Genomic DNA, 288,358 nt, shown 5'->3' with positions numbered 1-288,358 from the left:
CCAACACTGTGGAGGGCTGGTGCCGTGCGATCTCATTCCGGGTTCCATACCAAGTTAAAGCCCCCCCCCAGAATGATCAGTGTAGTGACTGAGTGAAGGAGATCATAAAGGTGGAAGCGTAAGAATGTATCCTGGTTCTGATTAGGGGTGTATATATTTACGAGGGTCAGGGATCTCCTACCCCAGGATATTTGGAGTTTTAAAAACCTCCCACTTTTGTCTTACGTAGCTCTAGCACCTTGGACACCCCATCCTGCCTTAAGGAGAATGGCCACATCACCCGTTTTAGTAGGAGCGCAAGCCCAGAATTGCCGGGGATATTTGGGGTGAGTCATAAGGTGAGTGTCAGAGGGGAGCAGGTGAGTCTCTTGAAGGAATAAGATGTCTGGGTCCTGTTGTACTAGATACTGCCAAACTTAGTGTCTTTTGTTGGGAGAGTTGAGCCCTCTTACATTTAGGGAGAGAAACGTCATGGGATTAGTCATATCAAGTCTAAACAGTCAGTTCGCTCATAGCAACCTCTAAGCCAGCATTGTGGGCCCATAAACTTCCCCACAATCGCTCCGTGGCAAAGCAGCACAATCCATATCAGCTCCAAAACCCTCAAACTAGCTAAGTACCTCTTAGGGTATCCCAAAGACTCAGGGGCGCAGCTAGCCAGTCTCCATCTCCCCAACAGCGGCGCATCAGGAAAAGGAAAGAGAAAGGATAAAGAAAGGAAGAAGGCAGAGAACACCATAATACAAGGGCAACTGGGCCAAACAACGTCTGAGTCTGTTAGGAACAGCGGTAGTCCAAAGGACAGGTCATTCTGGAAAAGTCACTCTTCAAAGAGACCCTGAAAAAGAAGGGGGGTGGCAAGCACATGGCATCTCATGGGTCTCCGCATCTAGCGGCCTGTGGCAGTACAAGATGAGCAGTAAGACCATCCACCACCGAGACGCTACCAAATCAGCCAGAGACGACTCAAGGGGTTTCATTGCCCAGCGGGTCATCCCACTAGTGATTACATTTCTGGAGGCGGCCCTGTAATACCACAGTGTCGGGTCTGGTGGCACAGTAGACAAATGCATCCACTGTAGGGTCCTGTGTTCGACCTCATGGTCACAGTTTTCTAATCCCGGCGGGTTCACTCAGCCTTTCATCTATCTGAGGTCAATAAAATGAGTACCATTGAGTTGGGTAACAATATACATCTGTTATTCAGCACCTTGAGACTTTCGGGTGATACGTGCGCTATACAAAAGTACATGGTATGGCTTTTTTTTAATGTTAAATATATTTAACGTAGAGGTATCAGAGGTCCACCGCTTCACCAGGTAAGCCCCGGGCCTCGAGGAGTTGTAACTGACCCTTTCTGCTAGCGAGATTTGTTATAATTAACCTCTGTCTACTTCAGGGCCCAGCTCAGGTCGAGGTACAAACATGGGACCCAGAGAGTACAGAGGGGAGCCTGCCGGCCTTCACTCAAGCCCAGAGGACGCACCCCCAGGAGACAGAGGCAACAGCGTCTACACTGCAGGGAGACAGTTCTGTTCGTAGCTCACACCCAGCAGCAAGTGCAACAGTCCCAGGCTTTCATCACAACTCATTGTGGCCAACCATCAGGGTAGCAGGGGGCCCGAGGCCACCAGGACGTCCCCAAGGGTCCATATGACAATGTGGCCAGGCTTTCTCCCAAATGTCCTTGATGCAGGACCCTCAGGAAGGAAGGAATGTCACACAGGGGCCCCAGATCCAGAGCCCAAGGTCAGCCCGACTGGAGCCAAAGATGATCAGGGGTGGGCGTGGTGCTGCACTCTAAGATGGCGCCTGTAGGACCCCAAGCAAATTAGGCACCAAAACCATCATTTATTCACCCCTGGGAGCCCCCCTCTCCTGGCCCGGCAGACCCTAAATCAGGCACTTGTGGGCACCTTTGCGGGGGCCCACAGCTCATCCAGTCCCTGCGATGCCAACCGCCCGAGGCGTAGCGTCACAGGAGGCCCGCAGTTCACCATGGCTTAACTGAGCTCCCAACCTTTCCGGGGATCCAGCAGGAGCCAAAATACCTCAACCGGGGCCTTCCACTCTGCTGCCCCAGATGCTTTGATCCCTGGGCCTAGAGATGCTGCCCAGCTAGATCTGGCTAGATCTGCACTCCAGAGCTCCTCACCCAAGATGGCAACAGCTAGCTTCCGGTGAATAGTCATCTCGAGGTGCTGGGCTACCGAGCCAGGCAGCGGCCTCTGCAGGTGCCCAGGAGCAGCCTTGTTCATCCTCTCTCCAAGCGGGTCCCGAAGCATTAGTCACCAAACCCGGTGGCCAGGGTGGACAGCTTAAACCAAGTGCAATGGAGCAGACACCCAGGCAAACACGTCTCACTCCATGAGTGACTTGGAAAAGTCCCCCCCCACACAATGAATGTTTGCAGTGTGTATGTGTATTGACACTGTACTGTGTTCTTTTATGTTACATTCTTAGAAAATAAAAAACAATATTTATAAAAATAGATGCAATCCCCCTTGTAATTGATGATAATGTGAGGACTGATCTGGTTTTCACTGGTGCTGTTTGCCAACATGGAGAAGATATTCACATACTTCCAAATTCTTCTTGCAACATCATTGGTATTTGGATCAGGGGAATGCTTTGGATCTGCTGGTTATACTTCTGGACAAATGTAACATATACATTTAAATGAATGGTCTCCCAGAGCAGGTTGATTGATATATACAAAATTGCATTTGTCTGTCACTGACCAGGGAATGCTGCTGGCCGCCCTTGTGTGATTAGGTTTGAGTTACCCCTGCAATTGACCCTAAGTTGTTGGTGTTCTTTTTGGGAAAGATCTAAAAAGAAGCAGAGAAAGGCACAAATGTCACACCAAGAAACATTCAGAGGGACATCCCAAAAACACTTTGGGGAAGAAGCTAAATTAAAATCATTCTAAATACACCTGGAAGTTAAGTTGGGTTTGGAGAGCTGTAGTTTCCTGGGAAAGGCTTGTCCAGCCATCTCCATGGCACTCAAAAAGGAACTACTCATGAAAATAGACGCTAAACTGGATTATCTTGCTCATATGGAGCTAGGCCTGGAAGTCCAATATTTATTAATTTGTGACATCTTCATCAAAGAAGTGTGCCTTTTCCTCCTTAGACAAATCCCTGATCTAACAAGAAGATTCAATAATCACAAAATGTTTGGCTTGGGCAACAGAGGCAGGGGTTCCTCTGCCAGCAAGCTTCCTCACTAGGCCCCATTCCCTAAAACAGCTTCTCTATCGCAGATATGATCAGAGGGCCTCATATCAACAGATGCTTTAGTTCCAGGTTTGACAGCAAGAAACTTGGTAGGACCTGTCAGCACTGTCTTTGCTGCATGGTGTCGCCTCTCTTCACACTTGGCAGCAGATTATATCCAATCCTTGAGATCTTCAAAGGGTCCAGGGCTTTCGAATATAATTTTACCTAACACTATTCAAAACCAACAAAAATTTACGAAGACGAAACTCTTCAATGCAAAAAATGTGGAAAGCATGGGCGTTAATGAAAAACATATGTTTATGAGCTGTCCAGCACTTTAAAAATTCTGGAAGATCGTGAGCATATTATCAGAGGTGCTTGGCGTTGAAATTCAAGTAAACGAATAATTGATATTCTTTGGAAAGGACAGTCTTTCAAATGCCTGCCTAGAAACTTCAGAGAAGAGATCACTCTTTTACACGATCCTCCTTGCCAAGAGCGAAATGTGTATTAATTGGATCAGCACTTATCTAACCACAACTGAGAAGTTTATATTAAATATGTAAAATTGATTCTGGAAGCTCCACACTTGCAGTGCAGGAAAACTTTGGTCAAGACATTCTATGATGTGAGAAACTAGTAGTATATAGTGTAAATTCAATTATTACACCAGATTGTGCTGAGGAAGATTGGTTGTTAACCCAGTTGCAGATCAAAATCTTCAGCAAACAAAAATTCAGATGACTAAGACCAGGTACGCTCGCATCACTAGAAACCATCTGGTGGTGACATGAGGACAAAAAACCCTATTCAAAAGGTTTTGATTTCCACAGTTTTCATCTACAAGAGGGAAACAATTATAGTAAAGCAGAATTTGCCAGACTATTTTGAGAATCAGCTGTTTAACCTGAGTATAATTTTCCTAATTTGGGGAAAAAGCAAAAAAATATCCACTGATGATCACACAATGGATCTTCGAGAAAAGTGTTGGCTATCGCCACTTAAAGGTAGAGATCATAGTCCATTATTAGGAGTCTCATCCTTTCAAGGACAGAATAGTGATGCTGGACCATAAACACCTACTTCTTGGCTCCTATCTATCAAAAACACAGAACAAATATCCAGTTTTAATGGGAAAATCAAATCTTCTAATTTACCTGCCTCCCTCTCATTCTTTCCTTGGCTCTGTGAGTTTAAAAAAACCCTCTAAATCCCTTCAACCATTTGGCATATCGCAACCAGCCTTTGCCCTAACATAATTCAGTGTGAGAACTTGGATCTCAGATCAAACTTTCTTTCAGCCTACAGAAACCAAAGTTTTTCTCATAAAAATAGAATTGTAGGAGTTTCCTTCACTCTCTCTCTAAGATTTCTACATTAAAAATTGCAAGAGAAATACATTTCCTGACACTCTCTCTATACATGGATTTTCCAAGCCTGTTTCACCAAAGAGAACTTTAAAAATTGTCAAGCAACCACAATCTGTTGTTTTTCCATTCTATTCTTTTAGATCAGGGAGGCAGGTCAGTACTCCAAAGGTGTGTAGGCCACATGGATGTCTGGAATGGCAAAACAATATTGAGTACCAACCTCAATATAGTTGTAAAGTCAGATGAAAGCAAGACAGAATAATGGCAAGTTGAGGTCAGTTCTTTGCACAATATAGTTACATGGGTAGTCCTATTGCACCTCAACGGATGTATGTCAGTACAACGCGATCTTTTAGATCGCGGTACTTGACATCGCAGGTTTTACAACGCAAGTCGTTACAACGACTTGCGTTGGAGGGCGCGGATTTAGGAATTTTTAAATTTTATATTCCAACACCAGTCCCCGTAACAGTAGGGAAGGTGTTGGACTATAAAATTAAAACATTCCTTATCCCACAGCGCCATCCAGCGCAAGTCGTAGTAACGACTTGCGTTGTAATAGCTGCGGGGAAAAGGTCATGCGGTGTAAACACCGCGTTGTAAACGACGTTTCCCCACCTCAACTGTGTGATGATGCATTGGTCATCACTAGCATCACAAAACAAAGAATACTCTATTCAGGTCTAATCAAATTTGACAACCGCTCTGCATTTCTTCCCATCACTCAGCCGAGGAAACGTAATCCAAATCTATGATGCATCTTGAAATAAATTCATAGTAGTTCTCCCCCAGGGCCCTAATATCATTTAATCCTCAAGAAACACAAGGGAAAACCCTTCTCACAGAGAGCCAGGGTGCGTACTTATATCAAGAAACAGCAGCTCTTGTGGAAGCAGTAATGGGGTGGAATTGGTTAATATTACTGCACAATAGCAATGTAAATGGGTTATACAGAGTTCAGACAAAGAGGCAATTAAGTACACTATGGTTGCAAGTTCTTCGGTTTATAGCAAATATTGAAATCAAATTCAAATACACAAAACAAAAGATTCGGTGCTCAGTGTCCCCAGTGTAAGGTAGGAACCAAACAAAAAAAATGTGTGACATGTGTGACAGTTATAGCATGGTTTACATTATTTACAACAAACGATCATTCATTTTTTGGACAATAATTAACGGTTGTATGACTAAACAACTACTGCCTGAACCACGACTTCCTAAACCACGAATGTTTAACAACAACACTGTAGACAATGGGCAGTGCTGAGAAAATGATTTGTTCTTTCTAAAGTCGACGGCGTTTCGACCCTTCAAAGAATATAGGGCCTCTTCAGGACCTAGTGGTATAGGGGCATTTGGAACAGAAACACTTGATAAGCGCAGCCATGTGATGTGCAAACACCGGTTGGGTGAAGAAGGAAGGGAAAAGATACTCGCATTGCTGTTTCTTGATACTAATATCATTTAAAGCAGAATATCCTGGAGGTTTCACAATACAGAGAAGTTATGGACTGGCACCCAAGATACTTGCTAGGCTACATTGACTAGCACATTTTCAACACTCGAATTCTGCTTTAGATACTCTCTCTATATAACCATTTGATTATCATCTCAGTTCTCAATGTTCTGATTTCTTATTCTAAAACCAGATCCAGAGGCATTCACCTTACATACTTTTCTCAAAATGGGCAATCATACTTTTCCAATAATGAAGGTCACCTCCAGATGTTTGACACAAGGTCGGAGGTAACACACCCCCTTAACTTAGTGACTTCAATCTGGCATTCCTCAGTACATTTCTAACTCTAGTGGAGCTGTCAGCGACTTTTCAGTTTCTACTACCCTTGTTCTCACTACTCCATTCCAACCCTTAAGGAGGACCTAACAATATACTCCTGTTCCAAACACTGGCAGTAATTTGTTTCTAGAATTTCAGGTATTCTCAGGGAACCCTAAGTATTTTGCAACAAACTGCCCGACTCAATAAAGGATGCTAACAACCAAGTACTATCAAGGCATACACGTCAGCTTTGAACTCTTGAAGTATGTGTGCTAGTGTGGCAATATCAATCTCATTTCATTGGATGTATCTTCCATCCTTGTGTTCCGCTAGTATACTATAGCTCATGGCTAGTTCTGTAGAACACCAGTGGAAAGTGGATGGCCATGCCTGCAGAACATGCAAAAGCAGATGGAGATCCTATAGATAAACATCCGTTAGTATGCAACTTGCTCAGGGTTGTGCATTTATCAAAACTAACAGCTCCCAAACATTCCATGATCTAAGACATTACTTGTCTTTAACGTATTCTTACACTGATCGGACAATGGCACGCTCCTGCTCAAAATGCTTTCAGCTAAGTTGCATATGCGGCTATGCTTCATCTTTTCTAGAAGATTTTCTGTTGTGACAGGATAGAAATTAATTCTAAGAAGTTCTTAGTCACTGAGCTTTGTTTTCATATTGATAGAAAGCTACATTAAGTACCCTGAGTATGGATTTGCCTATGTCAACCTATGTTATCTATCGGTCAGTATTTCAAAGAGTATGTATGTCTTTCCAAAGTACTACTAAACCATAGTCTTATTTCCTCATATGCTCTAGCAAGAGGAGCCCATGGTCCAGGCAACCAGTGAAGTGGGCGCTACCTTTTCTTGGATACATTCAGACTGATTTGCAATGGTCCTCAAGTTTTCTGATCTGACCTTCTTGGAGCAGCAGACTGGTCCAGAGATCTGACTTTTTGCACCTTTTATTGGAAAGCAACTGGTCACATTTAAACGACAATCCTATATATAATTTGAAGAAGCATAATTTCAATCTCTGGTCTTACTGTAAAATGGGGAATATCTTTAATAACCATTATTCACCTCTTTACTCTGGACAATTACTACATAATTGAATCGCTTCTTAGGAAGGATCCCAAACTAGCTACCCGGACACTAGTCCTCTTCTGCCCAGTGCATTATTTCTGATGTTGGTTCTTTGTCTTCTGAATCAACAGTGATGTTCACAGTCCAAAAGCAGGGACTAGCTCTTCTCAGCTGGGATTTTCATGAATGAGCTAGGAATCTCATTATAGCCTTTCTACCGTCCATTAAAGGCCCGCTCCAGCATTAAATGCCTGAGCTGAAGGAGTGTTATACCATGGAGCTAGATCAGTATTATATCAAGAGCATGCACTCCAGTGTCCGCTTTTCAGCGATGCCCATCGTCCCTTTAAACTTTTCATGCTGAGCCTGGGTATGCTACACAGACTTTAAGAGGCATGGGCGCATACTCTACCAACGGTTGTTCCTGCAAGCTCTAGCTTTGCATTGGTGGGGGTTTGTACTTTTGTTATTTATCTGTAATACTGTAGGATTGGAACCTGCCTGTACTACTCTACATCTGTGAACTACCGGTTTGCATGTCTTTTTTTTTACTTTAGCACTTTCGCAAATGGGTGGCACCAGTGCTTAATTTGAACCTGTGGTTTCCAGTGCTCGGCACCGGCACTTAATAGTCAGCACCTGCACTTATGACAGTCTGCAAATGGTGGCACTGCCAGTCAAATTTAGAGATAAGGACGACAGCTGTTAATTAATTCAACACGCAATAAAAAATTAATAATACCTTCCACCCCGGCTGTTGTTAACTCTTTAGGGGCCCAGAACTGTCACACTTTTAACCACATCGATGCTGATGACGGAACTGCTCCGTCATCAGCCACGGTGGTGCTGTGCTGATGACGGAGCGGTTCCGTCATGGCCCGCCCGACGCGCCTGCGTGGTGCTGATTTCGCGCCTGCGCGGCACGTTCTATTGAGCGGGCGGGGCCATGTTGGAACCGCTCCGTCATCAGCACAGCTCACCCGAGGCTGGTGACGGAGCGGTTCCGTCACCAGCGTGTGATCGCCGCGCGGCCCCCCGCCCCCTTAGCGCTGCGGCGGAATAGCCGCCGCAGCAAAGGAGTTAAGAGTGTGATGATTATTTGTGTGCTGGTACTGTCATTGTCAACTCTGGTAAAGGCAACGGGTGATGCAAGTTGCTGTGGCCTCCTCCTGGCGAGGGCCTGGCACTTATTGTGGGAAATTTAGCACTGGGTGGAACACACCAATGAGTGGGTATACGGGAAGCACCCAGAGCCCCCTCAAGCAACTGATACAATGGACAGTAATGGCTAATCAGCAAAGAGTTCAAAAGACTTGCTTTGTCGCAGGAACGTTGGCTCCGGAGCTCCTTCAATTCATTTAATGACATATAAGGGTTGTGTAGTGGCTAGTGCGGGCTTTACCTAGGTCACACGGGGTGCTGGAGTAACTACCAGGCGCGGTTCGTCCATTGGGGCGTAGCCCCCCCTGCCCGACGCCGCCCGCAGCTCCCTCATGACAATCATGTCAATGAATCAACATGACGTCAGACCGCCGGGCGGGCCTCATGTTGATTGATTGACATTGTACAGGCGGCAACACAAGTACGCATGCGTGGGGACGGAGGGTGAATTTTTACCCGTGCCCACGCATGCGCACTTGTGTTTTTGCGGCGTTCGCATGCCCATCAGGAGCCCTAATGGGCGTGCTGCGGGCGAGAGGGTACCTGTGCCCCTGGCGCCAGGATTGGCCAGGGGCGCTGTGAGCCTGTGACGTGTGGGGAGCAGAGCCCAGAGGTGGCGCGGATTGGGACCGGCAGCAAGGTAAGAGTGTGTCTTTTTCTTTTATTTTAAAGTGTTTGGTGCGAGCGTGCGTGTATGCATGAATGTTTGGTGGAGAGTGTTGTGAATGGATGTGTTTGTGTGTATGCGTGTGTGAATACATTTCATTTCTTTGAGTGTTGTGTATGTGGGTGGGGGGGTCGCCGCCGGCCTGAGTGGCCTGGGTCCCGCACTTGAAAATCAGTTTGCGCCCCGCCACTGTAAAATGTCACCAGCCGCCCCTGGTAACTACACTTACACACTATGAATACCAGGGCTCGAGTCAGGGTACCACGCGGGTGGACGGCGTCCCCCCACTTATTTTACAGGGAGCTCGATAACTGGAGCAAATGGAGCCACACATTCACTCTTTGGGCCTCTGGGGCGAGATCGGAGCTCATTCAGAACGCTGCTAATGCGCTGGCTTCTCTGATGCACACGCATCTAAGGGGTGAGTGAGGGGAGGCAATGAGTCTGATGGTGCAAGCCACCTTTCGTGATGTCACTTCCTATCTTGACATCAGCGTCCCCCCACTTCTTTGTTTAGGACTTGTGCCCTGATGAATACTATATGGAAAGGGGCCAAAGCGCTATCAATTCCCTTAATCCATTCCCTTAGTCACGCCCAGCTGCAGGGTGCGTATGATGTTGAAATGCACCCGATTGCAGTAGTCGGGTGCTCACTACAGGTTGTTAGTCTTCACCCTTTATTTCAAGGTGCTTGTTCAAAACATCAATGCAAAGCAAATGCTCTCTGGTGCCAATGACATAAGGCAACTTGCTATGTGCCTTGTTTTGAAAGAGGTACAAAAGGGGGTGGTGATGGACGGAGCATCTGAATCTATCAAACACTCACACCCAGTCAAAAGATCTGGGTTTAATCCATCACCGTTCTTTAGCCCACTCTGCCACCCCAGTTCAGACATGGCTATATGCAACGGACGTCCATCACCACCCCCTTTTGTACCGCTTTTGGCCGCCATAAGTGTGGCAGGGTATGCTCAGACGTGAGTCCCTTGCTCACTTTGCCACTGGATTCAAGCAAGCCGGGCTGAAGACGGCTGGAATGCCAGAAACCGGTCCTCGGAAGCTTGTTTCCGGTCCAGGGAAGACATGGTTTGGCAGGTCGGGCTGGACTGTTCCCATGAGGCACAGGGTCAGACTGATTTGCATATAGCCATGTCTGAACTGGGGTGGCAGAGTGGGCTAAAGAACGGTGATGGATTAAACCCAGATCTTTTGACTGGGTGTGAGTGTTTGATTGATTCAGATGCTCCGTCCATCACCACCCCCTTTTGTACCGCTTGTTTTGAAAGAAGCAATTATAGTTATTAATTTATTTATTTACTGATTTTAAATCCCAGTCCCGCTTCGTCTCTGCGTGAACCACTGGGTTGGCGTGCCTCCGCTTCAATTCATTAGCATCCTAGGGACGGGCAGCTGTAAGAGGATTCAAAGCCTGCTTGCTACAAAGAGATGCCATCAGGACCCAACGTCATTCCTGGGTGCATGTCACATATTGAAGTGAACAGCACTGACGTGCACGTATATCAATCAACACCAGTATATTTACTCCCATCATATAATCTCAAGGTAAGCATGTTTAGGGATGGAAAGATTTACTATTCTTAACTTCACAGCTACTTACCTTGACAACATACTGGTAGTCCAGATTGGGCAGCTGATGAAACTGCAATATTTTGGTGGATTACCTTTTTCCCATGACTTTCTGTGAGGGGTATTGGTGATGACAAAACATATTAGCTAGGACTTGCGGGGACTTGTTGTCTCCGAAGTGTAGCTGTCCTCAGCCCCTGTCTTTTATGGGTGTGCCAGTTATTGAGAAGGGAGTGTGGATCTGCTGGGAGTGGTCCTCTCTCCGCATCACCCTCCTTTATTTCTCTCTAGCCAATCTTCCCACCTCAGACTCCACCTATGGCTTCAGGCTCATCTCTCTGACTCCCCTTCTTCTCTCTGTCACCTTCCTCTCTTCCTGCTTCATCCTTCTCTTTCTCCCTCATCCTCTTTCTCTGCCTCCGCATCCTATCTCACTTCCCCTTGCTTTCTCCGCCTCACACTCTTCTCTTCCTCTTCGCCTCATTGCCTTCTCTCACTTATTGCCTTATCCTCCTTTCTCTCTATTCATTGTTCTTTCCTCTCTCTTTCTTTGTCACTCTTCTCTCTTGTTACCTCACTTTCCTATCTTTTTGCCTCACCCTTCTTCCTCCACCTGCTTCACAGCCCTCCCTTTCCCTGCCTCATGCTACTCCCTCTGTGTGCCCCAGTCTCCCACCTCCCCCGTTCCTCTCTCTGTGTCGCTCCTCCTCTCGCTCTCTTCTTCACAGCCCTCTCTCATCTCCTCACCCTCTTCCCTCTCCCTTCCTCAACCTTCTCCCTCTCCACGTCACCCTTTTCTCTCTCTGCCTCACCTGGCTTGCCGTCTGCCTCACATGCACAGATGCTGGCTATGCTGTAACAGTCTTCTGCCTGTAAACAAAGTGGGAGCTGCTGCCTTACATTGGGGGCCGGGGGGGGCATGTGTGGGGGTGTACTGGGGCCTGGTACTCCTACAGCCCTATAGTTGTTTTTTTGTTGTTTCATGTCAGCACGCACTGCACTGTCCCAACCTATATTTGCAGGGCCGGCTCTAGGGCGGGGCGACCACACCTGGCGCTGACTTTGGGTAGGCGTGTCCTGTTTGTTAGTATATTAAGGTTTGAAAAGCACCTGCTCCCTTATCCCTGGCCTTCAGCAATTTTCAGACCGCAATAAAAATATCAAGATAACTCCAGAAATTAATGTTCTTCCTAGAGACTGATCAGAGATTTGTCAGAGGGCAGTGGCGGCTCCTCCACAATGGGGGAGAAGCATCGCCCCACTAACTGGCGCAGAGCCAGCAAAGGAAAAATCAAACGATGCTCCAGCATTGTTTTATTTTTCGTTTGCCAGCTTGTGCATGGAGGAACGGGCCATGGGAGGAGGAAAGAGGAGTGCTTGTGCCCTCCTTAATCCCTAAGTGCTCATGTGTGTTTGGTCGGCCGTTTCAGGCCGACCAAAACACATGTGCGCTTAGGGACTCTATAGCCTGGCTGCATTCAGTAGCGGGGCTGGAGAAACCCCCACAGACTCCCTGTTCTGGGCAAGGCGTCTTTTCCGCCCACTCAGACCAATCCCTGCACTGTTCTGCAGCACAGGGATTGGCTGAGAGTCTGTCCCAGGGGCTCCTGGGACCCAGGAAACGGTCAGCAGGAGCAATGCGACGCAAGAGGCGGCCAGCAGCGTCAGGTACGTTTTTAATTATTCTTAATCCCCCCAGTGCTCGCTCTCCCACCCCAAGCTCCCCCCACCCGCCTCACCACCCTTTGTTACTGTCAGCCGCAACTGGCAGAGGGTTAATATGCCTGCTGCAAAGAATGTGTACCAGGTAGATCCCAAAGTGCATGTAATGCAGGGCTCGAGTCGGGGTACCACGCGGGTAGACGGTGTCCCCCCACTTATTTTACTGGGAGCTCGATAACTGGAGCCACACATTCACTCTTTGGCCTCTCTGGGCGAGATCTCGCCCCAGAGAGGCCAAAGAGTGAATGTGTGGTTCCATTTGCTAAGGGGTGTGCGAGGGGAGGCAATGAGTCTGATGGTGCAAGCCACCTTTCGTGACGCCACTTCCTGTCGTGACGTCAGCGTCCCCCCACTTCTTTTTTTAGGACTTGTGCCCTGATGTAATGTAAACAGGTCTGTGGATTACTGCTTTTGTCTGAGAGATCCTTTTGTAACTTGCAGTTTATAAGTTTTGATCCTAACCTAGAACTGGGAGCTATTAAACTATACTGCCTACCAGTATGGATGACATGTAACTCCTACACCTTGTAGTCCTCTGTCTTATGTAACATTTCTATACACTGATTTACACACCTATGATTGATTGTCTCGGACTAGTGTGTGAGATATAACGTGCTCTGACACCCCTCGATGGTATGAGTGAATCTGAGAAAGAGTGATTAAGGGGCACTGTTGAAACGGTGGTAGTGAGGGAATCCGTGGCGGATGCGGCCATTGGGGGGCGCCAACAAACATTGTCGCAACGGGCGCCTCCAGCGCTAAAGTCGAGCTGAAACTCGGTCAAAAGCACGTTTACTTCACATTGCCAGTGCCTTTTCGAAATGTTGCTAAATGAAACAAAATGACATTAAGCTGCAGCTGCTGTATACAAAAACGTGGCAGGTACAAGGGGACAGAGGCGCGTTTTTCAAACAAACTGGTCCAGTTAGATGCACACCCCCTGAAAGCGAGCATGTGACGTAGGCACACACAAACAAGAAAATGAAATGCAACAAGCTCAAAAAATACATTTCGGAATAATACATTGGATACGTGGTGCAGAATCTGTGGCAGTCTGTTGACCATCCCTGCTTTCTCCCTTTGTCACTGTTCTCCTCTCACTACATCCTCCATTCTACCCTTTCCGCCTTCCTACATCAGGTGTCGGCTCAACCTCTTGTGTTTCCGGTCAAATGACTAAATCTCCGCATGCTCAAAAAATATACTCTTGTGTACTGGAACAGGTTCTCATGTAAGGCGCTCCAGTACCTTCCGGTTGAGTTCTCGCTATATAAAACTGCAAAATAAACAAACAGAGACAAAACTAGATAGCACGATATTGGAGTGTTTTTTATTAATAGTACTTTGTTTTAATCTTTCGAGTTGGTAAAGCCCCTTGCAAAGAATATATGGAAACAAGTGGTCCTCGACACAGTTTATGAAGACAGAGACAATTAATGTAAGTGTTAGTTATTCACACTAGGCAGTCAGATTTAATCTGAACAAACAAAAGGAGATGTATTATTAATTAGTACTGCTATTAAATGCAAAAAACCCAACACAACAGTACCATAACAAATTATACTGCAGTTTATTTACATAGTAATAAAATTGGCAATAAGAAATTAGGAAAGGATTGGTGCTCAAGTGATGAAAAGGAAAGTTTTGAGTACAGAATTCAAATTGGTTCAATGCAAGGAAGAAGAAAATCAATTTACATTGCACATATATAAAGCCTACCCATACAAAGTATATACACACTATTATACAAGGGGACTGGGAAGATGGTATAGGCTTAGAATTAAAAAGGGGGCATAATCGTCGACGTTTCGACCCTGGCGCAATACGGGAAATTCGCGACCTCTGCTACGGGTCTTCTTCAGGACAGGTGGGGGACTGGGGAAAGGGGAGCACCACGGAAGGAACGTGGCGGTGTCGCAAGGCCAGATCAGTTGGGCGGTACACCTATGCCAGATAAATTCAATTCAAGGTGAATGAAGGTGAGTATATCAGTGGACAAACAGGCGATATGAATCGTACCTAGTGAGGTCAACCGGCAGAGAGGTGACCAATTAGTGGGAGCGAGGAAATTTGGCTCTGAAGTAAGCAGACCTAGTATTCCTTCATAGGTCCCCGTATCTGTAATTCCAATCAAAATAAAGTTCTCAAGGGTTGTGGCTCGTAAATGCCGTATGAATCCGACAGGACCCGCGTCTCACATCCGGGTAGGACCACGTGGTCCTACCCGGATGTGAGACGCGGGTCCTGTCGGATACTGTAGGTACGATTCATATCGCCTGTTTGTCCACTGATATACTCACCTTCATTCACCTTGAATTGAATTTATCTGGCATAGGTGTACCGCCCAACTGATCTGGCCTTGCGACACCGCCACGTTCCTTCCGTGGTGCTCCCCTTTCCCCAGTCCCCCACCTGTCCTGAAGAAGACCCGTAGCAGAGGTCGCGAATTTCCCGTATTGCGCCAGGGTCGAAACGTCGACGATTATGCCCCCTTTTTAATTCTAAGCCTATACCATCTTCCCAGTCCCCTTGTATAATAGTGTGTATATACTTTGTATGGGTAGGCTTTATATATGTGCAATGTAAATTGATTTTCTTCTTCCTTGCATTGAACCAATTTGAATTCTGTACTCAAAACTTTCCTTTTCATCACTTGAGCACCAATCCTTTCCTAATTTCTTATTGCCAATTTTATTACTATGTAAATAAACTGCAGTATAATTTGTTATGGTTCTGTTGTGTTGGGTTTTTTGCATTTAATAGCAGTACTAATTAATAATACATCTCCTTTTGTTTGTTCAGATTAAATCTGACTGCCTAGTGTGAATAACTAACACTTACATTAATTGTCTCTGTCTTCATAAACTGTGTCGAGGACCACTTGTTTCCATATATATATTATCACCCAGGTCCTGTTGACGTATTGGGTTTACCCCATTGTTTTTCAATGATCCCTTGCAAAGAATAGCATATATTTTTTTATAAACAAATGCGAATGTCGGTATTAGAACCAGTGGTCGAATTTCTCTACCTTGCACATTTATCTGCGACCATGGGCTGAATAAAGCGTGTGTCTCCGTGAGGATATTATATTGGAAATGCAACTTCGTATGACGTTAGATATTCCAAAAATATATACTTTTTATTTTTCAAATTGTGAACTCGCAGGAAAAATGTGCGCCGCCCAGTAACGATTTCGTTTCGCGGAGGGCAGCCGTTGTTTGTTGGTGTTATTTTACCGGCAGGTGCGCCCGAGATCGCAGCAGCATCCGGAGGAGGAGTTTAAACAATGTGCAGTGGAGACCCTTCGCTTTACACCAGCAGCTTCCTGTGTCTGCAAGCGACAGGTGCCACCAAATCCTAGTGTGCAGTGGGTAAATTGTTGAGTTTGGAAGGAACCTGAGCATACCATAACTACTAATCCCGGCGCAGCCACTTCAAGAAGACATCTTGTGGTTTTGGGCAGATCATTGTGCCTCAGATTGTCTTATGTGTTATGTGAATAATATGCCGATTGTTTTGCCTGTATTACATGTTTGTAAAACATACTCTTTATTGGAATTCTTCACCTGCTCCACTGTTCTAATCTCGACGCACAACGTCCTACCGAGGATCCTTCCGCTACAAAACTGTCTGCAAGGACTTGGAGATGGCGACTCGGTGTAGGCGAAGCAAAGTGTATCAAACACAAAATATACATACATAAAAGCAAGTTATAAAGCGCTGCATTTCCAAGATTTAAACAACAGCTATGCTGCGCTTATTAAAAAAAAAATCATCATGCAGAGATGAAAAACATAACCTTTGCAGTTTCACGTGCACGCCTGCCAGAGGCGCAACTAGTGTGAAATTTCGGGGGTGGTGGGGGGCTGAATTAATTCTTCCAGCATTCGGCAGAATAAAGATCCAGGGACCCCGAGAAGGGGTGAAAGAACAACAAAGCCTCATTAACCTCTCAGTAAAATGATAAAATGGAGCCCGTTTATGGAAGCAAATAAAGTATCTTCTGCAACTCTGCAAGTGCAAGATATCCCAGCGAGCTAAGCGTTCTCCGTTTGCGGCTGACGTCACTAGAATGTGAAAGAATGAAATGAGACGCCTGGCTCGATCGAGCCCCATGGCTGGCTCTGGCTCAGCTCGAGGTTCTCCTGGTACCTCGAGCCAAAAAGAGCAAACCCTTCGTGTGGTTTCTGCCCCCACCCCTTACCCTAGTCATCATTTTCTAGAAAACCCTTTTTCCAGTTTAATTCATTATGTAATACAAGTATTTATTTAACTCGGTGTACTAATGTAGACCCCCCCAAAAATTAAAGACAAAGCATTAACCCTTGATCTAAAAGGGGAGCGAGGGATGTCAATCCAGTGGGTGAACTGCACAACCAGGAAACATGGGGTCAGCTGCAGCTGCTGTCTTTGAATAAATAGCGTGATGCTAGGGAATGAATCTTTGTAAACGCGAGTTTAGAAAACAAACATTTCTAAATAAAAAATGAAGCAGCTTAACGCAGTGATACAGTCAAATAATCCAAAGTAAAACTATTCTGCAAGTTAAATACCATTTTTTCTAAATTTGAAGACTAACGTAGTTTTATTTGACGTGCGTTGCAAGAGTTACATGTCACACATGGCTTGGCTCGTGTTACGGCTCTTGGAGCCAAGTCTGACCCCTGGGTCGGCTTTGTTTGTTAATTTGCCGTCTTGCACATCTTTACTTCTCAACCTTTGTATAAAGGTTGAGCCGTAAAGATGTGCAAGACGGCAAATAATATTATACAAAGAAAGTCGGTTGTTCCGGCAACCATTATGTACAGCGCCTAAAACAGGCAACACTACGGTGTTATGTGCTAAATAAAGCAAGTTATTACTAATACGTGCGATGGAAGGGCATATGACGCCACGCCTCGGACCAGAGCACGGACCCCACCTCCCTAACTTTTGCGAGATATTCTTCACTGAAGCTCGTCGTCGTTCATCAATCAGCAAACACGGCCCAGCTTTGAGCCCACGTGCCGTAGAGGGAAGCGCCTCAGCGTAACACCTCGCGCGCTTCCCACGCGGCCATCCGCTGGAACCAGCACGTGGCTAGCTGTTAAGTGTTAACCCCTCCTCTGCCAGCATCAATGCCACTGCCTTCTGCTACACACTCTAACGGCTCCACCAACTGCTCTGTTTCAACCGAAACGCCCGTCCTTGCTCTGTCCTCCAATCAGGCTCCTGCTTTCAGAAAACTGTAGACATGCGCTTCTACAACCGCTAGAAAGTGAGGGATATTTACAGACACAAAATCAGTTAGCCCAAGGGATTAAGAGCATAGGTGACTATGCACTGACGGACACATCTAGAGAACCCATATTCTATTGCAGGACAGGAGGCTCCGATTATGCTAGTCTCATTTCTTTATTGAAATGCCCAGCAGCCAAGTAAAAACTACATTACCCAGAAACACTTGGGTGATAACCATAGAGTCTCGTAGTATAAATAGGCACACAGACAATACCACATCCTCTTTCTTTGCTGCTCCGCAGCCAGTTAAGTGCTTCTTACCTTCCTATTACTGTTTTTCATTGCGCTTTGTATTGCTTGCGCAGCTTGCATTTATTGCTTCATTGCCGCTTTGTTTCCGCGCTTCGCGCGCTTTCGCTCGCCATTCCGTTCGGTTTCCGTTTCGGGGGCGGCGCGGCTGGGTGCGAGGCTCTCCACCCTGAGTTCGGGCGCTTTGTGCCCACGTTCTCTTTACTTCCTAGTGGAGTGGATTTTCAGGGGTCGTAGCAGCACTAGCGCTGTTCGCGCGAGCTGCTCTCCTTCCTGGTAGGCGGCCGGGTTTCCATGCGCATGCGCGTTTGGCTATTTCCGGCGCTCCGTGTTGTTTTCCTCACCGGAGCATATCTGAAGGACGTCCCCTGCGGCGTTACCGCCCACGGCCTCCAGGATTGACCCTATAGACGCCAGGCTCTGGAAAAAGATTCTGGTTGAAATAATTGGCATAGGCTTTGCCTAGGGTGACGTTTTTTGGTGTCAGTAAGCCCTCGCTCCACTCTCTAATATTTTATCCTGTAGTTTTCTACAGATTGGCTTACTGTGAGGGTTTTTTCACCCCCCTTTACTTGAAGTCTTTGGCTTCTATATATTTCATTCCTCGTGTGTGGGCATTTATTTCACACTACTTGTGAAACATGAGTGAATTTTTCTATGAGGAGTATGAGGAATTTGATGAAGAGGCTCCAGACACCATGGAGCAACATCTTGTAGAGGCTTTGGACCGAGGAGTCCAGCACTCTATGAATAAAGCTATGGTGCGTGCCATCACGCCTCTCAAGAGACACTTGACAAATTATGCCAAGCAGCAGGGTTGGGTCCCTGCGACTAAGAAGTCTTCTTCCTCTTCACCTGCCAATCCACATGCTTCGGATTTTCGGAAGTTGGCGCATTCCTTGTCCTCTGCCAAACATCCCGTTATTGTAGAAGATGACGAGAGTGATGACCTGCAGTCCTCTTCGTCCTCAGACCCCGCTCCACCCCCTCCCAAAAAGAGGAAATGTAAAGAACATTTTGTTGATGCTTCAGCCCTGCCTCCTGTGCTTACTTTTGAGCCGGCGGACATTGTCCACCCTCAGTCCACGGCTTGGCTCCCTTCCCCGGAGGTAACGGAGTACGTTCAGCAGCACATACGTCAACCCTTCGAGAAGGAGGTACGTGCTCGCCTCCGTTCCGAATGCCCACGCCCAGATTTGGCTGATCACTTGGCGGAGACGCCTGAGGTGGATCCTACCATGACAACGTATTTGCGCAAATTTGCAAAAGATCCAAAAAAGGGTCTCGACAGGTCTTGGCGGGCTTGCCAAGACAAGGTTTTGGATCTCTTGGGGCCCCTCACCAAGATGTTAGACCTGGGCTTTCTCGCAAAGAGTACACACAGGATGGTTGATCCTGATGAACTCATTAACTGGGCTCAACGAGCCATTTGCCAGTTGGGTAATGCCAACTGTGCGCTCTCTAGCGAGCGGCGCCGTTCCATCTTACTCAAATTAGACCCTAAGCTGTCCGAACTGGCGACTTCTGAGTCGGGACCTGCAGCGCAGGGTCTGCTTTTCGGCCAGCCCTTTCTTAAGGAACTAACCAACTTCGTAAATACCTTCAGTGGCCTGGATAAGGCACAGGCATCTCTGCGCCGGACCCTTCGTCCGGTTTTCAACAGGGCCGGAAGAAGTAGGGGACGTTCCTCCGGCCGTGGTCAGCAACAGCCCTCCCAGAGGGGGTACCAGTCCCATCGTGGAGGCCAACAGGATTCGGGATATTCCCAGCGTTCCAACTTCTATCCCTCACGAAAAGGTCGTGGCCAATTTAAAAAAGGACGTGCTGGTGGTTCCTCAGGCGGATATCACGATTCCGCCACTTCAGGTGAGAATTCTTCCTGCATGCAGTGTTGTTCTGGGGGGCAGGATTCGCCATTTTCTAGAGAACTGGCGCTCAATCTCCAGCGATGCATGGGTGCTGGACACGGTTCAGGGCTTCAAGCTCGAATTCTATCAGCCTGTTCGTCAGTCCCATCCTCCCTTTCCTCTCCGCTTCTCAAAGCAAAGTCAAGAGTTCATCACAGACGAACTCCGATCTCTGGAGCAGAAAGGGGCGATTGTGCCGACAGTACGCCATCCTCGGGGCTTTGCCAGCTCAATCTTCCTGGTAGACAAGAAGGGAGGGGGATCGAGGTTGGTCCTCAATCTGAAGGAGTTCAATGCGGGAATAGTATACCGCCACTTCAAGATGGAGGGCATCCATCTGTTGAGGGATCTCCTGAGGGAACGGGATTGGATGGTCCGTCTAGACCTCAAGGATGCTTACCTCTCTGTTCCGATTTTTCCGCCCCATTGCCGCTTTCTTCAGTTCCAGTGGCTGGGGATTTGGTATCAGTTTCGGGTCCTTCCCTTCGGCCTTTCTTCAGCACCGTGGTGCTTCACGAAACTGTTGCGTCCGGTTGTAGAGTCCCTCCGCAGTCGCGGGGTTCGCTTGATCATTTATTTGGACGACATCCTCCTCCTGGCGGACTGTCCAGTCAAGCTTATGACTCATCTGTCGTGGACCATCGATCTTCTTCAGTCTCTGGGTTTTTTGGTCAATGTTCCCAAATCTGTACTTCTTCCTACTCAGGTGATAGATTTCTTGGGGTTCCAAATCAATTCCCTCTCTTGCCAACTTCTGTTACCTCGTCAGAAGATTCGATACATCAAGAGGGAATTGACTTCTGTTGTCTCGAGTCCGACGGTGTCATTGAGATCGTTGGCACGAGTTGTCGGTCTTTTAGCATCCTCTCTGCAAGCCATCTTTCCGGCTCCGCTGCATTATCGAGCGTTGCAACGCCTGAAAATTCAACATCTTCAGAGGGGCCTTCGTTATTCCGACCACATCCCTCTGTCGGAGGATGCGAAATCGGAAATGAAGTGGTGGTTGACTCACATGGAGGCCTGGAACGGCAGAGCCCTCTTCGGGTCCTCTCCGGAGATTGTGATCGAGTCGGATGCCAGTCAGTGGGGTTGGGGGGCCCGCTGCGGCTCGGTCATGACGGGGGGCCGGTGGTCCCCACAAGAACTTTCTCTCCACATCAATTGTTTGGAGTTGCTGGCGGGATCGTTCGCGATCAAATGTCTATCTCCGCTTCAGTCCCGCTGCTGTATCCTTCTCCGGATGGACAATGTATCGGCAGTCCGTTACATCAACAAACTCGGAGGGACTCGTTCGAGGTTGTTGGCGGAGATCGCCAAGGAGTTTTGGCATTACTGTCTGCACAACAAGATCACTGTTATTGCGGAATACCTTCCGGGTTGTCGCAATGTTGTGGCGGATTGGAACTCCAGATACCTGAGGGATTTCAGCGACTGGAGACTCCATCCGCGGGTGTTTCGACAACTTCAACGGACTTGGGGCCCTTGTCAGATCGACCTCTTTGCGTCCCGGCTCAATACCCAGCTTCCCCGGTTCTTCAGTTGGAGACCGGATCCGGAGGCTCTGGCGACGGATGCTTTCCTTCAACCGTGGCCGCCCTCCCTCTGCTATGCGTTTCCCCCGTTTATGATGATCCCCAGGGTTCTGGCCTACGTGACCCGTTTCCAGGCGGAGCTGATTCTGATCACTCCTCTGTGGCGGGCTCAACCGTGGTTCCCTGTTCTGCTGGAAATGACTTGCGCATTGCCATTTCTTCTGCCTCGGAAGCGGAATCTCCTGTTAGATCCACTTCTGAATCCGCATCCCCTAGTTCAGTCAGGCTCTCTCCTTCTCCTGGCGTGGCGGATTTCGGGGAACGTTGGGCGGTGTCAGGCCTTTCAACGGACGCTACCAGACTCCTCAGCAACGCCTGGGCCCCGGCTACTCACAAACGTTACAGAGGTTCATGGAAACGTTGGAGTGATTGGTGTGCTCAACGACAAGTTGATCCAACATCGGCTGATGTCTCTTTGATTGTCAATTTTTTGGCTTCCCTGTATTCTGCCTCTGGCTTGGCGTACCGTACCATCAACAATTTCCGCTCTGCTATTTCGGCGGGCCATGTTCCTATTGATGGTAAACCTGTGGGGGAGCATCCTCTGGTGTCCAAGATCCTTAAAGGTGTTCGTATGGCTGTTCCTCCGCGTCCCAAATATGTTGCTTTATGGGACGTTTCGGTTGTTTTACGTTTTCTGGAAGCCTGGCCTGTCAATGCTTTGCTGTCTCGCAAACAGCTTTCGGCCAAGTTTACCATGTTGCTATGTTTACTTTCTTGCAAACGGATTTCGGATGTTCATGCATTGGATCTTGCTGGACGGAGTTTTACTCCGGAAGGGGTTACATTTCGCCTTTCCAGGCGCACCAAAACTAATACTGATATTATCTCTTACCCTTCTTTTCCGGCTCGTCCGAACCTTTGTGTGGTCCAATGCCTTAACACTTATGAGGTGAGTACTTCCAATCTTCGTTCTGATATGCAAGGTCAATTGTTGATTGCATTGTTGAAGCCTTTCCGCCCCGTTACCCCTGCTACATTGGCTCGCTGGGTACGGTGGCTTATGGGAGAGGCAGGTATTGATGTTTCTGTTTTTGGTGCTCATTCTGCTCGTGGGGCCATGGCCTCTAAGGCCTTTTCTTTGGGAGTCACCTTAAGTGACATCATGAAGGCTGCTGATTGGTCGACTGATTCTGTGTTTAAGACCTTTTACTTTAAACCTGTACCTACGGTTGCTTCTGTGGTGTTGGACGAGCTTTGAACAAGCATAATCGGAGCCTCCTGTCCTGCAATAGAATTCAAAATTTGCAAACATTCGTGACAAGAATTTTCAATTCTATTAAGGACTAGGAGGCGAGGATTATCCCACCCATGGATTGTACATTGTGTATAATGACACTGGTTTATGCATTATTCTGTTTTTCCACAGTATCTATTGCCTTCTTTTCCCACCCTTGTTTTGACATGTTCCTGTTATACTGGACGTGTATTACGGCTTTGTGTCTCTTTTCAGGCTCTGATCCAAAGTGATGTCTCTCCGGCTCACCGTAGGAGTACCTGTTTTCTTCTCTGAAGATTGTTCCTGTTCTGCCTTCGGCTGTTTGGGTTCTCAACTGCCGTCTTTTCCATGGACTGCCTTTGCTGTTACATTGACTGTTTCGAACTCTTTTGCTGTTTCCTGGATTCTCCTCACCAAAGAAAGAGGATGTGGTATTGTCTGTGTGCCTATTTATACTACGAGACTCTATGGTTATCACCCAAGTGTTTCTGGGTAATGTAGTTTTTACTTGGCTGCTGGGCATTTCAATAAAGAAATGAGACTAGCATAATCCTCGCCTCCTAGTCCTTAATAGAATTGAAAATTCTTGTCACGAATGTTTGCAAATTTTGAATTCTATGTCAGGACAGGAGGCTCCGATTATGCTAGTCTCATTTCTTTATTTAGAAATGCCCAGCAGCCATGTAAACAAGCATTGAAAATGCAATAGGTCTCGCAATAGAAGAGTTTTAAATTTTTCGTTTTGGAAATGGATGAGTGGCGTTGCGTGGATGAGTGGCGTTGCGTGGATGAGTGGCGTTGCGTGGATGAGTGGCGTTGCGTGGATGAGTGGCGTTGCGTGGATGAGTGGCGTTGCGTGTGTGAGTGGCGTTGGCGTTGCGTGTGTGAGTGGCGTTGCGTGTATGAGTGGCGTTGCGTGGCTGAGTGGCGTTGCGTGGCTGAGTGGCGTTGCGTGGCTGAGTGGCGTTGCGTGGCTGAGTGGCGTTGCGTGGGTGAGTGGCGTTGCGTGGGTGAGTGGCGTTGCGTGGGTGAGTGGCATTGCGTGGGTGAGTGGCGTTGCGTGTGTGTGGCGTTGCGTGGTTGAGTGGCGTTGCGTTGTTGAGTGGCGTTGCGTGGTTGAGTGGCGTTGCGTGGTTGAGTGGCGTTGCGTGGTTGAGTGCCGTTGCGTGGTTGAGTGGCGTTGCGTGGTTGAGTGGTGTTGCGTGGTTGAGTGGCGTTGCGTTGTTGAGTGGCGTTGCATGTGTGAGTGGCGTTGCATGTGTGAGTGGCGTTGCATGTGTGAGTGGCGTTGCATGTGTGAGTGGCGTTGCATGTGTGAGTGGCGTTGCATGTGTGAGTGGCGTTGCATGTGTGAGTGGCGTTGCATGTGTGAGTGGCGTTGCATGTGTGAGTGGCGTTGCATGTGTGTGTGGCGTTGCATGTGTGTGTGGCGTTGCATGTGTGTGTGGCGTTGCATGTGTGAGTGGCGTTGCGTGTGTGAGTGGCGTTGCGTGTGTGAGTGGCGTTGCGTGTGTGAGTGGCGTTGCGTGTGTGAGTGGCGTTGCGTGTGTGAGTGGCGTTGCGTGTGTGAGTGGCGTTGCGTGGCTGAGTGGCGTTGCGTGGGTGAGTGGCGTTGCGTGGGTGAGTGGCGTTGCGTGGGTGAGTGGCGTTGCGTGGTTGAGTGAATGGTTAGCTGTTGCTTATGCGACGTATAGCACTTAATACTAAAGTAGGCAGACCTTAGCCTTTGTGAGAATAATAGCAAAATAAAAATAAAAACCAGATCAAGTCAAGGAAGCAAACGGCACCATGCTATTGTTTATTTACTCAGATGATTTGCATAAAAATTTAACTTGTGAGCACGTTTCTCTAACTCTCCAATAATCCCATTACAACACTTTGCACAAATGAGATTGGGACTCATCCTTCCGAAGTCGAGAAAAATGTGCAACGCTGTGCACCATACTTTCATACCACACTGTTTATCCTGTAGTCTGCGCTGCAGACACTGGCAGGCCGTAGCAGGTTTATACAAATGCTGAATGTTTTGATGCACTCAGTTCAATACATATTTACTTACGTTTTTATTTATTTAACTGCTTTTTAAAATACAAATCAGTATAGGATTCTCTGGAATTAACATGAATGACGGGTTTGTGCAGATTGTTAACTTTGACTGCAAAATCTCTCACAAGAACAAGTAAAACCATATTGAATATTAAAACTCTCTGGTCGCAGTATTGGGCATTTTGTGAAGAAAGACGTGGCCACTTGCACGGTAGTGAACAGACTAAACATGTCCTTTATTAATACTTTTTGTAAAGTTATAGATTACCAGAAGGCCCTCCAGTCCCCAACCTCAAAAGGATGAAAGGCCGTGTCGACCTGGTCAAGACTAGAATCACTAGCCACCAAAAAAATGAAAGGCCACGTCTGTCCAGTTGAGGCTAGAACCTCTTACCCTGTTCAAGGCTAGAGCTTTTACCTTGAGCCCTCATGACACCAACCGCCCAAGGATGAATGCCGCGTGGGCCCTGTGGAGGCTAGACCCCCCGCCCTGAGATGATGGTATAACCCTGGCTCTGTGGCCAGGAGTGAATGCACTCAATAGCTACTCACCTGTCCTTGATGCTGCAGGGCCCATGGTGGCACGGCTCAATGGTCTTCTGCACGACCTGTGCCCAGTACAGGGAAAGTGGCATCCACATGCCCAGGGCTCCAGTGGCGAAGGAGACAGTCAACGTGGCGAGGGAAGAGAACACGTAACTGCGGCGCGGGAGGGGGGGGGGGGCAGGAGAGCGAGAGAGAGAGAAGATATCAGCATAAGTGCTTGGGCTCACAGTAAATTAAAGAGCAAGAGTGAAGCACTGGTGGCGCAGCGCTCACTAGTGATGCACCAGGATCACACTGCTCATAGGGCATGTGCTGGTGATTAAGGGGGTTCTTGTAGCTTTTCATTAGCCTGAGACATGTGCAGTCCTAAGGGTCGGCTCAAGGATGCTCTGCTGCGAGTGGTGCAGCTCGTGAGCCAGTAAAAGAGACAGGCGGGATGGGCAAAGTAGCACTGCTACCTGCAACCGTGCATCGGAGACAGTCCACTGAAGTGACACTCTGCATGCAAGAAACAGAAGTGGCTCTGGTGGAGGTTCGAGCAGGGAGAGCAGACAGCACTGACGAGAGCAGACGGCACTGAAGGAATCAGACTGCTGGATAGAGAGAACAGAGGAGGCCTGACTGCGGGCAATGATCAGCCAGGGCGGCCAAGGTTCATGACCGCTCGTGAATACCCCTTTTCGACCACCATATGATGACATTCTTGAGAGCCTAAAGGGGAGAAAGGAGGGGTGAGTGTAAGCCGAGGTCACACGGCGGGCAGGGGAGGGGGCGGAGCGGGGAGAGCGAGAGCGGCATGTGGGTGTGAAGAAGCCGGGCCGGGCAGGGGAGGGGGCGGAGCGGGGAGAGCGAGAGCGGCATGTGGGTGTGAAGAAGCCGGGCCGGGCAGGGCAGGGGAGGGGGCGGAGCGGGGAGAGCGAGAGCGGCATGTGGGTGTGAAGAAGCCGGGCCTTTGAAGTGAAGCTAAGCTTCACTTCAAAGGTGTCGGAGGAATGCGGGCGGCTGTGCACGCGCTTTTAAGCTCAATGCACATGCGCATTGAGCTTAAAAGTCACGGGCACTGCAAGGAATCGCCACGATTCCTTGCATCGTAGTTAAAGGTTGTTTGAGCCGCAATAGGCTCGCAAGCTCGATGCGCATGCGCATCGACAGGCGAGACCTAAAAACCACATTACCCAGAAACACTTGGGTGATAACCATAGAGTCTGCACTATAAATAGGTATGTAGGCAATCCCACTTCCTCTTTCTTTGCTGCTCCACAGCCAGTTAAGTGCTCTCTTACCTTACTATTGTTGTTATTGCTCTTGTATCTGTACTTGAATTGCCGCATTATTTGTGCCTGATGTTGCACTCTGCTTGCTGCTTTGTTTGCTCCGTTTTCCGTTTTCGGCGTAATGCGGTTGGGTGCGAGGCCTCTCCACCCAGGGGCCGGGCGCTTTGTGCCTGTACTCCTTAGACTTTGTGGAGCGGAGTTTTGGGGTCCGGACAGCCTCGCGCTGCTCGTGCGAGCTGTCCTGCTTCCTGGTAGGCGGCCGGTAGACGCGCATGCGCGTTCTGGTATTTCCGGCGCTCCGTGTCTCTCCCTTCACCGGAGCTTCCCAGAAGGACGTCCTTTGCGACGTTAACGCCCACGGCCTCCAGACTTGACCCCTTTGACGCCGGAGTCTAGCAAAAGGCTCTGGCTGTAATAATTTGCATAGGCTTTGCCTAGAGTGACATTTTTTGTGTGGCAGTGAGCCCTCCCTCCACTCTTTATTGTTATTCACCAGTGGTTTTTTCTACTGTTTGGCTTGCTGTGAGGGTTTTTTCACTCCCCTGTGAATTTTTGCCTTTGGCATTACTTATTGTTTACCTTCCTCCATTTGTGGGCATAATACTCGTGCATTATGAGTGAATATTATTATGAGGAAGATGGGGAGTTTGATGAGGAGGCACCCAAATCCCTAGAGCAGGACCTTGTGGAGGCATTAGACAGGGATGTCCAACACTCCATGAACAAAGCCCTTGTACGTGCTATTACGCCTCTGAAGCGGCACTTGACCAAGTATGCCCAACAGCAGGGTTGGGTCCCTGCGCCAAAAAGTCCTCTTCATCTTCTCCTAGTAATCCGCATGCTTCGGACTTTAGAAAGTTGGCGCAGTCTTTGTCTTCTGCCAAGCCTCCTACTATTGTGGAGGATGACGAGAGTGATGAACAGCAATCCTCTTCGTCTTCTGATCCCGCTCCTCCGCCTCCAAAGAAGAAGAAATGTAAGGAGCATTTCGTTGACGCACCATCTCATCCTCCGGTTCTCACTTTCGAGCCTGCGGACATTGTCCATCCCCAATCCACTGCATGGCTACCATCCCCAGCGGTGACGGAATACGTTCAGCAACACATCCGTCAGCCATTCGAGAAGGAGGTACGTGCCCGCCTCCGTTCTGAATGTCCCCGGCCCGACCTGGCAGATCACCTGGCTGAGACTCCTGAGGTGGACCCCACCATGATCACTTATTTACGCAAATTTGCGAAGGATCCAAAGAAGGGTCTCGACAGGTCATGGCGTGCCTGCCAAGACAAGGTGTTAGATCTCTTGGGACCACTCACCAAAATGTTAGATCTTGGCTTTCTGGCAAAGAGTACCTCCAGGATGGTTGACCCTGATGAACTCATCGAATGGGCTCAGCGTGCCATTTGCCAGTTGGGCAATGCCAACTGTGCGCTCTCTAGCGAGCGGCGCTGTTCCATCCTGCTCAAGCTAGACCCTAAGCTGGCAGAACTGGCGACATCGGAGTCGGGCCCTGCTGCCCAGGGTCTGCTTTTCGGGCAACCTTTCTTAAAAGAATTGACCAGTTTCGTCAATACTTTCAGTGGCCTGGATAAAGCCCAAGCATCTCTTTGCCGGACCTTTCGTCCGGTTTTCAACAGGGCCGGAAGAAGTAGGGGACGTTCCTCCGGCCGTGGTCATCAGCAACCCTCCCAAAGGGGGTATCAGTCCCAGCGAGGTGGCCAACAAGATTCGGGCTACACCCAACGTTCCAATTTCTATCCATCAAGGAAAGGCCGTTCCGGTGGCTCCTCCGGCGGATATCACGATCCCGCCACTTCAGGTGAGAATTCTTCCTGCATGCAGTGTTGTTCTGGGGGGCAGGATTTGCCTTTTTCTAGACAATTGGCGATCAATCTCCAGCGATGCATGGGTGCTGGAGACGGTTCAGGGCTTCAAACTAGAGTTCTATCAGCCAGTCTGTCAGTCCCATCCTCCTTTTCCCCTCTATTTCTCAAGACTAAGTCAAGAGTTCATCACAGAGGAACTCAGGTCTCTGGAATTGAAGGGGGCAATTGTGCCGACAACGCGTCACCCTCAGGGTTTTGCCAGCTCAGTCTTCCTGGTGGAAAAGAAGGGAGGGGGATCGAGGTTAGTTCTCAATCTGAAGGAGTTCAATGCGGGAGTGGTTTACCGTCACTTCAAGATGGAGGGCATCCATCTGGTGAGGGATCTCCTGCGGGAACGGGATTGGATGGTCCGACTGGACCTCAAAGATGCTTACCTCTCGGTTCCAATTTTCCCGCCCCATTGCCGCTTTCTGCAATTTCAGTGGCTGGGGACTTGGTATCAGTATCAGGTTCTTCCCTTCGGCCTTTCGTCAGCACCATGGTGCTTCACGAAACTGTTACGTCCGGTTGTGGAATCCCTCCGCAGTCGCGGGGTCCGTTTGATCATCTATTTGGACGACATCCTCCTTCTGGCGGATTGCCCTGTCAAACTGATGATGCATCTGGAGTGGACTGTCGACCTTCTTCAGTCCCTCGGGTTTTTAGTGAATGTTCCCAAATCTGTACTACTTCCTACTCAAGTGATAGATTTCTTGGGGTTCCAGATCAATTCCCTCACTTGTCAGCTTCTGTTGCCTCGTCAGAAGATTCGGTACATCAAACGGGAATTGAGTTCCGTTATCTCGAGTCCGACAGTGTCATTGAGATCGTTAGCTCGAGTTGTCGGTCTTTTGGCGTCTTCACTGCAGGCGATATTTCCTGCTCCACTGCACTACCGTGCTTTGCAGCGTCTGAAGATTCAGCATCTTCAGCAGGGTCTTCGTTATTCAGACCACATTCCTCTTTCTGAGGAGGCGAAGTCGGAAATGAAGTGGTGGCTGGATCACATGGAGGCCTGGAACGGCAGGGCTCTTTTCGGATCCTCTCCGGAGATTGTGATCGAGTCGGATGCCAGCCGTTGGGGCTGGGGGGCCCGCTGCGGCCCAATCTCGACAGGGGGACGGTGGTCCCCGCAGGAACTCTCACTCCACATAAATTGTTTGGAGTTACTGGCGGGATCGTTCGCGATCAAGTGTCTGTCTCCTCTTCAGTCCCGCTGCTGCATACTTCTCCGGATGGACAATGTATCAGCAGTCCGATACATCAACAAGCTGGGAGGGGCTCGGTCGAGGTTGTTGGCGGAGATTGCCAAAGAATTTTGGCACTATTGTCTCCACAACAAGATCACAGTTATTGCGGAATACCTTCCGGGTTGTCGCAATCTTGTGGCGGATTGGAACTCCAGGTATCTGAAGGACTTCAGCGACTGGAGACTCCATCCACGTGTATTCCGCCAGCTCCTCCGGGCTTGGGGCCCCTGTCAGATCGACCTCTTTGCGTCCCGTCTCAACACCCACCTTCCCCGGTTCTTCAGTTGGAGACCGGATCCAGAGGCTGTGGCGACGGATGCTTTTCTTCAACCGTGGCCGTCCTCCCTCTGTTATGCGTTTCCCCCATTCATGATGATCCCCAGGGTTCTGGCCTATGCGACACGCTTTCAGGCGGAGTTAATTCTGATTGCTCCTCTGTGGCGGGCTCAACCGTGGTTCCCTGTTCTCCTGGAAATGGCATGCGCCTTGCCATTTCTTCTTCCTCGGAAGCGGAATCTCCTGTTAGATCCGCTTCAGAATCCGCATCCCCTGGTTCAGTCAGGCTCTCTCCTTCTCCTGGCGTGGCGGATTTCGGGGAACGTTGGGCGGTGTCAGGCCTTTCTGCGGACGCTACCAGATTCCTCAGCAACGCCTGGGCCCCAGGTACTCACACACGTTACAGAGGTTCATGGAAACGTTGGAGTGATTGGTGTGCTCAACGGCAAGTTGATCCGACATCAGCTGATGTCTCTTTGATTGTCAATTTTTTGGCTTCTCTGTCTTCAGCTTCTGGTTTGGCGTACCGTACAGTCAACAACTTCCGTTCTGCAATTTCGGCGGGCCATCTTCCTGTAGATGGGAAACCTGTGGGGGAACATCCTCTTGTGACTAAAGTCCTTAAAGGTATTCGAATGGCTACTCCTCCACGTCCCAAATATGTTTCTTTATGGGACGTCTCGGTTGTCTTGCATTTTTTGGAAGCTTGGCCGATCAATTCTTTGTTATCTCGTAAGCAACTCTCGGCCAAGCTTACTATGTTGCTGTGTTTGCTTTCCTGCAAACGGATTTCAGACGTTCGCGCGTTAGATCTTGCTGGACGCAGTTTCACACCTGAAGGGGTTACATTTCGCCTTTCCAGGCGCACTAAAACTAATACTGAGGTTATTTCTTACCCTTCTTTTCCTGCTCGTCCCAACCTTTGTGTTGTCCAATGCCTTAAGGATTATGAGGTGAGTACTTTGCTTCTTCGCTCTGATATGCAAGGTCAATTGTTGATTGCATTGCAAAAGCCCTTTCGCCCTGTTACTCCTGCTACATTGGCTCGCTGGGTACGGTGGCTTATGGGGGAAGCGGTCATTGATGTTTCTGTATTTGGTGTTCATTCTGCTCGTGGGGCCATGGCCTCTAAAGCTTTTTCATTGGGAGTCACTTTGTGGGACATTATGAAAGCTGCTGATTGGTCAACAGATTCTGTGTTTAAGACTTTTTACTTTAAGCCTATTGTTACTGTTGCTTCTGTGGTGTTGGATGAGCTTTAAACAAGCATAATCGGAGCCTCCTGTCCTGACATAGAATTAAAAATTTGCAAACATTCGTGACAAGAATTTTAAATTCTATTAAGGACTAGGAGGCGAGGATTATCCCACCCGTTGTTTATACATTGTATTTACTAACAAATGTTGATGCATTATTCTGTTGTAACAGTTTCTATTGCCTTATCTTTTTTCCCACCCTTTTTCAACATGTTCCTGTATATGCTGGACGTGTATTACGGCTTTGTGTCTCTTTTCAGGATCTGATCCCAAGTGACGTGCCTACAGTGCGGCGTGGAGGCTCCTGTTTTCTTCTTTGACGATTCTTCCTGGTTTCTGCCTTCGGCTGTTGCTGTTTTGGAACTTTCCGTCATTTTCCCTGGACTGGGGTTTGCTTTTGCATTGACTTTATTGAACTGTTTGCTGTTTCCTGGATTACTCCTCACCAAAGAAAGAGGAAGTGGGATTGCCTACATACCTATTTATAGTGCAGACTCTATGGTTATCACCCAAGTGTTTCTGGGTAATGTGTTTTTTTACATGGCTGCTGGGCATTTCTAAATAAAGAAATGAGACTAGCATAATCCTCGCCTCCTAGGGGCCCGATGTAGGTAATTCTTATTTACCACTTCTTAAATACCGAATTTTACCGATTCGGTATTTAAGAAGTGGTAAATATGAAGGGGGAGATGTAGGTATTTCCAGATGTGTAAATACCGAATCTTTAAGATTCGGTATTTACCGAATCTGGAAATACCGAATCAGTATTTCCTATTGATTCCTATGGGCTGTGAAGCCCATAGGAATCAATGGGCAATACCGATTCTGTAATTACAGAATCGGTAAATACCGATTTTAGCAAGGGTGCAGGGGGTGTCACTTTGACACCCTCTGGCACCCCAAAAATAGGCATGTGCGCCATGTGGCACACAGACATGCCTAAGGGCATGTCTGTCTGTTACATGGCTAGGTGTGCATGCACACATGTGCATGCACACCTGAATTCGGTATTTTAACACCCAATTGGATTGGGTGTTAAAATACCGAATCTGAAAGGCCTGCGGCACTCAAAGATGTGCTACCTACATATGCTTTTATAGACTCTGTATTTTTACCGAGTCTGTATTTACCGATTCAGTAATTTTACCGAATCTGTAAATACAGATTCGGTAAAATACCGATTCTGTAAAGCATGCTCCTACATCTCAAAATCCAATTACCGGTCGGTAACGGCCGAATTCGGCCGTTACCGACCGGTAATTGGCCACCTACATCTGGCCCCTAGTCCTTAATAGAATTGAAAATTCTTGTCACGAATGTTTGCAAATTTTTAATTCCTTGTCAGGACAGGAGGCTCCGATTTTGCTTTTCTCATTTCTTTATAGAATGCACAGCAGCCAATAAACAATAACCAAAAACTACATTACCCATAACCACCAGGGTAACCATAGAGTACTCAGTATAAAAGGTCCCAATGATAGTCGTTCTTCCTCTTTCTTTGCTGCTCCGCAGCCAGTTAAGTGCTTTTTTGGTTCTTACCTGTATTTGCTTGTATTTACAGCATTGTTGTGCTTGAATATTGCTTTGTGCTTAGCGCTTCCATCGCGCTGTGTGGCGCGTCCTTGCAGCGCACTCCGGCTCTGGTTGCACGTTTGTTCGCATATTGCCATTTTTTGTCTTTCTGCCGGCTTTCGTGCGTGCATTGCGGGGAGCGTGTGCTCACCTCCCATAGACCGGGCGCTTGCTGCCGAGGACTTCTTTTCTGAAGTGGAGCGGGAGTTTGGGGCTTTTGGTGACTCGCGCTGGGTGCGCGAGCTCTTCCAAGTCTATTCTGGTGGCGGCTGTGTCGCGCATGCGCGCCAGCTATTTCCGGCTTCACGTAGTGTCTTTTCACTACGCCGGTTGAGTGAAGGTCGTCTTTGACGTCGTAGCCCACAGCCTGACAGAATTTAACCCCGTGTGACGCCTTGGCTCGCAGAGCGCTTGGGCTGTACTTGTGTGCATAGGCTTTGCCTAGAGTGTGGTTTCTGTCGTTTTTTCAGCAAGCCCTCTCCCTCCACATTTGAATTGTTTGTGGCCAGGTTTATTCCTGCGCTACTGGCTTGCTGAGGTGTTCTCACGCTTCCCCTTGCATTGTGCCTTTGGCATTCCTGGACTTTCTTAGTCATCTTGTGGGCATTACTGTACACTTTGTGTAGCATGGAAGAATATGATTATGAGGATGATGACTATTATTATGGGGAGGATGACTCTGGCTCGTTGGAGCAGGATTTGGTCGCAGAATTGGACAAAGGTGTCCAGCACTCAGTCAATAAGGCACTGGTGCGTGCCATTAACCCGCTGAAGCGCCATTTAACCCAGTATGCACAGTAACAGGGTTGGTTGCCTGCTTCCTGGAAATCCTCCAAATCTCCTGTAAATCCCCACAGGTCAGATTTTCAGAAATTGGCTAAAACTTTGGCGGCGGATGCTTCCAAGTCCTCTGTACCTAAGTCCTCCGTTATTCAACACACTGACACCGAGGACACTCACTCCTCTGCTTCTTCGGACCACGAGGATCCACCACCTAGAAAGAAGGTGTGCAAAGAACATTTTGTTGATGCTCCCACACATCCCCCTGTATTGACCTTTGAGCCTTCAGATATTGTTCACCCTCATTCTTCATCTTGGTTGCCTTCCCCTGCGGTTGCTGCGTATGTACAGGCTCACATACGTCAACCTTTCGGCAGGGACGTTCGAGCCAGGCTTCGTTCGGAATGCCCTAGTCCGGACCTTGCTGACCATTTGGCTGTGACACCTGAGGTTGACCCAACGATGGTCACCTATCTGAAAAAATACTCCAAGGACCCTAAAAAGGGGCTTGACAGATCTTGGCGCTCCTGTCAGGACAAGTTGCTTGATTTGTTGGGTCCACTGACCAAAATACTGGATCTTGGGTTCCTGGCTAAAGAGTCTGCGACTCTAGTGGATCCCGATGAATTAATTGAGTGGGCGCAGAGGGCGATCAGCCAATTGGGTAACGCCAATTGTGCGATTTCCTGCGAGAGATGTCATTCCATTCTGTTAAAACTTGATCCTAAACTGGCTGAGCTCTCCTCATCAGAATCGGGTCCAGAGGCACAGGGCCTATTGTTTGGACAACCATTCTTGAAAGAACTTACGTAGTTTGTTGCCGCTTTCAGTGGTATAGACAAAGCGCAGGCTTTGTTGCGACGAGCCATGCGTCCGGTTTTTGCCAAGGCCGGACGACATAGAGGACGCTCGTTCGGCCGAGGTTCTCAACAACAGTCCCACAGAGGTTCTCAATCTCAACGAGGAGGAGGTCAAGACTCCGGTTATTCTTCCAGATCTCACTTCTATCCCTCTCGCAAGGGTAAAGGATATTACAGAAAAGGACGTTCCGGAGGTCAGCAGGGCCATTACCAAGACTCCAACACTTCAGGTGAGCCTGATTCCTGCTTGCAATGTGGTTTTGGGGGGCAGGGTACGTTTTTTTCTCCACAATTGGTGTATGATCTCCAGAGATGCATGGGTGCTGGAAACTGTTCAAGGTTTCAAAATAGAACTTTACCAACCCCAGCATCAGGCCCACCCTCCCAATCCCCTATGTTTTTTCCTTCGATATCAGGATTTAATTTCACAGGAAATAGATGTTCTCCTAAAAAAAGGGGCGATTCTTCCTACTGTCCGTCATCCACAGGGGTTCGCCAGCACAGTGTTTCTGGTCGAGAAGAAAGGGGGCGGTTCGCGCCTTGTTCTCAATCTGAAAGACTTCTACGGGGGAGTCGTTTACAGGCATTTCAAGATGGAGGGCATCCATCTGTTGAGAGATCTCCTTAGAGAGGGGGATTGGATGGTTCGTCTGGACCTCAAAGACGCATATCTGTCGATTCCAGTCTTCGGGCCTCATCGTCGGTTCCTCCAATTCCTTTGGAAAGGAATTTGGTACGAGTATCAGGTTCTCCCATTCGGCCTCTCGTCAGCACCCTGGTGCTTCACGAAGCTACTACGGCCGGTCATGGAGCATCTCCGAGCTCGAGGTGTGCGTCTCGTTATTTACTTGGACGACATTCTGATTTTGGCAGACTGTCCGCTCAAACTCCTGACTCATCTGGAATGGTCCATCGATCTATTACAGTCTCTGGGTTTTCTGGTCAACGTTCAGAAATCCGTCTTGACTCCGACACAAACGATAGATTTTTTGGGTTTCCGGATCGATTCCATTGCTTGCCAACTTCTTTTACCCAACCAGAAGATTCGGTATATCAAGAGGGAGTTAACTTCCATTATTTCCAAACCGACTGTGTCATTGAGGTCGTTAGCACGTGTCGTAGATCTGTTGGCGTCCTCCATTCAAGCGATCTTCCCCGGTCCTCTACATTACAGAGCAATGCAGCGCTTGAAGATCCGTCATCTCCAGAAAGGCCTCAGATATTCAGATCTGATTCCTCTTTCGGAGGAGGTGAGGTGGGAGATGCAATGGTGGCTAGATCATATGGAGGCTTGGAATGGTCGAGCCCTGTTCGGGGCGTCGCCGGAACTTGTGATAGAGTCCGATGCCAGCCGCTGGGGTTGGGGAGCCCGATGCGGTCCTGTCTCCACAGGAGTTGTCTCTCCACATCAATTGCCTGGAACTCCTGGCGGGGTCCTTCGCGATCAGATGTTTTACTCCCCATCAGTCCAATTGCTGCATACTTTTTCGCATGGACAACATATCGGCAGTCCGCTATGTCAACAAGCTGGGCGGCACTCGGTCCAAGGTTCTGGCGGAGATAGCCAAAGATTTTTGGCACTATTGCCTGCAACAGAAGATCACTGTTATTGCAGAGTATCTTCCCGGCCGCAACAATCAGATTGCGGATTGGCATTCAAGACATCTTCGGTATTTCAGCGACTGGAGGCTTCACCCTCGCGTTTTCCGTTATCTCCTTCGGAGCTGGGGCCAGTGTCACATCGACCTGTTTGCCTCTCGCCTCAATACCCAACTCCCGTTGTTTTACAGTTGGAGGCCGGATCCGAAGGCCCTGGCCACGGATGCCTTTCTGCAAGCTTGGCCGACGAGTCTGTGTTATGCCTTCCCCCCGTTCATGATGATTCCCAGAGTCCTGGCTTACACAAAACGTTATCAATCGGAACTGATTCTGATTGCTCCGCTTTGGAGAGCTCAAGCGTGGTTCCCGGTTCTACTGGAAATGTGTTGTGCTGTGCCAATCCTTCCTCCCCAGAGGTGGAATCTCTTGCTGGATCCTCTCGAGGATCCGCATCCCCTGATTCTGTCCGGCAATCTCCAGCTGCTGGCATGGCGAATTTCGGGGATCGTTGGTCGCTCCCAGGCCTTTCTCGAGACGCTTCCAGATTCATTAGTGAAGCTTGGTCTCCCAATACTCACAAACGATACAAAGGATCTTGGAAGCGTTGGTGTGACTGGTGTGTTCAACGGGAAGTTATTTGCACTTCGGCGGATGTCTCTTTGATCATTAACTTTCTGGCTTCTCTTGCCTCTTCTGGTCTGGCTTATAGGACGGTGAACAATTTTCGTTCTGCCATTTCAGCTGGTCATATCCAGGTAGATGGTAAGCCTGCAGGGGAGCATCCTTTAATTACCAAATTACTTAAGGGTATCCGTCTGGCGAAGCCGCCATGTCCTAAGTACGTCTCTTTGTGGGATGTTTCCATCGTCTTGCGATTTCTAGAGGCTTGGCCTCCTAATCGATTTGCTGTCTCGCAAGCTACTATCGGCAACATTGACTATGTTGTTGTGCCTTGTTTCTTGCAAGAGGGTGTCTGATGTTCGGGCATTGGACCTGGCAGGTCGCAGCTTTACGCCCGAGGGTGTTACGTTTCTCCTTTCCAGACATACAAAATCTAATACTACTTCTATTACCTATCCATCCTTTCCTACTCACCCCAACCTTTGTGTTGTTCAGTGTGTCAAGGATTACGAAGTAATTACTGCTCCTTTTCGTTCAGATATGCATGGTCAATTGTTAATTGCATTGCAGAAACCCTTTCGCCCTGTCACCCCTGCTACATTAGCGCGCTGGGTACGATGGCTCATGTCAGAGGCTGGCATTGATGTTTCTGTTTTTGGTGCACATTCGACACGTGGGGCAATGGCTTCTAAAGCCTTCTCCATGGGTGTCACTCTTTTTGACATTATTAAGGCCGCAGATTGGTCTTCTGATTCTGTTTTCAATTTTTTTTATTATAAACCAATTGATCATATTGCATCTGTTGTGGTGGATCAGCTTTGAACAAGCATAATCGGAGCCTCCTGTCCTGACATAGAATTCAAAATTTGCAAACATACGTGACAAGAATTTTCAATTCTATTAAGGACAAGGAGGCGAGGATTATCCCACCCAGTATTTTTGATTTGCATCTGTTACATTGCTCTGATCTTTGTTGTTGATATTGGATGTCTTCATATCCCTTGGTTTTTCTTTCCCCCCCTTCTTTGGATTACTGACTTCATGCACTATGTGTGTATTACGGCTGCATATCTCTTTTCAGGTTCTGTCCCGAAGTAGAGGTTTGCCAGTATCGTCTGCCTTCGTTTCCTGTTCGTGGCTTTGGGAATCCAGTGTTCTTCAGCTGCCTACATCCAGTTCGTTTGGACATCTGCAGCGTTTGTTCCTTTCGTCCCTGAGGATCTAAGTTGGACTTTCCTGTTTGATCTGAACTGTTTCCTCGACAAAGAAAGAGGAAGAAAGACTATAATTGGGACCTTTTATACTGAGTACTCTATGGTTACCCTGGTGGTTATGGGCAATGTAGTTTTTTGGTTATTGTTTATTGGCTGCTGAGCATTCTATAAAGAAATGAGAAAAGCATAATCCTCTCCTCCTTGTCCTTAATAGAATTGAAAATTCTTGTCACGTATGTTTGCAAATTTTGAATTATTATTAGTGATATGCTGTTAATAATTACAATGTTTACAATGGCCCCCATTTGATTACTGAAATGTGACTATTAGTCCTGTTGTATTGAAAACCTCATTTTAAAAACTTTGCATTCTATGCTTGGACGGAACAGTTTCTTGATTTTGAAATATTTTTGAACCTAGAATACTCTTTTCCTATGTTGTGTGTGTGTGTGTGTGGGGGGGGGGGGTGGTATTTTTTGTGGTGTTGGGTTTGATGATTTTGTTTAAACTGGGAGATTCTAAATTGCATAATCTCATTCAGTACCACCTTAGTGGTACTACTGGTTGGCGGTTTAGACACCTTCCATGTAGGGTCCTTGCTACCATTGGCACAGCAGGTGCAGTGGTACCGGGGCCCAGAGCCCTGAGGGGCCCATTAAACCCTGACAATGCTGTATTTTACTAATCCAACAGCTGTCAAAAAGGCTATTTCCTGCCTTGCACCAGGGCTTATGGAATCGTTAAAAAAAACCTAACATTGAGATATTGAATATATAGTTAAATTAGTGTTTACTATATATCAGATAATGTATTTAGCTCAAATTCATGACAGATATATCAAATTCATTCTCAGTGTTTACAATATTCTCCAATTTCAGTATATCATATTATTGAGTTTTAAAACACATAGTGTATTTCTAAATCCTAGAAAACTCCCCCCACCCTCTTGACATACAAATATTCTTTGCTGTAAACTCTATTTTTGTTCCCAAGCCACAACCAGAACTAAGGTGGGTTAGGCGATCTCCAATAAGTAGTGATCACAGAACGTGCTAACATCATTGAGATGAACTGCCAGAACCGCTAAGCTCTTGGTTGAATCCCCAAATGCTTAGAACTACCAAGACGAACAGAGTTCACATCTGGAATAATCTCATCCTCCAGTGGGGCCTGCATGCTTGTCAATACTCCTCCCCAAAACGCTCTTAGCCTACCACATCCCCAAATCATACGAACCCATTTTCTAGGCTACGTGCGCCTAGGGTACTGATTAGAGACTTTTAAGTTCCACTGAGCAGACAACTACAGTCTCCAGAAATTGGGTCCTCTCTGGCCTCAACGAATAACTTGTGAGGCTTCTAACTAATCTTGTGTCAAATTTGTGTTTATTGCTTTTGTTTGAAATCAGTTTTTATTTTCGAAATTAAAAACATAGCTTGAGCCCATACATACACAGCATTAAGCCCACAACCCTTTTTAGGGCCGACCGCGTTACTTTCAAGAGTTATTAATGGAGGGAAGAGCAATTGTAGACTAATCATAACACAGCATATCGCCTACAACCCTCGTTGGGCCGGCCGCGTGAGCTAACACCTATATCAATATCAGCGTATTGCGGGATAGTTCAGGACTCATTTAGAAACAATTTAGAACCAATAACATTAGGAGCGTGGGCTAGAGGCCCCTACAAAGTGGATAGTGGGAGATGGACAGAGAAAGGCTCGAAAAAGAAAGAAAAGAGGATGGAGGAGGGTCAAAGAGCTATGTGGGCGAGCGGGGGAACCAACGGGGGTGGCTTGTGGTGTTGGTGATATCCGGCAGGGGTAGCGGAGGGGCCTTACTGAGGATTGAAGGAGCAGGCAGGCATGGTCAATTGAGTTATGCAAGAAGCCTATCTGGGTCTGGTGGGAGTATAGCATCCACAAAAAGTCACAGCGCTCTAAGCTTGGAAGGCAAGTGTTGCACATGTTCTATTTTACAGAGATTTTGGACTAAGGGGCGCCATATAGTTTTAAAGCAGGTGTCTCGTGATTGTAATCGGGCAGTGAAGAGTTCCATAGTTATTACATGCCACAAACGCACAAACCAAGCAGTAATCGGGGGAGCCTCAGCCTTTTTAGGTCTCGCGACCTATCGATGCGCGCATGCGCATCGAGCGGAGCGAGAATTCAAGCGGCGAAAACATCATGAAACCAGCAGCTTTTTGCTGGCGTTTTCATGAAGTTCATGTGAACCACGTGTTCAAACATGAACGCGCATCAGCCTCCCTCCATTTGCCGCACAGCACATCAAAGGGCTTCGCCCAGCGTGCGCTCTGCGGCTTCTCCTCCCCTAATTACGCCGCACACAGCCTTTCTTTCATTTCTCCTCCCCCTCCCCAGCCAGCTTCCCCCAGGCCGTGTTCCCTCAGATATGCTATTGCATATCGTTTGCTACCTCTTGTATTTTGTTGCTCTTGATACTTGCACAACTGTCACTATTGCCTCATGTAACGTAACGTTTGCTTTTGTAACATGCTCACTTGTAATTTTTGCTTCATGTATCACTACTGTTGTCCGCACTATATAAAAACGCCTCCCTCGCTCTTCTGCTGCCGCCATTGCCTTGGGCTCTCGCGCTCCTTTCTCCCTCTCTCCCGCTGCCTAGTCCTCCCACCCCCTCCCTCTCCAGTGCGTGCTCCACTCGCATCTGCCTGCTGCTCCGACCCAGCAATGCCGAGAAGCTTGTTTCCTCTAGTAACATATCGTTTGCTACCTCTTGTTTGTAATTTGCAGGAATTATAACATCTAAGTGAATTATATGGACTTCAACCCATGGGATGTATAAGCATTAGTACAGTTACTGAGTTACAGTATAATACACTGTTCGTGGGACAGCGCTCAATACACATGTAAATAATACTCTCTCGGGGTTCTGAAGTTATATGCAATATATTCGGTTTCGCCTAGAATTATTATTATGCCATTAAAAAAACTATATAATATGCATACCTTTTTTGGGGTTTCTTATTACCAGTTCTTGAGTTGATGTGTGCTTTTTGGCTGAAGAGACCGGATGCGTTCAGCAATACATGCTTATTTTCTGAACTCTTTCTCCCCGCCCCTCCCCCCCCTCCTCCATCGTAGCTCTGTCTGCTCCCCCCAACCATCCACCCCTTCCAGCAGAAGCTTGGTGTTTACATCCACTTCCTGGTGTTTTCTACACAAGGTGATATGTGGAATTGAGACGACATTGATCTCGACACACACACACCAGCCGTCCGAGATTGGCGGCACGCTTGCTTTCCTTGCAATAACTGCTTACGTGACAACGCGCCTGCATCAATGTCAGATTACCCCAACTACTTCTGTTAATTACAGCCTCACACCCATCCACTCTGACTCAACCGCACTGAGCAACATCGCTTTTTTGTTGGCAAAACTGACTACGAAAAGTTGGAAGGAAAGAAGGGTCTTTTAATCTTTGATCGGCCTAAGGTCGACACCTGGTGGTTTTATGTGGCAATTGCATCGTCTTGACATATTTTCAGTATATTGTAACGCCACAAATAACAAGCATTGGCATTGCCAATAGGTCTCGCTTGTGGGACCTTATAAGGATTTAGTTTTGCAGCACAATATCTGATTATGCAACAAGGATATTGTGCTGCAAAACTAAATACTTCTAAGGTCCCACAAGCGAGACCTATTGGCTATGCCAATGCTTGTTCCAATAGAGCGCTAAGAGTTGCTTAGCCGCCCCCAGCATGTGGAGTGCAATAGTCCAGTCGCTGCGGGTGAGTGCTTTTAAATTGTCAAGTTTAATGCCCAGAAGGATTGTGGCTGTAGATTCAGGCAGGGGGAAGCCCAGTACCTCCCTGATATGACTAAGGACCTCTTTCCAGAGCAGGGTCAGGAGCGGGCAGGCCCACCAAATGTGAATGAAATCGCCAGATGCATTCGAACACCTCCAACACAAGGGGGACGTGGCAGGGAGCATTTTGTGTAAAGGGGCAGGTGTGTAGTATCACTGTGTCATAATTTTGTAAGCATTTTCCCTCTGAGGGATACTACGATAGACCCTAGGAATGTCTCGCCATAGTCGGCTCCACTGTGTGGGTGTGATTTCCATGTTGGTTGTCTGGTGCCATTGTGGCTGATATGGGTGCGTAACCAGCACCGGTGGATGTTGTAGAATCTGATACGTCCGGGATATAAGGCCTTTTGAGTCATCAAAGGAGCGGAGCAGCCGATCTAAAGGAGTGTACGGCCGTGAAGCGGCCTGCTGCATCTCTGATGCGGACACCCAGTGGCGTAACTGTGCATACTGGAGGCCTGCTTCTGGTGGAAGATGGAATTCTTCTCTGCACTGAGCGAACGGTTTTATGAGTCCCCCCTCAAACAAGTCCCCGATCGCTCTGCAACCCCCCTGTATACATTTGGCAAATGCTGGCGAATGGAGAGCCGGAGGGAACAGTGGATTGCTCGCTATGGGAGTATGAGGGGAAGGGAAGGCCATCAGCCCCTTGCGTGTTGCCACCCTGTCCCATATATCTAGGACCGTTTTAGTAGGTACTGCAATATAAGCACTACCGGAGCGCGCCGCCCGGTGGAGCCATGTAAGATCCCAGATAGTACACCCCGTGACCATCCTATCCATATGGAACCATACCTTTTCGCTTTCAGTGTTGTCTATTCCGAGACAATACGGAGGTGCGAGGCCCAGTAGTATTTCAAAAGGTTAGGGCATGCTAGTCCCTCCCTATCTCTCGGCAACATGAGGATCTTGTGGGAGAACCGCGGCCAGCGTCCACCCCATATAAAGTTAGTGATATCCTTCTGGAGGCCCTGTATCTGTTGCTGTGGAATAGAGTTGGGGAGTGTTTGTTGCTTTTGACCATCTATTCTGTACAGCACAAAATTGGACTTCAAAGTTATACTGCAAGACCCTTAGCCAACAAAGCCATTGATCTAACTTCATCTGATTACTAGAAGGGCCATATAAATCCTGAACTACCTCCCTTGTAGATTTAATTCGGAGCAGCAGATGTTTATTAAGTAGGGTAGCAATCTGAAAGTAGGAAAGTTTATTCTGGGTACATGCTGATGGAAGTTTAACCTGAACATCATCCCACTAGACTAAATTATTGTTAATGAACCAATACCCTACTTTCCAGATATTACATTTTCCCCATAAATTTCTTTCTTTTAGCAAAGCTGTCATGGATATCCATTTTAGTGAGGTTTCTGCGTGAATGTCAGGGATCTTTAACCATTGACATAGCTGCTTGTTTTTTTGCTTCAAAATAGCTAACGTTTGATACCTTACCAATTTTGGATTCCTGACTGTTGGGTAAGGGGATCTAGATGGGTAAGGGGATCTAGATAAGGGAAATTCTCGGTTATAAACCTCCCTAAAATAAATTATTCGATGCCCTAAATTTATCAACTTTATAAACAATGTCATTTATTACTGACAATGCAGCAAAATAATATGCTTCCAATCAGGGAGAGGCAGTCTACCTTCTTAACATGTGAAGCTGATGATGAGTGAGATTAATGTATGAAAGACATTATAAGATGATGAACAAGTAATTGATGTGAAAAGAAAGTTTAACAGGGGTAAAATCAGCATTTTCTGATAATGGAAACTGATGACTTAACTCCACCTTTCTAGTATACTTTTAATCTTAAAAACGAAAGGAGAGTTACTCAGCTTGTATAAGTCCTTGCAATTCTCAGACTTTGATTCCAAGATACCTCATAGGATTACTAAGATATGATGTCTGTAAATATTGCGGCAGCGAGCTAGCATGAGTGCTAAAAAACATTATTTCAATTTTAGAAAGGTTGATCAATACCTTGACAAGACCAAACAGGTGGAAATATGTAAAAGAGATTATCAAAGACCCAGTTTTCAGCTGAAAGAAATAATACCGGATCATCCGCATATGGTTTACGCTTTGGCGCCCCATGGATTAATGCCTTAATTCCCTTGCTTTCCTTTAGTAAACAGACTAAATGATCTATAAATAGAGCAAAAAAAGATGGTGAAAGGGGGCACTCCAGTCTAGTGCCTCTGGTGATCTTTAGCAGATCCAAAGCTCTGCCATTCAAGACTACAGATTCAGCTGACCCCTAAAAAATCATGACAATTGACTTTACGAGCTGGAGCGGAAAGCCCATTGCCTGCAAAATTTAATAAAACATTTCAGCTCACAAGGCCAAAAGCCCTCTCTGCATCTATGAACAGTATTGTCGCTGGAGTGCCTCTTGCCGAAAAGTAATATAAAGCTTCAACTAGATAATGAGTGTTGGAAAACAGTTTACGGGACGGTATAATCTGTTCTTATCATAGTTTACCAAATTCGAAATTACCTCAGCCATTATTTCTACGATCATCTTCACAACGATTTTATAATCTGTGTTTAGCAGAGTGATCGGACAAGAGGAGTTGACATCTTCCGGGTTTTTATATATTTTTCAAAAACAAGTAAGGACCCTTCTACACAAAGTAGTCAGAATGGTACTCCCCTTCAAAATTTGATCAAACAAGTCTAAAAGCAGAAATTTCAGTCGAGGAAGTAAAAGTTGGTAACATGAAGACGGGAACCCTTCCTCGCCAGCAGCCTTGCATTTGAGGTGAGATTTAAACACTGTTTCAAGTTTATGAAGCTCTATGTACTGAACAAAGTGTTCAGCTGTTAAAATTGGGATTCTAACCTGGGAAAGGTGATCCACTATTTCACTTTCTATAGGATTTTCTTCGTCTTTATACATTTTGAAGAAATGCAAGAAAAACATATTTTCAGTCTGTTGACTGTTAGTAAGCAAATGTCCACTGTAGGGATCTCTGATTTTCAAAACTAATTTTTGAGATTTTCAGACTTTAGTTCTCCAAGCCAACAGTTTACCCCTCTTTGTGTAGCCGATATCCAAATGTTTAGACATTGAGTACTTGTTCCTCAAGCAGGAATTGCCTTAGCACCTGTTTAGCTGTTTATCTTTCTAAATAATTCAACTGGTGATCTGATTTAGAAAGCTTAAGCTCAGCTTATGAAAAAACATCAACTAAGGAATTATATTTAAAATGTTCCAATTTATTAAAATTAGAACGAAAAGCTATGGTTTCTCCCTTCATAGTTGATTTATGCACTCCCCAAATCAAAATATTCACTATTAAAGGAAGAGTCCTTGTTTTATTAAAAAACAGCATTGTTCTGTCTCTCATCTGATCAGAGAAGAAGTTTTGTCCAAGTAGAGCTCTATTGCGAGACCAACTATAAGTGGGGACGTAAGAGCACTATCCAGCGAGATAGCAATATGATCAGGTAAGGAATTAGAGATGATTGAAGCTAGAACATTTGATATTTCAAATGGCATTAGAAAAACATAAAATCTAGAGGCTAATTGATGCTGAGATGAAAAACAAGAATACTGTCTACAGTTAAGGTTAGCAGTTCACCAAGGATCAAGCAGGCCGTGTTCCTCCTGAAATTTTGTGATTGCTCTGGCACTTTTAGGCTTCCGCTGTGAACTACAGTGTTTACTTAAATCTAGTTTTGTCGACTGAATAAAATAAAAATTTCCTCAAGTATTATGTTTTTGAAAATCTTTCTAATTGAAATGTTAAATAATATATCTTCTGAGAATCCTCCAAAATAGAGCAATAAAATGAAACTAATATAAAAGTAAATTAATTGATCTGCATTTCGAGTATGACCCATCTCCCCAACTGATCAGATGCTGATTTAACTATGTTGTCCAAAAACTTTGTGGTAGCCAGGATTGGCAATCCTCTCGAAGCTTTAGAGGCAGAGGAACGTTCTATTAGCTGGAAGTGGCTCCAATTATATATTTCACCCTTAACGTCTAAATATATATCTCTTACAGTAAAACAAGGTTGTCTTCTGTTCCTTTGATCAATCTATTGCTGCGCACCGTTTTTTGGCTTATTTACACCACTGATATTAAGTAAAATGATCCTAATATTTAATTCAGGCATACGTGTAGAAGTGAGTAAAGCCTATTCTAAGCTTCATCAAATGAGTAGCTCGTGAGCTACTCGTCCATCTACCTCTAAGTAGATCTCCAGCCTAAAAAATAAACGTGTTTGCTTATCTGAATTAATATATGTATATTAAAATTGAAAAGTTTGCTCTTGAGACGAAAATGTGTATATCTTTGGAAATCCTACACCGATGTTTGGAGAAAAAAAGGTTGCATTTTCAAATCCTATTTAAAGCTGATGTTTGGGTGCATTTGGTGCTGCGGAGACATATTACTAATATTATTACCTTGGTTTGTGGGGCCAGACGGCTATGATTGTTACGTGTTACCCATGTAAATCCTTTTTTACATCACTGCTGGCACCCTGCCTGATGTACTGAGGTGATCACTGTTGCTAATCTTGCACAGGGTAGCCACTAATGTAATCTTGTCTGATGTGGTGACTATTACAACACTACAACATTAATAATACTAGTAGATTGGGATGACTTTCATTGCACAGAAGTAGCTCTTACTAAATAAAGGTTGGGGATCCCTGGCCCACTCTGAAGACAACTCAACTCACAAGACACGGTGTCATTAACTAAATTTGTGCCTTTCAAAATTGTAAAAGAAACTAATTTATTGCAACAAGAAAGTGTTTTTTGTGTTTGTTGCGTAATACCTTCCCAGGTCACATTTCACTCCACCCTCCTATTCCCACCCACCTCCTTCAACAACCTCCCCAGTACTCCAACATCCCTTCCCTTCCCCACTATTGAATCCTGCCCCTTTCCCCCTGCCTGGCTTTCCACCGCCAAGCCAAGGCACCCCTCTCCTTCTGCTTCTATGGAGAAATGCTTGCAACTATACTAGAGGATACCTGTGCAGTCTATATCACTTCCTCTGCCCCCTTGAAACATAAAGACAGCCATCCATACCCTTCTTCTGAGGTTACCAGTGCCTATGCTTAAGTTATTACACTGTGTGCTTCCATATGCATCTATTGTTAAAGGAATCCCACCTCATTCTAAGATGAGGTAAGATAGAGGTATAAAGTCTATCTGACTTAGCCCTGAGTAAAAGACTGCAGCTTAAACATATCTAACCCAAACCAAAACAGAGGCGATATGTTGAGAAAAGACTGAGTCAATGATTAAGTAAAGTTTTAGTGTCTCACACACACGTAGTCTAGTCCCAAAGAGAAGAACAATCGCATAAAAAAAACGGATAGGGAGTCAATGATTAAGTTACGGCTTAGCATCCAACACACATCATAGAGAGTGTCCAGCTCTCTCCACCCAAGAACCAATAGAAACAAATCTCTAACAGATCTAGATTAGTGGGGGTGTTGAAATTCAAGCATTTGTGTTTTCACAAGTGTATAGCCTCACCCTGCCCCTTTTGCTTAATTTCTTGCAAATTAATCTGTGCAGCTACCGTCTCATTGAATACTTTCACAGTGACCTTTGCGAGAATCTTCAATCTAGCTGGCTGAAGGAGAGTGGCTTGAAAAGACGGAATTAGTAGCCAGAACTCCTTTCACCTTTTAGTCATATAAGGGAAAACCTGGAAACTGAACGCACCGTCCACCTTGATCAATTTTTGATTAATAGCGTGAGAGAACTTTTTCAGGTATTCTATAATCTCCACAGTGCATAAGCATTGTACAAGGTCGAGTGCCGTTTGTGTACTCTGAAAATGGAACACGATTTGCTTGTTTTATAGGTAAGTCATCTTTGCCCCTCCCTGCAATATGTAACTATAGATTACATTTTTCATGAAATCAGAGGGGTTGGCACTTCTTCTTTTCTCTCAGGTATACTAAGAAATCTGAATTGGGCCTCCTTGAGTCAGTTTCCTTGTCCTAGAGCTGTTGCTTAACACTGCAAAGCTCTCTTTCATGCATAGAGTATGCTCTAGCCAGACCACTTTGGGCATTCTCAAAACCACAGACTCTAGGATTCTCCACCTCGAGTTACATCAAATAAGAATCAATCTTTTTTTCAATCTCCGACATCTTGTTATTCTGCGACTGAGCAAATGATTTCTGGCTAGCCTTCCTCTCCTGACAGTATCATAGTCAAAAGAGATTACATTTTTCCACTGAGGAGTTGCACCATAGGGCTGTGTTGGAGCGAGAGTTGCGTCTGAGTGACACCAATAGGCACCTGGAAGCTGAAACTTGTCTCTGAAATCACATGACCCATATGTAAACCGAGCTGCTGCCTTGAGGTGCAAACTTGTGTCCGTCCTAATTCCTGTTGATTTAACAGAGCTGTCAACACCTTTGCAGGTGTAGCTTGGACAGTAAGATGGGGGGGGGGGGGGGGGGGGGGGGGTAATGAGCTTCAGATTTCCCATCAATGAAATTGGCATATAATGTTTAAATACTTTATACGATAAACAGGGTGCATGAGATGGATCTCTGGGCAGTGGAAAGGGAGAGGAATGTGGATTGGTAGGAGTACTAAGAGACAAAACAATATTTTGTTCAATAACCAATATTTTTGAGGATGTTCAAAATAGAGGTATGTAAAAATTCCTGGTAAAATCCGACTGACATCTCACAATAGCCGACCGAAACCACCTGTAGCCAACTATTTGTCAGAAAAGACATTTATTTGGGTGGGTATAACACCCCAAACACCCCACCTGAAGTACCGCCCGCACCTTCGCTAGAATGTTAATATTTGTCTACCTTTTCGGTATGTGCTGCTTTGTTTAGTTGGCTTGAAATTACAGGGCAATTTTTTCCAGCTGATTCTTCCGGGTCATGTTTGCTAGCCGGAAACACGCTATTAGTAACTGATTTAAATGCAGAGGGTGTTCTCTTCTCAGTGCCGGCAAACAAGGTACCTAATTAGGCTGGTTTAGCAGCTTCTGTTTCCTTAAGACCACCCTCCTCTTGAGCTTTCATGTGCCCTTCGCAGGCTGGTGTTGAGGGCCTTCTCGCAGAAAGATCTGCCACAGCCTCTGGGCCTGACTGATAGAGGAGTGCCAGGAGTGTCAGCCTGATTAATCATACCCGTTAGTATCTCCTTATCAGTTGCTGCCCCAGCAGGATATAAGGCATTGAAGGCAGAGTTAACTTTCTTTACTGACTCAGTAACAACTGAAGCCCCTTTGGACTCCTAATTTACCACAATTTTCATCCATACGTCCTGAGATACAAGGAATGTTTCAGTTTTTGTAGCGGTGCAGAAAATACTTTTTGTTGAAAAAATTGGTTTAAGTATTTTTTTAACCTTTCATAGACCCATCCTAAATTGATTTAGGGTATGTTTAGTTTTAGGCATCCGTGAATTATATGCCTCACTACTACAGCAAAGTTTGATGGAGATTTACAGAAGGAGCCCCTTTACAGCCCTAGCAAGGTGCAATGTACAAACCTCCAGGAACTGCCTGAGAGTTATTTTGTAACTTCTCAAGTGTATACTACCTGGTGGCTTAATGTTACCTGGAGTACTAAGAACTTGGTATACCAGCTCCCTGGTCGGTTGAGCTCTTTCCACCAGGCAGGTCGTAGGCCCTCCGCCACACATCAGCAACACTTTATGAAGCTCCTCAAGTTCTGTAACCAATAAAGATTTGCTGTCTTCTGGGGGTGAGCCAACCCCTTGTGACTTTATTCCAAGCCCCTGAGCTAGGATAGCCTTAATTATCCAAACTGCATCCCCCTAGCCTGCAAGACCTGGTAATTCCCGAGCTAAAGTCAGGCGTGTGCAGCGTCTCAGTTGTTTCAGCCATGTTGGCATTGAGGGAGAGTGGTCACAGACCGTAGGTGCCTGTCAAATGACAAAGATGCACTTCACCATCCTCGCCCATGGCATTTTTGCTACGCTACTGGTTCCATGTGTTGATCAGTATAATCTTATAAAAGTGGTCAGCTGTGCGGATATACTATAGGCATTCGGGTAAAGCCAGTTCGAGCTCAAACACCGCCTGCCTCCTGCCGCATTGAATCTCTCTTCAATGATCAGAGGTTACAGCTTTCAGATAAAGGGAAATCATGGACTACATGCATTATGCTGTCAGTGGTATGTTTTAGATTCTATGATCCTAAATAACATGCAAAGTGGATCAATATTGAATCTAAACATGGCACGGACTGTTAACATAACTTGACTCCCACTGTTAAGAGTAGCCTATATTTGAAGTTTTAGAAACTGATTCTGCCAATCTCAACCGTGGTAAATAGAGCAGAAATTTGCTATCTCTTTCACCAGTTTTATCTGCAGAATAGATTCATTACTGAAACATGGTTTTCTTCTGATTAGCCAGTCATCTTAGATTAATTAGTTCCCCAAGGATATACAATTACCAATGTTATGAGGGAAGGAAAAAGAGAGGGCATTGTCTGTGATCATCTTTCAGGATAACCTGACGCTAAAACAAAGTGACTCCTTCAATTTTCTGCAACGTTATAATACAATTGTCACTTTGATAACTAAACATACCCAAATGACTTTTTCCTAGTGTACCTTCCACCCAAATCTCCTTCTGACACTTCTGATGCTTTAATGGCCGAAGTGAACGACCTGTGTCTTCAAAAGGATAACATCATGTTGCTAGGGGACCATAATTGGTGGTTTGAAAACCCCACAGGTATAACTTTTAATTTCAGGCGAAATATGTCTTCCTGTTACGATTACTGTTGAGCGAGCCAAGACATATCATCTTCTTGATTACCTTCAATCTCGTCTGACATCTGGAGGACTGCACCAAGGCTGGTCTGGTATATATTTTGATGGCTGACATCAAATGTAAATATTCTATGATTGCAGGCACCTATTATTTTAATTTGAAGGTGGCTTTACTGATGAAGGTGCTCTTGTGCCGAAACGCTCATAGATTAAAGCCACTAGAATACTGAAAACAAGGCATTCATCTAAATCATGCATCTTCAAAAATACTACCTTGCCTGTCTTTGCAAAAATTGCATGTAATTAAGGAACACTGTGTCAAAGATTCCAATGTTGTATAGATTTATTGTACTTTGCTGTGTCTGGGTGAGATGCATGTTCGAGGATATGAATGTCTGAGGATATGAATGGTGAGGTACAAGTTGGACATGACCGCTGCCATTCATGCCAAATGAAATAGTATTATGTGCACCAACATAGAAATGACATCAGATAGAATGATGTGTTTTTAATATTTTTAACTTTGTTGACTACTAATAGAAAATCTGTTTTGTATTCACCCTTGACGCATTCTGTCGTGTGCCCTTTATCTGGATAGGACACTAATTTTTAAATGTTGAATTGCGTGGGTTCTTGTACATTTACATCAGGGAGTGCGTGCAGTTGTCCTTGGAAACAATTGTTTGGACTTCCTGCTGTCTACAGCCTGCACAGGCAGAGTGTAAACTGTCAGCGTAAACTTTGCGGTTACCATCTGCCATTGGCTGGAGCGTACCATTCCATGCTTTCCAACTGTAAACTGGTTGTTAAACATTTCTGCAGTCCATTGCAAATCACAATTGGAGAGTAAAGACCCTTTCACTTGTGACTTGCAGTGGTTTGCAATTCTTGCATTGGGATTTATTATGTACAAATCATAATACACTTTTGTACGGGGGTGGACTGGCCTATAGGGCAAGTAGGTCTTTGAATAAAGAGGGGAAAAGTAACCTCCTCACTGACGAGCAAGGACAGTGTGCAGACAAAAGGGTAAGAATAAAGACCTGGATGAAAAATTGTTTTTAATTTTATTGGGATATAAAAACCTTAATTTATTATGCAAGTAAGTAATACATAATAGTAACAAAATACAAAAATTGCTTATATGAAATCCATAAAATGGGTATATAGAACAAACTATTGGTAAAAGATTACATCAAGGACACCTCACGGACAGACGTGTGCATCAGTAAATATTATACATGAACACCCCACTTAATCATAAATTCAAAAACATAGTTACACTCATTTAGTCACTCATCAAGACATATGGACAAAACAAAAGACAACACTACTGATCAACTCCACATGAATACACCACATACATCCAAATATGCTAAGAAATATAAATAGAACACTAATATCATATAACAACTATTTCCTAGTACAGTTCAAAGATGGTGTCGATGGGTTGCTGTGAAATATTTTTTAACATGTATATTACATTTTTTGAGAGATCATTTACTTAAAAGCAACTAATAATATACCAGCTAGTAGAGGAGGTGCACCAGTAGGAAAGAATGCGCCAACATGTGTTTCCGTGCAAGAACCGGATGCAAGGGGTCACACATTCAGGGTGCTATTAGGATGTATAGATGGATTGGAACATGTCTGGGTTATCTAAAAATAATATAAACAGATCATAAGTACAAAAACTGTAATGCTGAGTCCTTAAGTAAACATGCACACATGGGCTCATAAAGTGGGGGGAAAAAACCCTCACCAATATAGTAGCGGGAAAGGAAGACAAGGTCATGCCCCGTGCCCACATTGAAGAAACGTATAACCCGATTACATCAATCTTACACCGTAAGTGTGAATGAAAAACATTCATGACATCCCAGAATAAGAGAGAGAATCTGTAGGGGTGTACATACAAATCCTATATAAGGTAGAGTGGTGAATAGAAAAGATGGCATAAGATACGTGAATGTAAGACTATGCAGATGACTCAAGGGCGGGTACCTGAAATGGGCTCAGCAGGTCACCCACAAGCTCAATCCATTAAAGCTAGAGAAATAACGAAAATGCAGCAATGGAGCTCTAAACCTAGTAAGAAGATAAGATGCTGCATAACAGATAAGGAATGCCAGCTAGAGCAATGCCAGGGAGAGGGAAAAGAGAGTCAAAATATTGCAGAAGCAATAAGACATTAGAGGCAAAGCTAATACCACAAAGAGAACGTAGGAGCCCTGGGCTCTCTGGGTGAGTTTCGTGCAGCAGGGATACAACGTAAATGGAACAACCATCCATATGCGGCGCGAAGAGTCAAGAAGACATCACAGGAAAGGATGAATCTAAAAACCACGGAACAGACTTGTGAAACATAAATAAATATATTCATGAAATAATCATACGACCCAGAAAGCATGCATAAAAGAAGGATAGCAAATCTAGTAGAACAAGCTTACTCAGGGATTATCTTTGAAAAGGAGGCAGAGTTTCTTACTCCCAATCATACTCACACGCCAAATATATATGCTGTACCTAAAACGCGTAAGGATGAAATGGACCCCCACCCCCGAGACCTATTAGATCTACTGTTGGGGCAGCCACTGAACTCCTCTTCAAATATATTGATGTGTTTTTGAAATCCATTGTCCACAAATTACCATCCTTCGTGACAGACACAGGTCATTTTATTTCCAAAATTGAGGGGCTCCCGTTTAAAGAATAGAGTCAGATGATTCGCAAGGTCCTCCTAAAAGAAGATAGCAGTAAAAACCATTATTTTATCCTCAAATATTTGGACATAATCTTCAATGACAATTTCTTTGAATTCTATGAGGCTATATACCAACAAATCAAGGGGGTCAGCATGGGGCCAGCATGTGTTCCCAGCATTGCATGCCTCTATATGGGAAACTTTGAATCCAAACACATATATAACGAGGTGGCCCCATTTTTTGAAAATGTTCTTCACTGGTCACATTTTAGAGATAACATCTTCTTTATTTGGAGAGCCAATAAGGAAACCCTCACTGAATTCATTCAATGGATTAATGCTTGTGACAATCAACCTGAAATATACAGCTCAGTAATACGAGAATAGAATTCCTAGATGTGTGGATAGAACATCATAACTCACAATGCCAAGTGTCTCTTTACCCTAAACCCACTGCCAGGAATACCCTCTTCCATTTCAGTAGTTTCCATTTCAGATGTCAAAAAGAAGGGATTCCCTTCAGTCAATTCCTGAGCTTGAGTAGGAATTGTACCACCATCAATGACTTCTTAACTCATGCAGAGACTCTCAAGCTTAAGCTGATTTCGAGAGGATATCCTGCAAAACGTATTAAAGATTCCCTTAAGAGGGCACGTTATTACAACAGAGAGAGTATGTCCACTCTGAAGAACCAACATTAAGAAGACAAATTGGTCTGTGTCATTAAACACTCCAGTTTGGATGGCAAAATTAGACAAATTGTGAACGCTCAATGGCATCTCTTAAACATCAACATCGATGAAAATAGGCTTGCAGTTCTCTATTTACCTTCAGAAGAAACAACAACAGGAGGAACAGAAAAGAGCAATTTTGCCAGAAGTCCATCACAGGTGGTAACCCCATTCAGTGTAACCACAAATGTGGTACATGTCATGCTTGTGCTAACGCGATTGTGCATGACACCATTAGAATCAACAACAGAACTATCTACTTAAAGGACATCACTAACTGTTAAGAACAGTTGCAGACAAGGGCGGACACTGTGACCGCACTCCCCTGCTGTGTTCCCTTCGTGGTTATGTCAACACTATGACCAGACAAGTGTGCACAAACAACTCCAGCACCTGCCGTCGTTGGGTGCCAGCTGCTAGGCAGAGGGAGAACAAACCAAAAGTTGGAGTGGTGCACTACTCTGAAGCAAAGTTTGTTTTTCAATAAGTCATATAGTCTTGATTCTTTTGTCTTGGTAAATCCTTTATTTTCATAAGCATCCAAACAGTTATAGTTACCAGCCAACGCGTTTCGTTCATATACAATGACTTCTTCAGGGCTATAAATAATAACATAAAACATCTAAATATATATATACACAAATACACAATTTTAAATACTTGTCACCGGACTCTTGTGACAAAGGAGAAGAAAAACAATGTGGGGAAGGGGAAACGTAAGTCGAGAAGGTAGGGATAAGACCTGCAAGGAATGTGAGTCATGGAGGAAGAGGGGTAGGGGGCTAGAGGGAGCAGGGCGGGTTTAGACGTGAAGCACGGGTGGTGAGACCACGTAAAATCCAAAGAGCATAACGACGTTATTACAATATCAATACAGTGAGTGTGTGCTCATACATAAACACTCAAAAACTCAGTTACAAATTACATATAAAAAACATGTGTGTGTTGGGCATGTGATACTGATGAAGCAAAGCTTCGCATATTTTGCGGCTTGCCGAAATCAAGAACCTCGTTTATGTATAACAAGGTAATAAATGTACGTCTTACTAACATTTATATTAAGTTTGAGTAAAGTTTAAGACGCTTGCCTATGTGTATTTCTAATGAATTTAATCCATGTCCTCTAAAATGGCCGCCGCTTGTATTTTAGTTACTGCGCATGCGTCAGCCACACTCACGTGTCCTGACGCGTCTGCAGAAGTGGAGGGAAAATTATGCGCATGCGTAATTCATAGCTGTGCTTATCATGTGGTACTGCTCGTGCCACTGCTCTTGTGCTCGTCTCAATGTAGCTAACATTTAAATGCATAAGTTTATTTCTTGATGATGAGTTAAAGTACAAACCCTGTGATGTGTTTTCATGATGACATTATTATGTATTAATTTGTTTTCGCTTACTTTTCATGTACCGCGGGAAATGGGGGTCTGAGTGAGAGGAGAGCCATATTGGGGGTCCCTTCTGCGCCTGTGCGACATTCGGCAGCACGAGGGACCTTGGCTGATGGAACATAGCCAGCTGGCAGTGATGGGCGAGATGCTCCTGAGAAAGTCACCTCTGCCCTGCGAGAACAGCGAATGTGGCTTCTTATATGATACATTGTATTTTTGCGCTACTGTTAGCTCATGGGAACCCCAAATCTGCTAGGCGGTACCCAAATATGTTAATGAAGGCTTCAATTCGTGTATTGTGATTGGTGTGTTACCCAAACCCTACCTTAGGACCAATCGAAATTGAGGGATTCTGACACTTTGCAACATTGGGGGGTGGTACACTGTCCCAAAACTGTATATCTACCCTGGGTTCACCTAGTGAACCGTCCGACTTGTCTGGTTTAGCTGACCTGTCACTGACCCAACGCACTCAATAGGTGACTGAAGATACAGAGCGCTGCGGAGCACTCTGTCCGAATTTGACCATAGACTAAGGTTTTACTGAACCTTAAGGTGCTGGCAAGGCACTTAGCTGGGAGTTCGCTGACCCAATCGGGGTCTTGATCGATAGCTGCAGAGCGGGTGGAGCGCAGGCGTTGCTTCCGAACTGTGGGTTCTGGTCCTGTCCTGAAGAGGGTCCTGTCCTGAGGGTTTGCTGTCCTGTCCTGAGGGTCCTGTCCTGATTCCTATTCCGAGGGTATCCTGTCCTGGGTGTCCATTCTGCACCTGCTGTCTTTTGAGGGGTATCCTTCCTTGAGGGTTTCCTGTCCTTAACTGACCCGTGGCCAGGGTTTGGTTTCCACACCTTTTTCTAGGTAAATATTACTCTGAACCTCTTAAAATTCTTGCACCTTCTGAATTTCTAACTTTTGCTTGAATAAAGTTCAACATTGCATATGTTATATTTCCATGCCTTTCCGCAACTATTTGAACAGTCATTTATAATTTTGCAAAGTTATTCCTATGTCTTCTCAATTGTTAGAAATTATAATTTGCATAGCAGTGTGTCATTTTCTGATATGGTCTAGAACTTCGTTGCCTAGATTGTTCAAAGGTCCCTTCACCTTAAGTGAAGCGTGTTATTCATTATTAGTTCTCCTATAGTCACACACACATAGTCTATCCCTGTTTAGATAATACTGACTTGCATAGTATTTTTTCTCGTTACATTTTATTAGTACTTTGATGATTACTCTGTCATTATTTCTTTCTGCCTATGTGATTTACGTTATCTTGGTTATTGATTGCCTTATTTTACTGTATCTCATGCAAGAAAATATTGAACTTTAGATAAACATTTTAAAACTTCCAGTTGTCCGTGGTCATTTAAACAGTATTTGAATGTTATTGGTTGGGTTTGTATTTTGCTGCTTTTCCTTTTACAGCTAGCTCCCTGATTCATTGTGGTCATTAGGCACCTGCATCGGTGGATGGTAAGTCGGGTGCACTGAAATTTGGTAGCAGGGAACACACACACACCAACTTGATAGAGCTCGTGAAGTCACCCGATCAATGTATATGGTGATTTGAAAAGTATATGGGCCCTGAAGCCGGAAACGGCGAAAACTATTGGCCGGGTGGCCTCGCGCGCTCTATCAGTTTTCTGGTAGATCAGAGGATGGTTAGGGACTAGCTAAAGGTTAGGCAGGATTAGTTGGACTAGTTAAGTCAGAAGCTGCTATTATATTAATGCTGCTATAAGAGCGGCTGTTCTGAGGGAACTGATCACTCTCTTGTGAATACGCTGCTGAAATTTATGAATTACTGTATTGTTATTATTCTTGTTCTTATATTGTTATATGTACTAATCCATGCAATTGTCAACCGTCTTGTTTCTTGTTGTCCGAACTCCCCGGGGAATTGAAAGGGCAAGTGGTGAATAGAATCCATTGTCCTGAGGTCACAGGTTCGAGGAAAGTTAGGTGCAGGTTAGGATAACCGGGAAGCACTAACTAGGGTTTTCTGAATACATGTGTGAATAAATGACAGTAACGGGGTTCATTGGCAAAATTCCCATAGTGGCGTAACCTAGTAAGGGTCACATCGGAAGAGTAGCAGGTTCCTCGGAGCTAGCGTGAAAGCAGAGGGGTCCGCTGAGAAACCTTAAACTCGGAAAATATCCCGGAAAGAAGTGGATGAGTTTAGGGGAATAACAGGTTCACCGATGCTAGAGTGAAGGGTAGGCGGAAGAGATCTGCCCGCAGCGAGTGAAAAGTAAATGGAAGTAGTTTACTTGCAGTAATAGAATTCTTTCTCTGTCTAGACACTTGAGCACTGTGGCGAATGTGTATTTGTTGTAAAATAACCAAGCACTGAGCACTTTAAAAGAAAGAAAGTTTCCGTTACCTTGTGAAGGGAGGGAGTCAGTCGCGAAGCGCCTCTGACGTCACTCTGTGCCGCGCTGGGATTGGTAGAAGCAGCGGGCGGGTAGCGGAGCTGAAGATTGTAAAGGAGGGGTGAGCGCCAGAGCGTGGGAACTGTCTCACGAAGGGGCCGCGCACCCATTGGCGGAGCTTATTTTGTGTCGCGAACCCATTGGTTGCACGAATTTTCTAAAGAGTATTCTGATTGGAGGTAGTTTGTAAACAAAGTTAGCGCAGAAGTCGTATGTGGCACTCGCGGACTACAGAGACGCGACCTGATCCAAGGCATCTAGGGTTTGAAAGGGATCAGTGGAAGGCTAACAGATACGATATTATGTACGGAACCAAGAGAAAAATGTCCCTTGTAAATAAGGTGAAAAATTATTTTAAAACGGACAAACCGATTAAATCTAGGGAAGGTGTTCTTGTCCCAGCACCCAATACTCCCGCCTCATTCATGATGTTTGACCGAGGGTACAATACCTGTGTGTGGCTGGAGAATTGGGTGAAGTACACAAAAGATGACGGAGTATTGGCTTTTCCGTTAGATGGTACTTTCAATGGTAGGATCTTATTTAATTTAAGAACCCGAATGAATGAACTGCATCCCAGACCGAGACTAACGCAGTATGAGGCATTAGAGGAATGGGAGATTGAGGCTTTTGAAAGAGAAAGACCCCGAATGGACAAGGGTTTGACCAAGTGGTACCCCAGGCTGAAACAGGAGTCCAGGGATAAAAGGATGAAACAGTGGAGACAGAGCATGATTGTTGAGGGTCTGTTTCCCATGATGCCGGCATGTCATAACATTGGAGCGGGTGAGAAAAGTACTGAAAAATGTAAGCATTGGGGGGCCCTGGGGGAATCAGATGATGAATTAATAGATGACATCTGTACCAGAAGTCCGCCACCTTACAATGAGGGAACCCGACCTTCCAGTGTAGGAGATGTTCCCCGACGCCACTTCCTAAAGGAAGAAGACAGGTCCCTGGGACTGGGAGGGGGTGGTCAAGTATTGCCCTATCCTGAAAAACCCGAACTGACGGAAACTAGGGACGTATATCCCAAAGTGCCCGCAAGTCAGGAAGAAAATTATTCACGTACGAAAACCTTTTTTCCCCGATCCTTGTATGAAAGCGAAGAGAAACCCTCGAATTCAGGACTGCCTTTTGTTCAACCTCCATATAGGGAAGAGCGCAGGTCCTTTAATACTGGAACTTTATTCCCGAAACCAAATTATGGGGGAGGACCAAGTGAAACGCATCCTACTGCCCCGAGTTTTACTCCTCCATTGACCCCACAGATATTACATGACACAACTCTAAGAAGGGTATTAGTGGAAAAGGAGCAAGAGGCTCTAGCTAGACAAAGAACAGAAATAATTCAGAAAATTTCTCAGATAAATACCAGTCCTGAGGCATTGACTATTCCAGTAACTATTGGACCGGTGGTCCCGTTATACGGAAATGGTCAGGGAAATCCGATTACTCCAGTCATGACCCCAGTCATAGCAACCCCGAGACAGGAACCAATCATCATAGATGATCAGTCCAGTGAATGCGAGTCTGAAGTTGCGTTTTTGGAATTGCCAAACAAACAGACTGGAAAGGGAATACAGCAGAGGTATAATCCTTTTAATACAAAAGAAATTAAATTAGAGACCGCAACTGGTACTAGGAATGTCTCTCTGGTGACTCCGGATGAAATTGAGAGTTGGAGTCGTGAATTAGAAAAGCAGACTCCGCAAACAAAGCCTTTAGACCTCTACAAGCTGAGGGTTGAAATAGAAGAATTAATGGCAGGAAATGTGGGGTTGGATCGATTGAATACCTACTCTGAGGAAGAATTATCGTTCATATGTAAAAGCTTTACAAGGAACACCAGAGTGCTCCACGAAAAACTGACCGAAACAGCAGTTAGTATGGGGGTAGATATTTCAAAATCCAAGCCCTTACAGAAACCGTACAGAGCAGACTTCTCAGACAAAGATATAGAACACCTGAATGTGGCCGGGAAGAAGTTGCAGATTAAAGAATTAATGGGGGTACTGCAGAAATGGGGAGATGTGGAAAAATGGAGAAGCAGGTGGGCGAAAAAGAGGGAAGAAGTTCGCTCCCGACAAGTGACTCCCGAGTTTGCTTTAAGAGAGGTAGAAAAACCTGAGCAGTTATGCCCCATGCGCGAAGTTCCAGGAGGGAAATATGTGCATGTCCCCTGGTCTAGGCAGGATATTGTGTCCTTCACGAACGATTTTCCAAAATTACGAGAGAAACCAGTTGACTGGTACCGGCAAGTGGAGAGGTTCGTGAAGGTACAGAAATGTCTGTGGAAAGACCTGGATGGGTTTTTCGACATTGTGGTTCCAGTAGATTTATGGACCCAGTGTAAAATAGCCATAGATTGGCCCAGTGAGGAGTATCCCAGAAACAAGGAAACAGGAGAGCCATCAAAGGATGTCATGCGAAAATATGAGCAGGTAATTCAGCATTTGAAAGAAAAGGTGCCCGCAAAGGAAACTGATTGGACAAAAATAGATAGAACAACACAGGAAAGGGACGAGACAGTGCACTCCTTCTATGAGAGGTTATTGCAGGTATTTAAAACATACAGTGGTATTGACAACATCGACCTGAAGGATATGACGCACTTTATTTACAGGTTTGTAAATGGTTTAAGACCTGAAATTTGTCAGTGGATAAAAGACAATAAAATCTGTTGGCATACTAAGAAAATGGATGAGGTCCTGCGGTACGCTAAGTACTGCGAGGACGAGATGGCAGAAAAGAAAAAGGCCCTTAAGGAGAAGGTTATGTGGGCTCAGGTGAAGCTCGCAGAACAACAGGAAAAACAATTGAGTAACATGGTTAAAAATGCTGAGAACAAAAGTCCTGGGGGAGGGGGTGGAGGAAAGCCCCGGCCCAAATTTAGCAGGGAAGAGGCTATGAAAAAATTTCCCTGCCATCAGTGCGGCGAAATTGGACACTGGCGAAACGAGTGTCCCCAATTAGTCGATGTTAATGAGAAAACTCCTGATTTAATTCCACAGACGCAGAAAGAAAGACCAAGAAAGACTCAACCCCAGGTAAAAACAGTTCAGGTGCCTCGAGCACCCAAACAGGTATACAGGGGAAGACAGGCAGAAAATGAAGAGATAGAGGTTTGGGAAAGCGGGGAGAACAGAAATACAGCAACTTCGCAGTATCTGCTGAATGATACCTTCCTTTGTAATGAGCAGGACTGACGGGGCCTGAGAGGGGAGGACGAGGAGTGCGTACTTGGCGCTTCCTTGCCGGTAGACCAGTCTGGACCATATATTGAAGGAAAGGTTGACGGAAATGATGTCACCTTTCTGTTGGACACTGGCGCTACCCGTTCTACTGTAAGAACAGTGGACGTTCCAAACCTACCCCTCTCGGGAGAAAATATCCAAGTAGTAGGTGTATCTAATCAATTGATTAGTACTCCTGTTACCGAACCAATGGAGATTTCAATTGGAAATTTTAAACAGATGCATAGATTTGTCGTCTGTGACACCAGTCCAGTGAATCTACTGGGACGTGATTTGCTGTGCAAAATGAACTGTACCATCTTTTGCACACCAAAAGGTGTTGAAATACAGACCCCAGATGAAGACGGCATTTATAAATTATTGTTGCTTAGACCTGACTCAGAAATTAAAAGATTGACCCTGCAGGACTTGCCCCAAGAACTACAGGAAGCCGTAAAACCAGAGGTGTGGGATTTCACTGGTAAGGATGTGGGGTTGATGAAAGATGTGGACCCCATACAAATAGCCATCAAAGACAATGCAGTGTATCCTAACACTAGGCCCTACCGAATGAATGCTGAGGTGAAAGCAGGTGTCACTCTGGAAATACAAAAATTATTGGAAGGAAACATCATACAGGAAGTGATGAGCAGCCCATGCAACTCACCGATTATGGGCATCAAAAAGCCTAGTGGCAAGTATAGGGTAGTGCAGGACCTGAGAAAGGTTAACAAAATTGTAGTTCCTTGCTGCCCTATTGTCCCGAACCCTGCAGTGATTCTGTACCAGATTCCTTGGGATGCTGAGTGGTTCACTGTGATTGATTTGTGTCATGCATTCTTTTCGATACCCCTGCACCCCGATAGCAAATTTCTTTTCTCATTTGCTTTCGAGGGTCACGTGTATTGTTGGAACAGGGTCCCTCAAGGGTATACAGAGAGTCCCTCTATCTTTAATCAGATCTTGAAGAAATGTCTAGAGACTTTGACCTTACCTGGGAACTCTGTCTTAGTGCAGTATATAGACGACCTTCTATTGGCGTCTAAAAGTCACCGGGACTGTGTAGTTGACACCATTGCCCTCCTAAATCATCTGTGTGAGAAAGGGCATAAAGTGGCCCCTGACAAACTACAGTTCTGTGCAAAATCAGTGAAATATCTAGGACACCAGATAGAAAAGGGTGTCAGAAAAGTCACTTCAGAAAGAGTGAGAATAATTCAAAAAATGCAGTTGCCCCGTACTCAAAAAGAAGTCAGAATGTTCCTGGGTGTATTAGGGTACTGCAGGCAGTGGATTCTGGGATTTGCAGCCTTAGCCAGGCCCTTGATAAAAATGACCACGAGAGGAATGCCAGATGTTGTACAGTGGGACGATGAAAGTCTAATGGCTTTCACAAGATTGAAAAACTGTCTGTGTACAGCCCCTGCGTTGGGAATGCCAGATTATTCCAAAGAGTTCGCACTTTTCTGTGACACTCGCGATAATTGCGCATTGTCTGTCCTGACTCAAGAACATGGCACGACCAGGAGGCCTGTGGCCTATTTCTCTGCCACACTGGACCCAGTAGCTGCTGGGTTACCAGGCTGTCTAAAAGCAGTAGCTGCTACCTGTGCAAGTTTGGAACAGAGTGAGTCCATTGTCATGGGACATCCTGTGACTGTGTATGTTTCACATGGAGTGGTAATTCTATTGACCAGAACTAAAACACAGTATCTCACCCCTAGTCGGCTGACTAAATATGAGAGGATTCTTGTGGGTGCAGCAAATGTGAGCATTGTAAGGTGCGGTATTCTGAACCCTGCCACTTTACTCCCCGACCCCTTGGAAATGGAAGGTGGGGATGATGATGAACATGATTGTATTGACCTAACAGAGTTCAGTACCAAACCACGCCCAGACATAAAAGAAGTACCATTGCCTGAGCATGATAAAGAACTATTTGTGGATGGTTCCTGTCTAAGACATGAATTAGGAGGCTTGAGTGCTGCTTATGCAGTAGTGTCTTTCACAAAAATTGAACAAGCAGGTTACCTATATAACATCAAGTCTGCACAAGTAGCCGAATTGATAGCCATGATAATGGCTTGCAAAATTGGGAAGGACTTACGCATAACAGTGTATACTGACAGTCAGTACTGTTATGGCGTTGTGCATGACTTTGGCCAATTATGGCTACAGAGGGAATTTATGACTTCCTCAGGTACTCCCATTCGGAATGCAAAGATTGTTCATGACCTTTTAGAGGCCATCAGGTTGCCCAAAGAACTGGCAGTGGTAAAATGTGCTGCTCATCAAAGGAGCATGGACAGAGTATCACTGGGAAACGATTATGCTGATCGAGTGGCTCAATGGTGTGCCAAAGATCGGTATATTATAAATCCAAAACGAGGGGGGCCAGGAACCAGCTGCCAGCTTCAGGTGTTTGAGGAAGTGCCTACATGGGATGAGGTGAGAGAGTGGCAGGAGTCGGCTCCTTGGCAAGAAAGAGAAAAATGGAAAGAGGATGGATGTAGACCGAGACGTGTGGATGGTGTCATCATAGGTCCAACTGGTATGCCTGTGTTACCCCGACACTTGCTTGGCACAATGGCAAGATTAATACATGAAGGATCACACATTGGTAGGGATGCCATGATTCTGGTATTTCAACAGACTTGGTACAGCAAGAAATTCAGGAAGGTAGCGGAGTCCCTCTGCCAGAGGTGCCTGTCATGTCAACAGATGAACCCAGGCAAGAGGACAATGGTTGAACTGAGCAAAATTGGGAGGTCAGGGGGTCCCTTTATAAAAATACAGATTGATTTCATCACCATGCCCCATTGTGAAGGAAAGCGATATGTCCTTGTCATTGTGTGCGTATTTTCGAAATGGGTAGAAGCTTACCCTACTCCCAAAAGTGACGCACTGACAGTAGCGAAGTGTTTACTAAAAGAACTAATACCTAGGTTCGGAATACCATGCATTATTGAATCAGATAAGGGTGGACATTTCCAGAATGACATACTGGCTGAACTCTGTAAGGCCTTTGGAATAAGGCAGAAACTCCATTGTGCATACCACCCAGAGGCTTCTGGAATAGTGGAACAAGTAAATGGAACTATCAAAAACAGACTAGCAAAGCTGACAGATGCTACTGGCATGAACTGGGTGAAGGCCCTGCCCCTGGTCCTGATGGGACTGAGAAGTGTTCCAGACCGCAAGACAGGCCTAAGTCCCCATGAAATCATTATGGGAAGAGTGATGAGACAAGCATGGGTGCCAGGAAGCAAATTGTTGAGCATTACTGATGATTTGGTGCTTGAATACTGCAGAAGATTGGGTGACCAAGTGCGTTCTATCTCTCGCCAGATTGGAGACGACGGCATCCTTAATCCAACGACTCCTCTCCACAACTTGGTTCCAGGAGACTGGGTCAAAATAAAGAAGCACACTCGATCAAGCTGTCTGGCACCAAGGTGGGGAAAGAAACGCCAAGTAATCCTGGTAACAACCACTGCAGTGAAAGTCGCAGGTGTTCCCCAGTGGATCCACGCCGGACACACTCAGAAGGTATTGCCAGACAAAGGATTTGAAGAACCAGGGCAACCAGCAGAGGACCCTGAAGAAGTCAGACCAGTAGCAACTGACAACGAGCAGCCCAGCACCAGTCAGGTTGCAGGAACAGCAGACGTTGGCCCAGGAGTAGTTGACTGCGAACTGCCAAGAACCCAGCCTGCTGAAGAGGTCCAGGAAACTGAGCCAGGAGTAGCTGAAGACGAGCTGCCCAGCATATGGCCAGAAGAATGGATACCGATGATTGATCTGACCGAAGATCCTATCAGAACAAGAGAACGACTTAGTGAAGGTAGAGAGTGGACTAGTCAGGAAAAGCAAGGCACAGGCGAAGAACCTCAGCCACTTGAGATTAAAATCAAAACTGAGGAAGGAGAAGGTCAGACAGGGACAGAGCACGTGATTGTTACAGATCAAGTGAACAAAACTGAACAAGTACCCGATACTGAACAAGTGCAAGATACAGAACAAGTGTTTGATACTCCTCCGCTAACTCCTGATGTGGATAAGGGACAGACTAGACATAGAGTAATAGTTCGAGCAGAAGAAAATCAAGAGATCGAAGTGCTTGAACAGGATCAGATAGAGTTAGAAAAACGGGTTCAGGAAATAGGAACAGAAACAGAGACAATAGAAAGCCAAAAACAAAATATTCCTGAACAAGGCCAGATTAGCAACCAGGCAGAAGAATTTGATGCTAGCCCTGGAACTAGTCAGATAAGGGAAGAAAGAGAAGAAAGTGGAGAAGAATCACCACAAGATAAAGAGAACAAGAGAATAAGAAAAGAAAGTGAAGTCCAAGTACCGACTAAGAGACTAAAGAAAAGAAACAACCTTGAGCCTAGGTTTGTAAAAAGACTGAGACTAAGGATAAAGACAGTGGAAGAAAAACGTGCAGAAGCAAGAAGAAGTGCTCGAATAGCAGAACAAGAAGAAGACTCTTCCAAAAGAAGGAGTGAGCGAATAAAAAGACAAAACAAAAAGTACAAGTCTCCTGAATGGACACTGGTTTTGGAAGAACTTGAAGATCTTGATATAACTGACGTGAGCGACGGAGAACCTGTCCCAGAGTACTCAGCTGAAGAGGAAGACGAACCACCGTGAATTTGCACAAAGTAAGCTAGTTGTGTAAAAAGTAAAAAAGAGGGGTGAGAACACTCCTTCTGAGCTAAAATGTCTGATTCAACAGTGAATGGTAGACCTAGTTGCAGCCGTTTTAAGACGTGTTGCAAGGTGTGTATATGTAGTGTAGTAGTACTGATAGTTATCTGGATAGGATTAACAATTTTCATTCCCTTTGCTGTAAGTAAAGATACTAACATTGTCCCTACTGAAGTTGTAAATACTGACAATGAGGAGCTGACAACACAGAGTGTAGAAAGACATGAGAGAGCATTGAGACAAACTAAACGAGACTTAGAAGCATCAGATGAGAAAGGACTACATTATCATGGAATGAAAAACAGGACACATTTGAATGTTTTCGCAAACTTGTTAATACACTATGTAGAAACTATGGAAATTGAAGATTGCTATGTCTGCATGAAGCTACCTACTTCGGTGGCTGAAGGCGTGACATACCATCATCTGCCATTGACATATGGAATTTCCTGTAGCATTTTAGCTAGTTTATTTTACAAAAGGGGACCGTTACAGTATTATTACTCTAACAATGACGTGATCTTTTCTGAACTTCCTATACGTGGGAACTTGAATCCTGTACATACCAAAACTGACACCATAAGATATATGGGAGACTACTTTCTGACTATAGGGAACATTGACATAGCAGACGCACACAGAGATAACTTGACTTGTTCTTTGCGTGAGCAGGAAAAGATGTTCCTGAACATGGCAGAGAAAAGGAGAATTAAAATTCAGAAGAAGGCTAATGACGAAAGTCAGAAAAAGCCAAAGTGGGCAGAAAACATGGAAGGCACCTCATCTGGTGGAGCGGGTCCTGCTCTGTTGCTGGATTTTGAAAAGAAAGGCAAGCTATGTCTTCACCGCGAGAAGACTAGCTATTATAACAATGTTTTCATTGGTTCCAGTGAATGCGAACATAATTACAAGGTAATTGGAGGTTGGGGTTTTAAAAATGGGTCAGAGCCTGTGTTTCCTGGAATTTATTATATTTGTGGGGACAAGGCTTATTTCAAATTGCCGGATCACTGGTATGGGAGCTGCTACTTTGGCATTGTCTTCCCGAAAATATACCATGTGAATGGAAAAGCTGGAAGCAATGAAGATACTAATGGCTTAGTGCGTAGTAAAAGAGAAAGTATAGGTGAAATTATGGGTAGTATTTTCAGTGCACTGATACCTGGAGTGGGAGTGGTTCTGAACACTCACAGAATTTGCAAATTGTCTACTATAGTAGATGTGCTGTCTACTGAAACAGCTCATGGATTTCTGCTGGTCAATACTGAAATGGTTGCGATCAGATCAATGGTTTTACAAAATCGACTTGCTCTTGACACCTTATTAGCGAAAGAGGGCGGAGTCTGCCGGATGTTGAAGGCGCAACATTGTTGCACTTATATTCCGGACAAAAGTGTACAGATCAAAAGATATGTGAAAAACATTACTAATTTGGCAAAGGAACTCAAACCACTCGAGGTTGATAGTGCCTGGAAGAGACTGGTAGATGGTCTCTCAAAGGTAGGTCATTGGCTTGCTAGCATAGGTAAAAGCTTATTATTCAAAATTCTGATGCCAATTGGTATTATAGGTCTTATTATACTTTCCATTTTCTTATGCTGTAAATACCGCAAACGCACCAAAAAGCACGAGGTTAATGCAAGAGGAGTGAAACGAAGTGTGGATGAGATTGAATTAGAGGAAGTGAATGATCAGATATACAAAAAGGTGAAAACTTCTCACCCTGCTAAAACTGAAAGAGAAAAGTTAGAGCGGTTGCTGGAAGAAATAGAACTTTATAAAGTGTGAAAGAAAGTTGGCATCTGGTTCCATTATAATTTGTGATGATAGTAGATATCATCAAAGAGGGGATTGATGAAGCAAAGCTTCGCATATTTTGCGGCTTGCCGAAATCAAGAACCTCGTTTATGTATAACAAGGTAATAAATGTACGTCTTACTAACATTTATATTAAGTTTGAGTAAAGTTTAAGACGCTTGCCTATGTGTATTTCTAATGAATTTAATCCATGTCCTCTAAAATGGCCGCCGCTTGTATTTTAGTTACTGCGCATGCGTCAGCCACACTCACGTGTCCTGACGCGTCTGCAGAAGTGGAGGGAAAATTATGCGCATGCGTAATTCATAGCTGTGCTTATCATGTGGTACTGCTCGTGCCACTGCTCTTGTGCTCGTCTCAATGTAGCTAACATTTAAATGCATAAGTTTATTTCTTGATGATGAGTTAAAGTACAAACCCTGTGATGTGTTTTCATGATGACATTATTATGTATTAATTTGTTTTCGCTTACTTTTCATGTACCGCGGGAAATGGGGGTCTGAGTGAGAGGAGAGCCATATTGGGGGTCCCTTCTGCGCCTGTGCGACATTCGGCAGCACGAGGGACCTTGGCTGATGGAACATAGCCAGCTGGCAGTGATGGGCGAGATGCTCCTGAGAAAGTCACCTCTGCCCTGCGAGAACAGCGAATGTGGCTTCTTATATGATACATTGTATTTTTGCGCTACTGTTAGCTCATGGGAACCCCAAATCTGCTAGGCGGTACCCAAATATGTTAATGAAGGCTTCAATTCGTGTATTGTGATTGGTGTGTTACCCAAACCCTACCTTAGGACCAATCGAAATTGAGGGATTCTGACACTTTGCAACATTGGGGGGTGGTACACTGTCCCAAAACTGTATATCTACCCTGGGTTCACCTAGTGAACCGTCCGACTTGTCTGGTTTAGCTGACCTGTCACTGACCCAACGCACTCAATAGGTGACTGAAGATACAGAGCGCTGCGGAGCACTCTGTCCGAATTTGACCATAGACTAAGGTTTTACTGAACCTTAAGGTGCTGGCAAGGCACTTAGCTGGGAGTTCGCTGACCCAATCGGGGTCTTGATCGATAGCTGCAGAGCGGGTGGAGCGCAGGCGTTGCTTCCGAACTGTGGGTTCTGGTCCTGTCCTGAAGAGGGTCCTGTCCTGAGGGTTTGCTGTCCTGTCCTGAGGGTCCTGTCCTGATTCCTATTCCGAGGGTATCCTGTCCTGGGTGTCCATTCTGCACCTGCTGTCTTTTGAGGGGTATCCTTCCTTGAGGGTTTCCTGTCCTTAACTGACCCGTGGCCAGGGTTTGGTTTCCACACCTTTTTCTAGGTAAATATTACTCTGAACCTCTTAAAATTCTTGCACCTTCTGAATTTCTAACTTTTGCTTGAATAAAGTTCAACATTGCATATGTTATATTTCCATGCCTTTCCGCAACTATTTGAACAGTCATTTATAATTTTGCAAAGTTATTCCTATGTCTTCTCAATTGTTAGAAATTATAATTTGCATAGCAGTGTGTCATTTTCTGATATGGTCTAGAACTTCGTTGCCTAGATTGTTCAAAGGTCCCTTCACCTTAAGTGAAGCGTGTTATTCATTATTAGTTCTCCTATAGTCACACACACATAGTCTATCCCTGTTTAGATAATACTGACTTGCATAGTATTTTTTCTCGTTACATTTTATTAGTACTTTGATGATTACTCTGTCATTATTTCTTTCTGCCTATGTGATTTACGTTATCTTGGTTATTGATTGCCTTATTTTACTGTATCTCATGCAAGAAAATATTGAACTTTAGATAAACATTTTAAAACTTCCAGTTGTCCGTGGTCATTTAAACAGTATTTGAATGTTATTGGTTGGGTTTGTATTTTGCTGCTTTTCCTTTTACAGCTAGCTCCCTGATTCATTGTGGTCATTAGGCACCTGCATCGGTGGATGGTAAGTCGGGTGCACTGAAATTTGGTAGCAGGGAACACACACACACCAACTTGATAGAGCTCGTGAAGTCACCCGATCAATGTATATGGTGATTTGAAAAGTATATGGGCCCTGAAGCCGGAAACGGCGAAAACTATTGGCCGGGTGGCCTCGCGCGCTCTATCAATACCACGTGTAATTTGGCTGCATTGAAGGAAGCATTCTTTAAAACACACAGACAGCGGACCCGGACCCTTCCTTCTCTCTTTAAATATCCAAGTCTTTTAAATATTTCATTTTTTCCTCCTGACTCTACTACAGGCACCCTCTTGTCTTCCCTTTGGTGTGGCTCAGGTTTTCAGCCTGCCCAAGAGGTATGTCTTCTCTGCCTCCTTGCTTCACTCCATCTCCGTTTTCCTCACAGAATTCTAGACCCCAAACACACCCGCTGTTTTCCCTTTTATTGTTACCTATCGTCATCTTTCGTCCTCATGTCCCTGTTTTCGTGATGGTGGACCTGGGCTCATATGTATCCTTTCTTCCACCAGAATCAGCGCTTATTGGCCCTTATCAAGGAGGCCCACACAGTCACATTAATTTGTGCACATGCAACTTTACTGTGCCAGGACTCCACTTTCTGGACCAAGCCCGTACTTTGCTCACAGCAAACACCAGGGGGAACTCAGGACCTTCTCCCCCAAGATCGTACTTCACTCAATGGTATGTACATGCGATGAGCACCCAATTTGCTCTTTTTCCTTGTATTATGAACTAGGTGTCGCTTGGGACTGCCCACAGATTGTGGAGGTTCACTGTAATTAGGACAACACACACAGGGGCATTGTGCCTTCTCATGATTGAGCTTATAGCCCAGAAAATTGGCCTCACACCCATAAAGGTGGACGACCTGTAGCCAGACCGAGCTCACCAGCCTGGGTAATGCACTTTTCTTGTACAGGCAGAGTACTTTTTAAATTACATGTGGTATCACATGCCCAACACACACATGTTTTTATGTGTTTTATATGTAATTTGTAACTGTGTTTTTGAGTGTTTATGTATGACCACACACTCACTGTATTCATATTGTAATAATGTTGTTATGCTCTTTGGATCTTACGTGGTCTTACCACCCGTGCTTCATGTCTGAACCCCCCTGTTCCCTTTAGCCCCCTACCCCTCTTCCTCCATGACTCATATTCTTTGCTGGTCTTATCCCTTCCTTCTCCACTTATGTTTCCCCTTCCCCACAAAGTTTTTCTTCTCATTTGTCACAAGAGTCCTGTGTCAAGTATTTATGATTGTGTATTTGTGTATATATATTATGCATTTTATATTGTAATTTACAGCCCTGAAGAAATTCACTGTATATGAACGAAACACGTTGGCTGGTAACTTTAACTGTTTGGATGCTTATGAAAATAAAGGATTTACCAAGACAAAATAAACAAGACTATATGACTTATTGAAAAACAAACTTTGCTTCAGAGTAGTGCACCACTCCAACTTTTGGTTCGTCATCACTAATTGTTGTTCATCCAACATCATTTATCTTATTGTGTGCACCTGCAACTTTTGCTACATTGGCGAAACAGGGAGTGATTGCAGGACCAGAATAGGGGAACATAAGTCCAACATACGTACAGATAAGTACACAGCCCCACTGGTTCAGCACAGGAAGGACCTGAACTATTTAGACAAAGACTTGAGGTGGACTATTATAGAAGAAATAGTACCCCAAGATGTTAAGGACACGGTTGCCATCCGTAAGAAACGGGAGGTCTTTTGGATTTTTAATTCTAGTACCCGTAAGAAACGTCTCAATGAACAGAACCCTTGGAAGAATGCGATTTTGAATTTCCTCCCTGCCTCCCTTTCTCCATGCCCATTTTTCAGATCGGTTCTATTTTGCTCCGCGGGCAGATAGTTCCATTCTGCCCCCCAGCAAGATTGGTAATTTGACTGTTCTCTCTTCTGTTCCTTCCATATTCTTGGGGTATTATCTTGTTACATATTTCGCTTCATCTGTTTTTGGCCCATGATTCAGACAGAGTACCAGCTGTATGGCCATTGGTCCCTGTGACCTGTATCCTCCTGGTGGATTTGTGTGATCTGTCCCCAGGTGCTTCTGTTTGCCTAATGGCTTTCTTCGATGGTTATTTCTTCCCAATATGGCCACCGTTTTTTCCAACTGGCGCATCAATCTCTATTTCTTTCTCCCATATCTTTTCTTCTTCCGGGTTACGGGCACTTTAAGGCAGACGCCTCCGGTCTACAATCCTGCTTCCGGTGAGCGAACTTTGTGGAGTTCTCGACGTGAGCCGATGAGGATTCCCCTTGCGAGTCAGGAAATCCACTATATCAGGTAAGATTTCAGGTTAGACTTATTGCTTGTTCACCTGCATCTCAATTTATATCTCTTTATGCCTTATGGGCGTATGCCGTTTTTTTGCCCGTAAGCTTTCCGTTATTCTTTTTCCTGTTCTTTAGGGTGAGCACTTTATCAGTTGATGTCAGCCCCCTCTGAACTTACCCCACACCGGTCCATGTATTCGGAAGCTTAATGGCTAGGGACCGTGGCCCCGTGTTTTCAAGACCCGATCTCTCTATCTTGTTAGTTTGTGACCCACCAGTTATTTCTTCACCTTGTTTCTCTATCATTGTGGGATTTTGGCTATCTTGCCTCTGTCTACCCCTCCCCCTCTCTTATTCTCCTCTTATTCTCCCACGGGCCACCTATTGTTACTCTTGTCCAGCCCCTGTACCGGAAAGTTAGCAGGACCGCCTGTATTTGGCCTTGCCCGGTACCCCAATTTAGTTTTTCCTTTTTTTTGCTATTACCTGTGTCAACCTTATTTTGATGATATCCTTTTTTTCAAACATAGATTTTTTTTTGTTTCTCAAGTCTATCCTGTTGCTTTTTAGGTTTATCCCTTACTGCGCTGTCTTCTTGACTCTTCACCCCTCATATGGATGCTTGTTCCATTTACGTTGTATCCCTGCTGCACGAAACTCACCCTGAGAGCCCATGGCTCCTACGTTCTCTTTGTGGAATGTGCCTTGTCTCTAACGTCTTATTGCTTCTAAAATATTTCGACTCTCTTTTCCCTCTCCCTGGTATTGCTCTAGCTGACATTCCTTATCTCTTATGAAGCATCTTATTTTCTTACTAGGTTGAGAGCTCCATTGCTGCATTTTCGGTATTTCTCTAGCCTTCATGGCTTGAGCCTGTGGGTGACCTGATGAGCCCATTTCAGGTAAATGCCCCTGAGTCGTCTGTATTGTCTGACATACACTTATCTGATGCCAGCATGCTATTGATTCACATGCTTAATTTATCTGCATGTTTTCTATTCACCACTCTATCTTATATGGCATTTTTATGGACACACCTAAAGATTCTCATTCACACTTATCACTCAGTGTATGATTGATGGAATCAAGTTATATTGTTCTTGTATCTGGGCACGTGGCATGACCTTGTCTCCCTTTCCCGCTATTATTTTGGTGAGGGCCCCCCCCCAGTTTACAATCTCCAGTGTCCATGTTTACTTAATGACTCAGAATTACAGTTTTTGTACTTAGGATATATTTATATTATTTTTATATAAGCAGACATGTTCCACCCCATTTATTCATCCTCATAGCACCCTGAAGAAGGTGGGACCCCTGCATCCGGGTCTTGCACCGAAACGCACATCGGCGCATTCTTTCCTACTGGTGCAACTCCTCGACTAGCTGGGATACTATTAGTTGCTTCTGGGTAAATGATCTCTCAAAAAAATGTATTAAACATGTTAAAAAATGTTGCACAGCAACCCATCAGCACCATCTTTGAACTGTAATAGGGAAGTGTTGTTATACGATATTAGTGTTCTATGTATATGTCTTAGCATATTTGGATGTACGTGGTGTATTCATGTGGAGTTGATCAGCGTTGTTTTTGTTTTGTCCATATGTCTTGATGAGTGAATGAATGAGTGTAACTATGTTTTTGAGGTAATGATTATATGGGATGTTCATGTATAAAATGTATTGAGGCATACGTCTGTCTGGGAGGTGTCCTTGATGTAATTACTTACCAATAGTTTGTTATATGTGCCTATTTTATGGATTTCATACAAGCAATTTTTGTAATTTGTTACTATTATGTATTATTTACTTGCATAATAAATTATGTTTTTTATATCCCAATAAAATGTAAAACTATTTTTTATCCAGGTCTTTATTCTTACCCTTTTGTCTGCACACTGTCCTTGCTCGTCAGTGTGGAGGTTACTTTTCTACTTTTTATTCAAAGACTTTGTCGCATTATTAAAGAAATTGTTTGTAGGCAGTGGGTTTGCCTGTTTTGATAGTTGATGCTCTCCCCTGTACCCCTGCCTAGGTATCAGTTTAGGGGCCCGCTTCTGTGTGATTGGTATAGGACAAATAGGCACTGCCAGATTGGCTGTGCGGGCTGATTTTCAGCAGTTTGTGAGCCTGTTTTATGGTCTGGTGGGCCGGTTTTTACTTTTGGTTTTTCTGATAATATCACAAACACTGCCTGAAGCAAACACATATGCATGCAGTCTCCCATACTTTGCAAACTAACCATACCAAGTGCCTTTACAGGTTCAAAACTGGCCTGATTTGCCAATCTGGCCCACTCTTTTTAGTTATCTGGTACGCTAAAGGGGTCCACTTTTAGTTTGGTGCCCAGGACTATTTTTGTCCCTGCCTGACCCTGCTCTTGTACGTTGAGAGCGTGCATTCGAAAAGTCCTTTTTTTCTGGCTTTGCAAATTTGAATTCTTTCGTGCACGGGGTTCATAATTCTTTAAATCGTAAATGTCCGCTTAGAAAGATATTTGTACAATACGTTAATGATGTAGTCTACTCTTCTCCAGGGTGGTTTCTTGTTAGATAGATGTGCTTCCAAAGACTCTTTAGTATGGACACACAATAAATACAAACCAAGTTCCGGAAGACATGTTTTAAAATATAGCGGGGGGTAACCAGAATTAAAGAGGCGCACTCTTTTTCACATAAGTGTGCGTTTATATAACTGCAACATTGTATGTGTGTCACACATGTTATTTGACATTGAAAAGAAAAAAGGACGGTGTTAACAAAATCGTGCTCCCCAGATTCCAAGCAGGACAAAATCATTGTTCTACATGAAACAATTTTCAAAAAGATCAGCTAAATTTGTACAGTTTTCTTCCTTAAGATATATCTGTATTTTCTATAGCCCCGGTGACCCTTTGGGATCACTTGTTGCATGTGTTAATATCATTATCAACACAAACTGTGCCACATAATTTGCCTTTCGTCCACAGGATGTAGAGAAATTTACCTTTTCTTCCTGCAATACTTAGACATCCATGGTCACATAATGCCAGAGACTCCAACTAGTACTACTGCTACTACTGCTTGTACCACTACTCCTACTAGCCATATTACAAATAATCCTACTACTACTACTAGCTAGCTATAATAAAAATAATCATACTACTATTATCACTAACAATATTAATAATAATGATGAAAATAACAAAATAATAATTATTATTCTTGTTGTTGTTATTGTCATCATATTTTTCAAAAGTAAGGCTGCGTGGCTCTTTAAAAGTAATGGCAAACATAAGTATAATGGTTGTGCGCGTGTGTGGTGCCCTTTTTAGGTCGTGCTAGAGCAAATGAAACAGATCACAGGAGGATGTTCAAAAACACAATAAATTCAGTTTTTGTCCACCATATAAGTTATGGTAGTGCCCTGGTAGAGACGCTATTCCCCCAACTTTTATTGGAGTTTAAGTGATGTTCATACGTAAGTAGTGTATTACTATTTTTTAAGTTGTGTATTAACCTCACAATCACAGTGTACAACTAAGGTGCACTGTGATGGATGGAAGCTGGAGGACTGGGAGAACCAATGTTTTCCTTTGTAGTTTTGCAGGTATTAACATACTAACCAAGGCACCACTGTTACAGGCCTGAACCTGGTCCCGCCATTCTAGCTCATCAGGAAACTTCACGTTTCAGATAACAAACATACTGTCCAGATCTCATCCTTATCACTTTCTACAAGGAGAAAAAGCAACATTCCAATCTCCATTCTTCATGTGCCATTGTGCTGGTCCAGCGGTTCTGATATGCATCAAATATCCAATCAAATGCATTCCTCCAAGCACTTCCAAGTACAAACTCATCATTTTCTGGCACATCGAAGAAGATGACAGCAAAAGGAGCAAATGATTAACAGAATGCTGAACAATGCAAACATACACCCCAGTTACAAAGATCTGGGTTTAATCCACCATTCCGCTGCTCACCATGCCACCCCAGTTGGGACCCAGCCATATGCAAATCATGCTTCAGCAGTTTCTCATGGGAACACTCCAGACGAATTGCCAAGGCAGGTCCTTCCTGGACCAGAAACAAGCATCCTGAGGCAGTTTCAGGGCATCACCCCTCATCAGAGAAGATGTTAATGGTTCTCTCTAGCACCTAAAACCTCTGATCTCCTAAAAGGACAACTCCACCACCTGATCACTCCACAAAAGTGTGGCACGGTCATAGCAGTAGTTATGACCTTATTTGAATATTGCGAAACTCTTTACACTGGGCTTTCAGCTAAGACCTTAACTATGCTTCAAAGAATCAGGGCATTGCTGCTTGCACAGTTGTTAATGGACTTAAGGAATCTGCCCTCTTAACTTAACCCATAAAGTCTCTGCTCTGGCTCCCAATACAGGAAAGGGCCTGATTTAAACTATCTACATTGTTCACAAAGCCTTGGTCCCCGCTAATATGATCATTATTGGGAAAACAGATGTGGTATATTCTGAACCCACTAGACATTTTCCAACTAAGTGCAAAAGCTTCAGCTGAGTGTTGCTTCGGCTACAAGGCTTACAAATCTGAAATCTCTTTTTCCACCTCAAGTTGAAGACCTTCTAACCACAATTCCTTAAAGGCCTGAAAACCAATTGTTGCCTTAAACTTTGAACAATAGCAGTTTTTTTTTTTTGCAAAATAATTTTCATTGCAGAGGTAATTCGGGTCATATCACACATATACCAGTTTGGTCTCAGGGTTGTAATCCACATCCGTATCTCCACCCACTATTTACACTGCCTTACAACCCACATCCCGGAGGCTGGGCGGCGTATAGTCACGTATCATGGTGTTCAACCTTTAGTCACAGATGTCACAGTGATTCAACCCCCTCCGCTTCTGGGTGTTCTGCTCCCACTGCAACCCCTCATTCTGTAGTGGTGTATTAGTTCCCTTCGTAGTAATGATTAATTGAACTGTTTTCTCCCGCCTCCCTCCCCGTGTCCCTGTGTCTGAGCCAACGTGTCACGTTCGTGAACGCAGTCGAGTTGGAGTAAGTAGGATCATGGAAACAATGCTTAGGTGTGTGTGTCCGGTGTTTGTGCGATGTCCAACCCTGTCTCTCCTGGGGCCTCCCTTTGAACAATAGCAGGTTAACAGCTTCTATTCAGACACTAGTTTCTCCTCACCAACACTGTTTTCCCATTTAAAGTGCCTAGAAGCAGCTGCAAAGCAGCATGAGCACCATACACAACCATAAAACAAATACAAATAAATATATAAATATACTGTTTCTTTTTTTGTATATTTATTGGCATTTAAGATAATCCAATACATTCCACATTATGTTCTAAGATACACCCCAACTTTTCCCTCCTCCCTCCACCCGCTCTACCGCAACTGCTTTTTAGAACTGATCAATGGACGTTCTCTGGGGTCAACAAAGAGGGACTGTGGGGTATGGGCTCAGGAGTAGCTGAACCCAATGGTAGAATTGTGTGCTTTTTTCTATCCTATCCCCAGGACAGCGGCGCTGTCACACGCCTTCACCACTCCTCCATTCAAGGCCCTGACCACACAACACACATGTAGCTTTCCAGCACTGTCCAATCTGACCCTCACGGGGCCTAGCATCGGGGCTCTCCAGTAACTCAGTGAGCATCGCTGCCTGGGCGTACAAGTGATCCGCCAACCTATTGTCTCTCCGGCACTTCCACATGCGTCTCTCTTCGGCCACTGCCCATTCAGTCATTTCCTACATCCATTCATTCACTTCCGGAGGGTTAGTGGACAGCCAGCGGATAGCCACCCTATGCTTAGCAAGCACCAGGCCCAGCGCCTAGAACCTCCTACTAAGGACTTTCTTCTTGTGTATTGGTATCATGCCCAAAGGGCAATGATTAATATCCCTGGGGACTCCCCACCGAGTGGCCGTATTCATTTTATCAACTACGGCCTAACTCGGGACACCACCACAGCAAATGCACAAAATCTGATCCACCAGCTGAACAGCGAGGGCAGGTTGGTGCCCGCCCTGGGTAAATAGAGTGTAGTGTGCTGGGGGCGAGATACACTTGGTGTACAACATTATGTTGTATTAATTTAAACCTTGTATTGGCTGAGGTAGTCTTCACCCCCTCACACAGGAGATTAACCTACAACCCCCTACCTTCTTAAGCAGAGTCACCAATGCCTGTGACTCCATAGGGGCATCCAGAAAAGAAGGTCAAATACCACGTGCTGTGGCTGCTATTTTGGCGATCTGCAAGAATTGTCCAAGTCCCAAATAGAATGGTTCCACTGCATTCATCAGAGTAAAAAATCTATCACTGGGATAAAGATCCTGCAATGTGTCACAGCCCCGACTCGCCACCGATCTACTGCCATTGTTTGCGCTATCTGTGCAAATGGGTGCAGAGTCCATATCGATAGTTCTGGCACATAGGTGGTGCTGTTAAGTTAAGGTAAGAGAGAAGACCCTTCGTGTTCCAGGGAACAGGGTGCTATGTGACCAAGTAAGTCTAGAGAAAATCCCTGGAATAGTATTGAGAGATTGCGGCCTGCAAGGGACAGATGTTCTTTTTTGCAATACCGGCATACAGGAGGGGAAGCACGGCGTGTAAAGACAACAGACCATATCGGGTTTTGGAATTGCTGATAAACGCCCAAAACAGCCACCCCCTGTAACCGAGGACATTTGTGGGAAATCATCTTTAAATATAATAAAAGATACCCACGAAATATCTATACGTGGAATCCGAAGAGCGGAAGGCTCCACAAGAATATCCACCAATATACGGAATACATGAAAAGGCTTAACCCATCAGTATAAGACAAAAATGGTCTACATCCCACAACTTAAAGAGACATCTCAAGAACCCAGGAAAACTGGCTGCTAAAGGAGACCTTAAGTACACCATCGTGCCCTTTTGTCCAGATCCCTACAGAAAGAAACTTTTTCTCTGTGAAACTGAGGACCCCATTATTAATTGTCCTGAGGAAGGTGTGACCGTATCAAGGGTACTAACACCGAAATGCGCCGACGCCCGGAAAAGATAGAGAATCCAACAAAGCCTAGAAGATACCAACTGTGTCCATATTTGACAACTGTGGTATAAAATTGCAAACCTACTAAGGCTATTGGATCCCATAGAACAGTTGATACAATATTCGAGCGAGTATCATAAGTGGGGTTTTGTGTTTTGTGTATATTTTGTGCTATTGTCATTACTGTATGATATTCTGTATGTCTCACGTTTAGATCCTTTTGCAATCCTTTTTGTTTCAATTTTAGAATTGGTGATTTGTGTGTTTTTTAAATAATTTTTATTGTATGAAATGTAATTTACATTGTTGACATTTGATCTTTTTAACAAAATTGTATGTTTTCAGAAGAATTGATTGATTCTTTCTGAAATTTTAATACCAATTTTTTTTTTATTTTCAATAAAAGATTGTAAACATTATACTTTGGTTTCTGGTGTGTCCCCTTACAATAGGTCTATAGGTTTTGTGGACAAAAAAAAGAATATCTGTCCCTTGCAGGCCGCAATCTCTCAATACTATTCCAGGGATTTTCTCTAGACTTACTTGGTCACATAGGTGGTGCACCATATCACCCGGTGGACCGTCCCGCTTCCAGGCCAGAAACACCTGCCCCGGCCCCCAACATCAGGAGTTCGGGCAGAGGTTTCACGCCAAACGCGCAACGCAGCGACCTTTTCTTCCAGTTCTCCCCTTCGTCGAGCCAATGTATCGCATGCTGTTGCTGTGCAGCAAGATAGTAAAGCTCCAAGCTGGGAAGTTCCAGTCCACCACACTTCCAGGTACGTTTGAGGGTAGCCAGACTTACTCTCCTTCTACCTGATGCCCAGAGCAGTACGACAATTAGTTTGTCGCGTTCAACAAAGTATTCTTGAGGGATTTCCGAACATGGCGCCCTGAAAGATGTGGGGCAAGATAATAATTTTTACTAGCTCCACTTTAAAATATACAATCTCCTATTTTATGTACAGGCATCCTGCCAAGGGGGAGATTGTGAAATGTGTCATTTGCATTGAGCAAATGAGCGTCATTTCTAAGGATGGTAAGAGGAGAGTCTGCTTATTTATTAAATGGCCGCTCTCTTAACACGGCCTATAATTAAGTACCTCTGTTTTGCTGTTGAGGGTATAGCACTCCTGCTAAGAAGTTCTGATATTGCACCATCAAAATTATAGCACCCCTGTTGATAAGTACGCGTATTGTTCAATAAAAGGTATGACAGCATTACTATGTACTGCTTGTAATATTTGATTAAAATATGAGAGCACATTTGTGAAGTAGGTGTGGTCCTAGCTTGGAATTTTCCTGCCTGGTCACAGGCAGGTGAAACAAACAGTGACCGTGACTTGCAGAGAAAAAGAAAACTCCCTTTGCATTAGCGCCATTGATTTTTTCCTGAGGCAAGCTCCAGCTTTACACAAATTTGGAAATATGTGAGACCCTTAACAGCTCTTTCGGGTTGGTGGTATATTCCGAGCTATAGGCGTACTAGTATCTGATAGCTTCATCAGGGACTTTCCTCCAACAGGAGGTAATCTCTCTGAATGAAGAGATGGTATGGGATCCGCAACAGAATAAAGATCTAAAATTACCGCTTATCTAGGAATAGTTGATTTATTAGGAGTCTGGATAAGGGTAAGATTAAAAACAATGGTGGATGTGTGTTGGGATGTGTAATGTGTCTCCCACATCACTACGTAAAAAAAGATCTGCATGTTTGAGCCTACTTGCGCCATGACAGGTCGGCGGCTTTCGTCAGGACGGTTAAGGATAATTGGATCCCTTTGTTTCCAAGCCAGTCGGAACAATGTCCTCTGGCTCTCTTGTAGTCCGATTCACTTTTTTAACCGCATCAATGCGGCGGCTTTTCCCGCTGTACGCGGCAAATTTAAAATTACCGCGTTACATGACGAGCTCAGCTCGTCATGAGCGCACGGCAGGTTATGCTCATGACGAGCTGAGCTCGTCATCAGCCTGGAAGGGGTTAAACATTTTTATTTGATTTGTTTAGTATATACATTTGGAAGCCGCATGGGGTTCTCACGCCATCTCTTTCTATTTCCCCCCTGGTGATATTTAAAGCTCAAAACCATGTCTTAAAATAATCTCAGGCCCACCGAGGCACGCATGTTCAGCCTCATTACATCCGCGGCGGCCATGTTTAGTTCCAAATGTCAATCTCATTCAATTCTTGAGTCTTCACCCTGTCAGCGCTCTCCTTACACAAGCAATCTTACGAAACTCTACACATGCACCACATACTTGTACTGAACACACAAAGAAGCTGTTTGTTGAGAAAAGCCACACCTCTTAGCCCTGGTGAGTAGTCACGCACGGACTGAGCAGTATGAAATGACTTTGTTATTGTTAAGAGGAATTTTAGTGACGTTTCAGCTGCAGGAAAGAACTTCCTGATTCTTCTCTTCGTTTACTGAACACCTGAAGCAGAAGCCAGACAGAACTTCAAGCCACTCTCCAACATAGATAGGTCCATGTCATGTCACTGTGTCCTTTTAACAACAGTTTTTTGAAGTTCAATCATGTGCAATTTTTCCGTGTGTTTGAGTAACAGGTTTTCAGAGATTTCAGTCCATGGCATTGCAGCAGCTAAAAAACACAATATATGTAGTCTGTCTGCTGAGACAACGTTTGGGAATTGATTTTTGGTGGTACAAAACAGCCACCTAAAATCTCAAAATAGCATATCTCAACAATATGTAATATGGCGCTAAGTAGCACAATGCTGTAATTTAGTACTACCAAGGCAGGTTATGTTATTCATTTCGTATCCATGCATTGCTCTTTGAGCAGGGCTCGAGTCGGGGTACCATGAGGGTGGATGGCGTCCCCCCACTTATTTTACCAGGTGGACGATGTCCCCCTTACCAAACAGCTGGACTTCACTCTTTGGCCTCTCTGTCATTAACTGCGAGGGGCGAATGCTAATTTGCGCGCCGTCTCCCGCAGATCTCGGCGCTGGTGCGCCACTGGGTTTGTTAATTTCGAGAGGACACCATTATCTTTGAGGAGGGAAGGCAATGAGCACGATGGTGCAAGCCACCTTTCACGACGTCACTTCCTGTCGTGACGTCTCTTCCGGTGACAGCGTCCCCCCAGTTCTTTTTTTAGGACTTGTGCCCTGTCTTTGGTGCATACCTAAATGTAGGAGAGTCCTAGGGTTCAAATGCAAAAACATTCTACATAAATATTTCCTGCCAGATACGAACATATGCTTGAGGGAATCTAAAGTAATTCGCAAAAGTATGTTTGCTCATGCAATTTAATTTGGTATTCTCTAAAAAAGAAAAAATACATATTTTCTGAGTGTAGGAACAAGTGCTCCTAACTTCTCTCCTGGGAATTCATTTACTTCCTGTCTTTCATGGAAGGAAATTAGCTTTTGACCCCAGCATGGGAAGCTTTCTAACAAGAAGTATGTGAACACCAAGTCCTATAAATTTGTAGTATTATCCTACTTTTGCAGGTAGGTCCACCAAGAAATGGGCACAAAAACGCCACTATTCTTAAGTTAGTGAATGTTTAAGATCCATCATAGCAATTTGGGAATTCACGTTGAGGTGTTTTTATGCACTTAGTGCGTATATTATTTTGCAAATTTGCTTCGCCTTCTTTACAATGACCCCTCTCTTCAGTTACCAAAGGCAAAGGCAGCTTTTATATCTGCAGATGATCATGGGCATCTGCAGAAATTTTTCCAGGGGGGGCTAACCTGGCAAATGAAGGGGCGTGGCTAATGTTAATCAAAAGCGGCGGGGCTAAAATGGCAGACAATCAGGCCAAGCTGAGAAAAGAAAGTGGTGAATTCTGCATTTGAAACTGGACAACAATTACAGCACACATAAACCCTAAAATTACCCCCCTGGTCCTTAAAACTCATACATTCCCTGATCCCTAAAATTAGCCCCATGGCTCCCCATAACCCATACCCGCCCTGACCCCTAAAATTGTCCCCCTGGCACCCCAAAACCCATACCTGCCCTGAACCCGAAAATGTCCCCCCTTGCACCCCAAAACCCATACCCACCCTGAACCCTAAAATTACCCCCCCTGGTACCCCAAAACCCATACCCACCACGAGCCCTAAAATTACCCCTGCCCCCCAAAACCATATCCTCCCTGAACCCTAAAATTATCCCCCTGGCCCCTTAAAACCCATACCCGCCCTGAACCCTAAAATTACCCCCCTGGTACCCCAAAACCCATACCCTCCCTGAACCCTACAATTTCCTCCCTAGCGCCCAAAAACCCATACCCACACTGAACCCTAAAATTACCCCCTGGCACACTAACACCCGCCTAAAACCCTAAAATTACCCCTGGCAACCCAAAACCCGTACCCACCCGGAACCCTAAAATTATCCCCTGGTACCCCAAAACCCAAACCCACCATGAACCCTATTATCATCCCCCTGGCACCCCAAAACCCATACCCACCCTGAACCTTAAAATGACCCCTGTCCCCCCAAAACTCATACCCACCCTAAATCCTAAAATTACACCCCTGGCCACTTAAAACTCATACCCGCACTGCACCCTAAAATTACCCCAACACCCATACCCACACTGAACCCTAAAATTACCCCCTGGACCTCAAAACCCATACCCACCGGAACCTTAAAATTACCCCCTGGCACCCCAAACCACCCTGAACCCTAAAATTACTCCTTGGCACCCTAAAACACACACCCAACCTGAACCCTAAAGTTACCCCCTGGCACCCCAAAAGCTGAACAATAAGAGCTTACACTACAATTGCATATTCGGAAGGGACTGTCCTTGACGTTTCCATGCATGTAAGTCTAGAACACTGTTCACTTAGAGTAACCTAGATATGCACCTATTAGGCAATGCTGATGCTGTAGAATGCATTAAAGTTACTTAAAAGCTGCTGCCTGCTCTTCTGATACTAATCAGTGGAGTCGGGCTGATCAGGAGCACTGTCGTCCTGGCATCCAGCCCCTCCTGAAGGTCTCACTGTGTAGATAGATGTGGGTCAAATGTCTCCTGGTTTCTCCTTGCCAGGACCTCCTCTACTTCTTCGTCGGTGCCCTTGGATGCAAAAAGAGACAAATCCATGGCACTGTTCACCATTCATCTGGTGAGCAGCGCCGTGGATGTGTATTCCATACACGTGCACAGATAGCAGGGGGAAAGGGATGACAGTGCAGGTGACGCTTTTCCTTTGAAAAGTAATTCCTGCTGGCGTCATAGCCCAGGGTTTGATGTCTGTGCACCTGTACAGTATACACATCTATACAAGTGCACAGACAGCAAACCCTGGGCTATGACGCCAGCAGAAATTCCTATACAAAAGAAAAGCGTCACCTGCACTGGCCATCCCTTTCCCCCTGCTGTGCACATCTTCCAACTCCCACCCCATGCTCATATTCACAACACATCAAGTGTTTAGGTGAAATCCCTGCCTTCAGGCAAGGCTATCACCTCGGTGGCACCAGGCTAAAAGAAAACAAAGGGTGGGGGCAGGGAGGGTCGCTGAAACCGTTCATAGGCGGGCTGGCTCAGGCTGGGTCTGGGCCTCTCAGAAGGGGTCATAAAAATCACATTCTCGGATGCTTAGCATTCAACCATGGCTCGTTCTTAGCACCTGGTGGTGGCTCAGATCAAAGTAGGCGGTTTACAAGCGTAATATGCTACACGGAAAAAATACAGAAACACAACATCCGGGAATAATAATAGGGACCCATTGCAACGTCCTCTGCGACCCGGGGGACCCGGCCCATTTAAAGCCCTGACTGAGGGGTCACTTCAATGTGAGATGAAGATCGGCAACAAAAGGGCCCCCACATGCAGAAGATTTCTTGAGAAATCCCTGTTCTGGAATGGGGGCTGAGCAGGACGTTTGTGGCGGGGAAGGAGGCTCATGGTTCCTGCGCGGCTTGTAGCGTATCTTTTCCCTGCTAGTGGAGGTGCGTGCTTCAGTTATGTTTCTGGGCTTAAGTCCTGTCCAGATCTGCGCATCCGAGCATTTCACATTGTAAGTACCATGGATGCGTTGGTGAATACTTTGCAGACACGTTCAGGTGAACTCTGAAAATTTGGTGACGTCATGTGTGAACGCTGCGCCCCGAAGTGAACTTACAAGTTCATGTAGGGTGACCAACTGACATGGTCGCAAATTCAGGATGGTAAGTGTAAAAATTCAGGACAAAGGGTCAAAATTCAGGACGAAAATTCAGGACAAAAATTCAGGACAGAAGGTCAAAATTCAGGGCAAATCTTCGGAACAAAAGCTACGTTTTACAGACACATCAGAGAAAGTTACGCAATAGTATAAAAGTAAGTAAATAGACAACCACTTAAGTACAAGTCAAAATAAGTTTACATTAGGTTGAGACAATCGTGCATTTCACGTTTTTTTGGTATGCGCACCTCTTTGAGCAACTGTGCAGCTCTTTTTGAGGCATTTCATATGATAATAATCTATTTATATGGTTACCCGCCTGGGTCAGCCAGTCTGATATTTTGTTTACAACTCATGGTCTTGAGCAGACATGTATGGTGAGAAAAGTGCTCAGGAAGGTCTGCTCGGATAGACTTTGTTACTAGCATCTCATATCTGAGTGCCATTGTGAGATGTAACGTGGCACACAGAGGTGAACGAAAGGGAGGACTGCTGTGATGAACCCTCTACATGGAAAGCATTATGGGTGTTTAAGCAAATGGAACTTAAAATATGGAATCTGACTTTGCTTATGGGGGCTTTGCAGAGAGTTGCACTAGCTGACGGAAGTCACAAAGGTGCTTTTCCCTGCAGCTTTCTTAAAGGACGCACTGTCAATAGACTATTACATAGTTTATTTTTTACACCTTGCCTATTGTTACAAACACAATATACATCTCAAGAACAGCTTATGGTACTCTGAGGCTCTCCCTAAAACCTTACACCTACAACAAAGCAAACATTTACAATTACTAGTGTAACATTCAAGTAGCAGTTGGGTGTCACTCAAAATGTCGTATGCATGATGAATGGTTCCCAGACATAAGCACACAGCAAATACAGACTAGTAATACATAGGCAAGGGAGTAGCCAGAAAAGTGAAATACCTCCCACTTTGTACTAAAGCTCTTATGGCACCAAGAAAGCAAAGTAAGTCATCACAACCCTGCCCAGAAGAGCTCTCTTGCCTAGGGATCTAGCCATTCATCCTTCCATCAAACCCCTGACATCCACCATTTCAAATGTACTTTATGTTATCTATTAATTTTTCCATCCACCATTCAGTCTTTCACCATTCATTCTGTCCTTCCATCTGTGTTCCCATCCATATCCAAACCTTTTCAACCATTTGCAAACCTATCCAACATCTATTCTTCCATCCATCATTTCACTTATCCATCCCTCCATCCACCCTTCAACCCAATCCATCCATCATCCATCCACCCTTTCACCGAATCCATCCATTCACTCCTCCATCCACTCCTTCATCCAACCACTTACCCTTTCACCCATCCAGCCACCCTTTCACTTATCCATCCATCAACCATCCACCCTTTCACCCAATCCATCCTTTCACTCATCCATCATCCATCCACTCTTTCACCCAATCCATCCTCTCACTCATCCACCCACTCTTCCACTCATGAATTCCATTCACTCATCCATCCAACTATTTACCTTTTCACCCAAGCTACCCTTTCACTCATCCATCCACTCTTCCACCCATCCATCTATTCAGTCATCCATCCATCCATTCATTCACCCTTTCACTTTTTAATTCATTAATCCATCCATCCTTTCTCTGATCCATCCACCAATTCACTCGCCCATCATCCACCCTTTCACTCATCAATCCATCCTTTTACTGATCTATCTTTCATAATTGGTGGTGTGAAGGGTGGGAACCCCCAGGACAGCACACACATGTGCACACTACTGTTCTTTCACATCCCCTACCTTTCCAATCCCAATCCAGGTGAACATGGCACAGAACATGAGGCGCTGCACAATACAGTGAAGACAGCTTGTGCTGCATATCATAAAATCAAGGCTTCAGCTGTAATGAACTTACCACAATCACCCTCTGGGCACACACCATTCCCGGTACCTTGGAGATGAGATTGCAATGTTTCTCAGGGACTCTGGGGCTCGACTGCCGAATTGAAATGCAGCCTTACGAGGTTGCAGGACAGCAGTGGTGATCGCGCTGCTCCTCCTTTACAGTACCTTGAAAGTGAACCTAGTTGATATCCTTCATGCCCTGCGTTTCGGTGCTCACACACCAGTATTGTGCATGCCTGCAGGAGTGCGAGCTCTTCAAAGGCTCGTCACGATCAGCTGGATTGGCCCACACACTTAGACATAGAGCAGGTTGTTAGCAAGGTGCTTTCTCAGCTCAAACTGACCATTGTCATTCTGTATAGGATAATCAGCCAGACAGAATGACAATGGGCGGGAGGGGTTGCGAGGAGGAGTGCAAGGCGCCCCACCAGGAAGTTGAGGCCTCTGGCAGGGCACAGCTCTGCTCCCTGCAGGTCCTAGAATTATAGACAAACGGCGTCCGTAAAAGCATGGGCGTCTGCAGGGGGGGGGCAAGGAGGGGTTCTCCGGGGGGGGGGGGCAAGCGCCCCTCCTTGCCCCCCCCCCCTGCGGACGCCCATGCAGATGATAGCAAACCTATAGAAACATGTCTTGCTCCACGGGTTTCTTTCTGAATGTCAAACCTAATTTTGTTGCCTTTGTCTCAGATCTGCCTCGGAATCGTCCATCTACAGAAGGTAAAGAAGGTAGTAGTCCAGACCCATTGATGGGGCATTCTGATCTACAACTTGGGAAACAGGAAGAAAGAGTAAAGTATGTACTGTAACAAACAGATTTTGGTGCGACCAAAATCCAGATATAATCCCCCCAAAATTTGAACCAGATGCAATAAATGTAATTTATCTCATCTGATACATTTCGAATCATGGGGCATCGGATTTTTTTTAGATGTGATAAATAGAACCTACCCCGCTCTTGTAACTTGGGCATTAGTGGAATTTAAATGTAAAGTTGCTCATACAGTACTGAGCCCAGTATCCTTGCATACAATAAAACCGAGAGAGGTGCTAATGAAATAAATCGCCACAGATCAGCTAGGCCCTCACGTTAAGAAACGTGGAGTAAAACCAGGACCTATGATGGGTTTCATTTTGAAATGACTCGGTCACATCTCCTTCCTTTAAGACAATAATGAAAGATTGCATCATTTTTTATATCTCTTTTTATACTATTGGAATAAAATGTGACTCATTCATGTCTTGACTCTTTAAATAAACGGGTATGAGGTACTGAAGGAGGGCACAGGTTTCAGGTAGGAACTCTGCTTACGTGGGAGGAATGGTAAGTGATGTGGGAGCTATTTCCTCCACTATGTAGTTGCAACATCTTGCAACACTAGGGTACAATGGAATGGGGAAGGGAAATTGAACATGGCACTCACTTTGAAGGTGGCAGTTTCTGTGGGGCACCAGGCATTTCCACACCCAGAAAACGTGTAGCCACCACCTGCCTATGTCTACCCTGTGACTACCTGAACCTCCGCAACCGTCGAGAAGCCTATGCTCCACTTCCCTCTCACTTGCCCATGCTCCCGCATCTACTGAAGCAGACGTGGAGGATGCTCCTTCAGCCATACTGCAGCAATTACTTGGAAAAGTCCTCCCTAAGCATCTCTGGATCATCACCTCACTTTCAGAATTCTGAATGGCCCTCAAGATCAAGCTGTTTGAATAAGCCTCCGGGACCTGCAAGCGCCTGAATACCCTTTCAAGTGATTAGCCGTGCTTTATACATCCTGATTGATTGTTTGATTATTGGTATTTAAAAGTACCATGTCCTTACAGTGACTGTCACCCAAAAGATATTTTAAATCTAGGAAGTTCTGCTGGCCGGTGGAAAAACACTAGGCATTAATATTACATACTAATACTGTATCTCAGTAATTGAACCAAATAGAAATAACTAGTATTTGTATTAGTTATTAAAAATCTAATGTTATAATGACTATAGATTTTTAATACATATTAAGGAAAAGTACTTTTTAGAAAGTTACCATACCCCTCCTGAACTTCCTGGAGGGTTATTTTCATTGGCTCTCCAGCTTCTCCTAGACAGTAATTAGCCTTAAATATGTGTAAATAGGTTGGAGATGCCTCCCAGAAGCAAACAATAGGCTTAGCTAAATGGGCAGAAGTGACTTTTCTGAACTGGACAGAATATGAAGTTTGGGGTCTGTGTGCATCCTTTTTGACACAACAGGTCTTTTAAACTCTTGGGGAACACTTGATGCTAAGACACTTCTTGCTTGCCACCTATCTAGTTGCTAAATGAACTGCTTTTATCCTCCCACACTTCTCTAGCTTGGATTCTTAAGGGTACAGTGCCTGCTACAAATTAGATTTTAGTGTTGGATGTGGAAAGACACTAGGATCACCCTAATCACTCACATCCCAACCTCAGAGCCCAAGTTTATTGTGGCTAAAGACTCTTGAAAATGCCCTGACACATGACATTTCAGGCAAGTTTGTAGTAAGGCAAGCATGAACTGCTGCAAAAGTAGGTAGATCAGGGCCTGGGAACTTTTAGGCTATTGATTAAGGACAGGCCAGTAATTAACCCCCACCCACTAGCACATGACAGGCATAAATGTGACATCGCTAGGCACCCATTTAGGAATACTCTGTGAACCTGCAGTAGATAAGAAGAGGACTGCACCTGATATCTGTGACCAGAAAGGACTCCTGAGTACTGGACCTGCCCCGCTTGTACCCAGGAAAAAGAAGTGATCTTAGAAGATCAGTTGGCGGAACTCCTGTGTGGCTACAGGAAGACAACAAGCTACCTTTTCCTAGATGTACCGTACTGACTGTAGGCTTCTGGACCTGGACTGGACCCTGCTGTTTGCCTTTACTTACACTGTAGGAGTCTCTAAGTGCCTCCTGAGTTGCCCGAGAGTGCTTTAGTAGTGTACTCCTGAGTTGGATTGGTACGTAAAAGACTAAGGGCCTGCTTTTAGCCCTGACAGTTCGGTGGACAGGTTAATTTGGCACAAACCTGATAGATACCCCATCCATTGTAATACTAAGGCCATTGATATCTGCAAGTATTGTACAGTGGACGGATATCTGTCATGTTTGTGACAGAGTACCTCGTCACGCGAACTCTAAATCAGATTCTACCTTAGAAGGTGTTTCTAACCCCTGCTTCATTACTGTCTGCCTCAAATTGCGTGTAGGTTTCAGTCAAACATGACGATTGACTATCATTGGTGCTTTGTGCTGTGCTGTTATTGGTGCTATTTCTAGTTAAAACTTTACAAATTCACATTTTGACTTTATTACTGTTTTTGTACTGCATAAATGATAAATACATTGCCATAAGTCAGACCTGTCTGCTCTCTACCATATCTACTCCGGGTTTAGCTCAGGTAAATGTAGGGACTTACAGGGTTCACCGCTAACAGGGATTGTGAATATTCCTTGAGGCAGGCAGTTACTCACCCCCAAAGAGAATCTAGTGTCTTACAGTTACCATCATGTGTATAGTACACTTCTGCCACTTGTACTTTCCCATAGTGCTTTAGAAGTTTTTCCCCCCATTTCTGTGCTAGATGTTTCCAGATAAACAGTCACAGCAGTCATTGTGCTTATTAAGTGATCTGTCTGTTCTGATAGGGCTAGGCTGGAAATCAAAATCAGCCAAGGCAAAAATGTTCAAAGCAGCTGCATACTTGAGAAAGCCATATTAAAAATTGGACATGTGTGGTTGGTTGGGCCATGGCAAACCATACTCATCTGAAAGCAATCCCTAAGCGTGCAGCTTACCAGGAAAATGCAAAATGGCCAGTTCAGCCCCACACTCAGGTTCGGTGAGAAAAACAAGGTAATGTTCTAAATAGTGACCAGGTATTGTGTAAGGATGCTTGTGATGCCGGACTTGGTCATTTCGTTCAATTAATGGGGTGAATTGTTTTTCATTGCATGTTTTGGAGTTTCTCTGCTGTCCATGTAGTACCCATTGTCAAGTTCATAGTTTTATTGCCCTGTTCTGTGAAGCCTGGAGCAGGGTACATTATATGATTTACTTTTTTCAGTCTCTGAAGTATACATGTATCAGGACTGGTTTGTGCGGATGTGGGAATGTTGTCTAAGATGTGTTATTGGTTCACATGAGATGTAGTAATTGGAAAGTACCAGGAATGTGGGATGGCATCTCTTACCCAGCTGTTGCATTTTGGTGCTCTTTCAGGCATTAGGATTCAGTTTTTGGAAAACTCAGTACAACACTGAGATTTCATTCTGCCAAATTTGGAGCAGACTAGTCAAAGGGAGCAAAAAGTAATAAAGGGGTGCCATACCTGTCAACTTCTTTTTTAAACTAAATCTTTTTATTAGATTTTTCATAAAACAAGAAAATGGGAGAGCGCACTGTGTTTACGGATTCTTGTGATGCACCACTGCTCTCGGTGACTATCCCTTCTGGGTCTAACTGGGTCTCAATCCTGTCCGCCCAAACGCAGAACATTATGAACTTATGGCGGACAGTCCAGAGATGATTCAGGTCCTTGGGAAGCATCGACCCTTCCGCTTGCCTATGTTGAATGTGATGAGCTCAATATTTCAAAGGGCCCCTGCGTGGGCTTGTTGGCAGATTGTGCCTTGAATATTTTGATGTGGAAAACAATAAAATTTTGTTTGACAAAAGAAATAAAGTACAAGGGACAGCAAACCTTAGCAGTAAGGTCCAGTGGTGTCCGATAACTTAAGCAGGTGTGGGTAGTGGGCGTGCCAAACACTCACAGATGTGCAGTCTCTCACACCCATGTATTCACCTGCAGGCATGCACACCCTCATTCACATCACACAATCAAAAATACACATACATTAATACATATACACAAGCAAGCACCAATCATAAAAAACTTAACTGGGCCACAGCAGTGATCTTGGGTGGTGGGAAGGAAGCAATGGAAGTTTCTGATGACTGAATGTCAGTCAGGCGGACCTTTGCACTGCCTGACAGACACTCTCCAAGTATGGCAAAATGTGGGGGAGGGGGCGCCGTCCACCCTTAACGACAGCCCGCTGTTTGCAAGGACAGGCTTCACAATTTAAATTCTAATCAATGGCAATATGACCATTAAAAAGGCACCATTTGTTTGCCACAACTCACCCCCTTTCTTCCTGTATACATGCATCTTCAACACAACCTCGGTGTCCATTCCCCTCCCACTACTAAAGAGTCACCTCCTGCTATCTCTCTTGCCTCACCCAAATCTTCTTCTGCACTTCTCCAAGGGCCCCATATTTTGTTCAAAAATATGCAGGCAGCTGTGAGCACTGTAGACCAATTCTTCAGATTTCATGCCCCAATCTAAGTTAGAACCTCATCCAACCATGGTCTGGCCAATATTCCTCCCTGGGACCTATGTCCCGCCACCATTAAAGCCACATTGCGTAAAAGGAGTGTGTTTCTGTCCAAGTTTTGTTCTCCCAGATACCCAGTACTACCAGCTGAGCAATGAGCTCTACGGATATGACGGAGGACATTTTGCAGCAAATCTAGCCCCTGTAGTCCTGGCCCAAGGCCATCCCCAGATTATGCAGCAATGTGCATCTTTTCCAACATACCCATAGGCAGCTTTCATCATCGATCTTGCTCATCCTAAACAATCAGTTTTTTGTAAAGTATGCACTATCTAGAATATTCAGTTGGACCAGATAAAAACCAGCACATATGACCACCTCCTTTGGGTATCAAGAGGCTTCCCTCCACCCATGCAATGTTTACCAACTTCCCCAAGTTCGGTTCCCATTTGTCAATGCAGCTATGGGTTTGGGGGGGAGGACAGTTATTAGGCAATGTGTTGTACATCTGTGAGACTGCATTTTTGTTTAGGGGTGCCCCAGCTGTCTGCACTCATCCCCCGCTTCACTCAGCTGATCCGCCTAACCAGGTATGATATGTTTTATCAGTAAGTATCGGAGATATTGGCTCCACGTTAATTCAAACTTTAATTGTAGTTCGGGGAATGGCATCACTGTGCCGTCCAACTATCGGTCTCCTATTTTGGTAGTACCCAGCAAGTCCAATTTCCAATAGCCCTCCACAGCCTGCAATCCCTTTAGTGCCTCTGTTTCCCATAGAGGTGTCTCGAGTGACAGTTTGCCCTTACAACATAATGCTCGTGTTGCCCTACTCCATATTTTAACCAGCATAGCTGTCGGGGTCGGAAGCGGAACATTCCTACCTTTGCCATAGGACTGAAAAACATATCCTCTTGGATCCATAGCCTGTCTGTCCTCAAGCAGGGAGGGCTCCTGTTGTGTCATGAAGGCTCAGTCATAGGCAATCATTAACTGGGCAGACCAGTTCTTTTGATGCAGATTCAGAATAGCAACTCCTCCATCCAGGGGTTTCCTAGTCAGGGCAGAGAATGCTATTCTTGGCTTACCCCCACCCCACAGCAATATTCTTGTGATCTCATCCACCACATGGAAGAAAATATTAGTGACCTTGGAAGGGATATTTTGCAAAATGTAGAGACATTTGGGGAGGTAAATAATTTCGTAAAGAGTGAGCCTACTGAACAGGGAGAAGGAGAACCATCAACAGTGTCTTAAATTTCTCCTATACTCTTCTATGACTCTCTCTTTTAGTGAGGAATAATTCTTGATTCACAGGTTTGTAAATTCCCAGATAGATGAAACATGTTGTTTCCCATTTCAAGGGACAGCCCAACCCTATCCACAGCGCCCTGTCGGTCAGTGGGAATGCCTCTGATTTATTCCAATTGATGCGGATCTCTGCAAACATACCAAACACACTTAGTATTTCTAAGATTCTAGGAACAAATGGATCCAGGTCTGCTAAGTATAAAAGAACATCATCCCCATATAGGGAAAAAAACGCCCTCCCACTTTGTGTCCCATCTCAGGCCACCAACCTATGTATATCCCTATAATCATGTCACCAGTGGCTCGATTGCCATGGCAAATAACAAAGGGGACAGAGGACAGCCTGGCAATGTTGCTTAAGCCGAATTCCTTCAAACAGTTCTGTTAACCCTCACTCAGGCCAATGAATCAATGTACAGTAGTCCAACTCGACAAAAAATGATGGAACAAAACCCATTTTTTACTCAGGCCTGCCATCAAGTACAGCTTCCTTCCTGAGTTAAATGCTTTTTCAGCATCCAGGTCAAGCAATATCTCTGGCTCGCCATCTCATTTCTATGTGTCATGCAGCCACATATCCATCTAAGATTATGTCTCCTTGCCCTTCAAGGCATAAAACCAGATTGATCCAGGGTGATCATTGAATGTACAACCTGTAACAGGTGATCCACTAAAGCCTTGGCTTTTGTTTCTATTTTAAGAAGTGAGATTGTCCTGTAAGAGGCACAGTCCTCCGGTGGTTTCCCCACATTATAAAAATAAGAATGGTAATAGCCAGCCTCAGATACCTGGATAACATACTACTTTCCCTGACTTTGTAGAATGTGGCCCTGTGAGGCCACACAGTCGGCGATGCAGCGAGTGCAAGGTAAGTGTTTTTCCATTTTTTTAATTTAAGTTTACCTCGTCGGCATCTGTCAACTCACCCCCTCCCCGCCCCACCGCTCTAACTGCCATGGGCTGTGCCTGAGGGATGGCCTATATGCATAGGAGCATGGTTTAAAACATATTGACTGAACTTCTGTGCTTCTTAAGGAGTGCCACCTGGCTAATAATAATGTACCTCTCTGAGTTTTCTGTAATTGCTCCAGACATATCAGACAACAGCGAACATACGCATAAACATATCTTGCCTATTGGCTTTGCTAATGTTTGTTAGTACTATCTGTCGTGTTGCAGCTATTCGCTGGGCGGCATACCAATCACAGGACACAGGTTAGTCGGGTACTTCATTTATTGTCACATTGTACAGCAACTCGTCAGTACATCCGTCCTCGTCTCTGCCCTGGTCATTGTCCGTCCTCTTCCTGTCCCGTCACCGGAACTGGTGTCCGGTGACAACCTGGTCACTCTCCCTTAGGACCCACAGGGTCCTAATGCCCTACTGTCGGTCGCCCACCCTATCAGGACATGACACTATCAACAAATAACAGCAATGATTTTGTTGTGAATAATTAGAACTGAAAATTCTATTTTCAACTCTGAAAATATGAGCCTGTTAATTAAACTTTAATAAGGTGTGGGTATTTGATGTAGTCTTGGGAGTGTCTCAGTCTCTAATAGCCTCCCCTTCTCCTGCAGTCTCTCACTCTATTAGTCACTTAGTCCCCTTTCCCCCCCACAGCTTTCTGAAATCTGCCATCTGCATATTACACATTTCATCTCCTTCCACTTAAATAGTCTTTTCAATCTTTCCTTCTGCATGTACTTCCTAGTGTGACTGTCCTTTCACCGTGCGCTCTCTCCCCACTAGAAAAACAGCTGTTTTATTGGGCCAGATGTACGACCCGTTTTTGCAGTCGCAAACGGGAGATCCCCCCGTTTGCGACCACAAAAAGGGTAATGGCATGTGTCAATGCTATTTTGCGAGACATTGGCTCGCAAAATAGCAATTGCGACTCCCACTAGTAGTAAGGGGCTTCCCTTCCTAATAGCGAGTTTCTATGCTATGTACGATTGTTTTGCCACCTCATTTGCTTCCACAAAACACTCGCAGTTTACCACCTACTTCAAGTAGGAGGTAAACCACTAGCAAAAGGGGAGGGGTTCCTAGAGGACCCCTTCCTCTTAGTGAGTATGTGGGAACATATTTTTAAGAGCAGGCAGTGGTCCCGGGGACCACTGCCTGCCCTTTAAAAAATGAAACAAAAAAGTTTAATTTTTTCTTTTTTAAATGCATCCCATTTCCTTTAAGGAAAATGGGCTGCATTTAAAAATCAAGACTGATTCATTTGAAAGCGGTCCCAGACATGGTGGTCTGCTGACCCCAGCAGGCCACTATCCCTGGGAGTGCTAGCCATTCCTAATGGGGACACAAATTGCACCTGCCTCATTAATAATATTCATGAGGCAAGCAATTTGCGACCCCATTAGGAATCGCAAACAGTGTCTGAGACACTGTTATACATCACATCTTGCAAATTGGTGGGTCGTACATCTGGCCCTTTGTCTTTTGTGCTGGCAATATTTTGTTTGCTGTGTATTTGATTTGCGCACTTTCACATAAAGTGATGATTGCAACTGGGACACATGTCACCATCGCTCTGCCCCCTCTACAGAGAGGCCAAGGATTGGATGAACATATAGTATATCTAACTGTAAAACCACTAACAGGAAATGTGAGAAAGTTGCCCTGCATAGACCTCAGCTCCCAAGCTACAATCGTGGGCCTCATAAACATCTGCAAAAACAACAGGTGATGGACAGAATGCAGAACAATGTCATACAGTCACCCCAGTACAGAGATCTGGGCCTAAATCCATCATTTTTTTGCTCACCATGCCATTCCAGTTTGAACCCAGCCATATGCAAATCTGTCTTGACCGTGTGCCCCATGGGACTAGTCCAGCCCGAACTGCCAAGCCAGGTCCTCCCTGGACTGGAAACATGCATCCAAGGACCGGTTTCGGGCTTTCAGCCCTCTTCAGCCTGGATAGCTTGACTCCAGTGGTGTGGAGAGCATGGGACTCACGTCTGGGCATACCCGTCCCACTCGGGGTGACAAATGCAAAAACAACAGGTGATGGACAGAATGCAGAACAATGTCATGCATGTACCCAGTACAGAGATCTGGGCCTAAATCCATCATAAACATCTGCCACAACCTGATCTCACACAGACACCTCGAGGAGACTTCATTCATAGTATGCAATATACAGGATGCAGAAGGATGCATGAATTTACCCCCTCATAGGTCCTCCTCGTCCTAGTCATTACAATATGAGGAGGCGGTCCCGCCTCCCGACAGGCACTCTTAACATACTAATATTTTTTCATTTTCGTGAAATAAAGGCCCCTCCCACCCGCCTCCATGTCTCCTAGTAACAAGACCAGACACAACAAAAGAGGGAGGGGACATGACTGGGACGTGGAGGACCTTAATCGGGGAAAGGAAGATTACAGTAAGTAACGGGACATTACCTGGCAGGACCCGCCACATCTAAAGACCTGGTTTGACTGATTACCAGAACCTGCCATCTCAGCCCTTTGCTGTGTCTGCCAACTGCGGAACTCACTTCAGTGTTGTTAAGTGTAGGACGTCGTTGTTCAGATCATTAGCAGCAGCACCACAGCAGAGAGCAGGGAAAGTGACATGCTAATGCTTAGGGTTTAGTCACCATTTTGTGAAGAACTGATCTGGGAGGCATGATATTAGCTTGCCTGCTGCTCAGTGTATTTGCGGTTGGGAGCCTGGGGGTGGGTGCAGGTGTTTGAAAAACAGCTGACACCCACACATCACGAGTTACTTAACAGGTATGGAGTCCTAAAACATGTGGTCTCTTTAATTTAATATGAAAATGCCCTTTGGTAACTTTAGCTATTAAAACCCTAAAAAGACAACATGAAAATATACCAGATTTGCCAAGAAGGTAGGGTATAGTGCCATTTGCTGCCTTTGATTGGTGTGTAGTATTTTGAGTTATAAACATAGATCTAAGTGCATACTGTGCATACACCAGCTCCATCTGTTTCTGTAAATCTTTGCAAACACTGAAAAATACTAATAAACCAAAAAAGAAGTGATTTTATAAGGTGATTTTATCAATGTTCTTGAACTTCGTTGAAGTTGATTGGCTGGAATCCCTCTGAAACATTTCAGAGGGCAGCCATTTAGTTTCTGTTCCATTTCCTTGTGAACATTACCAAGTTCAAAAATCAAAGTAGGGACACCAACACAAATGAGTTGTTTAAACTTGAAAAAACATGGTACAAAGCTGAAAATAGCTATCCATTTTATAAAGGAAAAATTTACATTTATAAAAAATAACCATCCCGATGTTCAAGAACAGTGAGTGAAAAAACACAACTAAAAAGACGCAGCATAACAAGAGAGCCAATGCTACACTGTGCATTATGCATAAATGAGGCACATATCCACTTGCAGATATTTTCTCAGCCAGAAATGCAAAACTAGGGAGGAATCAAAATAGAAAAAGCCAGTCAATAGCTGGATACAGTGGTCGCGCTTAATTTTCCTGTCAAAGCTGCTAGAGGTAAGAGAGGCTCCTACTTGTTGCCTCAGTGTTGCCTAACACTTAGGAATATCACAAGCAAGCAACGGGTGCCTCCTTGAATGGTCACTGAAAGGAGTTAAAAGCCAAATGACATTAATATCCTCTTGGCATTCAGACAGGATATCAACGGTAGAGGTTTGTAGAGGAAATTGACACTCACTTCACCCGGACTCAAGTTGGTGATGACCAGATCCAAAGGTTGCAGAACACCAGGAGCCAATGAAGAGATTCTGATTCTAGGATGAGTTCTCTGAGGATAAAAAATCAGGAGCAAAAATCAGTAACTAAGGGAAAGAACTCACCAACTAAAGGTTACCAGAGCATTTGTGAGGCATGGTACTGACTATTTCAGCTCCTATTATTGGGAGAAAGGGAAGTAAGTGTGCAGAAGAATCAGGAAGTGATCTATAGGAAATAGGGAGTGACATACAGGAAACTGGTCAGCCATAATGGAATGGGAAATGACAGGCAATGCTTTTGCCAAGAACTTCAGATTGGTGTTGGAACAAGATACTATGGGCCTCAGTCAGAGCTTGGCAGATGACACAGACACGACGGATGCCCATCTGCTGTGCAACATAGACTATAACACGTGGAATACAGTGAACGAGATATCTGCCACGTTTTGATGGAGTATCCCATCCACCAAACACTCTATAAGGCCCTATGTCACCTCCTCGTGAAGAGGGGAGACTATAAAATGAGCCTATTTGGGCATAGAAGTAAAGCCAGAAAATGCTAGTATTTTTGCCAGGTATAAGGGCTACAGAAAGCAAAAGAGCACAACGGCGAACCACGCTGCGTTCCCCAGACAGAATACGAAGGACTCAAAGGTCTCCATTCATTCAAAATAGCGATCATCCTCCAATGCTCTGTCCCTGAGTACACAGAAGGATACACAGAAGGAAAATCACTGTTTGAGGGAGACCCAGAAAACTGCATGACTCCTGGAAGTGGGAGGGAGGCTCGCGTGCAGGTCAAGTCACAAGTTCAGTATGGAGCTTTCCTCAAGGAATGCATAAGGGATGAAACCAGCCCTAACACGGACCTGCTGCCTGTGCAATATAACAAGGACCTTCTATCTCCCTGGCCTGGCTGGCACCAGCGGTGGTGACAGATACGCCCCAACCATGTCACAGAGATGCTGGGTAAAAAACAACACGCCATGGCTGCCGAGTGTTTGGGGGAGGATTGTGTTAAGTCACACACCTCACATTAAATCCCCTCACCATACAAAGGGGTGAAAGGGTAGCCCACACATTTTATGTTGAATTTCTGGGTTAACCAAAGGCTGGGAACCTTATGCCCCCATGTATGCCCAAGAATGGGGTATTGTTGCTCCTGCTTTTCCTAAGGATGGGGCATTTGTTCCAGTCTTCTCTCACCTTTCCCAAGGGTGGGGATGTTGTTGTTCACTTTTCCTGCCTAATCCAACTAAGGGGCTTTTGGGCACTCCTTTGCCTCTGCATTGCCCAATGGTGATATGATGTCATTTATTTTGTTGAATGGTGTTCTCGGGGCGCCATACAGCTGCTAATTTCCCTTGTGCACCACCGTGGACTTGCCAGAGGTTTAAGGTGCCCCAGTAATTCATGGCCTGCACAATTCTGTGAGCCAAGGGAGGCTATGGCCGCTGACAGCTTCCTTGTTGTCATATGGCTCATGTAGGCTTATAAAAATGCCTGCAGCATTCATTGGACAGATTGTCCAAGGCTGGCACACCTATAGGTCTGGGCTTAGAGACCTGATACACCCAGGTGCCACCTCATGTTTGATGTGCTGCAGCATCACCTGTGAAGGTAGCCTGGGGCAATTTAGGATTCAGACATGTGGTGCCATCCTTTCAAGTACTGTCTCACCCTCGCCCATTTCATCACAGGATCGGATGGGTTAGGAGCCTCATTGACACCACATTGACCTGTGGTTGCTTGAGAGAGGGAGAGCTGAAAAATCTTTAGGCTGATAGCTGCAGCCTATACCATACATATGTATGATGGATGCCCTACACGAGTTTCAACTTTCAGTTTACTGCTTCAATGGTTGGGGATGGAGGGAGTTGAGACCAGAAACTCTGTCAAGCAGTGACATGCAGCTGGGAAGCTTAAGTAGACCAGTGTATGTGTATGTGGGTGACAGTACGTGTACGTGTGAGCATGTGTGAAAATGAGTGACAGGGGAATGAGTGAGATTAAGTGAGAGTGATAGAGAGTGAGGAGAATTCTGAGTGAAAATTAGTGAGCAAGAGTGAGGGGGAATAAGTGAGACTAAGTCAGAATGAGAGTGACCGCTAGTAAGAATGAATGTGAGTGAGTAAGAGTGACAGAGTGAGTTTGTGTGAACTAATAAGTGAGAATAAATGTTAGGAAGAATGAAGATGTGAAGGATTGAGAATGAAGGAGTGTGAGGGACTGAGAGTGCAGGTGAGTGGATACAGGAGAAAGAGTGTGAGTGAACATGAGTGATTGAGAAAGCGTGTTAGTCTTGTGAGTCTACCACTGGCCCTGCCATACGGAAGCACCCGTAGCAAACGTGGGCACTGGCATAATGGGGGTGATTTTTAGAATAATGGGCACCTGTGCCAAATTGATTGTACTGAAACTCTAGAGATAATATTTTATCATATGGGACACCGGTGGCAGAATGTTGGAGCTGATACATTGTACGTAATTCTTTGCATAAGGGGCAAACATGGAAAAATGCTAGTGTTGACATATTGAAGGTAATGCTTGGTGGAAGGACCACCTTTAACAGAATGATGGAGCTGGCATAGTGGAGGTAATTATTGACAAAATGGGGACACCCACTTGCCACTGCGAAGGAAATGGGATCATCTGCTATGGAGTGTCAGGTATCTCTGACTTGGCACACTATAACAGTACTACATTATTTAGTGAATACCTTGTCAGAGCATATGGCTCTTGATCAGATTTATATGAAAATTGTACTATAAAACTCATTTTTGTTCCTATTTATTCCTAACTTTTCTTGAGTGGAGCAGTTCCCTTGGCCCTTCCAGATGAAGTAGGGTTCACTTGCTTTGCTCCTTGGAAGTCAGGGCAAATATTACGCCCCATTAGTTTCAAAGAGCACGTGCTGCGACTGCTTTCGAGAATGATTGTAAACACGTGTTTCTTTAATCTTTTGTCCTGTGCATGATTTAACATTTTTTTAAATGTGATGGAAGTTCGTAATATGCCATATATATGGATCATCTGTACCTAATAACCAGAAAAAATACAAATGTCGTGGGAGTGCTGAGCTGTAGGATTTACTTAAAGTTCACTAGATGGGATACTGTATCAAAAGGTGGCTGATCTAATGCCCCCCTTAGGTTGTAATGCACTTGTAACAAAATAGATAGGAAACATTTGTGTTGGAGTATCCCATCCACGAAACTCGAAATAAGGCCCGAAGTCACTTTCACAAAGAATGGCACTATTTAAAATAACACAAACATAGGGGCCGATTATGATGGCGGACGGACCTGAGTCCGTCCGCCACCATAGAGTAGGAGGGAACCTCCGCATTGCCTGCGGAGTTCCCTCCGGTGCAATTAGGATGTGATCGCCACCCTGGCGGTCACATCCTCAATCTTTAACATTGCGGCGGGTGCAGCTTCAAGCTGCACCCGCCGCAATGTTAAAAATGCATGCACGGAATTTGCGTGCACAAAGCAGCAGGCACCGCGCGGTGCCTGCTGCTTTGCCCACCCAAATGCAGGGGGGTACCATAGGTACCCCCCATGTGCACCCCCCACACCCCCCTTACCCAGGGGGCCCGCAACGGGCCCCCGAAGTTAAGCTCCGTATGCTTTTCCACGGCGGAAAAGCCGCCGTGGAAAAGCATACTTTGTACTCCATCCTAATATGGATGGCGGTGTCTGATAGACACCGCCAGCCATGTTAATGCTTTTCCGCCGCGGTCGGAAGGCGACCGCGGCGGAAAAGCGGAGGACAGATTGTTAGACCCACCAGCCATCCTAATTTGGCGGTGGGTCTTTCAGGCCTCTGCAGTGGATTTCCCGCATCCTCCGGGCCGGCGGTGGCTTCCGCCGGCCCGGTGGATGCAGGAAATCCGCCATCGTAATAGGCCCCATAGCACGTAGTCTCCCTAACCGAAGCATCGATTGTCCCAGACGGAGTTTTTTTTAGCCCTGCCCTAATCCCATTGTCCATGACCTCAATAATCACGGCACCAATGCCCACAGGGCAGATTTTTCAACTGTGCCTAGAGTGTGTTGTGTATGGGGAGGCCTTTGGAATGCTTAACTAAATTCCTGCCCATGGGACCTGCTGCACTTCTTCTGTGCCACGCGTAGCAGCATCTGAACATAGTCCCCGGCCCCAGCACCCAATACCTCGCCCCAAGACCAATCTACCAGACCAGCTCCCCTCTGAACAAGAAGAAACATTTTATTGTACAGTTAATTAAAAACTTAACAAAAGAAAAAAGCACAAGATGCATTTTTAGTATCATAGAATAGCACAAAATGTTCCATCAGAACCCCAGTAAGATTAGTTGGGCCTTGAATAATACAGGATTGCGAGCCTTGACCTGAATCAAATGGCCATGCTCACTTGCTTCGCTCGCTCGCACCAGTTATGTAACTAGTGCGCGGCCCAGTATTCATGAAAAGTTTAACTCCTTTATTTGCAGCACGGTTACAAATGTCCACGTATCTTCAAGGGCCAGACAGTAATGAATCTAACAGTAACTAAAGCATTGTTCAAACAAGTAGAATGTGGAACATCATTGAAATGATACATGTCGCTTGCAGGGGCATGTGACTAGGAGCTAGCACACTTAAAGGTACAAGAGCTGAACAATAAACTAAAGATGTAACAACCTTCTCAGTGTGAATTTGCTATAGGCCCATCCACGTGCCCTTTCATAATCCGCATAGTTCAGTGGAGCGGCAGTGTCCTACCTTTAATCAAGGCCCCGACACAACACGGCTCTGCAAGAAAGCACACCCTCTCCTCCACCAAAACAAGAGAAGCTCATCATTGTGTTTTTTTTTTCACAAGCTCAGACCAGAGACTTTGGGCTCGATGTAGGTCGCCAATTACCGGTCGGTAAAAGCCGATTTCGGCCGTTACCGACCAGTATTTGGGATTTGACATGTAGGTAGGCTTAATTTACAGAATCGGTATATTTACCGATTCGGTAAATTTACCAATTCTGTAAAATACCGAATCGGTAAATTTACCGAATCAGTAAATACAGATGTAAATGGCACTGAAAACAGTGCCACAGGCCATTACCGATTCGTTATTTACCATGTAATACTATTACATGGTAAATAACGAATTCCAGTGTACATGCACATCTGTGCATGTACACCTGTGCCATGTGGCACACAGACATGCCCTAAGGGCATGTATGTGTGTCACATGGCACACAAGCCAGAAACAGGGGTACAACAGGGTGTCAAAGTGACACCCTGTCCCCCTTGTAAAATCGGTAATTTTACCGATTCGGTAATTACCGATTCTGTATTTGCTATTGAATCCTATGGGCTTCAAGGCCCATAGGAATCAATGGCAAATACTGATTCGGTAATTAGCGAATCTTACCGATTCGGTATTTTTACAGAATTTTTTACCTACAGAGCAATTACCGATTAGTAAATACCGAATCGGTAAAATTCGGTATTTACCATTCGGTAATTTGCTATTACCTACATCTAGGCCTAAGTCTGCTACAGAAGGGAGGTATCCTGGTTGAGAGCAATTACATGTAACTATTTTAATTATTAAAGAAGTCTGCTTTTAAAAGGTTTTAAAAGCAATAGGATGTACTTATGAGCCCCTGTTATGAGTTTCCGTTTAATTGCAAAGGGTTTGGGTGTTTCACGCGGAAATGTCCGCTGCTTAGAACAACGGGGGTAAACATATGAGAATGGGCGCAAAAACAGCGATTTCCATAACCTTTTTCTTTAAAATGTATAATCCTCCCCCCTCTCTCCTCCCCCTTCTCCCCATTTAAATGGGCCAATCATAATAAGACCTATTCATGAAAACTATTGTGAAGTCATTTCCAGTGCTTAAATTGAACCGGTGGTTTCCGGTGCTGGGCACTGGCACTTAATTGTTAACACCGGCACTTGTGACAGGTCTGCCACAAGGTGACACTGTCTGACGAATTAGGCAGTACATTGTTTATTCAATATGCGTTTAAAATGACTGTTACTTGCCGCCCAAGTAATTCTTTGGGGGCCTGGAATAGTCCGAATTGTCACACTTGCGTGTCATGGTTAGTGGTTGTGTTTTTACTATCATGGTATATTTGGCAGCATGGCAGGGGCAATGTTTGGTGCAAGATGCAGTGGTCTCCTGACCACAGCCCTGGCACCTATTTTTTTTTTTTACAAATTAAGCTCTGGTATGTCTACACTTTCCAGAAAAGTGAAATACGTTTTTTATGACTTTCTGTCGTAAGGAGGCATGAAGGAGGCAGTCCTTGGAACAGATGTTTTCGAGATCTATTTTAGTGTGGGGAAGGAGGAGGAACATGTGTCTCCAATAAAAGGAAATCTTTCGGTATTTTTTTCATTTCCACCAGAGGTTCCAGGGCTCTGTTTATCCCCAGAAACAGGAGTTGTATTCAGCATCAGTGCTCGAGTCAGACATTCGGCTCATCTATAATATTTATGTACCTGTCTGTGCCAAATACAATGTGCTGCAGGACAGCTGAGTCTTGGGTACTTGAAAGGGGGATCTGCCTCAGCCTCCGTCAGTGGAAAAATAGAACGAACTGTACTGATAATGGTTCGTTTTTGGAAACTGTTCACGTGAGAAAACAAAAAAAAATAACGAGAGTGACTCAAAAGATGTAGGTGCAAAAGCTAAATATGCAGTACTTCAACTTATAATGTTTTGTTCCCAGATGAATGCATTGCCTGTGTTCACTGCAGTCTGGCTGATAAGTGACCGACCTAAGCCAGGATAAACACGCCAAATGGTCAATAAATAACAACACGTTTTCAGTTTTTTTGGGAAGATTTATATACCGCGAACTCTACCAGAAGATACTGGAGCGCTTTACACGAGCACCAGGTACGTTACACAATGACACATTCAGTTTCGGTGTTTTGGTAGGCACGGGGAGATTAGGGGGCATATTACCAATGATTAGCGATATTTATCGCTAACTAGGCTTAGCAACTAATTTTTTATCGCTAAGCATCGCCTGAAATTATCACTGAGATAACGTGCTATTAGCAACGTTTATCTCCAAAGCGATACATTTTCCGGCGATAGCGTGAATATCGCTGAGAATACAGCGATATTCACGCATTAGCGACAAAATGCTCTTAGCCATGTTATCCACCTCCCATTGGATAACATGGCTAAGAACTGGTCAGAGCAGGTGTTAGTTTTTGGCGATAGCGGGAATATTTCCATCGCTACGTTTATCTCCAAAGCGCTACATTTTCCGGCGATAGCGTGAATATCGCTGAGAATACAGCGATATTCACGCATTAGCGACAAAATGCTCTTAGCCATGTTATCCACCTCCCATTGGATAACATGGCTAAGAACTGGTCAGAGCAGGTGTTAGTTTTTGGCGATAGCGGGAATATTTCCATCGCTACGCCTGCCTTGCTAATAGGCGATAGCGACGTTAGCAACTGCTTTCAGTCGCTAACAGGTTGGGTACGCTCACTTTGCATGGCATTAGCGATAAATATCGCTGACATGCAAAGCGGGACCCAAACCGCTCGCTATCGCCTAAAGCTGTCGCTAACTGCTGTTAGCGACAGCTTGCTAATAGAGCGATAGAATTATCGCCGCGTAGCGGCCGAAAACGGCCGCTAAAGCGGTGATAATTGCCTATCGCCCTGCTTGGTAATATGCCCCCAAATGATTTGCCCAGAATCACATGCTGTTTAGCCGACGCCGAGACTAGAACCTGGGGGCATATTATCAAGGACCGGTGTTAAAATTATCGCCGTTTTTATCGGCGATAATGGGCTTGATAATACGCCCTTGTTAATTCCCATAGAAGCCCATGTTTTGGTGTTAACATGGGCTTCTATGGGAATTAACAAGGGCGTATTATCAAGCCCATTATCGCCACTTTAGCGGCAATTTCCTGCTGATAAAACGGCGATAATTTTAACACCGGTCCTTGATAATATGCCCCTTGGTTCCTCAGCTCCCAAGTCGGCAGCTCCTGACTTTCTGACCAGAACCGCACAACTCTACAACGTGGGCCAAAACACATTTCAAAGTAACAGTGCATTCTTCCGGTTTACATTTCTGTGTGCTTGCTTACACTTTTTTTATAACGTCTTCCCCAGAGATGAGTTTTGGATTTTAAGAAAGATGAATATTCTGAAGCGCTCTTGCAAGCTGCAATATATTTTTCGACCCAGTTAAGAGTTGCGCCTGGTCCCATCTCATTGGAGAATCTCCCTTCGGGCACTTCAATTCTCTCCATCCTGATTGGCATACAACGTTGAAGGGTGAGTGAGTGTGTGTCACCAGTTCTTCAAATTATACCTAGAGTGAGCTTTGTCTTCGCCTGAAGGAGTTCTACTCTTTCACCTCATGCTTTTGGCAGGTGGCGAATCATTATACCTCATTTTGAATGCTTGCATTGAGGGACTATTTTACATCTGAGCAAGACACTGAAATACATTCAGTTCTTAAGCTCAGACATGCATCTTCTACAGTATGATTTTTAAAATGGCTTTGCTGGGGCTCAAATGCATTACCACCACCTTTACTACCACTACCATCAGTATCACTAGAATTACCACTGCCACCACCATCACCTCCACTATCAACAACAGCATCATCATCATTGCTTGCACAGTATTTCTGCATGCATGTGCTTACATGTTTTACCGCATTAAAGCCAGACCTATTGGCTATGCCACTGATTGTTACTCTAGCCTCTCTCATTACCTCGTCTACCAGATGGGCAAGGGGCCATCACGCTTACCACCATTTCACCAACATCCACCACTATTAACACTTCCTCTGCCTTTCTGTTGTTCGAAGACTTGACATTTGATGGAATGGGTGATCCCCCCCCCCCTCCACAGCTATGGGCTGTTGGTGGTTATACTGCAACAACAAACATCACCAAATATGGGAGCAGGTGATGCTGTAGACCTAGGACTGTGTGTAGTCCGGCTGTTCCTCAATATTCACAGAGAGCGCCAACTGATTAAGAAAATGTAATATTAACCGTAAGGAAGGTGGGTCTTACAGTCAGAGCTCTGGAACTGGAGAACCTGCTTCAAGTCCCAGCCTCCACTCAACGTCATGTGATTCTGGGCTACTCATGTATTCTCCCCAATGCCTAAGAAATGCTTAGTGAAATTTGATGCTCGCGCAAAGTGCTACAATGCTTTTGGTCCAAATTTACGTTATATAAACCTGCAAAAAAAAAAAAAAAATTGGCATGAAGCTCTAAGAGAGCTGTATAGGATGCAGTAAAGATGATCAAAGCTCACATGGAGCAGCAGCCACAGAAGGTCAGCAGTTTCTCAGAACTTATGGCACAGTAAGGCACATGATTGCAGTTTGTAGGCTAAAGCCAGGGGTTTTAAGTATGCAAGAGAAAAATCTAGAAATGAGCAAGTGTCAAGGAAGAAATATCAAGTACATGTGCAGGGGCGAAGCTTAGTCAATAACGTTTGTGGGGTGTGAGTCTGAGATTTTCCAACTAGCATCAAGAAGTATTGAATTAAAAAGGATTTGGAAAGGGCTCAGGCAACTGGATGGGGGTATGGGCACAGTAAATGACATCACCTCTCTGCTATTTGGAAAGTAAGGCCTGTCAGAGTAGGTTCTGGGTGAGAAAGTCTAGAGTATGTTTTCTAGAAGAAGAGAGGAATCTGGGAGAGCAGTCTAGATGAAACCTGAAAAATAGTGGAATGGTTGCAGATTACCTAGGAGTGTGTAATGCCCTAAGTCATCTAATAATGTAGGAAAGAAAGGCTTGAAACCATGTGGCCCATGCACCTCTTGTACACTGTGGTGATGTACACATGATGGTGACAAGAATTGCATCTGATGTTTATTTTGTTGTAGGGTGATATGTCTGTGCGGTTCGCACTACTGATCTAAGAAACACGGAACCATCTGATTGCTTGCAGCCAGTAGATTTCCCCTGGGTTTTTTCTTCTAATCCTCTGGTATCGACTGGACACTGGAATGTGGTGGCTTTAAGGGAGATAGGGGTACAAAAGGGGGTGGTGATGGACGGAGCATCTGAACCAATCAAACAGTCACACCCAGTCAACAGATCTGGGTTAATCCATCACCGTTCTTTAGCCCACTCTGCCACTCCAGTTCAGACATGGCCATATGCAAATCAGTCTGACCATGTGCGTCATGGGAACAGTCCAGCCCGAACTGCCAAGCCATGCCTTCCCTGGACCGGAATCAAGCTTCCTAGGACCGGTTTCTGGCATTTCAGCCGTCTTCACCCAGGCTTGCTTGAATCCAGTGGCAAAGTGAGCAAGGGACTCACGTCTGAGCATACCCTGCCAACTTATGGCGAACAAAGCAGTACAAAAGGGGGTGGTGATGGACGGAGCATCTGAACCAATCAAACACTAACACCCAGTCAACAGATCTGAGTTTAATACAGCACCGTTCTTTAGCCCACTCTGTCACCCCAGATCAGACATGGCCATATGCAAATCAGTCTGACTCTGTGCCTCATGGGAACAGTCCAGCCCAAACTGCCAAGCCATGCCTTCCCTGGACCGGAAACAAGCTTCCTAGGACCGGCTTTTGGCATTTCAGCCGTCTTCAGCCAGGCTTGCTTGAATCCAGTGGCAAAGTGAGCAAGGGACTCACGTCTGAGCATACCCTGCCAACTTATGGCGAGCAAAGCGGTACAAAAGTGGGCGGTGATGGACGGAGCATCTGAACCAATCAAACACTCACACCCAGTAACAGATCTGGGTTTAATCCATCACCGTTCTTTAGCCCACTCTGCCACCCCAGTTCAGACATGGCCATATGCAAATCAGTCTGACCCTGTGCCTCATGGGAACAGTCCAGCCCGAACTGCCAAGCCATGCCTTCCCTGGACCGGAAACAAGCTTCCTAGGACCGGTTTCTGGCATTTCAGCCGACTTCAGCCAGGCTTGCTTGAATCCAGTGGCAAGGTGAGCAAGGTACTCACGTCTGAGCATACCCTGCCAACTTATGGCGAAGAAAGCGGTACAAAAGTGGGTGGTGATGGACGGAGCATCTGAACCAATCAAACACTCACACTCAGTCAACAGATCTGGGTTTAATCCATCACCGTTCTTTAGTCCACTCTGCCACCCCAGTTCAGACATGGCCATATGCAAATCAGTCTGACACTGTGCCTCATGGGAACAGTCCAGCCCAAACTGCCAAGCCATGCCTTCCCTGGACCGGAAACAAGCTTCCTAGGACCGGTTTCTGGCATTTCAGCGGGCCTCAGCCAGACTTGCTTGAATCCAGTGGCAAAGTGAGCAATGGACTCACGTCTGAGCATACCCTGCCAACTTATGGCGAACAAAGCGGTACACAAGGGTATGGTGATGGACGGAGCATCTGCACCAATCAAACACTCACACACAGTCAACAGATCTGGGAAATCCATCACCACCCCCTTTTGTACCGCTTAAAGGGAGATAGGTGCACCAGTCTGTGGCAGGAAAAAACGAAAGACAACAATCTCAAACCAACACTCCACCACCAGTCGTATGTGGAATAAGGCGAGGGGCCTTTAGGTAGACACAAAAGTAAGGTGGCAAGTGGGGGCAAAGATTGGTAAAGCTTTTCCCCACTAACATATCCTAACTGGACTACATATGTGAGATCTAACATTACATGGAAAACCTAATTCAGGTACTTTAACCATCCAAGCTTTTTTATGGGGACTGAAACTTTGACAGTTGGTTTGGCCTGCATTTACATGCCGAGTCAGATAAATAAAACATGAAAAGCATCGCAATCCAGTATATTCTACTTCGAAATACAGCATAAAGAAGCAACTACGATATAAAAAGACGTCAAAAGTATTTTAGAGCTGTCTAGACTATTCCTGACTATGTTGTATTGCAACTGGAGGTAACATTTCTATGTTAAAACAAAAGAATGCATAGAGTTATACCCAACCTGCTATACAAGTACCACCTCATGGCCTTTCCATGACCTAAACATACACATAAATGTTTTGTTCCCTTCTCTGAGAAAGTTGCCCACCCTTCCTGTAGGTCTTGAAAGAAGACAGGACACTCACTGGATGTTTATGATTGTGGTTACAACCCACATCCAGATGCAACATCACGGGACCAACAGCCAGGTACACATCAGTGGATTCCAAAACATGAGAGAACAAGCTTCCGTCCCTCACAGTATAAGTACAGGACACCACCAGCAGTGCAGGAGTCACCCACAGAACAGGCACAGATGGGCATTAGCAGTGCACATTTCCTTCTCTTACAAAGCAGATACGCCTGTGCTTCAGTTGCCAAGCTTCCCATCTTCACAGAAGACGTACATCACATAATCCCTCACGCAACAGGCACAGTTGGGCATTCCTTGTGGAACAGGTACATCATGGACAGAAGTGCAAGCTTCCTTCCTTTATGCAACAGGCACACCATGGTAAAAGTAGCAGTGGAAACTTTCATCCCTGACACCTGAGCAGCAGTACACTCTTCCTACTGTCATAAAACAGGCATAACAAATAACAGGTAGAGCACCGCCAGCAGAAGATGTGTAAACACCCTTGTCTATTTGGTACGTATGTTTCAGGATCGTTGGGCAGGATAGGGAAGTGCATGGACAGTTGAGCAAGTAAAACGTTTAAGTATGGGTGGTTGAGTGTAAACATCTGTAATGTCAGCACCAAGATATTCCAAGGGGTGAATGTGTGCCTATAAATAAATATAAGTTATTTGTGGAGGGGTGAATGGCTATATTGATAAGGAAGTAAATGGATTGAGAAGTGAATCCGCAAGGGGAGAGCTTGGTTGGCTTACAAAGTTGGGGATAAATTGCTTCCAATCTCACTGGCTGACTTTGGACTAGTACTTCCATGTTGTGATGGCTTACCTGGGGAGGAATTGCATACAATCTTGCTGACTGTCCCTGCACTAGTATTTTCCATGCCGTGTTAATCCGCAAGGAGACAGCCTGGTTTTTAACGTTTCTTTAATTTTAAATATAAGACTTTTCTTTTTAATGTTAATTGATTTTATAGGTGTGCATCTGGGCCAGGGCTTTTCCGCCTGTCTAGTACATTAATAGATGAATCCTCTTAAATTTGAAACCCTGGGTGGGAACAGGCCATTTGGATGCCCCAAACAGAGGCAACTAGCAAGTTGTTCCCCTGGCATAGAGATATTGTATATAAATGTGGTAGGCCCTGTCTAGTCTAGCTGTCTACAGTATGTCTGACTGACTTTGCACTAGCATTTTTGTTGCTAGGACAACTTGCAAGAGAAGAGGTTGGTTTTTAAAGTTCCTCTGGCGTGTACCATTAGCAAAAAAAAATGTTTTCTCCTTTTTTAACCGCGATTGGTGTTATAGTTGTGTATTTGCAATAATTTTAAATAAGTATGCAATGAAATTAGTTAATCTATTCAATGAATTTAGAAGTGGATGGCGGTGTCAGTTGGTGGACCATTGGGTAAGTGGGAGCCTGGATGAGTCATAAGTTAAATTTGATTAATGCTGAATTTGTGTGGACCGATGGATGAGTAGCTGAATGATGAATGCACTTGAACTGAATATATCCGTAGACTGGTGGGTATTTTATTGATAAACATAAATATACACAAATGAGGAAAGGTATAAAGTTACAAAGGGTCTATTTTACATACATATTTACAATTACTTTACAAAACTAAGATGTGGCCAGTTATACCGCATCTTTAAGCTTCGGGTTGGTTGGACGGTTCCAATCACGCATTCATTGACTTTACTTGCAAACCGAAGAGAGTTGAGGGACTCTGAGAAGTTCTCGTCCAGTGGAGAGACATTGACAAACATTGACATCTTTAATTTTCTGCCCAGGCTGTTCGCCAGCACATACGTCAGCTTGCTGTTGCGGTAAGGTATGTGGGAATCCTTATTGGAGAGGGAGGTGATGACCAGGCCTAGGTTGGACAGGCTGGTGTTTATAGACTGGGTTTCGCGCAGTCGGTCTCCCTTCGACAGAGACTTGTCAAGATGCTCGCTGCCAGCCAAGTCAATTAAACTCAAAATGGATGCAGTCTTAACGTCTCTGGTCTCATTCTTCCCTTCTATTCTCCGCTGAAATACGCTGTGACTTTGGGATGAGCGATCATTCATTACTGTCTTAGCAACAGACTGATTCATCTTTGCAGTCCGCAATAGTTTGTGGACCTCCTCTTCAGATGAGGCGCTGACGTATTGAAGGTTCGTAACATGTAGCTCATCACTGTTTGGGCTCACACGCTTCATGTCATACTCCTGGTTCTTCTCTTACTTGTTCACAAGTAGGTCTCGCATGGTCTCATTATATATCTCCAGGAAGTTTGCCGTAAAGGTGTAATCAGACAAAATATTAAGGTGAGCAACCCAATCTACCCTTGCGGGCTCGGGCAATACTTGTTATACAAGAAAAAGGACCAGCAAGGGACTTTGTTCTGTTATTATTTATCAGCGTGCTAGGACTCTGTTATGAAAAATCCGAGTACCTAAGACTGTTCTTAGTCAGTAGCTGTACTGAGTCAATAACTTCAGGCAATTAGTCACATAAGATCTTAATAAATAAATACAGTGTTACCACACTAACACAGTAAATAATGCGAAAAAACCAGGGTTTTGTGTTGTCTGAAGATTATTATTTTTTCTTTTCAAGACAAAAAGTATATTTTTATACAAAAGAAGAAAACAAATTCTTACTAAATAGGGTACATACAAAAGATGTTATCATCAAATATACAAGGTACAGATTATTTCGTCCTTTAGTATATCTAAGAGAGTCCAGACTGCTAAACACAGGATAACACTATGATTTCAACTAAAAACAGAAGAAAATCAAAGATGGTATGATGAATTACATGCAGGCTTGGACTAAATGGTCGACGTTTCGGTCTTTTAAGGAATTGTTCATAAGACCATCATCAGGACAAGCAATTTCTACATACGGTAGATGACCCTTTTGACCGGGATAGAGATAGTTCTTTTTCTCTAAGCAAAAAAAGCTAACCGCAATTCCAATTATTTTGACGGTGTGGGACACAGAAATTAATTCTTTTGTATCCGGATTACTTGTGTTCAAAACTGTAGTTATTTCAGTTATTCGCCCAACTGTGGGGCAACCATTCGTTTTAAACAAAAGCGGCAAAATCGCTCTTGCAATCGTCGGACCACACAACAGTTTCGGTTCCGGCTTGCAAGTTTAGAAAAAGGTTAGAAGGCAGCAATCTCCCTCATACGCTCAGCGGACCAAACAGCAATATCGGTTGCAAGCAGGAATCTCTATCCCGGTCAAAAGGGTCATCTACCGTATGTAGAAATTGCTTGTCCTGATGATGGTCTTATGAACAATTCCTTAAAAGACCGAAACGTCGACCATTTAGTCCAAGCCTGCATGTAATTCATCATACCATCTTTGATTTTCTTCTGTTTTTAGTTGAAATCATAGTGTTATCCTGTGTTTAGCAGTCTGGACTCTCTTAGATATACTAAAGGACGAAATAATCTGTACCTTGTATATTTGATGATAACATCTTTTGTATGTACCCTATTTAGTAAGAATTTGTTTTCTTCTTTTGTATAAAAATATACTTTTTGTCTTGAAAAGAAAAAATAATAATCTTCAGACAACACAAAACCCTGGTTTTTTCGCATTATTTACTGTGTTAGTGTGGTAACACTGTATTTATTTATTAAGATCTTATGTGACTAATTGCCTGAAGTTATTGACTCAGTAAAGGTGTAATGCCAGCCCTTTAATTTCAGCTCTTCCGCACTCTGGAAAATCTGCTTTACAGCTCGAGGGATCATTCCCATGGTTTCATGGTTCACATATTCTGGCCCCTCCATAGTGTAAGTCTTCCCACTGCCAGTCTGTCCGTAAGCAAATATGCACACGTGGTATCCATCCAGTGCAGACTGGACGAGGAGCGAAATCTCATGAAAAACTTCATGCTGACAGGAGGCGGGCGAGAAGACCCGATCGAAACAGAAGTCATACTTGTGGGCCTCCTTTTTCTCACGACCTGTATGGACTCTTCAGTCTTGCACAGGACCACAGTGCGGTCATCTTGCTGTGGGAACTGTATGTGATCCATTTTATAGGTGCTTTCGGACTTCAGCAGGGGACGGACTCTGCAGAATACTCGGATGTTGCCCTTCAGCTCTTGGATGATGTTATGGAGTCGTCTGCACTCCATCTCCAAACTGTGTAACGCTCCTCCTTGTTGGTCCCCACTAGTGCCCACACCGTCATCCGCTACCCCCAAAAATTTTGCATTTCCCCATATAATGATTACACCGGACACATTGTTTATGGGAGAAGAACTGCTGCAGGTTTATTTACATACAACAAAAGTATGCAGTTTTGTGGGTTATCTTACGGGCGATCCAGGGCAGGCAGCCCCTCGCTGCTGAGTGCTCACCACCGTCCTCAGTGATGCTGCCTCCTGCGACACCTGAGTGAGCTTCTGCTGTGTCGTAAGCAGCTCCGTGCCTATAGAGCTACAGCGGGCAGTTTACTCCTTGTTCACTGCCTCCTGATGGTTCAGCTGGTGCTGCATCTGCTCCACATTCTGGCACAGGCGGGTCTCTCCCCCCCCCGCCACGGCTTGTAGTTTACTCTTGTAGTTTGCCACTTGGTCTCGCAAGTCATCCACTTTTCCCTTCATATCCCAAGCAGCCCGCTGCTTTTTCGCTCCGCCAACTGCGGGTTGTGCATCTGTTTGTGGCACAGATGATGTATTCTGTAAAGGCTTCCGACCAGCGACTGGAGCTCCGGATGCAGAGGCCTTGGAAGCTACTCTCGCCTCTTCCCGTTACATAGTTTCGAGGCACAGCAGCCACTGCCTTGGGCCGTGCACAGTCAATGCTTGCTGGACCGCGGTGCTGTACCATCTGGTCCGGCGACGACAAACGCAACCGTTTCTTTTCCATCACTGGCATGTTCTCATTGCTGCGCATGCGTTTGGCCTTCAGTGTGCTGGGAACAGGCAGGCGTGACACAGACTTCATGACTGCCAGTGGCTTGTTCTCACCCACATTCATCTCCAGGCGTGAAGGTCTGCGCTCCTCCGATCGCTGCTGAGCCTCGGTTCAGTAGCTGCTCCCCGGGCTCTGCCCCCTCTCCCTCGCCCCCGGCTCCTTCGGCTCCCCCTGCTGCCCTCCCCCTGCGACCCGCTCTCCCCCGTCCCGGGTCCTCTCGGGCTCCGCTCCTCCGCTCTCTCCGCCTCGCTCCTCCGCCTCTCCTCTCCCCTCATAAGTTAAATTTGATTAATGCTGAATTTGTGTGGACCGATGGATGAGTAGCTGAATGATGAATGCACTTGAACTGAATATATCCGTAGACTGGTGGGTATTTGCTAAAGGATGTTTGATCGCTAGCTTGTGTGTATGGGTAGATTAAAGTTCACTTTTTGTATGCCTGTGGAGTGAGTACCTCCAAGGGTGTTGTTTCAGGTCCCCTAGATGCATTTATTTCTAGAGCGACGGGAATTTTAGAAAAGGAAATTGAACAGGCAGAACACAGACTGTCCCTGGATTTAGTTACAGGGAAACGCTCCTCTATAGGCGCCCTGGCCCATGTAAAAAGCCCCATAACGAATGCAGCGTTTAACTGTATTACAACTTTAGAAACAGAAGCAATTGTACACGCAGATGGGGATGAGGTCAGAACTCATACGGCTAATGTAACTGTGGACTCGACCACTAATTCTATCCTATCTAGCCTTGAAGATGATAGTTATGATCCCGAGGATGACGCGAGTAGCGTGGGTGGTTCTGCCACACCTAAGGCCCCTATTTCGACCATCGCACCACCCCCGCAAATAATCACTGTTAAAAAGACCTCACGGAAAAGAAAACACGCCTCAAGCCCACAGAGCGTCAAGGAACAAAAACACCTTAAAATAGATCCCGCGAATAGCGTTAGTCACTCACCCTTACAGATCACCCCCGAACAACCCGTAACATATTGCCCCTCACTGGTTCACCCCGGGTCATCTAATTCATGTCCCACATGCCTTAGTAGTGACGAGGTCCTACTAGCCAAACTGGAAACTATGTTTCAATCTTTATTGCTTCCGGTCCTAGATTTAACAAAGATATTGTCCGCCAAAATTGATGTCCTGGAAGCAGCAGCTAATATTAATATGGACCTTCTGAACAAACTTACAACTTCTAGTGTTAGGATGGGGGGTCCCAATATTGGAGGGAGGGCAAACCATAAAGGTGGGACAGACACTATACCAACTGTAGGGTTACCAAATAATCATAATAACAAGAAGTCAGTCCCGGGGGCAAAGCCTGCAGCTTCGACATCGCTTGCTACAAGTAGAGCTAGCGGCCCAGTAATGTCGAAAGCCAACCCCCCTTTGGTACCCAACAACGCGCCGGCTAAACAACAAACCAATAACATCGCGGTGCCACCCCCTTTATTAACAAATAAAAAGAAAACCCCCGACCCCAACAGATACCATAGGCAAGTTAATAAGAAAACACCACACCCTCCGAGAGCTAATTTGCCCCCTGAAGCGGCCCTATACACCATCGTCCTAACTGGGGTAACACCGTTAAGAGAGGGCACAAAAGAGTCACATGAGGACCTACGGAATAAGGTCACCTTTTGGCTCAACAAACATCGCCCACTCCCACCTTCCTCTCCCACCGAAATCCTCTACGTAAGGAGAGTTGATTGGGTAGGGAAGGGGGATAAAGACCTAGAAGGGGATTGTATTCTGATCTCCTTTAAAGACCCATGGGTGGTGGAAAAAATCCAGAGGAAAGTTAGATTTGCCCGTGTAGGGGACATTCAGACCCTAAATTTAGATTATTTCTACCCTCAGTCACGTCATAACCATCCAATGGACCATAATCACTGGAACCTTCGTGGGGGGAGGCCACGAGAGTACTTAATCCCTCACCGCCAGTACTACCCCCCACTCTCTAACCATTTCGAGGTTTTTTCTGACTTGGAATGGGTTGACTGACTACATACACTGTCTTTGTCACCAACTGTAGCTAGAGGGAACGGGGAAGTAATGTCCATTACACCTAGCCCCACTCTGGATATCTTAAGAGAGGGGGAGTCCTTGCCACATAATAGATCTAGATCACAGGGGGAACAACTGGGGGAGAAGACCTCCGCTCCTATCGTAGCAGAAACTAGGCCAGAAAGGGATATTCCAGCGAATCCCCCCCTCACCCCGACAGTTAGTGATGTCCCAGAGGTCTGGGACATGTTATCTTCTCGGATGGTGTCCTGGAATGTAGCTGGAGTCAAGTCACGTCTAGTATCTGAGGACTGGCTGGACTTCATAGGCAACTATCAGGTCGTCCTCCTGCAAGAAACATGGGCTACTGCCCCGTTTTTTAGGGCTGGCTTCCTAAACTTCTTTAAACCCGCCATCAAAGGTCCTAAAGGACGGGCGTCAGGGGGGTTATCAATATGGGTTAAACAGGCCTGGTCATATTCTGTCTCGGAAATTTCAGTGGACAACCCAGACATACTGGCCATACGGTTGAGTAAAGCAGGGGGGCAGGATATGCTGATTATCAATATATATTCTAGAGGTCTACCAGGTGGCCGTGGCCCCAAGTTGTTAGGGGCCTTAGATACTTTGCTTTCGGGTTGGAACAAAGGGTCCTTCATAATGTTAGCAGGAGACATTAATTGTACCTTCGAGCCATTGTATCAGCCTGAGGATAATTGGGGGTCCGCAGAAGATGTGTCCTGGAATATTCCGGATCTCTCAAATAAAAATCTAGCCAAAGCAACGGAGGCCGCCTTGAATTGGTCCGCTTTTTGCCTCTCTTGGGGTTTAAGGGCGGTAAATGGTCGTACCAAATCAGACCATGGAGCCAATTTTACATTTGATAATGGCGTTAGAAAGAGTCGTATCGACTATATTTTCCTCAATCTGGAACATTGGTGTCTAATCCTCGATTTGGAGGTTGTCACGCGTCCTGAAAGTGACCACAACCCACTGTCGCTAACAATTAAAATGCAGGACTTTTCAAGCCCAGCGGAACCCGTTCCAAGGGGCCAGGGGGTCGTCACCATATCCAATGACCGGAGGAGACTGAAATGGACATCTATATCCAATGATGTATCATTACAGGCTAAATTAGAAAAGGTGGTGTTGAACGCACTTAACAACCTGAGGTCCCTAGATGGTGGCATGGGCAACACTCACTTAGACATGACTATGGACATACATGATAAATGCTTCGTAGAGCTCAACACTCTCCTCTCTAAACCCTGCAAGCCAAATGCTGTAACCCAACCTGCTCCTAGAGCCAAGTGGTATAATAGAGAGTGTAGAGAGGCCCATGGCCATTTAATCAAGTCAGCTAAATCCAGAGATATGAGTGCAGTAAAGGCGGCCAGGCAAAGGTACAAAAGAGTCCAATGGGAAGCGAAGAGAGGATGGGAGGATGACTTCTGGGCGGACCTTTTGGCCGCCAGCAAATCAAACAACCAGACTAAATTCTGGGACATCATTAGATGTGGAAAGGATGGTGACTTCCGTATACCATCTAATCATGTATCCCCTGAAGTTTGGATAAACCACTACTCCACCCAATTTTGTCAAGATGTGGCTGATCCAACGGATTCATTCAACCCGCAACAAATTATTCTCCCGAGCAATCCGACTATGACATTTTCTGAAAGGGAAACCGAGATTGCTTTAGGGTTAACGAAGCGGGGGAAGGCCCCAGGACTGGACGCAATTCCAGTAGATCTCTTTAAAGCAAATACAGGCCTCTGGGTACCTTACTTAACCCGCATTGCAAATGCTATAGCCAGAGGTGCACGCATCCCACAGACCTGGAAGGGGGCGGAGATTCTCCCAATACACAAAAAGGGCGATAAATCTATCCCAGGGAACTACCGCCCGATCAGCTTAATTGACTGTTTCCAGAAGGTATTTGCTCGCATTCTACTGGCAAGGGTACATGGATGGATGGAATCTGAGGGAATACTGTCTCCTCTACAGGCGGGATTCAGATATGGCATAAGCACTATTGACCAGGTTTTACGGCTTTGCATGATTTTCTGGAAAGTCGTTTTACTTGGCGGGGGTACCATCTATGCCGCTTTCATAGATTTGAAATCTGCTTTTGACCTGGTGCCGAGGGGGAAACTCTGGCAGGTATTGAGGGACCTTGGTATGCCGGGGGACTTGGTCGAAATGATCATCAGATTACACCAAGACAATTTTGCGAGGGTGAGATGGGGGGCCAAGGGGCAAACCACAGACGCATTTCCGGTATCACGAGGAGTGCGCCAGGGGTGCGTTCTTGCCCCTACCCTCTTCCTACTCTATATAGACCAGGTTGTCAAATTTTTTAAATTGATCAATACCGATGCACCATCCCTGGCGGGAACGAAATTCCCAATGCTGATTTTCGCCGATGACACCCTCCTCTTGTCTAAGACCAGGGGAGGGTTACAGCTGGCTCTAAATCATTTTGAGGAATTTTGTAACAAAAATGGTCTCCAAATCAACGTGGGGAAAACCAAGTTCATGGTTTTTTCTAGGAAAAAACCCATACGTAGTAACGTTCAACTGAACGGGGTTAACCTGGAACAAGTCGACAAAATGACATACCTGGGGGTCACCTTGGATTCTCGCCTGTCTTGGGACCCACAAATAGAGACCCAACAATTAAAATTCGCCCAAATGACTGGCTGCCTTTTGCGTGAGCAAAAGAAAACTATCACAAAAAGGGTAGCCCCTGCCCTCCAAATTTATGATGTCAAAATCAACACAGCTACACTTTATGGGGCAGAGCTCTGGGGCCATAAGGACCTCACTAGACTATATAGAATTCAATGTAGGTTCCTGCGTAATCTGGTGGGGCTGCCCCAATCATCCCCACTGATCCCACTCTGTCACGATATGGGCTGTCTACCAATAACTGACACGGCCAGATTTAGAGTGGTGTCACTGTGGAGGCGAATATGGACATCTGAGGACTTGGAGCTCTTCGCTAAGGAGCTAGCCGAGATTAAAGCTATGGGGGGCTCGGAACGCATCCCGTGGCTTCGCTCAGTGAAAACTAGCCTGTGTGAAATGGGGCTTAGTCATTTATGGGTTTCCCCGGGTAGTAACAACTTTCCATCAAAAAAGGAATTTAAGTGTTTATTTTGGGCCTCAACCCGTATGTCCCTGGTCCAAGCTTCCAGTTTGGTGAACTTGACGGGTCGTTTTCTAAGCTTTAAACAGGACTCTGCCCGTGAAACATACTGGGACCTTATTACCAGACCAATGGACAAAAAGCTTTACCATCAATTTCGGGTGGGGTCCCTACCCCTGAATTCCTTTACCACATCCTGGGACCAGTCATTCTCTAACATATGTATATTTTGTTCAGGTTGTAGGGAAACTGAGGGTCATTTTTTGTTTGCTTGTCCCCAATATCGTGCACCCCGTTCAAAATGGTTAAAACCCATTTTTAAACTTTTGTCCTGTAGGAAAGCTTCGGAAGCTATATGGGCCCTAAAAACAAACACTTCTAACCTGATTGTGATATGCCTTGCCAAGTTTTTAGGGTGGGCTTGGGCAATAAGAGCTAGAAGGATGGCAACTGTCTCCCGTCTATAATGTAACATGTCTAAATTGTGTTTCCAATGCATTGGTTGTTTTTATCTTGCTGATGAAATCTTTATAATGTCTGGTTTTTCGAAAACATAGTTTAATAATGTCTTAACTGAGGGATATTTCGCTAGATTTTTTATACCCTATTTAACATATAGATACACTCCGTTCTTAATGATTTTGTAAAACTGTGGAGATTTTTATGAATTGTATTTGTTATTGTGTTTAATGTGTCTTTTATGATTTTATTATCGAAATAAAGACATTAAAACTGAACTGAAACTGAGTATGGAAGTTTGCACATATTGATAGGTCTTGTTTGTAAATGTGCATGTGTGCCCAGAAAGATGCATACATGGATGGATGTGTGTACGTGACCTTGATCCTGTTGTGTTTGTAGCTGCTTCTCTTGGCCTTCTGCACATGCTTGGGAGTAAAAAGGGGATAGTGACATTGAAGGTCACGTACAATTACTTGGTGAGCAACTAAGAATGATGAATCTTTTTGTTGCTACTGAATTCCGTGAAGGGTCTTCATACGGTGGGGGTTGTCTCATGCACTTAGGTTTTATCCCTCAGAGATATAAGTTTCTAGACCGACAAACCAGATGTTTTCGCTATCAAATTGTGACTTGGGGGCCACTTCTCACAATTATAGAAGTGCATAACAGAAATAATAGCAGTGAGCCCAATCAGAATGCTGTATAATATGTAGTTGACATGTGCATTCCACTTTAAGGTATTCCACCTGCAGTCCAGAGAATGGTAATGCAGGAGCTGGTGGTTTCCAGACTTGATTATGGAAACGTTTTGTATTTGGGAGATAATAAGGCCTCAGTCCATCGCTTGCAGCTCATACAAAATGAGGCCCCATGCCTCCTTTTCCGGCTGCCTTGATATACCTCTGTCTCACGAAAACACAAAACCTATTGCACACCAGTTTAGAAAAGTGCAGAAAATGATGTCACAATCGACATTTGCAAGTTCAAGTGTCCTTGGTTTGAAGGAAAGGAGAACGATGGGTAGTACGACTCCTCTTTATTGAATGGATAGCCAGCCGACACGTGTTTCGTCGTAAAGCGAATACACTGCTTAAACGACTCCTCAGGGCTGTAGTGAACGGATACTGCACCACAGGTCGCTTCGCCGGTGATAATTCCGACCCGGCCCCGCTCGAGACCAGGTTAGGTAGTGACTAAAGATCAAGGTGAGTTGTCCAATACCCAAAGCGTGTAGTGCGGTAACAGAGCTGAGATATGGGTGAATCGTGCTCTAAGTCGACTTCTGCGAGAAAGTGGTATGGGGATATGAGGCATCCACTTGGTCAATTCCAGAAATAGTGCGTGCTCCTCAGCGTGATCCCCGAGGCGCGGGGAAATGCCGGCAGGACGATTAATCCTGCAACAAGGTTTCCTCGTCCGTACCCGGAACCCTTGTTGCAGGATTACTCGTCCTGCCGGCATTTCCCCGCGCCTCGGGGATCACGCTGAGGAGCACGCACTATTTCTGGAATTGACCAAGTGGATGCCTCATATCCCCATACCACTTTCTCGCAGAAGTCGACTTAGAGCACGATTCACCCATATCTCAGCTCTGTTACCGCACTACACGCTTTGGGTATTGGACAACTCACCTTGATCTTTAGTCACTACCTAACCTGGTCTCGAGCGGGGCCGGGTCGGAATTATCACCGGCGAAGCGACCTGTGGTGCAGTATCCGTTCACTACAGCCCTGAGGAGTCGTTTAAGCAGTGTATTCGCTTTACGACGAAACACGTGTCGGCTGGCTATCCATTCAATAAAGAGGAGTCGTACTACCTATCGTTCTCCTTTCCTTCAAACCAAGGACACTTGAACTTGCAAATGTCGATTGTGACATCATTTTCTGCACTTTTCTAAACTGGTGTGCAATAGGTTTTGTGTTTTCATGTACAGTGGGTGCCTCGGCACTCACGTTTGAAGGGGTTTAGGGCTTTACTTCCCCTCACCTACATGCACCTAGACATATAATCACTATTAATACTACCGTGAGCTGAGCGCCTAGTGTCACCCTCACTCCAAAAAACCCAGGTCTCAATTGTTTCGATACCTCTGTCTCACCTTTGCCTCATCTACTCCACTGGCACAAGGTGTACTAATGTATTGAGTTTACGGCTTAATGCTACATGTTTCAGACCAAATATGATCTGGCACCCCCTACATGTGAAGCCTGGTCAAACCTTACATGCGCACTTGCCCGCTGAGATCAACTAGCCTTTCTCTGTTCTCTGTGCCCAGATTCAGTCTTACTCGTATGGGAGGTCGCTCGTTCTCCTACCTAGGCCCCAAACTGTGGAATTCTCTTCCAATTGACCTTAGGATGTGTCAATCGCTTCTAGCCTTTCGTAAGGAATTAAAGACCTTCGTCTACAGCCAAGTATAATTCTTTTTCTGTGTTACAGTAATTGTGTCAACCATGTGTTCTGATTTCTCAGAACATTCATTATTTACAGCGCTACAGAATGACACAATATGAAGCACTAGAAGACCTAATCCTTGGGATGCCAATGAACAGTCAGTAGAGTGTACACATAGCGTAGAAATGTAACCACCGCAAACTCTGGCCCCATGACCCACTATAACATTACAGAGATTGATGGGAGACAGGCCAGGCAGAACCAAATGGAAGTGGATGGTGCAGCACTTGGGGAGAGGAGTTGGCCTAATGGCTAGGGCGGTCGACTTTGAATCTGGGCAACTGGGTTTGAGTCTGGGCAATGACGCTGAACATCCTGTGATTCTGGGCAAATCACTTAATCTCCCTGTGCCTAACAAAACAAGCATTGGCACAGCCAATAGATCGCGCATTTGGGACCTTATACGTTTTTATCCATGCAGCAGTTGATGTTGTTGCACCAAGGATATTGTACTGCATAACTAAATACTTATAAGGTTTCAAAAGCGAGACCTATTGGTTATGCCAATGATGGTTACTATTTAGTCCTGCTGGTTCTGAGGCTCTCCAGGGTATTTTATGTTAGATGTTTACATACCTTCTTATTGGGGACCATAAAGAAAAACGTATTACTAAATCAGTGTTGGAAAGGACACTTCATTGCTGCAGCTCCAAAAGCCCAAAAATATAAATACTGAAATAAATGTTGGCCCCTCACAAGCATCTTTAAACTATTCCGGTTTACAAAGTGCAAGGCTGCATGAAATACTTTCCCAAGGGGTCCTTGGGGTTACACAGCCCGCATCAATTTTCTTAAAGGCTCCTCCTGACTGTCAGTGATCTCCTGTTTGACAAGGAGGCCTGGAGGCTTTATAATCAGAAACTCTGTAGTAAAGAATCATTCACCTAAGAGCAGTCAAAACAACTAATGGGAGTAGGCAGCATTAACAAACTGAAGGGAGGTGTCTAACTGTGAGCCTATGCATTACAGAATAAAGGAGAAGCAGGGTGTGGGAGAAAGAAGGATGCAAGTCCAATTGTAGGGCAGGCCAAAGGTTATGGGGCTGCTCCTTAAAATGTCCAAAGAGAGAAGATAAGACAAAATGACGCCCTTAACCTATGCACCATTATCCTGAACTACAAACATAGTTCCTTGAGGGGAACAGAGGCAAAAAACAGACCCTGGTGTGAGTGAGAGGGCATGTGTGGAACGCCTCTACACTGGGCAGGGGGTGATCAAGGACGACAAAGCATCTGCCGCGACACACACAGTCGGATAGAGTGGAAATAAAAACACCAAAACCAGACACATTTACAGGTAGAGTGGCTGCATGTTCTTGAATTATATTCATGCAAAGTCGTTGATTCCAGCGGCATTGAGAGCACAGGACTCACGTCTGAGCATACCCGTCCCACTCAGGGTGACAAATGCAAAAACAACAGTTGATGGACAGAATGCAGAGCAATGTCATACATTCACCGCAGTACAGAGATCTGGGCCTAAATCCATCGTTTTTTTGCTCACCATGCCATTCCAGTTTGGAACCAGCCATATGCAAATCAGTCTTGACCCTGTGCCCCATGGGAACAGTCCAGCCCAAACTGCCAAGCCAGGTCCTCCCTGGACTGGAAACAAGCATCCTAAGACCGGTTTCGGGCTTTCAGCCCTCTTCAGCCAGGATAGCTTGATTCCAGCGGCATGGAGAGCACGGGACTCACGTCTAAGCATACTCGTCCCACTCGGGGTGACAAATGCAAAAACAACAGTTGATGGACAGAATGCAGAACAATGTCATACATTCACCCAAGTGCAGAGATCTGGGCCTAAATCCATCGTTTTTTGCTCACCATGCCATTCCAGTTTGGACCCAGCCATATGCAAATCAGTCTTGACCCTGTGCCCCATGAAACCGGTCCTCGGATGCTTGATTCCGGTCCAGGGAAGACATGCCTTGGCAGTTCAGTCTGGACTGTTCCCATGAGGCACAGGGTCAAGACTGATTTTCATATGGCCATGTCTGAACTGGGGTGGCTTGGTGAGCAAAATAACGATGGATTAAACCCAGATCTGTGACTGGCGGTGAATGTTTTGCCATTGTGCAACATTCTGTCCATCATATTGTGTGTTTTGCTGTTCACCCTATGTGGGAAGGGTATGACCAGACGTGGGTCCCGTGCTCACTACGCCATGGAGTCAAACTATCCTGGCTGATGATGGCTGATAGCCAGAAACCGGTTCTAGGATGCTTGATTCCGGTCCAGGGAAGACATGGCTTGGCAGTTCGGTCTGGACTGTTCCCATGAGGCAAAGGGTAAAGACTGATTTTCATATGGCCATGTCTGAACTGGGGTGGCTTGGTGAGAAAAATAACGATGGATTAAACCCAGATCTGTGACTGGGGGTGACTGTTTTGCCATTGTGCAACATTACGTCCATCATATTGTGTGTTTTGCTGTTCACCCTATGTGGGAAGGGTATGCCCAGACGTGGGACCCGGGCTCACTACGCCACTGGATTCAAGCTATCCTGGCTGAAAACGGCTAATAGCCAGAAACCGGTCCTAGGATGCTTGATTCCAGTCCAGGGACGACATGGCTTGGCAGTTCGGTCTGGACTGTTCCAATGAGGCACAGGGTCAAGACTGATTGGCATATGGCCATGTCTGAACTGGGGTGGCTTGGTGAGCAAAATAATGATGGATTAAACCCAGATCTGTGACTGGGGGTGAATGTTTTGCCATTGTGCAACATTCCGTCCATCATATTGTGTGTTTTAATGTTCACCCTATGTGGGAAGGGTATGCCCAGACGTGCGTCTCGTGCTCACTACGCCCCTGGAGTCAAGCTATCCTGGCTGATGACGGCTGATAGCCAGAAACCGGTCCTAGGATGCTTGATTCCGGTCCAGGGAAGACATGGTTTGGCAGTTCGGTCTGGACTGCTCCCATGAGGCACAGGGTCAAGACTGATTTGCACATGGCCATGTCTGAACTGGGTTGGCTTGGTGAGCACAATAACGATGGATTAAACCCAGATCTGTGACTGGGGGTGAATATTTTGCCATTGTGCAACATTCCCTCCATCATATTGTGTGTTTTGCTGCTCACCCTATGTGGGAAGGGTATGCCCAGACGTGGGTCCCGTGCTCACTACGCCACTGGAGTCAAGCTATCCTAGCTGAAGACGGCTGATAGCCAGAAACTGGTCCTAGGATGCTTGATTCCGGTCCAGGGAAGACATGGCTTGGCAGTTCGGTCTGGACCGTTCCCATGAGGCACAGGGTCAAGACTGATTTGCATATGGCCATGTCTGAACTGGGGTGGCTTGGTGAGCAAAGTAACGATGGATTAAACCCAGATCTGTGACTGGGGGTGAATGTTTTGCCATTGTGCAACATTCCGTCCATCATATTGTGTGTTTTGACATTGTAAAAATGAAAGGTCACGCCCTCTGACCCGCATGTCTCAGAAAAAGAAGAAGGGGGCACGAAGAGTGACAGGGTGCTATTTACTAAGGCAATATTGCGAACCTCCCATCACTCCAAATCACAATGCTTTCCAAGAGCTAATGTGTTTTTAGGTGGCAATTCCTAGGAGTAACAAGCGCGCGCTGCAAGTTTAAACAAGCACTGGCCGAAAGTGATTGCGTCAAAGAAATCACTGAAAGTCCCCTTGCCTAAATAAAACAAGCGCGCGCTCACGATCTAAATGGCAGCTTCCTGTTTGCTGTGTGGAAACTGCTGCTACATCGATAAATGAGTCTCGGCGCAGCTCAACATCGTGTGATTCTTGGCATATCAAAGAAATCACTGAAAGTCCCCGTGCCTAAATAAAACAAAGCGTGCGCTCACGCTGCGTGAAGGGCGGGGGGGATAAGGGAGGGGGACGTGCAAGCAGAGGAGCCTCAATAAAGCTGACAAGAAGGGAGGGGATAATGCAAACAAAGGAGCCTGATTAAAGCTGACAAAAAGGGTGGGGGAGAAGGGAGGGGGAGTGTGAGCAAATGAGCCATTAGAAAAACCATATGGCAGCTGTGCATGTGCACGCTCTCGTGAACGCAAGCATTAGGCCAGCAAAACCCTGTGGGTAGCACTTTCAAAAGCCACTCACTAAATTTCTCGCAGAGCAGCGCATGCACTGACTCAGCGAGACCGAAGTGCTATGTAAAGCGCACTGATACCTGATTCGGGCCAAGTTCGCGCTATTTAAAACTCTGTAAAATAAAAAAATAAAAAATAGGGGGCTTGAAACCCCAACTTGAAACTAGTGAAAGTGAACAAAGCTGGATTTTGTTAAGACCTGAGAGAGAAAGATAAAAATCACTAGCATGCAGATATTTATTTTTATTTATTATTTGAGCTTTTAGAGCGCGACAGCTACCCGAAAGAGTTTCCCGACGCTATGATAATGTAGCTAGTCGTGGATGGTCAGGCCGAATCAGTTATTAGTCGAAAAGCCAGGTCTTGACTGCTTTACGAAACTGAATATAGCTGTCCTCGGAGCGGATGTTCAGAGGAAGAGAATTCCATAACTTACCATGTCTAATATGTATCATAGACACGAGGGGCTTCTGATAGAGGAAAATCAATGCTGCAGCAGACAACATGTATTTAGGAGCCAACTTCAGTTGCTGAAGCACTGTGTCCCAAGTGTGCAAGCAGCACACGTAAGTCCTGAGAGGCTTGTGAAACTCCAACACTGTGTTTTGATTAGATCGCTGTGGTCCTTATCCCAGGCAGCCGTTGCTTTAAGTGAGATGAAACAGGTGAGGAGTCTCTAAAAAGGGTATTGGGAATGCGATGTAACAATTAATCCTTTCCAAGAAACTTGGCCTATTTAATGAATGATTTAGCTTTGTACATAAAAATAACAATTCTGTGTTTTACAAATCGTACCAACTGGCCAGTATTTGGGTTTATATGCTCTTTCATACAGACAAATACCAAAACAAAAATACGCGCCTAAAATTAACCCAGACATTTTGGTTTTGCCAATGCTTGTTAGCAGCATTAAGTATACGAGTCAGAAAAACTCTTTTGTTGTGAATAATTAGGGTTGGAAATGTTTAAGTCATGAACATTGGAGGCTGAATTAAACATTACTAAGATCTGTGGAAGGGTGGTGGTCTTTAGAGTGTCTCAAGCACTTCTGTTCACATCACCTGCTTCTGCTGTCTCTCTGTAAGACAATCATTCCCCGTTTCTCCCCAGATCTTTCTGAAATCGTCCATGTGCATATCTCGCACATCATTTTCTCTTCACACTGGCTTTTCACCCTCTCTTTCTACATGTACTGTTGTTAATCTACTCACTTCACCATCCCCGACACACACAGTCACCAACTCCTCTTTAAGCACAACATTTGTTGTTCGTTTGGCACTTTCATTATTTTGTCAGCTGTGAACCTCCTACACACATTTTACCATAAAATCCCGATTATAATTGGCACATATGTGCCCATCGCTCTGCAGAGAGGCCATGGATTGCATGTGCATAACGTCTGATCACCTTTTATGATACACTAACAGGCACTGTGAGAAATTCACACAACCTTCGGACTCATCCTCACTCGTGCCCCATCATGAACACTCACCCACGACAGAAACTCACCTTGTGCCTAGAGGTGATTGGCTCACACAAGCAGCAAACGTTTTAAGAATACAACATAAATACAACATATTGAAAAAAACAAAGGGGCATACCAACAACAAAAGGCGATTATAATCACTGAACGCGTTTATTGCATTTGTCACTATCGCCGTCTATCGCCGGTTCACATCGCCGTGTTAGCAGCGTATTTACAATGCTTGGCTAACAGGCAATGTGAAATCCAGTGATTGACGGCAATATTCCACATTACCGTACGAAAACCAGCGACAACAGGACGGCACTAAAGGAAATGTTGTTAATAGGGAGATGTGGAGTTAGCCATTCAATCCACCTCCCATTGAACAGATAGACAAGTCTGAAATTGATCAGTCGTTAGATACCGGCGATAACCGCGGTTAGCGCAGCTTTTAATAATGCTATGGGTGTCAGGGCACGGCTTGTAAATACCGCGATGTGCGGTTACCGACTTTTTCCCTGTTGTTTTCTTTGGCAACGCCTTCTTTGCATCTCATTAGAGATACGAGGCTAGGCGTGTGGAGAATGGCTGCTAACATGACCTAATGCATGTTAGCACTGCATTGTTGATAGGGCGATGACATTTTGACCACTTTTCAGGCTTTTAAAGCCAGAAAAGCAGCGATATGGCCCTTGTTAATATACCCCAAAGACTCTTAGGGATTGTAATAGGAAGCAAATTTGAAATGTACACAGGGACTGCATCCCTGTTATGGATTACCACAGAGCTTTAAACAATCTCTGTGGGGAAATCAAGCATTGTTTTGCCTGTGGTGGACATGAAATTAGGACTCAAAAGGGACACATGTCAAAGACAACTTTTAGTTACTGTCACATGTCACACCTGGCAGGACCGACCCACTTTGCGACGTACACTGATGTGCAATGAGTGACTGGAAGGCGCCCAACTAGATACATGCCCTTGGCCCTGCTTGTGCATCACCCACATTTTTGTAAGTCGCTCTGCCACCTTTGACCCAGTCGTAGCGGTGGGAGAGCCACTGAAAGCTCATGCCAAATGCCTGTCTCTGTCTCCTCCCAAGGTCCTCTTGGACCCTCAAGGTCCTCTCAGACCCTAGGTCCCAAAACAAGCTGAGCTTTCATGTGGCTTTTGCCAGCCCCCTTGTGCATCAAGAAGTAATGACAAAGCGATGGCCCTTGATGCAAAACGGGCATGAGAAAGAGATCCTACCTACTAACTGAATGGCATAATATGAAACCAGAAAATATGCGATAAATCCCAGCTTGCCCCCTTGAACAAATTGTGTGATCTTAGGAAAATCTTATATTTCACTGAGCCTCTTTTGCTTCATTTTCACATATGAGAGCACCTTCAAATGCACAACTTCAGGAACTGCGCTAGATAAAAACCTCTTCTATGTGATTTATTAGACTATAATATTGCTCTACATGTAGCAAGAATCTAGCCATAGAGTACACATAGGGTACATGTTTCATTAGTGTCATTGTCTTCAGAGAGTGGAAAGGCAATGATATTTCTAAGATGGAGATCTACAACTATCACTTTTAATAAATGTATGTCAATGTAGTGATATAAACCGTAGATTTAAGTTGAAGATCTTCCCCATATTAAGGAAATACACTTTCCAAAAATCTTTTTGAAGCACTTTATCATAGTTCCATATGATGATTGTTGCTTTATTTACCTGCCAAATATGTTTGGGCAGGTGCACGCACTCTTAGAACAAAGCCAGATCCTTCACTCATTTCTCCCAGCTAGTATGTTGGCTTGATTGCCTCTATCCAGGGTGAGCAACAGCGACATAATATAAAGACAAGACCTGGCACAGAAGTTTTTATGGGATGTCCAACCTGATATATACACCTCATCCGAAGGTACGTTCTTGTACATGGGATTGCAGCGGCGGCCGGCACAGGTAACCGTGGCAGGGCGGGGCAGAGTGGGAGGGGGGATGTCGACAGACGACGGAATATGTATAATTAAATAAATAAATAATACCTATTCCGTCGTCTGTCGGCCCCCCCCTGCCGCGCCCTGCCCCTCCCTACAGTGTTTACCTGAGCCAGCTGTGGGATTGTAGGGAAGGGCAGCTCAATTATAAGGGAGCGAATGGGCTGAAAAGGTGTCGAAAAAAACCTTAGCATGACAAGCTAGTTTGGTACTGTAGTTTACTTGAGAACTGCAAAGTTTGAATCAACTGTTAATGCAATGGGATACCTCTCAGATAGGGTTTTCTTTTCAGGACACTCACTGACTCTCACATAAACAGCATTAGACTGTTAAAGACCTGAGGTGAGACAGGCAGACAATTTAATCAAGCAAGGGCAATGGACCGACCATCCAGGCAATATGGTTGCCTTCCCCCTCACAAATTACCAGGTCCTGGTGTGTCACCCAAGTTGGCGTTCCTAAGTAGGAGGCGGAGCCTGTGAACAGAGATAAGCAAGACCTGCTTCTCTGCGTGCTCTTCTGATGTGGTACCGTAAGAACATAATCCATCTGAGGGTTCAGGAATCTGGGCTCTTTTCATTCTGATGTATGGAAAATTCCCTAATGTACATAATTACCTCTTTCAGTGGTGCTGCATTACAGATAATTTCCAGAACTTGACAGACAGTTAAATCCGGATGTATGACGTTACAACGCATACTTTTACAACTCCTACCTTTACATCGCAAGTTTTACAATGCATACCATTACAACGCATAATGGTTTTGGGCGCTGGATAGTGAATAGTTTAATTTACTATTCCAACTCCAGTCCCCGTGGATAGTAGGGAAGGTGTTGGATAGTACATTAAACCTATTCCCTATCCTAGAGCGCCCCCCAGCGCTATGCGTTGTAATGGTTTGCATTGTAAAAGTTGCGTCGTAATGGTAGTGCGTTGTAAAAGTTTCATTGTAAAGGATGTTTCCCGTTAAATCCATGTAGCTTTGGTGGGCATGACAAAATGGATCCAGGAGTACCTCCGCTCGCATAAAAAAGAAGGCTTCAATGCACCTACCAAGAAACAACAAGACCCACTGTGTTCCCAACATGAGTGGCTGAGCCTAAGATGGTTGCCACTAGCAGCAGTGTTCATACTGCTGGCCTGGTCCTCGCTTACTTTGCATAATCAGATAAACCTGTGAATTTCTTCCACCAATTAAAGCCTAGACCTAGATGTGACTCCCCCAGTTACAGTACAGTTTTAAGTGAAAGAAAATAGTCAACACCTGCTACCATGGAATCTCCACAAATCAGGTGAACATAAGAGCATATGGGGATGTATGACGTTACAACGCAGGCTATTACAACGCCTGCCTTTACAACGCGGTTTTTACATCGCATACCATTACAACGCATAGTGCTTTTAGGCGCTGGATAGTGATTTATTTAATTTACTATTCCAACTCCAGTCCCCGTGGATAGTAGGGAAGGTGTTGGATAGTAAATTAAATATATTCCCTATCCTAGAGCGCCCCCCAGCGCAATGCGTTGTAATGGTTTGCCTTGTAATGACCGCGTTGTAATGGTAGTGCGTTGTAAAAGTTTCGTTGTAAAGGTTGTTCACCGCATAGGTGGGCATATATAGCCCAGCAAGTTCACTACCAAGATGCTGGGGCAGTGGAGGCACAACCTCCGCCAGCCGCGAAATGCACCATATAAAGAGTTCCATGACGTTGTTGTGGCAAGGAATGTTTGCCAAAAGAGCTCAATAGAACAAGGCTTCAACATTTGTAATGCCAAATGGTCTGCAATGTTATGGCAGCATGACAAGGCTGTATTAAACACAGGACAAATCCTTATACCAAAACAGAACTAAGGTCGCGTTCAGAAACACAAAAGACAATGGTTCCATAGGGTTCATGCCACAAAAGTTCGACAGTCTGCTACACTTTCGTCTCCTAGATAAATTGGACACATGTATTTGTTACAGACATGAAACATAGGACAGCGATCCACTGTTGTAGTATTCACACCTCAAACTGTATTGAATTGGATTATACTACTGCTGCATAAAAGGGGGGACCACGAATGAATGAAATGAAATTAGATTTCTTAAGCGCATGGCTGCCCAAGAGCGTCCCAGCGCTGATACACACAGCTAGCTTCCAAGATCCTCGGACACGGAACTCATATGTCTCTTGGGAAAAGGAAGGTCTTTAAAGATTTCCGAAACTTCTGGAGACAGGGTTCCAGACGGAGAGCAGCAGGAAGATCATTCCAGATCTTGGCTACGTTCACTGAGAACCTCCTGCCTCCTGAGCGAGTTCTCTTTACTCTGGGGATGGTCAATAGATTGCTCCCGTCAGAGCGGAGGGAACGCGAGGACTTGTAGAGGGATATCAGGTCCCTGAGGATAGGGGGGCCAATTCCCTGGAGAGATTTAAAGGCGATGGAAAGGGCCTTAAATTTAACTCTCTCCCGGATGGGGAGCCAATGGAGAGCTTTAAGAGCAGGCTTAGCCGAAGTTCTTTTTGCAGTGCCTGTCAAAACTCTGGCCGCCGCATTTTGTACTCGCTGAAGGGTGTTGAAGGCTGATTCAGGGGCACCAAGCAGCAAGGCATTGCTGTAGTCCAGCCATGACAGTATTAGCCCCTGAAGCAGGAGTTTCCTTGAGCTGAAAGGGAGAAGAGGCAACACCTTTCGGACTGAGCGTAACAAACCATAGCAGATCCCTGCCACTTTCTTCGTTTGTACTCTGAGCGACAGGTCTGGCTCTAACCACACTCCCAAGCTCTTAATCTCATTCTTGGGTTGGGGCACTTCACCCAGACAAGGGGGCCACATGGTTTTGGGAAGGTAGGTGGAGAGGTTGCCCACCATCATAAGTTCCGTTTTGGAACCATTAGGTTTCAGCCGAGATTCTGTCATCCAGGCCATGATAGCTGTCAGACAGCACCCAAATCTTTCTGCCGCATTTTCATGGTGAGATAGCGAGACGACAAGCTGGGTGTCATCCGCGTAGGTCACTATTTTCACCCCGAAAGGTGAAACCACATCCTCCAGTGGGGCCATATAGATATTAAAAAGCGTTGGGCTCAACGAGGAGCCCTGCGGGACTCCACCCTGGAGGGGGATCGACTCAGACACGTTGGTGCCATCACAAACCTGGTAGGACCGACCAGTCAGAAAGGAAGTAATCCAGCTTAAAGCCTGGCCAGATATTCCCATCCTAGTAAGGAGCTGAATAAGGATACCGTGATTGACGGTATCGAAAGCCGCGCTGAGGTCTAAAAGGACCACAGCTGCGGATCCTCCTGCGTCAAGAATGCGTCGGGCTTCCTCCACTACTGCAATCAGGGCAGAGTCAGTCCCCTGGCCAGGGCGAAAGCCTGTTTACGAGTGCTTGAGCAGGTTGTGGCCTTCTAGGAGTGTGGACAGCTGTCGGTTAACAACCTTTTCTGCAATTTTGCCCAGGCCAGGCAACAAAGAAATAGGGCGGAAGTTTGCCAGATCGTCAGGGTCCAGTCCTGGCTTTTTAGGGAGAGCCTTAACCATCGCCTTCTTCCAGCTAGGGGGAACTTCCCCACATCCGAAGGAGGCGTTCAGAAGATCCGTGGCCCGCGAGGAGATGGTCTGTGCAATCCGCTTAAGAACATAGATGGGCATAGGGTCCGAGGGGGAACCACTTTTAAGATTGGATAATTCTTTGCGGAAGTCTTCCTCAGTTATGGGAGTGATAACTTCCCACAGAGGGCTCACACCACACGCGACCTGCGTGGATGACTCAGAGGAAAGAGTGATGAAGCAAAGCTTCGCATATTTTGCGGCTTGCCGAAGTCAAGAACCTCGTTTATGTGTAATAAGGTAACAAATGTATGTTTTACTAACGTTTATTTTTGTTTGGGCAAAGTTTACGAAGCTTGCCTATGTGTATTTCTAATGCATTTAATCCGTGTCCTTTAATATGGCCGCCGCTTGTATTTTAGTTACTGCGCATGCGTCAGCCACACTCACGTGTCCTGACGCGTCTGCAGAAGTGGAGGGAAATTTATGCGCATGCGTAATACATAGCTTATACTGCTCGTGCAGTTCGCTCGTGTCATTGTTTTCATGTAGCTAACATTTAGTCTGCATAAGTATAATTCTTGATGATAAGTTTAAAGTACCAACCATGTGGTGTGTTTTCATGATGACATTATTATGTATTAATTTGTTTTCGCTTACTTTTCATGTACCGCGGGGAATGGGGGTCTGAGAGAGAGGAGAGCCATATTGGAGGTCCCTTCTGCACCTGCGCAAACTCTCTGCGGCACAGTGGACCTTGACTGATGGAACACAGCCAGTTGGCAGTGATGGGCAAGATGCTCCTGAGAACCGACCTGAAAACTCGGCTGAACGGAGTCACATGTCCTTATTCAGAAACATTGTAATATTCCTACTGTATTTCTCTGCAATTTCTCATGAGAACCCCAATCTCTCTAGGCGGTACCCAAGTATGCAAATACAGGCTTGAAATGTTGTGTTATGATTGGTGTGTTACCCAAATCCTACCTTAGGACCAATCCGAATTGAGGGATTCTGACACTTTGCAACATTGGGGGGTGGTACACTGCCCCAAAACGTATATCTACCCTGGGTTCACCTAGGGAATCGTCCGACTTGTCTGGTTTAGCTGACCTGTCACTGACCCATCGCACTCAATAGGTGGCTGAAGATACAGAGAGCTGCGGAGCACTCTGTCCGAATTTGACCATAGACTAAGGTTTTACTGAACCTTAAAGTGCTGGCGAAGCACTTTGCTGGGAGTTCGCTGACCCAATCGGGGTCTTGATCGATAGCTGCAGAGCGGGTGGAGCGCAGGCGTTGCTTCCGAGCTGTGGGTTCCGGTCCTGTCCTGAGCGGTCCTGTCCTGAGCGGTCCTGTCCTGAGGGTTTGCTGTCCTGTCCTGAGGTCCCATCCTGATTCCTAATCCGAGGGTATCCTGTCCTGTCCGGGGTGTCCATTCTGCACCTGTTGTCCTTTGAGGGGTATCCTTCCTTGAGGGTTTCCTGTCCTTAAACTGACCCGTGGCCAGGGTTTGGTTTCCACACCAGTCTAGGTAAATACTGTTCTAAGTTCTTTAAAACTTGCACCTTTCTATATTTCTACCTTTTGCTTTAATAAAGCGATACTTTGGCATATGTTATTTTCCATGCTTTCCGCAAATCATTGAAAGTCATTTGCAATTATCTCGCAAATCGTGTTCCCATGTCATCTCACTTGCTAGAAATTATATTTTGCATTGCAGTTTGTCATTTTCTGATATGGTCTAGAACCTCCTTACCTAGACTGTTCAAAGGCCCGTTCACTTTAAGTTTAGCGTGTTACTCTTTATAGGCCTTCCTATAGTTACCCATGCATAGTCTGTCCATGCTTGAAGATTTTGAGATTGTGTAGTATTCTTCATTTATATTCAATAGTAATTTTCAATGATTACCCTGTCATTATTTCTCTATAGTTATATCATTTACATTTTACTAGTCATTGAATGTCTCATTCTCGTGTATTTGATGCAAGAAAACTATGAACTTTAGATAAACATTTTAAAACTTCCAGTTGTCCGTGGTCATTTCAACAGTATTTTGAATGTTATTGGTTGGGTTTGTATTTTGCTGCCTTTCCTTTTACAGCTAGCTCCCTGATTCATTGTGGTCATTAGGTACCCGCATCGGTGGATGGTAAGTCGGGTGCACTGAGAAAAACATAATAGGGAACACACACAAATTGGTAGAGCTCGTGAAGTCACCTGGTCAATGTATATGGTGATTTGAAAGTATATGGGCCCTGAAGCCGGATACGGCGAAAATTATTGGTCGGGTGGCCTCGCGCGCTCTATCAGTTTTTCTGGTAGCAGAGGTATGGTTAGGGACTAGCTAAAGGTTAGGCAGGATTAGTTAGACTAGTTAAGTCGGAAGCTGCTAGTACATTTATGCTGCTAGAAGAGCGGCTGTTCTAAGAGACCTGATCATTCTCTTGTGAATACGCTGTTTTGGAATTCATGAATTGCTGTATTGTTATTATTCTTGTTCTTATATTGTTATATGTATTAATTCATTCGTTCGTAAACCGTTTAGTTTTGTGTTGTCCGAACTCCCCGGGGAATTGAAAGGGCAAGTGGTGAATAGAATCCATTGTCCTGAGGTCACAGGCTTGAGGAAAGTTAGGTGCAGGTTAGGATAACCGGGAAGCACTAACTAGGGTTTTTTCTGAATACATGTGTGAATAAATGTTAGTAACGAGGTTCATTGGCAAAATTCCCATAGTGGCGTAACCTAGTAAGGGTCACATCGGAAGAATAGCAGGTTCCTCGGAGCTTGGGTGAAAGCAGAGGGGTCCGCTGGGAAACCTTAGACTCGGAACATATCCCGGAAAGAAGTGGATGAGTTTAGGGGAATAACAGGTTCACTGATGCTAGAGTGAAGGGTAGGCGGAAGAGATCTACTTGCAGCGCGTGAAAAGTAAATGGAAGTAGTTTACTTGCAGTAAAATAATTCTTTCTCTGTCTAGACACTTGAGCACTGTGGCGAATGTGTATTCGTTGTAAAATAACCAAGCACTGAGCACTTTAAAAGAAAGAAAGTTTCCGTTACCTTGTGAAGGGAGGGAGTCAGTCGCGAAGCGCCTCTGACGTCACTCTGTGCCGCGCTGGGATTGGTAGAAGCAGCGGGCGGGTAGCGGAGCTGAGATTGTAAAGGAGGGGTGAGCGCCAGAGCGTGGGAACTGTCTCACGAAGGGGCCGCGCACCCATTGGCGGAGATTATTTTGAATCACGCACCCATTGGTTGCACGGATTTCTGAAGCGCGTTCTGATTGGAGGTAGTTCGTAAATAAAGTTTAGCGTAGAAGTCGTATGTGGCACTCGCAGACTACAGGAACTCGACCTGATCCAAGGCACCTAGGGTTTGAAAGGGATCAGTGGAAGACTAATAGATACGATATTATGTACGGAACAAAGAGAAAAATGTCCCTTGTAAGTAAGGTGAAAAATTATTTCAAAACGGACAAACCGATTAAATCTAGAGAAGGTGTTCTTGTCCCACCACCCAATACCCCTGCCTCATTCATGATGTTTGACCGAGGGTACAATACCTGTGTGTGGTTGGAGAATTGGGTGAAGTACACAAAAGATGACGGAGTATTGGCTTTTCCGTTAGAAGGTACTTTCAATGGTAGGATCTTATTTAATTTAAGAACCCGAATGAATGAACTGCATCCCAGGCCGAGACTAACGCAGTATGAAGCATTAGAGGAATGGGAAATCGAGGCTTTTGAAAGAGAAAGACCCCGAATGGACAAAGGTCTGACCAAATGGTACCCCAGGCAAAAACAGGAGTCCAGGGATAAAAGGATGAAGCAGTGGAGGCAGAGTATGATTGTTGAGGGTCTGTTTCCCATGATGCCAGCATGTCATAACCCTGCAGCAGGTGAGAAAAGTACCGAAAAGTGTAAGCATTGGGGGGCCCTTGGGGAGTCAGATGATGAATTAATAGATGACATCTGTACCCGAAGTCCGCCACCTTATAATGAGGGGGTCCGTCCTTCCAGTGTAGGAGATGTTCCCCGTCGCCACTTCCTAAAGGAAGAAGACAGATCCCTAGAACTGAGAGGGGGTGGTCAAGTATTGCCCTATTTTGAGAAACCCGAACCGGCGGAAACAAGGGATATATATCCCAAAGTGCCCACAAGCCAGGAAGAAAAATATTCACGTACGAAAGTTTTCTTTCCCAAACCCTTGTATGAAAGCGAAGAGAAACCATCAAGTTCAGGACTGCCTTTTGTTCAACCTCCATATGAGGATGAGCGCAGGTCCTTTAACACCGGAACCTTGTTCCCAAAACCGAATTATGGTGGAGGACCAAGTGAAACGCACCCTACTGCCCCGAGTTTTACTCCTCCATTGACCCCACAAATTTTACATGACACGACTTTAAGAAGGATACTAGTGGAAAAGGAGCAAGAGGCTCTAGCTAGACAAAGGACAGAAATAATTCAGAAAATCTCCCAGTTAAATACCAGTCCTGAGGCATTGACTAGTCCGGTAACTATTGGACCAGTGGTTCCGTTATACGGAAATGGTCAGGGAAATCCGATTACTCCAGTTATGACCCCAGTCATGGCACCCCCGAGACAGGAACCGATAATCATAGATGATCAATCCAGTGAATGCGAGTCTGAAGTTGCGTTCTTGGATTTGCCAAACAAACAGACCGGAAAGGGAATGCAGCAGAGGCATAACCCTTTTAATACGAAAGAAATTAAATTAGAGTCAGCAACAGGTACTAGGAGTGTCTCTCTGGTAACTCCGGATGAAATTGAAAGTTGGAGTCGCGAATTAGAGAAACAGACTCCGCAAACGAAAACTTTAGACCTCTACAAGCTGAGGGTAGAAATAGAAGAATTAATGGCAGGAAACGTGGGGTTGGATCGATTGAATACTTACTCTGAAGAAGAATTGTCGTTTATGTGTAAAAGCTTTACAAGGAACACCAGAGTACTCCACGAAAAACTGACAGACACCGCAGCCAGTATGGGGGTAGATATTTCAAAATCCAAGCCCTTGCAGAAACCGTACAGAGCAGACTTCTCAGACAAAGATATAGAGCACCTGAATGTGGCAGGGAAAAAGTTGCAGATTAAGGAATTATTGGGGGTACTGCAAAAATGGGGAGATGTGGAAAGATGGCGAAGCAGGTGGGCGAGAAAGAAAGAAGAGGCTCGCTCCCGACAAGCGACTCCTGAGTTTGCTTTGAGGGAGGTAGAAAAACCTGAGCAATTATGCCCCATGCGCGAAGTACCAGGAGGGAAATATGTGCATGTCCCTTGGTCCAGACAGGATATTGTGTCCTTTACGAATGATTTTCCAAAATTACGAGAGAAGCCAGTAGACTGGTACAGGCAGGTGGAAAGGTTCGTGAAGGTACAGAAATGTCTGTGGAAAGACCTGGATGGGTTTTTCGACATTGTGGTTCCGGTAGATTTATGGACCCAGTGTAAAATAGCCATAGACTGGCCTAGTGAAGAGTACCCAAGAAATAAAGAGACAGGGGAGCCATCGAAGGATGTCATGCGAAAATATGAGCAGGTGATTCAGCATTTGAAAGAAAAGGTGCCCGCAAAAGAAACTGATTGGACCAAGATAGATAGAACAACACAGGAAAGGGACGAGACAGTGCACTCCTTCTATGAGAGGTTATTGCAGGTGTTCAAAACATACAGTGGTATCGATAACATCGAGATGAAAGACATGACGCATTTTATTTACAGGTTTGTAAATGGTTTAAGACCCGAAATTTGTCAGTGGATAAAAGATAATAAAATCTGTTGGCATACAAAAAAGATGGATGAGGTCCTGCGGTACGCAAAGTACTGCGAGGACGAGATGGCAGAAAAGAAAAGGCCCTTAAGGAGAAAGTGATGTGGGCTCAAGTGAAGCTCGCAGAACAGCAGGAAAAACAGTTGATTAACATGGTTAAAAATGCTGAGAACAAAGGTCCTGGGGGTGGGGGTGGAGGAAAGCCCCGGCCCAAATTTAGCAGGGAAGAGGCTATGAAGAAATTTCCCTGCCATCAGTGCGGCGAAATTGGACACTGGCGTAACGAGTGTCCCTATCTAATGGATGATAACGCCAAAACACCTGATTTAACTCCACAGACGCAGAAAGAAAGACCAAGAAAGACTCAACCACAGGTAAAAACCGTTCAGGTGCCTCGAGCACCAAAGCAGGTGTACAGGGGAAAACAGGGAGAGGGTGAGGAGATAGAAGTTTGGGAAGGCGGTGAGAACAGAAATACAGCAACTTCGCAGTATCTGCTGAATGATACCTTCCTTTGTAATGATCAGTACTGACGGGGCCTGAGGGGGGAGGACGAGGAGTGCGTACTTGGCGCTTCCTTGCCGGTAGACCAGTCTGGACCATACATTGAAGGAAAGGTTGACGGAAATGATGTCACCTTTCTGTTGGACACTGGCGCTACCCGTTCTACTGTAAGAACAGTGGACGTTCCAAACCTACCCCTCTCGGGAGAAAATATCCAAGTAGTAGGTGTATCTAATCAATTGATTAGTACTCCTGTTACCGAACCAATGGAAATTTCAATTGGAAATTTTAAACAAATGCATAGGTTTGTCGTCTGTGACACCAGTCCAGTGAATCTACTGGGTCGTGATTTGCTGTGCAAAATGAACTGTACCATCTTTTGCACACCAAAGGGTGTTGAGATTCAGACCCCGGATGAAGATGGCATTTATAAATTACTGTTACTCAGACCTGACTCAGAAATTAAAAGATTGACCCTGCAGGACTTGCCCAAAGAACTCCAAGAAGCAGTAAAACCAGAGGTGTGGGACTTCACTGGAAAAGATGTAGGATTAATGAAAGATGTGGACCCCATACAGATAGCCATCAAGGACAATGCAGTATACCCTAACACCAAGCCCTACCGAATGAATGCTGAAGTGAAAGCCGGTGTCACACAGGAAATAAAAAAGTTACTAGAAGGAAACATCATACAGGAAGTGATGAGTAGCCCATGCAACTCACCGATTATGGGTATCAAGAAGCCTAGTGGCAAGTACAGGGTAGTGCAAGACCTGAGAAAGGTAAACAAAATTGTAGCTCCTTGCTGCCCTATTGTCCCGAACCCAGCAGTGATTCTGTACCAGATTCCCTGGGATGCTGAGTGGTTCACTGTGATTGATTTGTGTCATGCATTCTTTTCAATACCCTTGCACCCCGACAGCAAATTTCTTTTCTCATTTGCCTTCGAAGGTCACGTGTATTGCTGGAACCGGGTCCCTCAAGGGTATACAGAGAGCCCCTCTATCTTTAATCAGATCTTGAAAAAATGTCTAGAGACTTTGATCTTACCTGGGAACTCTGTCCTAGTGCAGTACATAGACGACCTCCTATTGGCATCTAAAAGTCATAGGGACTGTGTAGTTGACACCATTGCCCTACTAAATCATTTGTGTGAGAAAGGGCATAAAGTGGCCCCTGACAAACTACAGTTTTGTGCAAAATCAGTGAAATATCTAGGACACCAGATAGAAAAGGGTGTCAGAAAAGTCACATCAGAAAGAGTGAGAATAATTCAAAAGATGCAGTTGCCCCGTACTCAAAAAGAAATCAGAATGTTCCTGGGTGTACTAGGGTACTGCAGGCAGTGGATTCTGGGATTTGCAGTCTTAGCCAGGCCTTTGATAAAAATGACCAAGAGAGGAATGCCAGATATTGTAGAATGGGACGATGAAAGCCTGATGGCCTTCACAAGACTGAAAAATTGTCTGTGTACAGCCCCTGCGTTGGGAATGCCAGATTATTCCAAAGAATTTGCCCTATTCTGTGACACTCGCGATAATTGCGCATTGTCAGTCCTGACTCAAGAACATGGTACGACCAAAAGGCCTGTGGCCTATTTCTCTGCCACCTTGGACCCAGTAGCTGCTGGGTTACCAGGCTGTCTGAAAGCAGTAGCTGCTACCTGCGCAAGTTTGGAACAGAGTGAGTCCATTGTCATGGGACATCCTGTGACTGTGTATGTTTCACATGGAGTGGTAATTTTATTGACTAGAACTAAAACGCAGTATCTCACCCCTAGTCGGCTGACTAAATACAAGAGGATTCTTGTGGGTGCAGCAAATGTAAGCATTGTTAGGTGCGGTATCCTGAACCCTGCCACTTTACGTCCCGACCCCCTGGAAATGGAAGGTGGGGATGATGATGAACATGACTGCATTGATCTGACAGAGTTCAGCACCAAACCACGCCCAGACATAAAAGAAACGCCATTGCCCGAGCATGATAAAGAACTGTTTGTAGATGGTTCCTGTCTAAGACATGAACTAGGAGGCCTGAGTGCTGCTTATGCAGTAGTCTCTTTAACAAAAATTGAAGAAGCAGGTTACCTATATAACATCAAGTCTGCACAAGTAGCCGAATTGATTGCCATGATAAAAGCTTGCCAAATTGGGAAGAACCTACGCATAACAGTGTATACTGACAGTCAGTACTGTTATGGAGTTGTGCATGACTTTGGCCAATTGTGGCTACAGAGGGAATTCCTGACTTCCTCAGGTACTCCCATTCGAAATGGAAAAGTTGTTCATGACCTTTTAGAGGCCATCCAGTTACCCAAGGAACTGGCAGTGGTAAAATGCGTTGCTCATAAGAAGAGCATGGACAAAGTATCACTGGGAAACGATTATGCTGATCGAGTGGCCCAATGGTGCGCCAGAGATCACTATATCGTTAATCCTAAACGAGGGGGAATCGGAGCCAGCTGCCAACTTCAAGTGTTTGAAGAAGTGCCTACTTGGGATGAAGTGAGAGAGTGGCAGGAGTCGGCCCCTTGGCAAGAAAGAGAGAAATGGAAGGAGGATGGGTGTAGACCGAGACGTGTGGATGGTGTCATTTTGGGCCCAACTGGTATGCCTGTGTTACCCCGACACTTGCTTGGCACAATGGCAAGATTAATACACAAAGGATCACACATTGGTAGGGATGCCATGATTCTGGTATTTCAACAGACTTGGTACAGTAAGAAGTTCAGGAAAGTAGCAGAGTCCCTCTGCCAGAGGTGCCTGTCATGTCAACAGATGAACCCAGGCAAGAGGACAATGGTTGAATTGAGCAAAATTGGGAGATCAGGGGGTCCCTTTGTAAGGATACAGATTGATTTCATCACCATGCCCCGTTGTGAAGGGAAGCGATATGTCCTTGTCATTGTTTGCGTATTTTCAAAATGGGTAGAAGCTTACCCTACTCCCCAAAGTGACGCACTGACAGTAGCGAAGTGTTTACTAAAAGAACTGATACCTAGATTCGGGGTGCCATTCATTATTGAATCAGATAAGGGTGGACATTTTCAGAATGAAATACTGGCTGAACTCTGTAAGGCCTTTGGAATAAGGCAGAAACTTCATTGTGCCTATCATCCAGAGGCTTCTGGGATAGTGGAACAAGTAAATGGAACTATCAAAAACAGACTAGCAAAGCTGACTGATGCAACTGGCATGACCTGGGTGAAGGCCCTGCCCCTGGTCCTGATGGGACTGAGAAGTGTTCCTGACCGCAAGACAGGCCTAAGTCCCCATGAAATCATTATGGGAAGAGTGATGAGACAAGCATGGGTGCCAGGAAGCAAACTGTTGAGTATTACTGATGATTTGGTGCTTGAATACTGCAGAAGATTGGGTGACCAAGTGCGTTCTATCTCTCGCCAGATTGGAGACGACGGCATCCTCAATCCAACGACGCCTCTCCACAACTTGGTTCCAGGAGACTGGGTCAAAATAAAGAAGCACACTCGGTCAAGCTGTCTGGCACCAAGGTGGGGAAAGAAACGCCAAGTAATCCTGGTAACAACCACTGCAGTGAAGTGCGCAGGTGTTCCCCAGTGGATCCACGCCGGACACACCCAGAAGGTATTACCAGACGAGGAACCTGAAGAAGAAGGGCATCCAGCAGAGGACTCTGCAGGAGCCAGACCAGAAGCAGCTGACAACGAACAGCCCAGCACCAGTCAAGCTGCAGGAACAGCAGACGTTGGCTCAGGAGTAGTTGACTACGAACTGCCAAGAATCCAGCCTGCTGAAGAGGTCCAAGAAACTGAGCCAGGAGTAGCTGATGACGAGCTGCCAAGCATATGGCCAGAAGAATGGATACCATTGATTGATCTGACCGAAGATCCCATCCGAACAAGAGAGCGACTTTGTGAAGGTAGAGAGTGGACTAGTCAGGAAAAGCAAGGCACAGGCGAAGAACCTCAGCCGCTTGAGATTCACATCAAAACTGAGGAAGGAGAAGGTCAGACAGGGACAGAACAGGTGTTCGATACACCTCCACTAACTCCTGATGTGGATAAGGGACAGCTTAGACATAGAATAATAGTTCGAGCAGAAGAAAATCAAGAGATCGAAGTGCTTGAACAGGATCAGATAGGGTTAGAAGAACGGGTTCAGGAAACAGAAGCAGAAACAGAAACAGAAACAGAAACAGAAACAGAGACAATCGAAAGCCAAAAACAAAATATTCCTGAACAAGGACAGATTAGTAACCAGGCAGAAGAACTAGATGCTAGCCCTGGAACTAGCCAGATAGGGGAAGAAGAAGAAGAAAGTGAAGCAGAATTGCCACAAGCTAAAGAGAACAAGAGGATAAGAGAAGAAAGCGAAGTCCAAGTACCAACTAAGAGACTCAAGAAAAGAAACAACCTTGAGCCTAGGTTCGTAAAGAAATTGAGGCTAAGGATAAAGACGGTGGAAGAAAAACGTGCAGAAGCAAGGAGAAGTGCGCGGATAGCAGAGCAAGAAGAAAACTCTTCCAAAAGAAGGAGTGAACGAATAAAAAGACAAAACAAAAAGTACAAGTCTCCTGAATGGACACTCGTTTTGGAGGAACTTGAAGATCTTGATATAACTGACGTACGCGACGGAGAGCCCGTCCCTGAGTACTCTGCTGAAGAAGAAGACGAACCACCGTGAATTTGCACAAAGTAAGCTAGTTGTGTAAAGACACAAAGAGGGGTCGAGAAACTTCTTCTGAGCTGAAATGTCTGATTCAACTGTGAATGGTAGACCTAGTTGCAGTCGTTGCAAGACGTGCTGCAAGGTGTGTATATGTAGTATAGTAGTACTGATAGTGATCTGGATAGGACTAACAATCTTTATACCTTTTACTGTAAGTAAAGATACTAACATTGTCCCTACTGAAATTGTAAATACTGACAGTGAGGAGTTGACAACACAGAGTGTAGCAAGACATGAGAGAGCACTGAGACAAACAAAACGAGACGTAGAAGCATCAGATGAGGGAGGACTACATTATCATTAACACTTAAATGTTTTTGCAAACTTGTTAATACACTATGTAGAGACTATGGAAATTGAAGATTGCTATGTCTGCATGAAGCTACCTACCTCAGTGGCTGAAGGCGTGACATACCATCACTTGCCATTGACATATGGAATCTCCTGTAGCATTTTAGCTAGTTTATTTTACAAAAGAGGACCGTTATAGTACTATTACTCTAACAATGACGTGATCTTTTCTGAACTTCCTATACGTGGGAACTTGAATCCTGTACATACCAAAAGTGACACCATAAGATATATGGGAGACTACTTTTTGACTATAGGTAACATTGACATAGCTGATGCACACAGAGATAACTTGACTTGTTCTTTGCGTGAGCAGGAAAAGATGTTCCTGAACATGGCAGAGAAAAGGAGAATTAAAATACAAAAGAAGGCTAATGACGAAAGTCAGAAAAAGCCAAAGTGGGCTGAAAACATGGAAGGCACCTCAAATGGTGGGGCGGGACCTGCTCTGTTGCTGGATTTTGAAAAGAAAGGCAAGCTATGTCTTCACCGCGAGAAGACTAGCTATTATAATAATGTTTTCATTGGTTCCAGTGAATGCGAACATAATTACAAGGTAATTGGAGGTTGGGGTTTCAAAAATGGGTCAGAGCCTGTGTTTCCTGGAATTTATTATATTTGTGGGGACAAGGCTTATTTCAAATTGCCGGATCACTGGTATGCAAGCTGCTATTTTGGTATTGTCTTCCCGAAAATATATCATGTGAATGGAAGAGCTGGAAGCAATGAAAATACTAATGGCTTAGTGCGTAGTAAAAGAGAAAGTATAGGTGAAATTATGGGTAGTATTTTCAGTGCACTGATACCTGGAGTGGGAGTGGTTCTGAACACTCACAGAATTTGCAAATTGTCTACTATAGTGGATGTGCTGTCTACTGAAACAGCTCATGGATTTCTGCTGGTCAATACTGAAATGGTTGCGATCAGATCAATGGTTTTGCAGAATCGACTTGCTCTTGACACCTTATTAGCAAAAGAGGGCGGAGTCTGCCGGATGTTGAAGGTGCAACATTGTTGCACTTATATTCCGGACAAAAGTGTACAGATCAAAAGATATGTGAAAAACATTACTAATTTGACAAAGGAACTCAAACCACTCGAGGTTGATAGTGCCTGGAAGAGACTGGTAGATGGTCTCTCAAATGTAGGTCATTGGCTTGCTAGCGTAGGTAAAAGCTTATTGTTCAAGATACTGATGCCAATTGGAATTATAGGTCTTATCATATTTCTCATTTTTATCTGTTGTAAATGCCGCAAGCGCACCAAAAAGCACGAGGTAAATGCAAGGGGGTTGAAACGGAGTGTGGATGAGATTGAATTGGAGGAAGTGAATGATCAGATATACAAGAAGGTGAATACTTCTCACCCTACCAGAACTGAAAGAGAGAAGTTGGAGCGATTGTTGGAAGAGATAGAGCTGTATAAAGTGTGAAAGAAAGTTGGCATCTGGTTCCATTATATTTTGTGATGATAGTAAATATCATCAAAGAGGGGATTGATGAAGCAAAGCTGCGCATATTTTGCGGCTTGCCGAAGTCAAGAACCTCGTTTATGTGTAATAAGGTAACAAATGTATGTTTTACTAACGTTTATTTTTGTTTGGGCAAAGTTTACGAAGCTTGCCTATGTGTATTTCTAATGCATTTAATCCGTGTCCTTTAATATGGCCGCCGCTTGTATTTTAGTTACTGCGCATGCGTCAGCCACACTCACGTGTCCTGACGCGTCTGCAGAAGTGGAGGGAAATTTATGCGCATGCGTAATACATAGCTTATACTGCTCGTGCAGTTCGCTCGTGTCATTGTTTTCATGTAGCTAACATTTAGTCTGCATAGGTATAATTCTTGATGATAAGTTTAAAGTACCAACCATGTGGTGTGTTTTCATGATGACATTATTATGTATTAATTTGTTTTCGCTTACTTTTCATGTACCGCGGGGAATGGGGGTCTGAGAGAGAGGAGAGCCATATTGGAGGTCCCTTCTGCGCCTGCGCAAACTCTCTGCGGCACAGTGGACCTTGACTGATGGAACACAGCCAGTTGGCAGTGATGGGCAAGATGCTCCTGAGAACCGACCTGAAAACTCGGCTGAACGGAGTCACATGTCCTTATTCAGAAACATTGTAATATTCCTACTGTATTTCTCTGCAATTTCTCATGAGAACCCCAATCTCTCTAGGCGGTACCCAAGTATGCAAATACAGGCTTGAAATGTTGTGTTATGATTGGTGTGTTACCCAAATCCTACCTTAGGACCAATCCGAATTGAGGGATTCTGACACTTTGCAACATTGGGGGGTGGTACACTTCCCCAAAACGTATATCTACCCTGGGTTCACCTAGGGAATCGTCCGACTTGTCTGGTTTAGCTGACCTGTCACTGACCCATCGCACTCAATAGGTGGCTGAAGATACAGAGAGCTGCGGAGCACTCTGTCCGAATTTGACCATAGACTAAGGTTTTACTGAACCTTAAAGTGCTGGCGAAGCACTTTGCTGGGAGTTCGCTGACCCAATCGGGGTCTTGATCGATAGCTGCAGAGCGGGTGGAGCGCAGGCGTTGCTTCCGAGCTGTGGGTTCCGGTCCTGTCCTGAGCGGTCCTGTCCTGAGCGGTCCTGTCCTGAGGGTTTGCTGTCCTGTCCTGAGGTCCCATCCTGATTCCTAATCCGAGGGTATCCTGTCCTGTCCGGGGTGTCCATTCTGCACCTGTTGTCCTTTGAGGGGTATCCTTCCTTGAGGGTTTCCTGTCCTTAAACTGACCCGTGGCCAGGGTTTGGCTTCCACACCAGTCTAGGTAAATACTGTTCTAAGTTCTTTAAAACTTGCACCTTTCTATATTTCTACCTTTTGCTTTAATAAAGCGATACTTTGGCATATGTTATTTTCCATGCTTTCCGCAAATCATTGAAAGTCATTTGCAATTATCTCGCAAATCGTGTTCCCATGTCATCTCACTTGCTAGAAATTATATTTTGCATTGCAGTTTGTCATTTTCTGATATGGTCTAGAACCTCCTTACCTAGACTGTTCAAAGGCCCGTTCACTTTAAGTTTAGCGTGTTACTCTTTATAGGCCTTCCTATAGTTACCCATGCATAGTCTGTCCATGCTTGAAGATTTTGAGATTGTGTAGTATTCTTCATTTATATTCAATAGCAATTTTCAATGATTACCCTGTCATTATTTCTCTATAGTTATATCATTTACATTTTACTAGTCATTGAATGTCTCATTCTCGTGTATTTGATGCAAGAAAACTATGAACTTTAGATAAACATTTTAAAACTTCTAGTTGTCCGTGGTCATTTCAACAGTATTTTGAATGTTATTGGTTGGGTTTGTATTTTGCTGCCTTTCCTTTTACAGCTAGCTCCCTGATTCATTGTGGTCATTAGGTACCCGCATCGGTGGATGGTAAGTCGGGTGCACTGAGAAAAACATAATAGGGAACACACACAAATTGGTAGAGCTCGTGAAGTCACCTGGTCAATGTATATGGTGATTTGAAAGTATATGGGCCCTGAAGCTGGATACGGCGAAAATTATTGGTCGGGTGGCCTCGCGCGCTCTATCAAGAGTACTAAGAGGAATATTTTGTAGAATTTTTCTGACCTTGTTATCAAAAAAATGTGCAAGCTCATTGCACCGAGCTGTGCTCTTAGCTTGTGGCAGTGAAGGAGAGGGGGTGTTCAGGAGTTCCTTAACTATAGTAAATGTCTCTCTAGATGAGCTGGAAGCAGTCCTGATTCTCTCTTCATAAAAGGCCGCTTTCGTGCGGTTGCAGGCTAACTTATATGTCCTCATGGCTTCCTGATTGGAGACTTTACTATTATTAGACCAGTCTTTCCGCCAAGCGCGTTCCAGACGTTTGCAGACTTTTCTAAGGTCGCGCAGTTCAGTTGTGTACCAGGGGTTTTTAAACCCATTACTTTTCTTGGTACTACACTTCTTAGGAAGCACCAAATCCAGTGCTTTTAGTAACCAATTATGAAAACTGCGATCTGCTTCAAGGGGGTTCAAAAGTTTGGCAGGAATAGATTGTTCAAGGGCAGTGGTTAGGTCGTCAAAGGACAGTTTGGGCCAAGGTCTATGAGAAGAACGAATAGAGCCTTTACATTCAGATCTAGAATCCATCATGATTGTCAAATTAAAAGGAATAAGAAAATGGTCTGACCAGGGGAGGGGACATGGCGATGAGGCCTCCAGGAGTGAAACATTGGAAAATAAAGGGTCCAATAGAAGACCCTTCAAATGCGTGGGTTCATTATTGTGCAAGATCAAATTACATGCTTCAAGGTCAGCCAACAAATCAACAGCCACCTTATCTCCCCGGTCCTCCAAGTGGAGAATCCCTGGAGTCTTTGCTGAACTGCCAGGTGGTGGAGGAAGAGGGGCCCTGTTGTTACCGTGCAATAAAGCGATTTCCTGCTGCATGGGACTACTACGTCTCTGGAGAGTTTGCTGACCACCTGTGAGATAGAAAAGGAGGGATCCTGTTGTCACCTCGCTTTAAAGCACTTGCCCGCTCTACTGGACGTGAGTTGGACACCCCGGGCCAAGAGTGGGCCCATCTGCACCCGCCAGAAGACGGAAGAGGCTGGGCTTGGCCACCCCTCTGAGATTTCTTTCCATCCAAGTTGGAACATTTTCTAAATTCATTGATTTAATTGATCTTGGTATTACTATTGGCATTCCTACTATGGCCAAGAGAAAGTCTACCTCTAGAAAGGCTAACTTTTTGCAAGTCACCATAGTGTCCTCTCTTACCAATGCCTTGGGGGCAATTGAGCATGAAATCGGCTCAGTTGAGGAACAGCATTTAGCTTCTGCAGCATTTAGCTTCTGCATGCCCGCAGACGTCATGCGACGCTGCTCTCCTGCACGCTTCGCCCAAAATAACCAGACCCAGACGCATGTTTATTATATAGCAAAAAAGGCCACCTTTATTTTAGATCAGGTAACTCCAAATTCAGGCAATTGTGTTTATAGGATCAACAATTTAGTAAAACGTGCCAAAACCTTTAATATTTTCCTGCGTATAAAATATTAGCATTTTCAGACCGAAACCATCATTAATATGTTATCACATTCCTTCCAAACCTAGTGTTTCATTTCTCTTCATTTGATACCTTTACTCCTTTCACCTTTCTTTTGCCCAAAATACAAGATGGGTAAGCCCGCTCCAGACTTACCCACCCCAAAACAAACGCTACAACTTTTCTTAGCCTGGGAGCTACCTATCTAACAGTGGCAACTGACGTGTATTTATAAACAAAAATTATTATTATTATTTTTTTTTGGGTGGGAGGGTGGGACTTACTAAACAAACACCTCCCGCCACCCAGCTGCCGCCTCACGACCTCCCTCAGCGCACACTGTAACGTTCTACAGCACGCGCCCCTGCCTCATACTTACCTGGCCTATCTCTGCTCTCGGTCTAGTCCATTGGGCGAAAGATCCCAGGGGGAGACCGCTCGCGCTCTGCTCCCCCTGGGGCCCCCATTCCGCGTTACACTGAGGCGATTTAAGCTGTTCGACTCAGCCAGCCCATTTGATCAAACTATCTGGAGATCAACGGACACCGGCACTGTGGCGGCTTGTGGTGAGTGTTTGCTGAGTTCATTAGGCGATGATGTCACTAGTTGGGACTAGGCATCTGGGAATTATTGTGCCAGCCTTATTAGTGTGTTTTTTAACATCACTGGAACTCACACTTTTTGACTTGTGCCAAACTTAATTGTTTGTTGACAATCACTTGCATGTTACGTACGCTTCCGACTTCACCGGTATCACCGGTAATTGACACATCACTTTCAGTGTAAGCCCTATGAGAATACTATCCCCGCGCACTCGGCTCCCGAGATGGCACACTTGTGCCACTCCACACTTGGGAAACCTTTGCTTATTTGGTCTTCATTTGCTCCCGCTTTCCAGTCACAGGTTTGAAGTCAATTTGACTGTTGTGTAAGATGTTATTTGTCAGTACCACCGACTGGCTCCTGTTTTTAGCAGCTGATTTTGTGCTTTCCTCTTTGAATAGATCGCCTAATTCCCTTGATTCATTCAGGAATGCTTGCTTCTTCCTTAAGATACGGGAGCTGTACCTTTTCTCTTTGATGGAATCCTTGACCTACCTGGACCACCCTGATAACATTTACCCGAGTAAGTGTGGTGATTTAGAGCCTACTATTTGTCCATTCGAAGTCTCTCCTTTAAGACACACCTTTGGGCTGATAGACACCTTATTCTTGCAGGTGTCATCTCACTCTCCCCCTCATTTGACTGAGAGCCGCTGAGCCCTTTGACCCTCCACCATTGACTAGTGAGAGGTTCCCCTGTTCTCCATTCACGGTATTTATATTGATCACGCCAATCTCATCGGATGTACTTTATTTATGTATTATTCATTCTAAAGATTGGATGTGACACACCACCCCATTTTCCCTCTAAGGTGCCCCGCCACCCCTTGGAGATGGGGCCTGCTTGTTTAAAAGCATCAGACTCAAAGTGCTCTTCGCCCCCAGCAAAAAAGAAACATCCTCAACGCAGGAAAGGCAAATCTGCTCAGGACACCTATCTATTAGGGGAGGGGACAGCTTTGTCTGTGGTTGAAAACTTACTCCCGATATTAGAATTGATGAATAAACTCACAAGCTTAGAAAAGTTAAGCGTTAGATTTTATCAATGAAGTCTTTGGTAGGTTGGACTCACTTGATACCCTTAATAGGGGGTCTTAGTTCATGTGGCATTCCTCAGGCCCTCTGACAAAGGATGCTGGTACGACTACCTGTGAGTATTGGGCGACAGCCGAAGTTCACAGAGAAGCCTCAGTTCATTCTAGACAGCCTCCAACAGTCCAACCAGAACCCAGATTCACCCCTGGAAAAACAAGGACCAATGGGGGAGCCGGCGCTGTCATTGGATGACTGCATTGCACAAGCCCATGTGGGGGGCAAGGAGCACACTCAGGGGTTCTACCCTACGGAGCTTCCAATTTTGAAATTGCACCCAGAGGCCACTCCTTTCGTACTGGTTCTAAAAGGTGTTCCCCCTCTGTGACCATGCACACATGGTAATTACAATAGGTTACTAAATAATGTGGAGGACTCGATCATCTCGCGGTCTGCCCCCGTTTTAAACTCAGCAGGATGGGTGGCCGCTCCAACCGAGTGCTTGCCGCTGGGCTATGGAATTCTCTCCCAGTGCACATTCAAGCTTTGGATAATCTGTCCGTTTTTAGGCGTGCTATTAAAACTTTCCTGTTCTCTGTACTTGGTTAGCCGTCTTCTTTCTCCTTTCTGCGCGTTATGTTCTAGTACTTGTTCAAGCGCCAGGACGCCCCTTTGCTGGGGCAGCTGTGCGCAGTATAAATAATGTTAACATAACGTAACATAACATAAACTGTGGGGGGGAGCGGGGGATCCAGGACAAATCCACAGTTAGATCAATCTTGTTCAGAGAGTTTCTTGGGTATGAAGTGACCCCAAACCTGACAGCAGTGATTGCATTGTTGTTAACATTAAGACTAGAGCTTTCACAAAGTATATCCTGATAAGGCCTAATTTTTCTGTGCTTGCTCCATCCACAATTGAGGCGCTCCCCCTGGGTCCAGTGGCGTAACGAGAGCTGAAGGGGCCCCCCTGCAAGGTACACAGAGGGGCCCCCATCCGTATTTAATCTGGAGCGCTCCGACGTGAGTACAGTGCTGAGGAGGCCCCCTGCAGCTCAGGGCACCCGCACTGCGGGGGATGCGTGGGCTTGTGTTACGCCCCTGCCTGGGTCTCTCCTATAGACCATCAGGAAGCCTGAATTCGATAACCACTCATTTGTCTCGCCTTGTGATTGTTATGAACAGGTTTACGCCCATCTCACAGTTATTCCAGCTGGATTGACTCTCAAATCAGGCTACTGTCCCCAGCCAGTCAAGTTATTCAACTATAGATTGCAGGATCAATAGCCCTCGGACTATCACACCTAATATAACTGTCTCTACTGAGAGAGGCATCGCCGGGAACCCTCATGAGATTGATGCAGGCAAAACTATAAGGCTAGCTTCATGGCATGTGGCAGGATTGGCAGCCAAGCTGACTAACCTGGATTGGCTAAACGTCATTAAACATTATGCAGTATTTTGTATGAAGGAAACTTGGCTGAAAGACCCTGTACATTGACAGCTTTGTTACCTATTTTACATCTGCTGCACCAGAGTCCATGGGCAAGGCCCTGGGATGATTCATCACACTTGTTTCTCCTGCTTTTCTGGCCAGGGCACTATGGACGAGTCTGAACTCTCCACACTATCAAGTCATCCTGATAAACTGCCAAGCCAAATACATGCTTCTGATACATTTTTATAACAATAGTTTTGATTCAAGTAATACTTTTATAGCTAAATCATTGCACAAGGACATTGGGCGAAGTGTGAGTAACATAAATGGTAGTTATGTGATTGTGTGGGTGGGGATTTTAAAACGAATCACTGCCAACTGTCACTAACCGAGTCTTGCCGGCTGGTGGGGGGGTGATGGAGATCCCATTACACATTTTGTTCATAGTCCATATGGAGAAGATCCTGGGGGCATATTACCAAGGAGGCGATGTGAAATTATCGCCGTCTTTGCGGCCGTTTTCGGGCGAAAAGCGGCGATAATTTCATCGCCTTATCAGCAAAGACACACTATCGCGTGTTTTGCTGATTTAGCGAGCCTTTCAACAACGCCCAGCTTTGCATCCCTAATGAGATGCAAAGTGGGCGTTCCAGAGCAAAATAATAGGAGTAATGTCGCTAAGCGACATTTCTCCTATTATCAAGCTGCACGCTAACAAGCAGAGCGTTAGGAAAAGTAGCGCTAACCACAGTTAACGCTACTTTCCTAATGCCTGCTTGTGACCTGATTTAGCCGTGTAATCCAATCGGAGGTGGATTACATGGCTAAGATTACCCTGCCCTATCAACAAGGTTATCACCATTTTCAATGGAATAACGCTGGAAAACCAGCGATATTCCATTGAAAACGGTGATAATCCCCGCCATTGCTGGGATTTGTATCTCCATGGCGTTAAGCGTTGTTAATACAACGCTAACAAAGAGATTATCGCCCGCGATAGATTTTCTTACGCTAACAGCGGTCAGCGATAATTATCGCTGCCACTTGTTAATATGCCCCTCAGTTTGGTACTTACAAATATAACGTGATATTTACCTTTGATTCCCTGACCACTAATCCAGTTATTATCCCCACTTGTATTGGAAGGGGTTGTTCTAGCCTAATTGATTTTATTTTATTCTTGCAAAATTTTAGACAATGGTTAGATGAATATATGCTGTTAGTCTCGCCGCTCAGCGATCACAAGCTCATAGCTATTTCAATTTGTAATGATTTCTTTTCAAAGAGACAGGGGCGGTAAATCCCCTACCCTATACATACAATAAAGGGGTGATCATGAATTGGGTAACAGTTAACAACGATCTTTTTCTTTCAGCACTAGTGGGTTCAACCTATTCTGATTTTCTGTTGTGCCTTGGTGAAAACATTGAGGTACCTATCTCACAAAAGGCTAGTAGTCTGGGCTCGACACAGAAATTCTACCGGAAGCTTGGGTCATTCATTTTACTCAATTATATTCCGGCCATGCCTCCTTGGAGGGTTCTATCCTCACTGAAACAGCAGCAATTGTACCCAGAGCTTCCCCAGCTTCTTGCTTTTCAATGTCATTCTCATGACTAGAAATAGAACTGAGTGGTATGATAGATGCACTTAGCAGATGCCCTGGTGGAAAAGCTCTTAGGCAGATGAGATACCAGCAGACCTTTTCAAGGTAAAAATGCATTTGTGGGCTCCACTTCTGAAAAGGCTTCTTTATTCATGGGCCCTTCCAAGATCTGTTCACATATGATCATTGTTCCAGTCTTAAAAAAAGGCTCTAAGGGGAACCCACAGTGCTACCGTCTCATAGAGCTAATAAATACTACTGCAAAAATAATGGGAAGGATCTTGTTGGAGCGCTGGCAAACCTAGATGAGTTAAAAAAAAATGCTCTGGGCCACCAATTTGGCTTTTCACTGGCCTTGGGACAGTAGAACAGTGTATCAACTTATATATTTTAATAAACAAGTAGACAGTGGCCAAGGAAGGAAAGGTGTACCAAGTCTTCAAGGATTGGAGCTCAGAATTTGACTCTGTCAGCAGATCAAAGCTCTGGAGTATTATAACTGAGCTCAGGGAAGAGATGAACATTGTCAACTTCTTGAAGGAACTCCATCTAGAGGTGACCACTAGTGTGAGGTTCGGCCCGGTGAGAGGGAGTTAACTGAAGCCTTTAACCCTGCAAGAGGTCATTGCCAGTGCTGTGTTTTGGCACCCATTCTCTTCTCATTATATGTCAATGGCTTAGAAGGACAATTACTGGATCTCAATGCTGACCGCCCACGCGTAGGCATTTGCAGTGTTCCAGTGAAGATCTATGCCAACAACACGGTCCTAATTGCTAGAGCTGTGATAGGCCTTCAGCGATTGCTAGATTGGTTCTGGGCTTTCATGAATAACCTGGATCTGTGGACAATCAGGCAGAACACCAAACAATGGTCTTTGTATCTCAGAAGAAGAAAGATATAGCCATGTTGCAGTGGACATTGGGACCTTTTTTATTTGATCTATTTTTTGTCTTATAACTTAATTCTTCTAACACTTATTTGATCCTCCAATGGATCTTGTAATTGTACCTCTGAGAGGTTGGATGTAGGAGATGAATATCCAACGAGGATCAGAAATTGAATATCCGATTCACAAATTAAATAATTAGATTCAGGTATAAGACTCTCATAACCAGACTATATAGATAAAGATTTATTACTCCTAGTCCAAATCATCTTAAAAAATGTAACCCGGCTATAATCAGGCAAACCTGAAGTTCTGTTAAGGCAATGCAAAATAATAGCATTAGTCCCTGAAAAACAGGGATTTCTCTATATTTGTCAGTTTCTGTCGTTAACAAATCAATTGGAATGCACAATCAACTTAAGTCAAGAAAAACATAGACTCTGGTTTAGTTAAAATAATTAAACTTGATCAAAAGTAATAAACATGTAATCTCTAAAGGTTACAGGACAATCTAATTAATCTAGGCTTGCCATATGTGGAAAGAGAGTTTTGGAAAGTTCAGCGAGAACATGAGCTGCAACAGCTCATCAGCCTGGTCCCATCAGGGAAAGAGTCAATCAATCAATCAATCAGTCAATCAGGGGGTTTACAGCACGCTACTCACCCATGGGGGGCTCAATTGCAGTGGGGGGAGAGGGGGTGCAGCTTTGGTTCAGCCGAAGAGCCATGTCTTAAGGCTCTTCCTGAAGGTGTGCAGAGTGGGGGAGCATCTGATGTTGACTGGGAGCTCGTTCTTGGCCTTGGCTGTGATGTAGAAGAAGGCTCTTCCCCCCACTCTGTTTCTGCTGATGCGCAATGTTTCTTCTAGGGCGAGGTCAGCGGAGGATCCTTTTGGGTATGTGAAAGGAGACTCTCTTGTTGAGGTAATTGGGACCACTGTTGTGGAGGGATTTGTAGGCATAGGTGAGTAGCTTGAAGGTTACTCTCTTTTCAACGGGGAGCTAGAGTAGGTCTCGCAGGTGTTGGGTGATGTGCTCATGCCGTGGGATGCCGAGGACAAGTCTGGCTGAGGTGTTCTGGATGGTCTGGAGTTTACATAGCAGGGATTTGTTTATTCCAGCATAGAGGGCGTTTCTGTATGCCAGTCTGCTTGTTATGAGGGCATGGGTGACGGTCTTTCTGGCTTCGGGGGGGGAGGGTGGGATCCACTTGAAAGTCTTGCGGAGGATGCTGAGGATATAGAAGCAGATGAAGGTAACAGCATTGATCTGTCGGGTCATGGTGAAGGAAGAGTTGAGTATGATGCCGAGGTTTTAGGCATGGTCCGTGGGGCCCGAAAAGTGCACACAGCATTTGCATCAGTCCAAAAGAAAGCACATAGAGTCTGCCAAAGCTCTTAAAGCCAGTCTCTGGGATCAAAGCAAAAATGTTGAAAGTGGATGGATGAAGAATAAGATGCAATGCCCATACTCTCCTTCTGAGCAATGTATAATATCATCCTTTAGTTCCGGTGGCAACACCTCCTTGGTCACCTCATCGTGTCAGACCACTCAGTCCATTTGTCACTTCTTATAGTGTGAATGTCATACAGCATAAAGGAAGAAACATATTATAGAAAGAGGTGGTAGAAGACATATGCTTTGTCAGATCATCCGGTGTACGTAACCCTCAAAACAATTATCTTTTAGCTACAGGAACATGAGCGAGTGCAAGAGGACAGTTTCCCAAAGCCGATGTTTTCAAAGTGGCAACTTTTGTAATAAATAGTCTTCATATGAGAGTGAGAACTCTTCTAGTAAGAAACAGTTTCGCTTTACACTGTAAGTTTAAGGAAACTTCCCACAAGTGTGAAATAAAGCAAAATCAGAAAATACAGGCCTACAAGGAAATTGTTTTAAAATATGGAGAATGTAAAGTAATAGAAATAAACATTTCATAAAAGCCAATCAATATTCTAGAATCATTTCAGCTTCTGAGCATTCAGAATATGTTACTTGTTGAATTATAAAGAGCACATATAACTATGGCATATTACTAAAATTTCAAAGTACTAACATATAAAATTATTTCAAATCATAAAATATTAATATTGTTTTAAATGTTTTACATTAGTACATATATGAATATCATATTCTGGTAGCTTCAGGACAATTGCGCTAAATATGGCTATGCAGCATAAGTTTTTCTTATCTCATTTGGTGCTATTTTCACATATGCAAATAATTTATTTCAGAATAACATCCAACATCAAACATAAAGTTATCTAGATCATGTTAGATTTCATAAATATCTTCACACACATTACTATTTCGATAAGTATGGTTACAACTTTCATAACATATGAGTACTTCTGTTTAGCACTCTAAGGCCCATTAAAATTACATTTCAACTAAGGCTTGTTTATAAACTAAGAACCTGCATGTATGATTTTGTCAAGTCTACATTTATCTCCATGCTTTTATGATGCAGTAACTACGGTTTTTGGTCTTTTTTCAATGTTTCTTAAACGTGTAACTGTTACATGTTTATTTGTAGATTACTCAAAATGCATCATAATCGGTTGAGGTGTCAGGAAAAAGGATCTAGCAGCTTATCAGCTGCATCAGCCTTTAGGGTGAACAGTACAAAACTTTGCACTGTGCCTTCAGATACATATCTGGGGACTTTGGGCTAGATGTAGGTAATTCCAATTTACCTACTCTTAAATACCGAATTTTACCGATTCGGTATTTAAGAGTAGGTAAATAGGAAGGAGGCAGATGTAGGTAATTTTAAATTCAGAATTACCGAATCTGTAACATTCTGTATTTACTGATTCTGTAAATACAGAATCGGTATTTCCCATTGATTCCTATGGGCTTTGAAGCCCATAGGAATCAATGGGAAATACCGATTCTGTATTTACAGAATCGGTAAATACTGAATCCTGCAAGGGTGCAGGGGGTGTCACTTTGACACCCTCTAGCACCCCAAGTACAGGCTTGTGTGACATGTGGCACACATACATGCCCTAAGGGCATGTCTGTGTGTCACATTGCACAGGTGTGCATGCACAGATGTGCATGCACACCTGAATTAGGTATTTTACCACACAATAGGATTGTGTGGTAAAATACAGACTCTTAAGGGCCTGTGGCACTCTTTGAGGTGCCACCTACATCTGGATTTACAGAATCTGTAAATTTACCGATTCTGTATTTTACCGATTCAGTAAATTTACAGAATCGGTGAATTTACAGATTATGTAAATCTCAAGCCCCCTACATGCCAACACCAAATACCGGTCGGTAACGGCCGAAATCGGCCGTTACCGACCGGTATTTGCTCTCCTACATCTGGCCCTTTGTTCGATGATAAACACCTCTGAGGTCCACTGAAAACTACAAGAGGTGGTCCTTAGCTTTGAGACTACGCTGGGCAACACAGATCTGAGGACAATATATAAGACAATATGTTGCACATACCTGTATTGGAGAGGGCTGAATTTGGCTTTGTTAAAAGACTGCAGGCCATGCTATAAGCTCAATACTCTTGTGTGATAATACACTGTGTTACACTGGTGCTCACTAGTTAAAGGGTGTGAGTATATTCACTATAGAGGTGCAATAGTCACCATTAGAGATTGGATTTTACTACACCATGTCACTCTCACATCTTATGACACACTGAACTGCATTGTAGGGTTCATGCAAGGGTTTATACAGGGTGTTATGTGATAATAACAATGTTTATGCTTATGGAAAAAGCACTGTGCCAAAATGGAAGAGGATCTGGACAACGTTCCCCATGGACACATCACCTCATTGGTAAGTACTTTTCTGTTCTTCTTGGGTAGCTGCTTTCATCTAAGTTTCCATTATTTGAGAATTACTTAAATTCATCAAGATGGTGCCTTCACTGCTCTCAATGCGCCTTACTAATTGCATTGCCACAACAAATCTATATGTGACAGCAGAACACAGTGGTCGTGTATAAGATACCAGGAGATGCTAGAAGTTCTTAGGTGAGACCCTGATCTGTGTTTGTGGCACAGGAATGTTATTGATGTTACAGTGTTAAATTGTAATTTTAACCTGCCCGTGATTGCATAATTTATCACTTGTTTTTTGTTTAAACTTGTGGTTTTCCCTGCCCGTGACTACTTCTATTTAACCTGTAGAATTGTGGGATTTGCAGTCTCATTCTCCATGACTATCAGTTTTTCCCTCCAAATTTCTCCTTTTCACTGTGCTAAGACCTGTATGTTAAGCAGTGCACCCCCAGCCACCATTTTGTGTTACCAAGTCAGTGAAACCAGCCCCTCCGCATAAGGGATATTCTACATCAGAGGGTGCTCTGAGACAACTGTAATCTGCTGTGAGCTGTTTAACCGCATGCGTGCGGCGGCTTTTCCTGCTGTACGCGGCGTTTTTTAAAAACGCTTGTTACATGACGAGCTCAGCTCGTCATCAGCGTGCGAGCGGCGCAACTGATGACGAGCTGAGCTTGTCATCAGCGCCGAAGTGGTTAAACTGTGCTTAATAGGGACTGTACATTTCATTTTTTGGCTAGGAGATTGAGTAAAGGTTTTATACAAACAGTATTGTTAGAGGACAGTTTGTTAGGCCCTCACCTGCCGAAGTCCAAAGTGTGGATTGAGCCTGTCTGTCTCTGGGACTTTATGTAGTCTGCTATTGGTTGGTACACGTGTGCACTGATTGGTGGTTGTATCTGGTGTTTCTATAGGATTAGGGTTAGTTCCTCATTGGTTGGGTATTTGAGGGTTCTCATTAGTTTCTGGGTCTGTGACTCAATCAATGTAGGGTTGGGACGAGGGCTAGGGCTAGGATTTCTATTGGAAGTAGCGACTAGGGCTTCCTGTGTGATTGGTTGTTGTGACTAGGGTTGGAACTAGGACTAGGGCTAGGGTTAGGCCTTTAATTGGAAGTAGCAATTGTGGCTTCGGGTGTGATTGGTTGCTGGACTAGATGTAGGACTAAGAGTAGGGTTAGGCTTTCTATTAGAAGTAGGGACTAGGGATTCCTGTGTCATTAGTTGCTGGAATTAGGGGTTGGACTGCCACTAGGGATAGGGCCTCTATTGGACATTGGGATTAGTGTTTTTGAACCTGATTGAGTGCTTGGACTAGGGCTCAGATTGGCTGTAAGGTTATGGTCTCCTAATGGTTCTGGAAAATAGGGCTGATGTTGTGATTGGATAGTGTTAGGGCTAGGGTTCCCATTGGATGCAGGGGTCTCCTGATTACTAGGGCTATTTAAAGCCAGGCTTCGGGCGTCTGAGCTAATGGTGGAGAGGACAAGGGCAGTTGCTTGTTTGAGCCTGTTCGAGAGTGGTCAGGACCAGGGCCAGGAATGTTGCCCATTTTCCCATTCAGTAATACCCGCCCTAAACCCTTTACAAATGAAGTAACACAGTCACACCAAATGTACACCACACGCCACCCTATGTACAAATCAATGTACCAGCATACAATACAAAACCAACCAATCCACATCTATACACCCTTCTGTCCCAACTACCACACATACCCACCATCCCTTACAAACAATACACAACTCTATCCTATACCACTAACCAATTCCCTCATCACTAACACAACGCCATTCAACACCCGACATACCTACATCCCATCCAGACACACGCTCCCTGCTCTAATAACTTCTAACAGACCATTTTTTATCACTAACAAACATATAATCAGCCTTCCATCATTTGTCCAACCAACACCCTCCTCTTCCTTCTAACATAACAACACAAACACAAACACACAACACATACACTTCACAGCACCATACTTTTTAACTCTTGCAACAAACCAGTCTAAGATAAACACTCTTACCTCTACTTTATTCTCTCCTACACACAACATACACTCTACTCATAAACACATCACAATTCCCTCTACCTTACAACCTCTCACAAACAATACTATACAAACAAATCCATTGCATGAAACAAATACACCAGCACCTCTTTTCACTACTCCTCAAAAACAAAACATATCACACACACCAGCACAACAAGATCATCAAGCGCAACACCTCATAATACTTACCATCACAAAATACAAACATACACCCACCTTTCAAACCACACAAAGGAACAAACTCCAGTGCCAAGCTTTCTCTCTTCCACCACATCCAACACAGATACAGCAACACAGCAACTCTCTTCTAACCGCCTCTCATCCATTGGACAATTTAGAAACTTACTACATGACCCACATGCTGCATCACCACCTGACTCACACACCTTCCGCCCTAAACACACACAAACAATATAAGCAACATGCCATACCTCACAACTTCGCTTCCCCATATCTACTGCACAACAATGTTACACCACGAAAACAACACAGCCCACCAACTCACTCTCAAACACCTTCTCCACCATGTACACACGCAGACCAATCAAAATGCCTTCGTAGCATGCTGGTTGAGGAACATTAGACACAACAGCTACACCATTGCTATCCTAATACAGCTGCTAATGCGGGCACTAAAAACACACCTGTTACAAACCCACACAATACTGATCACTCTTCTACAAAACAATCCATCCACCTATCGGCCGTGGAACAAGCTCAATTTGGAACACTTAGAAACACAACTAACATCCAGTACAGATACGGAAACAATAAATTCTGTTCAAAAACGATATGAGTCACTACAGGAAGCTTTTGACATCCTGATACCACTCAAAACCACACAACAGAACAAAAGAAAAAAAGCGCCTTGAAGAAACATAGAGATAAAAGACATAAAACAACAAATTAGAAAGCTGCAACATACCTGTCTCAAAACAAACACCAAACAAGACAAACTTCACCAACAGAAAATTAACAGATTATACAAGTCAGCTGTTAGAAATGGGATATCAGGCTAGCTGAGACTTGCGCGAAAGCGAGGCAGAAACCACCACTCTCCTCAGGATAAGGGAGTTACACTCCTAAAATAACCCCTGCTCACCCCCTTGGTAGCTTGGCACGAGCAGTCAGGCTTATTTTAGAGGCAGTGTGTAAAGCATTTGCACATAACCAACAGTAAAACAGGGTATGCACTACAAAAGGACACTACACCAGTTTAGAAAAATATCCAATTTTTATATACTTAAGACAAGACCAAATATGATAAAAATCAACAATACTATACTGAAAAGTTCACAGTCCCGAAAATAAGCTGATTAAAAAGAGTTCCTTGTGTGGGTAGCTCCGTCCGGGCTACCACTGTGTCGTGAACAACAAATCCAACAGTTCTGGCTGGTCGCGGGGTCGCGGACCAGCTATGGTGTCAGGAAGACCCACAAACAGTACCTGTGGCAAATGCAGGGCTCTGAGACCCTTGATTGCAGGTTGAGCTCCTCTCTGGTGGAATCAGGAGCGCTGGTGCCGGCAGGTGTCGGCTGCTGCGGTGTGAAGTGCAGCGGTGCGGCGTGCAGTGCCCCCAGGTCGCGATGCGAGCAGCGGCTCGGTGGCGGCGTCAGATGGCGTAGTCGGTGAGACCAGGATCGCAGTGCGAGATGAAGGCGGTGCTCGCCACGGTGCTAGCAGGCCACGGTGCAAGCAGCAGCGGTGTCGTTGCTGAAGCGCTGTCGTCGGCTGACGAACTGAAATCGATGATGCCAGCGTCGGAAGGCCAAGGCTGCGGTGCGGGATGAGGGCGGTGCGTCATGTGACTTACGAGTGGTGCCCTCGAACCACGATGCAAGCAGCAGCATTGATTTTGGTGGGAAGTGGCGGCGTAAGGCAGGCCAAGGCGTCCCCATGAAGCAAGGCGGTGAGGAGTGCGGTGCCCACAGGTTGCGGTGCGAGCAGTGGCTCGGTGGCGGCGTCAGCAGGCGTCGTTGGTGAGACCAGGGTCGTGGTGCGGCATTGCGGCGGTGCTCTCTGCGGTGCCAAAGCTTCAGCGTGAAGTGAGGCGGTGCGGAGTGCGGTGCCCACAGGTCGTGGTGCGAGCAGCGGCTTGGTGGCGTTGTCGTCGGTGAGACCAAGGTTGCGGTGCGGCGGTGCCCTCTGGGGTGCCTTCAGGACACAGAGTCGGCAGTGGAGTCGTAGACGTTGTCGAGTTGCTTTTCCTCTGTTTGCAGCACAAAACACACAGTCCCCAGTGCTGCGGACAGAAGAACTTGAAGTCTTTATGTTCCTGAGACTTCGTGAACAAGGGGCAAGCTCTACCTCAAGCCCTTGGAGAGACTCACAAATTGATTGCAGAAGGTCCAGTTCAGGCCTTTCACTGCCCAAGACAGAAGCAGCCACAGCAGGTCACCCCAGCCAGCACCCAGCAAACCAGTCATTTCTTTTCGCAGCTTCTCTGGCTCTCCTTCTTGGCAGTCTTCTTGTTACCGATGAGTTCTAAAGTTCAGGGGTCTGGGACCCAGTATTTATGTCCAAAAATCCTTTGATCTTTCAGGCAGAGGGTGTCTGTGCCTGACCAGAACCAGCTGGGCCTTCTCTGGTGTGAATTCCCTGCAGGAGGTGGAGACGGCATTTGTTAGAGGCAGACCAGGCCCATTGAAATGCAAGGAAATCTCCTCCCCCTATCCCCATCATAGCCCAGGTCTAATCAGCCATTCCCTGACCTACCTAGTCCATCTGGAGCCCCTCCGGCCCCCCAGCCTTCTGTCATCCAAAACCCAGACAGGCAATCCACATTCCAGCAGAGGCACACGGGATGATTGAGCAAGAAAATACCCACTTTCTAAAAGTGGTATTTTCAAAAGCAGAATGTAAAAATCACCTTCACTAAAAGATGCATCTTTAGATTCTGAGTTCAGGCATACTAAATTGTATTTTCTTACCGAATTCCCTGGGCCAGTTATGTTTATAAGATGTTATAAACAAACCTCCCATTCTATCCTATGAGGAACTGGTAGCCTTGCAATAGTGAAAAACGGAATTGGCTGTAATTCACTATTAGGACATGCCACACACACCAGGTCATGTCCTACCTTTCACATATATTGCACCGTGCCCACAGGGGTACCTTGGGCCTACCTGAGGGATGTCTGACATGTAAGAAAAGGGAAGGTTAGGGACCGGCCAGTGTGTGGACTGGCCTAGTCGACATGGCAGTTACAAACTGCGTGCAGACTCTACATTGGCAGGTCTGAGTTACCGTTTTCAGGGCTACTCACAGGGGTGGCACAACCAGTGCTGCAGGTCCCCGGGTAGCATTTGATTCGCCAGCCCTGGCACACGCAATGCACTTTACTAGGGGCTAACAGGTAAATAAAATATCCAAACATGGAAACAACACTCCATACCACAATTTACACAGCATGTGCACTTTAGAACTGATTAGCAGTGGTAAAGTGCCAGAGTCCTAAAACTAACACAGACAGGTCAGGGAAAAATAGGAGAAAAAGCAAAAAGTTTGGGGATAACCCTGCAAAAAGGGCCATTTCCAACATCAGCTATCCAAAAAGCTAAGAAAAGGTACTATTCAGACAGAATTCAAAATACTAAATGTGCAAACAAAGAATTCTATAAAATACTGAATGAATTCTACAAACCAAATTACCTAGAAGGAACTCTTCCTGTTACTCAAGATTTCACAGACAAACTGGCAAATCATTACACGGACAAAGCAGACACATTGGAATCATACTTAAAACGGAAATAAAGCTACAGCACAAACCCTTGTACAAAACAACAATCCAAGAATACTCTAACCCAGCCTTTTGATTCCATCCAACACATTTCACACGATGAATTTATGGACCTGGTCGAAGCAAGCAGGGCTGCCGGCAGCCCTTCTGACCTGTGCCCACCACAAACTTTTAAGACAATTCTTTTAATCTTTTAACAACCTCTGCTGCCACTCCAGTAAGAAGAATCATCAACGATTCCTTAACTACCGGAATATTATCAGAAGAACTCAAAAAGTCACACATATACCCTTTACTGAAGAAAACAAACTTGGACCCGCTGAACCCTGACAACTACAGACCCATTTCAAATGGACCTTTCCTGGGCAAATGGATAGAAAGAGCAGCGTTCATCCAGATGTCATAATTCATTGAAGAGAATGACATACTTTCAGACTTCCAAACATGATTCCGTCCGGGAAGAGGCACTGAATCTGCCCTCCTTGCCATCTGGGATGACCTGAAGAATACAGTAGACCACAGCGGGGTTGCTGTGCTACTCCTCTTGGGCCTCTCAACTGCCTTTGACACAGTTGACAATGACACTCTGAAACAAAGACTCTATGAAGCCAGCATAGAGGGAACTGCTCTAGACTGGATCGCATCCTACCTTCATAACAGAACTAATGTCATCCATACGCCACCTTTCTCTTCCAAACCATACTCCACAAAAGCAGGGGTCCTTCAAGGCTCTATCATCCCGCCCATGCTTTCCAAAATCTACATGAAGTCATTTCCGGTACTGATCAATCAATTTCACCTCACGTGCTATAACTATTTAGATGACACGCAAATACCCCTTCAGCTGGAATGTCCCAAAGACTTTGGAAAATACCCAATTTTCAGTTGTCTCAGAGCCGTGGATCAGTGGATGTCTCAAATTGAATGCTTCCAAAACAGAATTACTCACGTGTGGCGATTGGAAACATTATGACCTGCTTGCCACCTGGCCTGATGAACTGGGATCACCGCCTAAAGTATCGAAGGAAGTAAGAAACTTCGGAATGACCAAGGACTCCAAGCTATCGATGAATGCCCAGGTATACAAACTAGCGAGATCAAGCGTTGTCACTATAAAAACACTGCAACAAATTTTCCCTCATTTGGGATTTCCACACATGGTCCAAGCTACCATCTCCCTTGTTCTGTCCAAACTCGATTACACCAATAGTCTCTACCATGGATCACCTTTAACAACCATGAAAAGACTACAATGGATTCAGAACTCGGCTGCCAGACTACTCTTGCATATCAAACCTCAAGACCACATCTCACCTGCCTTTAAAGCCCTGCATTGGTTACAGGTTGCCAGAAGATCCACGTTCAAGCTGCTTTGTACTACCCACAAAGCAATACACGGAATGGGACCGCTCTTCATCAGGAATAAAATCACCTAACACATTCAACAAAGGAACCTCCGCTCTAAAGGAGCACATCGCCTCAAAATCCCAAGATACAAGAAAAAAAACATGGGTGGCACATCCTTCTTTGTTCAAGCAGCCAAACTATGGAACTCTTTACCTCCCAACATAAGATCCACCAACAGCCATCTTATCTTCAGAAAACTACTCAAGAATTGCTTCTTCCCCACATAAGCACCATAGGCAAACAGAAATTTACTGCATATCTTTCTGTATATAAGCATTTATTTTCACTATAGATATGTATCTACCTTTGGGTATTGCTTTGTTTAAACATGTAAAATAATTGTTGTTAAAAATGTATTTTTTATTTTAAAGTGCAATAACTCTTGAAAAACTGAGCTTATGTGGTGCATCTTTGGTCTACATGTACTTGCTGCTATTGTGCATCTATGTACCTTCAATGTACTTGGATCTGTGTATTTGTTACTTTTCTCCTGAAAAGCATATCCAATGCACTAACCTATTTCACATCCTATACCTCTATCAATATCTTTTAATCTACATATACTCACCTCCTTTATGCATCTATATACTTTCAATGTACTTATGGATCTATATATATATCACTTTCTTCTAATTTAGCATTTCCAAAGCACTACCCTATTTCTCAGCCTATACTTCTCTCAATATATCTTGTAGCCCAACTTTCTGACTCATCTCAAATGTCTTTCTACTTCTCTTTCCAATGCACTACCCTATTTCACAGCCTATACATCTATCAATATATCCTCTACATCCACTCTTTCATTGATCCCAAACTCCATACCACTACTATGATCCCCAAAATAGCCCTTGCGAGACTCTCCACTACTCTACCCCTCCTTGCATCATCTGATACCTCTTTTACTATAGCGATCCCAAAAAAACAAACCCTTCTAAACTCTTCCCTCTGACTCTTCCCCTCCAAACCCCTTTATACTCATCCAAAAACCTCCTCCTACTGCTATGACCTGAAAAAAAACATTTATACAAATCCTTCCCTTTTCTATCCCTCCACTATCCTTTTCAATCAAAATAAAAGAATAACATGTTCACTTCCCAAATTCCACATTCCACTATACTAATTCATCACTACTCCTTTATGGGTTCCAGAGTAGCGTGCTACTCCTCAATAAAGCGTTTCAACACCCCATCAACGGTTACATGTGCTATATAAATGCAAACCTTTTTCGCTTTCTACCCCTCCCCAATCCTTCTCAATCCACATAACTGACTAACATATCCACCACTCAAATTACTTTCATGTTTCACCATACTAATTCAACACTAATCCTTATGGGTTCCAGAGTAGCATGCTACTCGACAAAAAAGCGCTTCAAAACGCCATCAGGGGTAGCAAGCGCTATATAAATACAAACCTCTTTCGCTCTTCTATCCCGCTACCTACCCTTCTCTATCCAAATAACTGAATAGCATATCCACCACTCAAATTACTTCATATTTCACTATACTAACTTTCAACAATAATCCTTTATGGGTTCCGGAGTAGCGTGCTACTCACCAGAAAAGCACTTCAACACCCATCAGGGGTAACAGGTGCTATATGAATGCAAAACTTTCTTTCCCCTTCTATCCCTCCGCTATCCTTCTCACTCCAAATAACTGACTAATCTCCACCACTCACATTACTTTCATATTTCACCGTACTAATTCCTCACTGATCCTTTATGGGTCCTTTATGGGTTTCCGGAGTAGCGTACTACTCACCAAAAAAAGCGCTTCAACACCCCCTCAGGGTTAACATGCGCTATATAAATACAAACCATTTTTCCTCCTCTATCCTTTTGCTATCCTTCCGAATCCAAATAACTGACTAACCTATCCACCACTTAAAATTACTTTCATATTTCACTATACTAATTCAACACTAATCCTTTATGTGTCCCGGAGTAGCGTGCTGCTCGCCGAAAAAGCGCTTTGACGCCTAGTTAGGAGTAGTAAGCGCTATATAAATGCAATTACAATACAATATAATACAATGTTGATGTTGACAATGCACTGTTTACGATGTATCGGTAAGGAAGGTTTAGGTTTCCACAATGACAAACGCATATGTGAAATGTGTGGTGTTGATGCCTCTACACTCAGGGCCGGACTGGCTACCGGGCAGTTGTGTGTCCTGCCAAGCAGGGGGATGATTTCTCTGTGGTGTGGGCTTATTTCGTTGATGGGGACGTGCGTGCGCTTTGAAATAAAAAAAGCAAAACGAATTTCGTTTTGCACACACAGGTCCCCATCAACGAAATCATCCCCCTGCTCGGCAGGACACACAACTGCCCGGTAGCCAGTCCGGCCCTGACTACACTACAATTATATTTATGTTATTTTCCAGCCCTGATGAAGTTGTGGGGAACATCCTACACGATGACAAACGTGTTGGGCAATCAAGAGAAAGAAAATTAAAGACCAAGAAAAAGACAAGAATTGTGTTATGAAATTTGAATTGTACTAAGTGAAGTGTGTGCTCGGACATTGGTTTATTATCATGCCAAAAACCACTAGCACCCATATCTGCCACTCTAAAGTCGAGCTAAGGTACGTCAATGATATTGTCAACTTGCAACCCCTTCTGTTGTGGCAGAAGATATGGACCAAGTGTTAAACTTCATTTAATCGGGAAGTTCTAGATGACTGCCTCAAGCTGGTGCAAGGTTTAAAAATTACCATGGACCTCATATATATGCAACACTTGCATCAGTCTGAAATTAACTGATTTTTTTTGAGACCCCAGGAACCTATGCGGCCAGGTTCTCTAAAATATAAAATATTGAGGGCAATGTTTTTAACTAAGTGTACTGACGAGGGATTGCGCAAAGAAGCTGGCAAGCCCATGCTGCAATTTCTACTGGCCTTACTTAACCTGGGTTAGTAATTTGCACCACAAGTTTCTGCTAACAAGATTAAGGGTGTCCAATGTTCATTTTCTTGTGGCTTAACAGATGCAAGGTACATACATTGTCTATTTACATGTACTCCCATGTGATGGCCGCTCTGCACAAAGCACGTTGCACTTGATGCTTTTTTGCAAGTTTGATGTCTTATTAAGAAAGCTGCTAATTTTACCTTTCTTAAAACAGGGCAGTTTCAGACACTGCAGGGCCGCCGTGGAGTTTCTGAAGTCATTACCAACTGCGAGGATCTGTTTTTTAACTGCATCTTTTATACAGCGTGCAATACATACAAGGGCATCAAACGCATGTTGATTCAACAATTGTCGTTTAATGCTTATTTTATGTCTTCGTTTGACGCAAACTCTGTAATGCTTCATGTGATGTTTTAATCACGTTTGTACTGTGGTTCTTTTATGGTCACTTGATGATCGAATAAACATTAATGACTGACTGACCATTCAAGAAATCACATAAAAGACATCAAGTGAGTGCAGACAGCACAGTTACAGTGGATAACTTATATACTGTTGAAACAGAAACAAAAAGATAAACAAAGGGTTGTAAAACCGTTCAGCGTGAGAATCCATTCAAAGGTACGGAATTTAAGTCATTCAATCAAAAACAACCCAAAGTTATGTAGTGGATGTTTCGGGAGCATAAATCAGTGGCTATCGGGACATTGAAGCCATCTGTCGTCACCAGTCGCAATTAATGTTTGAAGGTCAAAGATACAATCAAGTGCAATTACAGCCATATAGGGGTTTTAATAAGTAATAAATACAAACTTCTGTGTGGATTACTTAAATGAAAACTAGTATTGCAACTAAGGAGATCAAACCGTCCCTATTCACAGGGCGGTTTTAAAAAAGAAAGTCAGCATTCGTTTTTGTTTTTCTAAAACAAAATGACAAAATAGGAGTTTGTTTTAGAAAAAAAACAATAAACATTTCATTTTTTTCCTGCAAGTTCCGCTGTGACTTGCTTTATGGTCTGAGTTAGGGAAAAACACTTGAAAAGGCTATTTAAAATGGCGCGGGCCTTCTGACACAGGCCGTGCACGTGGTAGATAACTAGATGGGCTTCCAACGAGGGGGTGTCAATGGCGGAACTGTGTGAGGCACTGGCATCGGAAACCAAGCGGTTACCCTTTCTCTAAATGAGACAGAGGAAACCATGCATACTGACGTAACAGGGGGCTCACACGTTTTCGACCTATGCACAGTTAATATACACCAAATCTAAATGAACCCTGTAGGCTTTGCTTAGCTCTTCAAGAAAAAGAATGTCAAACCAAGAAACTCTGCCATTACACTGCTTCCTTCCTGCTCGCTCGCGCCCACTTAAACCCCAGTCAATAACGAAAGCGAGGAGAGCAACCACAATACTGCAAAGGACTGTGTGACATTTAATGACGCCAGAGTTGTTTGACTCGACGTCGCAAGTATTCGAAGTGAAGGGCACTAAACCAGTGGTCGAAGTGGGGAAAAAAAAGTAGGGGAACTGTGGGTGGAGAATCAGGGGGCGGGAATAACCGAAGATTGAATCAGTGGACGGAGTCAGGGGTGTGGCTAGAAATAGCAAAACATACCAATTTTTAGTACGTTTAGCATTTCACTGACCAGTTACAGCTTATAACGTTATTTAATTCAAACAATGGGTAAACATGTTTATTTGAGGTTTAATTCAGGAAAAAGCAAACACTCATAGAGAATACAGGTTTATGTAAAGCGTGTGAAATATAAGCAGGAACAACATGTTACCTTAATGCGTTGTTCAGAAATCCATGATTATTTTTTGTCTCAAACATTGAGGTCATGAATACAGGGCTCCTCCTGTACACATGTGTAAAGCAGGGCTCAGAAGAGAAAGGGACTCTTCAGGAGAATCTAGACTCACGGAAACCCACAAAGGCTCCTTCATATTCATGTCAGCCAGCTAGCTGCTCAATCATAATGTAGCAAAATGAACAACTGGTGGACAGAATGCAGAACAATATCATACATTCACCACAGTACAGAGATCTGGGCCTAAATCCATTTTTTCTTTGCTCACCATGCCATTCCAGTTTGGACCCAGCCATATGCAAATCAGTCTTGACCCCGAGCCTCATGGGAACAGCCCAGCCTGAACTGCCAAGCCAGGGCCTCCCTGGACTGGAAACAAGCATCCTAGGACCGGTTTTGGGCTTTCAGCCCTCATCAGCCAGGATAGCTTGATTCCAGTGGTATGGAGAGCACGGAACCCACGTCTGGGCATACCCGTCCCACTCGGGGTGACATATGCAAAAAGAACAATTGATGGACAGAATGCAGAACAATGTCATACATTCACCCCAGTTCAGAAATCTGGGCTTAAAAATCCATTGTTTTATGCTCACCACCACTCCTGCCCCGTCACCTCTACTGCCCCGTCACCTCTCCTGCCCTGTCACTTCTCCGGCCCGTCACTTCTCCAGCCCGGTCACTACTCCTCTCCTGCCCTGGCACGTCACCTGCCCGTCATGTCACCTGCTCGTCACCTGCCCGTCCCTTCTTCTGCTCCGTCACTTCTCCTGCATGTCTCTTCTCCTGCCTGGTCATTTCTCCTGCCCTGTTGCCTCTCCTTCCCCATCACTTCTCCTGTCCCGTCACCTCTCCTGCCCCGTCACTTTTCCAGCCCGGTTACTTCTCCAGCCCGGTCACTACTCCTCTCCTGCCCTGTCACGTCACCTGCCCGTCATATCACCAGCCCATCACTTCTTCTGCCCGGTCACTTCTCCTGCCCGGTAAGTTCTCCTGCCCGGTCACTTCTCCTGCCCTGTTGCCTCTCCTGTCCCGTCACTTCTCCTGTCCCGTCACTTCTCCTGTCCTGTCACTTTTCCTGTCCCGTCACTTCTCCTGTCCCGTCACTCTTCCTGTCCCGTCACTTCTCCTGTCCCGTCACTTTTCCTGTCCCGTCACTTCTCCTGTCCCGTCACTTCTCCTGTCCTGTCACTTTTCCTGCACCGTCACTTCTGCCCCGTTCATTGCTCCTGCCCAATTCACTACTCCTGTCCCATTCACTGGTCCTGCCCCATTCACTACTCCTGTCCCGTTCATTGCTCCTGCCCCGTTCACTGCTCCTGCCCCGTTCACTGCTCCTGCCCCGTTCACTGCTCCTGCTCATGCCTAATCACCGCTCCTGCCCCATTACTTCTACTGCTTCATCACTTCTCCTGCCCCATAACCTCTCCTGCCCCGTCACCTCTCCTGCCCCGTCACCTCTCCTGCCCATCACATCACCTGCCTGTCATGTCACCTGCCCGTCACTTCTTGTGCCCGGCCACCTCTCCTGCCTGTTGCCTCTCCTTCCACGTCCCCTCTCCTGCCCTGTCACCTCTCCTGCCCCATCACTTCTCCTGCCCCGGCACTGCTCCTGTCCCGTTCACTGCTCCTGCCCCGTTCCCTGCTCCTGCCCGTTCACTGCTCCTGCCCCGTTCCCTGCTCCTGCCCGTTCACTGCTCCTGCCCCGTTCACTGCTCCTGCCCCGTTCACTGCTCCTGCCCCGTTCACTGCTCCTGCCCCGTTCACCGCTCCTGTCCTTTCACCGCTTCCGCCCGGTTACTGCTCTAGCTCATGCCCCGTCACCTCTCCTGCCCCGTCACCTCTCCTGCCCCGTCACCTCTCCTGCCCCCTCATCTCTTCTGCCCCGTCACCTCTCCTGCCTCGTCACCTCTCCTGCTTCATCACTTCTCCTGCCCCGTCACTTCTCCTGCCCAGTTACCTCTCCTGCCCTGTCACCTCTCCTGCCCTGTCACCTCTCCTGCCCATCACATCACCTGCCTGTCATGTCACCTGCCGTCACTTCTTGTGCCCGGCCACCTCTCCTGCCCTGTTGCCTCTCCTTCCACGTCACCTCTCCTGCCCTGTCACCTCTCCTGCCCCATCACTTCTCCTGTCCCGGAACTGCTCCTGCCCCGTTCACTGCTCCTGCCCCATTCACTGCTCCTGCCCCGTTCACTGCTCCTGCCCCGTTCACTGCTCCTGCCCCGTTCACTGCTCCTGCCCCGTTCACTGCTCCTGCCCTGTTCACTGCTCCTGCCCTGTTCACTGCTCCTGCCCTGTTCACTGCTCCTGCCCGTTCACCGCTCCTGTCCTTTCACCTCTCCCGTCCTTTCACGGCTCCCGCCCGGTTACTGCTCTAGCTCATGCCCCGTCACCTCTCCTGCCCCGTCACCTCTCCTGCCCCGTCACCTCTCCTGCCCCCTCATCTCTTCTGCCCCGTCATCTCTCCTGCCCCGTCACTTCTCCTGCCCTGTCACTTCTCCTGCCCAGTTACCTCTCCCTCCCAGTCACCTCTCCTTTCCTGTTGCCTCTCCTGCCCCGTCACTGCTCCTGGCCTCTCACTTTTCCTGCCTCATCACATTTCCCACCCGTCACTTTTCCTGCCCCGTCACGGCTCCTGCCCGTTCACTGCTCCTGTCCGGTCAGCACTCCTGCCCGATCCCCGCTCCAGCCCCATAACTTCTCCTGTCCCATCACTTCTCCTGTCCCATCACTTCTCCTGCCCCGTTCACTGCTCTTATTCGTTCACTGCCCCTATCCGTACACTGCTCCTGCCGGTTACCGCTCCTGTCCATGCCTAATCACCACTCCTGCCCCTTCACTTCTCCTGCCCCATTCCTTCTCCTGCCCCGTCACTTCTCCTGCCCCGTCACTTCTCCTGCCCCGTCACCTCTCCTTTCCTGTCACCTTTCCTGTCCAGTCACTGCTCCTGACACGTCAACTCTCCTGCCCCGTCGCTTCTCCTATCCGTTACTTCTCCTGCCCATCTCTCCTCCTACCTGTCACTTCTCCTGCCCGGTCACCTCTCCTGCCCTAGTACCTCTCCTTTCCTGTCACCTCTTCTGTCCGGTCACTGCTCCCACTGCTCCTGCCCAGTTCAATCCGTGTACAACATTGACAAATTACACAAGGTGTCAAGTTCCCCACAGTACTCTGTCTGGGGAAAGCTCCTCTGTAATCACCAGGTCCGGAATGGCCATAGCGGGCACCGGTTGTTTTCCCGGTAGGCTGCTAGGCTGGGGGCCGGTTTTTGACCCCTGGGAGGCTGATTTGGTTACTGGGGGTCGGCAATTAAGGCCCCCTGTAACAAAATCGGCCAAAACTGAAATGGAGCTGGAAATATTATCCGTGACCTCATAATGGTACTTTGTGAATTTCGCCGAAAAGAAATTAAAAATGTATGTATGAAACTTTTAATGTAAAGTGCTCTTCTACCTATTATGTTAAGTTTGCACTATATAAAACTATAAAAATAAATGCATAGTAAATAAATAAACAAATATAACACAGGGATAGGGTTGACGGTGATAAGGACTAATATAAAAAGAGAGGTAATCATATTGATTTGCAAATGACCGATGATGAGAAAATCAAGAAATGTCTCTCAACTCCCGACAATAAGGACCGCTGAACACAAGTGGCAATGGGTGGTAGCAAGAAGTCTGTAGTAAAGTACAGGAAGGTACAAAGCATCACAACATTAGTGCAATGAAGCTTTTTGTTATAGGTCTGGGTGAAACTGGTCTCTGAAATACGACCACTAATTCTTATTTGTGAGTTCACTTGGTAGAAGGCAGATTTATTGCCCAAAACAGAAAGCACATATGCTCAAGCTACTGGGCTGCACTCCCCTCACCCCAGGGGAGGCCCGCTGAGCAGTTTGCCAGGGCCGGTTTCTGTACCCAGTCAGGCCCTGGTAATCACCAACTCCGATCTCACTCACTTCATATGCTAAAGGCAGAGGGCTGGCACATTGTCATTCAAAAGGGGATAATCTCCCTCAATCAGAATGACAATGGGCCTGCCCTCGGTCTGTGCGAGCTCAGGGAGGGGCTGCTGCAGCCTCTGGGGTTCACAGAGAAGTGCGAGCAGCCCCTGGAATCTGAATGAAAAAAGTTATTTTTTTTTCAGTAGGACTATTCTTGCCGTCCCGGGATGCTTTTTATGAAAGTAAGAAGTAGGGGAACGGACTGAAATATTTTTTAGAAGTAGGGGCACGCCGTGCCCTCCGTTCCCGCCCACTACTACCATTGCACTAAACGCATTTGTAACAGGGAGTGCCACGCCAAATAAGAAACATAATTAAAGGGGAATTCCCTAGTCATGGGGTTGACTAGTTGGAGCTAAAGACAACTTTCCAACTCACCGGCTTAAAGCTCTGGATGTAACCATTCGTTTTGTTCATTGCCAACTTTTGAGTACGCAAAGAGATGGGGTACACGTTCCTGCATTGGCCAGAATCACCTTGATGTGTTTATTTTCAGAAACTGCAACCATGTACGAAATAGGGTAGTGGTCGAGCAAGGAGGAAGAAGAGAGAACAGAAAATAATACAGAATTGCTGCACATGCAAAAAATGAAGGATTTGTGCAAACAAATAGAATTGCAGTTCACAAAGATAGACCATGCCCAGGGTGGCCTTCTTAAAGAAGATGAAGAGCCTGTGGATTCTAAAGAAGAGAGGTTCGACCAATCACAGAAGCTTCTCCCCAGTGAACCATAGAGCTAACCGTGACCTGACTGAAGAAGGAAGGTGAGATCCTGCAGCATAAGCCAGAGCCAGTGCTTACCCAGTGCTTGCCAGGAGTACAGACCAGGATCACCGTGTTGAAGAGCTGAGGAGTTGGGAGTGGGAAGCGGGAACGATGTAGACCAGAGAAGCTCTGAGACAGGCGCTGGAACGAGTGGAGGATCTGTAAAAGTAACAACAACCAAAAAACGAGAGATCATCTGGATGTGTGGTGACATAGGGGTGCTGGTATGAGTGTGTGATTCCTGAGAAATTTGGTTCATGGACATTGATTAGGTCTAGTCGGGGAAACAGCTTTTATCCCTGATTTTCCATTTGGTAATAGCCTTGCTATCTTTGGTTAAAGGGGTTCTAAAAGCAACTGCAGATTGACAGATCACACGGTGGCCCTAATACAATCAACATAATTGGGACCCCACCACTTCCGGATGATTGAGAAAATACTGCTAAAAATGGGGTGTACTGGACTCCTCGTTCCCCAGTCCCAGTACCACTGTACCTGCGCCACCTCTGATAGCTATGTCCCTGTAACCAGATCTGTCTGAGGCCTCAGTAATGTTCTGCAATCTCCACTCCTAGATTTCCCCTCCGTTCCTCAGCATTAAATGTAATTCTTGTGACTAGATATGTGACCAGTACTTAGTCTACCATTTGTAATTTTCGCTACCTCTGGCATGTTGATGATTCAACGCCTGTGACTTGTTTTGCAGAACACACTGTGAATCCACTCTTATGTACACAACTGCAGAAAACAGGCATCAGAGATTCAAACATGTGTGGGATGATAAATGCCCTCTAGCGTAAAATATCCCACGTGTGAATCAGTGTGGGCAGTGGAATCAACACACTCATTACAGGGGCGGCTCTAGGCTCATGGCGGCCCTGGGCAGGGGGCATAGGTAGGGGACCCTCGGAGGAACGTAGGCGCGGAGGCCAGTGAAGAGGGGGGGTCAGGGTGTTTGGAAGTGGAACAGAGCCGGAGGCCGCCAAATCCCTGCCAGGGTCCGCCACGCAAATATGTATCCATCCTCAGAGGATTATTATATTAAGGATGGTGCTCAGCTTGCACATGCCTAAGGCCGCCCCTGCTCATTAATGCAGCTTCCCCTTTATTTGCAGTGCCAGATTAAGCCCTGTGGAGGCCTCCAGGCAGTCGAAATTGGGCCCTCCCCCTCGCAAACTGTGTCCTAATACGTTTTTAATTTTACAGAACAACAAATTTTAATAAACCAATTTTATGACACAAAACTAAACATTACCAATTATTAATATTATTAAACAAATATTTTTATTTTAATAAACCAACAAAACTTTAAATATTTGATAAGTACATTACATTAATACAGTATTGTCTCTATAGAGACTTTAATATAAAGTTTTCGTTTCTTTGAGTTGATTCATTTTTTTCTATCTTTTGGAAACAATTTAGGGAAGCTTGATTGTAATTTTCTTTCAAGATCAAATCAATATTATTTTGATCCATTGTCTCGGGCCCCTAAAAGGAATGTGGTCCATTGGTCAGTGCCTACTTTGCCTACTCGGTAATCCGGACCTGTTTATTTGCAAGCTTCACACTCACTGCCTTAATGTAACTATGTCATTGCCACTTAACCCACTGCGCAGTACTTAATTTGTAAGTGCTGCATAGGCTTCATTCCACCTTTTGCCTCTTTCATCCACTAAACTATGCTTCTGTCTCTTCAATTAACTTCACCAGGTTCATTTCCATCCTTGCTCCAATTATCACGGTTTCTTTCTTATTTTTCTCATCTTCCATTTTTTGTCTTTTCTGCTTCTCTTTTTCTAGCTATGGGACAAAGTCTGATGACGAAAAATAAGTCCTCGTTGCCCAAAATGAGTGCCAGTGCCAAAACCTGCAATCACTGATGCAATTTAAGCAATGCCACGTGCAGATGAAGAGCAGTGTAGCCAGATAATCATATTTTGTAAAAGAGCTGTTGAATAAGTAATTTTCTTTCTTTGGAAATTATGCATTTTTAAAGCGCAATTTAGTATCTGTGTGTAAAATGTCAAAGCAGTGTGAAAATAATGCGTTCAATTGATTGATATGCCGGATAATTTATTCTTACTTTCTTTCATAGTTTCTCTAGTTTTTTTCAAAATGTTGGCAAACTTGCTACATAATTTTGTCCTCCACTGCAAAATAATTCCATTAACACTGTATATAATGTGTATTTGCTTGACCTTTGCTCGTAAGTCACTTTATAGAAAATCTTTAGCGAGCTGGAGAACATCTTCAAATGTGAGTTTTTGGTCAGGTGGATATAACAAATTTTCGTACTCTGGAAGTTTGAGTTTTTACTGTGTTTCATTGAACAACATCAAATTCCTAGTTCTTTCTGAGTGGCTTTGCAAATACCTTGCGAGTCATGCACTAAATGTAATCTAACTTATAAGGATCACGCACTTTAGACATATTGTTTTAAGTCGGATGAGAAAGATGACACCCTAAAAGTGGAGTGACCTATAAAGTGTATCTATGAAACTGCCACAAGATTTGCCTATGAATCTAAACAAATGGCCTAGTACGTTTAAAATACAGCCTGTACTTGACAAATTCAAATATAGAGTCTTACTGAATACATTATAACCAAATAAAAAACCAACAAGATTAGCATTTGTCAGTTTATATAGCTCAATCTCATGTGCCATAAACAACAAGACACTTGACAATCATATTTCTTAAGTAGGAGGTCATCATTTGGTTAGTCACCTGGGAGGAAATACTGCCTTTGTCCCAAGGCACAATGTTTAACAAGAGTATTCACTATCTTGTTTCATCCTTGGTTCACAAGCGGGACTTTGATTGACGGAATTTGGAAGAAGTAGCATGTGACAGGCATGCAGGAACCGTTTTTCTTCAGCTGGCAAGCTAGCAAAGGACAGAAAAAGGGGCCCACCTTAGTTTTCTGGTTCAGTGTCCATTTTTTTCCTTGTTTTAGCCTTGGCAGTTATGTGATATGAAGTTAATTGCCAATCTGCTATAACAACATTCCATTCCTTGGTGCAGAACGTGTGGATAGCTCAGATGCAAGGAAACCAACTACTGCGAATATTTACTAGGCAACGCATCCTACCCAAGCCATTTAAACACACCTTAGGCGATTTGTAGCTGTTGACATTTTTTACCAAGATAGGGAAAGTATAATGAGCTCTCTCCCATCAGGCTTAAAGGACAAACATGTATTTTGAAAACAGATTTTGTGCAGAGATATTGGGAGTGGAACACTGTTTTTCCACCACAGTTCACGTGGATCACATGAAACATGCCTAGTCTTCAATCTGTGTTAAAAATATTTTATTGAATTTACAAGAGCAAGGGGACAAACGTAATCTAATACTAAATATTGTAATGGATTAGTAACATTAAATAGATTAAACGATAAAAATATATCAAAGTTTTGAAGAATTTAAGGAGAACTAATGAAATACAATAAAAAAGGACACATCCAAAATTATATACAACCATTTAGAAATAACACGTTTTATTGTGGAAGATAAAGGGACCATTGAGAAATTTCACTTCTGTGATGGGGAAATAAAATAGCTATGCTTATGATTAACAGATAACTCATTTATCTTAAATATTATGACAACTATTAAAAATCCTAGTGATTATTTCATGTGCATAGTGTTCTCAGCATAATGAATTAAACATAGCTTTAAACAGCTACTATAACATCCTATGGAAATTATATATTACAAACACATGAGTTAGATACATGGAGCCTAAAATCAACCTGAAATATTACAGAACCATATTTTCTTCCACAATTGACAGAATCATTGTAATGGGAATTCAAGATTCCAAAAAATGTGAACGTTGTTTAGGTTAACTATATTCGTCTTGATAACTTTTATATGCTTTAAAGACAACATAAGTGGATACATTTTAAAAATATAAGCATACATCTAAATTAGAAACTTTGGCAACAGGTAAAGCTTTGGAAATGCTTTAACACCAAAATTACCTAACAATGTGTTCATATATTAAAGGGAATGGATAATATATTTATTACAAAAAAAGACACAATAATGTATCCTTGGTCATTTCTTAAATTAATTGAGAAAGAAGTTTATCAGATTTTTTTTAAAGAAATGGCTTGAAGTGGTAGGGTAGCATATATATATATATATATATATACACTTTGGGAGCAATTATTATTTTAACTGGCTCAAACTTAACAAACCAAGTTAAAAATAATAAAAATCACTTATCGATTCTCTCTTTGATTTTTGAAAGGGTAATTTCACATTTGAGATCAACTGTCTATTTAATGGATTTAAAAAACCCAAGCTGCTTGATATCTAAAAGCATTACTAAACTAAGTACCCTTTAACCCATCAGGTTTGCAATTAACATTTAAAGGAACTAATATTTTTTCCCAATAAAGCATAAGCAGGCAAATGATTTAAATCTTATATCATTAATTGCTATGCCTTTATTTTTTTCATAACTTTAATAAAACAAATTAAGGGCTCAGTAGCCAATAAAATAGAAGAGGCGGTGAAGGATAGCTTTGTTGAGTGCCTCTGAAAAAAGTCAACTGGAAGAAAAATTCAGTTAACTTAAATACTGGGCAGCTGCTTTTGGATGTATGGCATTACAACGCATGCTTTTACCACGCATGCCTTTACAACGCAGTTTTTACAACGCATGCTGTTACAACGCATATCGCTTAGGGGTGCTGGATAGTGAATAGTTTAATTTACTATTCCAACTCCAGTCCCCGTGGATAGTAGGGAAGGTGTTGGATAGTAAATAAAATCTATTCCCTATCCTAGAGCGCCCCCCAGCGCAATGCGTTGTAATGATATCTGTTGTAATAGTTGCGTCGTAAAGGCACTGCGTGGTAAAGGTTGCGTTGTAAAGGATGTTTCCCGCTGGTTTAATATATAACCCTTTACTCATATTTAACAAAAACTTCCAATAAAGTTCATCTGATGATTTTCAGAATCCAGGGATAAAAAACCAATAGGAGAAATAAATGAGTTAGCTGAAGGTAAAATTTGTCAGAACAGACTTTTGTTATGTGAGGGTAATCTTTCTTGGAGAAATCCAGTTTGATCAGTTAAATAAAACATTTTATTAACTTTAATAATCTGTTTGCTAAGATGTTCTAAATACATTTTATAATCATGAATGATTATTTCTGCAGGTCTACAATTAGAAACAAAGTTGTGGACGTCATGTGGCTTAGGCAAAAGTATAATTAATACTTTAGCAAATGCACCAGAAACAAATGTTATGGTGAAAAAGAAGCAATGGACATGGAGTTAAGTGAGTTGACAACATTTTGAAAACTTCACCTGAAAGACCATATGGCCTAGGAACAGATTTGAGGGCATCATTTATCCTCTACATTTGATTGGCACAATAGGAGCATCTAAAGGTTGTTTGCCCTTTAGTGAGACAGTAGTTGGATTAAAAGACACCAACAAATGTTCTAGAATACCAGCTTGGCTAGTTTCTGGTTTTCTATATAATTTAGAGATCAAGAATTCAAAATCTGTTAGCTATATCTTTGTAGAACGTAACAATCTGTGATTTAAATTTCTGATGACAAGAACTTGTTTTTTTATATTTTGTGGTAGGTAAATAATTAGCTAATATTTCCCTGCCATATTGACATTAACATAGTATCTAGCTTTATAATTAGACAATGGAACATCAGCTCATTTACTAACTAAAAAATGGTATTCATAGCGCAGTTTCTGCAGCTTTTCAATTATATAATTATCATTTGAAAGAGCAATCTGAATTTCTAGATCAGAGATTTTAATAATAAATATTTAATTTTCGTATGCCACTGTGGGAATTGCAGAGATTCTCAAAAAGACCTTGAAAATACAAGTGAATTATTCTAAAAGTATTTTGTACATGGTTACAATAAAACATCTCACAAAAGCATGTAACATTCTATTCATATTAACTTCATTGAAAATAATATATGTATGCAATTGATATTTTGGAATTGAGACAGGACAGCCATTCGGCTGGACATCTATAGAAGTTGTTGTGTGACCAGAAATGTAAATCTGTTCAATGTTTTCAATGTTATGGTCTAAAACCATGCAGTATATATTCTAGAAGAAAGTAGATCATCAATTCCAGTGTCCGTAAGATGTGCATTGAAAAAACATGCTAACTATTTCTGTGTAAGATATTTGAGCCACAAGTGATTGATGAACATGTTGTCAAAAAATGGTTTGAGTCACATAAAAGATTTTGCAGGCCTAATTTTAACAAAAGGTGATCTGTAATAGGATTAAAGACACCACCAGCAATTAATGGTATATTACTCAGGTGTACAACTTCTGCAGTATCTCTTCAGAAAATCGGACCATCACCAGTAGAACCACGCATATTTATAAAGTGAAATGTAAACTTATCTAACTGAAACGTGGCATATACAAATCTTCCCTCACAGCTATTATGATGACAGAAACATACTAATCTAAGTTTTACATTCTAGACAAGGGGTTCGTAGGGAAAACAAATATAACATTTATGTAATTATTCTGAAATATCCTTTTTTAACATCATGAAGTAATCCATTAACATATGATGAGGTAAGGGAGAACACATATAGGAGAAAGGAAGGCTGAACAAAGATAAAGAAGGGAAAACGTAGCTCAAATAGAGAAAGCAAAACAGGACGACAGACAAAAAGTAAATGTTTCACAAAGCGATTCACATAAAGAGAAGGAATATATTACCTTACACAGCGGTCTTCACACCGCGATAAGTTTACAACGCAGGCATTACAACGCAAGTCGTTACAACAACTTGTGCTGTAGGGCGCTGGACTTAGGAATAGTATGATTTACTATTGCAACTCCAGCCTACGTACCAGTAGGAAAGGTGTTGGAATAGTAATTCATACATGTGAATTGAAGGAATTTGAAGCGCTATGTTTCTGATATTTGTCAAGAAGATGGTTTACATAAGCAATACTTGACACCAGTCAAATTCTAAAAATAGCAATCTCTTCGTGGATGGACGAGGTATTCTTTGCAAAATTATAATTAATGTATTACTTGTTTCCTTCTACTATGAGGGATGGTATTTCTCTTGCTGAGTTTAAGATCATAACTAGATGAAGATGTATAAGAGTTTGAAGATAACGTGTCAAGGCTTGGACTGGTTTGGTCTACTATGTAGTTGATATGAGGCCTTTTTACAATCACAAGTTTATCTATTAACGTATTGTTTCATACATTTGGTATTAGGCTTTTAAGGTAGGTTTTACAGCTCGGTTCTTCAATATTTTATGGCAGATTCAAAATGTGTAAATTATTTGACCTTTTTTTTATTCCAATATTCAGACACAGTGTACTCAACAGCCAAATGTGTCATCACATAGCAGGCCAAGCAAAGAGTGGCATCCAGAGGACACTGCTGAAACTGGACTGTTGAGAATAGGACCACTAACGCTGCACCAGATAAATAAAGAAACTAATCCTGAGACTGCCCTAATCCCCAATGAAGGGGTAGGTGAAGACAAGTTTTACAGTTCTAAGTCCATCTTGGATTTTACTTCCAACTCCGCCTACTGTTCATTCTGAATGCAAGTAACAATAATGCAACTTTTAAAGCTACAATTAGATTTGCAATATTACAATCTTAAAATAATATTACTTTCATTGACATCTTACATCTCTGGTGTGGTTTTCATGGACCGCAAACAGAAAAGACTGAATTACCTCTGATATGTTCTAACCGCACTGAATTAGTGCTCTCAACTTTCTAATTTTGTTTCTCTTTCCATCATGGAAAGTGGGTGTCATACTTATTTTTTAAAAACATATTTTTATTAGTTTGTGAGCATGCAACTGTTGTAAATGAGTGTCATACATTTTTAGCAGTATCACTCAAGTGCCCCTAATGAAGGTTGAGACACAACTCAGTCTACAAGAATGTTTACTCTTCCAGAGGCCGATTTGCTCATGAGCACGAATATGGATATGTACACTACAGCATAGTTAAAATATTGACCTGGAACTTCTATGTTAGCTTCTTCCATGAAAGTTTATATGAAACTGTTTCTTTCATGTCTGCTCTTAAGCTGCCCTTTGTGATTAATCCAGCGGCGAACCAGCAACAGATACTCCAATACCATAAACTCACCGGGGCCCATAAAACACACAATTCACACACACAACCCGGTGCTAATCGCTGGAGTCAAAGTTTTATGAGTCATACCTCTTTCAAGATTAGTCTCCTGTCGTTCTCAACTAATCTTTTGCTGATCAAAAAGGTCTTTTCACTGGTCAATGGACCATTAGTTGAACTAGTTGATGGTGAAATGACATGAATTATTTTCTCTTTTGCAATGAAATAACCAGAGACTTGGGGAAAAGTTTAAATCTTTATCTAAATTAAGCTTTCATGTGAACCATTTCTCAAAGTACAGTACAGTCTCCATCACTCACAGGAAGGAAGATTCAATTAATCAATCAATCAAACAAATATATCATACTCTGCAATTACGTTGCTCAGAAAAGAGAGGATAGAGAGAAAAGCACATCTGCACATTCATGAAAGTATATTTACCTAGGATGGTGTGAAAACCAACCCCCGGCCAAGGAACTAGGAAGGGTCCCCTGGGAAAGATCAGGTGACAAAAGCTTCAGGACAGGAATCAAGACAGGATAGATGACCTCTCTAACACCGACGCTTGCATAGCGCCCGTCTCTGACACACTTTTCCTCCCTGGGATTCTTCTGCGATCTTCTTCTAAACTAATTTTAGGATAGATGGATCTGCATTCGATTCTTCATCACTCCGACAGAATCCCGAGCTCTGCAGCATTCAGAAAATCTCTGTCTGACTAACTAACTAAGACTACCTCAATTATACTCTTTGGTATTCATGTACCACCCATTAATGTTTCAATATCGTAAAAATACTAACTTTGATTGGACAGGCAAGGGGGGATGATCATCACACCATGGTTATTTTTCATCTTAGTCTATCAGTCTATTGTTCAAAGATCCCACCCCTTAATTTTTATTCACAAATCTTTATTGCCACCCATATTCACATCTTATTAGACACAAAAGTATAATTTTCATGTATTAACCATTCATTCACAGGACTTTGGTGCTGGTTCCCAGGGTATGTATCTTTTGCGTCTTTGGACTGTGTTCAAGAGTCACATCACTTCTTCCAGCCCACTCACACCATGCATGTGCGGAGGTCAGGTGGGTTTCAGACTCTAGGGGCCCGATTCACAGAACTAACTTAAGACAAAATCCTAAACTTACTACTTTTGGTATTCACAGAAGTTAGGATTTTGTCTTAAGACTGACTTAAGACAGATTTAAGACAGACTTAAGTTAGGATTTTGTCTTAAGTCTGTCTTAAGTCTGTCTTAAGTCAAACTTAAGACAAAATCCTAACTTCTGTGAATACCAAAAGTAGTAAGTTTAGGATTTTGTCTTAAGTTAGTTCAGTGAATCGGCACCTAGGGGCCCGATTCACAGAACTAACTTAAGACAAAATCCTAAACTTACTACCATTTTGGTATTCACAGAAGGCACTTACTCATTTTGGTATTCACAGAATGCACTTACTCATTTCGGTATTCACAGAAGTTAGGAGTCCTAACTTTAGGACTCTTAAATGCCTTCTGTGAATACCGAAAGTCTTAAAGTTAGGATTTTTCTCAATTTAGTAGTAGTAAAGTTAGGACTCCTAACTTTAGGACTCCTAAATGCCTTCTGTGAATACCGAAAGTCTTAAAGTTAGGATTTTTCTCAATTTAGTAGTAGTAAAGTTAGGACTCCTAACTTTTGGACTCCGAAATGCCTTCTGTGAATACCGAAAGTCTTAAAATAGGGTTTTTTCTCAGTTTAGTAGTAGTAAAGTTAGGACTCCTTACTTTAGAACTCCTAAATGCCTGCTGTGAATACTGAAAGTCTTAAAATTAGGATTTTTCTCAATTTAGTAGTAGTAAAGTTAGGACTCCTAACTTTTGGACTCCTAAATGCCTTCTGTGAATACCGAAAGTCCTAAAATTGGGTTTTTTCTCAGTTTAGTAGTAGTAAAGTTAGGACTCCTTACTATAGAACTCCTAAATGCCTTCTGTGAACACCAAAAGTCTTACAATTAGGATTTTTCTCAATTTAGTAGTAGTAAAGTTAGGACTCCTAACTTTAGGACTCCTAAATGCCTTCTGTGAATACCGAAAGTATTTAAATTAGGATTTTTCTCAGTTTAGTAGTAGTAAAGTTGAGAAAAATCCAAATGTTAAGACTTTCGATATTCACAGAAAGCATTTAGGAGTCCGAAAGTTAGGAGTCCTAACTTTACTACTACTAAATTGAGAAAAATCCTAACTTTAAGACTTTCGGTATTCACAGAAGGCATTTAAGAGTCCTAAAGTTAGGACTCCTAACTCCTGTGAATACCGAAATGAGTAAGTGCATTCTGTGAATACCAAAATGAGTAAGTGCCTTCTGTGAATACCAAAATGGTAGTAAGTTTAGGATTTTGTCTTAAGTTAGTTCTGTGAATCGGGCCCTGGATTCGTATGAGAGGCCCAAATGCATACTAATAGGAAAGTCAGAAAGACAAATATTAATTTAAAAATAAAATGGTTTCACTGTATACCACTTATCTCTACTCTAAACCCCTCTAACTATTATTGCTTTCCCTGCGTTAGCATTACGAAAATAGCTTGGTTTAGTTTTGGCAAAGCAGATGCTAAGCATGTGAGCTTTCAAGCAGCCATTTTAATAGCGTCTGCTCAGGCGCAAGAAATTCCCTCCAAGCGACAGCTCGTCATACTACGTAGATGCAATTGACGCATGTGCAATAAAGATTTCCCATTAGCGCCCTTTTTAGAATTTCGCTTGAGATACATATTAGTAAGACATGTAAGCAAGCTTCTCTATCTTTCATGTTCAGTGTAGTGTGTATTAGTTTTACTCAACACGTAGTTAATACAAGGTTAGAAGTTAAATGAGAGGATTGCTTCTGAGCAAGTCTCTTTTCTACGAGTCCTTGCTCCATCATGATCATAGTCTACTACTTCCCATCAGGTAGTGTAATACAGCATTCATTTTGGTATTAAGGTTTGTTAAGGATTGCCAGTGGCTGCTAGAGTATACGTTGGCAAAAAGATCAGAGCTTTAGAGATAGCCCCTGCTGTAACCGAAGCCGTGCCCAATTGAGGCAAGTCAAAATGGCACCACAGAGGAAGGCAAAATGCTAACATGGCTCATCTATATAAGGCAATATGAGCTTTGCCCACTTGCAAATTTCTTCTTTGCTTCTGGACCACATCCAGGCAATTGCTCTCAGGTTAAGGGCACAAGAGAGAATATTGCCAGCTACATACTTAGTTGTTTAGGTATCTCTCCCTAGTCTTTATGGTCATCTAATATTTTTTACGTCAGTGACCATGAGCACTGAAAGCAAACATCCTGTGTTAGTCAAAATACATTAGAAAAGTGGGGGTAACCCACATATTCTATTTATTTGTCATGTTCTGCTCAATGGGTGGTGTTTCCCTACAATTCTGTGCTAATATCAGTTGGAGTAGATCTGCTCTTAATAACGGTACATTCTGTTTTTTTAAGAATACTAAAATGTTCATTCATTTTTCGGATGTGGCATTCTTGCCTAGGTTTGATCCAGTAAAAACTCAGAGCAGAAGCAAAGTTTTCTATGGTTAGGAATCGCTCACACTTTAACATTGATGAGTAAAAAGCATTTTGTGTGATGTGACCAATGCTTAGACCTTTTTTGGTGCGTGTGCAGTTGTCTCATTGCACAAAGGTAAGAGTGTCTGTTGGGACAGTGTGCTGACTTTTGATGCATTCTGCATTCTCTACCAAGCTGCATGTGACTAATGGGCATTGTTGGGAATCTTGACTCCAGTTGGCCCTGGAGCGGTAGTGTCTCAGATGGACCAGCAGGGTCTGGGGAAAATGGGTTCTTGGCCCTAGTGGTGGAGGGGGAGACAGATTGCTTATATGTTGGTCGGAAGGACAGGAATCAAGATAGTGGTCGACCCACCCGAACTAAATGCAGGGGACCTTAACTTTGGCCACAGCATGATTACTCCATCTCCGTTGTGGCCACATTTCTACGATAGGCCTGCAGGATAAGGGTCATCAGAAAAGTGACTTTATGTCCACCCAACCAATTAGGATGGGCCAACACATAGCATTTTTTACTGTCTTTCACCGCCAGGCAAATCTAGAGGTGATGCACAGAAAAATGGAAATAATGCTCTCCCTGCCATGAGAGATGACTCCCAAGGCAAGGGGGGCATTACATTTTTTATTTACGAAAAGAAAATCCCGTTTTTTGAAATTTTATTTTTATAAATTAAAAAAAGAATACTCTTTGCTACAGGGCAGCACCCAGGCCCTGCAGCTAAGAGAGGTAAAATGCATTGACAGAAACCCAGTGACAGTGGTTCCTGACAATGCTTTTATAAATGACCACCTGCTTTTTGGTCATATAAAAATTGGACTGGTGGTCCTTCCGTCATGGGGACGGAGTAATTTTCTCCGTCCCCATGATGGAACAACAGGCCATCCGCCCACATATAAATCAGTACCTAAGTGTTTTCTCATTGGCTGAATCAGTAATATTCATGTTTAAAGTGTCTGTCTATGAGAAGTGGTCATTTGGAGGTTGGGAACCAGAAGTCAGGCTCCTCAGCTGAGGTATGGCTACCCTAGGGCATTTGGAATGCAGGGCAAACCTATGCCCCCTCTTTTCCCTGGACTTGGGACAGGCACCTGAGAGAGAGGTGGGGAGTTGCACTCCTCATTCTTGAGCCTCTGTCAGTAATTATGCAAATACATGCTTTCTGCAAACTCTGTTGAATATATATTGGGAGGAGAGAGGGCATATCAAACGGGGAGATGTTCTTGAGAATATACTTTATGATAAAACACTCAATAGAAGTTCATTGTTTCCAAATTAACTTACATTTAGAGGATTCAACTTCACCAAATTTGTAAGGTGGACTACAATTTACTCTGAAATAGCGCCTTTTCTAAACGTTTGATTCAGCAGTTTTCCAAAAAGCCTCCCAATGAGCTGCCTAACTAATGTGTGCTATGGTAGGAGATGTATTTCTGCCAAGTTTCTGAAAGAGCTGATACATCCCTCAAACTAATTCAAAAGTGTTGATTCTTATTAACTAATGACCACTGAGAGAATCTCAATGATTTGCAGAAAACCTCTGAATAGCTAAATTAGACATGTAAAGGTTATTTTTACAGACAGTTGAAGAGTCCATGGACAAAGCACACATTCCTTATTTTACAATGCATGGAGCACGGTTCACATGCTGTTGTAATGGGAGAGGTGTGGCGCCGTGGCCAGGCCGACTGATGCTGGAATCTGGGGACCACGGTTCGATCCCCGGCTCCGGCGGCAGGTTAGCCCAGCACCATGTGACTCTGGGCAATAGCTCGCTTAATCTTCCAGACGGCCCCCAGCGCCTAGAGACCCTTACGGGTGATTGTGCGCGTTACAAATGTGGACTTTACTTTACTTTACTTTGTATGAATACATGCAAGAGTGAGTGAAATAAGAATTAGATATGTGGAAAATTTTAATGTTCAATCCAAAATCAGTAGGTTTGGTCCAACTCTGCAGACTCAGGACATAATGAATGGGCCTGCTGGCAGGAAGTCTGATATGGCTAGACAGGGCATCCACCGTGTTCTGGTCTGCTAGGGAAGATGTAGATTTTGTAGAGAAGATTGGTATTATCAGTACTGCTCTATATTATATGGTTAACTTAATTGCCTGTATACACGCACAAGCAACATTTGCTCTCTATTCCATCCCCAGCTGTGCCCATAGATAAGACAAACTGAATTATCTTCCAATGAGATTTGTGCACTTAAGTGCTCCTTAGAGGGACATTTAAGAAACAAATAAGTGACCAGCGTTCTTAAACCATTTCCGAATTTCCTGATCTTCAACATACACATGCACAAGATGTTGGAACCTTTACCACAACCTGGGTTGAGCGGGATGTAGAGTCACTTATTGCAGATGGAGTTGTCATTGCTGCCATCCTAAGCTTCTTTCTCTCAAGGGCTATCTTTTTCATCTCCAGCTCTCCACTGTTTCTCCTCCCACTCTCTTCATTTTTCCTCACCCTCATAATGTCTCTTCCTGGGCACATTCCTCTTGCTCTTCTGCATCCTCTCCTCTTTCTCCAGGTGAGCTAGTCTTAGCTTCTTCGTCTTGAATTCTCTGACTTTCTCATCTTTCGCAGTCTTAGCTATCTGAAGTTCCCAATGCAGGCTCAGGGCCTCTGCTAAACTCAACCCTCCCTAGGGATTTACTCCTGAAATTGGTGTCAGGTACCCTGGAAATCAAAGTGGTGTACACACCTGAATTGTTCTAGAAGATAAAGGTGGTGAGTGTCTTGCTGAAACTCTGGAAAAGTAATTAGAGGACATAGTGTTTGTTTAGGATAGCTCTGTCCTAAAGGGATCCTAGGGCCTAAATCCACAGCACTCACTTCCTGGGTTCCTACCAAGGTTTCCTCCCTAGAGTCAACTACAGCCTCATCCCTTGCACCCAGTATCTCAAACCTGCCCCAAATAAAATTGCAAAGACCTCACTGTCCCTACTCCTGGGAAACCTCATCCCTCTGTACTACATAAACCCGTCATCTGATCTATGAAGATGGTACTGAGGTATATTCACATGCCTGCGTTTTCCATTGTCTATGCATGTCATCTTTGTGTGTAAAAAAAAAAAAGACTTATTGTACTACTGGCGCAAGTTGGAAATGGGCAATTTCAAACATTAGGCCCCCCTGCTTGCTGCCAATTGTCAGAACCCTGTTCAGATGGCCACGGGGCATACAAAGTTTACTAGTCCCAACCGTGGGAGTTGAGGCCTTTTATTTTTGATGTCCCGGATCCCGACATACTATGGATTTTGACCAACTGGGCCAAGTACCCCTTCAGCAGTTGACTGTCACTGTTAGTGTGGGATGAGCAGTCCAAGGCTCCCTGGGGTAGAGGTACACACATGGGAGTGAAAACAAGCTCACAACTCAAAATGTATGCAGTAGCAACAATAAGTTATTGTCCAAACAAATACTTACTTTTCTAAAAAAAATGGAAGTATTTTATTTGTGCCGCTAAAAACACAGAGGAAAAATACAACATTTACAAACAACAACACAACCTCCTAGCGGTTAGGGCTCTAGCTTTTCTTTTGGAAAATAACTGTAAGGCTTCCCCCACCATGAGAGTCATCTCACATGGCTTGGGGAGCAATATTTGCTTTTTAATGTCCCTCACAGCCAGGGTTTGGGTGGTGGTGATGACAGTAACAAAAAATGGCTACATATCTACCTATCATGATTGGGTGGGGAACATGTAGTAATTTCTCTGATGGCGCTTACTTCTTCAGGCCGTTGGGGAAGCTTGGCTCTGGTGGTCACATAATATTCACCACCGTAGCTAAACCTAAGGTCCACCCGCAATGAAATCATGCAAGCAGACACTTTTGCTGGTGGTATGTATACTCTGTTGCAATCGAGTATAGATACAGCTTATATGTAAATTAAGCCCTTATTACTCAGGACACAGGGGCAAGCCTCCCCATAATATTTGATGAAGATAAAAATAAATTAACCATTAACATTAAGCATGATTTGGAGGAGCTTTGTTGGCTGATTACCGAATTACTCAGTTTGCACATAAATGTGAAGCTTAAATTGAGCAAACAGGGCATACATACATAGTTGATATCATATTTTATCAACCCAAATGGGAGTCAAGGATAATCAGAGAAAAACATTTGTGTCTGATTAAGCCCACAGAGCAACGCTTCATTCCCAGCACCTGAAACTTCCAAATTGCATATAACATGTTTTCCAATCCCATTCAGGACAAAGAGTAACACCCACAATGTGAAGCACAATGAAAAGGGGAGAACAGAGATGTGAATGAAAGCACTTATTATGAGCACAATGCAGGCGAAAAACTAAATAATATCTAAAATAATATTGCAAACAATGGAGTGGTGATAGGATATTCTTCTGTCCAAATTATCAATTTTATACATGGGTCATCATGAAGACCGCAAAATGTTTGACAACAACCTGTACAAACCACATATAGCAAAGATGTATTGACATCATCGTCTGCATTTGACAGGCATGAAAGTAACACTACAAGACTTCAAAGAGTGAGTGGCTAAATAACCACTCACCAGATATCAAATTCCCAATACATACGAATAAACAACAAATTAAATGTCTTGATCAGTTGGGTAGCAGCAGAAAACAGAAGTTGTATAGCTGCACTACGGATCAAAGCCGCAGCTAGGTACAGCTTATTACATTAGATTACAGAGGTTTCCACTCAAGGAACATAGAGGACAATCTTCCTTTTCCAGATTAGACAAAATTGCAAAAAAGTGTTACTTCTTGCACTTGGACAACCTGATACAATGACCCAAAAAAAGATGTTATCCCAAGAATCTTCTCAAAAACAGCAAAGAGAGGGCATGTTTTGTCCAGAGGGCAACATTTCTTGAGAGAAAGGAAACCAATACTAATAAATTGATGGTGTGTATATTAACATATACCCCACACACAATTTGTAAGAAGCTCATTAAAAAAACTGGCACATAATAAAGACCTTGGAATGCCTGATGGCTGAACCACTGTTAGTGCTTAGAAACAACAAAACCATAAGAGATCATATAATCAGGACATTTTTGCAAAGTCGACAGTATGGACAACAATGGTATGGAACCAGCACTTCCTGCAACCATTACGGGCTCTGAATTTACACCTGAAGGTATAAGGATCACACAATAAGTAGTGGACGTCATTGCACACTCTTTTCATTTTCTAACCAGACAACATTACCTAAACCTTGCCACTCTACCATGCACTGTGTTGTGACAAATAATGTCATTTGAAAAGTTATAAGTGTTCTTATGATTGCCATGATTTTACATGCTATAAGTGATGTAGTATGCAAGGGTATAAACAGTGCAAGGAAAAGGCATGAGTTACAGTTAATGAAGTTTAGCAAGAGAGGTGACAAGACTGTGTTCAGAGGTGAGCGACATAGGGATTTGAAGGTGGGGCATAGATTATAAATTGACGTTATAATTATACAATTTACAATTTGTAATGTTTGTGTATTTTAAGTTTTTATTGATTGAATACATAGGGTAGTTCTAACTATAATTTATCCCTAACCTTGTTTTTTTTCCTTTCATGTTAATGGTTTTAATTTTTTTATGAAAATGTGTTTCAAATTGCAGTGTGGAGTGTCATTGATTGAAGTGTTGTAAAGTGGAGAGTGTCGTAGAGTGTGGTTTCATAGAGTGGGGTATTGTGGAGTGGAAAAGAGTGGAGTGACGTAGAGTGGAGTGCCGTAGCGTACAGTGGAGTAAAGTGTTATACAGTGGTGTGCCGAAGTATGTCATATAGTGGAGTGGAGTGGAGTAGCGTGGAGCGGCATGTTGTACAGTATAGCGGCGTGTCGGAGAGTAGAGCTAAGTGTTGTACAGTGGAACATCATCGACTGGAGTGTCAGGAAATGGAGTGTGGTGGAGTGGAGTGTCATCAAGTAGTGTGTCCTAGAGTGGCATAGCATGTAACAGAGTGTAGTGGCAAAGAGTTGAATTCAGTGGAGAGTATTGCATAGTTCAGAGTTGTTCAGTGTAGTGTTGTGCAATAGAGGGGCAGAGAGTCTCATACAGTGTAGTGTTGTACAGTGGAGTGTCACTATTTATGAGAATGCAGAGCATGGTAGATTGGCAAGTTATAGTTAGCGTTGTCTGGTTAGAGAGCTGAAAAGAGTATGTAACGAGGTCCGCTACTTATAATAATTTAAATGTGGTGCATAAATTGTAAATGGAAGTTATAACTATAACTTCAGAATCTTTAAAGTTTGTGTGGTTTAACCCCTTGCATGCGGGGGTAATTCCCCCTGCTGTGCTGGGGGGCAGGGGGGCGCGCACAGCGCCCCCATGCTCATGACGAGCTCAGCTTGTCATGAGGCACAGTGCTCAGGTGCTCATGTCGAGCTCAGCTCGTCATGAGCACAGAACGGGCTAGACTTGGCTTGTATAGTGAAGATAAGTTACTCTGACTATAACTGAGCTTTAAGCTTTGTTTTTATTGAATTTCAATGGTTTTTATGAATTTGTAATACAAATGTGCCGCAAATCGTAGAGTCCAGTGTCGCAAGTGGAGAGTTGGTATGTGGAGTTTCACACAGTACAGTGGAGGAGAGTGTTGTAAAATGTATTGTCATAGACCGGAGTTGTAAAGATTGGAATAGAGTGGAGTAGAGTAGAGTGTGGTATCTTATTGTATAGTATAGTAAAGTGTTATATATTGTAGTGACATGGTGTCTCATAAAGTGGAGTCAAGTATCTGAGACTGGAGCAGTGAGTTGTACAGTGGAAGGGTGTGTAGAATAGTAGAGGCGGGTGTTGTAGACTGTCATAGAGTGGAGTAGGATTAAGTAGAATGTCATAGAGTGGACTATTATCAAGTGGAGTGTCGTAAAGTACAATAGAGAAGAGTGTCATAGAGAGGAGTGCCCTGTTATCTACTGGAGTGGTGTATCTTAAAGAGAAGTTGATTGGCGTGCCATTGAGTATCATGCAGTGTTGTACAGTGGCGTAAAGTGAAGGGGCATAGTGTCGAGTAAAGTGTCATGGAGTGGCATATAGGGTAGTACAGTGTCGTACAGTGTTGTAGCGTGGACCATTGGAACGTATGGGCTTAGAGTGGAGTATAGAGTTGGACGGTGCAGTGTATGGGGATAGAGCCAAGTAGAATGTTGCAAAGTGGCATGAAATGTGGTAGACTTTTATAGACAGAAGTTATATTGAGTGAAGGAGAGTGTCAAACAATGGAGCAGCGTAGAGTGGAGCGGCATATACTGTAGTAGCGTAGACTGAATTACCATAAGGTGGAGTAGCATACACTAGAATAGAATACAGTGGAATACTGTACAGTGGAGTTTAGAAGAGTGGAGTGGCATGGAGTGGAACATCGTAGAGTGGAGTGGTGTACAGTGGAGTGGCGTAGAGTGGAGCAGGGTACAGTGGATTCCTGTAGAGTGCGGTGGTATACATTGAAGTGGCATAGAGTGTGGTATTGTGTAATGTAGTGGCGTACAGTGGAGTGGCATACAGTGACGTGGAGTAGAGTGGAATACCATACAGTAGAGGGGCAAAGACTGAAGTTACGTACAGTGTAATAGCATAGAGTGGAGTAGTGTACAGTAGAATAGCGCAGAGTGGAGTACAGTGGAGTAGCATACAGTAGAATAGCATAGAGTGGAATAGCATAGTGTAGGATAGTATAGAGTAGCAACAGTGCGCTACATATGAAGTCCAAAATGAATGAATGCCAATCATTGTTGTTATAAAAATTGTAAGTATTATTTTTTTCCTATGGTCAGTTGTCATGTCCTTCATATAGTGGTTTGTGTAGATCACTGCTAGGTCACTTTTCCATTTTGTTCCACAGCAGTACATAAGGAAGATTTATTTTGTTTAGCTTGTTGCGCACAGTTTTATTTTGTGAGCTAGAGAGCATGCAAAGAAAATGTATGTAGATTGCGATGAATTCTATTTGTTATGTATTTGTTTTAAGGGTTCTTTAAGCCTGTGACCATAAATGGGTGTTTCAGTTGTTCATGTAGTAAATCTGAAACTTTAAATATGCAGTCTAGTTTATTTTTTGAGCTTCCTAGCTACTTTTAGTAGTATTGTGCTGCAAGATATCATTAAGTTGCTGGCTCTTCTAACTTCATAACCACTTCATAACATCACTTGCAATAGCAAAAAGAACCATGTACATAGTCTAATGTACATTGCTGTAAAATTTAATTACAATCTGCTCAGCCATTTTGCCGCTACATGAAATACAAAAGTCTATGTAAAATGCATTTGATTACAAGAGTATTTTGGCACACCCTTTTTTCTTTGCACCCTTTGACCAAATGCTGCAAAACTTTACATTATTTAACAAAGTAATGGGTGCAACAGGTCTGCAAAGTTTCACAGAGATTCGTCAAAAGGTTGCAAAGGTAATAATGCACAAATATCCAAGAAATCCCTATCTCTGATAAACGAATTAGAACTACAGAGTGGTAATTACCACTCTGTAAAATATCTATCTATCTATCTATCTATCTATCTATCTATCTATCTATCTATCTATCTGTCTGTCTGTCTGTCTGTCTGTCTGTCTGTCTGTCTGTCTGTCTGTCTGTCTGTCTGTCTGTCTGTCTGTCTGTCTGTCTATCTATCTATCTATCTATCTATCTATTAATCTATCTATATTTTACCTATTGGCATTCACCAATAGATAGTTCTAGTTAGGACCTAGTTTCCGTAGGAAAAACGTTTTTTGATTTGCCTATATCTTTGGCACTGTTTGACGAATCTTCACAAGATTTTCCCAAAAGAAGAGTGGCAGTGATTTTGGTTGCGCATGGAAAGTTTCAAGGCGATCTGTCAAGCAGGGCCTGAGAAAAAGGGGGGTTATAGAAAGTGTGTTTCCCATGTAATTCCAAAGGAATTTTAGACAAGACCAAAGCACGAACCGCTGTTCGGAATTACACCAAATTTGGCAGAAAGGTAGCTGTTGGTCCAGTAAGTGACCATTTTGTAAATTGGTGCTAATCCATTCAAAAGTTTGGGAGATATTGAAGAAAGAACAAATGTGGATATCTAGGGACAATTAGGCTCCACAAATCCTCCCGATCTCATACTGAGATCTGATTGGCTGCCAACACTTTATATATATATATATATATATATATATATATATATATATATATATATATATATATATATATATATATATATATATATATATATATATATATATATATATATATATATATATATATATATATATATAAATATATATATATATATATGTATATATATGTATATATATATATATATATATATATATATATATATATATATATTCAAATGAGAGCTGCTCGCAAAGTGAAACGCCCACCCAGCATTCTTTTATTCAAACGGCAGCAACGAGTCCAGCGCACAGACACAAACAAAGGGCATCATTAGGATCCTCATGGTGAAAGAGACCACCCGCCATAAGGGCGGGGGTCCCGTGGGGGCAATTAGGATGCTCCCGCCATAGTGGCGGGTGCATCCAGTATTTTTAACAATGCAGCGGGCGGTGATGAAAGCACCGCCCGCCGTAATGCTAAAAATACATGTTGTGCTTTTCAAAGGCAGGGGGTTACCATAGGTACCCCCCATGTGCACCCCCCACCCCCCGGGAGTCCATGGGGGCCCGCAACGGGCCCCCCAAGCAGACTCCGCATGCCTTTCCGTGGCGGCATTGCCGCCACGTAAAGGCATTCACAAATGCACATTGTGATATGGCTGGCGGTGTCTGAAAGACACCACCACCATATTGAACCCTTTCAGTCCGCGGACCCCCCGCCATAATAATATGGCGGGGGTCTCTTCTACAGGGATGGCGGGCGGTTTGCCCCCGCCGGGCTGGCGTGGATTACTGCCGACCCGGCGGGGGCAATCCGCCCACCATCCTAATGGGGCCCAAAGTCTCTTTAAGCCTTCTGCCGACGCGTTTCTGGAGACATTCCTCCCTTCCTCATGGCAGGCTGTGGAGGCGAGATTCAGCTGTCATGCATTTTCATGCTTTTGAAGCAGTACATAGTCCTGTCCTCAGGGCCGTGTGGCTCAGTGGCATTCTGGTTGTTGTGGTATACTCCATAGTGGAGATGGCAGAAGTTACTCAACCTTCTAAAATCTAAAATCCATCGGGCTGCTTGCACCTTGTTACTCCGAATGCGTTGCTTATCTTGTGCCTGATTGACAGATGATGCCGTTCCTGTGTGGTGGTCTGTTGTTGTGGAACACCCGGACCTGCACCGTCAGCAGGGGGGCAGCTTTGTGGCCGGAGCGGGCCACTAAACATCCAAATGAGAGCTGCTCGCAAAGTGAAGTGCTCACTTGACGTTATGTTTCATCTTCCTTTTATTCAATTGGCAGCAACGAGTCCAGCGCACAGACACAAACAAATGTGGAGATGGCAGCAGTTACTCAACCTTCAAAAATCTAAAATCCTTCGGGCTGCTTGCACCTTGTTACGCCGAACGCATTGCTTGAACTTCTTGCAATGGCTGAAGATAATGATCCTGTGCTGTTGCAGGAGCAGGAAGAAAAGGAGGCGTGGAGAAAGGAATTGAAATACTCCATTGTGTGGGAATTGTTTTCTTTGCCACCGGGAGGGAACAAAGATCATTCCAAACATGTTACATGTAACCCGTGTAACAAAGTTATTTTCCATGGTAACATCATGCAATACTCATTCGATACCACAGGAATGAAAAAGTACCTGCAGGCAGTTCATTTCATCAAGTTGTCATATGCTGAAATGAGGCGTCAGAAGGCTATAGACATGGCCAAAGCAGCAAGATCAACAGCAGCAACTTCTTCAGTTACTGCAACATCTTCAAATTCTTCTGCTTCATGGGCACCTTCACCACCACCCACTCCATCTGTTCCTCCAGAAGCATCTTCTACTTCTAGTGCTCTATCAGCAACTCCAGCGACACCCATTGCATCTGTCCCTCCATCAGTACCTGCTCCTGGTACCATCGGTGCCAATACATCTTTTGAGATGGAATCGCAAGGTAATCGAGCAATATGGCAGTACAGTGACATACTGTCTCTTCTGCCATACTGCCATTGTTGCAGGAGATAGAAATATGACCATCTTTCGTGAGCCTGCCATCACTCATCAGCAGAGGTGGCTGGTGTTTAGAGGGTGCAAGGAAATTTCCCTACCAGCACTGACAGAACGAGAGGGATGGCCATTGCTGATTAGAGCGTCAGAAACGTAAACACATAAACTGACTGAATTGTTGCTATGTGTGTTTTCACGTCATTGTCCTCTGGTGATCACAGGCAAATTGTGCATGTCAGCAGCAGAAGGGAGGGGTAATTTGCAAGGATTCACCTATGGACTGTGCAAATGGGAGGGTTGCTTTTCATTTGGCCTCTCACACACATTCACAACTCCATAGACCTGCAGTGCATACTCAAAGCAGTGCAGCATGTCTTAACAAAGGAGCCTGCTTGGGGGGGGGGGGAGGTGACCATTTTTAGCAATATCACCCCACACCCTATAACAAGTCAGGATAAAGTGGGGTGAAGGGTCGACCTTCAAGTATATCCTTCCTTCTGATAGGGCTGCAACACTAAGCAGGCACCAGACCAGAGGAGGAACAGGTTAATTGTGTACTGTGCTTTCTAAGCCCAACTTATACACGACATGTGAACATTTCTTCATGATTTGTGTTGTTAACAAGAAAAGAATGGCTAGCTTCAGTGTAGGTGATGGTCATAGGAAGGTTGTTCCATAGGTGTGGGTCTGATTCTCTGTGGTGAATGCTGTGTGGCGGGATGGGGTGTGCGTGAGGAGCCCAAGGATGGAGAGCTAAATGTTTCTCCTGCTGAAACACAGCTTTCTTGAGCTTGCTTGTATACATTTTCTCATAGTTTTTTTCTGGTAACTTAGAGGCCTACTGATAAAAGGTAGAGAGGCTTATTTTATTGAGAAGCAGACAGGGCAACATTTGTTCTTGAGTTTGCCATCTCGTTTTATGACCCTTGGAAAGAGAATGTATGGATTCTGTGTTCAGTAAGCAGAACGCACAGTTACAGTCTTTAACCAGGACAGAATGCTTTGATTAAACCATCTGCTCATTCCTGCAAGTGAAGAGATTTTACAGCCACATAATAAAGAACCATTTCCCTCAAAACAATGTACACAGGATTCCAAGATAATCACATGCATGTCAAATGTATAGTCCACCAAAAGCAGGGAGTTCACAAATAGATGTTGTTTCCTGGTAGAGTTCGCTGAGCGGTCACAGAACTCAACATTCTGTGACACGTTTGAAACTAACAAGTTGCAACTTCTACCATTGAAACCTTTCTAAAACTAATAGCAGACCACTCACATATTCACTGTGTCACAAAAATGTACAGTCTGCGGAACTATAACAAGAATCAGGGAATATAGTAGAAGAGCTTAACCGCTACCACGCTAGCAAGTTTTCCCGCTGTGCGCTGATTTTTGAAAAACACGCGGTTTGTGACAAAGCCAGCTCGTCATCCGCGTAGCGCAGGGAACGCCCATGAAGAGCTGGCTTTGTCATCAGCGCGGAAGGGGTTAAAGAGTATCCCCCAGATTAATCATTGTCCTCTTTTGCGAGTCCTTAATAGCGATTATTAAGGAATCGATATTAAAGACTCGCAAAACGGGATTCATGTAGAAATCGCAATCTTATTTGCGATTTCTACTGCTTCCTTATTTGCGATTAGCAAATTGCTAATCACAAATAAGGAATGACTCCCCATTCATTCCTATGGGCCTAAAGGCCCATAGGAATGAATGGGGAGTCATTCCTTATTTGCGATTAGCAATTAGCGAATCGGAAATAAGGAAGCGATTTCAAGGGTGCCAGGGGTGTCCAATGGACACCCTGTAGCACCCCTGAAACGAAAATGTAGACTGATGTTGCGCACACACATGTCCAAAGGACATGTGTGTGTGTAACATACAACTTAGAAAAATGCACTAAAGTGCATTTTTCTAAGTTTTCGCTATTTACCACGAAGTTACACTTCGCGGTAAATAGCGGCCCCATTTTGCGAAATCGCTATTTCAAAAAGGTTCATGAATAGCATTTAAAGAATCTCTAATTGAGATTCCTTAAATGCGATTCTTCGCAATATAGCGATTTCAAGTATAGCGATTTTTGCATTTGGGATGATGAATCCCAAATGCAAAAATTGCGCTCGCAAAGGGCCAGATTCTCAGAATCTGGCCCTTTGCGAGCCGATTTTAGTATGATCAATCTGGATCTATTTGCATAGATACATTTCTAAATACAGCCAATTCAATTCAATGTAATTGTCTTTATTCGATCTTCCGAGGACAGATCATAAAAGGTACACACAGTGATAAAAGAAAAAGAAAAAACAAACATCATTATAATCAAACCTGATTTAAAATTAACAATCACATTTTCCATTAAAAAGTATAAAACCATTGGCAGAGACAATAAGTTAGCCGTAGCTAAATGGCAGTGCAACTGAACTGGATCCTTTGATAGCAGCAAATATTAAACATTTAGCATTGATGATAAGTATTAAAATCATTCTTATAAAAAGGGAACAAATTAGCATCAACTGTAGACATTTAAACAACAACTCAAATACAAAAAAATACTAGGGATACTAAAGTGCTTTTAAATTAGAACAGCATGCTCCTTCTCTTTGCTAGAGTGCACTTCAAAAAGCTTGCGACAGTCATTGAGTTGCAAAAGGAAATACGAGGCCACTTTACACTTAGAAAATGTATATCTGCGCAGTATCAGTAATAAAAATTTCCTAGTAAAGGGAAGATAAAATTGACCAAGAAAGACAAAATGTAAAATTGTTTGACTCGATTGCTCATCGCAAGGACAAGTGGCGATAGTTTCAGGAGAATACTGGCCAAAGGGAAAACATATCATCCAGCAAAATGACCCCAGCCTGAATCTAGTCAGCAAATTCCTTTCATGTACATTGGTTACATATAATAGATATGGAGCAATAGAGGGGGCTACTTGAATGAGGCAGTAATCTCTAACAGAGGGTTTAGCTACTTTGGGTGAAAAAGTGGTCGCTACGGCTTGAGTCCATCGTGTTACTCTGTTTTTTATACAAGTGTGCCACGTGCAACCTTCATCAAACTCCAACTCTAGATAGGGGAAGGAGCTGACCCTCTCCAGAGGTTTGCTCTCTATGTTCAGACTGTGGGATTTAGCATTTTTAGGGCTGCATATCATATTAAAGGTTTCTTGTAGTTTGGCTCCATTCCAAGATCCTTCATAAAACTAACATAGCTGACGATTAGTTTTTTAAGACCATTCGCGGTCCTGCCCAAGAGGACTGCATCGTCAGCGTATAGTAGCGCTGGCACAGCCTTATTATCCCCTTGAGGAACGTCAGCCCCAACCGAAATTAAAGTGTTCTCCAAATTGTTGATGTAAAGGAGAAATAGGTTTGGGGCAAGGTCGCAACCTTGACGCACTCCGCGTTTGATGCCAAACGGCTCTGTACATTCACCAGCTTCCGCAAACCTAACTGAAGCAGAAAGGTCATAATGGAGAAGCCTTAAAAAGGAAACCAGACCCGCATCTACACCCATATTTACTAGGATGTCCCACAGCTTAGAGCGGTAAACATAAACAAACGCACTTGTCAAATCCATAAATGCCAGATGAGTAGAAACGCCCTTCGCATATTTGTATTTTGCCAAAGTAAGATAAAGATTGAGGCACTGTTCGGTTGTGCCAAGCCCCTTCCTGAACCCATACTGACAGGATGTCAGAATATGGTTGGCATTAATCCAGTCTAGTAAGTGGTCTAGCACAACTCTCCCAATAACTTTTATAGAAGAATCCGAAAGGGATATTGGGAGATAGCATTTAGGATCATGCACATCTCCTTTTTAAAAAAAGGCGCTATAACGGATGAACGCCATGACTTGGGCACTCCCTCACTACAAGCCGAGTTAAAAACTGAAGTAAGCACTGGGGCCAAAAACACTGGGTCTTCCTTGAATAAACTCAGTGGAATACCATCAGATCCCGGAGCCTTCTTGCCTTTGTTGTTGACCATTGCTTTTAGCACCTCTTCTTCATTAAAGAAGGTTTGGGCACACTATATCCAACTGTGCTGGGGCGTTAACAACACTAAAATCAGGGAAATACAGACCACCATTATGCGTCACCCAAATCTCAGTCGAAATATGGATGGTTACTTTATCGGCTGGTAGGCTGGGGGATAAGACAGAATGTACTGCTTTCCAGAAGGCTTGTGAGTCTTTAGAATGACATTCACTCACTATTATTTCCCACTTCTCCTCCTTCAAGGCTGACTTTCTTTTTTTAATGGCATGTGTTATAATCTAGTAAGTGAATAATGCATTCTCTCTGTTGATGCCCTTTGCCTTGCTGCTCAGCCTATGTGATGTCATCAGAATGTTGAGAGTGTTTGAGTGGAAGAAGGAATCAGTTGGTGTGGAAAGGCTGAGCGGCAAGGAGGCTGCTTCTGGTGGGGCATAGTATGAGGCATAACCTGGATCCTATCTGAAGAATAAAGCTGTGATCCTAATATGCACCAATGGACTACGTATCATACATTTAACCATCTAACTGTAACACTGGCGACAATTTTAAAGAACCTGCGTGCTACTTCAATGTAGATTGGAGTTTTAAAACTGAAGAAACTACAACCTGTGGATTTGAACAAACCTGGCACCCCCAATGCCCCACCAGTGACCATTTCATCGGTCGCCCCAACCAGTAAGTGCCAGGTTGTCTTAGACTTTCCTTTGTTGTCTTAAAACCTACCTGTTTTTGCTGAACTGTTCCTGTCCTGTAACATGTAGACAGAGAACATAATCTGTGACCTGGACATTATTTACTTGTACTAGAGTGTACTGTACATTTGGATACGTGTTGGTTCCTGCTGCCCGTTCGATTTTGGGAACGTTTTACCAGTGAACTAAGGTGCCAGTTCCTACCTGCCTGCCTGCTGTCCACTGCTTGCCTGTCTTGGAGGAAGTGTGCCATCCTGCTCCTTGGGAGAATCCCAGATTGCCAGTTCTTGCCGCTTGTCTGCTTCCTGCGTTTTGTTCTGCCAGCCTGCATACTGGTGACTGACTTTGCCAAGGTACCGTCCTCGGGAAGAGTGCCCGATGTTCCTGCTTCTGGCTACACCCAGTGCCAGATCTAACCCTGATGCCTGCCCTAAACCTTCAATTGTTTGTTGTAGAGAAGACCCGCTCCCAAGTTTAATCCCAGTCTTGTGCACGCATGAGGGTCTGCTGCAGTGTTTTGTCTGTGATGTACACTGCTTCCAATGTGTTTTGGCGCTTTACTGTCAAGACTTTGTTGCTGCGCCATTGTAAAAATAAAGCCTCATCTCCCTGCAACGTTTGTTGATGCCAGCGCGAGTTTTACCTGTTTGAAAGATGTTCCATGTGCAATTTCTCATCCGCTCTCTCTCGAGCCCTGTGTGACACTCCCTCTGCATCAAGATTTCTGCCCGGCGACGTTTAGTGTACATTCGTGCCGGGAGCCACCCGGCACGACGTTAAAAACGTGCCGCCATCTTTGGTTTGGCTGATTTGTTGCAAACCACGCTCTGCGTATGGCAATAAAGCTGGAGCCCTTTGCAGAAGACCAGGAACCTTGCCTGCCATCATATTGTGCTTGGAGCGTCGTGGAGGTCATAGTACACCTCTGCCAACCACATTTTGTTAAAATGAAGTTAGCTGAGGATACCATTGTCAAGATTAACCTCGCTGTGGCGTCTGTTTCTAGAGTGTCTTCTGCCAACCACGTTTGTCCTTAAAGTCATTTCAAGAGTTCCTAGTCTGCAGCAATGTCGGTCTCTTTATCTGCTCTTTTTTTTTTCACTGGATCATTTTATGCAGCCCTCTCTTATTTCCTGGTGAGACTCTGGTGCAATGCTGTTTACAGCTTCCTAAAGAAACAAAGTTACTGTTTTTCCTGGTTTGTGGCTCACATGTTCTAGACTTTAGCTGTTTACTGTCAACGGTGACTACCTTATTTATTTTAGCTTATTGATTTCTTAGGCCAGTGCATTTTTTTCATAATGTTGTTGTTTGTGCTCAAATGCTTTAATTGTGTCATTCCTTAAGGTTCAATTTCATTCTTATACGATGATTGTACCATTTACTGGTACCTGATCCATTATTTGTATGAAAGGGGGTTAGAGAGTGTAGTGCCCTTGTTTTGCATCTGTATGAATAGAGGGAGAGAGAGTGCAGTGTCCCTGATCATGTTAGTGTAAGCCTTTGAGTAAGTTTTGCCTCATGTGAGGTGTTTGGACTGTGCGTTGTGGGTGCGCACATGAAAAGACTCTTTCTTTTGAAGCTTCTCTGACTTACCTGTTTTGGTTATACCCTCTGAATTGGTTGTTACCTCGTGTGAGGTGTTGGACTGTGCGTTACGGGTGCGCACATGAGAAGACTCCTTCTTCTGAAGCTTCTCTGACTTACCTGTTTTGGTTATACCCTCTGTTTGGTTGTTACCTCATGTGAGGTGTTGGACTTTGCGTTACGGGTGGGCACATGAGAGGTGTACCTTTTGTGTAGCTTCTCTGACTAACTTGTATTGGATGTACCCTGTGAGTGGTTTTTGCCTCGTGAGAGGTGTTTGGACTGCGCGTTACGGGTGCGCACACGAGAAGAGTACTTTCTCTTTAGCTTCTCTGGATTTACCCTTGTTTTGGTTGTGGTATGTGTATAAACCTGTATTTAGGGGTTGCATAGTTACCATTAGAGTGTATGCCTTCAAGTGTGGGGCATGCGATTTGAAGAACACAACACCTTTGTGTTTCTCTCATCTTTTCTAGATTGGATGGGATGTGGCGTTTGACGATACTCTTGAAGATTGATGTTGTTCTTGAAGCGTTATGTTATTTTTTAAGCTTGTTTACTTTTCGTATGTGTGTATGTCCACCTCTGCACATTTATTTGTTGTCAGTCATATTGCATGTATGTGCTATGATCTCGCATGCTTGTTTTTTACAATTTTGATGAGGGGGGATGTGTTATAATCTAGTAAGTGAATAATGCATCCTCTCTGTTGTTGCCCTTTGCCTTGCCTTGTTGCTCAGTCTATGTGATGTCATCAGAATGTTGAGAGTGTATGAGTGGAAGAAGGAATCAGTTGGTGTGGAAGGGCTGAGCGGCAAGGAGGCTGCTCCTGGTGGGGCATAGTATGAGGCATAACCTGGATCCTATCTGAAGAATAAAGCTGTGATCCTAATATACACCAATGGATTAAGTATTCTTTCATTTAATTGTAACAGCATGCTTATATATCTTCCTACTTTCTCTAATAATTATCTGGTCTCTAGGGTTTTGTTTTAAGGCATTACGTAGGATGTTATTGGCTTCTCTACAAGCATTATCAAACCATGAATGTGTATGTTGGCGTGACTGTAAAATGGGTCTAGAAAGCAGAATTTTGATCTGATCTAAGAGAATTGCAAAGTCAAATAAGATACAAGCCGGAACACAGGGTATACAGTTACAGCTATCCATTAAGGCAGAACTATTGGATAACACCTGGGACATTATGCTGTTCCTGTCCCCGGTTCACTATACCACCATACGTCCTTTGTAGATAGTACCTGGGAAGGCGGAGGCTTCGGCTTTTGTGGCATTTGTGGTAGCAACATCTTTGCTGAAATAAGATTGTGGTCAGTATAGGACTGAATGAGGACTTCACAATCCTTAATTAGTGGTGACAAACTCCAGGTGACGAATATATAGTCAATAGTGCTTCCTGCACCTCACCCTATAAAGGTTGGGATGTATAGATCAGTAGATTTAGAAACCTCATTAGCCATACTCCATTCTGCCAAATAAGAAAATAAAACCTGCCCCCCTGGCACCCATCACATTACGATGTAACCCATGAGAAAATGGATCAAATGTAGTTGATGAAAGGGGCAGAGGGTGCCTCAATTTTGCATTAAAAACAGCTTAAGGGGGCAATTACACAATCCGCTCTCTCAGCAAGCATGTCTATAAACACAAATAGGTCTTGAAAGTCACCTGTGGACAAGAAGTTATTATTATAAAAGTTAGTCAGGCATATCTTTTGGGAATCTTTCCAGGTAAGACAGAAGGCCTGCATCTCCCCCTGTTCCTAAAATAGCTGTGCAATCGAACCAGAAATATCCACTTTAAACTAGGCAGACAGACCCCCTCAAGCTCTTCCCGAAGCAGATGGAGTAGCGGGCAAGCTAAGACATGTAAACCCATCAAATGCAATATCATTACTCTACCAGGTTTCTTGCATGAACACTATATCGTAGTTCATGAGGAAGGATCATCATCCAGCTAACAAGATTTTTAGGCTAGGTCCGCTATGTTCCAACTTAAAAATCGTAAGCAAGCATTATCAGTTGGACATTCATCAAGACATATACTCACATTGTAGTTCTGTGTAGGGGGAATGGGCAATTGGAAAGCACAGTACAGGGTCCTACACACAAATGATTCTGGAAGAGGATACTATTTGATTTTGTAACAAAATTAGAGTTATAAAGGGTCCCACCCTTTTCTAGTGAACCCGGAACTATAGGCGGAAGATTCTGTTGAGAAGAGGGGGGCATTTGGGCAAAAAAGTGGTACTCTCGGATATCCTGCCCACCTCCTGGGAACCAGAGCAGACAGGCTCCTCCCTGGACCATCAATCGATATCTTCCAGGCCAACCAATGGAGGGAATCTATTGTTCAAAGGGAGTGCTACTTGATGGGGTCGTCTAGGCAACACAGAGGTATGGGTAACAAAACTGCCAGGTGTACAGGTTTGATTTGCAAGATACTGATAAAAAAAGAAAAGTTGGGCTATCTTGATGGAGCTGTTTTTAACCATTCCCACGCTTGCTTTATGCAGTAGTTCCTGAACAACCGTAGGGTTACGCAAGTTGACTACACTGACATCTCCACTACTCCCAAACCCCCCGCCACCAATGCCCCCCACGCATCTTGCCATCAAGATCTCTTTAGATATGTCCCAATTGCCAGTGATGTTGTTATTCAGCCTATGGATGGATTTGTTCATAAGGCTCTGGTGGATTCCATATTGTCTTCTGTGAACCTAGGGACGTTTGTCAGGGCAACGACATACAGGGCGGACGCTGGGGGAAGATCTATTACAGGTAGAGAGGTCTGGCTTGGGACAAAAGATACCGGATGTTTAGCTAGTTGGTTTGTTGGTAAGTTGCCATGTGAATGTGGTACAACCCTAATCTGGGCAGGGATAATAGGGGTAAAATCTGAATTCAAATACGGAGTACACACGGAAGTCCTGGAGTCTAAAGGCTTCGCTAATTTGGATTCAATTATCGCTAAACGTTCAAGGATAGGGCGAAACTTTGAGTCCAAAAGATCACCTATCCACTTGCTCAGTTTACACCAGGTGTTTTCATTAACCGCTGATGGCAAACACAACGTAATTAAAGGTGTGGGTGCCATTATTTTATCCAAAGCGTATGGCCCTTGAGAAATAAAACAAAAGCTTTGTGTGAGAGGTTTCTGCAGGGGGAGTGGCACGGGTATGCAGCCACATGGGAGGGAGGAAAGCTCCTTTAAAATGTGAGCAGTTACGGGCGCCGAGCTGAACACAGGCAAACACTAACACGAGCAGGAAAGGAGAAATAAAAGTCCCCAAACTACAAATAACCAACCAAAGCTTAATAATACAGTAGTTAGTCCCTGCTGTTTGCGAGGAACAGAAAGACAACAGGAGAGACAAAGAGAAGGATTGACCACTAGTAAGAGGGGCTTTTTAAAGGACACTGAAACAAACAAATGGCCAGCAGGGGGATAGTTTTAACCCACCAAGAGAAGTTTCAACAGGTCTCGAAAACGCAACCTAAAAAGAGCAAATGCTGCTGCAATGAGTGAGGGAATCTATCTTTTGGAGGTACGTCACGGCATCAGCACATCTTCTAATACCACATTCTCTAATTAGAGGAGCTAGAAATCTCTTGGAATATGTCAAGTAAATCTTGCAGAAGAAGGTGAAATCGAGCAGGCTCTGGAGTGAGGATTTATCACATGGGTAGATTAACATATTACTAGGATCAAATTGACACAGGGGGAAACCCAAGTACCACCTCACATGGCCAAGCCTAAATCTGGTTAAGAGAACTCTGTACCAGGCAACATCTACCTATGCCAGATACGGCTCCACATTAGGGGTAATTTGAAGGTTCATATACTCCCTTAAGGCGGTCCTAACGATCTCACCTTCTTCTCTAAATCGATGTTTCCTAGTTTTAAACAAATTTTTAACCCAGACTAGGTTGGCCTTGGACATATCAAATGGATTAGAAAAAAGTTCCAGTCTCCCCAGACTAAACATTTTATTCTTAACATTTTGCAACCAGGGTATATCCTATTTAATTCTTAACATAAAGCAACCAGGGAATATCCCACCTCCTCTTTATTAGTTAGTTTCATTGAAGTAAGTTTCTATCATGTGTTCGTATGTTTCCATTCATTCCCATCGAGTTTGCATAAAACAATGTCTGAAATGTACAGATTTTAGTATTATACATTCTAAATGGATTTTGGGTGGATGCTCTGGTCTGTTAAAATAAGAACTGTCACTAATTGTTTTTGTTGGCTTATTACTATTTTTGCATTTGGCGTCCCCGAAGAGTTGTGTTCTATTTTACACTGGCAAAACCAAAACAGGGACAAATAGAAAGCTATTTTCAGGATGTTTTCTAAAATAAAAAGCTTTTATTTCATAGAAAACTTCAAGTATGTTAAAAAACTAGCAAGCTTAGCCTTGGGCAAATTAATTGCATTCCTGCAATATATTGTATGTATATATTTGAGTGGTAATCCATTCTGAACTCAGCAGATCAACTGCTGATACTGGTTCATTGAGTTGAGAGGACGCTTGATGCTGTGGGTAATATTTCATGTCTTGTGAAGATGCATTTCATAATCTAGGTTGATAAAGTATATTATGATAGTATTACTACTGCTGCCTTTGGCCCAGCCTGTACAACTGGCATAAACTGTCTGACACTGCAGATATATCACTCCTAAATGATCCTTTAAGGTGTGCATAGTTCTCCTATGTACCACCTGAGATTGTGAGATCGGCGTAATTTTTAATTTTTCTCACACTGACTGCCAGTGGATTCTCAATCAGAGCACATGACTGGAAACCAAAAGAGGGATAAATTAAATTATGAGGAATGTAGATTTAATCATTGCTAGCTACAGACACATGAAAATATATACAAAAGATTTATTGAACTGTCTGTAACACCTACTTAAAAAAAAAACGAATATAAGTTTTCTTAGAAAAGATAAACTACAAATACAGCAATCCAGTGTCTTCCAAACATGACTATTCAGTCAATCTATGTGGCAACTGTACTGTAAATTCATTATTTGTCCACTGCTGTCAAAAGCGTCTCCAGGGAGAAGCCCTGCTCCTGACTTGAAGGTACTACTGCGTTCTCATGGTCTCTGTTTGTGGTGACTATTTATATGATCTGTACATAAAGAGTATTGAACTTCTCTGTCCTTCAATTACAAGGGCAGGCTACCTCATGCTACTGTACTACAACTACTAACAACACACTAACACTAATATAATCATTCAGTGCGTCTACTCAAGCACTATTTAACCAGGATTTCTCCAGAAGATGACACATTGTAACTTAAATAAAATAAAACACTTTTCCGGGATTCGGCATTGGCCTGGATGAAATCTTTTATATCCGAACGCACCCAGTCTGTTCGACTAGGATCTTTCACAGCCCCCAAAAATAATTCCTTCTGCGGGGTTCCTCAAGGATCTTCCTTGTCCCCTTTATTATTTAATTTATATATGTGGCCTCTTTTGTTCTCTTTAAGAGAGCATAAAGTTACTGTATATAACTATGCAGACGATCTGCAGCTGGTTTTTGCATTAAACTCAACCAATGCTGCAGAGAACTTTCAAGCAACCATGACCTTTATTCAAAGTTGGATGTCCCTAAATCACCTTAAATTAAATCCAGGGAAAACTGAACTGATCTTGCCTGGGAAGAGCGAGATTAGCTGGAGCCAACATTTCTGGCCTTCTGACATGGGCTCTCCACCAAAAAAATCCCTAACAGTAAAGAGCTTGGGAGTGACCATTAATGAGGACCTCACTTTAAAATCTCAGATTGGAACTGTAGTTTCTTCTGGTTTTTTCCAATTGAGGAAAATTAGAAAAATTGCATATCTCCTGACTGATTCGGCCTTAATTCAGGTAGTCAACGCCCTAGTTCTTTCCCATATTGACTTCTCAAACAGTCTTTATCTGGGTTTACCGATTGGTCAACTTAGAAGACTGCAATACTTGCAAAATCAAGCTGCCAGACTGATCTGCAAGGTACCTAAATGGGAGTCAATTAGATCAGGTCTTGAGAATTTACACTGGCTGCCTGTGGCACAGAGAGCCACATTTAAGGCTGGTTGTATTATTTTTAAGGCCTTGCAGGGCAAGGGCCCAATGTTCATTAGACAGCTTATCGGGAGATACAGTCCCTCACGTAATTTGAGATCAGCTCATAAAGATCTACTTGAGGTCCCCCGATTCAAGAAAAAACGACAGGGAGGCAGCTGTTTTCATTTTCTAGCCGCTTCCTTGTGGAACTCCCTCCCTTTGACCCTGAGACAGAGCAGCGACCTCCTTGCCTTTAGGAAGGCATTCAAGACTTTCCTTTTTGCTCAGGCCTATCTGAAATAGCGACTCTTTTTGGTACTCTTCTGTTATGTTTTTTATCCTCTCTTCAGCGCCAAGAAGCTTTTGGGCGTACGCGCGCTTTACAAATTTTAAATAACATAACATAACATAACATATTCACTACTGTGAAAACATAGTAGGTTTTTGCACACCACATATTGCTATCAGCTACATTTATTGGATCTTTTGTCTCTAGTGAATCCTTTAAAACAATAGCTATTGCTTCTTGCAAAGTTTTAAAATGTTATTGTCCTATTTATCACCAAACCGCCTCTGCTAATGATCAATGGAAGCACGATACTGCTGGGGTTGTAATATGCTGTTTGATACTATATCGTTTGTTATTACAACACAATACTGCACTTGTTAAAACAATATAAATAACAATTAATGTTATTCAGTGATAAACTTTGAGCTTGAACTACCTAAATGAGGTAGGAAGATTTAAATGTTGGCTTCTGCGAGCACCTTGATGTATAGACTTTTAAGAATTTTTGAAGAATTGTCAATGAAGCAGGAAAAGCATTAGAAGTAGTAAGTAAAAGGGAACAGAAAGTGACACAGAGTTACTACAGAATTACAAAGCCTGCAGTGACCTGTGAGCTGTACATACAATGCCATCAATATAACTGCCCTGGCATACTTTGGAACAGAAGGGATTATAACATACAGGGCCATATGTAGGTAAATGGCATTTACCGAATCGTAAATACCGAATTTTACAGATTCGGTATTTACAATTCGGTAAATGCCATGTAGGTAATTATTCTGTAACAATTACCGAATCGGTAAGAATCGGTAATTACCGATTCGGTAATTACAGAATCGGTATTTGCCATTGATTCCTATGGGCCTTGAAGCCCATAGGATTCAATAGCAAATACCGATTCGGTAATTACCAAATCGGTAAAATTACCGATTTTACAAGGGTGACAGGGTGTCACTTTGACACCCTGTTGCACCCCTGTTTCTGGCTTGTATGACATGTGACACACATACATGCCCTTAGGGCATGTCTGTGTGCCACATGGCACAGGTGTACATGCACAGATGTGCATGTACACAGGAATTCGTTATTTACATGCCATAATATTTCATGGTAAATAACGAATTCCTAAGGGCCTGTGGCACTGTTTCCAGTGCCACCTACATCCCATATTACCACATCTGTACATTTACCGAATCGGTAATTTACAGATTCGGTAAATTTACTGTTTCGGTAAATATACAGAATCGGTAATATTTTGGCCACCTACATCTGAAAATCACAATACCGGTCGGTAACGGCCGAAATCGGCCGTTACCGACCGATATTTGGCCACCTACATATGGCCCATAATGACTAAGAGAACCACAAGCTGTCTTACCCAAAGTCTGCCAGGGCGTTGCCACAGGATTCCTGGGTGATAGGGCAGAGTTCTGGAGAGTTGAAGAGCCGGGGGTAGAAAGGTGTGATCCTGCAGACAAGAGGAGCCTGGACACTGGTGCCGAACTGAGCAGTTGCTCTATGAAAAAGAGAAAAAAATACAGTGAGATCAATGTATTGTGATTGAATGCAACATGATTTAAAAAAAATTAGCTCCAGGAAACTATGTTACATTCAGTGGCGGCTGGTGACATTTGAAAGTCGTGGGTCGTAAAATAATTGTCATACTGTACTGTGGCGAGCGAGCGTTGCGAGCGAGCCCCAGCAACCTGCAGGGGGTTCGGGTGGGTTCTCCCCCCCGATAAAAGTTTGAAAAAAGAGTGGACAAATTGTGCATTTTCAAGCAAATTTGAGAAATTAAAATAATAATTATAATACATTTAAATGACCTAACACATGAAGTCAAGTTGGAATAAAGTAATTATAAATAGCAATGAGAAGTAGAGAAATCAAAACTGTCCCCGGTGCAGATGTTAATATATTAATTCAATCTCCTATACTGATGAGACTGGACTATCAAAAGCTCTATTGAAAGGAATTCATAAGGTGCACCTCGTTCAACTCAAAGCAATACTCATTGCAGCTGTCAGGCTGGCCACTGGCACTTTCAAGTTAGACCTTATTTCACCTATGCTGTTCCATCTAAAGTGGGCCCCTGCAGAAACATGCAGCATATTTGAAATTGTCTACAACACACATGAAACCATGTTTACGGGAAAATCCAAATCCCTTGCCCAGAATCCGACCAGATCAGGTAGACACTGCCCCTTTGCAACAGGGAAAATCAGCTCATTGAACAACTAAGATTTAAGAAGACAAAAGTTTGTAAAGCAATCCTTCTCAGGTGAGGTATCTACAGCATGGAATTACAACACACCAAACATTAGGACATTTTCGTACTATGAAGTGCTAAAAAAACTTAGTGCGAACACTCCATTTTCAGTGCCACTTTCAGAGCTGACAACCTTTATCATAGCTGTAATTTTGGAAAAGGGAACTCAAGCAGAAATGTTTTAGTCCTACTGGTGGTGCAACATACTTTATTCAGCTCATGTAACTGTTCAGACTGTTCTAGCATACATTTCTATAATAGTTTAATAATATTTTTTATTTTACAGATTCTTTTTCTATGGTTTTTAAGAAACTGGAAGTATGTAATATGCCCTGTATGAGTTATATAACACTGCTCATACATAAACCAAGAAATACATTCTGAAAACTCTCAGGACAGTAGCTCTCCATACAAGCAATCTTCCCAGATCCTAAGCCTAATCATGAAGCTTAAACTCTTTGAGGAATTAAATTCCTACATCACCAATCCTTCCCTGTTGGTATGGTTGCAAACTACGAATGGATAGCAAAAGTATTTCTCAACTACACTTCCGCAAGTCATCAAACACATCTATTTCTACAAAGTGATGGATTTTTCCAATGATCAGAGCTGCATTTACCAGTTTGGACTACCTTTGTCAAGGACTTCCTTTCCTCAAGTCATCAGAAGAAAAAGATTATCAGGTACCGTTCAAGACTCTCACAGCCGCTGACATCCTCTCCCACCACTGGTCAGGCCTGGAACTGCCACCTTAGGGCATGTACTACCCTGCTGCTTGATTCAATTAACTTACATGATAACATCATAACATTCTATGAGTAAAACTATGGAAGTCATTCCAATTTTAGGAATTCGTAATCACTTTCAAGACACACAAAATACGGCCTTTGAAGTCGGGCAAGAAACCGCAAAAACAGTTTCCTCTTCATTTTTTAAAGTAAAAAATAAAATGGCTAGAGGAGCAGCCTTTCGTTTCAGTAAGAGTCCCAATCCGGGTGAGTGAACGTTGGACCTCAGGGACACTTAGGGGAAAACATATCAGTCAAACATTGTATTGAAACTTATGAGCGTCTGCGGCGAAAAGTGATACGTCACAAAAAAACACAATTTATTGAAGTGTTTGACTGTTGGCTCCACGCTTTGGAAGTTTTGTTGGGACTTGAGACGTCCAAAAGCAGTGCTACTCATGTAAAGTTTAACACTTTCTGCATAATACATACGTGTAACATTACAAGTAATGAAAGATGAATAGGAAACAGATCCGCTGTGAACATACAAATATTACCTTAATTAAAATTTTGAAAGAGCACGTCCATCACATGTCGAGCAGCAGCGTGACACAGAAAAGGTGAAAACAACCAGGTTGTGCGGCAGAACTTTGCCAATGGCAGTGATCAGCCTTATGCCGTTTCTTTTTACACAAATGCTCCACGATAAGTTGCGGCCGGAATGACGGGCGGGTGGGGGTGGAAATGGCGTCATTGCGGAGGGCATGCGGGGAGACAGAAGGGTTTTAAATATTTAAAATAAAATAAAACTCACTGCCCGCGCCTCCTCTGCTCCTAGCCGGGTACTGACTCCCGCCGTCCCGCGTTTTTCTGCAGCTCTCATCAGGAAAGCCTCTCACAGGCAGCCTCCCTCCCCTCCGCCAATCACAAAGCTGCAATGGCAGCGTTGTGATTGGTACAGTGCAGGCGCATAGCGCCCCAGCCAAGCGCCTAATGGGAGGCCCTTTTCTCGCAGCCTACATAGAGAAAAGGGAGAGTGCGCATGACTGCCACAGGGCCGACCAAAGCAGTCAGGGCCCACAAAAGTGGGCAAGCCACTCCCCCCTGCTCTGAAGCAGGACCGCCAACCCGCCCGCCCACAACCAGGCACTCCTCCTTTCGCACAGTGCGAGAAGCAGAAACATAAAATGGTAGTTTTACCATTTTATGTTTCTGCTTCTGGTACTGCGAGAAAGCAGTGAGGCGATGCCCCCACGCCCCAATGGAGGAGCCGCCACTGGTTAAATAGTATTTCCAATGGACACTATGGCAAATCTTGTTAAGGTTCAGGGAATTTGGGAAACATCTATTTTAATTCTATAGATTGTTTACAGGTCTTAGACTGTGCAAACAAGTATTTGGAATGCTAGTAATCAACAAAGTACAACTTCTCTTCCAGGCAACCATATTGGATGAAGGGAACTTTTAGAGAAAGTGGTCTCAGGCACTGAATCACACAGATATAGGCCCACACACACACATTGAGACATTTACAAATGCACACACAAGTACACCCATATAAGTGTACCCACACTCACACACACACAGACACACATACACACGCACACACAGTTAAGTAAAGTGCACATTAACATTTCAACACCTATGGTCAACCTGAGTTTAAGATTTCCACATGAAAATGGATCCCTTATTTATCTACATTTGATATCACGTAGCTATAGTGAAACGTAGACCTGACTCCACTTCAATGTGAATGTCTACACTTCCCGATCTCATTAACTTCTTCAAAGTTTCCTGCTGCACCTTTGCTGACAACACCCAGAATATCCTAAGGGTGGGAATGTCATTAGATGCCTCTACGGTGGATGTTAATGAATCATATTAAATGTAATGCTTCTGTAGGAAAGTAGGATCTGCTTCTTATAGTTACCCCCGCTTTTTGCTTTATGTTACACTGTTTTGACTAGTCTGACTGGGGTCCTGCTAATTAGGACCCCAGTCTATCTGCTTTCTCTTTAAAACATTATGTCATGTACTTTGGTACAGTCCGGACTGGATACTGGGGTACCCTTATAAGTCCCCCTTAGGAAGACCCCATGGTCAGATGAACAGGATAAAGTGGGTGGGGCAGGGAATGAAGAAAGGTCAGAAGTTGACACCTTCTATGTCCTAGATTCAAACCCTGGCCAGGAGGATCAAGATGATTCCCACCTGGACAACTCAGATCTTCAGGGAGATGGTGGAGAAGCCAAATATGCCCCCCTCTTCACCCCTCCTAGAAGAGTGCAGAGTTTACTAATGAGATCTAGATCTCCCTCTGCAGAAACACACCACTCAGGACAGTCTGTAGGGACCTCTGTATCTAGCAAGAGGGACCATTCCTTAGACAGGGAGTATCAACTGCTTGAACTTGAGAAAGCTAGGTTTAGGTTTAGGCTCAGGCAAGAGCAGTTGACCCTAGACAAGGAATCCCTAGAAGTCCAGAGGGCTAGATAGAAATTGGGACTAGAGTCCAATGGTGGCAGCAACAGTGTCCCGAGAGCTGAGGAACACTCTTTTGACATTAGGAACCTGAGCACGATTGTCCCTCCCTACCATGTTGGGGATGACATCCATAAATGGATAACTGCTTTGGAGAGGGCCTGTAAAGTTCAGAGGGTCCCTCAAGCGCAGTGGGCAGCTATCTTTTGGCTCGCGTTTGCTAACAAAGGTAGAGATAAGCTTCTCACTGTTAGAGAAGAGGGTGCTGACAATTACTCAGTTTTGAAGAGTGCTCTCATTGATGGGTTTGGCTTAAACACTGAACAGTATAGTATTAAGATCAGAGTCACCTAGAAGACAGACTCAAGACTGTGTATACTTTGTAGATTGTGCTATTTTGGCTCTGGAAGGCTGGTTACTTGGCAGCAAAGTGAATGATTTCAAAGGATTGCACATTTTGATTATGAAGGAGCAGATCCTCAATAATTGCCAAAATTAGTTTTGCAGCAGTACCTGGTTGACTCAGATCTGACTTCTCCCTAAGAATAGGGAAATAATGCAGATAAGTGGGTCAGAACCAGGGTGAAGCAGAACAACCAGAACTCTGGTGGTGACCAGAAGAAGAAAGACTCTAAAACTCAAGATAAGGGTGGGGACAAGGGTAAAGATCAACAGTCTTCATCAGGGCCCCAAAAACCTAAAAAGGGAAAAAGCAAAAGAAAACCTTGGTCTTACTTATGTAAGGAAAAGACCCATTGGACAAAAGAGACCAGTTCCCCAAAGGCCAAGGATTCAACTCCAACCACCACTGCCCATAAAGCAACTGCTCCCCCTGGTACAGTTTCAAGTGGTGGTACACGGAACAAGAGATTCATAGGGTTAACCTTGGGCTCTGAGATTGATTCTGGCCTAGTCAAAAATCCCCCTTTTGTACAGCTTTTGGCCGCTGTAAGTGTGGCAGGGTATGCTCAGACGTGAGTCCCTTGCTCACTTTGCCACTGGATTAAAGCAAGCCTGGCTGAAGACGGCTGGAATGCCAGAAACCGGTCCTCGGAAGCTTGTTTCCGGTCCAGGGAAGACATGGCTTGGCAGTTCGGGCTGGACTGTTCCCATGAGGCACAGGGTCAGACTAATTTGCATATAGCCATGTCTGAACTGGGGTGGCAGAGTGGGCTAAAGAACGGTGATGGATTAAACCCAGATCTTTTGACTGGGTGTGAGTGTTTGATTGATTCAGATGCTCCATCCATCACCACCCCCTTTTGTACCGCTAGTCAGAAATCCAGCTCAAGCTCTGCTTGTCTGTGATGGTGGCATAGATGTTGCCACCTTATTTGTAGGTCTCAGTAACCTGGGCAAATACAGACAACAGCCGTTGTTTAATGGTAATGAGGCCTTGGCATACAGGGACACAGGTGCAAGTGTCACTATGGTGACAAAAGATCTTGTGGACCCTGAACAGATCATACTTGGTGAGATGTACCAAGTGACGCATGCTAACAATGTCAGGGCGGATCATTCCTTGGCAGTTGTTAATTTTGGCTGGGAGGGGTAACTGTCCCAAAGAAAGTTGTGGTTAGCTCCGACCTCCCCATGGAATGCTTGTTGGGCAATGATTTGGAGACTTCAGCCTGGACTGAAGTGGAACTCAGGACACATGCAGCAATGTTGGGCATCTCTACAGATGTGTTTGCTGTTACTAGGTCACAGGCCAAACAGATGTCTACTGAATAGGCCCTGGATTCTAAAAACATGGACCGGGTGCCTCCGAAGAGAAGGAGCAGGAGGGGTAAGGCTGTGTCTTACCCCCAAGCTCAGGAAGAGTGCCAGTCTCTTGAGGGAGATGATCCCAGTCCCTGTGAAGGAACTGTCCCAGATCAATTGAAATCTGACCAGGTTGAGTTCTTGGGGGCAGGGGCCCTTCCAGGGCAGATCTGAGTCAGGAGCAGCAAACTTGCCCTTTCCTGAACCCCTCAGACAGCAAGCGGCTGCTGAGGCTGCTGGAAGTATCGGTGGGTCCCACAGGAGGTTGGCCATATCTCTGAAGTTTACGAGCTTCGTACTCACCCTGGCACATGATATTCCCTTGGCAGGTCACTTAGGCCAAAGTAAAACTTGGGACAGGCTTGCCCCTCACTTTCACTGGCCTCGCATGTCAGTGGACACTAAGGAGTTTTGTCAAGCCAGTGGTTAGTCAGCTGGTTCCCTAATACCACTACCTGTGGTGGGGGTTCCCTCTGAGAGGGTTGGAATAGACACAATTGGTCCCATGAACCCTCCAACTGCATCTGGGCACAGTTACATACTAGTGGTGGTTGATCATGCCACTAGGTATCCAGAGGCAATACCCCTTAGACCCACCACAGCTCCTGTGGTGGCCAGGGCCCTCCTGGGATTTTTTTCCAGAGTAGGCTTCCCTAAGGAGGTCTTAACTGACAGAGGAGCAAACATCATGTCTAGTTACATCACTGCAAATTCACCACACCCTATCACCCACAATGGAATGGGTTGGTTTAAAGGTTCAACAAAACCCTAAAGGGTATGATCATGGGCCTCCCAGAAAAGCTTTGGCAAAAATGTGATGTCCTGTTGTCCTGCCTTCTCTTTGCCTACAGAGAGGTCCCACAAAAGGGGGTTGGCTACAGCCCTTTTGAACTTTTTTTGGGCATCCAGTCAGGGGTCCCTTGTGTCTGGTGAAGGAGGAATGGAGTTTACCTCTCAAACCTCCCAAACAAGACATAGTAGACTTTGTACTTGGTCTCCGCTCCAGGATGGCTGTACGGATCACTGACATAATATCGAATACAAAAATATCAAAGTACCAAAAAATCGATGAAACAAATAGAATGCAAAAATATCGAATTCCTATCTACAAACAGGTAAGTACAAAAATATCAAATCAAAAATATAGTTGTAAAAAATATAGTTAGTCAAAATATCGAATTTTTTTAAATGTCTTAAAAGTAATGTAAAATTAATGAAATAATAAATATAATTACCTAAAACATACTTAAAAATACTTAAATAACCTAAAATTATTAAATAATTAATTTAACTTAAAAAAACCATACAATTTAATTTTTTAATACATATAGATATATTAACGTAATATTAATAAAAAATATACAATATGTTTACCGTAGGATAACGGGAGGGTAACATTTACAATTACCACTCAAGTGAGTGCAACAGTAGGGAAAACGTTGGATAGTGTAGGGGTAAAAATTACTATTCCCACTCCAATGAGTGCAACAGTAGGGAAAGCGTTGGATAATGTAGGGGTAAAAATTACTATTCCCACTCTAGTGAGTGCAACAGTAGGGAAAGCGTTGGATCTGGAAGGGTAAAAATTACTATTCCCACTCCAGTGAGTGCAACAGTAGGGAAAGCGTTGGATAGCGGAAGGGTAAAAATTACTATTCCCACTCCAGAGATTGCAACAGTAGGGAAAGCGTTGCATAGCGTAGGGGTGAAAATGACTATTCCCACTCCAGTGAGTGCAACAGTAGGGAAAGCGTTGGATAGTGGGAGGGTAAAAATTACTATTCCCACTCCAGTGGGTGCAACAGTAGGGAAAGCATTGGATAGCGGGAGGGTAAAAATGACTATTCCCACTCCAGAGAGTGCAACAGTAGAGAAAGCGTTGGATAGCAGGAGGGTAAAAATTACTATTCCCACTCCAGAGAGTGGAACAGTGGGGAAAGCGTTGGATAGCGTAGGGGTAAAAATTACTATTCCCACGCCAGAGAGTGCAACGGTAGGGAAAGCGTATGATAGCGTAGGGGTAAAAATTACTATTCCCACTCCAGAGAGTGCAACAGTAGGGAAAGCGTTGGATAGCGTAGGGGTAAAAATTACTATTCCCACTCCAGAGAGTGCAACAGTAGGGAAAGCCTTGGATAGCGTAGGGGTAAAAATTACTATTCCCACTCTAGTGAGTTTAACAGTAGGGAAAGTAATGATTTAATATATTAATAAACATAAATTAAATATCAATACCAATAAAAAATGAATTAAAATTAATTACCAATTTAATATTATGTCATAATTAATCAATTAGAAATACAAATAAATACTAGTTATAAAACGAATTACCTATTCATAATTATTTAACAACGAATTAATTTTCAATAACAAAAACTAATTAATAATAAAAATTAATACCAATTAGTAATTAATTAACAGTAAATTAATTATCAATACACAAAAAGTATTATTAATATGTAATTAATTACAATTACATTACTTCCCACCCTATTCACATATAAACCCACAATCTGCTACAGAAAATAAATTAATACAATTATTGTAATTATCAATTAATGAATTAATACAAATTAATTACCAATTAATGAAAATTAATTACCAATTAACAATTAATTAACAATAAATAAAAAATCAATACCAATAAATAAATACAATTTTTTTACTTAATTACAATTAACTTACTTCCCACCCTATTACCCTATAAACCCACAACCCGCTACGGAAAATACATTAATTAAATTAACATAATTATCATATAATCAATTAATAAAAATGAATTACCAATTAAAAATTAATTAACAATTAATTCAAAATGAATACCAATAAATAAATAAAACATATTTAATTAATTACAATTAAATTACTTCCCACCCTATTCCCCAATAAAGCCAGAACCCGCTACAGAACTAAAACGCAAAATTAAATTAAAAATAATTAGTAATTTCTAAAAATTTATATTTAATGTAATATAATTAAATTACTTCCCATCTTATTCCCCTATAAACCCACAACCCGCTACAGAATTAAATCACGCAAAAATTAAATAATATAAAATTAATTACTTAGTTAAATTACAAAAATAATATACACTTTTCACCCATATGCTAACATACAAAACACTTTAAAAAAATTGAAATTATAAAAAATTCGATATATTTTAATACCTATATTATATACTTTGTTCTGTTGCCTTTCTATATTTAAAAAAATTGATATTATATTACTTACGTTCAATTTGATATTTTTCACCACTATATTCTGTCCATTCGATATTTTGTTCATTCTATATTTTGACTTCGATATTATGGCTATTCTACATTTTGAATTCGATATTAGGTCTAGTTACCCTGAGTACATGAAGAAGGCCAGCAAAAACCTTGAGTCAAGACAAGAATTGCAAAAAGCTTGGCATGACTAAAAGGCTGTACTGACTGTTTATCAGCCAGGACAGAAAGTATGGGTGTTGGAGCCTGGGACACCAGCAGCTCTCAAGGACAAGTGGAGTGGACCCCCTGCTACCATTGATCAACAAGCATTTGCAATGCAATAGGTCTCGCATTAGGAAAGTTTGAGCTATTGGTCTTGTAAATGACAATTTTTTTATTTATGTGTTGTTTTTGAAAATAGCTAAATTAATAGCTTTGTCATTTACAATGCCAATAGTTATAACTTTCGCAAATGTGACACCTATAGCATTTGTAATGCAACATGTTTTGTATTTACGTGACTTAGATGTATTGATATTACAAATAACAATGGCTTTTAATTTTTTTAAATAATTAATACTTAAATAAAAGTGATTGTAATTTATAATGGCAATAGCTTAAACTTTTGTAAATAACTTTTGTGAAGATTATGTTCAGTGTATTTTATTGTGACGAAAATCCAAGAACAGAAGTGAAATATTAACATCTTTTTGTGACATTTGTAATAAAGCTTGAAAGATTGAGAGAACATATTTAAACCAGTTGTTGTTGAATGGTTGCACAGATTGATGCTGTGATGGCGCGGAGTGATGTTGTGGTGGCGACTAGTGATGCTGTGGCGTTCAGTGATGTTGTGGTAGCGCATAGTGATGCTGTGGAGGCCCTGAGTGATGCTGTGGAGGCCCTGAGTGATGCTGTGGAGGCCCTGAGTGATGCTCTGGAGGCCTGTGGTGCATAATAATGCTGTGGTAGCGCATAGTGATGCTGTGGTGTTCAGGTGATGCTGTGGTGGTGCTGAGTGATGCTGAGTGATGCTGTGGTGGTGCGGAGTGATGCTGTGGTGGTGCGGAGTGATGCTGTGGTAGTGCGGAGTGATGCTGTGGTGGTGCGGAGTGATGCTGTGGTGGTGCGGAGTGATGCTGTGGTGGTGCGGAGTGATGCTGTGGTGGTGCGGAGTGATGCTGTGGTAGTGCGGAGTGATGCTGTGGTGGTGCGGAGTGATGCTGTGGTGGTGCGGAGTGATGCTGTGGTGGTGCGGAGTGATGCTGTGGTGGTAAGGAGTGATGCTGTGGTAGTGCGGAGTGATGCTGTGGTGGTGCGGAGTGATGCTGTGGTGGTGCGGAGTTATGCTGTGGTGGTACGGAGTGATGCTGTGGTGGTGCCGAGTGATGCTGTGGTGGTGCTGAGTGATGCTGTGGTGGTGCTGAGTGATGCTGTGGTGGTGCTTAGTGATTCTGTGGTGGTGCTGAGTGATTCTGTGGTGGTGCGGAGTGATAATGTGGTGATGCTGTGGTGGTGCTGAGTGGTGTTGCTGAGTGGTGCGGTGGTGGTGCGGTGGTGGTGCTTAGTGATAATGTGGTGGTGCTGAGTGGTGCTGTGGTGGTGCCGAGTGGTGCTGCGGTGGTGCCGAGTGGTGCTGCGGTGGTGCCGAGTGGTGCTGCGGTGGTGCCAAGTGGTGCTGCGGTGGTGCCGAGTGGTGCTGTGTTGGTGTTGAGTGGTGCTGTGGTGGTGCTGAGTGGTGCTGAGGTGGTGCTGTGGTGGTGCTGAGGTGGTGCTGAGTGGTGCTGAGTGATGCTGTGGTGGTGTTGAGTGGTGCTGTGGTGGTGCTGAGTGATAATGTGGTGGTGCTGAGTGATAATGTGGTGGTGCTGAGTGATAATGTGGTGGTGCTGAGTGATAATGTGGTGGTGCTGAGGTGGAGCTGAGTGATAATGTGGTGGTGCTGAGTGATGCTGGGGTAGCGCTGAGTGATGATGTGGTGATGCTGAGTGGTGCTGAGTGATGCTGGGGTGGTGCAATATCCAGTGCCACTTTTTATATCACTTTGTGCTACACTGTACTTGGCTGCAAATTAAATGGGAAAGAGTTTGTTCGTTTCCTTAACTACTCAAAAGGCAGTTTATTCTGAAAATGCAAAATTTTGGAATAAAAAGCATAGATCTATAGAGATAATTTACGTTCACAGCTGGAGGCATACATGCCTTAGAGTATGATACAAATGCAGTCAGTGTCGACCTAAAGTAGTCACAGATTGTAAGCTTAATTTTGAAATTCAGTGAACAGTGGCTTGAGGCTTGAAAGAGTGAAATTGTGGTTGCATATTAGCAAGCATAATAACCATTAAACTACTTAAGTGCAGAATTGGTCTCTGGGCAAGTTGTTGGCAAGATGTGCATTTTAAGAGTTTGCACGTGACACCAACTGCAGAGCATGTCTAACGGTGAGAGTTCTTGCAAAAGTATATTAAGATGTCAAACATATAATAAGCCCCTGTCTCAAATTTAAATGTCTAAGGATTTGAACTCATGCACGATGCTTCGTTTCTGTAAACATGTTAGTCAAAAATTGAACTTCACAACATTTAATTGATAAAATTACAAACTAAAAACACTTCTGACCAACACGGGGCCCAACCCGATTGCAGAAACGTAATACTGTTTTAAAGGCTAGAAAAACATCAGATGTCATTTAAAGTTATACTTTTATCTTGCTAGTTTAATGGGAGGTTGCTGTGGCCTCTTATTAAGACATGTAATCCTCTGCAACCCTTAGTTAAAAAGTAAGATGGCGGTGATTACAATGCCTTTGAATTCCTTGAAAGAGACAGAGTGATATAATCCGACGGACTGGGGTACGCAGAAGTCCTACTAGCCAATGCTCGAGCAAGATGTAAACAACAACCAACACGATGGTGTGAAAAGCCAGAAACACCGGGGGGCGTGGAAGCAGATTGCCTTCAAGCTTTTAAGCCTTTGAAGACAAATGCCAGACAAAGGCCAGCGGGTCGCGCACCTCATGCACTGTCGGAAGCAAGCCCCTTTTACAAAAGCTCTCGCGTTTGACGTGGCCAGCGAGTGGGAGGGAGGAAAGGGAGTGAGGGGGAGCAGAAGCCTTTGATGGTGGTGTGCGAGGTCAAGCGTGCGCCTGGGGAAGCTTTATGCATGAGTGAACAACATGCATTGCACGAAATCCGGCTGGTTCAAGAGACTTTGGTTCAGTAGTAATAGGTTTTCGAGTTATAAAAACTCGACCTAAAAACCTCGGCTGGGATGATTCGAACGGAGACAAAGTACTGCTGGAAGTTGGGCTTTTGTTGTGGTTTATGCAGGAACGGGAGCGCACCAGCTGCACCAATGAAATGGAGTGTGTTGTGCTAGATATCACCACCTACCTTTCTCTCTCTCACTCTATCCCTATTCCTTATATCACTCTCCTTCACCCTATCATTATCCTTCCCTTCTATGACGTATCCTCCTGTTCATTCCACTATAAATGTGACGTAATGGAATGTTCGTGCATTCCATCCTTCGAAACGCTTCTTGACAATTTTGTGCTTCCCACCTGTGTGTGGGCATTCTCGCTGTCATCTTAAAAGAAACCTTATTTTCATATCTACTTGGATTCCGTGTCTCAACAATTTGGCGACGAGGATGGGATCATAATTGACTATAAACCGCTAACATTTATGATGGATGGCTGTGGGAGAGGCAACAATAAAGCAAGCATCTTCTAGGCTTGTTAGATTGCTTGCAAAACTACAGGAATATAATTTCAAGCTAAAACATATCCCTGAGAAATTAAATTCAAGAGCAGACTTTCTCTCAAGAATGCCAATTGCCAACAGTGAAGAGGAAGGTACAGAGGATGGGGAGTGCTTAGTTGCTCCCATTGATGCTACAGTTATACGTTCTGGAGCCATCACCGAAAATGAATGGGTTGAAAATCTAAAAAAATGAAAGTGCACTGCAAAAAGTGATGGAATTTGTTATTACCAAATGGCCTCCTTTACGTAATCTAGACCGTGATTTGAAAAGTTATCAGTAAGTTTCTGATGAAATAACAATTGAAAATGGTTTACTAATGAGACATGAATTATTTATTCCACCACACAAGCTAAGGAAAAGACCGATTTGCATTGCTCACAAGGGTCATCCTGGATCAACAGCCACTAAAAGCATTCTCAAAGAATACTATTGGTGACCCGGAATTAATTCTGATGTCAACAACCATGTAGATTTTTGTGAAGAGTGTTTGAGAGCAGATAAGCATTGGAAAGTTTGCAAAAATTATATGCAATTTATTGAGATACCCAAAGGTCCATGGTCAAAAGTTGCTATAGATTTTTCAGGACCATTTAAATGTTTAGAAGATAACTACGTTTATTGTAGTGTTATCTGATTATTACTGCAAGTGGATTCACTATGAATTAGTTCCTACGATAACTACTGATATTATTGAAAGTTTGAACAAAATTTTTGCTATTGAGGGCCAACCTAAAATTTTAGTGTCTGATAATGGGGCCCAATTGTCTCGTTAAAAATGTGCAATTATTTAAAATTGTTAGGAATCAGGCAAGAAAAAACACAGTTGTACAGCCCATCTTCAAATGGTCAAGTAGAACGCATAAATAGATTTCTCAAAGAGGGTGTTCAACTAACCATTGCATCACATTTACCGGTTAAAAAATATATTCAAGAAAAAGTTTTTAGTTATAGCAACACAATAAATAAAATTACCGGACAAACACCATTCTATCTCATGAGAGGAAGGAAAAGTAATACCATGTTGACACCAAAATGTATGAATTGGTATCAAGATAAGGTTGAATGTACCAGAATTGAGGATTCTAAAGTTAATGTGCATCAGAAAAATTTTGATAGTCAAGTCTTGACTAAGGCATATCATGATGTAGCCAACAAAACTAAGTCCAAGATTTTTTAAAAGGGAGACTTTGTCATAATTGAAAAAAACATATAAGTACAGAAGAGTGAGTCTACATTCACCAAACCGTACAGAATTGAAAATGTGTACAAAGGTTCAGTTTGCCTTGGTGCAAAGGGTTGGTGGAGTAAGAGTGATGTGGTAGGTCTCAAGCCAGGGCAAGAAGAGATTCTACTAAAAAATATAGATTCTGCTTCCGTTACTGATTTTGAATCTTGGAACAATATTGATAGCAATTTAGCTCCCAGTATAATAACGATTTCAGAGACAATATTCAGGAAATTGTTACATTCACATCACATCCCACATCTGTACCAGAAAGTTTAGTGAATTATAATAATACTAATGAACATGTTGTTCAACCAAGAAGTCTGAGACACTCTGAAGGTTCTATATCTAGTGATGAACCAGATACCAATTCCTTCATTGAAGATGTTTTAACTAGTACTTCTCATTCTGACCTTAATTCACTTCATAGAAGAATAGTCAAATAACCCAAACACTTCAACGAGTTTGTGTTGTATTAGATTTACTGTTTTCCCTTTGTGATTAGGGAGATGTTGTGCTAGATATCACCACCTACCTTTCTCTTTCTCACTCTATCCCTACTGCTTATCTCACTCTTCTTCACCCTATCACTATACTTTTCTTCTATGATAGTGAGTCGTTAATATGGATTTAAGGCTATTTGTACTACTGTTGCGCGCCGCCTATTGCTCTTTCAAAAAAATTAAAATAATAAAAACGTTAGAGGACAGGACAGCTGGTAGATAAGGCTTTCTAAGTGTCAGAGTACCTGATGTTATGAAAACATGATGGCACACCTAGGAGGAGGGTAAACAGACACCATGTCCGCACGTAGGACACCTAGGCTGTCTAATGCAGAAGACCAATTGCTGCAGTAGTCTCTTAAGATGTAGCATGCAGGTGTGAGCGAAAGCCAATGCCATGACAGGAGGTGCTAATACTTTCAACTGGGTTGGAGATGAGAGACGAACAGGCAGGAAATAGGTTGCTCGCACTAGAACTTTTCAACCAAGACGTAAGCAACAACCCAAAAGCAGTGTGTTAAGTATTAATAAAATGGAAGAAGCACCTCCGATTACATGTCTGAAAGCCAAGAGAAACTCCAAGCAACTGTCACCTTGCCTGCTCTCACTCAACGGGCCCGATTCAGTGTTGGAGTGTGGAACACAAGGATCGTGCCATGAATCAGAGCATTCAGAAGACAACACATACAACTTATGAATGCAAAGAACAAACACGTGCATGCAACCAGGTGAAAGAGACATTAAACACAAAAGAAAACAGCGCGTGTACACAGACACGCGCAAAGCATGTAAAGGAGATACACCACAGTGTTCTAAAATAGAAATACAGAAACACTGGTATTCCGAATCCAGAGTACCCGTTTGCTCCTGAAAAGAGCCGGTACTCTCCTAATAATTGTATTGCAGCTTCGCGCTGCAACGCCAGCGAGACCTAAAAAGGATCCCCATAGCCCAGGCACAGGAAGGAGAAACCGATGATTCCTGTAGATAACGGTACAATCCACTCCGAGAACAGTCTACCCCAGTGGGACCTTTAGGGTAGATAAACTAATGTCACTATATTCTAAAGACTAATGGCTGGAAATTGTTACTAATGGAGGGCTGCTGATTTCCTCTGAAGAATAAACTAGAGTTTCACACACAACATGCATGCACTGCATGCATTTATATCTATTGACACCAAGGGAATTCATGGGCAGGGCTAAAATACGGACTTTTAAGAGAACTAAGGATGGGACATATTTCTATTTTAGCAATCGTCACATTACGGCCTTAAATATAATATTACAAAATACAGGTAACAAGGATGAGGCCAACCCACATACCAGAGATGAGATCAAGAGGCATCCCATTGCGTGAAATTGCCAGAATAACTCAAGCAAAAGTAAGTTCAAAATACCCCATGGTCAGCCACAGAGAGTTGAGATTAGTAGTTGGAAATATGAGCAGAGGGCCCATCGTCTCACACAGATTTCACTATATGTAGGCGATCCTTTAGTGGCGGCAAAAGAGCAGCAAACCTGCACTGCTCTAAGGGCATGATGGAAGAATGTATCAATGTATCTAGCTCAAATATGGAAATGGAAAAATATGCGGTGTCACAACAAATCTGGCATGATGCCTGTGAATCTTCATCAAAAGTACTGTCATTTCGGATCACGCACCTCTGACTAGAGAGGCTGAGGGACATAATGACAATTCTAGAGAAAGACAGGCTACATTAGTTGACGGCGTTTGTGGATTTCTATGGGAGTCTCAAATCGCTGAGTTCCGGAATAAGGTCTTTAAGAAAATGGAGGCTATAACCGAACGTTCAAGTGAAAAGCAGACACCCATTAACAGACCACGGGTAGGATGGATTCTCATTTGTGCTGCAGCGGTGATCCTGCAGAGCTTTAGAACATGATTAACTCACAAATGGGGATGATGAGATAAATGTAAGGCTGGAAGCCAAGTTATCCCATTCCCCTTCAACCCGGCAATGCCTAGAGAAACTCCCTGATACATTCAAACTCTCTGGATGACTGAAAACCTACCCCAGAATAAGGCTCTCATAATTACAAAGACTTTGTGTACTTCAAGATCTCAATAAACTAGAAGTTGTGCATGTGGTCAGATAGAGTATAATACATGAATAACGGGCATGTTAACAAGCTGAGACAGAGGGCACACTCAGATGGGAAGTTGGCGCATTATAAATGTTACAATACACACTTTCTCCCACTCTTGCTGTAATCAGTTAAAAGTCTTTACAGGCCGCCTTCTGCATTATGAAACTGGACAAACTATATCAAGTTACCTTATCAGTAACAAAGTGTTCACGCTGATAAACAGGACAAGCGGAGATTTAAACTAATGATCAATGGCATTTCTAAAATAAAAGTCAAAAATGAGTAATGAAAAATTAATGATCATATTACGAATGTGTTATTCTTAAAACGACAACATGCCTTCTTACCCTGAAGGCTGGGGAGCCATACCTCTTCGAAGCTAGTTCACTTCAGCATTTGGGGCCTCGTTTGGAGATCTACTGCACCCCCTCTACCCCATACAGCAAGGTCACAGTGCACAGAGGAATGAATACACACACGGATGAGGAGGAAGAGACTCCAGCCCGAGCCAACCCATTGTAAAGGCCCGGCCTCAGATATGGGCTTTCATCCTCCCACTACAACCAGGGGACTGCAGGTTCCCATGGCACCTTCAGAAATAAAGCACGAATCAAAAACGCGAACCTTTTTGAATTGTGAGGAAGTGGATGGTGTATCAAATTATCTATCACATGCTGGCAATGAACAGAACAAGATGTGCGCGCGCGCGCACTCATGAAAACGAAACTTAGCGTGGGGGCGGGACTTCTGTCTTGTGCGCGAATCAGCGCCCACGGAGTTCCTGGCCCGAGTAGCAGTGGTGACGCGGGGCTCCCATGCCCAAGGGAGAGCCCCACGGAGGCTACAGAACACCGGATTGGCGGTAAGTGGGACTGTATTTGGGAGCGGGCGCGTGTGTGTATGTGTGCGCGTGTGTGTGTGTGTGTGTGTGTGTGTATGTGTGCGACGGCGGGGGTGTCTCTGTATGCGTGCGTGTGTGTATGTGCGCTCGTGTGTGTGTCTCTGGTGAGGTAAGGGGGGAGCGTGTGTGTATGCAGTGTGTGTGTGTGCGCGTGTGTGTATGCGACGGCGGGGGTGGGTTCTCTGTATGTATGGGTGCGTGCATGGGTGCTCGTGTGTGTGTGTGTCTCTGGGTATGCGCATGTGTGTTGGAGCTTCCGAGGCAGGAGATGGGCACGGCGCCGTGCGCGCCCACGAGGTGCAATCTGCGCTCGTGCACATCTCTTGTCCACATTCCCAAATACGGCTGACAATAGGTCCAGAAGCAGACAGCAATCAAAGCTTCGCTTTGAATGCAGGTCTGCTCGACCTAAAAAGGAGAGGTCACCTACTTGGTGGACCTTGGAACTCCTAGGAGCCCCCACAGGGTGCTCCATGTAAACAGGCTCAGACTCCATGTGGACAGGGCAGACATGGGCTTGCTCATGGCTACTAATGAGGGACAGGAGGAAGAGCGTGACCCACTGCCTGACCTCCTCTCACAGAACCTTATGATGGCTCAGTTGATGGTGTGGCATTTGCAGGCAGCCTCACTGAGCAACAGCAGATTGATTGCAGGAAGGTCCTTAATCAATACAGGCATATGTTCTTTTTGACTCCTAGTCAGACTACCTGGTGTACCCATGACGTGGACACCGGTGAGAGCTTACCTATTAAAATAAGATTGACAGGCACCCTGACCATGTCAGATATTGCATCAGGACTGAGGTCCAAAAGATGCTGGAATTGGGAGTAATTGAACTCTCAGATAGCCCTTGGGCTAATCAAGTGGTCCTTGTACCCAAACCTCATATGCAGAGTGTGGACTACGGGGTGCTCAATGCAGTCACTAGGACCGATGCTCACCCTATTCCTAGGGCAGATGAGCTCATAGACACTTTGGCCTCAGCAAAGTTCTTGATCACATTTGACCCCACTGCTGGATATTGGCAACTCAGACTAGCTGAGAGTGACACACCAAAACAGCATTTTCAACCCCTATTGGGCATTGCCAGTTTATTGTGATACCCTTTGAAGAATGCACCTGCCACATTCCCAAGGTTGGTAATCAAAGTCCTTACATGCCTGGAAGCCTATAGTGCAGCACATCTTGATGATATAGCTGTCTTTAGCTCCACCTGGGAGGATCACCTTGTCCACCTAAAGAATGTTTTGGAGGCTCTACAGAAAGTAGGCCTCACTATCAAGGCCACCAAGTGCCAGATAGGGCAGAGTAAGGTTGTATACCTGGGCCACCTTGTGGGTGGAGGCCAGATTCAGCCATTGCAGAGCAAAATCCAGACCATAATTGACTGGGTTGCTCCCACTACCCAGACTCAGGTCAGAGCTTTCTTGGGCCTGACTGGGTACTACTTGTTAAGGGCTATGGGTCCATAGTGACCCCCTCAAATGATCTCACATCTAAAAGAAAGCCCAAGAAAGTTCAATGGACAGTTAGCTGTCAAAAGCCATTTGATGATCTCAAGCAGGCCTTGTGTACGGCTCCCATACTGCAAAGTCCTGACTATTCCAAACAATTCATTGTCCAAACAGATGTATCTGAGATGGGGTGGGGGCTGTGTTCTCACAACTTAATGCAGAGGGTCAGGACCAACCAGTAGCTTTTACCAGCAGAAGGTTGACCCCCAGAGAGAAAAGTTGGTCAGCTATAGAGAGGGAAGCCACTGCTGTGGTTTGGGCTCTGAAGAAGCTGAGGCCATACTTGTTTGGCACTCACGTCATTATTCAGACAGACCATAAGCCCCTCTTATGGCTAAAACAGATAAAGGGTGAACATCCCAAACTTTTGAGGTGGTCCATTTCCCTACAGGGGATGGACTACACAGTGGAACATAGACCAGGTAGTAACCATGCCAACGCAGATGGACTCTCCAGATATTTCCCCTTAGAAAATGAAGACTCAACTGGGCAAGGTTAGTCTCATCTCCTTACGTTTGGGGGGGGTTGTGTAGGAAAGTCTAATCAGGACCCCAGTCTATCTGCTTACTCCTTGAAACATTATGTCATGTACTTTGGTACTGTCCAGATTAGATACTGGGGTACCCTTATAAGTTCCTAGTATATGGTACACATGAACCCAGGGCATAGGTACCCCAGAGGACTCCCATGGGCTGAAGCATGTATTATGATACACATGAGAGGCCATGCAAAATGGAGCTACAGGTCTGCCATTGCAGCCTGTGTGAGTTGGTGCTTGCACCACTTACTCCAGATATAAGTTTACCATATCTATAGGTCACTACACTTAAAACTTATAAGTCAACTCTATAGTGGGCCTTAACAATCCTGAAGGCAGGGTGCTGGGTTTTACGTGAGAGGGTGCCCTTGCATGAGCGGAGCCTCTCTGCAGCCTTTGGAGACCATGCTTCCAGGTTGTCTGTGACGCAGCCAGGTAGAGGCCATTATAACCTTGCTGTAAATGCTATCTCGAAAACGGCTGAAACAAATCATGTCATGTTTGGTATTAAACATCTTGGAATCATACTTCCACACGGGAAACCGATGTGGGAGGTATGATTCCACCCTTCTGAAGCAAGCTTTGTGGGGTCACTGGTCTTTCCGGTGCCAGTCTTCTCAACCCAGTCAACACAAAATGAACGCTGCCGACCAGAGACACATTTCTGCCCTCCTGCTGCTGAGCCAAGCTTGAGCAGAGGAAGGCAGCACAATAGGTATCCTGTTACAGGGAGGTGTGACCACCTCCCTGATGGGATTTAGTGTATTGGGGCTGGTGGGTGCACTTCCAAAGTACCTGAAAGTCTGCACCTGGGGCACATTTGGTGTCCCTGTGCATAGTCCAGCTCAAACCAGTTCTGGGAGCCGTTGACTCCTGCTCTAGCGCAAAACTTGACAAAGGACATGGGAGTAACATCCCCTCTGCCCTGACCCTATCCTAGGAGGGTCCCCTGAATCTGTCTAATCCTCTCCTGTTGGTACATAAGGGCTTATCGGACTGTAAGACACTAGATTTTACGTGGACAGGATTCTGCTATAAGAAACCACTGTTCTTCGACCGTCTGGACACTCTGGATTTTGACTGGGCCCGACTTCATCTCCCTCTCCGTCCAAAGCATTGTATTTGCCCTTGCACCATACTGGCTCAGTACAGGACCTGTGGCACACTAAAGACAACTAAAGATCTCCCTTGGGGTGAAGGAGTCACTCCCCTGTATTTACAGGCACTGTAACACAACTGACTAGTCTGCTGATCCAGAGCTCCTGTGGACTCCAAAGACTCCAGCAACACAGGAGGTAGATTATGAAGTTCCTTAAAGTTGATCTGCCTTCTTACTGAGTTTGAGGCCAGTATCCCTCGTGGGGACCGCATCGCCTGAACCCCTGCGCACCGCGTACTTTTGCAAGTGCAAATGCTTGTTGGTGATTCCTGAGCTTTTGCATTGGACTCCCTATAGTCCTGACCCGAGCAGTATTTCCACCAAAGAATTCCATCCTCCTCACACCGAGTGCTCCGTGGGCTGGTGCTTTGTTATCTTGCTCGAGGTCCCCTCGTGACTCCTGGTCATTCGACCTGTGGGTTCTCTTGAGGGTCATCTTGATTTCTATTGAGCTTTCCTGGTTGCTCCAGACATACCCTGACTCCACAATGCTTGGTAGGTCCCCTGGACCTTGCTGGTCCACACCGTAACCTGGTTGACCTTCCTGCGTGGGTTGCTGTTGCCAAAGCTTGTTGGTGCTCCAGCCAGACACTGACCCCTCAGCACTTGACATCCTTCGTGGGACAGCCCACATCCGGCTCGTGGTTGTCCACATCATTTCCTAGACCTCGTGGCTGCAGAGTTAGGCATCCCTTCTTCGCACCTGAAGCACCCGACATCAGTGGGTATTCGTCTACCGAGCCCCTGGTCACCCTGAAGTGATCCAGACTCTGTCTCCTCTGCTTTCAGGTTCCTTCCATCATGAATCCACCCTTGCATTCCTACAGACACTTTTTTCCTTCCTGGCAGAAGCTCTTCTTCGCAGCCCTCCATTGAGAACGATAGGGGTTTCCAACATCACTCCAGGCCTTGGCACCCGGCTCCTCTGGGATAGGTAAGTAAGGTACTACGGTATCCACGGGTGGGGTGGCTCTCCAATCTCCTAAGTTCCAAAGGGTTTCCTCGAAGTCCACCGAGAAGGGTCCTTAAACTTTAAAATTGTAACCCCGAATTCCCCATAGAATTGTACGGAGTCCGCGGTTGTGTTAGCACATGGCACCCGTCCTCCGTGGGGTCCCTTTCTACTCACCTTGGGTGGTTCCTTGGGGTTCCAGCGAATCTACGCGATCTAGACACTGTCTCAACTCCAGTTGTGCTTCTTATACCACTATTTTAGTATATGGTTTGATCTCCCCCAGGAGCCCACTGTGTATTGTGCTACTTACAACAGTTTCCTTGCTAAAGTATTGTGTGCTTTGTGTTGTATCCTCGTGTAGAGAATACTAGAGAGTTCTATATAAATAAATACATATTTTTATAACTAGTGTGTGGTTCTTCTTTGATTTAGTTAATACTAAAGGGGATATTCTGGTAAAACAAGCTGCTTTACATTCCTTCAAGATTAATCCTGTAGGCTGCTCTCTACAGCTACCACTAGGATAGCTTTCTAAATGTTTTCTTTGACCTCATACATCATAAGGACAGTTTGGACTGGTGCAAGGTGCCCATTTTAATTAGTGGACAGCATATACCAGGCCAACTTCTCACAGCTTCTAAAACAAAATTAATCACCTGTGCAACATGGAGAAATTGTGATCCTATATCCACTTGAATTGTGGAGATACGACTCCTGCTAGCCATAACAGTCAGGGTGAAAAAAACTATGCGTGATCAAAGATTTTCACTTCAAACCTTAGTCTACAATGTGACTTGCGACACGTTTAGTATGAAGCAAAACATTTGACTTATTTTCTCTTACTTAGGCCCCTCTCTCTCAGGATAAAGGGGTCATTAGCCCCTCTGTTGTCATATTTTGATTATTCTAACCCTCTTTACACTTAGGGATTGATTCACAAAGGTGATGATAGTACACATAATGCTTTGTGCCACTTGAACTGGATTGTTGATTTATACGCAAGTTGTATCTGCATAGAGCAATAGGCCTGGAAGGCACTAATATGGAACAGTGAAACAATCCATGTTTAAAAAACAACATAACTCATTGAGAGACATTTTAGAGACCTTAAGAATGCTTTAACACAACATAATTTTATGTGGCTGCATTAAAAAACTGTAATTAATCCGTAAATCAGTGGGGATACTAAGCTTTTATAACCGCCAACAAGAATTTTTAGAATAGCATCCAACCGAGCCTCTGATATGACATAATAATATATGATCACAAACAAAACTTTAACTGAATTTATAACCTTAAAAATGCAAGGAAGCATGCTCCTTAGATTATGCATAAGGTTGACACAAAACAATGCTAATATCAAAGAGATCTAAAAATCACAAACAACAACACAACTAAAACTACATTGGGCAGAAAGAGAGTCCTTGGTAATTAAGACTTTGAAAAACATGCACGCATACAACATTAAAGGTGACAAATTGGAACTTCACCATGAAATTAATGAATACTTTGTCTCATTTAAGTCTGAGATCTTACAATTATTACAGAAACAGGTATGAATATCACTTAGTTGGGATTTAATATATTCTAAACACACCTCTGTCCAGCTTAACAGACAACGAAAAGGAACAAACTTGTTTTCATGATATTAGGAGACGTCTCTATGAATAGACATTCTTCCTCAGACCTTCTATCAATAGTGAGGGAAGAGGATTTTCGGTCCATTCAGTTCCCCTGATTAGATCCGGAGTTAATCAAAAATAGGGAATGGACACTAGTATCTACTGAACCATTAGTTCAAAATTGACAACCCTCATAGGCAGCCTGATTCAATCGATGCGGTATATCTTTTTTCCGCCCCGTCAGGTGTCATGGCATATTCATAGGGAAGTCAAAAGGGTGTGATATGCCTGCCTCACCCGAGGCTACCTCTGGTCCAGGTAGAAGTGTCCAGAAATAATAGGGAGGGTGAATTATTATAAAAACAGTGTATCTCCAAAGGTTATTTAATGAAAAAGGGGATAACACTGTTGATTAAAAATTGTCGATATATATATATGTAATCGAGTACATATATATATCGACAATTTTTAATCAACAGTGTTATCCCCTTTTTCATTAAATAACCTTTGGAGATACACTGTTTTTATAATAATTCACCCTCCCTATTATTTCTGGACACTTCTACCTGGACCAGAGGTAGCCTCGGGTGAGGCAGGCATATCACACCCTTTTGACTTCCCTATGAATATGCCATGACACCTGACGGGGCGGAAAAAAGATATACCGCATCGATTGAATCAGGCTGCCTATGAGGGTTGTCAATTTTGAACTAATGGTTCAGTAGATACTAGTGTCCATTCCCTATTTTTGATTAACTCCGATTCTTCCTCAGACCTTCTCGACCTAACAAATCATTACAGTGACAGTATAGTTAGGATTTTTAATAAAACTGTGCCATCCAAATTTGTAAAAAAATCAGAAAATCCTAAAAATCTCACACCCTAGTTCAACTAGGAAATTAGTCAGGGAATGATCCTCTGTGCATTTGAAAGGAGATGGAGGAAATTCCTATCTCCCTCAAAACTCACTTCTCAACAGACAGTAAGAAATTCCTAGAAAAATCTCCATCTCATTTTCAGCTCCATATTGCAGAATTTGATCAATGAATTCAGGAAGCTTTGTACAAGAACACTGCCAAGACAAAATGACTCACCTGCCTAATGTTCAGAATTGAATTGACTTTGCCAAATGTTTTTCTGAAAATTCTGGAGATTAGGGAGGACATTGACTTTCTAGCACACCACCCTTCATCCTGAGCATATTCTACTTATTAGGAAAGCACCAGTTGCCTGGTGCCAATTCAGCATTGTTTCGGAAAATTACTGACAATTAGCCAGCTGCAGCACCAAGCAATCCTCCTACTCTGCAGATCCCATGCCACAATCTATTGCCAAAGATTATGCTAATGTCCTATTCCCCTCATGGCTCAAATTAAATAATTATTTTCCTACACAAGCATCTTTTTTGTTACACTCAAAATGGGCATTGTCTATCCTCGTCTAAAAAACTTGACGCTAACCCAGACAACCTTGAGAACTTCAGACGCTCTACAGAGTTACTTTCCTTGCCTAAATCATGGAAATATATTTTCCACACAACTGTGGAAATTTAGATTTGACTGTCAGTTCTTGGGTCTCCATATATATGGATTGGATGTAGATCCAGGGATAGCATTGAAATCTCTAGAATCAAAGTCATACCTTTATTTTCATTTACAACAAGACTAACAATGGAGTAGGTCAAAGGAAGCATTATAGTGACAGCATAGTTGAAGTGGGTCCAGGAGACTAAACGGAGCAGACAAGTCCACACAATCCTCCATACCCATTTGCACTTTATCAACACACCATCACATTACAATAGGCATAATATCAAGACAGATTCCCAATTAGAACCATGGTGGAAGGGTGTCAGGTGGTACAACAGATCCAAGGTCACTGTACGATGTTCGTCCAAATCTTCACTTCATTTAATCAGTTTGCTTTCTTGACATATGCATTTCCTCAGCTTCTGTAAGTCCTCAAGTGTACTCTCCTGGGGAGAGGTGTGAACGGCTCCCAGGAAGGAACACAAAGAATATGGTAAGAGTAGAAGTGTGACCTCCCCCTGGCAGGAAGGCCAAGCAAGGTGTGAACCCAAAAGGTGAGCTTCAAAGGAGAATCTGCCTGTGAAGACCAAATAGTAGTAAAACACAACAGGGGTTGCTCCTCTGTTTTAACAGGCAGGTGGGCTCTCGGACAGGGAGGGAGAAGCCGCTGACAAAGCTGTTTCTCCATCGGCATGCAGCCCTTGGTAGTCACACCTATGGGACTGGGTAGAGTGCTCCACACACCAAGAGAAGGATTCCACCATGTAGAGAATGGGAGAATAATGTACCCTGGGAAGACTGGATGCTACACTTCACAAGAAGTTGTCATAAGACGATAAGGACCTCGTAGTGGGTATAAAAGTGGCACCCAGACCTCAAATCACATCTGTAATGGGAATAAGAACCGAAGAAGGACTTCCCTGTCATTCCTTCAACCAGCAAAGAGAGGCTAGACCAAAGACTGAACTGCACCTGATGCACCTTGGGATAGCAAAGAGGGCCTTGGCTTGTAGTTTCCCACCCAAGGAAAAGTCATCCTTGAGCCCCAGACAGAGAAGATGACTCCAAGAGTCAGTTGACCTGCATCTTATTACAGCTATAGGGTCAGAAAAGCATGCCCTGGTGAGTTGATAGATCATTGAAGTGCAGCCTGGGAGACTGAGTCCCAATCCTCAAAAGTTGCACCCCAGTCCGCTGGATCTAAGAGAGACATCGGAGTTCACTTTATCCACCCACCAAGGACATTATTGCCAGTTAAAGGGAACCACTGATTTTTTCAAAACTGGAGTTCAATAGACCTTCTTGTTTTCGATGGTACTTCATCAGGACTTCGAGGGAAATTTACCTTCTTTGGCCAAAGTCGTACCACAATGTTCGTGGCCCGTAGGGTGGCCACCGGAAAAACCTTGACACAGGATCAGCATCTCACTTAAGCATCTTCAGCATCCCGCATCCCTTGCATCAGAACCTCTCCATTGATAGCTATGGTGGTTTGCCCATAAACCCTGGAAATGAACTGATGGCTGCTGTACGGTGAGTACAGAACACACTTTTAATTTTAATCAATGCCCTGTTACTCCTCTTATTGCCATACTCCATTCTACATGCAAATTGATCACCCAAGCAAGAACATTTGACTTAATCAGGTCTTGCAGACTGTCTCATAAACCTGGCCTTATATCTATATTTTCTTCTCTGTCTCAGTCCTCAACTAGAGTTATTTGGTAAAAACTGGCAAGTAGCAAACAAAATGGCACTAATTATTTAAATTTGTTTTTAAAAAGTATCTCTAAACTCAGAATACCTTCTGAGAGAGTCCCCCAAGGATATGGAATGCCCTTACCGTATTGAAAACGTCATCCTTGACCTCAAAATCTCAAATCAAGCTAAAAGATCCCCTTTTAAACCCAACCTAATCTTGTAAAACACTAAAATGGTTATAGACTTACCTCGCTGATATTGTATATATTTCAAATTGCACTGTATGTGAACAACAAAATGTATATATTACCTAGTATGTACATGACCTGTTTACTGTTTGTACTAACACACTAAAACATTAAACTAACAACCCTATCATTGTTTCAATTAACATTCACTCATCCTATGTACATTGCGGCAGCGTATTCAACTGTATTTTCCATATATATGTTTCATTGTATATAGCTGTCGATATACGTTTATACCCTTGTTGTTTTCTGCTACCGCACAATGGTTTTATGTCTACCTGAATTGTAATGTTGTCTTAGTAGCGTTATTTTAAAAACTGCTCCACAAACAAAAATAAATAGAAATGTACAATGAGGGTTCTATGAGCAAAGGAATATTTAGATGTGTAATTATACTCATGTTTAAATATACTACTGCACCTAGTAGTAACTCAATTTTTTATGCTAGTCCCTATTGCAGAGTGTAACTTTGCTTCTATGTGCCGACTTACTTGTTTTTGCCCTTACCCCAGGATTTAGGAGCATAAGTTAAAATTGATAACTTTTCACACCTCCGTGGAGACCTCTGCAACTATGGGGGGAGGTCTCCCTATGGTGACATATAGGGAACATATTCACATCTATCAATCTTTAAAAAATGATTAGCATATGTTAATCTAAAATATTGATATAAACTAAATAGAAATCTGTTTTTAAACCTTGAACTAATAAAATATAATGCTGCGGCACATTAACATAAATGCATATTACATAATAATTAATATATATTTGTAGATTTTTTTAAATCATATTTCCTAAAATCATTAACAAAATCTGACATATACTAAAAATGTTTATATTGATTAAATATGTATTTACATTTATTTAAATAATGTATGGAATTAACTTACATTATTTAGGTTTAAATGTGTTAATATTACAATGTTTTTATTATTACACTTTATAATAAAATAATCATTATTTAATAATTATGTATGCATTTTAACATTAACATTAAATAAAATATGTGTGTGTATGCGTGTGTAGTGTAGATACATACTATGAAAAAAACAAAGGTTAAAGTGATGTTAAGTTAGGTATGGAAATAAGATTTGTCAAAAGAAAACTAGAAATTCACTGAAAAAACTAAAGTTAAAGTGACATTATAGGTAGGTGGTGAAGTACGATAAACATTTAAAAGCCAAAACATCACTGAGGTTTACCAGTGATACTTCATTGTGCTAACTATAACCTTGTGCTTGCACCATGCACTGCTTATGACCTAACATAGTACATCACTCATGACATGACATCACTGATTTATTATGTATTAAAGATGACAAAATGTCATCTTCTAGCTCAGTGTGGTGACACTGGGCTAATCCTATGTTTAAAAACCCTGCTAGAAAAAACATAAATCTGAGGTGAGCAGTTTTGGAGTGTCTGTGGTGTTGTAGAGTGTGCCATATAAAGGAGCACCTCTACACCTAAATTTTGGAAACTACTGGGATTCCCTGGTCTTTTTTGCATAATGTATGTGCCATTCTAAAACTGAAAGGTTATTGTTTTGACTTTTAGTGGTTGCTCCCTTGTGTATGAACCAAGCTATACTTCTCCGAGACGTTTTGATAGGAGTAAAATACGTGTCATGAGTTGTTTATATTCATTTCTGGTTCGGTTAGATAGTATTTTACCAATCCAAAGATTTAATTCTGTGCCTGGAGTGGTAAAAGGCATTTGCCATTTATCAGCTCGGTGTGGATGGCACTTGCTAATCCTATGCCTAAAGATGTTGCTGTAAAAGTGGCAAAAGACATTCTAGTTCAGCATGGATGGCACTATACTAATCATGTGCTTAAAAGCTCTGCTAGAAAATGATTTGTGGTGAGCTGATTTGGAGTGTTGGTGATGTTGTGGATTGTTCCACATATAGGAGCTGCTCTCCACCTAAATCTTGAGAACTACCCAGGTTTTCCTGCTGTATATACATATACATTTATATACAATATACTCACTGTAAAAACAAAGGTAAAGTAATGTTATAGTTAGGTGATTTTTTGTGTGACAACATCAATGTTTTGAACTAAAAAAACAGACATTTACCAGTTTAACTGTAACTTGCTCCTTCCCCATGCACCGCATATGACCTCATGCGACATCACTCATGACATCTTCTATGACATTATTTGCCACATCACTGATGACATCTCAAATAACCTCACTGAGGACATCATCCAATGAGTGTGCTAGTTTGTTTTATAGTTTACACGGTGGGGGGTAAATACCTTATTATTACTTGTCTACCTATTTTTATACAGCCTGGGTCCAGTTAATGGGTGTAAGTGTTTACATAACACATGTGCTTCTAATGCACCATAGCTGTGTAGAGGTATTGAACATGTTTAAAAGTAACTCTGTTTTGGTTCTGCAGAAAAAGCTTCAACAGGAGTAAGATTTTAAGTAGTAGATACTAACGTCTGTAAGCAGCCTTTATATATTAAACAGAATTGTGTCAGCATGACTATTTCTACATGACACGGAAGACTGTATGCACCAGGTACTAACCTATGAACATGTGCTTTTTTTGCTTGAGAAGATGGGCTATCTGTAAAGATTTCACCACCGTATGAAGGGTGCAGGTAGTATGATAATGATTAGCACCTTCAGATCTTGTTTATTTTCTTTTAGCATATAGTGCCTTTTTTGACAACTGTTGCATAGAGTGTACATTACTCTTAGTAGATACATTTTAATACTCTATGGTGTATTTCTCATGAAAGTTTCACTGTGAGCAAACAGCGTGGCATAGAGTAAAGTCTCTCAAAAGAGTAATCACTATTTGCAGTACCCAGTCTCTACTGATATCAACTTCATTTCTCAATGTAGGTTCAGTGAGTTTCAAGGGTTTGATTTTTTTTTAAATCCTTTTATTGTTTTAAAACACTAACAGACATAAGGAAGGACCAGCATAGTTACATAGAGCCCGACAGTCAATAATAAAGGAATCATTGACATTATCCCAGCAATCCAACAAACCAATTATATAAGTCCGATCAATGTCGCAAGATCCCTGTACCAGACCTACTGTTACAGTGTAAAGCCCCCCCATACAATATTCCACTATGATTGAAGTTCTAGGCTCCAGGCCATCGTTCAACACCATATGCAGGTCCTCCCACCCCCTCTAACCACCCCTACCCCCCCACCCCTGCTGCCGGCGCTGCAACCAAAGGAGTGAATGCTAGCAAAATACTACCCTAGTTTGCAGGTTGTGTACATGCTATCATATCAACAATACCATTAAATATCTTGACTACCACGGAAGTCGGGAATCATCTCACATAGTATCCCCCCCATGTCTAGAGGAGACCGTCTACTGGTTTTCATCCTCCGTCGGCGCGCTGGATTCTGAGTCAGTGTCTAGATCTAGTGTCCGAAGCTCCTTCACTTAAGCCTCCCAGGCCCGCGCCGCCTCTAGCGCCTTGTCGTTATGGGACCTATGAGCCTGCTGCAATCTAACCGAACTCTCGCTGCTCGCCCACACTAGCAACGCCACCTTCCATCTAGCGTAGCTAGGGCCTACCGCTGCCTTCCAGTGAGACGTAATTTCCCTCTTGGCCAGAATGAATCCTAGGTCTACAAATTTGCTAGACAACTTAGTTTTACTAGTGTGTGGAAACCAGTGTAACAGGCAAGTCCCCTTATCCAGAGTAATCTGTCGCCCAGTTACTCTACATAGCAAATCAGTTATCTCCTCCCAGTATGTGCCCAACTGCGGACAATCCCACAGCATATGGCTCAAGTCAGCGCTCTGTAGTCTGCACCGTGGGCATAGTGCGGTGTCTACCCGGAAATACTGGTTAATTTTAGCAGGTGTAAGGTATGCCCTGTGAAGTATAAAAAATGGGATCAACTGAAACCTAGATTTCCTGGTGCACTTGCATGCTCTTTTAAGTATTTGTGACCAGGCCATGTTGGGTATTTCTTTATCTAGGTCTGTTGCCCATTGCTTCCGTACTTTCTGCAACGGGTTCAGCCCCTCTCCCAGCATACGTTTGTATAAGCATGTAACTGCTTTATATGTGCCTGTCGCCATCACAACGTATTGTTACGCTCTGCTTGTTGGCGGCTCCGAGAGGCCCGTGCCCCAATGCCTCTGGATAGCGGCAACCAGTGCCGCGTGCATCAGGAAATGGACGAGCGGGAGACCAAAAGTCTTGCAATGCGCCATATGGTAATAGCACACCATCTGCATACAGATCACCCACCATCTGTAGGCCCAGTTCCTCCCATTACGCGAGGGCGGACCAATCCCCACCATGCTGCAATGCCGTGCACATGCCCAGCGGTATTTCGGGAGCGTACGGTTGCTGCACCCCAATTCTATTGTGGAATCGTTTCCAACAATGCCGCAGGGCACCCTCCATCATCGACAAATCAGTAGTCCGCAGTCGCTGCTTTAGGACCACGAAGGACAAAACATGCCATGGCACATCTGGTTCAGACTCCTGTTCCGGCCCTCGAAACTCCAGTGCCACTGCTTGAGTAAGGTGTTGAAATTGCGCAGCTAAGTAATACAATTCAAAATCTGGGACAGCAAGCCCCTCTTCAGCTCTCGGTCGCATCAGAGTATCCAGTGCTACTCTGTGCCTCCCTACACCCCAGATAAAACTCCCCACCGCAGAACGGAGTTGGCGAATGAGAGCAACAGGTATCTGTATCGGTAGGGTCCGGAAAAAATATAAGAGTTAAGGAAGCGCCACCATCTTCAGCAGCGCCACGCGACCTGCCAATGACAGCGGCAGAGTCCCCCAGAAGCGCATGCTACCCCTCAGGCCCCTCAACACTCTGCCGATATTGCCTTCAAGGAGATCCTCCTGAGTATGGTACACATGCGTCCCCAAATAAGGGAGACACCTAGGTTCTCACGCCAAATCAGGCGGCAGTGCGGGTAGATCGTATGCTCTGGTCACCGGGAATACGCAAGTCTTCGGCCAGTTAACCCGCAGTCCCGAGATGTCTCCGAAACAACCGAGGAGGGAGCGCGCCCCTCCAGGGCCTCCCCCGCGTCGCTCAGAAACAATAGGAGGTCGTCCGCATACAGCGAGATATAGTGCAACTGGTTGTTAAGTCGCAAGCCTTGGAACGCCCCCCCATCCTAGCGCGCGCAGCTAATGGCTCTACCGCAAGGGCGAACAGCAGCGGGGAGAGCGGGCAGCCCTGTCTAGTGCCCTGCCCCCCAGGGTAAGAGGAGGAAACAACTCTGCCAACCCGAACCCGAGCGGTCGCCGACGAGTACAATATTTCAGTCCAACGGACATATCCGGCTCCGAGTCCGAATGCTTTCATGACTGAGAACAAATAGGGCCATTCCAAGCTGTTGAGCGCCTTAGCAATATCAACCGAAAGGACCCTCACCTGCCCTTCCACACCATAATCTCCATCCAATATTCCTATCAACCGACGTATGCTGCTGGAGGTATTGCGAGTCGGGATAAACCTGGCCTGATCAGAGTGAACCAACCGCGTCATGAAGGGGAGGAGTCTAGTGGCCAGCACTCGGCTCAGTATCTTATAGTCAGTGGTGAGCATAGACAGACGCCTGTATGCAGTTGGATCAGTTGGATGCTTCCCTGGTTTAAGGAGAGGAACAATTATAGCCTCCCTAGTGGAGGCCGGCAGTACCCCCCGCTGGCTAGCCTCCTTATACATCGCCAGTAGTCTGAGAGCCAGGAGGTCAATATACGCTAAATAGAATTCGATAGGCAGTCCATCGCTTCCCGGAGTTTTGTTACGCGCCAACTGCTTAATGGCGCAGCGAATTTTGGCTAACGTAACGTCCTGACCAAGGGCTTCCGCCTCCTCCTCCACAATTGTAGGCAGCTCCAGTTCCTCCAAAAACGCTTGGACATCTACCCCCCCAGTCTGCAATTGGCTGGTGTAAAGACTTGCATAAAAGGACCGAAAGCGGTCATTTATTTGATGTTGTGTATATTCCAAACGTCCCGAGGACGAGGTTAATGCCAATATAGGTACACATCTAGGAGCGGGGTCAGCCAGCCAAGCCAGTAGTGTGCCCACCTTATCCCTTTCCGCATGAGCACGGGCCAAGTAAGCTCTATGATCGAAGCACCGTAAGCGCTCCACTACCACCGCTACCGCTTCCTTTCAGGACTGAACAGTGTCGCGCGTCTCAGAGCCAGCAGAATGAGCTCTCTCAGCCTCCCTTAGGGCCAGTTCGCCCGCCTCGATTTCTTGTAATAGCAGCTTCCTTATCCCCACCCACTTGGCAATACAGCTCCCGTGGACTACCACCTTAAAGGCATCTAATTCCAGGGCCGTCGTCGTGGCGGTGCCTGCATTCTCCGAAAAGTATTGCTCCACCCCATACCCTAGCTCCGCGCGAAATGCCTGATCCTCCAACATCTCCGGGCGCAACTTCCAGGTCGGTATTATAGGACGCTCCGCAACCCAACAAAAAGTCACCAACTACGGATTATGATCCGATATGGTGCGCGATAAGTACTCGCTGCCGACCGCCAAGGACACCAGGTCAGGACTACACAAAATCGCGGCCAACCGCACGTGTAGATCATGTAAAGCCGAGAAGTACGAATAATCTCTATTGTCCGGGTGCTGTGCTCGCCAAACATCAATAAAACCCCAGTTATCTTGCCACTGGGCCCTAACCTTGGCTAGTTTATGAGCCGGAGCTGTGGGCAGTGGAGGATGGGATCTGTCCATGGTCACATCTACAACTGAGTTAAAGACTCCACCCATCAATACCGGATTCATAAAATAATCCGCGAGGGCGGTAGACAAAGCCTCCAGGAAGGGCACCTGTTCCACATTAGGGGCATAGACACTGCAGAGGGTCACCTCCCGCCCATAAAGGCGTCCTCTAACCACAACATAGCGGCCCTTCGAGTCTACCAGTTGGTCAGTCACCTGAAAGGGGACCCCCGCCCTAACCCAAATCAACACCCCCCGTGCAAAGGCTGAGTAAGTGGTGTAATAAAGCTGACCTCGCCATCTTCGCTGCAGCGCCAGCCCCTCTGTCCTAGTCAAATGGGTCTCCTGTAGGAAGGCTATCTGCGCGCCCCTACGCGCCAAATAGGAGTGAACTTTGTATCTACGCTGCATGGAGTGCAATCCCCGAACATTCCAGGTCACACATTTCACATCAGGTAACGGACCCATAACGGTAATGTAAAATAGGCGCAAATCGTTCCTCCCCCCCCTGGTTGCCGGGTAGCGGGCCCACAGTACAGATGCACAGTACTCAAAAGCTCCACATTCTCAATTAGTCGCGCCGGCATGCAATGTCCACCCAAAAAAATAATCCCATCCTTCAACAATCCCGCCCCGCTCACTACAGCGCCCTCCCCCCCAAGAACATGCACCAACATAGTGAATCCCATCCAAACCAACCCAACTTACCGCCTCAGACAAAGCTAAGGCAAGCTAACTGGTACCATCCGGTGGGGGTTGGATAGAGCCTAGCAATTAACCTACGAATAACCAGAATCGCACCCATTGTCCGCCCCAGGTCCCCCCATAAATATATCCCCCCCTAGAACACCCCCAGAGCCCCCGCCTTTACTGTGGCCTTCCCCACTTTATTCAAACTCAGTCCAAAGTCTCATTCTTCCACACATCCACTGCACCATAGGATCCCCTCAACGGAGATAACCATTGCAGAACATCTAGCCACATCCAAACTCCCAATCCCAAAAATAGTACAAAGTCTACTCATCTAGCAGTCCGTCCGCCGTTCCAGGCGTAACCAGAGGCAAATGTGCACTGTTAAATGCAGAGGACTCTGCCTCCGATTGGCCCCTGTCACTTCCCAAGTCCGAGCCCGTTGTCGAGGTCCTCAGCAGTTACCCAGAGATCGCCGTCACTGCGTCCAGTACTCCCCTGCGCTCCACTGCCATTTGTGAGGTTGATGGCTTCCGTAGATCCCGCCGTCGGCGCCGTATTCGTTGCGATCTGCGAGACTGGGAGTCCCTAGCCAACTCCTGTGCTTCCACCTCACGACCGTCTTTGCCAGCCCTGTAAGACTCCAGCCAGGCCCATGCTTCCTCTGGTGTGTCATGAAAACACGTTGTTCCATCCAGTGCGATGCGCAACTTGGCCGGAAAGAACAAAGAATACTGGATCCCCTCTGCACGCAATTCTTTCTTAACAGACTGGAAGGACATGCAGCGCCGCTGAGTGTCGAGTTAATAATCCGGGAATAAGGTAACACTGCTATTGTCAACCTGGAAAGGGCCGTCCCTACGAGCCCTCTGAAGGAGCAAGTCACGGTCCCTAAAATGTAACAGCCACGCTATCACCGGCCGCGGAGGGCGTCCTTGCAGCGGAGGCCTAGCAGGGACGCGGTGCGCTCGTTCCGGGTGTAGAAGGCCGACAAACCCTCAGGGGCCACCACCGTTTTAAGCCAAGTTTCCAGGTAGCTCACCATGTCCGACCCTTCTATCTTTTCCGGCAGCCCCACCACGCAGATGTTGTTCCGCCTATTTCTGCCTTCTGCGTCTTCCGCCCGCCCTTCCAGCACCGCTAGTCGGTCCAGGGCACTCGCCATCGTTGCGTTCATCGCAGTCTGCGCAGGGTCAATTTCCTGGATCTTGTTTTCCACTTGTTTCACCCGATCAGACAGTTTCGAGTGATCAGCTCGCCGCAGGCCCAGTCCCGTCGCCACCTGCGCAATGTCCTGCTGGAGGGCGGTGCGAGAGTCCGCAATGGCAGCCAGAATTTTATCCAGTTGGAGTTAAAGCCCCGGAGCGTGGGCAAATCCTGCGCATCCCTATCCTCTTGAGGCGGGGACTCGGTGTCAGAGGGCGGCGGGTCTTCTTCCTTCCTCCCCCGGGGCTTGCCCATGACTGCGATCGACGGAGCACTCCAATGCCAAATCGTGGTGTCCCTCGATGCACTTCGGGCTATCCCAAGGGTCAGCCTCTCGGTCCGGGGGGTCAGATAGATGTCCCCCTTCACCCCGCCTGGTTCTTCAAAGCCCACCTCTCGCCATGTTGCCAGCGGTTCCGCCTACTCCGCGGCCGAATCCATGCAAGCCCTGAGAGGGCTACAGCAGTCAGGGCCCTCAGCCAACGCCCCTCCCAGCTCAGAGCGGTGCGCAGTTTCGGTCAGGGACACCACCAGGGAGAATGCCCCGTCTCCGCCATGTGGCCCAGGCGGTCGTATGTTCAATCCTGCAGGCTCCCGCCCAATCAGGGCCACAGTCCTCCTAACTTGCCGCTGCCCTCAAAAGGCTCCTCCAGTGCGCCTCCAAACAAGGGTGCCCCCGACTCACCACAATTCTGCACCAAGGTCCAACCAGAGGCCCGCCGCCCGTTTCTGTCTGGCGGCACTCAGTCTGCGGCCCCCAAGGCCATCCGGCGTCCCCCGCAGCACTCAGCCCCAGCAGCCGCCGCCTCGCCTCCACAGCTCCAAAATCGCCCCCGTGGTGCAATCGCCTCAGCAGCACCAGATGGTGCGGGCCGCCCCGCCGCTCAGCCTCCGGGCCCCCACGGCTGCCTTCAGCGTCTCTCCCCCGGGGCCAGGTTGTTCCAAAGTTCCCACCGGGGCAGAAGTCCCAATCCAGTGCCCCCGGGGCGCCCGCGGGCAGGCCGCCACAATCCTCTCGTGGCCGCTCCTTAATTGCGCTTCTCCGGGACCTAAGGCACAGTGGGTCAAGTCACTCCCAATTTTCACAATTAACCCTGGTTCTGTAAGGAAGCTCCACTTAGATTCATTGTATCTAAAGGAAGGTCCACACCCTGACCCTATGATATTGTTTTGCCCTTCCTGGACCTAGCGTGGACACCGCTGCTGTAGAAATCTATTCAGCCTGCAGATATTTCTGACCGCTCCTTGAGATTTGCAGACAGTCTGTTAGCAGTTGCGTGGGGTGGTCTTTGTGCAATTTCCCCCCCTTCATAAAGAGCAGCAGACCAGTTTATTGAGCCCACTCCGGTGATTTGCGCCTCTGAATCTGATCCACGTAGTAATCGGGGCAGAAGTCCTGATCTAGTGCACCCGGGGCGCCCACCGACGAGCCGCCACAATCCACTTGCGGCCGCACCTTAACTGCGCTTCTCCAGGATCTAAGGCGCCCGGCAATGCGCCACCAGTTCGTCACTCACGGCGCCGTCCAGAGGCCTCTCAAAGGGACGGCGCTGCCATTTTGGATCTTTCTCCGCAGTCAGCACGGTCCCGGGGCACACTCTGCAATCCCTGCGGGCTCAGCCGCAGCCCGCCGGGACCCTCCAGGCCGGCCACTCCTCAGTTCCCCGACCCTCACGGTTGCGTGGGGGGGTCCAGGGGGGCCGATCTACAGGAGAAATGCCGGGTGCCTTAGCGGAGCTCGGCGCTCACGCTGCCGGCTGCCCCGGCATCCAAGCCACGCCCCTGAGTTTCAGGGGTTGATATAGATAAAGTTGGCCATAGTAGGGCATTTGTTTTGAAAATGCCATTCACTATTTTTAGAACTTGCCTTTCTGTGAACAGTTGTATACAGATTAAACATTGTACTCAGTGAGGGTTTCCTATACATCTGTGGTTGATTGTTATTATGAACTATGCTAGCTGTAAAGTGTATATTGTAGAGTCAATGTTGCACATAATGCACGCTTTCTACACCTAAGGGAGTTGTATCTCTTATGGCAATAATGATTCCTGATATTTTCCTGAGCTATTTTGTACTTACTGTCAGTAATGCCATAGTAATATATAGAGCAATATGTGGAAAAACAAAGCTTGCATGCTGTCATCAGTGAACTCATCAATGATGTAATTTGAGATGTCATAAATGATGTCATAGAGCATATCATGAGTGACGTCAAATGTGAGGTCATAAGCAGTGAGCGGAGGGGGAGCAAGTTATAGTTAGCACTGTTAATTATAAAGGGTGAATTTCTGTGTTTTTTGAAAACATTAATGTTGTCTCTGACAAATTCACCTAAATATAACTAGGGCCGCTGGAACTGTGGGGCAGAGGAGGACCAAATTACATAGCAAAGTTGACTAAATTATGAAGCAAGAAAAGGCAGATTATGCAGGATTATGCGGCACATTTTGTGAGAGTATTATTTTGACATTTTACAGCTGGTAACATTGTCTGAGAAAAGAGTTCACTTTAAATAGTGCCAATTTAACACACAAATACAACAATTAGCAACTGCAACTTTTGCAAAAAGGCTTCCTGTGCACAGGAACCTGAGTTGCTAAATGTTTTGTAGCTTTTGATCCGTTTGAGCTATAAACAATTATTTTTTTATTAAAATGTGCACATATGTGGCAGATGATGGCTTATGTGGCAAATCGGTATGTAAAATTTGCCACAGCTGCAGAATAGCATAAATCCAGTGATCCTGACGATACCATTACTTTAACCTTTGTTTATTTTCAGTGAATTTCTAGGATTTTTGCTAACGAAAGATAATATTTATTTGCCATACACAAATGCATCATCCAGCCATACACTGTAGTCTGCAGGCCCTGGCCTGTGGCCAGGGCACAACACTCCTCATACAGCCAACCCCACTCTGTACATGGATTTTGGCATTGTGCTGTGGGGGGTTGGCCATAAGACCTGACCCTGGCAACTCAATCCCCCAGGGCAGTTTGTTTTTTTAATTAAAAGGGTGGGAAGCCACATGCCCCCCTTCCCAAGCCTCTTTATGCCCTGGGTACCCCCTCCCCCAGGGCTGAGTACTTTTTTAAGGGATTGGGCCATGGCCCCCTCCCCAAACTGTTGTTGGCCTTTGGGACCCCATTCACCAGGGCCACTTATTTAAATAAAGGCCTTGCGGACCCAGCTTCCTAAATACACAATTATTTCTGACTCCAAATTTCTCAAAAACTACGGAATGGATTTACACCAAATCACAAAAATTACAATCCGCGGACCAAGATCTAGCTTCCTGAAGAATTTGGGTGTAACTTCATTCAGCAGTTTTTCTTGTAGCCTGTCTTAAAGAAGTCTATGGAAAATGCATGGGGATTTTGCATTTTGGGACCCCTTTTGTCTTGGCTCCCCGCTTGACGGATCACCCCAAAACCTTTCAGGAAATAGCTAGGGTGGATGAACTTTCTTTGGGAAAGGTTTTTGTAAATTTGTCAAACAGGGTCAAAGTTACTGGCAAACCCCCAAAAACTTTCTTTCTATGGAAAAGCAAATCTAACTGTAACTACCTAGTTGCAACTGCCACTAGGTAAATCAATCAATCAATATATCTATCTATCTATCTATCTATCTATCTATCTATCTATCTATCTATCTATCTATCTATCTATCTATGTTTTTTTTTGTCAAAATGATTTTGTTTATTTGTGAATCGCCATCAGCTTTCTTATTTGAGGGTGGGCATTTGTATTAGCATGTCCTTCTCTAAATCCATCCTTACCTTTACCTAAACCACACACATGTAGTAATAACGTTTCCTTATTTTCCACCAACTGTCCTGTCCCGGCCAGATTTTACTACTAAAGTACAAGATAGGAATGGAAGAGATCTCTGCCATAGATTTGTGAATAACATTTGGTAGTATGTGAGTAGTAGTACTTTAGTATTTTACTTAAATCAAAATGCAATCTAAAAACAGACCCCAAAGAATGGCAGCCACATGGAACATCATGCTTAGTCCTCCTGATCAGCCGTGCTGTTTATTAAGTGCTTAATCAATGTTTGGTCAAAGCACTGAAATATCTGGCAGCTTGCAGCAACACCCAGCATTCTTTCAGTCTCTTTCTTTTCACAGTTTTTTATGGGTGTTTATCCTCTGTTTAAATCACCAGAGACACGTTACAAACATGTGCCCGCTCTTCCAAACTCGAAGGCCCAAAAAAGTCCTTATGACAGCCTTGGGACTATTTGTTATTTAGTTAAACAAACAGCTTCTCTTATTCATTTAGATGCTGTCTCTTTAGGTTTGGTGAAGGACGTCACAACTTTTGGTGCAAAATTGCTGCTTTGGCAAAAATTCCTTCAACAAATATTCATAAAATGTTATTTTATAAGTAGGACCCTTTTAGACATATACTGGTTGATTTGACTCTCAATTCACATCCTTTGAGCCCCCCCCCCCCCTTTGAGTGTTATCACACAATTGGGTCTTAACTGTCCTTCAGCCCACTCTGTGGGGCAGATTTATGAGGCACTTGCGCCACGTTTACGCCGCTGTTGCGTCACGCAAGGCGGCGTAAACGTGGCGCATCCCTACGAACGATTTACAACGTGACGCATCTAGGCAGATGCGTCACGTTGTAAAGCCCTGCGCCGCTTGTGGGCGTTCCGGCGCAGGGTGGGCGTTCCGGGGCAGGTGCGCCTCGCAAAAGTGGCTGAGTGAAATCTACAAGATTTCACTCAGTCACTTTCAGGCCAATGCTGCGTCAAAAGCCTGCGCCTGCTTGAAGCAGGCGTAGGTCTTGACGCAGCATTGTTAAGATGGGGCACCCCCGAGCCTTGCTGGAGCTGCGTCGCGCTTGCGACGCAACTCCAGCAATGCGTCACCTTTACGGCACAGATGCGTCATGCATCTGTGCCGTTTTTGCCCCATGGTGCGCCGCATTATAAATGCGGCGCACCATGGGTGGCGGAGCTGTGGTGCACTGTGGCGCACATTAACTGGCGCATCCCTGGGGATGCGCCAGTTAACATAAATCTGCCCCTGTGTGTTTAACCTCACTTGGACCTTGCCACCCCTACTACAGGTATACATTCAGCTTCCTAACTGCCTTGAGTTCACTGTGTGCGTGTAACCACATCACTGGGCTTTACATACCCTACTAGTGGTCCACACACAGCTTCTTACATACCTTAAGACCATTATGTGCATGTTACTGGTTTAACCAGACCTACTAGAAGTATGCCTTACAGGAGCCGCGGTCGTTATAGGCTGCTAAAGAGGCTTCATTATGTGTCTGCTTGCAAACTTGATTGATGAGAACTATTACTAGATTTGGTTATGTTGAAAGCTAGATAGAAAAAAATCAGTGAGCGCTTCGGAAGATGTTATGCAGTTCTTAACCACATGCATGCTGGTGACGGAACCGCTCCGTCACCAGCCACGGACGCGCTGTGCTGATGACGGAGCGGTTCCGTCACGGCCCGCTCGGCACGCCTGCGCCTGCGCTGGACGGTCCATTGAGTGGGCGGGGCAATGACGGAACCGCTCCGTCATAAGCACAGCGCACCCGAGGCTCGTGACGGAACCGCTCCATGGGAGCGCCGTGCGGCCGCCCCACCCCCCTAGCGCTGCGGCGGAATTGCCGCCGCAGCGAAGGAGTTAAAACCTCGCGTTTGTCAATAACAGCTCACAGATTAGGTTGAAACAGGCAAAATGAGATGCATAATAGGGAAAAATGCAAATGCACATGTAACACATTCAGCTAGCTGGTTTCAGGCGATACCCACTATAAAGAGATTACTTTTTGCAGGGTTCACCCTCGCTTTATGCCCCACTTTTTGGGAACAATGGACTGATGCTGCTGCTTTTTTTTACTCTGTAAGCGCACTGAGTGCGAAGAAGCTGGTTGCACTCCTGAGTGATAGATGATAGTCTCTCCTCCAAAGGATACACTTTTCCTGCATTGGAGTCTAGGTTCATAGCCAGATAGTGTATTCTTTGAGTAGGTTGATGAACTGACTTTGCCAAGTTGACGTGAAGGCCCAGCCACTGTAGAAAAGTTAGACAGGTCTGGAATTGGGTCTTTACGCACTTGGAAGATTACCTATAGGACATACGTTTTACATGTCCTGATGGTGAAAACCCCACATTGTCATTTTTACCGTAAAAAAACTTGTAGCACCATTGGCAAGTACAAGGTTACATGCTGAAAAATCATCAGTGTTAACTTCTGAATGGTACTACTAAATATGATACTTCAAGGTATCAAACGAATTGTTACCTTAAAACTGATATGTTGCTCAAGTCAAATTTATTGTAGTGTTTATGCAAATGTCAACTTTAGAAAGTTGCCACTTAGTTGTCCAAAAATTTCGGGTGACTGTTACGTTTGCACACAAGCTGCTGGCCTTAAGTAAGACTTCTGCCCTACTAGGGTGAGATGTGAACGACTCTCAATTCAATTCAATTCAATGATCTTTATTTCGTTGCTTTGCAACATAAAAGATATACAATAATACATAATAAAAAAATTCATTATACCATACCAAAGAAAACAGTAATCAATACTACATGTCATCATTTTAGAGCAATCTGCCATGGTTTGGGATTATCACGAGGTTTAAATAAATAGTTTAAAACACATTATACAATGTTAAAATGTCATTAAATCAGATCAAGATTTATAACATCCAAGGCATAGAGTTTAAAAAAATTACAACCTATAAAACTAAAACACATAATCCGTGGTTTGAACAGGTCCAAGAGGGATACAGTTTAAAATGGAAGAGACATTTTTAATCTAATGAAATTTACGGCCAGAAGAAATCTACTAATTCCAAACACAATTGCTTGGCTGGTATCTGTTTTTAAGATTCTACCAGCTTCCTTATGGAATCTAGAGCCAATGATATAACATAATGGCTTTATCCATTTTTTCCTAGGTATACTATAACTAGGGCAAAAAAACAATATGTGTAAAACGTCTTCCTTTATATTGTTAGAACATAAAGTGCAGTAGTCACTATTTGTCATCCCCCAGGTTTTCTCTGTTACTTTGGTTCTCAGTATTCCATATCTGAATTTTAGGTATAGGGTTTTGGCCAGCGGCGGCTGAACCTCATCAAGAAATGTTTCAAAACACGCCACGTTTTTACCCATTAAGAATGTTTCTGTTAGAGGGCCGTGTGTCCTAACATACGCAGAGTCGTGGCTCACATAAGACCAGAAGGATAACTTAACGATTTTCTTGGAAGCCATAATTAAGGACTCCGGCTCACTCCAAAAGTGTGCTAGTCCTAGTTTTGATAACCACACTCTTACATGCTTAAACCAATAAATTTGGTTACCACTATCTAGGTCCAGAACTTCTTTCAACCCACTTTTGTAATCAATCAATTTGGGTGTTGTCCATAGTCTAACCCATAATAATAGTGGTCTCAACATTGCGTGATGATCAGTATGCTTGATGTTTAAATCTAGAAATAAAGGTACCAATGGGGTGTTAATGGGAACTTTTAATAGTCCCCTGATAAACTTGTTTTCCAGTGTTTCAAAGGTCTTCTTACATACTGGTCCCCAAAGTTCTGCCCCGTACAAAACAGCTGATTGGACCTTATACCTAAAAATCTCTATTGCTGGGGTTACTGCCTTGTTCAGACACTTATTGTGTCTTTTTAGTATTGTGAGACAGTTTTGTTTAAACACTATTTTAGATTTTTCTAGTTGAGGTCTCCTTCCCATAGTTGAATCTAATAATACCCCTAAGTATGTAAAACTCTGTTCATAGTCAAGCTTATGACCATTTAACATTAGGTTTTTTTTAAAAACTTTTATGAGGGTTTAGTGCCATATATTTGTTTTTTTTGTGTTAATCTCTAACCCTTTTAGGGTACAATATTGCTGGAACCTGTCTAATAAGATCTGTAGTCCCCTAGGAGTCTGTGAAATGAGAATCGTGTCGTCTGCAAAAAGGAGGGACGGTACACGTTCCCCTCCCAATCGAGGCGAATCATTATCACAATCCTCCATATAAGCCGCAATATCATTAACAAAAAGGGAAAAGAGTGTGGGAGCAAGTACGCATCCCTGGCGTACTCCCCTTTTTATTGGTATTGAGTCTGTAAGTTCCCCGTTAGGGCCCCACCTGACCTTAGCATAATTTTCCTGGTGGAGTCCCATCACCAGTTTTAAGAGTTCCCCGGAAAGTCCCTGCCTTTCCAAGGATTTCCAAAGAAGGTCACGGGGTATTAGGTCAAATGCTGCTCGTAAGTCTACAAAGGTCACATACAAGTGGCCCTTGCGGATGATGACATATTTCCAATACAAGCAGCATAACCTTAAAACCTGATCTATGGTCCCAGTTTTTTCCCTAAACCCTGCCTGATATTTTGATAAAACTAATTCTTCATCTAACCACGTATTTATATGATTTAATATATGCCTGGCATATATTTTTTGAGTTATGTCTAAAAGACTGATGGGGCGATAATTGGCAGGATCGCCTCTATCCCCCTTTTTAAAAATAGTGATAATTTCTGCACCATCCCAAGTTTCTGGCATTTGATCACCAGCCACAATAGCATTGAATAAATGGTTTAAATATGGTGCCCAAACATCAGTGTTATGCAAATAAAGATCGCCTGGAATTTTGTCAAGTCCAGGTGCCTTCCCTTGTTTGACTGAAGTAATTGCTAACTCAGTTTCGTGTAAATCAAAGACTACCGGTGGGTGTAAATTCGCTGGCTGAAAAGAAGTCGATTCTTCCAAGGGAGCGACCTCGCTTTTTTTAGCTGCATACAAGTTGGTAAAATGTTTTACCCACGTAGCCTCATCTAAAAAGACCTCTCTAGAGCCTTTCTCTCGTTTGTTCCCCTTGGCCACTAATTCCCAGAAGGACCTCTGGTCATTGGTTTTTGCTGCTTGTAACATACTGGACCATATTCCGTCGTCCCATGAAGATTTTACTTTTACCAATGTTGTATTGTATAATTTCCTTTTGTCTTTAATTTCTACGGGACTTTTTCTTTTAATTGCCTCAATCAAAGCGGTTTTGGCATTCTTTATTATACCATGGTTTCCCAACTGGTTTAGCATTTACAATACCAGTCCCTTTTTTTCGTCTTTTTGTTAAAAGTTCTAGTAATTGGCTAAAAAAGGATTTGTGTAGGTTAATAAATTCCCCATGTTCACTTCCGGGCGGACAATATGATTCAAATGTATTTGCCAAGGTGCAATAGATATTAGATAAGAGGTCCTCTCTTTCCAATATATATGCCCATTTAACAGCCCTTCTATTGTTGCTAACAATAATATTATCTAGTGTTGGTGACTGTACATCTGTAACACCTCCCTCTATGTATCCCTGCCCATTTAATAAATTTTTGAGAAAGCTGGTTTCAAGGGGGTAATGGTCACTATCAAATCTCTCAGTAACTTTTAAGTCAATTGTATATTGCCACAAGTCAAACGAAACAATAACATAATCAAGATTGCTTTTGTAATTTCGCCTCTTAAAGGTGGGTGCTTTCGGGCTATCAGACGGCATGCGCCCATTACAAGCCCTCAGACCATGGCTTGTGAGCAACTTAGTGATGTGAAGGGCTAGTGTAGTCCCAGCGACGGTTCCTTTATCAATCAGAAGAGGTATCCTGTTAGCCACATCCTCATCTTCATACAAGTTAACCATGCCCGTGATTGGTTCAAAATTACAATTCAAATCCCCGCATAAGATTACACTTGCGTCAGGCTCTAGGGTGCCCATAAAACTCTCCAGTTTTTCGATACATGGCGACACAACGACTCTCAAAACAGAATACAAAGGGACTGCCATTGGAAGAGGTGTGACCTCCTCCTAGCTGAATGGCCGAACAGAGAGCAAATATAAAATTCTTGCTTCAAAGGGGAAGCCGCCTTTGAAGGGCAAAGAGTAGTCACACTTGAAAGGGGCTGATCTCTTGTTATAGCAGACAGGCTGGCATTCTGGGCAGAGGCGGAAGTCATTGCCAAACATTTTTCTGTTGGCATTTAGCCACCAGGTAGCGGCACCCCTAGGATGCGCTAGGGAGATCCACACACTAAGAGAAGGGTTCTGCTGTATTGAGAGTGGGCAGAATAGTGCTACCTGAGCCAGCTAAATGCCACTTATCACAGGAAATTGCCATCAGGCGGGAGGGACCTGGAAACCGATTGGCTAGTTAGCTGCTCCATTCCCCATAGCTCGTAATAGTCATTAAAATTGCCACCAAGACCTCAATTCAAATCTGTACTAGAGAGAGGACGAAAGAAGGATCATGTTCATCCCTGCAACAGGCAAAGAGTGTTTACTATGGTTACGAGTCTTTATTATGTGATTAGGTTTGTGCAGAGTTGCTTTCTGTGTGGAAGTGTCAGTGCTGCACAAATATTACCTAAAAAGATATTTAGCAATGTGACGGCTACAGACTGTACAATAAATTATAATTATTATAGTCATTGTAGGCCACTGGATGATATTACCGCATCATTACTGGCCCATCCAAAATTAAGACCAACAATGAGGAATGACATGCAGCACCTGTTTCCGCATGCTTATGCTGATTACCCGGACTTTTTCTTTGCATACATTCCATCTCTTTCTGTAGGTAGGGTAGTGCATTACATTAAGGTCTGAGTCAGAAAATCCTGTTAATGCCACAACTGGAATTAAATAGGGTCTGTCCAGGTGTTTCAAAATATGCTGTAAAGACATCTTTCAGTTGCTTCGATTGGACACTTTTCCAGAAATAGAGGCATTTACTGCCAGCCAAGAGTGTCACTTTCATAAGGGTGCCCACAAGGTGCAAGATGACGGTGGGTATTATAGTATACTCTTATGAAATGCTTATTTACTTTCATTCACAGACAACCGCAACATAGTGAGACGTAGGTTCAGAATTTGCTAAGAAATACATGGGCCAAGGAGCTCATGTGAGTTTGGAGGGGTCGTGGAAGACAGAAGCATACCACATGGCTTGCGATGGATCGAATATTTGCTACTAAAAAAACATAATGACCCCCCACCCCCACCCTGGGAGTTATCTCATATGGCAAGGGGGGCATTTTGTGTTTTTACTGTACCTTACTGCCATGGTTTACCTGGCGGTGACTGATAGTAAACAAAACATAGCCAAACGTCTGCCCATCCTAATTGAATATACGGACATATAGACAACTCACAGACGGCCCTTTCTCTGTTGGGCCATCAGAGAAGCTTGGCTGTAGCGGTGACAAAAAAGTCACCACTGTACCCAAAAGTATGGTTTTCTCGCATTTAAATCAGGTGGATGGACAACTGTTTTGGCGGGGAAGGGACACTGTTGCCATTGCGATGGAGTTCCCTCTCCACCAACATCTAAATTGTCCCCTTAGTTTGGAAAGAGAATAGTAAATCAAGGCCCTAAAGTGTCTAATGATTTCCCCTTTGTTACATTTGGAGTGGGAATAGTATATTTGAACTTCCTAGAGTCTAGCATTTTCTCAGTATAGCCTAGTGTGGAGTGAGTATAGTAAATCTGCCCCCTCCAGAGTCTAACACTTTCCCCATTGGTCCTTAGTTTGGAGTGCCAATAGTGAATCTTACCCCTCCAGATTCCAACGCTTTACTCACTCTTTCTTAGTTTGGAGTGGGAATAGTGAATTTGACACCCCCAGAATCCAAAACTTTCCTACATATTATTTTGTTTGGAGTGGTAACAGAGAATCTGACCACCCCCACCGTCTAACACTTAACCCAATGTTGCAAAGTTTGAAGTGGAAGTAGTATATTTGACAAACTCAGAGTCCAGCTTTCCTCAAGATTGCTTAGTTTGGATTGAGCTCTCCGAATCTGACTCCTCCAGAGTCCAGCGGTTTCCAGGTGTTGCTTAGTTTTGAATTGGAATAGTTCATTTGGCCCCACAAGAGTCCAATTTGTTTCCCTAATTTTGTTTTGTTTGGCGTAGGAATAGTAAATCTGACCACCCCCCAGATTCCAATGCTTTCCCCAATATTGCTTAGTATAGAGTGATTTTTTTTAGTAGGATGATATTTTGTACTCAAAATCTTTGTCCTTTTAATTATATATAGGGGCCTGTCGATATTATGGCTGTCTATACTTTGATTAAAATATTGTTGTAGGTCATTATTTTGATGTTGATATTCAGTAGTACAATGTAGACAGTGTACATATGTAAAGAATATTTATGATGGTGAGAATTGAGAGGTGAGGCCCAGAGGGAGAGGAAGGACCAAAACACAAGGACACTGCATTGTATTAGTAAGTTGGCAAGAGTGAAATAACTTCACGGAAATCACTAAGGCGTTGCCAGAGCAGCTACCCCCAGACATTCCTCTTGGGACCCCTGACCTTTCCATTGTGACCCCTGATTGAGCGGTCACAGCACAAGGTCTCATGCAAAAGGCCACAAGTAAAATGTAAAGGGAGTTTGTTCTCCATTTCCCAGTCTTCATCCCACTTTCTAGCCCCTCAGTGCCAAACAGGAGGCTTTATGGAATTCACTCTTAAACAATGAATGATTATTAATATTCCATTTTTTAATAGGCCAAAAGCATCGTATTTTTTTTGTCTGGATTAGTGTTTGAAAATGGCTCTCTCTGAAAGGTAAACCCAAATATTTTACCTTTCACCTCTATTTACTGAACTATTTGTTGGTTTTAGGACTATGAGCACTTTACCAATGCTGACAAGCGCTAAAGTGTATGTGCTTCTCCCCTAAAAATGATGACATTGGTGTAAACGTGATTGGCATAATTGTTGTACTGGTAAGTCCCTTGTAAAGTAGTATACCAGATACCCAGGGCCTGTACTTCAAATGCTACTAGTAGGCTGCAGCACTGATTGTGCCACCCACAGATTAGCCTTTCAAACTGTCTCCGGTTTGCCACAGTAGTGCCTGTGTGTGAAGTTTACTGCCACTTCGACCTGGCATTTAAAACTACTTTCCAAGCATTACATTCCCCTTTAATGACTTTTAAATCAACTTTATGGTAGGCCCCAAGTGACCCTAAGGGCAGGGTGCTATATAAGTTAAAGGTAGGACATGTATCTTTCTGTTTTGCATGTCCTGGTTGTGACAAACACCTATTTCAATTTCCATTACTGTGAGGCCTACTCCTCTCATTTTGCAGCAATGGGAATTCTTTAATACACTTTTAAGCTGTCATTCCTGATCAGAAAGGAGTCGCTTTTTCATGTTTCATATGGTTGAAATGGCAATGATAAATCCTTCTTACTGGTGAAGTTGGACTTAACATTACTGTTTTAGAAATGCTAAGTTTAGAAAGTGGATATTTCTCTGCTGTTAGCTCTTTTGTGCCTTACAACCTGTATCCAAAACAAGTCTGAGTTGTGTGACAGCTACACTTTGTGAAGTCTCTCTAGATAGCCACAAACACAGGAAGTTGAGGCTCACCTGCATTGTGAGCACTCATCTGCATTCATCTGTATTCTGATGGATCTTTCCTTGCAGGGAAGAATAGAGGGGCTGACACTTACACTTCAATAGGTATTTTCCTGTCCTCACACAAAACACTGATTTACCCCCACAGATAGCCTGGTAGGCAGGACTGGGTTCAAAGGGATCCTAGTGCACTTCAGAGAGCTGCTTTGAAGTCATCCCCTACATCAAAGCCACTTTGGGGTTTAAGTACTGGGCCTCTGACCCCCTAACATCAGACTCTTCTGGATCTTGAACTCAACCTCTGTCAGAAGGACTGCTGTGCTGCTTAAAGGACGCAACTGGACTGCTTTTTTGCTTGTTGCCCTGCTGCCTGCTGCTCTCTGACTCTGATCTCCAAATGCTTGCTGGCTTGCCTCTTTTTTCTGAAGTCTCAGAGACATAAAAGACTTCCAACAATTCTGCTGGTGCTGCTGTACTCTGAATTCTGTGAGTCCGACCCTTGCCTGTGGTGCCCTCTCCAAGTTCTGGGCCTCAGAAGTAAGTTTTGCAACAGTTTTTTCTACAAAATCAATGCATAAATCCACTGCGCCAATCAGAACGGATGCTGTGCAGACACTGTGCAGATCCAGAGACAGCCCTATGCGGCTCAATGATGATGCAGTGCAAATCCGAGGTCCTGACGGCTAAGCTAGACTTCGACGCTTCGACCTAACTGCGAGGTTTAATGACGATGCAGCGCCAAACCAAGGTCCCGACTGCAAGGCTTGACTGTGACGCATCAGCCCACCTGCGTGAATGGGAACCAACGTATTGCCTTCAATGTATGGAGAACATCGACGCATTTTGTTGCTTGCGACCAGGAAAGGTACTTTGTTCACCAGGGCCTGCGTGGGTCCTGTAACCGGCTTGCCCTTCCATGAGGATGGCCTAAACTCTGACTTTGCCCTGGTCAAGCGCAACCTAACGTAGCCTTTTAGCGATACTTGCATCTAAGTGCTTTACTGCATTTATTCCTTTAAAATTCAAAATCTCAACTTCTACACTCGATTTTTGTTGTTTTGTTGATAATATTACAATCTAATATTATGAACCTTTGTGGAGTAGTTTTCTGATGCATTAATTGTGCTACTACTGAGTGTGTGTGTTTGTGTGTGTTGCACAAATACTTTACACATTGCCTATTTAGAGAAACCTCACTGCTCTGTGCCAAGCTACCAGGGGGTGAGCACAGGTGCACTCATAGTGTATGTCTAGGTAAACCTGACTAGAGTGGTGGTTCTTGCCTTGCCTGGGTGCATACCTCAGCCAGCCAACCAGGAATCCCATTTCTAACAATAAGTTATATGAAAAAAGAAGCCTCTTGTAAAAAGCTAGGAGTGGCTGGAGGTATTCGCATGACAATGGGTGCTTAGCAGCAATAAGAATTCAGACATTGAGACCTGCAGCTTTATATTGGTAAAAAAAAACAACACAGAAAAGCTTGAATAGGGTCAGAGGCCAGAGTTTAAAGACAAACTGGAATATGCAGCCCCAAACTGACATATAAACACAAATAATATCCCAGCGTCTGTTGCAAAGAGAAAGAATAATTCCTTAACAAGATTCAAACTATGTAATGTAACAAAAAACATAGAATTTATGTGTATGGATTCCCATCATTCACCAAGCCTGGTGATTAGCTTCATCATTTGGGTATCCTTTTGTATAGAATGACATTCCTGCTCTATAAATATCAGAGCCCTCGAATGTCAAAAAGGTATGTTTTACCAAGATGAGCAAGATAGAGTATATGGGATCAAATTTTAAAGTGCAGTGCAAAAATGTGAAGTGAAAAAGAGTATAAAATTGATGCGTGAACAGACTGTGAATTTTATTAATGTTTGTCACGATCAAGAGTTAAAAACAAGACTCAAGGACTAGTTTTAACAAATAGCTGTCCTCAACAGAAGTGGTCAACATGTTTCAGCACTCAGCGGCAAGAAGTTAAACCACCTGCTTTCATCAGGACCTCTACAGATAATAAAGCTACTGCTATCATAAAGTTACAAAAAGGATATAGTGTGAGTCTGATGTCTCACGATCCAGAATTCCTCACGGATTAAACAGTGATCTGAAAATTAGAATAACACCAAACACAAATTAATCTTGAAAAGGGAACATCCTGTTAGTTCTCTGGTTTGTGCGTGGTACAAAATATATAACCATCACACACTCACCCATTCAATGAGACAGCACTCCATCTTACCTTATTAGTATGGAGGACAAACCTCACCCCACCTGGCAACAGCCCAGGATAAAGGAGGCACCGCTCTAAAAGGAAAAATACACCAATCTCAAATTTCTGTGGTATAGCTTCCCTTCACGTGGGTATATATTTTGTACCACGCATGGGAAAGCAGGACTGGCGTTTTATGATAGGAAAGGCTATATTGACAGGTTTAGGCTCTAAAAGAGCATGAAGGGGCTATGTTAAGACTTTGAGCACATGCATACCCATGACGAGGATGTCGTGGGTGTTTTCTGTGAATGGCTGCACATGGGAAGGCTGAACTCAGCCTTCACAGCCAATGCTGAGCATATTTAGGCCACACGTGACCCCAGAGAGGCACACTACACATTTGGGACTGTGCCTGTGATTTGGGAGACTTAACACTGGGCATTCAAGGCTAAGCCTAGTGATAGAGATGCTACAACTACGGAGATTATAACTTTAGGTGAGGAGACTGTCCTAGGCTTTTCAGGCCTAACGTTCACGGGGAGGCCGGCTAGCCATGTGCGGCTCACAATACACATGTGGAGACTGGACTGGTCATTTGAATTTAAAGCAGTGGAGTTGGAGTCTCAACTTCGGCCGTGAGGCTGCATTCGACCTCTATATGTTGGAGTTTGGGTAATTGAGGCTCTGCCTGTTGTACTTGAGCCTGCTGCAGAGCAATTGGGACTGGGCAGTGCTTTTAATGGGCCGGTACTCACAGGTACTAATAACTAGCTCTTCTTTGTTGTTCCCAGGGAGAGTAGTGGTACTCACTGCAGCATGTTGGGATTTCCAAAAGAAATGGTCATCATGAGAGCATACACAGCATTTCTACTCTGCAGCGCACGCTCATATTATTAGCATCTCGCACTGGCATCAGCAAAATGTAGCAGGAAGGAATGGAAGTCCTTTAAATATGCATTTAAGAATGGCTTTCCCTTCCTTCTTTGCCATAGAGCAACAAGGATCGTCGAAAAGGAGCCAGCCAAGAGCAGCACTTAAGTAGCAGGTTGCACTCCAGTGCCAGGCAGGATTCCCAGGACCGATTCCTGCATCCAGCGCCACCTGGGGCCCAGGAGGCAAGAGTCAGAATCCTGCAGTTTGGCTCCCCATCCATACAGCCCAGATGAGGACCCAGGATACGAGAGGGGCCATTTTTATCTCTTAGCTTGCCTGCCACTGGGGCCTGACAGGGTCTTTCACCTCACTCATTTGCCCCCTGCCGAACTTTGGACACTGAGCCCATAATGGGCTGGGAGGGGTGGGCGAGATGGGCTGAGTGGCCTCCCTGAAACACAGGTGTGACTGGAGGAAGCCTCAACCCTGGTACCCTGGTGGAGACACAGCAGTTGCCCATGACCCTGCAGTGCTCACTCTCTCTGCTACTGCAAGCGGCCTGGCTGTGGGGCCTTCTGATCCCAATCTGGGGTTAGAAAAAGGTAAGTTAGACTCGCCACTTTCAGAGCTGCCAATGCTCGTGCTCAGTGAGCAAAATCTATTACTGTCGGGCAGATTTTTTCTTTTACATTTGTTTCTAGCTGTAAAAATAACTACACTGGAGTTAGGATGAAAGAGCAAAAAAAAATGCATGAAACTTTTATTTTTATTCTTGCCACAAAGGTTGAATGTGCGGCGATACAATCTGACAAAATGCTGCTTATTCTTTTAGCATGGAGATTGGTGTTTACTTTTCTTTCCCTGGTGACAGGATGAGCGCATTTTTGAAAGTTTGCAAACATAAAAATACCTGTGAATGAACCATACAAATATTTCAAATGTGAAAAGAAGAAATGTCAAATGAAGCTCTTTTGTTAATCTGAAGTGTCATGGAATAATTTAATAGGATACTTTACTGGGTGAAGCGCAAAAGAAAAACATTCTCTAAAGCCAGGGTTCTGGCTTCCATTGGTGCAGCAGGTGCAGTGGCACAGAGGCTTGGGGTCAATTGAAACCAGCTTATTGCTGCATTTCACAGATCAAACTGGGATAAGTGTCCCATTTCCTTCCTTGCCCATGACACACTGGCTGTGCCACTGGCTGGTACCCAATTGGTGCACACATTGTCCTTGGTGCACTGCATAGTTTTTGTCAGTAAAACTATAGTCTGTGAAAATTTAGTGACAATGACAATGGAAAATGTATTGTCTCTAAATGGCAGTGCGCAACCACATTATGTATCACCCGTTATATACCACACTGATTCCCGTAAATGTTTACCAGTAGCCAGCCCCTGGCCCCAACCATAAACTACCTCCTTGCCCCGCCCCTTGGGTCACAGCTCAGTTTGGTGAGTATCTGCACTTTCTTCCCCCATGTTAAAGCAATTGGACTGCATTGTAAGTTCTGCCAGCACCTTTAGAGATCTGCACGAGCATTCAAAGGATTCCCATGGCATAGCTCGGCCTAGGAATTTAACCCTTTGTGTGCTCGTGACAGAACGGTTCCGTCACGAGCCTCGAGTGGGCTGTGCTGGTGACGGAACGGTTCCGTCACGGCCTGCTCGCCGCGCCAGCGCGGCGCGAATTCCGCGCCTGTGCTGACATTCTAAAGAGCGGGCGGGCCGTGACGGAACCGTTCCGTCACAAGCACAGCTCACCCGAGGGCCGTGACGGAGCGGTTCCATCATGAGTACGGGAGTGCCGCGCGGCCCGCCTCCCCCTTAGCGCTGCGGCGGAATAGCCGCCGCAGCTAAGGGGTTAAGGATGCCTCAGAGTATCTGTGGCTTCCCCTGGTGCACACAGTGCGCCCGCCTAAGAGGCGGCCACTAAGTGCCGCATTCCGGCATACATACCATCCAGCTAGTTTAAAGAACCCCTGAGGGGAGGGGGGATCCCCCTCTTCCAGCGCGCATCACGCGTCATGTCCAGCGCCTGGCCGGCAGGGGCCAGGTACTTATACCTGCCCCACACAGATGCTGCCCTCTTTGTTTCCCGACAGGTAACTCTGAATATCACTTGTGGCTTTCAAAAGGCGGCTGGTAGGCTTGAAAGCAACTTGAATCAGGGGGTATCCACAATGCTCATTTAATGTATGTCTTTGCAGAGGTTGCACACCTATATTGCAGATATCAGGTATTTCAAACTGCAAAATCCCTGATTCTTAAGTACTGTAGTTTCAGTCTTAGCAAGACTTGGCTTCCATTTTTCCTGTGAGGTCCCGGAAGTGTTTGATGATACTTTACAGAAACCGGTTAATGTAAGCTTGAATTTGTTCAGCTTGACAATGTTTTTGCATCTTTTCCAGTCAGGGACAACTCATTTCTTATCTGGTGACACCGTGCAGCCTGTTTAAAGATTTTTGCGCCAGTGATCTTAACCAGGCTGACACACATTGATGTTAAAATAAATAATATGGGCCATGACGCTTGATGTTGCTAAAATGGTGACCCCACTTCTTGCATGGATTGACTAAAAGCTGCACGTTGCTTCAATAGCACTGAGGGATGCAGCTGGTGGGTCCTGGCAGTAATTTTTGGGGCCTAGAAATTATTAGTCCTCATCAGACATTAACCCAAAGCAAGAGAGAGAATTGCAGAAAAGCAAGAAAGGGTGAGAAGGAAAAAGATAACAAATAACGGTGATAAAAAGACAAAGCAGGTATGCAAACGAAGGTACAAAAAAGAGTGAGATAGAAAGACAGGTAGCCCAATTCACAAAAGCATTTTCCGGGCATCTGTGCACATCAAAATGGATTCACTTGCCTGACTGGAACCCTTGCCCACCAAGGAAATGGTTGGAAGTTTACTCAAGCAAAGGGCTGGAGTTAATTCCTCTTACTGGGTAGGAAGGAGAACAGACCAACTCTAAACATGGAGATGATGTAGGGAATGTTTTCTATAAGGTAAACATATTTTTCCTCTTGGAAAAAAGGTGCATTTGCCAAGTGGATAGTTTTACAATATGCAAATTTACAATCTCTCACCCTCTTACAAAAAATCCTTCAATTCCCTCTTTGTGTTGTATTCTCAGTAGTTAGACTGGAAATCTGTGCCTGAAAATATTTATGAACCTCCAAAAAGTGTAAATGTATCCTCAAATTGAAATGTAAAGGCCCAAATGTACTTTTACACTTTTTTTGACTCAGGCTTAGGAAGTGTAAGGTGGCGGAATGTGGAGAATAGATAGAAGTGTGGAGAAGTGTGGCTCACTAGTTAGAAGCGGCAGACCCTGAAGCAGAGGTCAGGCCCGGGACCAGGGTTCAATTCCCGACGCGGCAGGGTCTTGGGCTCAATGTCCGCGGACTCGATAATTCTCGCCTCAGTGCCTACTCTAATCATGAGTCACACTCTGCAACTCTGGGCAATAGCTTGCTTAATCTCCACAACTGCCCCAACAGTGCTGGGATGCCTGGCTTCACCTTGGGGGTGCCCAGGAGGGGGCATCTCACAGGGAAAGCCAGGAAAGCTTCCACAGTGCCAGGATGCCCCGAGGGAGGGCGACAGTGCGCTTTACAAGTATACACACATTTACATAGGAGGTGGAATTAAGACTAGGCAAACTTTGGACATTCAGCAACCCTGGCATTCTGTAGATGTGCATCGGGCTCCTATGTAAAATTTTGGGGCCCAAAATTACTTTCTCTTTCCCGAATTAAGAACTGGTGCTGCACCCCATGATTTTGAATTTTCTGTAGACTGGGAAACACATAGAGAAAAAAAGTATTGACCAAGCCAATAGGTCTGGCATTGGCTCACAGTCTTTTTCCTTTGTCTATGCTTCTTTTACTTTGTCATGATTTTTGGCAAACGCTATTGTTGGGAAAGCAGCCGGGCCCTTGTCAATCACAAAAAGAAAGATGGCAAAAAGCAAAAATAGTTTTATGTCTCAAAAAGCACACAAGGCCAAAGAAGTTAATGACGAGGGGCGTGGCTTGGACGCCGCAGCAAGATGGAGCCTTCGTGCTTGTTTTCGCCTCATGGTATTGGACATTGCGGTCGGGATGGCGGCCCGTTCTCCTGAACCCTGGGCGCATCTAAAAAACTATTTTTCCTGCCCTCAAATGCAGCGTGGAGCCCGTGTGACGGCATTGTTTTCCTCACAGAGTAGCGGCCGCCCCCCATTATGAGTCGCAGCGCCTGCGTTCAATTGTGCTTCGGTTCAAGTGCAGTTTTTCCTCTTAAACTGCTGGTATGTCTTCCACAGTGCAACCCTTCCTTTTAAAATGAATGCTGCACATATTTATTTTCTTTCTCTTCCCTAATGACTACAAGAGGGAACCAAATAAGAAAACAGAGAACGTTTTAAAAAAAAACACCTCCTGTGATTCTGGGCAAATCACTTAATCTCCCCGTGCCTAAAATGAATGCGTGTCCTCATGTAACGTACCTGGTGCTATGTAAAGCGCTCTGATACCTGATTCAGTTTGGGTCTAGTTCGCGCTATATAAAACTCTGCAAAAAAAAATAAAAAATCCAAGATGGCGAATGATCTTCACACCTCCTCTAGATCATCCTATTCAGGTGCTAAACCTAAGAGACATAAGAATGACCCACCTTCCCCCATTCATACCTCACAAAAACCTGTTCTGGACTCAATTTTAGAGGAGGTACGTGGTCTTCAAACCTTCATGGTCACCACTAATGAAAATTGTAAACAAATTGAAGACCGCTGGATAATCATGGAGGGCAAGGTTTTGGAACTTGAACAACGTGTGGGGGATCTCCAAGATATTTCTACTAAAATTCCTCTGTTAGAGCAAGAAATTCACAAACTTAAGCTCCACACCGAAGACTTGGAAAACCATAATCAAAGGAATAATCTTCGCCTTTATGGCCTTCCAGGAAATATTGAAGGTCCAGATATGTTATCCTTTCCGAAAAAGTTCGTGCCGTACCTCTTAGATCTTCAATCTTCATCGCCTCTTAAAGTACAACGGGCGCATCATTTGGGTCGTCTTCAACCTAACTCTAACAAACCACTTGGTATCATCATGCTTTTCTTAGAGTTTACTGAATTGATGCATGTCTTGAAAGCCGTGAAATCCAAACGATGCTTCACATGGTTAGGTCATAATATTTTAATTTCACAAGATGTTTCAAATGCAACAAATGCACGCCGTAAGGAATTTTGGGCTCATCGTCCTCAGATGAGACACTTGAATATTCAATATGGTATTCTTCACCCATGTCTCTGCAAAGTTACTCACGAAGGAAGGTCACGTCCTTTTGATGATCCTGCCAAACTGAGACTCTTTCTCAACAATATCTCTCCTCAAAATATGGAAAATTAATGTTTTATATTCACTTTGTTCTGCTAGTTAATTGGTTGATGTTGCTCCTATAAATATACCTCTATTTTCTTCCTCTTACCTGTTCCTTCTTTAAAATATTTTTCTCGTTTATCCTACCTTTACTCTTAAATTTCCTCTTACTAGTGCTCATTCTTTTATTTCAGAGGCTTATCATTATTTATTTATTTGTATCGCTGTCTCTGCTTTTGTCGTCACCATGTCCCAATTCTCTTGTTGCTTGCTTATCTTCAGATCTGAATTATTTTCCTTGATCTGCTTACTTTCTTCATTTTTTTGTTTTTCTCTCTTTTCTCTCTTCCTCTATCATCCTATTGTTTTTCTACTTTTTGTTATGGTGCATTTTCATTATCGATCCTTTGTTTATATAAGTTTCTTCCATTATATTCTTTTAGGTGCTTATCTTTCTTTATTTTGTTCTCAATGCTTGTGCCTATTACTGTTAATTGTTATTGTACATTTTGCTTTCTGTATTCATCTAATATATGTTTTTTTTTACTTCCAGTCATTCTCTTGAAGTGTGTCATCTCTATTCATGTCTTACCCTCCCTTCCCTCCATTATGTGTAATGTTGTCACGTGAAATGTTCGTGGTCTTGGAAACCCGGTCAAAAGACAAAAGGTACTCTCTCATATGTCTAAATTGAATTCTCATGTCTCATTTATTCAAGAAACGCATTGCAATGATGTAGAATAACTTAAATTGGAAAGACAATGGGTGAGTCAAGTTGTTCATTCGCCAGCTTCTAATCGGAAAGGTGGTGTTGCTATTCTATTTCATAAATCGATTTATGCACAAATTTTATCTACGCAATGTGATAGTGATGGACGTTGGGTAATGGCTAAGGTTGTTATACAAAATAAAGAGCTTGTCTTACTGAATATTTACGGCCCTGTTAAACCAGACTCAGACTTTGGGAATAACATTAAAATCTTACTATCTTCTATTGATGGTTCAATATTATTGTTGCTGGGGAGTTTAATCAATGGTTAGACCCATTTTCAGATGGACAATCCAAATGCAAATTTAACCCTGATAAAACTCATAAATCATTTCAATCTACCATTGCCTCTCGTTCATTAAACGATGTTTGGAAGACCTGTAACCCTGATACCTTTGAGTTTAATTTTTCTTCTAACGTTCACCATACTCGTTCTAGAATTGATTATATTTTAGTTAGTAAACCCCTACTCCCATCGATTCAATCCTCCGAGATTGGATCTATTTTTATTTCTGATCACGCCTGCAGTTTTTCTGCCAAAGATCTCTCCCTGAGTTCTCCAAAATATGGTAGCTGGAAATGAATAATTGTTTGTTGTCGGACAATACTTTTGTTACTAAAGCTACTACCTTTATTATTGAATTTTTTACTATTAACAACCCTTTGCACACCTCCATTACAAATAACTGGGATGCCTTGAAGGCTTCCTTCTGTGCTTTTGCTATTTCATACTCGGCAAAAAAAAGAAGAAAACTGCTAAAGCCAAGTATGCTATTTTACTACAACAACTTAAACTGTTGGAACATAATTACTTTTCTTCTAAATCTCCCTCTGCTCTTCATGAATTGATTAAAGCCAAATTTGCTCTCAACAAACTTGCCACAATTGACGCATGTCTAAATACCACAGTGGTCAAAATAAATCTGGCAAGATGCTTGCCAATTATTTAAAAATTAAATCTGAAAGTAAAAATATAGGTCCTATTCTAAATGAATCCACTAATAATTTGGCATCCTCTGATGAAGATATTGCTTCTGCATTTCATGATTATTATCAATCATTATATACTGATGATACAAATCCCTCTGCTCAAAATGTACATACCTTTTTTTCTTGCCTCCCTAGTCCTCCTTTACTTCCTGATAAATTTGACTCATTAGAAAGTAAGGTCACTCTTCAAGAAATAATAGAAGCCATCAAATCCTTAAAAAAATCTAAAGCACCTGGTCATGATGGTCTTTCTGTTGAATTTGTTTTCTACTTTTTCCTCTATTTTGTGCCCAAACTTCGGGCCCTTTTTAATTCATTCATTGTTGACTCCAAAGCATCTGATTCGTGTACGGAGGCCTTGATTGTCCTTATTCCCAAATCTGATAAGGATCATTCCCTCTGTAAAAACTATTGCCCCATTTCATTAATCAATTATGATTGTAAGATATTTGCTAAAATCCCCGACACTCACCTTGAGAGTATCATCCAACTATTGGTTAAAACAGATCGAGCTGGTTTTGTTAAGGGCAGATTGGCTTCGGACAATGCTCACATGTTTGCTAATGTTATCTCCTTCGGAAAAAAGTACAAATCCCCACTTGCAGCATTGTCTTTAGATGCTGAAAAGGCCTTCGACCGCACAAATTGACAAATCATGTTCAATACACTGAAAATGGTTTTGTTTTGGTCCAAATTGTATTTTTTATGTGAAATTGTTATATTATTTTGCTCATGCTAGTATTTTTGTTAATAATAATTTTTCTAAATCTTTCCCATTATATCGAGGCACACGCCAAGGTTGTCCCCTATCACCCTTGTTATTTGTATTATATCTCGAACCTTTTCATGAGCGTATTCCAATTAATTCAGCTATTTCTGGCTTTTGCACATAATTCTATAGAAACCAAATTGTCAGCTTATGCTGATGATATCCTGGTATATATGTCTGATCCTAATTCCTCCCTCCCCCCTTTTTGGATGAAGTACGGCTATATTCTAGTATCTCTGGACATAAGTTGAACTTTTCTAAAACAGAAGTCTTACCCTTAAATTCTCTTTGTTATCAATTTATGTTTAATAATACTAATTTTACTTGGTGTCCCACAAAAATTAAATACCTTGGTATTTGGTTTTCCTCTACATTATCTACCACCATTAGTTATACGTTTAATGTTCTAATTACCAAAATACATTCACTACTTCTTTCTTGGTCCCCCCTTTATTTGTCATGGTGGGGCAGATTAGACACTATTAAAATGATGATTGTGCCCCATGTCCTTTATACATTATCCATGTTACCTTTTCGGATTCCTACTTTGTATTTTTCACAGATTAATTCTATTTATACAAAGTTTTTATGGAATAATAAACAGCCCCGCATTGCTCTTATGAAACTTAAACATCCCAATACAGAAGGGGGTGTTCGTTTTCCAGATTTGAAATCTTATCATTCTGCATTTTGAATTTGTAAATTTTTTACTTTAACTTATGATTTTGCTGATACCCCTATCCCCCGTTGGATTGTTTTTGAGCGTTCCCTATTAAAATACTTTTCTTTTCGAGATATAATATATATGTCTAATTGCTCCTTCATATCAGATAATCCTATTTTAAAATACTCCTGACAATTATTATATGCCTGCTAATCGAGACATTTCTGCCTTCCTGACACCGGGTGTTTTCCTTGCCGTTCTGCAACCCACGCCTCACGGCCCCCGCTTCGCGGGAGCCGTGCGAGGCTCTGTCATCACCGGATTGCCTGAGTCGAGAGGTGACCGCCGAGGGAAAAGCGCAGGAATAGGGACTGCGAGGACCAGCGGGCGTTGCGGTAACAAACTCGCCTCAGCTGGCCCTCTTCCCGCCCCCTCCCTCCGGACTTCAAGAGTGGAGGATTGTTCTTACCTTGTGTGCCTGCTAATCGAGACATTTCTGCCTTCCTGACACCGGGTGTTTTCCTTGCCGTTCTGCAACCCACGCCTCACGGCCCCCGCTTCGCGGGCGCCGTTCGAGGCTCTGTCATCACCGGATTGCCTGAATCGAGAGGTGACCGCCGAGGGAACAGCGCAGGAATAGGGACTGCGAGGACCAGCGGGCGTTGCGGTAACAAACTCGCCTCAGCTGGCCCTCTTCCCGCCCCCTCGTAGTATAACCAGACAGACAAAGACGCGCTAGCGGGACGCGCGCGGGGCAAAGCGCGGAGCGAAGCCCGGGCAAAGGGCGGGCCCTCTGAGGCCCTCGGAGAACTGGACTGGACATTACCCCCTGGTATTTTATTTTCATAGTATAAGTATTGGTTAAATTTTGTTGGGCTTTTGTAATCCTTGTTTCGTACCAACAGATTAGAACATTCATCATGTCTGACAAGCAGGGAGGGTTGTTAAACAAAACTCTTGATGACTACTTTACCAAGGCTTCCTCAGACATCCCTCTGGAAATTGCCTTAGCAGAGCGCCGAGCTGAACGCCGTCGCTCTGTGGAAAGCATGAAAAATTGCCCACTCTCACCCTTATTTTTAGCCCCTGCCTGCACTAATGAAAATCCTCAGTTAGTTAACGTTATTGTACACATATCAGACAGTCAGCCACTAGAAGCAATTAATATTACACCGTCCTTAATTGCTTCCCCTGAACTGGTTACAAATGGCATTCCTTCAACTATCCATATGAGCACCCCTAATGTCACAAAGCCATCCGCCCTTATACCAACCAAAATAATGCGTAATAGGGGAAATAAACCCATGCCAGTTCCAAGGATTCATGGACCCCCTCCTTGCAAGAGGAGGCGTAAAGGGGGGAACGCACAACAACCTAAGTTAAGTCATGCTGACTTTGGGAAAAAGGCGAAGAATCCTGTTAATAACACTGATAATCCATCAGTAGCTACAGTAGGGGTTACTATTACACCACCGCTACCACCTAATATGTCTATAGATATAGAGGGCGACATGGAAGCCTCTATGATGGACCAAGTGCCTCAAGTAAATCGTGACCCTGTTACCTTAGATACTCTAGAAAGTTTAATTAAAACCTACTCTGCTTCAATTCTAGAGAGGCTGATTGAAGTGGAACTTAGACTAAGTACAATCGAGCGGGCACTGGGAAACAAGGGTGTTGATAACATCTTAACTCCCAATATAGCAAAGCATAAGATCGTTACTCAAGCTGAATCTATCCCAGTAGCCCCAGCTCCTACAGTTAATTCTACCTCGTTGGCAAAACCTTCCACTTCTATGTCTAAAGGGAACAAAACTACTGTTCAGTTAATTCCATCATCTAAAAATCCACACAATAAACCAGATTCTATGCCGGTTAACTTAATGAGCAAGCTGCCAAATGGTATGGTTAACATTACCCAGGAAAAAACTACGGCACAAAACAGGCTCCCATTCCTGAATTACCACCAGAGGCAGTGCCCATTGTGGTAGTTCTAACAGGGGTCCCTGTGTTACAACCCAACAGACGGGAGGGTTTTGCACAATTAAAAAATAAGATCATGCATTGGCTAAGTCTTTATAGGCCAATAGCAAACCATATAAATGGCGAAATTGTGCATGTTCGTCGTCTTCAATGGCTGGGAGGTAGACCCAAAAACATTGAGGGCGACGTGGTGGTTGTGAATTTTAGGGACCCCAATGCTGTACAATTTATACTAAACTGGCCGTCAGGCACTACCAGCAATTGCATAATCCCTAGACCACTGACATATTTTTATCCTAGGTCAGTGGTATTCCCTCTCCAACACCAACCACCCCCGCATATAGCACCCCAAACCCAGCTCAGCTGTTATCCACCATTTATACAGAGGGCTGGTAACACTCAACATACACTGCAACCGCCAATTAGACAAAATCCTGGGGACTTCTACTACCCGCTAAACCCCGTGTCCGTACCTGATCCCCTTGGTTGGAATTGTGTTCCTTACAGCCCCTTCAAACCTAACAGCAGAAGAATGGACCATCTGAAGCCTTTCACACCTCTAGAAACCACTAATAGATTCGATATATTTAGTGGACTAGATGATTGTGATTGATGCCATATGTCCTTTGGGAGTGGGGGAAATGCATTTGAAATTGTCAACTTGGGTGGGGAGGGGGTTGTGGGAAAAGAACTTAGTATCTCGAGAGTTGGTGGTATCGCTAATGAAACTGAACCTATGGTGATCACAGGATCCCTACCCATGGCTGTACTAACAATTGGGGATAGTTATACATCAAATGAAAGTGTTATTCACCCAAATGATCTATTGCCTCCCCAGGATGATTTGATCAGACCAGAAGGGTCTTTAGTTGAGCAACTTGAGATTTTCCACAATTGCAATGAGGTGGAAAAAGTTTCCTTGGTAAAGGCACCAGAAATAAGACAACAATTTAAACTGGTCTCTTGGAACATAGCAGGGGTCTTAAAAAATCTAAGGGACCCAGAATGGGCAAGTTTTATTGATTCCTTCGACTTCTGCATGTTGCAAGAGACCTGATCAGTCGAAATCAAACATAGACTAGGGTACAAATCATATGGAATTGGTGCTATTCCATCCAGGTGCGGAAGACCATCGGGCGGGCTGATAACCTGGGTGAAAGTTAGCATAAGGGTGAATATCGAGGTGGTGGATGTTAACTCACCAGATATACTGGTCTTAAAAATTACTGTACGAGAAGGGAAAAAACTTTTCCTAGTAAACATCTACAATAGGCCATCACCCATAACAAGAGAATCCCCAACACTTTCTTATCTAGATACCCTCTTGAGTAAGCTGGATATCAGGGAGGACCTTATTATCGTGGCTGGCGATTTTAATTGCAATTACGAGCCAGTCGTGGGACTTAGTGATATCTTTTTAGAAGAAGATGAGGCTAATAAAATCCCTGCTTTAGGCAATATCAAACCAGTTAAATGTTGTACTATGGCCCTCCAAATGACGAAAATATGTACAGAATATTGCCTTAGGGCCTGTAATGGACGTTTACCGTCGGATACCTTGAAGAAGCCTACCTTCTTTAGGGGGAACTACAAAAGTAATATAGACTTTGTCATTGCCTCCATACCAACTTGTTGAAGAAAAGGAGTTAGGTTCTTAAAATGTGGGAATGGCTGAACCTTATATGAATATGAAAAATATATATATGCCAACGGAGATACAATTTAAAAATACTAATAACTATTGACTCATAGAATTGATAATGAGTGTTATCTCCTGTTGATTATGACTTTGTTCACTACTGTTCCTCTAATTGTAATCATTGATGGTCAATAAGGCGAAGAGCTGATATTTACCTGAGGAACGGCTGAAAATAGATTTGTATAAGCGAGGTTGTATATAATGAAAGTCTAGTGTATAGTGTACAGTGAATGTTTATATGTATGTAATAATGTTTTTCGGCAAATGGTGTGTATAAGTTGATGTATATATTTGTTATATATGTTGTGTTGTTGTTTTCTGACATAGAAACGATTGATTTTTCTATAAAGTGAACCTAAAGAGAAGGTAAAAATAAATATACCTAACAAATCAAAATTGATTTTGATCTGTTGCTAATGATTTAGAGCAAAACCAAACAAAGTGGGTTGGCATATATATATTTTTCATATCCATACCAACTTGGGCATACCTCCTTGACATGGAGATAATAGAAAGATTAGAAAGCGATCACTTCCCTCTAGACCTCAAAATAGAGGCCTCGCTGTTAGAAGCTACAGCTTCCTTCAGGTCTTATGAAGGAACTAATGGTGACGACAACGAAACCCACATTAGCAACAACAGACGATCTTTAAAATGTCCGTTTATATTGGACAATGGCGAAATTGTCGCAGAAATATATACACTTTTCGCATGTACTTTTGGCCCATACTTAAATCACTCATTAGACGAGGAAAATAATAGCCACTTCAAGGTGTTACACCAAAAGTTCTTTGATGCTTTAAAGTTGCTAGTCACCAGGATGCCCAAGAAAAGTCAGCAGAAGACACACAATTTGTCTCATAGCAAACCCTGGTACAACAAAGCTTGTAGGGAGTCCAAAAGGGCACTTATAACTGCGATCAAATCCAAGGCACTTTTAGATATTAAATCAGCTAGGAACAATTATAAGTTGGTTCAAAAGACATCCAAATTAGTTTGGGAAGAAGAGAAATGGGCTGATTTGCTCCATGCAGCAAAATCACGTGACAACGTAGCTTTCTGGAGGCTAGTAGCCAATGGAAATCACAAAGGGAGAGTGGCCAAGGACGTCTATTTGGACGAACAGACCTGGGTAAACCACTTCACTAGCCTTTATAAAAGATATGAAGAACTCCCCACTGATATGGTTGTCTTAAGCAATACTCTTCCAACAGATTATCTGAACTTTACGCTAGGAGAGACAGAACTGGCAATAAGCCAAATTAAACCTGGCAAAGCCCCTGGGTTAGACAAGATTCCGGGAGACTTGTACAAACACGATCTAAAAATATGGGCACCCTACATTAATTATTTGTGCAATGAGTTATCCCGAAATCTAGACTTCCCAGAGAGCTGGAAGGGAGCTGAAATTGTTTTAATTTTTAAAAAAGGAGACAGGATGGACCCCTCAAATTACCGGCCAATAAGTTTAATGGACATACTCCAGAAAATCTATGCACGACATATTTTATTTCGTGTTAATGACTGGCTGGATGAAAAGGCAATTTTGACTAGATATCAAGCGGGATTCAGACCCAAAGTAAGCACAATAGATCAAATCTTCCGATTCTGTTGCCTTTACTGGAACTATGTTAAGATCAAAAAGGGCCAACTATATGTTGCGTTTGTCGATCTAAGGGCAGCATTCGATTTAGTGCCGCGCAAATTAATATGGGAAGCATTGAGTGTAGCAGGGATGCCAACCACCCTAATAGTGCAAATTAAAGAGCTCCATAGAAACAACTTTGCGAGAATTCGTTGGGGCCCAAACGGAGAACTAACCCCAAAAATTCCTATCGAGCGTGGTGTGCGACAGGGGTGTGTCCTGGCCCCTACACTCTTTTCCCTTTTCGTGAATGATATTCCATCATATTTAGAGGGATGTAAAAACGATTCCCCCAAGCTTAATGGAGAAAAGGTAACTTCCCTATTATTCGCTGACGACACTATTCTGATTTCCCAGACAAAAAAAGGTCTTCAAGCTCTCCTAAATTCCTTCAGCGAGTATTGTAGCATGAAAGGATTGGAGATAAATGGGAAAAAGACTAAGTGTATGGCCCTAAATCCAACTAAAACAGACAAAGGCTGTTTAACCCTTAATGGTTTAAAATTAGAATCGGTTCCTTACTTTGCTTATTTTGGGGTGACACTGGATTCCAAATTTTCTTGGAAGGCCCAATTGGAAAAAAGCAAGATGACATTTTACCAGAATGTAAAACCCATTCTCAGGGAACAAAGTCTGAGTACCAGCAAAGCCGTGTCTCCTGCGGTTGAACTTTTTAAATTCAAAGTCCAGCCAGCAGTGCTTTACGGCTCAGAAATCTGGGGCCCCGGGTTGAAAGGCACTTTTAGTGTCCTAGATAACAACTTTCTGAGAAGTCTGGTCAGGGTTCCTAGAAGTACCCCCCTGGTGCCTCTTCAATTGGACCTACATTTTCGAAGAACGGACCACCATATTATTTTACGCCCTCTGCTGCTATGGATAAGGCTACGGCAGGTACCAGAATTACAAGACTACAGAAATGGGCTTAAAGAAATTATGGAGCTCGATAACTTCAAAGTAATACCGTGGTTCAAACATGTCAAAACTTGGCTTCACAATTTAGGCCTGAAACACTATTGGGAAAACCCGGACCTATTACCACCCAACTCAAAAAAAATAGCAAAAAGGGCTTTTTGGTCATACATCATATACATGACCAAAAGTGTTTCATCTAGTGGGACACTAGTAACAAAGTTCCTCACCTTTAAAGATGAACCAATTTTCGAGACCTTTTTGGATGAAATAGAACCACCGCTTGCAAAAACTCTATTTTTAAAATTTAGATATGGCAACCTCCAAATAGGCTCCACACTGGCTCGTTGGACGGGTGGTACAAATACCCCAAATCAAGTGGCAGATGAATTCTGCCCCATGTGTGGAAGTCACCAAAAAGAAAACGAGCAACATATCCTCTTTTTCTGCCCAGGCCAGGAAAAGATGGATTAGACCAATATGCCTAGTGTTAGGTGTGAGATCATGTACTCAGGCTCTGAGAATCCTTTCTACCAACACAAGCCAACCCATAATATTTAGTGTCAGTAGATTTTTGCATTCTATCTTTTTCCAAAGAAAAAAATTGGGCTATCGATTGTAAATAGGTAGAAATGTCAAAATTCCCTTTCAATTAATTAACGAGGGGCCAACTGCAGAATCATAATGCTGTTGTCTACAATTGTCTCCTATACAAATGAATTGTTCTTAATGAATGGTTTTATGTTCCACGCTGTACAGTTTTTAATATGCTTTTGTTGTATGCATTTGAATTGCTTCTTTTATGGCATTTATGCCGAAATAAAGATTCTTTGAATTGAATTGAATTGATATTTTTTCTCATGGTTTAAATACATATCAATGTTTTTTGTCTTTCACTATTTGGTATAACAAATTTATCAAATATAAACGTAAATCATTTTATTACAAGCATTGGAAGGAGAAGGTAATTATTTTTATTCATCAATAAATCCAACATAATTCCGTTATTCCCTTCCAGGAATTACAGTCACAATATAATTTACCTGATTCATTTTTTAATGAATATATTTTAATATCAACAGCTTTGCAGTCTTATTTCTCTTCCAATAATTTCCCTTTAGCCTCTCCATTACTCACTTCACCCTCACCGTTATATAGTGTTTCTCAAGAGCATAGGCCTAAGGCTGCTTTTATTTATACGTTTTTGTTATCTCATGTTACTGAATGACCTAAATCCTCTGTCGAATTACTCTGGGAAACAGACTTATCTATGTCACTCCCTACCTCTTCTTGGGATAAATTATGGCTCTAGCTTTTTAAACCTTCTATTGCCCCACGTATTACTCAATCCCTGTACTTCATTTATAGTGGAGCTGTTATTATCCCTGTTCATATATCCAAGTTTCCCCCTACTTCCTCATCCCTTTGTTGGTCTTGTTTTGAATCTACTGGGACTTTACTTCATCAACTTCATGATTGTTTGAATGTTTTAAAGTTCTGGCAATCTAATTGGTCTACATGTATGGTAATATTTCAATGTAATATTCCATTAACAATGCAAAATGTTTTTCTAGGATCCTCCTCACCTCACTTTGATATTTCTAATCATATTACTTTGTTGTTTGATTTATTTATTGCCATAGCATGTAAAGTGATTTTGTCCTGTTGGAAAGATAACTCTAAATTATCATTATTACCTTGGTGGAACTTTGTTCGTGACGAACACAGAACTACTACTGTTTCTTCTCTTACTCTCTCTCAGAAAATTAAATCAGACCTACTTTGGCTACCGTTTACTTCGTATCTTTATAAACATTCACACCTGCATCCTAATTTCTTACTCTTCACCAATCTCTAATTCTCTTTATTCCTATTTTTTCTCTCTCTTCTTTTGTTTTGTTCTTCTCCTTTATATCTCTTCCTTTTTCTCTTTTTCCTTTTTCTCTTACTTCTTTTTTCTCTCTTCTCCTCTTTTGAATTTGTTGCTCATATTTTTCTCTTTAAATTAATTGTTGTACTTTATTCATAATGTGTTCATTTGATTATTATATGTTCTCTTTTTCTGAAAACTTAAAAAAATGAATAAACAAAGAAAAAAAGAAGTTAATGTCACTAAAAGGGAGCTACATTTAGTGTGGCAGTGCTTCTGTTATAAAGGCATAATGATGGCACTCACAGTGAATGTGGCTAAAGTAAGCTGATCTATTGCCCCATGATATGTGCTGCAGTGTGCAGAATGTGAATGACACAATAACAGACCAATCGATGAAGATGGCTGTCTCAAAAGCTCTTAAAGTAAGTGTGTGTGTGTGCATACATATATATACATATGTGATCAAGGGCTTGAGGGCTCGAAACGCGTCATGGCGGACGAGAAGTTGCACTAATAAAAACCAGCAAATTAACCTGATTGGGTCCAGTTCGTTCTTTATATCCAGCAAAATGGTATGCAGACGAAGTTCCTGGCATATACATACATATATATATCTATATACACACACACGTGTGAATTTGCTTATTTTTTATCCATCTATCTATCTATCTATCTAGCTATATATATATATATATATATATATAGAGAGAGAGAGAGAGAGAGATCAATAAATGAATATATACAGATATATGTGTATATATATACACACACACATATGTATATATGTGTGTGTGTATATATATGTATATATACATAGCTATCTAAGTATCTATCTATCTATCTATCTATCTATCTATCTATCTATCTATCTATCTATCTATCTATCTATCTATCTATCTATCTATCTATCTATCTATCAATCTATCTATCTATCCATGCTAATTCTAAAGGTCTTGTCTGACACCAGACATAATAAAGATGGTGTTTCAGTGCCTGCACACACAACTTAACCTTGAATAGGGGATTAACATCCCTGTCTGTAAAATTGTGTAGATAAGTGGGATCCAAAACCACCCAACTTTGTTCTAGTTTCAAGTTCTTCATGAGCAAGGAAGGGAGTGATCTGCAGAGTAGCCATGGACTGCTGTGTGACAAGGGCCAGCGTCTGCAGGACAGCCACTCTCCCCGCAGAGAGTGGGTCATCACCAGAAGTTTGCACTTTCTGTTGGAGAAGCTGAGTGTTTGCCTAGAGCCTAAAAGCTTGCCTGACTGCTGAGAGAGGGAAGAGGTGTACTTCGCCCAAGGGACTGCTCAGGAGGAAAGCTCAGTGTGTTCCCAGAATGGGAAATAGCGAGAGAGAGCAAGAGACTGCAAGGGAGTGAGGTGAGTAGCAACCAGAGGGCTAAAAGTGTCCCCGGTACCTTATGGTTGTGAAACACATCAAGTCTTCTGCAAATATCAAGCATCAGGTGAGATTGACAGCCCACTGTGACTGGGAGACTGGTGCTGCTGGTGCCTAAGACAGAGTCTGAGAACTCTATCAATGACGAGGTGGGAGCCCTGATCAAACCAGAGGTCGTTACTGCCAAAGCACTTCAAAGGATCCAGAATGACTGCTGATTTCTCAGCTCTTGTCCCCACTCAACTTTCCTTAGGAGCCTTTTACTGCTCGCACTTTCTAACCTTAGAGTCAAGTGTGTAAAAGGTGTACTTGGACCAGTTTGCAGAGCCAAAATAGGACGGTCCGAGGGCTACAGGGGCAAGCAAGGTCAAACAAGTGCAGTAACTCGTTTCTGCCCTGAAGCCCCCCAAACAGAGTCTGTTCATTAGGAAAAACAGCAGAGTTCTTGAGGGGCACAAATATTCTGAACCTTTAAAAAACTTTGCAATCAAAACAATGTTTCCGTGCACCCTGAGTTATTTCTCACCTCAGACTGCACATACTCCTCCTCCAACCATCACCTTCCTGTGTACTGCAGAAGGGTCTAGGTGCCAAATATTCTCTTGTGACCTGCCCCATAAGTGCATTGTTTAGCCACCAAGCACACCCAACACAATCATGACAAGTTAAGACTAACTTAACACGCTTATAATCTCCTTTGAGCTGCAAGACTAACTTCGTGCAAAACAGCGCATAAAAAGAAGAATCTACATATTTGCAATTCCTTCAATATACTCTTAAAGGATCAAAATCTATTTTCATCAAATAGTTGTCTCTTAAATTGTATGGTGCTTGTCCACAACTATTCTATAAGTCCATGAAAGGTGTGATAAGTGCTAGATAGCATGACCTGGTTGAACAAATGTGTTTTTGACACACAAAAGTGAACTATCACATGTATGGTGACTGATTATGCAAAACATATCGAGTATTACGTTTTAAGTAATATTGTTTACTTCTCGGTAGATCTGAAATTCTTTGAGGATCCTTTTTGATGTTAGATGCAAAACATTTAATGCACTATGTCAGTTCTGAAATTGGAGCTCTTTCTTCTGTTTGTCCCCTTTTTGTCTTTTCATTTCTTGTTTAGGTGTTAACTTGTGTCTTATTACACCAATTCAAATGATAAGTTCAGCAAAAACTTGGAGAAATGCTGTTCCTTGTACAAATTGGGCCTTTTGTGGTCTGGATTCATTGAGGCTAACATTCATTTTGACTGTATGTGTTATAAAAAATAATTATCTTTATCATTACTCTGTGCTATACTTTGATCTGGACCACAATTAATTGCCTATACAACTGTCCCCACACTAGAGAGTGACCACTCATGTCAACAAATTATATCAACTCCACACTGTCACTATCATCAAAAATGCCACAACGTGCTAAGAGCTCAAGCAGAAATCAAATGAATTCAGAAAATAAATAGGGAAGTTGTGGAGATAATGAATCTAAGTGAGGTGATAAAACAATGCTTAGACAACTATCTAGTGAGGACAATCAGCCTTCTAGTCCTTTCAACAGATGGCATCCGTTTGCGGAAGGTCTTTTACAAAAAGCCCCAAGGATTAATCAAGTGTGCACATGAGCCACCTCATTCAATCAGATGTGTTGTAAAGCACCAATCCATGTGGAGGAAATGGAAATTAGAATGTTAAAGACAACACTCAACAAAGTCTTTAGGCAGAGGAAAAATAGTAATGATCCATCTGTACAAAGAGAAATAAAATGTATAGGATCCACTTATAGGAAGACACGCTAGGCAATAACAAAATAAATAGAAGATAAACAATTATCTGTTCTCTTTGAGGTGGCTAAGCATAATGACAAATGGAAATTTTTGATCTGTAGCGAACCTGTGTATTGCTCTTTAGAAGATGTGTGAAAATTCTACCTCCAACTGGATCATATATAAAAAGCATTTATATTGGCAACACCACCATCCGAAGAGATGGAATTGGTCGGTTTTTATTGGCAACCCGCCGTACCCAAAGCTCATGATGTTCAATGAGGCAGAGCAAGGCTGCATTAACTATTAAAACAATGTGAGGAATGAGGCTCCTCTTCCCGATGGGATTCTGGGTTCTACCTTCAAGCAAACAGCAATAACATGGGCAATATATATATCACACAATCTTATTAGCTCTTTTTTAACATCTAATTCTGTACTATATTGTTGGTGGGGTTCATTGCTGGTCTCCATTCACAAAAATGGCTGTAATAAATTTTCTACAAAACGTCTGGCTAATTACTCTTTCAGATGTGGAGGAAAAGGTCTATGTAAAACTGCTCTTTAAGGAACTAGTGGTGGACAGCTGATGGACAATGTGTATCCTTTGCCAAACTGATTGTGCACACAGCTGTAGCATAGACCATTATCTGGTATTACTTGCCCTGCTTGTGGAAGATGCCATGGAAGCAAACTGCGTTCATAAATTTCACAACAGCCTTTGCTAACATCAACAGAGGCAAGCTAATGGAAAAACTCGCAAAATGGGGTATCCCCCCACAGCTACTAAGAGCGACCATTAGCTTATCTACAAATACATGGCTAAAGATTAAATTACCCTCCAGAGGGCTCCCGACTGGCCATATTGCCACTAATAGAGGGTTGAAGCATGGCTGTAACCTTTATCTAGCAGATGTGATTGACACTTTGAATTCCACTTGAGCATTTCCAGCGAAACTGGCAGATCAAAAGCTAAACATTCTGTAGTATGCCAATGACACTATTCTTTTGGACCAAAGGTCAATTGGTCTCCAAAGACAATTGGATGAATTAGCTGCAAAGACAACAATATTTAATGTATATATATCTAGGTATATGAATACTGCAAAGATAACAATATAAAAATTGTTTTTCGCTAAAAGTAAGATCATTACCTTCAGACAAATTCAACAGAAAGGGTCGATAACTAATTAACAACAAGCAAATCAAAAGAGTTGCAGACAATACATATCTTGGTGAGTGGTTCAATGAAGGAGGCTGAACACAGCTGCATGAAACAATACTCAAGAATGCAGCCCTATCCCTTAGCACTTTATCTATTTGGCTATTAAAGAATATAACTAATCCCTAACACAACTTAAATTTGCAAAACTGTTAAATAGTTGAATGCAAACTTACGCTGTGATACGGAATTCTTACGTTCAGACAGTCACTGGGCATTTGGCTAGACAAGATCCAGTGCAACGTTTAATGCTCTTTATTTCAACTTTCAAAATCGACCTCTCAAGTTCAACTAGGACTAGAGCCTAATCTGGTGTGATGCAAATGGATGCTCCAATGTAGACTAGATTTCTTTCTTACTACAACCAGTTTAAAAAAGCTCTTTGAACATCTTATAGAACACTTTATGGGTTGCAATAAACAAAGGAAATTTGCTGTGATATCCTATTTGGTATTGTTAATACAAGATTTCGATGCAGAGGTGATCTCGTACAAGGCACTCCCATGTAAGTTAGTATACAAGCTATTGAATTAACAAGCAAAGCTAATATTAGCTGCACAAGACATCGGCGACCTAAGGACTAAATCCTATTTTAATCTAGCACTTGCACATTATAACCCTCCTGCCCTACAACCTTATTTGAAACACCCCTGGCCATCGGAATGAAACAGACAATTTATGAGATATTGTTCCGCCTAAGAGACCTTTGGTACTGCAGCGTGGAGAGGCGGGGTGGCACATCATGTTATCTATTTGAATCAGCATAAGAATCCTTCAGCCATGTATTTGCCCTTACTTAAGCGAGCCGTGTAATAACTGTCTTCTACCGAAATTGTCTTATTCAAATATCGGCACCTGTAATGTGGTGGTAGAAGCCTACTTGAGAGGAGACTCTAGCCAGCTTACTTCTCAATTTTTAAAATCCATGAGGTGCAATCAGATGGCAAGGATGAAGCAGGCATCCGAAGTTCATTTATAGTTTCTTACAAAACCCGGTCACAGTATTATTGCTTCATGTGACTTTAAATACTACATTGTGGTAGAACTGAATATATTATTTTGTATTTTAATCAAATTTTTTTGTAATGAGTTAAATATGCGATGCTTAAATGTTTTTGGATGTGTTTTAACAATGTGTGTAATGCTTTTAAGAAATCAAGCAATACATTTTTATTAATTCATCACTGTATAATGTTCGATTACCTACCATATGGGATAAGAATATATTTAAAATATAGAGATAGAATGATTCAGTCACTATAAAATAAATTGCACAATATTTAGGACTAGAGATGTCTCTATAATTTGACACCTTTTGTTATCTAACTGCAGATATTGGACTGCAAATATATATCTGTCCGACTCCTTCTAGCATTGTGCGAGTTAAGTTAGCATTTGCGGCACCATTTTGTATTCAACTGCCATTTCGTGTCATGATCGAAATGAAGCTTCTGTCTCACACTGTCTGCCTCAGTAGAAAAGCAGCCTCGATTGTTTCTTTTTATTCAAGGTTGAGCTTCGTTGCACTAATGAATAGCTTGTTTGTGTTTTTATGCCTTTTTTTCATATGTAGCTCCGCTCCTACTCTCAGAGAGATGGGCCCGGGGTGAGTAACCTTGAAG

The 288,358-nt window shown here is 44.0% G+C and overlaps 1 pseudogene; it reads right to left on the bottom strand.

Moving 5' to 3' along the window:
• Positions 1 to 111,992: 111,992 nt before the first annotated feature.
• Positions 111,993 to 115,373, bottom strand: LOC144762584 (carboxy-terminal kinesin 2-like; annotated as a pseudogene).
• Between the last annotated feature and the right edge of the window lie 172,985 nt (positions 115,374 to 288,358).

Source organism: Lissotriton helveticus, chromosome 6 (genome assembly GCF_964261635.1).
Source record: "Lissotriton helveticus chromosome 6, aLisHel1.1, whole genome shotgun sequence".
Lineage (NCBI taxonomy): Eukaryota > Metazoa > Chordata > Amphibia > Caudata > Salamandridae > Lissotriton > Lissotriton helveticus.
The sequence above is the reverse complement of the archived record's forward strand: the minus strand, read 5'-3'. Positions and strand labels throughout refer to the sequence as shown.